This window comes from Felis catus, chromosome B3, assembly GCF_018350175.1.
Source record: "Felis catus isolate Fca126 chromosome B3, F.catus_Fca126_mat1.0, whole genome shotgun sequence".
Taxonomy (NCBI): Eukaryota; Metazoa; Chordata; class Mammalia; order Carnivora; family Felidae; genus Felis; species Felis catus.
In genome coordinates, this window is record NC_058373.1 from 111,872,758 (window position 1) to 112,146,570 (window position 273,813).

The 273,813-nt window shown below is 41.5% G+C and overlaps 6 long non-coding RNA genes across 13 annotated transcripts; 2 read left to right on the forward strand and 4 right to left on the reverse strand.

The window, feature by feature from the left end:
* Positions 1 to 26,991: 26,991 nt before the first annotated feature.
* On the reverse strand, positions 26,992 to 45,585 carry LOC109500882. Of its 5 annotated transcripts, XR_006599694.1 has the most exons (6): positions 40,554 to 45,585; positions 39,448 to 39,637; positions 35,099 to 35,216; positions 31,890 to 32,005; positions 30,662 to 30,816; positions 26,992 to 28,007 (listed from the first exon to the last, which is right to left on the reverse strand). It is a non-coding gene; the product is annotated as an uncharacterized LOC109500882 (long non-coding RNA). The 5 variants fall into 5 exon arrangements; XR_002743156.2 differs by lacking the exon at positions 39,448 to 39,637; XR_002158710.3 differs by lacking the exon at positions 35,099 to 35,216.
* Positions 45,586 to 46,483: 898 nt separating this feature from the next.
* Positions 46,484 to 123,375, reverse strand: LOC109500881. Of its 2 annotated transcripts, XR_002158708.2 has the most exons (9): positions 123,317 to 123,375; positions 104,560 to 105,198; positions 104,160 to 104,311; positions 77,899 to 78,027; positions 60,655 to 60,863; positions 52,294 to 52,487; positions 51,924 to 52,027; positions 51,287 to 51,472; positions 46,484 to 46,883 (listed from the first exon to the last, which is right to left on the reverse strand). It is a non-coding gene; the product is annotated as an uncharacterized LOC109500881 (long non-coding RNA). The 2 variants fall into 2 exon arrangements; XR_006599696.1 differs by lacking the exons at positions 104,160 to 104,311; positions 104,560 to 105,198; positions 123,317 to 123,375 and adding an exon at positions 78,152 to 79,579.
* Positions 58,524 to 61,165, forward strand: LOC109500880. 2 transcript variants are annotated; one of them, XR_002158707.3, is made up of 3 exons: positions 58,524 to 58,946; positions 59,413 to 59,516; positions 60,960 to 61,165. It is a non-coding gene; the product is annotated as an uncharacterized LOC109500880 (long non-coding RNA). The 2 variants fall into 2 exon arrangements; XR_002158706.3 differs by having other exon boundaries at positions 58,537 to 58,897.
* LOC123386113 lies at positions 65,337 to 72,249 on the reverse strand. The gene is made up of 3 exons (XR_006599697.1): positions 70,103 to 72,249; positions 67,001 to 67,145; positions 65,337 to 66,602 (listed from the first exon to the last, which is right to left on the reverse strand). It is a non-coding gene; the product is annotated as an uncharacterized LOC123386113 (long non-coding RNA).
* On the forward strand, positions 79,782 to 95,536 carry LOC109500883. Its single transcript, XR_002158714.3, has 3 exons — positions 79,782 to 79,875; positions 86,790 to 88,444; positions 95,314 to 95,536. It is a non-coding gene; the product is annotated as an uncharacterized LOC109500883 (long non-coding RNA).
* Positions 123,376 to 123,399: 24 nt separating the features above from the next.
* Positions 123,400 to 212,373, reverse strand: LOC123386114. 2 transcript variants are annotated; one of them, XR_006599698.1, is made up of 8 exons: positions 210,638 to 212,373; positions 206,896 to 206,971; positions 204,753 to 204,820; positions 162,911 to 162,999; positions 153,780 to 153,904; positions 150,753 to 150,803; positions 143,514 to 143,565; positions 140,319 to 141,164 (listed from the first exon to the last, which is right to left on the reverse strand). It is a non-coding gene; the product is annotated as an uncharacterized LOC123386114 (long non-coding RNA). The 2 variants fall into 2 exon arrangements; XR_006599699.1 differs by lacking the exons at positions 140,319 to 141,164; positions 204,753 to 204,820; positions 206,896 to 206,971; positions 210,638 to 212,373 and adding exons at positions 123,400 to 123,454; positions 163,585 to 165,709.
* Positions 212,374 to 273,813: the final 61,440 nt, after the last annotated feature.

The window sequence follows — 273,813 nt, forward strand, 5'->3', positions numbered from 1 at the left end:
CATCTTTTTAGGGGAGGCATTCAGTGAAGGTTCGTGGTTAAGAACCAGGGATATGGACGAATTCAAATCCTGGCTTTTTCGCTAACTACCTGTGTGACCTGGTAAAATTATCATATTTTCTATGCCTCAGATTTCTTACACATAAAATGAAAATTAAAAAAAAAAAAGAGGACCAACTTAGTGAGCAGTTGTCATGAAGATTAGTAATTTAATACATAAAAAGAGTAAAGAACAGTGCCTGACACACAATGGGAGCTCGACCCATGCTAGTTTGTATGACCCCAGGAGTGAGTGGAGCAGATGTGCCTCCTACTGCTCACTCTCCCAACCATGGCATCTCTACACTCTGCCCTACCGTGGTCCATCATCTAGCATGGCACTTTTTAAGGAGAGGAGATGGTAAATGGGAAACTGGAGTGGATGTGGAGAACTAGGAACCTGTAAGTGGAACAGGGTTGAAAAGGCTTCAACACAGTGTCGCAGCCCGGCTCGCCTCATATCCCTGGGCAGTGGCTAGAATGGGAAGGGCCAGATGGTATCTGGGGGGAAAGAATGCAGCTAAAGCAGCCACCTTAACCTCACGACAGAGTGAGGCATGTTTCTTCAGAGCATCTAAGCTCCCCACCCTTTACTACTTCCTGAGTGGCCATTCCTGCTGGTATCCATTCTCTCTCTGGTCAGGGATTGTGGCCCTTTTCTATATTTAAAGAGGCAGTAGCCCCATGCATGATGAGGTCACCCTTTAAGGCTCTTGGTGTGAAACATATCTCCTAGGAGACTCTAGGGACACTGGTTTACATGTGGGGGTGGCTTACTAGACAGAATCATGCAAGTCAAAAGATGGCTGTGTCCTGGGGACTTAGCTTAGCTCTGAGAGAGAAGGCCCACTTCCTGTCTCCATAGTACAGTGAGAAGCTGGCTAGATAACATTGTTATCGGAAGCATGCATTGGGAAGCCTGTTGGTTTGAGTTCAACTCCATCACTAATTAAGTGTGATTTAGGGCAAGATGCTTAACCATTTTGTGCTCAGTTTCCTCAACAGAAAAATGGGTTTTGTGAGGACTAAATGAATTAACATATATAGAACATTTAGAACAATGTCTGTCACGTAGTGAGTGATATATGAGTATTGACTGTTATTTTTATAATTTTATGCTGTGAAGATGTCAGTGTCCTATTGGGCACACATTTCATTTTTAATTCCATTTTCCTTTCCTTTCAGATTCCACTAAATCTCAAAGGACACGTCACTGTAGTATCTCCAATCCATATCAAGTCCTTTTTCTGTGTTTTAATGAAGAACTTTTAGAAATATCTTTGTGTCCTAGAGTGTTGTCACTCTTAGAGTGTTAACAATTCAATAAGGCTGAAAGGAAACCCACACTGTCCATTTCTGGTGCATTCTCCATATATCTGAGAACTTCATCTGTTGTGGTAGATAGGATACAGTCCAGCATGGGGACAAGACAAAGATGCAAATGGCACAAATACAATGAAGTCAAGAGAGGTACAAACCATCAGTAATAGGAGATCAGAGAGAGACAGGACCCCATCTGCTGAAGGGCTACATGAAGGAGGTGATGTTCAAAGTAGCCCTTGAAGGATGGTGGGTAAGATTTTATCAGGTGCGGCTGGTGGAGTGGGAATAAAAGAATTCCAGACTTTTTAGGCAGAGGGAATAACATAAGCAGAAATATGAAGATGGAGAAGTATCAGAAGTCAACTAATTTGATTAATGTGTAAGGTGCAGTGTGGAACAGTTGGAGGAAAAAGTAGATCAGGGCTTTGTCATAAAAGACCTTTGATGTAAGGGTGAGCAATTTATACTTAATTTGTCAGTCAGTGGGGAGACATTGAGGGTTTGGTTAAAAAATGTTTAATCACAGCTGTGCTTGAGAAAAAGGAATTATTCTCGTAAGATGACTCAGAAGGGAGAGAGGTGAGAGGTAGGGAAAATGGAGAGGAGGTTGCCAGACTGTTTCAGATGAGAATTAATGGAGGTTTAAACAGGGGTAGTTATGGAGGAACAAGATAATGGTAGAATCTAGGGGACATGATAATGGATTGATTGTTATGGGGAAAAGGAACAATCAAAGACAAAGCCAAGGTCACCAGCCTGGGGGAATAGAAGACTGATGGGGCAATTGACCCAAATAGTAAACCCAGTGGAGGAACAGTCTGGGGAGGCTGGTGAATTCGAGTGAGGTGCTAGATACAGAGATAGTTAAGTGGAGCTGGAGGACAGGAAACTAAGACTCAACAGTTCACTGGTCCCATAGCTGTGCCACTTTCTCCCATATCTGTAGTATCTAACATTTAGTAGGTGCTCAATAACTGAATAATCTCAGTTGGAGAGTGATCTCCATGAGTGTGCTAACTGAAACCTAAGGAGAGGCTTATCAGAGAAAGAGGAAAATTAGAGGGGAAAACTACCAGGAGCATGCATGCACATCTAGGTTGAGGCATCTAGGGGCAGCACAGGCAAGAGCAGAGCAATGAAGAAGTAATGTAATACTGGGTTAAGGTGGTCAAGGTAAGGGAGAGTTTGGGGACAGAAAAGAGGTAAGTGGAATAGGTTGGAAATGCAAGAGGAGGACTGCACTTGTTTCCAAGCAGACATAACAAAGTAGCACGCGGTGGGTGGCTTAAAACACAAATTTATTCTCTCACAGGTCTGGAAGTCCAAAATCGAGGTGTTGGCAGAGCCATGCACCATCTGAAGCTCTAGGAGAGGATTCTTCCCTGCCTCTCCTGACTTCTGGTGGCCCCAGGAGTTCCTTGGCTCATATAGCATAACTCCAATCTCTGCCTCCGTCTTTACATGAGTGTCTTCTGCCAGTGTACCTTTCTGCTTCACCTGTTCTTCCCTTATTAGGACATAGTCAACTTGGATTAAAGGCCCACCCTACTCCAGTATGATCTCATCTTAACTAATTATATCTGCACATTAGGTCATATTCTGAGGTATCGGAAGGTCAGGATTTCAATATATCTTTTATTGGGACATAATTCAACCTATTATCAAGGACCAAGCAGAGACTATTGGGTTTGGAAGTTAGGAAGTAGCTAGTGGGGTTTGTAAGGATGCTATTTGACCCAAAACGTGGGGAAGGAGACCAGGTGGCACTGAGTGAAGAGTGGAGGGAAAGCGAACAGCATGACAATGCATGGAAAGTGAGATGGGAGTGTGAGGGGCATCTCTCCAATCTCTTCTTCGCGTGACTTTTTGTTTTCTGCAGGTAGAGGGAACAGTTATGGGCTCCACAAAAGGTTTTGCTTTCACATCACTAGCACTCACTCCATGATTTGGTGGTCCTACCCCAATAGCGTGTGGTGCCTGGTGGGACGGTGGGTCTGGACACCAGAGCCTCATTATTCAAAATTGTAGCGGCCGAAATTGGTTCCCATTTGGTTCAAGTAACTTCTCTTCTTGTCTAACAGTTTTTGGTCATTGGGGTTCCTTTATCGCTGAAGCCCAGCCCTTGAAGTTGGGACAAGAGCACCTGTCTGACTTGGTCCCACTTTCAGATGGCATAAGAACTGGATGCTAAAGCCTTGTGAGAACATAATAATGACCAGAATGTACCACTGCATGAGTTAAACACAAAATAATCAACAAGCATGAGTCTGCAGGTGTCTTAATTAATTCATGATTGGCAATGAAAAACTATGACCCACTCAAGACAACAATGAGGCCAGATTGATAACACACTCCTCTTCCAAAGTTTCAGGAACTTTGCATATCCACCCAGCTCTCTGCATATCCACCATCTGAGCTTCACCCACTTTCCTGAGTGTACATGGCCACGGTCAGATTTCTTGGTGGTCTCCTGTAAAGTCCTTAGGAAATTCCACAAACTGCTCATTTTAGTTCATAAATATCCAACTTTGGCTTCTTGACAATCTTTAATTGCATGCTTGGTACGTTATTAGGAACTAGCTCATATTCATACATAATAATGCAACTAGTATAGTGACTGACACATAACTTGGTCAGCAAATGATTCTTATTCATATTATCAAACTGATAGGAGCTTGAGAGGGCTGGCTGGCAAATAAAATCATGTGGTCAGCTCTAAATGAACTCAGAGCCTTCTCGCACCACAAAGATTTTCTTACGGGGTAAAGCTAGTTGTTCGTGGCTTCTGTATTCCCTAGAATGGATAACGTCTGAGGATACTTATTAATAGACTTCTGATAAGCCCACCTCATAAGTTAGACATAGCTTAACCTCAGGCTTGGACTTGGCTGTTCCTCCAATGGATTGAGGATCTTCCAAACAATGGAGATACAATAGGGCATGAGGAAGTGGGGGAAAGGGGAGCACAGGAGTCTCTTGCTTCCAGTATTCAATGGTCCAGCATTTGAGATTCCCCCCCGCCCTGCTTTATAAAAGTGGCTTCCCCAAGAGAAACTACACATGGAATCATCTAGATGAGTTGGGTGTTGCCTAGTGAACATCTATTTTCTAGATAGCCATTCAGTAAGACAAAAGGGAGGTTACCCTCTGAAGACATTCCCTAGTGGATCTTTGGAAGATGTAGAGATGGCTGAACTCTCAGCCTAAAGAAAAACTGAATTGCTACCTGGAAAACCATTCCATTTTTCTTCCTTTCCTCTCCACATCTCCTGGGCCCTTTAATGCCTTGTAAAGCCAAATTTGTTCAGATTATGAAGGCAGCAAGCTGCAAGATTTATTCCAAGGTTTGGAAGGAGGACTCCTGCACAATCTATGAGCAAGCTGTGGTAGCCCCAGGCTGCAGGTGGATCTGCTCCAACCTTCTTTACTTTATCCTGCATACTGGACTAATTCTGCAAGGCAGAGCCCCAAGAAATTCACCCGGCTGCACAGCACACTCAGAATCTGTGAAAGACACCAAGATTCTTCAGCTTAGTTGGGAGCATGGGGGAATCACACTTGATTGCTGAGTTTGAGTGAGCTGGCCAGGTTGCAAACCAGTAGACACATGTTTTTTGGGCGCAGATGCCTTCCCTGCCTTCAGCTTTTCTTAGTTTGCAACCAGAATCTGTTCTGCTGCGTCACAAAGAGCAATTTATGCAACATATTTTGTCCACTTTTTTGGCCCAGTGTACTAGGTGAAGTAGAATACAAGAATCATGAGATGAGGGTCCGTTTTCAATCCTTATGTGGTCTGGTAGTTACACACAGGATCCTCTTCCCACCCCTATTAGGTCTCAGACAAAACATCTGAGCATTTCTGGTTGCACTGTCAGAAGACCTTGTGCTTTGTGTTCATTTTGTCCTGTTGGTGATGACTGTTTGGGGTCATTCACATGCTAGTGTGTTTGTGAGCTCTGAGCCATTTCTGGAAGATAGCACCTCCTCCTTGGAGATATTGTCTATGGCCTTTGGAAAATATGTCGTGGTAACTGGGCCATACATAATTGGTATCTATGACTTTGGCCTAGAGCCCTAGACCCACCACAGCAGAGATATGCTCCTCCACACTGCCCCACCCTTTTGCAGTTGGACAGAGCTAACTGGTCACTTGGCTGTGAGTGGAAGTGATATATGTCACACCTGGACCAAAACATTTAAAAGCTAGTCCTTGACCCGTAGTTTTCTCTTATGCTTGCTACAAAGGCCTTAAAGGCCTTGTCTTCTAGATGGTACAACTACTAAATGACAGAGCCTCCATTAACCTGAATCTTTGGGAAAGAACTTCCCTCAGGAGCCCTAAGAACAAGAGTAGATTTTGAGAAATAAACTTTAAGTTTTAACCACTAAGATTCTTAGTTTATTTGTTACTGTAACATAGCCTAGACTATCCTGACTAACATAACCACTAAGGGTTTAGAGTTTAGAGAACCTTAGATATTGGTCTAAATGCACCAATTTATACAGAAGGAAACTAAAGTGCAGAAAAATGAGGTGACTTACATAAAATCACAGAGAGAGAGAGAGTGACACAGTTAAAACTGGAACTTCCAATTTGGTTCTCTCCACTATTACAGAGCATCTTTTGTGCTGATTTGAATACAACTCGAATCTAATATTTTCAATCTCACTTTTCAGTTAACCACAAAGTCTTGATGAACTGAAAAATAGAGAGCACTGGGCCAAGTACTTGTCTCTCGTTTTTTGACCAAATTACTATTTCTCCAATGATCTTAGCTGTCCTGCTCTAATTTCAGAGAAAACAAGATAGTGCTGCTAGACTCTCTATGCATGTGATTTTCTTGTAACGTATATTGTCTGATGTAAACCCTGGGTGGGGTGGTTAAGATATCTGGGAAGTTTGGATTCTGAATATATCTCACTAGCTCTCTGTTCTCACTAGTCAGCTTTCCATTCCTGGTGTGTACGGTGTGTGTGTGTGTGTGTGTGTGTGTGTGTGCGCACATGTGTGCGTGTGTGTGTATCGTATGTATAGAGGTATTGCTTACCTAGAGTCCTAATGTATGGTGGCCAAAATAAAATTTTGGCTGAAATCTGAGGGGGGAAATGCTCAAATCAGACTGTCATATCCAAAGCAAGTTATCAAATCATGGACATATAAAATAAAAATTGGAGGCAGTGAGAGAGCCAGATGGAGACTGAAAACTCAGGGAGAAAGGGTCAGAACAAGTGAGATAAATGGAGGTTTGCAGTTCTCCTAGAACCATGGTCAATGTTCCCAGCTCACATTTTATGCGCTTGTAGCGTGTGGTTTTGTAGGCAGCTCAACTTCATGCAAGTGGCCCAGCTGATAGACCCTGATCAATAAACTAAGATTAGAAATACTGACTTGAGGGGCGCCTGGGTGGCGCAGTCGGTTAAGCATCCGACTTCAGCCAGGTCACGATCTCGCGGTCCGGGAGTTCGAGCCCCGCGTCGGGCTCTGGGCTGATGGCTCAGAGCCTGGAGCCTGCTTCCGATTCTGTGTCTCCCTCTCTCTCTGCCCCTCCCCCGTTCATGCTCTGTCTCTCTCTGTCCCAAAAGTAAATAAACGTTGAAAAAAAAATTAAAAAAAAAAAAAGAAATACTGACTTGAGTAAGTGCCATCTCCATCTCTATCCTCTGTAAGTTATATCAGCCTCTATCCTTGACCATCTTTTTGTCAACTTGGTCCAGCTTTTCTGAAGTTGTTTTGTTGTTGTTTTGCCTGTATATATCATTACCAGATATCACCATGGATGATGAGAGAATTCCTGGATCTATTCCTCTCTGGTTACCCGCAGATGCAGGTGGATGCCTACTCAAATTTTGGTTCAGATATGGAGACTGACAATGGCCCCTGCATACCAAGAGGGTATGAAAAGGTTTGGATTATGTAACAGAGGGCAGGGCAGGGCAGGGCAGGCCACTCAGGTGGGATTGAAATGCCTCAGAAAGCAGATGAAGCATCTGGCACAGAGATTTTGTTGTGATTAGGAGTGGGACCGGAGTGAGAATTCCTGCACAGGCATGGCCTTGCTCAGTGCAAATCCCTTGCCCTCACCAAAAGAGGGGCACCCAAACTTTCTTATCAGCTGCTCTGGGCACAGGAGGAAGAGGGAGGGGTGAGGCTTAAAAGCTGTCAGCAGTCAGAATTTGAAAGTTGGGGTCAGACTCTTCATTCCTTTGCTATAACAATGGCCTCTCTGTTGGTAAGAGATAGCAGCCCAGCTTCTGACTTTAAAGTGCGGCGCATATATATTTCTTTATCTTCCCTTCCCAGTGGCCCAGTTCCCTCCAGCAAGTCTTGTCCTCTTCCAGTCTTCTCCCCAAGTTCAGCTCTCGCATTATCCTTCTCTGTCCCCAGCCTGCATCCTACCCTACCTTCTCTCCCAGTGCTTCACCGGATTGGCTTCCTGCATGCGCACTCTACTCTGGGAACAGTAGTTAACTGAGGAGAGCCCTTCCTGTTAATTGCAGATAGTAGTGATTAGAAGGAAACAAGAAGATTTTATTTTTCGAGGATTAAAAAAAGAACCCCAGAAAATAGAAGAGTAGAAAAAGAATGAAGGGTGCAGAGTGGAAAGTAAGTGGCTCTGTGAACAAAGAATTAAACCGTGTCCTCTTGATCTAATTGCTCTGGGTAAAAATACCCGCTGTATCAGGAGAATTCTGCTTCCCTTGGGCCATTCTGTCTGGTGCCATCATGATGAGGCCTGTGGGAAAATGATGGAGTACAAGCCAGTGGATGTCAAATTCTGATCAACTCTTATCCCTGTGACTTGGATTTGGTTGCTGGTCTAAAGGAAGATAGATGGTCAATGGCCAGGAGTTTTTGCTCCTGCCAGAAATAAGCTCACAAAGCTCTCCCCTATTGTGGGCTTTAATTGGTCCTCTCTTTTGTGTACATGTCAAGACATTCTTCTGCCTTCTTTGTAAATACTTTTCTTTTCTCTAGAGTAGAGAGATGGCCTCAGCCTTACAATGGATTTTACATGCAGAGAAGAGAAAGAAAATGATTTTGCAAGACTCTTTCCTCTGTTGGCTTGTGACACAAAGAAACATCCCCCTCAGCCCAAGCATCTTACAAGCTAAAATTGTCTGCTTCATCAAATGGAGGACAGATGAGGGGAAAGAAGCGGTGGGGGGGGGGGTGGGGAGAGGGGGGCGGACGCTCAAGTTATTTGCTCCCTAGCTGACTTTCTCATTCTAAGACTTTCTCTTTTCTTTGTAGTTGTCCTTTTGCTGTGGCCATTTCTACTTCTGTGGGACTCACTCTTTTTTTCATGTACTCTTTAGATGCACTATTTTTATGTCCAGGAGAGCTGAGCTGAATTCACCTGTTTTCAGATCTTATGTTCCTGTTTGGATTCTGATAAACTGATGAGGAAGTTTAGGAAACAATTCCCCCATCGTCATAATTACAGCATGTCATGGTGTTCTTAAAAGACACACACACTTGGGGCGCCTGGGTGGCGCAGTCGGTTAAGCGTCCGACTTCAGCCAGGTCACTATCTCGCGGTCCGTGAGTTCAAGCCCCGCGTCGGGCTCTGGGCTGATGGCTCAGAGCCTGGAGCCTGTTTCCGATTCTGTGTCTCCCTCTCTCTCTGCCCCTCCCCTGTTCATGCTCTGTCTCTCTCTGTCCCAAAAATAAATAAATGTTGAAAAAAAATAAAAAAAAAAAGACACACACACTCACACACACACACACACAATTATTTAAAACTTGACTTTGGCTGAAAATATCTCTCTGGCTCTCAGGTGATAGTCACAAGAATAGCAGGCATGAGTAAGTTACATAGTCTTAGAAGTCCGAGGGGGTTTAGTATTAAAATGGTATTAAAGATGGAGTTTTGGCCAGAGGACACAGGAATATAAGCCTTCCCATGTTAATTCTCCCTACAGGTGAGGTGTGCAAGGGAGATAGAAGCTCAGGACAATGGCTGACCATGCGACACTTCGTGAAAGCTGGGGCTGTTACTCTAGGGCCTGGGGCCAAACTTGAAGGAGCTGGATTAAGTCCTGGGGTACCTCATTTGTCCTAGGCTAGAGAATTAAGTGACTGTGTTATTTAACTACAAACCACATCCATCAGCACCAGAGAAAATAGAGCCAGAGAAAGAGCAAGAAAAAGTCAAATCAGTGCCTAGGAGTCTGGTGAATCAGACCCATGGCTCCTCTTCGGAGAGTAAAGAAGAGGAGTTGAAAGTGGTCCTCGATGCCTTCTCCAGGTAGACCAGGAAAGAAGCATCTTTTCTTTTCTCTTTTTTTCTTTTCTTTTCTTTTCTTTTCTTTTCTTTTCTTTTCTTTTCTTTTCTTTTCTTTCTCTTTCTTTTCTTTTCTTTCTCTTTCTTTCTTTCTTTCTTCTTTTTTTCTTCTTGTCTTTTATTGTCAGGTTAGCTCACATACAGTGTACTCTTGGCTTCAGGAGTAGATTCTCATGATTCATCATCTACATACAACACCCAGTGCTCATCCCAACAAGTGCCCTCCTCAATGTCCATCACCCATATTCCACCCCCCCAACCCCACAACTCCATCAACTCTCAGTTTGTTCTGTGTATTTAAGAGTCTCTCATGGTTTGCCTCCCTCTCTATTTGTATCTTATTTTTCCTTCCCTTCCCTTATGGTCATCTGTTAAGTTTCTCAAATTCCGTACATGAGTGAAGTCATATTATATCTGTCTTTCTATGCCTGACTTATTTTTTTTTTTAATTTTTTTTTCAACGTTTTATTTTATTTTTGGGACAGAGAGAGACAGAGCATGAACGGGGTAGGGGCAGAGAGAGAGGGAGACACAGAATCCGAAACAGGCTCCAGGCTCTGAGCCATCAGCCCAGAGCCCGACGCGGGGCTCGAACTCACGGACTGCGAGATCGTGACCTGGCTGAAGTCGGATGCTTAACCGACTGCGCCACCCAGGCGCCCCGGTCTATGCCTGACTTATTTTGCTTGGCATAATACCCTCCAGTTCCATCCACATTGTTGCAAATACCAAGATTTCATTCCTTTTCTTATTTTTTAATTTTTTTAATGTTTATTTATTATTGAGAGACAGAGAGAGACAGAACATGAGCAGGGGAGGGGCAGAGAGAGGAGGAGACACAGAATCTGAAGCAGGCTCCAGGCTCTGAGCTGTCAGCACAGAGCCCAACGCGGGGCTCGAACTCACAAACTGCGAGATCATGACCTGAGCTGAAGTCAGACGCTTAACCAACTGAGCCACCCAGGCGCCCCAGATGTCATTCTTTTTCATCATCAAGTAGTATTCCATTGTGTATATATACCACATCTTCTTTATTCATTCATCAGTTGATGGACATTTGTGCTCTTTCCATAATTTGGCTATTGTTGATAACACTGCTATAGACCTTGGAGTGCATGTGCCCCTTTGAATCACTGCTGTATCCTTTGGATAAATTCTTAGTAGTGCAATTGTTGCATCATAGGGTAATTTTGTTTTTAATTTTCTGAGGAACCTCCACACTGTTTTCCAGAGTGGCTGCACCAGTTTGCATTCCCACCAACAGTGCAAGAGTCTTCCCCTTTCTCCACATCCTTGCCAACATCTGTTGTTTCCTGAGTTAATATTAGCCACTCTGACTGGTGGGAGGCAGTATCTCAATGTGCTTTTGATTTGTATTTCCCTGATGAAATGTGGAGCTATGTTGAACATCTTTTCATGTGTCTGTTTGCCATCTGGATGCCTTCTCTGGAAAAGTGTCTATTCATGTCTTCTGCCCATTTCTTCACTGGATTATTTGTATTTTGGGTGTTGAGTTGGTATTTGCATACAAACGATACATAGATCAATGGAATAGAATGGAGAACCCAGAAATGGACCCACAAACATACGGCCAGCTAATTTTTGACAAAGCAGAAAAGAGTATCTAATGGAAAAAAGACAGTCTCTTTAGCAAATGGTGCTGGGAGAACTGGACGGCTTTTCTCTGGGAGAGTTTTCAATAATTATATAGGTTGTGGCAATTTTTGTATTGTTATTCTGATAATGTTGTGTGTGTGAGATGGGCTAAAGCTAATGAGTACTTATGGAATGTTCTACCATCTCCTACATCCTTGAGAACCAGGATTTTGGCATGGACGAAAGGAGATACAGATGTACTACAGAGGAGGTTAAGTAAGTGAAAATCTTACAGCCCTGAAATTGAATCGGAAGGATGAATACGAACTCATGAGGTGTGTGCATGCAGAATATGATATACGTGGTCCTAAGAATGATCGCCGTGTGCAAAACCATTGCATAAAAGCCACAAGGCTTATGGCAGAAATGAGAATAAAGGCACAACACTCAAGCACTTCATCGGTGACATTTTTTTAAGGGTAGACATTTAGCAAAGATGGTGGCGCGATTCTATACATGTTAAATGGGTAAGAAATACATAAATAGGACAATAAATATGGCACTTTGCCTTGAACAAGACCTGAGGGTTGCTTGTGGAAGGGGGCATCGGAAGGGTGTGGCTTGTTGGTTATTGTGAAGCAGTGGGAAGGAGGCTTAGTTGAAACCGGGTAGAAAGTTGGAATACCTGCTGTGTGTGGGCGGCTGGCTCATTAGCCTCTGTTGGGCATTGGTGCTGAGCACCAGAGTTCCGAGATCTTTTGTAGCCTTAAATCCTGGGTCATGTTTTTCTGCCTTTGAGATGGAGGCTGTTTGAGCATTGCATTTATAATAGATACCTGTTTCATCACCATCGAGATTGTGACCCGATGCACAGCTTCTTCGGGTAGCTTCTGTGTCGCTGCTGGAAATTCCTTTGCTGCTTTCTAGTCTGTACTTGTGGCTTCACCTGACAGCTGAAAATTCTGGAGATTGGAGATATTCCAAACCACTAAACCAGCCACTCATCGCAGCAAAAGATGCCACTTCTGCAGGATTTGGCAATTTGGGTTTAAGGCCTTTGTGTATAGCTGTGCTTTCTCTCTGTCTGTTGGAAAGATTAGTCCTGATTGTTTTTTCACTGTTTCATGTATTCTTAAGCAGCTTGGATCAGCTGGGTGCGGTTTTCTGCCTTCACCCAATATTTCTCCTGTGTGAAACCACCCATAGCCAAACACAAAATCTGTGTTAGGCTCAAATTGTTCCTTAATATACCAATCATATTTGAACAAGTTTACATTTTCAAAACAAGCATTACAGCAGAACTGACTGTATGTAGATTTTTTCCCCATTAACTCCTTAGGTTTGTCCATGAAAGGACTAAAAACAGTGATTAATATTGTAGCAAATTAGCAATGAGCATCACAGGCACCATATCCCACTCTGAGAAATCAGGACTTTTTTGGGTGTTGAGTTTGGTAAATTCTTTGCAGAGTTTGGATACTAACCCTTTATCTGATAGGTCATTTGTAAATATCTTCTCCCATTCTGTCAGTTACCTTTTAGTTTTGTTGATTGTTTCTTTGCTGTGCAGAAGCTTTTTATCTTGATGAGGTCCCAAAAGTTCAGTTTTGCTTTTATTTCCCTTGCCTTTGGAAACATGCCAAGTAAGATGTTGCTGCAACCAAGGTCGAAGAGGTTGCTTCCTGTTTTCTCATATAGGATTTTGATGGTTTCGTATCTCACATTAGGTCTTCCATCCATTTTAATTTATTTTTGTGTATGGTGTAAGAAAGTGGTCCATTTTAATTCTTCCTCATGTTGCTGTCCAGTTCTCCCAGCCCCATTTGCTAAAGAGACTGTCTTTTTTTCCATTGGATTGTCTAGGAAAGAAGCATCTTGAAGACTGGGTATCTTTAGTAGGAAAAAACTTGTCACTCTTTATAGCAAAGTCCTCTCCCCTTTTTGCCCCTCTCTGCCCCCTCCTTCAATCTAACTCTAAAGTTGGGCTTCAAATATAATATCTAACCCAAATCTAATATCTAACCCTCTCATGTCTTACATCAGTTCACTCTATTACTTTCTTCCAGACACTCTCTTCACTTCAGAGAGTGTTTTCTCTAAGAAACCTGCCCAAATCTACCAGGAGGTATCTGTTTTCTCCTTGTCCCCACATTTACCTATCCCTTCAGGATCTGCATTTGTGAAGCCACATTCACTACTGGCCACACTCACTTTCTGTTTCATACCATAACCACCTCACTGTCCATGAGGGGAGGAATGGTGTCTTTTCTGTGTTTTGCAACCCTCTCTTCATTGCTCATGTATTAGTCAATTGTTGCAATGCTTATTTTTCACTCCTGTACATGCCATCTGCAAGTCCTGCTTATGTTTTCTTCATTCTAGGATCCAGAATGAAGAAGCACCCCCTAATAGAGTCTTGTGGCAGAGGCAAAGGAACCATGCAGTGGCTCTTACAACTTTTGCTTGTATATAGCACATAGTATGTTTCAAGTGCTCATGTTCCTTTGGCCAAAAAAGTCATATGGCCAATCCCAGTGTCAATGGAGTGGGACACTATAATCCTTTTATAGGGACAGGAGAATAAGTAATTGGGAACAGTAACACTGCCTATGTCAGTTCATGACTAGGGTTGAGTGTCAGTTGCCTTTGAATGACAATCTTCTGGTAAACCCAGTAATGGGCATTGACAAGCCATTGATTATTTTTCATTGGAAGATTTGTCTAAAGCTCACCTCTTACAACTGGAGATATGTTTTTTGTTAAGAGATTCTCTAAAATATGTGATATGTTTCCTGGTCTCTTAAATAAATGCTCTTACTTATAATGCAACTTTTTCTCAGAGATTTGGGGTTGTAATTATGACCATCAACTTGGGCTTTTTACAAAACAGTGATACTCCTTGGAACTACTAACAAATATAGGGCTACATGCCTCTGCTTAAATAGTCTCAGGCCATTCTGCTTTTGGAGCTCAAGACTCTATCTACAGTTTTTTTTTATCTCTTCTCATGATACTAGACTCTCAGCTATCATATCTTGACGAAGAGAGAAATCTTCCTCTAGCTCTTGTTACTCAGTAGCATCAGCATCACCAGGGAACTTACTAGAACTTACTAGAAATTCATTCAGAATCTGAGCCTCACCTCAGGCCTTCTCAATCAGATTTTGCGTTTCAATAAGTTCCCCAGGTGCTACATATGCACATTGACATTGGGGAAGCAGCCTTATGGTTCTCAGCCTTGACTGCACATCAGTATCACCTGGGAAGCATTATAAGTACTGATGTCTGGGTGCCGGCCAGAGTGCTTGTATGTAATTGGTCTGGGGGTATGGTGAGGGCACTAGAGGGTTAGGAGCTCCCCAGATTCTAATGTGCAGCCAAGGCTGAGAACCCCTGCTTTCTGAAGACATTTTCCTAGTTGCCTGAACCTACTGCTTCAGTGACCAGAGAAGCAAACTTACTCACCTTTGTGCAACCGCATTACTGACCATTATTAAGTATCAACAAGGGCTGGAGGAGCCTGGCCTTACAGAAATAATAATAGCCCAATTATTAAGGAGCCTCTATGGGCTGGGAACATTATACCTAACCCTTACCACATCCTGTCACTCTGATTTAAATTTAAGAAACTGAGCCTCAAAAAAGGTGAGCAACTTTCCAGTGTGACATAGATGGTAGAAGTTGGATTTGAATTTATTTGTTTTCAAAGCCAGAAACTTTTCTCTTCTAAACCCAGGGAACTTTTGCTCCCAACCTGTGTGAGCTATGATGGGCGGACCTTGGAACGCCTACTTTGGCTGCTCAGACGCCCTTGTCACTGTCTTCCAAAGTCTGGTTTAAGGTCTGGTTGGACAAGGTTACCAGGTGAGAGATCAGACCACCAGATAAGTGACTGTTTACGACTGCTAATGGTTCCTTAAACTGTGCCATTTCACAGAGGGATAAACTGATCACCAGGAGGACAGTTGCATGTTCCTAACAAAGAACATAGGAGAAATTGATCCATGTAGAGAAACCCCAGGAGAGGGAGCAATTATGCCTGGATTGAAACATGCTTCCCCACTGTCCACTTCTTTATAGCAATGAGGACATTACACTGCCAAGCACAGTAGGAGCTTTATCTCATGTGATTTTCACCACAATCCACAGAATACAATATTCATTTTGCCCATTTTACACACGTTGAAATGGAGGCTGAGAGGTAAATTTACTCCATATTAGACAGCTAGTAGAGAGCAGAGCTAGCTTCGAAATCCAGAGTCAAAGCCTGTGCTAGTTCATCTACATTTCATGACTTCTTAATTTCTTAAATGCAGCGTTCTGCCAGCTGTGTCCCATCTGAGTCACTGTCTGCTGTGTGTCAGGTTTGGGACAAATTGCTCAAGATCACCTGATGTGGGATAAGGAATAGTTTTTTTTCTTTTTTCTTTTTTTTTTTTTTTTTTTTTGTAGGAAATGGAAGTGCTTCAGGTAAACAGCAGAAGAGAAAGAACAGGTTTCTGTCTATCATCAATCCACCGGAGATGTGTTGGTGCTAGGGCACCTTGCTCCTCTGCGATTTCTGCCTTTTCACAGATCAAGGGTGAGAAATGACCTGTACAGACAGGCAGTGCAGGGCCAGGCAGCTTGGGTTTGGGCTACAGCTGGTTACAGACGTTCTCTTTGAATTCAGTTGCTTAGGACTGGAAAACTTGGGGTTCCCGGGATATTACAGGCCACCTTCTGGCACAAAGAAGCCCCTGGTGCCATGGGAAGCTGAGCTTAGGGTCAGGCCCATACCCTATGGAAGTAACACCCACCCCAGCACAGGTAGCGCATTTTCTGGGTGACCCAGAAGAAGCTCCCGGCACCAGTTTTGCAGAGGACACCTGTGAGAATACCTGAAATCTGGGGCATAAATAGTGATGCGTGCAGGTGGCACTGGGTCTGTCCTGCCATCAGGGAAGGTAACCAGTAGTGAGGAAAGCAGGGGAATGAGGAGGACATAGCTCTGAGGACTAGAGAGTGTTCTGTCCCCTTTTCATTTTGGGGCTCCCACTTCAGGCATCTGGCTGGCTGGTAGAGGTGGCAAAGGGCAAGTCAGGCAAAAAATAAGCTGATCTCACCTGGAGAAGTTGAGTGGGGGTGTCACAGTTGCTGGGAGTGGATGGGGACGGGGGATTTGAAACTGGTAAAATCTTCAAACGTCACTATCTCATATTTTTACCCCCTCTAAATTTCAGGGCCTGGAGCAAAGCCCTCATTTCTTTGAACAACCAGATTTCTTCAGGGCTTTCCCCACCTCCTCCTCCTTTCATAGGAACTTACCAATAAATACGTACTCACAAGTTGCTCACTTCCTTCTCCTTTCTTACCCCCACCCCCAGACCAGGAAATATTTAACTTCTAATATATTTTCCCCGATTTTTCATCTGTGACATGAATCCTATCTTGTTTCCTAAGGCCTAGGCTTTTAAAACGCCAAAGTCTGAAAAAGCCCTTGTGTTTACTCTTCCTGCCTTCTGCTGTTGCATTTATTTCCCAAGAAAATGAAAGCTGAATGGCTTGGCTACCTAAATGTAGGGTGGATTAGAGTCTCTTGGATGATAGGAGATGAGGGAAAAGATCATCAGTTAATATTTCAAAAGTATTATATTTATATAATTTATAGAACTAAATTTTCTCTTTCCTCGATGACAGGTATTCTCAGTAGGCCACCTGTTAGGTGTCATTATGAGCAAAGAGATGAGTCTAAGTGAGGAGATGCTCCTGTTAGTGCAAATCAGTATGAACTATAAAGAGGCCTTTCTGGAGGAAAAGATGACCAACGTATAATTCTCCTTGTCTGGACTCTCACTTCCTGAGCCCAACTCAAAGACACATGAAAGTGAGAGAACAACTCCAAAAGGGAGGGCATCAGGGTATAGATGGGGAGACAATCATTTTGGTCACGTCCTGCAGCCCTAGAAAGGAGAATCCCATCTTGAGATGTAGAGAATCTTTGCCTCATCCCTGTTGACAGCTCCAAGAGAAACAGACCCTAACAGACCCTGCTCCCTAGTTGGTAGACACATTTCCTGACCCCTCCTTCCTTTCTTTTCCCTTTCCCTTTCCCTTTCCCTTTCCCTTTCCCTTTCCCTTTCCCTTTCCCTTTCCCTTTCCCTTTCCCTTTCCCTTCCCTTCCCTTCCCTTCCCTTCCCTTCCTTTCCCTTCCTTCCCCTCCCCTCCCCTCCCCTCTCCTCCCCTCCCCTCTTCTTTCCTTTCCTTTCCTTTCCTTTCCTTTCCTTTCCTTTCCTTTCCTTTCCTTTCCTTTCCTTTCCTTTCCTTTCGTAATCGCTTCTGACTTCAATGGGGATGGGTTGTGGTTTATTAAATAAATTAATAAATTAAATAAATGCCTGAGGTGAAGAGAACATTCACATCTGCCTATGCTTCAGTTTGCTTTTGGGGTGGGAGCTAATAGAGAAATGGGCAAGGGTGTGTCTGACTCTTGATTTCAGCTCAGGTCATGGTCTCACAGTCATGGGATAGAGCCCCATGTCTGGTTCTTCAATGAGCACAGAGCCTGCTTGGGATTCTCTCTCTCTCCCTCTCTCTCTGCCTTCTCCCCAACTTGCATGCACTCATTCTGAAAGAAAGAAAGAAAGAAAGAAAGAAAGAAAGAAAGAAAGAAAGAAAGAAAGAAAGAAAAAGAAAAAAGAAAAGTGGGTCAGAAATAGGGGTGGAGTATGGCATATTCATTCATCAAAAATGGGATGCTTTGTAACTCTGGGACTCCTAAAACACTGCTCATGGGACAGTGAATTTGTGGTATCCCCAACCACCTCTCCTCTTCCTATATCTCAGATGTTAGTCAGTGGTATAAAGGTCTAAGTAAGTGGTCAAGACTGAAACCTGGAAATCATCCTTTGTTGTCCCTCCCTCAGAACTCACACACCCACCTGGAGAACAAATCCTGTTGATTCCAGCTCTGAAACTGAACCTCAAAATCTATTCCCTTCAGTCCAAAATCACCATCCTGGTCTTAGTTTAAAATAAACACGTTCCTCTGTGGGGTGCTAGTGTACCTCAAATAGTTCCCTGACCTCAACTCTTATCCTCTAAGCCATGCTGTCAGAGACTTATTTTTCTAAAACACATCTATCTGCGTCACCCCTTTGCTTACAAACTTTGACTCCATCCCCATTCCCTCCAAGATAAAGTCTAAATCCCTTAATACAATGCACAATGCTGTTTATATACTGAGTCCTAGAACCTGTTCTTGTGTCAGTTTCTAGGACACATCCTCTTTTACTGCTTAAGGCTGGTTCTGAGCTCCCAGACCAGTCATTTCGCCTTTGTTCTTCCTGCATCATAATTTTTTATTTAAATGTGTTTCTTCTACTGGACATAAGCTCTTAAGGGCATGGACTATACTAGGCACAGAGTGGGTATTTGATTAAGTTTGAATGATTGGTTGAACTTATATCACAACCCAAGTTCCAAAGACACAAGGATTTTTTTTTTCCTTTTTTTTGTGTTGTTTTGTTTTGTTTTGAGATCTACAGTTTGTGCTTAGCCAGTTCCTAATGCTTCACTTTCTACTTTCCCTTTTCATATCTCCCTACCCTTTCCTTTTAGCTACTAATCACTTCTCTCACCTCTCACCATGCTTCTCTTGCTTCCTGGCCTCCAGACAATACTTCCTTCCCTAGAATGTCAGTAAGAGAAAGAAGGACCCACCCCCTGGGAGAGAGGTGGTTCTGCATCATCCGTCTGCTCATTTGCAGCCAAACCTAAATATAAACCATGCAATCGAAGAGGAGACTGGAAACCACTCAGGTGGAATCAGATCCAGAGACAACACTCTAGAGAGAGGAGAAAGAGACATGGGGGTCAAACCCAGAGGCCCCAAGACCTGGCCTGAACATGAAGGTTGCTTCTGACACTGTGAATATAGGAGGAGAAGAGAAGGCTGCCATGAGGTCAATAAAGGACACAGCTGGAAAAGGGTGGGGGAGATGGATGAGGCAGAGGGAACACATAGTGAAACTGTTCCAGCCCAAGTACACAATAGGTAGTCCAAGGACAAGAAGGAGGTATTTCTGGGTTGGGTTGTGGCTGGGGGGTGGCTGTAACTATTAACGGTGTCAGGACTTGGCTTTTAGCAGATGTGACTCCTGGGTTGCTTAAGACAAATTAAAACAAGATGTAAATCCCATAATCTTGTGGAATCTTAGGAGGGATGTGAAGGGAATGGTTCCTGCCATACCAAGGAAACTAGGATATGGGAGTTTCACATCTAGCTTCAGAAAGGACATTCCATGAACAAAGCTCACAGAAGAGTAAATTTCCCTGCAGTTCAGCTGCCTCCAGATACATCCTCCATGTTGCGTGACAGGGAATGGGGAATCTTATCAGGAAAGATGGGTATGTGTCAGCCTGCTGCTGAGACCCTCCTTCTGTTCTCAGATCTCTTTGCTAGGAGTCCCCCGGTAAGCTCATGGCCATCTTCAAAGGAGCATAGAAGAATCTGGGCTTTACATGCATCTTGGCTAGTGGGTTCTTCTTAAATATCCAGTGTTGCTGGGTTGCTCATTAGTACCTAGAATTCCATAGACTCGGAATATCAACTAGGGAAAAGAATATTCTACCACAAGCGGTATGCAGCTTGTAACTATAATTAAGAGATAAGGGAATTCAAGGTGTCAAAGGGCAATGAACTTGCTTAATTCCCATACCCCAAACGTAAGTGAGGAGTCCAGAATCCTCCCCTCTCCACTCAGTTCTGAATGAGGCTACCTTAAGTATAACTTATATACATTTTACAAATGGGTGGATCTAAAACTCTACTCCATTCTGGACCCTGAATCCCAACTCAACATCGTCCCCAAAGCCTCCAGGGAACAGTCAGGGTTCGATCCAATTCAGCACCATGGGAAGTATTAGCTCACAAAACAGCCAGACAGAGACCTTCACGGGCTTTTCCCAAGTCCATTTCTCTTGTTGGAAGTTGTTCTTACTGATACCTGGCTCTGTTCAGGAGTATGGTGCTGCCGTATTTCCATGGCTGCCCTAGGCTTCCTTACAGAATTTTCTCCAGAGCTTCTGTTTCGTTATGGTAGAGCAAATCATCCCAGAACATAGTGGCTTAAAACAATTATTAATTATTTGTCATAGTTCTGTGGATCAGTAACGTAGGTTGGGCTCAGTAACATAGGTTGGGGGGCAATTTTATTGTGGGAATTGTCTGGACTCACACATGTGGCTGTAGTCATTTGGCAACTATATGAGGACTTGTGAGGGTAAATTCCCCTTATTCACACATCTGGGACTTTGGTGCTGGTTATTGGCCAGGCCTTGTTCTATACAAGGTCACTTCCTGTCTAGTAGCCCAGCCAGCGATATCTTATGTGGTGGCAGAAGCATTCCAACAAGGTGAAGGTGGAAGCTCCAAGACTTCTTGAGGCTGAGCCTTTGAAATTAACACATCATTTCTGCCACATTCTTAGGTCGAAGCAAGTTACAAAGCCAGCCCGGATTTCCGAGATGGGAAAATACACTCTAACTCTTGCAGAGAAGAGCTGCAAAATATTGTGCCTCCCTTTTTCAATTTCCCACATCTTCCTATTGCGCTTAGCACAAGATTCAAATTTCCTGCTGTTTATGGCCCTGCCCCCTCTCTCTAAATTAACCTACTACCGCTCTCTCCTTGGCTCATTACAAACAGTTGTTCTCTTTTTAGGGCTTTTGTATTTGCTGTTTCCTCTGCCTAGAATGCTTCTCTCTAAGAGCTTTGGGAGGCTGAGTTCTATTTTGTCTCTAAGTCTAAATGTCAGCTTCTCAAGGAAGCCTTCCCTAAGTAATTCTCCCAGTTACTTCCCACCTGTCTTATCCTCATGTGGACCTTAGTAATATAAGGAATCATCCATTCATTCATTACCTATTTTCTCACCAGAATTTAAACACATGAAAGCATAGCTATTAATTCTCCAATTCACCCCTGTATCCCCAGTACCTGGAATAGTACCTGGTGACATGTAGGTGCTCAATAATGATTTGTTGAAACAATTAGCTGTGCAGTGTTTACCTTTATAGCTTTGAAAATCCATATCACCTTAGAAGACAGGACCAAAAAGAAAAAAAAAATCAATCTCCATTCTCAAAGTTGAGATTAAAAAAAAAAAACAACAACACAGTGGGTTCTTTTCCTGCAATTAGTACACATTGCCACCAAGTGGCAGTGTCTTAATCATTTTGGGCAAACTATTGGGCAATGTTTTTCTTTAGATTCAAATGATGTTGTTTGCCCAAGTCCAAACATATTAACAGTAACTTATTTTCTACTTTTTAGTTATTAACTATTTAGTATACTTTTTTCTTGGGGGGGAGGGGGTGGTGCATGAGTGGGGGAGGCACAGAGAGAGAAGGAAACACAGAATCCAAAGCAGGCTCCAGACTCTGAGCTGTCAACACAGATGTAGGGCTTGAACTCAAGAACTGTGAGATCATGACCTGAGCCAAAGTCAGACACTTAACCAACTGAGCCACCCAGGAGCCCTTAGTATACTTCTTAAAATTGCTGACTTGAAACAATAGACAATAAAGCTGTTTATTCTCAGAGAATAAACATTTTTCTTAGGGGCACCTGGGTGGCTCAGTCGGTTGAGTGTCTGACTTTGGCTCAGGTCATGATCGCATGGTTCGTGAGTTTCAGCCCCGCGTTGAGCTCTGTGCTGACAGCTCGGAGCCTGGAGCCTGCTTCGGATTCTGTGTCTCCTTCTCTCTCTGCTCCTTCCCCGCTCATGTTCTATCTCTCTCTGTCTCTTAGAAATGAATAAACGTAAAACAATTTTTTTAATAAAAAAACAAAAAAAACCCCCATTTTTCTTAGAGAAACATTATTTTTTTCTGTGTATACATTAGTTTTCAGTTACCATTAAATATAACTCTTCTCCCATAGCCATGCTCTGATTAGTATGTTCTTTTTACTTTATTGTAATTCCCATCTTCTAGCCAGTATGCCTCAAGGCTGACATGTGGAGCTGGACCTTCAGGCTAGATTTATACTGCAAAGCTTTGTGGCTTCTCTCAGATGCTAGCTCCATCCTCATTTAAAGCCTGCTGATGACTTAGTTCCCCTTGTGTTTCAACTCCTTTTTTTCTCAACCCTAACTCTTTTATTTCTCTTCCCTGTTACAAAATTAGGAAGAGAGAGAAAAACACCTATTCCTTTATCCTGAACACATGATTCTGCCTCAGGTTCTTCCTAATACAAAGAAAGTAATTTCTACTTGTCCTTAAATAGGAGTCAAATATCTCCCTTTATGTTGTTTTCCCACTGGGAGTTCTTTAAACTAGTGATCATGTACAACAGGACTTAGCGAAGCCATAGCAATGGTTCCACAAGAGGCAGTTTATACAAAGCATGTTTTGTGATAAGAGTTCCCCAGAAACTCTTTTTCTAACAAAAGAGATAGCGCTCTTAAAAGGAAAAATGAAGCAACATTTAGACAAAGCTCCTGATTGGGCATTTAAGCTCCTCTGAAGAGTGCTGGTCCCAATCGGTGGCTAATCTCATGAGTCAGCAGCAGAGATCTACCGTAAGTCACTTTAATATCTCTGGGACCACGTTCCTTCACCAGGCATGCTGGAGTTCAATAAATGCTCACTGAGTGCTCAACAGGAATGATCCAGACCCAGGGCATTCCACAGCACAGCTGCCCAATCCAACCTAAAGGGTGATTTTTTTCTTCTTTCTATGGCGATGGCCTACTCACCATGAGTGGGTGATGGCCCACTCAGTTTTTGCATATTGCTAACAAAATCTGATCACCCTGAGTTTCAATGTCTTTTAGAATATGTATATGCAATCACCACTCATTAGGACAATATTGGTGTGTAACGAATGTTGATTGAATGAATGAAGGAAAATGACCAGAGTTCATAGTGTTAATTTATATCAGCGTCTTCTGATATTTTTGTATTGCACACCCCATTAGTTAAAAAGTAAACAATTCCCTTTGGGTGCCTGGATGGCTCAGTTGGTTCAGTGTCCAACTATTGATTTCGGCTCAGGTCATGATCTCATGGTTTGTGAATTTGAGCCCCGTGACGGGCTCCACACTGACACTGGGGTGCCTGCTTGGGATTCTTTCTCTCTCCTTCTCTCTGCCCCTCCCTTGCTCACACTCTCTCTCAAAATAAATGAATAAACATTAAAAAAGTAAACAACCTCAAAATGTATATTATTTATTTAAAAGTTATTCAGATATACTACAGTAGTAATGTTTTCTGTACATGAAGATATACACAAAAATATAAATTTTAAAAAGGATAAGATAGGGGCGCCTGGGTGGCGCAGTCGGTTAAGCGTCCAACTTCAGCCAGGTCGCGATCTCACGGTCCGGGAGTTCGAGCTCCGCGTCAGGCTCTGGGCTGATGGCTCAGAGCCTAGAGCCTGTTTCCGATTCTGTGTCTCCCTCTCTCTCTGCCCCTCCCCCGTTCATGCTCTGTCTCTCTCTGTCCCAAAAATAAATAAACGTTGAAAAAAAAATTTTTTTTAAATAAATAAATAAAAAGGATAAGATAAAGAAACAAGTAATACTTTTAAGTAATTATTTTATTATTGGCAATATTTACTCTCACTAAAATCTTTTACATATTATTAATATTCTTTGTGGGAACAATGCAGTTCTGTATGCTGCTTTCTGTTTTAAAATCTTGGTTTAGGACTTTGTGATACAATCATTCAATGGTTTCGTCCTAAGTTTGGTTTGTTTTCTTACTTGGTTTTAATTGCTGTCTGAGGTAAAAAACACACTTGATAGATCCAAATGGAAGGCTTGCACCATCAGCCTCTCTTACTAAATCATGGTATTCTTTGCTCAGTCATGTTCACCAATTATGCAAATGTTTTTTGGAAATTCAGCTAATACCTTTCTGTGTTTTCTGATCTCAGCCTAATTTTCTTATGAATGAATCAGAAGGGACACTGATGGAATATAGCTATGTTTTTATATTTTTGTAAAATGTGTTCAAGATTGTGTGATTGATTTTTAAATGCTAGAAAATCCAGTGTCTTAGTGTGAAGACATGAAAGATGTCATAGGTGCCTATGTCGTGTTCAACAATGTCACATAATGATGAAAATAATGGTTTCTCTATAGCACCAGCTTCTTCTGAAGGTCGGTTACTTTCTCACTCATTATTAAATTGCCACTTTTACATTGAGGAACAGATTAGGTGTGTGTGTGTGTGTGTGTGTGTGTGTGTGTGTGTGTGTGTGTGTGTATTACATATGTATGTATTCTACTTGTTAGGTAGAAATCTAATCGTTATTTGATATTATTTAAAAGATCAGAAATTTGACAAAATTGAATTTTTGCAAAAACACAACCAGCAGCAAAACACAAAATTGCATTTTTGCAAAAACACAACCTCCTGTATGACCACTCTTAAGGACTTTGCCACAAGATAACCAGCAAACCTCTCCGCAGTACAAATGATTTGCATGATCACTCCACATGTCATTACAAAAGAAATATTTTACTACATTGCAGATGATCTCATTTTTGTAAAATTAATACCAACCCTTACATTCTCTGTTTCTGTATGGTCTCACTACTCGAAGTGTGGTACATTGACCAGCAGCATCAGCATCCCTGAAGCTGGTTAGAAATGCAGAATCTAGGACAGGTTAGGACGACTGAATCAAAATCTACATTTTACAAGACCTCAGGTGGCTCACACACATGTTCAGGTTTGAGAGTATTGCCCTATGAAATTCTGACTTCTACTTCTTTGTAAGTTTGTGTTTTTGTTTGTTTGTTTATTTATCATCCAAGTTAGTTAGCACATGGTGCAACAATGATTTCTGGAGTAGATCCCTTAAGCCCCTTACCCATTTAGCCCATCCCCTCCTCCCTCAACCCCTCCAGCAACCCTCTGCTTGTTCTCTATATTTAAGAGTCTCTTATGTTTTGCCTTCCTCCTTTTTGTATATTATTTTTGCTTCTCTTCCCTTGTGTTCATCTGTTTTGTATTTTAAATCCCTCATGAGTGAAGTCATATGCTATTTGTCTTTCTCTAATTTTGCTCTGCATAATACCCTCTAGTTCCATCCACATAGTTGCAGATGGCAAGATTTCATTCTTTTTGATTGCTGAGTAATTCTCCATTGCATATATATACCACATCTTTATCCACTCATCCATTAATGGACATGTGGGATCTTTCCGTACTTTGGGTATTGTCAATATTGTTATAAACATTGGGGTGCATGTGCTCTTTCAAAACAGCACACCTGTATCCCTTGGATAAATACCTGGTAGTGGAATTGCTGGGTTGTAGGATAGTTCTATTTTTAATTTTTTGAGGAACCTCCATACTGTTTTCCAGAGTGGCTGCACCAGTTTGCATTCCCACCAGTAGTGCAAAAGAGATCCTCTTTCTCCGCATCCTCACCAACATCTGTTGTTGCCTGAGTTGTTGATGTTAGCCATTGTGACAGGTGTGAGGTAGTATCTCATTGTGGTTTTGATTTGTATTTCCCTGATGATGAGTGATATTGAGCATTTTTTCATGTGTCGGTTGGCCATCTGGATGTCTTTGGAGAAGTATATATATTCATGTCTTTTGCCCATTTCTTCACTGGATTATTTGTTTTTTGGGTGTTGAGTTTGTCAGTTCTTTATAGATTTTGGATACTAGTCCTTTATTCCTTTATCTGATATGTTGTTTTCAAGTATCCTCTCCCATTCCACTGGTTGCCTTTTTGTTTTGCCAATTGTTTCCTTCACTGTGCAGAAGATTTTTCTTTTGATAAGGTCCCAGTAGATCATTTTTGCTTTTGTGCCCCTTGCCTCCGGAGACGTGTTGAGTAAGAAGTTTCTGTGGCCGAGGTCAAAGAGGTTTTTGCTTGCTTTCTCCTCGAGGATTTTGATGGCTTTCTGTCTTATGTTTACTTTCATCCATTTTGAGTTTATTTTTGTGTGTAGTGTAATAAAGTGTTCCAGGTTCATTTTTCTGCATGTCGCTGTCCTGTTTTCCCAGCACCACTTGCTGAAAAGACTGTCTTTATTCCATTAGATATTTCTTCCTGTTTTGTCAAAGATTAGTTGGTCGTACATTTGTGGGCCCATTTCTGGGTTCTCTATTCTGTTTCATAGATCTGAGCGTCTGTTTCTGTGTCAGTACCATACTGTCTTGATGATTACAGCTTTGTAATACAGCTTGAAGTCCGGGATTGTGATGCCTCTGGCTTTGGTTTTCTTTTTCAAGATTGCTTTGACTATTTGGGATCTTTTTCTGATTCCATACAAATTTTAGGGTTGTTTTTTCTAGCTCTGTGAAAAATGCTGGTGTTATTTTGATAGGGATTGCCGTTTATTTATTTATTTATTTTGAGAGAGAGTGTGAGCAAGCATGAGCAGTGGAGGGGCAAAGACAGAGGGAGAGAGAGAATCCCAAGCAGGCCCCCAGCATGTGGCCCAACTTGGGGCTTGAGTCCACCGCAGTGAGATCATGACTTGAGTCAAAATCAAGAGTCTGTCTACTAACTGACTGAGCCACACAGGCACTCATTTGGCTTTCATTTCTTTGCTGCAATATCTTGCTTAGGACAAATGAATTAAAGAATTTCACACATGGGGCAAATCTGTAGCCTGACTTGCAAATCCTTTTTTCCTCCAATCAAACCACTTGTTCCTTTGGTGCTAACATTCACTAAGTTTTCAAGAAGCCATTTTCTATGGAGAATACATCTTCTTCGTGCCTCATTCCATTAGTGACTCTCTCTCTCTCTCTCTCTCTCTCTCTCTCTCTCTCTCTCACACACACACACACACACACACACACTTTGTTCTTACAAAGTTCATTATTGAAAAATAACCTAGTAATACCATTAACTCAGACATCTGTACTTTCACCCCAAAGCACAACAAACCTCCCACTCAGTATAATTTGTCTGTACACATTTCTTCTAACCTTCAACCATGTTTTCTATGCATCTTTAAATACTATTTGCTGATCAAGGAATCCATTCTAGTTTGTGACCATATTCTTTTCCACATCTGTTTCAGCCATTTTTACCATAGAAGGAAGAACACAGAAAAAATATGCATGATCTTTTGCTTCTTCTAAGAAATCCTTAAAGATGCTTCTTAATTGTTGTACACTGACATTTAAAAAAAATAGTGGATTGGGCGACACCCAACCTAAAATAATGCCAACGCTATTTTAGAAGTTTGTGTCTTCATTCTGAATGCTTACTTTTTGGACATTCTGCTACTCATGGTGACTTCCTACTCACATGCAGCCTAACATTTGAGGCAGATTAATGACAGTGGATGTAAACATGTATTTCAAAGAATCATCGTTTCCATGTTTTTCATTTGGCTGACGTCTTGTCAGAAGTGATCAGATCACCACTGCTGCACCTCACAGCATGGCTGACCCAGAGCCCATTTACGTGCTGGGCTCATGGTCAGCTGGGCCATTTCCACATTGTCTGTCCGCATAAATCTTCCAACTGCTATTTCTTGGCAGGAAACTTTTAAAGCCAAGTGTTCATTTTCTGAGAGTTAGTTTAGTTAAAATCGGGTACTGTATTCCATCAATGTCCCAACAGGGCATATTTCACACTACACTGAAGTGAAAGATGCCACGTGTAGAGCCCCAATTTATGTCAGCACAAGGTCCATAGGTGACAACCGTGTACACCTTGGCGAACTGTTTATAAAATTCACAGCAGCACGCTTCAGTTCTGCTTCCAAAGCAGAGGTGGGTATATGTAGAATGGATCTGCCTGGAAATAGGAGGAGAAGGGCAAGTGATGGTCACTTGGGATGGTTGAAGCCGATGGGGAAAACATCCTCATCACAGACTCGCCTTCCTGACCCCCGGTATAACCCTTCAGTTTGGCCCTGGGAGATCTGGCTTTGTAGATAGGAGCTCATTTCTTGCCTGTCCAGGTATAATATGGATGTAACCCACAGCTGTCTTGTCCTCTCTTTGGCAAACACTCCTATCTCCCCACACACGCTCTTAAACTCTTCCACAGTTCAATACTCTTTTCTTGTAAACAAGACTTGGAGAGAATATTTTTTTTTCTCTTGCCCAAAAGCAGATTCAACCTACTCCATCGAGGTGGTAGAGGGCTTTCCCCCTCGCTACAAAAGCAATAAAGCTGACTTTGCTGTCGTTAAGTTTTATAAGGTAGTGCTGACCCTATCACGGACTGTTCTCCTCCAGACTGCTTTACTCATTAACCACAGCTGAGTGTTAACCTTTCCAGACATAAATAATACAGCAGCACCTTGGCCTGAATGGAAGAGGGAATGGCTAAGCCTTTAATTTGTCTTTTCCCTTGGATACTTGCAAACTTCTTTTTCTTCTTGTGTTTGACAAAATGTCAAAACCGTATTTCTCTTTGTGTTAAGAAATTCTTCATCCAGCCCTGAACCTGTGCTCTCTGCCATTTAACTTTGCAACATGTGTGGTGGGAGGGTGACTCAGCCATGTGACGTGCTTTGGCCAGAGAGATATTAGCAGACGCGACCAACAGGCAGCAAATGGGTGTGGGCACTGGAGCTTGCTCCCCTGTGCCTCCACAATCACCAGAATGACAAGCTGTGCTAGCCCACTGGTCCCAGGATGAGGCTGAGGTTCATATGGAACAGAGTACTTCAGTCACTCCAGTTACCACAAACTCATCCAGATTAGCTGACAACTGCTGAGTCTCAGACAGGGAAGTCCAGCCAATATCAGTGAGTGAAGCCACCTCGCTGACCCCAAGTTGATTCCAGAAGTGAGAGCATAAACACTGGTGAATGCGCCTGGGATTCCGTGGTTCTTGGGTCTGCCCTTCTGTCTAAAGCCTGCCCCACCCCTGCACTCTGGACCCAGGCAAGCCCTCTTGTCAGGGACCCCTCTCTAATCATCACCCTGACTCCTACTTCCTGAGCCCCTTCTTCCTTATTGGCTCTTTTCTCATCAGCACTGGAATCATCTCGTCTCTCCTATCATTTGCTCCTTGGGTCTTATCACCCTCCTCCACTTACCACCTCATCTGCCCTTCCCTTTACAGGTAGAATATTGAAGGAGAAAGTTAGCCCTGCCCCCAGGTTCCACTTCCCACCATCCATTCACTCTGCAATTGCTCTCCTGTCACATTACCAAAACTGCTCCTGCCCAGGCCACTGGAGATCTGCTAGTTACGGAATCATGGACACTTGCCCTCCTTCACCCTTTTTCTCCCCCCTCTCTCCCCCTTCTCCTCTTCCCCCGTCACATATTCACTCTGGCATCATATTTTCCTGGTCTCCTACTTCTCTGCTGATCCTCCGGTTGCCTCATGATCCTTAGGCTGGTTCCCTCAGGGTCTGTCCTCAGATCCCCCTCTTTACTCTCTCCCTGGGATAATCTCATCCCATTCCCATTGTCTCTGTTACCAACCATAGGCTGGGGACTCCCACATTTCTAAGTCCTGCCAGTTCCCTGTACCAAGCTTGAGAAATGTATGTGTAAGAGTCTGTTGGAGAGCCCAGAGACAAATGTGAGATCTCTACAATTTAACGCGGTGTCCCCTTTAGACCCCCTCTTTCCCCAGTGTCTGCCATGTAAGTGAACACTACATCTCTTCCAGACAGTAACACAAGCTTTATTTAGCCCTAGCTTCTCTCCTGCTTCCTTTTCCCACATTCAACTCATTCTCAAGTCCTGCTAATTCTACCCTCCTAACACATCGTCAGTCGTTCACTGCTCTCTATCTCAACGTCAGCTACCTTAGCTCAAGCCACTTTTATCTTTTGACTTGATTGCCTTTCCAGGCTCCTAACTTGCCTCCCATCCTCACCTTTCCTGGCTCTAAGCCATTTCCCATACTGCTACTAACACCATCCTCCTAAAATGAAAATTTGATCACCTCATTCCTCTGCTTAGAAGCTTTCAATGATTTTCCACTGCTGGGAATCACCAAAGTCTCTTTGTGGTCTGGATCCTTGCTTACCTCTCCAGTGTAACCTCTTGACATTCCCTTCCTAAAACTAGTGGAAGCCATAAAGAGCTACTTGCAGGGGCACCTGGGTAAACTCAGTTGGTTAAGTGTCCAACTCTTGATTTTGGCTCAGGTCATGATCTCATGTTCATGGGATTGAGCCCCACATCAGGCTCTGCACTGACAGCACAGAACCTGCTTGGGATTCTCTCTCTCCCTCTCTCTCTGTCCCTCTCTCGCTTGAGCTCTCTCTCAAAATAAATAGAGAAACATTAAAAAAAAAAAAGAACTACTTGAAGTTGCTCAAGGACACCCTGTTTTCTCCCCCTTGCAGCTTTTGTACCTCCAGCTCTGCCTGCTTGGAATAACCCACAGCACAGACTTGCACTGGCAGGTCAGGTATGAAGCATCCCTGTATCCCCCACATGTATTGGCACATCACCCCCACCCAGTCTACTACTTACACTCTCCCCTTTCACTCAGTGGCCTCCTTCCTTGTCCATCAACTGTGTGCAAGTCCTTGAAGCAGGGATTGTGTCTTGTTCATCCCTGCATCCTCAGAACCCACCACATCTGGGAACATAGTAGGTGGTCAATCAACGTCGGTTGACTGATTTGACTGAGAAAATAAATTAATTAATACACACATGAACCACAGACCTCTCAACTGAACGCTTTTCTACCTTGTATACTGTAGAGGGAAAACCTTTTGATTCCTCAAAGATTTCCTCTTCTCACCTATCATCTACAAATGGGTTCTGTCCTTATTCTATTGGTGGTATCTTTAGGTCCTATAAAAATGTCTACAATTCTTTTATGAGCTATCTCAGAGCAATACACTTCTTAAGCTTCCCTTGTCTCTAATGGTTGCCATATGGGGACGTGATACACTAATGTTTGCTTCAATAAGCTGAAGTTATTGTTAAAACAAACTGAACCGCCTTCAGCTCACCTCCCATTCTAAAGGGCCCACTAAAATTGATTCTGTGAAATAGGCTTTTAAAAAATATCCTCCTTAAGGACAAAATATAAACAGGGGAGGGCTGTTAGCTCAGAAAACACAAGTCTATTTGGAGACCACGTTTGTTTCACTTGACCACACAGGAGGTGATAACATCACTGTCATAAAGCGGTCTAAACCTGTTTTCATCCACACTAATGGACCCAGAGTTCTCAAAGATTCTGAGAACAAAATGATGCCAGATTCAGCTTTGAATGACTTGGGGAGTGACCCAGCTATGACATGCCCACAATTCATGTGTCTGTGTGATGATGGGGACAGTGCACACAAGGACTATAGCACAAAATTTCTTGTTCATTTGTACCATAAGTTCTCCATACTGATAAACCAGAGTACCACAATTCTGTGTCTAAAAGCTTTTCTTAGGATGGCATGAAACCTATGGATTATGCCAATTTATACACAAACACACACACATATATTTTATAATATTTGTCATGTAAGCCTTCTGTTTACTATCTTCTAAGACTAAGAATAGTAAATAGCTCCAGACTGACTATTTTCTTGCAATTGACCCATTTGGAGTCATATTGTGAATTGAGGGTTCTAGAATCACCATCAGGGAAGCACTTCAGGACTGGAACTCAGCTTCAATACAGAGAAGAAAGTTTTGACTCTCTAGCTCCTGTTGGTAGAAAGCCTTGGCAGTGGTCATTTGGCTGCGTGGTTACCTTGAACTCTGATTGTTTGTGTCCACTTCCAGGGTGAAATGTATCCTCAGAGGCCTGAAAACATACCCCAGACAGGAAACACAGATGGACGGGCCAAGGAAATGCATCAAATAGACCTGGAAAGGCAGTGGAGGTTCAGAGCGAACACAGCCCCAGGCAAGGTACTGGGAGAACCCAGTATATTATAAACATATAATATAATGTTGTCATGATCTATGCCAGACCTTTTGTTTTTGGACTGAGGAAGTAGAGTTCAGTGTCTGCAAAGTTCTGAATGAATGTTTTCTCTCCAGCCATACAAGTTGTAGGAATGGAGAGAATGACCTCCAACGACTTCAGAAGGTAGTGGAGTGTCCAAACTCTCATTACTATATACTGCTATAAGTTAAAAAAATGTATATTTATTTATTAATAGATTGCAAGCATGTACTACCATACTAACATAATGTGCACGTGATAAAGCATATACAAAAAAAAAAAAAAAAAGGAAACTAAGCAATGTCTGAGATAAATGTACAGGGCTTCTAACACTTTCTTCCCACATGATACAAGATTGCCGTTCATGTCTCCTGTTGTGATGAGGGCCATCTCTGCTAATGGTGAAGAGCTTTAGCTACTCACATGCCAGCCTACAGAGAACAAAAGGAAGATCAAGTGAGTGAGAAGTTGGAGAATTCTTCAGAGAGGGGATTATACGTGGAGATGTGGACTTCCATTTCTGGAGATGTACTGGACCAGAAATCCTGATAACCTTTCCACTCCAAACTAAACAAGCAAACAACAATTTTTTAAATTGAATAATTTAAATAATTATTTATGAATAATATGTTTTAAAAATTCAGAACCCTTGGGGCAGTGGAGAAAGACTCAGGATATAAAAATAAAGTGGCCATGGAAGACAGCAACTGTCCTTAAGGGTTTCTCAGACCCCTTCATCTATTTCAGTGCCTTGGGTTTCGTGGCCATGCTGTGGGAGGCGGGCAGTTGGAATGGCAGGGGTTCCACACACACTACTCCCTCAGTGGAAGGAAAGAAAATTCTGCTTCACAAGGACACAAACGAGGAAACTTGTCTCAGCCTGCCTTGGCCCTTGGAAAAAGAAAAATCTCTCTCAAGTAAGTATCCCAACCACAGAACTGTTTCCAGGCAGGTCTGGGGCTTGAATTTGCACTATCTCTGTATACGAAAAAGCATGGAGATTAATTACCAGGAAATTAGTTCAGCCCGATGTTGAAAGCACCCTGGCAGATGGCAGCAGCATAAATGCAAATTCTTTCTGGAAGAACAGAACTTTATCAGCCCCAGTCTCCTGGGGTTCCCATCGATACAGGCCTGAGAAACGGGCATGCAGAGGAGAGAGAAGGTCAACCACAGAGTCAAGCAGAGTTTCCCAAAAGAGATGGTATAGAAAATAGGAAGAAGCAGTATTAGAAGAGTAGAGGCTGAGGACTTTCCAGGTTGGAATCACAATAAATCCCAAGCAGGATAACAAAGAAAAAAAATCCACACTTTGACACACTTTTGTAAAATTGCCTTCACCCCGAAGGCAAAGAACAGATCTTAAAAACAGCCAGAGAGGGAACTTGGATCATAGGAACGGCAACTGACAGCCACAAGCCTCTCCAACAGCAACACAGAAGCCAAAAGTAGAGGAAACCCAGCTCCAAAAGGCTGAGAATCAAAAATGGTATACCCTGTGAACATGTCTTTCACGACAATACAGAGAAAGAAAAAACATTTTCCAGACAGATGTCAAGAGAATTCGCCACCATGAGAACCTTCCTTCAATAACCTCTAACCTTTGAGCGATCCCTCTCATTCTGAGAACAGTTCTCACAGTGCTGATCCAGAGACTGGCAGGAGTCGTTTCTACAGGAGAAGATGGTCGCCTCCCTTCTGTCCCTCTCGCACTTCCTGTCTCGGTCCCCTGTGCCCAGAGCTACCTGAAAGGGCTGGGTGTATTTCTTCTCTCCCTTCTCTTATCACATTGTTGACACGACATTAAGGAGCCCCCTGAAGGATTGTTCTTTTCCTTTCCTGAATGGGCTGTCTGCACCAGATGTTAGAAATCAGATTCCATCCAGAAATCTCCGAAAAGAGGCCCTTTCTGGGCTCCCCCACAAGGCAAGGCCAGAAAGGCCTACGGGGTTCACACAAGAAAGAGAAGGCTAACAAGCTTTGTTTTCCAGTCGGCCTGATATTCATCCCCATTGGCAGTGGTTCAGTGTGCTCGTCACCAACGTGTCTGGGTGACGCTAACAGCACCGTCAGGTGAAGTGAGAGGGGCACAGTGAAGAAAACACCAGGAGGCATAATTAGAACGAAGCGCTAATAACTCTGTCCATCAAAAAGCCCCCTTTCCTTGTGACTCTGGGCGCAGTTCATTAAGCAGCGCTGCCAGCTGGAAAGGAACAGGCAAACATGTGCCAGGGTGAGCCTGTCCTTGTCCTCGAGGCTGAGAGCACCTCCTTGCAGCCCAGCTGCCTAGAGAGCTCGTGGACACAATGTGCAGCTCGAAGCGACTCATGATGTCGGAGCTTGGGACCAGTCCTTAGCACCCCACCATGGGGTGACTCTTCTGAAGTGAATTCGCTCCAGGATGGAGCCCTGCAGGGCATCAGTAGCCTGCAGAGGTAAGATCGGCTTTTCTCAGGGAGCCTGAGCATCCAGTACGGCAACACGCATCACAGGACAGAGGTTCATGCATAAAAGGTTCAGGCAAACTACAAGTGTCTGACTAATTTTATGGTTTCCAAATAACACAGCCATTCCGCCATCCTTCACAGGGAAGAAAAACTCAGGCATGATTCCTGCCTCATTTGCTTCTTGGAACAAACTTGCTAAGACGGAGATTATTGGCATTCTTACTTTACAGATGGAAGGTGCTGAAGGGGATAGTGAAGGGGTCAATGCCCTGTGGCTGGTAAGCTCAGAGCCCTAGTCCTTTCTATGCAAAGACAGAGCTTAGTCCCACAAAGATGGTAGCTCCTAGCCTGAGAGGTTATGCAAGTACATAAAAAAAATCCTATTAGTATTTATGGAGCTCTTCCTTTGTGCTAGGAACACACACAGGGTTTTACATGTGTTAATTCTTTTAATCCTCACAGCCTCCTAGGAAGTAAGCACTATTTTTATTCCTATTTTACAAAATTGGAAAACTAAGGCCCTGAGATGTTAAGTTTCTTGCCCAAGGTCATAGAGCTAGTTACCCCTCCAGAGCCTTTGTTCTTCATCCCTCTTGTGAGTGTCACATTCTTTCATCCCTCCTTCCTTTTTCCTCCAGCTCTCTTCTTCCTCTTCTGTCCCTAAATAAGATTCTGGTAGGTACTGAAATGATAAACCAATATAAAGAAAATTTTCAGGGAGCCCGGGTGGCTCAGTAGGTTAAGCGTCCAACTCTTGATTTCAGCTCAGTCATGATCACATGGTTCATGAGATTGAGCCCTGTATCGAGTCTGCTTGGGATTCTCTCTCTCTCTTTCTCTCTTTGCCCCTCTCCTGCTTGTGCGCACATGCTCTGTTTCTCTTTCTCTCTCAAAAAAGGAAATGTTTGTTCATTGTTTTTTCTTTCATCACCAGTGCTGTCACCTACTAAGTTCTCAACCTGGATGGCATCTTTGGCCGTTTTTTTCTGAGGAGGGAAGGATCAGCATTAAGTGACTTAAACTCAGTCACTCTTGAAGGCACCACGAGCATGAGACCTAACAGGTACTTTGTGACTGTGAATGAAAAGAAGCCTGACTGGCAAGGACTTAACCCAGGTCTTGGCAGTGTTAGCCGGGACTGGAACTAATGATCCACAACTCGATCTCTGTGACCTAACCCAGGGCTGGTATCCACAATACACCCAGGTGCAGAGCACCCGCTGGCTGCCCGCAGCCTGGACCAGGTTCTGTCCTGGCAAGGCTAGCAGAACAAGCCTGCTTGTGCTCTCCTCACCGCACCTCCCCAAAAAGCAGGTGTACAAGTTGGCTGGCCATCAGAGGAGGTGACTGCCCCCCTGGTGTCACATGTAAGGTTTATTAAACTGCAGAGCATCAGAGCTTCATTTGTGACTGGCCAATCCTCAGCAGCCTGCCTTTGTCATCTGTTGTCACTGACTGTGTTTCACTGTCACAGCTTTATTAGGATGTGGTGACACCTTGCCATTGCTCCTTTGTTTGGGCCCATTGACTGGACCATATGTCTGAGGAGTCTCTGCCAATAGATCTATCGTATATTAATTGGCTCTGCTTTGGATTCTGCAAACGTTGCCAGGCTAGTCATGGGTAGAAAAGGTGTCTTCAGGGGCAAAGATATAGAGGAATGGATAGGCCCAAGTTTTTTGGCCCTGAAGTTTATATAATTGTGAGGACCCTCTTTAAGAAAAAGAACACATTATGAATATGAAATTTTGGGGCCCTTGCAAGGCCCTTGGAGGGACCTATGTGAGTGGGATGGGTGTGCTGATAATTAAACTTCATTAGCTTCACGGTAAGAGTATCTCTTGTGTCAGGTGATCCACAGATGGATGGAAGCAAGCCTGCCACATCTGTGGTTGCCATTGGGGTAGACCTCTGCCGTGGCTTGCTTGAGGGTCTATCTATGGAAATCAGTCTTCCTGTTTAGCACTTAGCAAAGGAGGAGAACACAGGAGAAAGAAGAAGATTCAGTTCCCAACACAACTTCAAGAAAGAAGAAAGTCAATTGCTCCACCTAACAGAGCACAAGCCACAGAGAGAGTAGAGAAAACAGAAGTGTCCAGAGAGTGAAACAATCTCTCACTGGGCCCCTAAAACTCATCAAGAAATGAATCAACACTATTTTGGAAGGAGGAAGAGGGGCTGAAGTAAAGAACTAAAATATTGTTCACTCATCCCACTAACTAGTCTAACTGTTGTCAGTAGGTAGAGTCATCTCTATGTTGGCTATTTGCTATTTGTTCCCCATCTGCTGCCCCCTTATATTGCTTTCATTCACTGTCTGCTCATCTCTACTTTGCTGTTAGCCCAAAAAGCTACCAGTATGGGTTGCATCGCCCAGGCTCCCTGGCCCTCTGGCCTACAGTTGGTCTTGGCCATTTGGAAGCACCAGCAGGAGACCAGAGGTGAGAGGACAGAGAGACTGGGGTATTTCTTTCCTGTTTCTCCCTGCTTCAGTGTCCTAGTTCTGGCAGGGGCTGAGCCATTATGCCTCCATAATTACAGTTCTCATGGGCTCTGGTCACAGGCCTAGAGGCAACAACGACTTCCCACTGTTAGTGTCTAGGTGCCTCAACATACAAAGGACTGTCAGCTTGTCCAACTGAGGCCTCTTATGACTTTCTTTCATAGAATGAGAAGGAGGAGGAAAGAGAGAGGGACACACAGAAACAGGGTAACAGGCAGAGAGTAAGATAAATAAAGAGAGAAACATACCTGAAATGATTAAGTGAGAACTCTTTTTATTTGCTAAAGTCAGCTTGGCCATTCCCAGTCAGCATTTCTGAAGGATCTTTGAAATAGAACCTAATGTAAAATGTTGATGATTTGTAAAAGCTGCAGGGATTCTTATGTGGAAATAAAGGGGAAGAAGATCACACTTGGTCTTGAAAGGAGATCTGTTGTTTTGAAGTTGGAAGTTGCGCTAAGGGTGGCCTTTTGGCAGAAACATTTCTCTCAAGTCTTTAGAAAGTGATGAAGGGTAAATAATAAAGATTCCATCTTCCTTTGGCTGCTGGTGGGTCAGAACCGTTTGGGCTAGAAGAGCCTGCTGGAGAGCTGAGATCTTAGCCACTGTAACCTCAATTAGTCATGGAGCTTGAACAAATTCCTAAACTCCAGTGACTCCATTTCCTTTCCTGTGAGATGGGATTGATGATGCCTATTACTTCCCCAGTGATGCTTCATGAATGGAAGCTCGCATAAATATCACACTGTACAAGTGCAAAGAGGACTAGTTCTTTTAGTAAATTGATGATACTTGGTCCAAAAACAGAGATTATTTTAAGTGTTACAACCATACAGGTTTTCCATGTTGGAGATTATAGCAATGAGAGTCCTAGCAAGAAACAAAATACAATGAGGACACTCATTGAACAAAAAGCCTTCTTACAAAGGTGTGGTCAGGGAAACAGCAAGGCATGTTGAAGCACCCAGAGACTACAAAGAGTGGGAAGCCATTACTACCTCTAGGCTTCTGACCAGAACCCAGTGAGAGCTAAAGCCATGGAGGTAGGGTCACTCAGGGTCACTTTCAATAAGAAACTCAGCCCTACTTCAAAAAAGGAGGGTAAGAGGTGAAAAATGCCACCATAAATCTCTTGGTTGTTTTCTCTTAAGCCTATTTTGGAAGTAAGTGAACGTATCTATTATAAATCAACTAACTGAACAGGTAAACATTGTTACTGACATCACAGAGTTTGTTAACTTTTATTCCAGAATAAATTGTCAAGGCTTCCTTAAATAACAAACATTTGGCTTATTGAAGAATATATACTCATTTAAAGGGGTTTCTGACTTGCCTTTTTTTTTTTTTTTGAAACTTAAACATGTTGATGGCTAGATAAACATACCTGAAAAGTAGCCTTGGCCCACAGCTTCCTTACTGACCAGTAGTTCTTCTTTTTGGTGGTTCATCTGCCCCCTGACCACTAACCCAATATTTATTCTCCACTTTATCTCTTAAGAAGGGAGGCCCAGTGACCCAACTGGAGTTCCAGGGTTGTTGATTCAGCTCAGAGGTTGGATAGAAGCTTGTGGTTCTTCTATATAGAAACCTTCTCTTGTCTGCTTCATAATCCCTCTCTCAGTACACATGCCCATAGAGAAAGGCTCAATAACTTTGTCCAGGAACTCTCATGGAGGACAAAGCCCTTCACATTGGCCATAGGGTCCCTGAGGCCTGTCTGTGCACTGAGCTTTTTCCACAATGAGAAATAGATTCTCAAAAGCTGCATCTAAAAATATAACTTGCTATTGATTATCTTCCTGCATCAGGGAAGGCCAAAAGACATCAAAATCTTATGACCAAGAGAAATCCAATGAGCAGATGCCCTTTGCTCTGGGCCATTAGTTTCTTTCACCCTGCTTAGGGATTCTGTAAATCACCAAAAACAAGGAGAGTAAACACAAGGCGAGGGTGAGGCTAACCATAGAAGGGCCACTCAACCCACCATACTCCTGATCTGTCAGTATCTTTACAACTCCATGCCTTGTGCAGGATGCCTGAGTGAAAATCTTTCCCCAGGCTAAAATTCTATACCTGCTAGGAAGTCAGATGATGAAACAAATGGGAAAATAATTGAGCTGGGGCTGTATTTGAGCTGCAAAATTTCAGAGATGAGTTCCCTCAGCCTAACTTGATATGAAGAATACAACTTTATTACACAGCATCTATGACTCTATATCTAAAAATTCTTTCAGAGCAAATTTATTTGTGGTTTGGACAATTTGAGAGTTTCAGGCCAAGGAGACACTAATGTCTTTAGCTGAGATTTGGAATGAACTGGAAGTCCAGTGAAACACAGATACAGTCTTCATGAAGGGGTCTACATGAATCCTGCTGTCTCAGCTTCAGGACCTCCTACACTGGAACCTACCTTGACTATCCTTTTGGTTTCCCATTCTCTGCTATGGTTTGGCTTGTCTTCCCTCTGGCTCAGGCTACACTTGTCTGAACTTCCCTCTGGCCTTCCCAGTTCAGGTCATTCAGACTCCATGAAACTTGGAGATAGTTTAGGAACTGCTTTACTGCTGTCCTTCTCAGTGAACATAAAGCCAAGCCATCTGCTGCAAATAAAGGAATGGAAACTACAAATAGGGACAGGGTAGAGAAATTGAGGCAACTGATAAAGGATTAAATTAGTCATTAGAAAGTTTCAGGTGCTAAGGGGTTGGCATCGCTCATGCATAAGGATGGCCCTACAATGGGCGTTCATAGGTACCACTAAACAGCAGACCTTGAGGAAGGGGTGGTTGGATTGGATTTTTCAAGCTGGGATTGTCAAGGTGCTGATTATCAGTGGAAAGATGACAGCTCACTGGGCAGAGGAGAGGATTGGGAAGAGTGTTTGTTAAGTAACTAACAATGAAAAACATAATGGTCCAAAAGGAGGGATTGTCAGAAAGCACCAGTGGACTAGAAGGCCCAGCAGAGTCAGAGAACTAGAAGTCTTGAGGGATGGAAAAATGTGTCTGGTGAGACTGGTAACATGTGAGAGAAATAGGAAGACAGCCAGGAGTGAAAATTCCAAATTTCAGGCAGCACAAAGGGAGAGGGAGGAGGTGGCTTGCTTTAGGGTGTGGCCATGGCAATTGGTGGACAAGGGGAGGGAGGGGTCTGGACTGGGCTGATCAGTGGCCAGGCCTTGTGGACCTTGAGGTCAATTAGCCTAATGGCAGGAACAGATCTTTCCAGAGAACATGGAGCTGGTAAATAGCAGTGACTAGAGCCCAGGCCTCTAGGCTCCCTTCTTTTGTGTTCCCTGCATTAGTAAGCACTGCCCACCCTTCCTGCTAACATTGGCACCAGCTCACAGTGGAGAAAGCTGTAGGAAGCCCCACTTAGGTCTCAAATTCCAGGTGTCAGGATGGCAGCCCCTTCCCTGTTCAGGAAGACCCTGGGGTGCATCTCTCTCTATGAGGTTGAGAATCCTGACTCCTGATCCACCTTCTCATTCCAGATTAAGTCCTTAAAAGTACCTACCTAGAGGTTAGCCTGGAAAAAATGATGAAATGGACATTTTCTTTTTTTTTTAGATGAGGTTCTTTGTTCTTTTCTCCTGGTTAGATCTTGTCTCCTCCATGACCCTGTGTCTGAGCTAGAGATGTCACAAGTGCCAGTCCTCAAGCAACACGGAATCAGAATCTCAGCATTCTGCTTAGTTCCAAGTTAACATTCCTGGCATCCAATCAAAGTGCTCATTTTCTGGTGCATGTTCAAAAGTCAATACCACCATCAAAAACAGAATTCAAAAAATTGGGACAATGTTTTGTTTTGTTTTAAAGGAATTTTCCTCTTAAAAATGAAAATTTAGCTACCAAGAAATGGCTACCAGCCAGGAGAAAGGGACACTATGATCCTCTGTAAGTCACACTACCTCCCTGGGCTTTCTCATCTTGAAATATCTGAGGTCTCTTCCAGCTTTAAACATATGAATAGACTTAAATTGTTAAATAGCTTTCATGGACCCCAAAAGAAAAAGTCTGGTTTAGTTGCCGTTGTCATTTTTTTTTTAAGAGACGCTGAGAGAAATCCTGCACCAGTGTTGTTCCTATTCACCTCATCATTTCCTTTTCTTTCATTGCATCTCACATCTCGGCAGAGAGTTTATCTTTACTCTATTTCCCAAATCTCCCGTATTATTCTCATGGTGTCTGTTTGACTCTATTCACTGTATTGAAGTTTGGAATACTGTTTTCTTGAAAGATAACACCCAAAGCCAAATTCTCATAAAAGAGTGTCGCTTCGGTTTGAAGAACAGAAATGAGTTAGCAGTAAAGATAAGGCCCTCCCTTCATGTTAAGACCAAAGAATTCTGAAATCTTTAAGAAGCCCAATTATTAACTGCATACTTCACTGACGATGCCAAAATAGATACATTATACTTTACAGTAAAGAAATATCACCTTTAGCAAAAGGCAGGGACAAAAAGTCCATTTAATCATCACTTATACAAGAACTTGGAGTCCCAGCATGACTTATCCCTTATCGCTTCAAACATTACGTCATTTATTCCCAGCTCTGTTTAACTCCCTTGTGTTGGATGTCTTCCTTTACTGAAATTGATCTTTGTTAATACCAGGCATAATGTGTTCTTCATTTCTTAAAGGAAACCGATGGACTCTTGCCATGACAGGGGATAACTGGAAATCTATATACTCCGGACACCGATTCCCCATCAATACACTGAAATGTCTTTTCTTTAAAAATAACAGCCCTGCATGAATGTGATCACTTTCCCAAATTAGTGTAATTGATGCACCCTGAGACCTTAATGATTCAGAAAGTGCATACTCGAGGGATATTTAAATAGCTATTTTGTAGGGAGATAAAATATGGGCCAATTCACCGAACACGCATTCCTTCAGTTTAGGAAACACTCAGAGCTCGGCTGAGGGCTGGCCAATGTGTCAGGAGGGTTGCTGTTAAATGATAAAGAGGGCAAATGATTTTGTACTTGCATTATCTCATCCTTTTCTAGGCCTTCAGTGAAGGATGTGCAAGACTGTGCATTTGAGGACGTGACAATTATTATAGCAGGGATTATTAAAGCAAGTATTACCAAAATGGAGATAAGACTCAGTTTTCTAGTCTGCAAATTTGGGATGATAATAATTTTTACTTCCTGGGGGTTGTTTGCTGATTTGAATCTAAATGAAGTGCCAAAGCATTATTGGGTCTGTAAAATAGCTTGGAGATTCCTTGGAACTTTTTCCTATGGCACCCTTTCTCTCTCCAGTGCAGTAGTGCTGTCTCCATGGAGGCTGTTCTGGAAATGCTGAATACATGAATACATGAATGAGTAAGCTCCTCCACCAACATCTTACAGGCATGCTCCAGCTGTAAGCCAGGGGGAATTGGCTGTGCTACTTCCAGCTAAAAGGTAGCAAGTATACCTCACTCATCATTTCTAAGCCCTTGGCAGACATAAATAATCAATCACAGCATTCTTCCCAAATGTGGCCTTCAAGCCATTTCTCAAGACAGCGTTCCAGGCAGCCATTACTGATTGTTCAGAGCTGACATCAGAGAGAAAAATCCATCTGAAATCTCTGAGGCTATCCAGATCATTGTCAGGGCAGAAAAGCTCACCCTGAACTGATGTTTGAGCCATTGATTGATCACAGCTTCCATCCTGGATTGTCAGGACTGCTCTCAATACTACCTCGTTGCCCTGTGGGTGGGGAAGGTAGGAAACTTAAGTCTGTCCAAGGGAAGAGGAGCTTGCTTTCAGCCGAAGGGCCTTGCAGAAGGACTTATCTGATTTGCCTTCACCTGGTGGTCCTGGACCCCACCTAGCCCACTTTCCTTCTCAAGTGAAGCAGCCCACTGTCAACTACCTGCAGTCTCTGGGCTTTATGCTCTTGGTCCAGAAATCCCCCAGGAGTTAACCAGTTTAATAACGAGCCCCACTCTTGCACTTCACTTGTGTGCCATCACCCTTCTTGGTATGTGTTGCTTCTGACCTTATTTGGCCGTGACCCTTGCCCAAGACATCGCTCCTCGCTGCTCAAATTCTCACCTGAATCCCTAACCTCCTGATGCCTTCTTGTCTACTCCCAGTTATCTGGATACTTGTCTGCAGTTCTGGTGACTCCTGGCAAACATCAGGCACATTATGCTGGATGCATATTCAAGGATGTCAGCCTCTACTAAAGAAAGATCCAACACTTTCTCCCTGCTTTTCTTGGTGCCAGCTTCCTTAAATCCGTTACCTAATTTAATTTTCAAAACACAGGCAGGAGGTTAATATAGCATCATTATAACCTATTTGGGACTAGAAATTCAGAGACAGTAAATAATGTGCCTGAGGTCACAGAGCTGGGATTCAAGATCTGACCCCAGCATCTGGACACTGCCTCCTGAATTAATGCATGCATGGTGGCTTTTTGGAGGGGTTCACAGTACAGGAATGTTATCTCTTTCCTCTCTTCTCTTCCCACCATCTCTAACCTCAGCTCTTCTCATCAGCACAACTTAGGCTCACGTGACTCATGTGAGGAGAGGGAGAAATAACAGCCTTCCCTGGTACAAGAAGCCCAATACAGTGATTTGTGGCATGGGGCCTGATAATTAACTAAATAGGATCCTTTACAATGAAACAATCTCACTAGTTTTTATTGCCACATTAAAATGTGAATCTTAAGCAAAACAAGAATATAAATCTTATTGGAGGATGCTGAAGTTTAAAACAATATATACTCAACTCAGTTCTCAATAGAGAGCAGTCTTTATTGAAGGCCATAAACATTTCTGCATGCCAGAGGGGAAATATGACCATAAAACTGGCTTCTATTTAGTGATTTGGTAAATGAAATCAATGGTTGTCTGAGTCCCAGCAGGATTCTTGGGGGCAGTCATTAAGGCCCCCACATACAAGAGCAACATTCTGTAGATCAATGTCACCCAAGGGCAATGTTACTCCCTGGGGGTGCTTGGATATATTCCTTTTGGGGGACTATTTTGGGCACTGTAGGACATTTATATCTCTGGGAATAGACCACTTCCCATTCCCAAAACTACTTCAGTGCATTTCCTAAAGAACCCCATTGGGGTTCTCCTCTCCCTCCTGTGTGAGCAAACCAGGACAGAGGTGAGCGAACCAAGGGTAAGTCTTCACTGTGTTCTCTCTGCACAGAGGAGGGTGCCATCTGCTTCTGACTTACTCCAAGACATACGATTTGTTCAGAACAAGAGAATAAGAGAAAGCCATCAGGGAAGGAAGACAAGAAAGGAGGTTAAGGTTTCCAAGAGATACTTATTTATAAAAGGTGAAATCTTGACTCTTACGCAAGTATAAAATGAACATGTCACTATAATGAGGGAACTAATAAGATATTACGACTAGTTCAGAGGAGGATTCAAAAAAAACCCACACATACATAGACCACCAAGAATGCTGAAAATAAATATAGTTGCCAAACTGGTCAATATCTACAGGGGAACAATCACCAGCCTCCCTGCTGGACACAGTTTGCTTTTCTACAGGCAGGAATCACTTGAACTGTTATCAGTATTCCACATCCTGACAGTATTGCCAAATAGTTTATAGACAATGAAAGATGAACCAGAGGGACGCCAAAGCTAGGACACCCAAGCAATCATTTTTGCCTGTTTCCAAAGTTTTTCATAGCTGATGTCACTATGGCCACCTCTCTCCTGCAATTCTCTCCAATCTCTCTTCCTTCTCTACACTCCAGCTATACTATCCTTTTTCACTCCATCAAAAAGGCCAAATCATCTCTATTTTGGAGACTTTGTGCTTCTGTTTCTTCCCCCTGAAAATCCATTCCTCCAGATTTTTGTGTGGTTGCTTCCCTCGCATCATTCTGTTTCAAGTCAAATATCATGTCTCTGACAGACCTTTCCCACCTGTGGCTCCCTTTACAGTATCCCACATCACCCCTTCTTATTTATTTTGTTCTTGTGCCTATGAGCTGGGTCCTCCCTATAGACTATAATCTTGGAGGGCAGAGACGGTCAGACCTGTGCACTGCCCTCCCCAGTACCTGGGTTGAGGGTGCTTCAGAAATATTTGCAGATCACCTGGTTGCTTGGGCAGCCAAACTGAGGCAAGCTGCTGTTCTCTCCTGTGGCTGAGAGTGGTACAGGTGTGACTCTTGGATCTGGCCTCTTAACTGGGACAGGAAGATGCCCTTGATGGAGCTACTATGAATTGTAATTGCTGAGGCCCAAAAAAGGATGGGCATTTCAGGAAATGACAGCTTGTGCAGGTACCTCCGTGGCCAACTCCTGATGCCTCAAAACTCTACTAGTCCCCTAGGCATAGAGGCCATGCCAGGGAAAGTGGGTTAAGGAAGTAACCCTGAAGTGACTGAGTTTATCCTGAGTTGGTGAAATTGTGTTTTCTGCTACTAGGTGGAATGGGACTCGAGACACAGAAATTTAAAACTTATGTTTTGGACACCTGAGATTTGTGGCCTGAAATTATTTTCCCTGCTACAGAGACAAGTCTCTAGGCTAACCATCAAAAATAGGTCACGAATGTTGCATATCAATGTGTATAAAAGCCCTCCCCACTCCTCCCCCCCACCCCCCGGATCAGAGGTTGAGAAGGTTGAACCTTTTGCCTTCATTAACCTACTGAGCTGTTCTCTACCATCTTGAACTGACTATTCTGTGTCTTTCCGTGTTAACTGGCTCTGTCAGTATAGTGAGGGCCAAGACGGGACGGAGGTGGAAGAAGGGGAGAAAAGAGGGCATCTCTAATATTACTGTCACAGGAACTCTGAGGACATCTATTCACACTTTCCACACATGTTAATTGGATGCCTGCATGTGTCGGGACCTATTCTAGGAGCTTGGGACACAGTGGAGAATAAAATAGGTAATCAGTTCTGCCCTTGAGAATCTTGTATTCTAATAGGGGACAAGAATAATAAGGGATAAATAAATAATAAATAAGTAAATTCCATGGCAGGTTCAAAGGAGATGAGCACTTAGAAAAAGAAAAAAAAAGATTAGGACAAAGAGGATCAGGAGTGGGTGGTGAAGGGCAGTGTGGTATTAAACAGCGTGGTCTAGAGAGACCTCACTTGAGCAAATTTGAAGGATGTGAGGAAGGTCCCAGAGCATCAGCTTGAGGGAGCCGCTAGAGAAAAGACCTTGGGGAGATGGGTCATGGTCTGTTTAAGGACAAGGACAGGTGTGCCTGGAGCTGGGGAGGCTAGGAAGACATGTAGGAGGGCACTCAGGGAGTTGACAGGGGCTAGATTCCATAGAATTTTACAGGCTTATTTTTTTTTAATTTTTAAAAACACTTTACTTATTTTTGAGAGAGAGAAAGAGAAACAGAGTGCAAGTGAGGGTGGGGCAAAGAGAGAGCGAGACATAGAATCCCAAGCAGGCTCCAGGCTCCGAGCTGTCAGCACAGAGCCCAACTCGAGGCTTGAACTCACCAACTGCAAGATCATGACCTGAACTGAAGTTGGGGGTTTAACCAACTGAACCACCCGGGGACCCTGAATTTTACAGGCTTTTACTCTGAAAAATGGAGGATGTATTCATTTCCTGTGGCCACTATAACAAATTACCACAAATTTGGTGGGTTAAAACAATAGAAAAACATTTTCTCACAGTTCCAGGAGTCAGAAGTCCAAAATCAGTGTCCCTGGGTTGAAGTCAGAATATCAGCATGGCTGTGCGCCACAACGGCTTTAGGGAAGAATCTGTTTTTGCCTCTTCCAGCTTCGGTGCCTCCATGATCACATTGAATCCTCCTGTTTATTGGTCAAGTCTCCCTCTGCCTCCCTTTTATAAGCACACATGTGGGCTGCTCCAGTCTCAGAAGTTCTGGGGGGAGGGGAGAGTGGCAATAAAGGAGCAAAGCCTAAGAAGACATGACAGCAGATGCTAGGGCCTTTGGGGGCCAGAGACAGGGATGGCTGCTCAGCCCCAGATGCCCTCTGACCCAGCACTGGGGGCTTCCTTCTAAAATACCTGAAAAAGAAAATTACCTGACAGAAAGGACCATAAACTGAAAGGGCCAAGCAAACATCCGAAAGTTCAAAAAGGCTGTGACCATTTAGGGGCCAGGACAAATATTCAGAGTCATAGTCTCCCTGGTGGAGGGTGGAGGGCAGCCAGAGCAGAGACATAGAACAGAGATCATGGCAGTGAGTTATGTGACTCACCTGGGGTGAGGCTGTCCCCAGCTGTTGTCACTAGCCTTCTGACCAGGAGGGAATGAGCCCAGCCCCAGATTCCATCTTGCAACTTGTTCTTCAGAAAACGGATATTCTGCCAAGTAGCCTAGCCTCATGCAATTTGGCCAGACCTATTTTGGAGGTTGTCTGACCCTTCCCAGCACGGAGAGGAAATGGGAGAGACTAAAGAATGTGCGTTAAGCGCCTCCAGCTGCTGACATGCTGCTGACAGTGGCAGATAAGAGTTGAGTGGCATACGTGAATGCAAGCTCCAATAGTCCTTGACTTGACTGCATTCAGATGGCTGGTGTGCAGTGTACTTGAAATTATTTATGCAGACCCATCAGCTCTGTTTGGGAAGGCTGATTAATGTTTGCAGGAGTTAGGGAAGAGGCAAATCAAATATTATCATGGCTCACACTGGCCCAGCCCACACACCGTCACCCCTGACCCCAGACACATGGTCCTTGAATGGACTTCCTCTTCCTTTTTGTCATTGTGAAAGAGACTTGTGTCTTAGGGATCCAGGCAACTCTCTGACTATCCAAAGAGCAGGTTTGTATGCTATTAACTCCTGTACTTCCCAAGCAAGGAGAATATATCATTTTTATAAGCACCCAAAATGGAGGTTAGAGCAAAGAACTGTAGCACATTGATATAGTAGGCCCTACGGAGTAGGGAGAGCACTCTATTCATGAGATGGGCAGTTGGGTCACTACTCATATTATATTGGGTGGGAGATATCATGTCTCTGAGCTTCCATGTTCTCATTAGTAAATGGAGAGAATCAGATTAGAATAGAAACAATTCTTTCTTTTTTCTTCTTTTGTCTTGCTTCCTTCCTGTCTTCTCTCTCTCTCTCTCTCTCTCTCATTTTCTTTTAAAGTATGGAACAATTTTCTCAATGATGAAAATAATTGCACTGGCATTACTTCTGTTTGGTTCTTGTTCCTAGCTTTTTAGGGTCAAATCATCATTCACAGAATAATTTATGGACAATCTGGTATATCTAAGGGTCAGTAAATTTCTCCTTTAAAGAGCCAGATAGTAAATATTTTAGGCTTTGTGGGCCATTCAGTCAAGCGAAAAAGCAGCAACTGACAAAGGTAAACCAATGGGAGTGACTGTCTTCCAATAAAACTTTATTTCAAAAAATAGGTGACAGGCTAGATTTGGCTTATGGGCTATCTTTTGCCCACCCCTGGGATAGTTATCCCAGCAATCTCCTTCACTCGAACCCTATCAAAGAACTCCAGAGTTAACCTCAGTGAGGGAGGAGTGGAGACAAAAGAACTAGATAACCTCATTTTCCTGACCATAAACCAATAGCATTTCTCTTACACCCCAGCCTAGTAATAGGATATATATAGGCTCTATAAGGAATATTTTGTATTTAGAAGTAAATTGCTCTGTATTTATAAAGGGAAAAGAGGTGAGAGACAAAAACCTAAACTGTTGTTGACTTACCTGATGAGCAAATCGACAATCATTCCCCTCTGCCCCACAGGGCCAATGTCAAGTCCAGGCTAGATACTGGAATTTATGGGGTCCTGCCATCTTCTTCTACCACAGCCCATAGAATGTCCCACTCTGTTTTCATAGTACTGGTTACATCAATAGCTTCCCAAAAAACCCAGTGTCAGGTTGTTAATTATATAATTAATCTGCCCACGTGAGGATGGAGATTCTAATAAGACTCTCAGGTCTCCACTGTTTTATAGTAATAGGGAACACCTCCTAGGCTAATGGTCCATCCATTTTTTCTGAGTACCATTTCTCCCCACCTCCAGGAATCACATCCTATAGGATATGTGCCTAAAGAAGGCCCAAAGCCCCAATTTCCTGCCTCAGGACCTTTGTACATGCTGTACCTGGGCCTAGATGTCTCTTCCCCCAGTTCTTACTCTGACTAATTCCTATTTAAGTTTCAGGCCTCAATTTACATATCATTTCTAAGAATTACCTTCCCTGGCCCTCCAATGTAAACCATTCCCCTTTATTATTCTCTCTTAGTATCCTAATCTCCTCCCACATTTATCGTAGGTGTTATTACATATTTAATTTTTGTCTTCTGGTTTAAGTCTGTCTTCTCCAAAAGAACTTGGGAGAATATGAGGACCATATCTCTTTTGTACAACACTGCATCCCCAACGTCTCACACCATGCAGTGAGCTGGCACTTACTTAACACTTGCTGAATGAATGACCCATCATTTTCCATTTTTGCAAAAGAAAAGAGAGACATCGTTCCAGTGGGCTGGAGTCTAAGCACTCTCTCCACTCTGCAATTTGGATTGAGGTTCTGTTATGGACTGCATGTTTATGTTGCTATAAAATTCTTATGTCAAAATCCTAACCACCAATGTGATGGTATTAGTAGGTGGGCCTTTGGGAGGTGATTAGGTCATGAGGGTGGAGCCTCATGTATGGGACTAGTGCCCTTATACAGGAGGCCCGAGAGGACACCCTTGTCCTTTCCACTCTAGGAGGACACAGTCAGCAGTCTGAACAAGGAAGAGGGTCCTCACCATAACCTAACTGAGCTGGCGCTCTGACCTTGGACCTCCAGCCTCTGTAACTGTAGGAAATAAATTTCTGTGGTTTATAATCCAGATAGTTTATGGTGTTTTGTTATAGCAGTTGACTAAGACAGGTTCTTACTCATCACATGCAGGACTGCTCACGGGAAGATGTAAGTGATGCACTCTGGAAACTTGCACTGGCATTAACAGGGGAAAAGAGTAGGAGGAACAGTCAGCAGAGTACAATGTCCTTGTTTCCAGAGTGCTAAAGGAAACTTTGGAACTCTAAACCAGATGGGCACGTGTTGTGTCTTCTTCCTCTTGTGGGTTTTCTTCTTCCTTGAGGAGAACTACCTACTCCTTGACATTTCCCAAACATATGGTAACCCTACTACTGTCCCCACTCCCATACTCCATCCCCAACACACCCAGTTACTTGGTCCACACTTAACCATGATCATGTAAAGTCCCTTTCTTGAGAATCCCAGTGGAAACTGAGAGGGAGAGATTCAGTCTCTCCCACATGTCAGTTGGGTGACCATGATTTATGTAGATCAGGAAAGCAGAAGGGATTTGTCTGCAGGTAAAAAAAGAATCAAACAGGTGTGAAGGGAGGAGGAGAGAGAGCACTGTTGGATTCTAGTCCCTGATTCCATTCCTTCCCTGAAGCCCTGCCAATCTGCCCTCAGGTGATTTGAGAAACTCACCTTTTTGATTAGACAGATTACCTGCTGAAAAATGAATTTTAGGTAAATAGAATGATTTCACACAGTGCATCCTCTTTAATCCTCATAGCAGTGCAGCAGGGGAAGAAATTTACATTTTACAGATGCTTTTTGGTTACACAAAAATTAGTCCTGGGCTTGAGTTTTAGTCTAATTTCTATCATAACCATATCATCTGAAGCAAATTAACTTCAGGCTGAGCAGCCTCAGTCTTCCTCAAGAAACAATTTGAGGCTTGTGGGAAGGGTCTAGCAAGCGGTTAAGCATGAATCCTGTGTGTAACTTATGAAATCAATGACCCTAACCTAGAAGATTTTGAACAGGTGGGAGCTATCAATAAGCTTGGCCTCAGTCCGTCTTCTCGTTCCTAAATGTGTGAATTGGATTATACAGTATCTAAGATACTTCCAGCTCTAACAGCCAACAGATTATTTTCCAGCTTCAGTCACCAAAAGGTTTACTCTCCATCACAAAAGAGCTGAAAATGGCCAATAAATTTGGTGGGACATTTGGACAACACAATTATAGACCCACGTGTATCTGCAATAATTCTTTCTGGCTCTGAAGACCTTTGAAAATTTTCCCTTTTATTATGACTACATGGATCATTACTTGGCAAAGAAATTTCCCCCTAATATTGATCTATGAACATCAAGAATTACGTGCCAGGATAAAAGGATATAAAAATAAAATCTATTAACTTATTGAGAATAAAAGTCAAGGCTGAATTTTCACGAAAATTAACCAACAAATGTGACTAGCAAAACTGGATGAGCTAAGAAAATACGAGCTTAATTGACTTACCCTGAATCAGTGATTTTCAAGTAAATGTTTTCCAGTTGTGGGTCTCCAAGTTTTTCTTGATTGTTCAATGGGGAAAATTGATCCCCCAACTCTTAGTCTATTGTTGGCTCACTGAGAGCTGCAGCGTTGGTTGACGTCTTCACTGTTCTAGCCAGGCACCTCCTAGGCACACTTGCTATAGCATTCCTTGAATGAATGAAATACCAGAAAACCAAGAATCTGTAATCTCACTACATTAGTGGGGAAACACAAAAACAAACTGCTAGCTTTGGATCTGAGTTCCTAATCTGAAAACTCATTAAAATAGATTCTGAGTATGATGGCCTACCAGTTGGATTGAAAGCACTTTCCCAAATTGTCACCAAACTTAGAAGTAAGTGATATTCAGAAACTACCTATGATTTTTAAACATGCGATATTGAGAAAATCCAAAGGCATTCAATACATGATTTTTGAATGAATAAAATAGCTTTACATATTTATGTGACTATCAAAGTTTTTAAGTGTGTATACATAAGGTGTTTATGTTTCCTTACACATAAAAGAACAAAATGGTTTGGTTTGTTGTTTGTTTTGTTTTTGTTTTTTTGTTTTGTTTTGTTTTGTTTTGCATTTTCTGTCTGTTTAAATTCTTTACCTTAGTTTCAATGTCCACACTTTGCTCAGCCCTTCCAAAGTATATTCTTCTGTATTTCCTTTGGAGGCTCATCTTCTGACCTTTGGTGACCTCATCATCTGAAACTTGAATGAGAATGGGGAAAATGGGATTAACTGGGCCACATAAGAAGAGTCCTTTGCCTATCCAAGACATATTATTATTTTCTTCCTCTTGTCACACACACACACACACACACACACACACACACACACACGGATATAGATAGATGATATATAGATGAACATAGATACATATTTATATAAATAGAGATAAGTAAGACATAAATGGAAATAGAGGTATATTTCAATTTTACCTGCCTTGTAGAGCACAATAAAAATCCTGAATTTACCTCTTTTCCTGCTCCAAGCGGCATGTGATATGGTGGCGTCCTCTCCCTGTAACAGAGCTGTTCATCTTCATTAGATCCCCGGGTCACTGGCCTTCATTAGCTTGCCCGTGGCCTCTCATTTGATTTGCATTGCAGGCTTCCCATATAGGTAATGATTCTAATTTAGAAAATCTCCAGAGGTCACAGCAAAGAAGCTGGGCCAGAAAAAAAGATGGACAGAAATGACAGGAAGGTGCTGACTCCCCTCACCTCTGCCTCACTCTGCACCCTCCAGAGAGAGGAGACAGCTGCAGACTGCTTGGGACTGTGGAGCTTCAGAGCTATCCTGGTTTTTCTTCAGTAAGTGGGTACTCTTAGTTAATGCCACAGGGAGCTTGACGAAGGGAACACAGAACCTTAGCCTGAAACCAACAAAGGCTTTAAAAAGGTGCCAGCTCCTCTTGTGCCCTTTTCTCCTTTCTATATCATACACCTGCCGCAGCAACTCCCCCCTTCCTTCTTGTCTCAGGGCCTTTGCACATGATATTCCTTGAGCCTAGATCTCTCATCCTTCAGCTTGTCCCTGATAAATTCCTACTCCTCTTTCAGGTCTCAGTTCACATATGGTTTCCTATAAAAATACCTCACTTGGTCCTCTAGTCTAAATTTAGTTCCCCCTTTTATTCTTTTCTAGTATCCTAGTCTCCTCCCTCATCACATTTATCGTTAAGTGTTTTAGATTTATTCATTGTCTCTTGCTTTGAAATCTATCTTCCCCAGAGGAAAGTAGAAGCATGCTGTGGACTGAATGTTTGTATCTCCCTACCCCAAATTCTTATGTTAAAGCCCTAATCCCCAATATGATGGCATTTGGAAGTGGAATTTGAGCGAGGCAGTTAGTTTTGGAGGAGGTCTTGGGGATGGAGCCTCCATGATGAAATTGGCATCTGTATAAAGAGATTAAGAGAGCAGTGCTCTCTCTGCCATGTGAGGACACAGGAAAAAAGTAGCTGTCTACAAGTCAAGAAGAAGTCCCCCACCATAACCTGACCATACTGGCACCCTATCTTGGACTTGCAGCCTCCAGAATGGTGAGAAGTAAATATTTATTGTTTAAGCCATCCAGCCTATGGTATTTTTGTTAAAGCAGCCTAAGCCTGGGGTACCTGGGTGGCTCAGTCGGTTAAGCATCTATTGATTCTGGCTCAGGTCATGACCTCACGGTTCATGAGTTTGAGTCCCATGTCAGATTCCATGCTGACAGTGCAGTCTGCTTGGGATTCTCTGTCTTCCTTTCTCTCTGCCCTTCCCTGGCTCATTCTCTCATTCTCTCTCTCTCTCTCTCTCCAAAATAAATAAATAAGCATTTAAAACAATTTTTTTTAAAGTAGCCCAAGCCTACAAAGATGGGGGAGAATATGGAGAACATATCTGTTTTATACAACAACACTGTATCCCTAGCATCTCATACTGTGCAGTGAATTGGCACTTAACTCATATTTATTGAGTGAATGACCATTAATTGTTGCTGTCGATAAGAGAAAAGGCCAGCATCCTTCCAGTGGATCAGAGTCTGAGCATACTCTCCACCTTATTACTTTGGCAGAGGGTCTTACTGACTGCTCAGTAGACCCTTATGTCCTATGAGGACTGCTCATTGGACGTAAGTGATGCACTTTGGGCACTCAGCCAAGGTCCTTGTCTCCAAAGTATCAAAGGACACTTTAGAACTCCAAGACTATGTGGGCCTGTTCATCTTTCATCTCATGGAGGGGGGGTCTTTTCCCTTGAGAACTACCAACTCTTTGATACTTCCCAAACTACATCAACTCCACAACTGAGCCCAGCCACCCTCTGGCTTGGGCTTAAGTTTATGTTTTATCATTTTCTCCCTCAGTCAGGCAGCACCCAGCCACTTGCATGAAGCAGAGGTGTTCAGTTTTGCAGTCAATAAAGCCAATTATTTGTATCAGTTTCCTGTGGCTACTATAACAAATTACCACAAATTAAACACATATTTATTACCTTACAGTTGTGCAGGTAGACACCTGAAGCAAGTCTCACTGGGCTAAAATTACTGTGTTGGGAGAACTGTGTTCTCTTCTGGAAGCTATAGGGGGAGAATCCCATTCCTTGCCTCTTGCCCATTCTACAGGCTGCCCACATTCCCGGGCTTTCACCCCTTTCCTTCATCTTCAAAACCAACAGGTTACATCTCTCTGCTCATTCTTCCATAGTCACATGTTCCTTTCCTGCTCTTCCTGAATTTCCCCCTTCCACATTTAAGGATTCTTGTGACTATATGGAGGTCCACTCAGATGATCCAGGATAATCTCCTCATCTCAGGACCTTACCTTAATCACATCTGTAAAGTCACTTTTGCCTTGTAAAGGTTCCAAGGATTAGAACACATGAACTAGTTTGTGGGGACTAGGGTGGGGGCATTATTGTCTCTACTGCACTGGTAAATTATTCCCAGGACAAGTCTCAAAAAACAGGTGAAGAGGTTGTAGCTCCACAACTGACAGTTCCTCTGAGGATTCAAGGAATACAATAAGAAAGAGGTGAGGATTGGAACACTGATTAATAAACAAAAGGAGTGGTAGAATCCTCATGCCAGTGAGACCCATTCTCTAGCACATCATCAACTGCAATCAATAAAAGCCAGCTGTGAAAACATTTTAAGCCTGAAGAAAACGATGTTAAATAATAGACTCAAGAAGTGGGAAGTCTCTGATATTTGCTAATAACAAATTTGGGGTATTCTGGGGTAAATCTTAAAGCTATTTGTGCCAGGAATTATTTCAACTGCAAATAACAGATGCAAATAACTGCAAATATTTGCAAATAACTGCAAATAACCACATGAAAGTGGCTTAAGCAATAAAGACATTTTATTATTTCATGTAACAGAAAACTCAGAGGTAGGTAGTTCCAACATGCGGGCAGCAGCTGAGCATCAGCCAAGACCCAGGCTCTCTCATCTTTCTGCTCTTTCTCAGGTCAGTCATGTCTCCCCTTGTGGTAGTAAGATGGCTGCCACAGTTCCAAGAATCATGTCCTTGCAGAACATCATCCCAAGCACAAGGGGTGAGCATGGGGAAGAGGACCCTTTCTTCTCCTTCTGCTATCTTTCATCAGACATGAAAACTTTCCCACAAGTAGCCAGTAGACTTCACCTCAGATCTCACTCTCAGTGGGCCAGTTAGGTCACATGCCCACTCTTTGGCTATTTCTTGGCAAAGAGGAATGACATTCCATAATTGGCCTAGACTAACCAGAGTTGTCCCTCTGGGGGTGAGCACATTGCCACTCCAAGTAGAACTGGGGGTCTCCTAAAACAGAAGAAGGAGAAAAGCTATTGGGTTGACAACCAATGGTGTGTGTCTCAAAAACATTAGCTGCTGTTTATTTTTCAGTGTGCTAACACATAAATAGGTGGCTCTCCATTCAGAACAAAACAAGTTTTTTGTTTAGATCTGAGATACATATCAAGCTAATCTTCTCATCAATTTGGACCAGAATGATTATGGTAATATACACAGTTAGTCTAACTTTACCTAATTTTGTGTCAAAAATAAGCAAAGACATTAAAATTTGTATCCAGGGACAGATTCCTATGTGGTAATCATCCATTGTAAGCTATTTATTAAATACCTGTAATATCCCTGGAACAGGAGCTAAGCACTAGGTTTAAGATATAGTTCCTCTCCTTGAATAGTTACAATAGAGATGGTTAAGTATTATTACAGGTGCAAGTACATGGAACAAGGAGAGCCCTATGTTGGGGTTATGGAGAATGTTTGGAGGATGTGACACTTTAGAGATAACTGAAGGACAAATGGGGTTAGCCAAATGAGGCATGAGATGGGGACTAAGTTATGGGGTGAGGAGAGGATGAGGAAGTATTCCAGATGAAGGAACTAGCTGTGAAAAGGCCTAGAAGTAAGACTTCTTTTTTGAAAGACTTTATTTTTGAAAATAAATATAATTCAATATGGCAGGACCAGAGTGATTAGTGGTGTGAGGAGATAGACTGGAGTCACATCATGAATTCAGACTCTCTCTCAAGGACAGTGGTGAGTTACATAATCGGATTTGCATGTTAGAAATCTAGCTGTTGGTGGGGCACCTGGATGGCTCACTCGGTTGGGTATCCAACCTTGGCTCAGGTCATTGTCTCACAGTCTGTGAGTTTGAGCCCCGTGTTGGGCTCTATGCTGACAGCTCAAAGCCTGCTTTGGATTCTGTCTCCCTCTCTCTCTGTCCACCGCCCCCTCCCGTCCGCTCTCACTCTGTCTCTCTCTCAAAAAAAAAAAAACAAAAAACAAACAAACAAAAAAAAACCCACACACATAAAAATTAAATCTAGCTGTTGGTGGAAAATGGATTAGAGAGGTCCAGTGGTAGACTGTATTATTGGCCCTATTGCTTTCTGCTCCCTGCATCCACACTGTTGCCATGGCCTCATAGTGAGCCAAATATATTTCTCCACCTTTTGACTTTAGGCCAGGACATGTGACTTGTTTTGGCCAATGGCATGTGGGTAGAAGCAATCATGTGCCATTTCTAAGCTGAGTCCTTAAGAAACCTTGGGTATTTCCTCTCGCCCTTTTGTACCTCTGTTTTTGCCATGAGGAGAACGTGCTGTGGCCAGTTCACTGGGTCCAGGAGGAAGAGAGGAGACAAGTGGAGCAGAACCACTCCAGCTGCTATAGTCTAAAGCATAGCCGACTCAGTTGCCCCACAAACTCATAAATGTTTTTGCCTTTACGGGATGTTGAGATTCTTCACTATGCAGCATCATTGTGACAACTACTAACTAAGAGAAGGCCACACTAAAAACAGAGTGGTGTATTAGGAGACTATTGTAGCTGAAGGAGAAAGCTTATAGTCACCTGAACCAAGATAATGAGGATGGGGATGGACAAAAACAGACAGATTCAAAAGATATGAGAAAACAGAATTGCTATGACATAGTAGGCATAGAAAGGAGTTGCTTATGAAAGTCCCCTGAGGTTGTTTCTTGGATAATTATCCACTGAGATGGGGAGCACAAAGGGAGGATGATGTGTTTTGTTATGCTGAATTTGAGGCATCTGTGAGATATCCAAGAGAAGAGGTCCAGTAGACATGGATCTAGAGCTTGGGAAAGGTCTAAGCTGAGCCATAAATGAACATGCAGGTGGTCAACAAAGCCATGGGCCTAGATAAAGACCCTTGAGAAAAAGTACAGAGCAAAAATGTGGAGGATAGAATTCTAAGGAAGCTGCACTCAAGGACAAAACTACAAGAGTCTTCAAAGAAGACCAAGGAAAAGTAGCCAAAAGAGAAAAAGAAATACCCAGGGAGTGTAGTGTCTGGGAGCAAAGAATAAGAGGGCTCTAAAAAAAAAGGAGGGTGTGGTCAATTGTGCAGAAAACTGGTGAGGAAAGAGGTAAAGAATTTACGAGGAACCACAAAGAATCTACCTAATTTACAAAGAAAGGAAAGATATTTTTGCCCCAGAAAGTCAACATAGTCCTAACCCCAAGGTCAGACGCTGAGATTCGTTGAGATGTTCAGAAAGTGAGCAAAAGCAAGATTCAGGGCATTTTGAGACATTATCCTCTCCTGGTCCCTCTGGATGAGTGGTGCATTGGAGAAGAACTTTGCTTTCCCTGCAGCAGGTTACCATGTCATCCATGCTACTCTACCAAGAGGTCTTGGCAAGCCTGACAAGTCCAGTAGAAGCAGTGTCTGATAGGTGCCAGGGCTGTCCACAGTCCCTCTGACTCATTTCCCATTAATTCGGGTGAATTTTCTGAATGCCTTGGAAGCCTCTAATCGATCCAGCCTGGCTTCTGCTGTCGGGACCCATGGTAACACCTGCTTTCAACAGCATAGTTGGCTCTTTCCCCTTGTGTTCTGGAGTCTGAGTTCTATAGACCAGCTGGGGGCTAAAATATCAATACCCCTCTGAGGGAGGACAGGAGGACATGCTGGAGAGGAGGTGAGAACGTGAGCATGTTGAGGAGTGAAAGTCTTGCATGGCTCACATGCAAACACACATGGCCACAGTGCCCAACACAGGATCTGCTGGGGCTCTCAAACAATTACCACATTTATGACCTCAATGATTACTCAGGTTGGGGAACACCAGAAGTTTGTTTTCTTTTTCAATTGGAACTGACATTTCCCCACGATTGGATTCCTTTGAAATCACGGAATTGCAGCCCAGATAGTTCATAAATTTATTCTGTTCCACCTTGTAGCATTTATTACGAAGACCGATCAGCCAAAGAATATGGCCTTTCTGCTTTTTATTTCCTGCTTTACTGCAGTCACTTTTAAGATACGGTGATGTGGTTGGCAGGATGGGGGTGACTCACAGGCAGTGGTAAGGGTGTGACTGAGTAGAGAGAGGCATCCTGTTGCTCTCTGGGACTCCATCTTTTGCCTACTCCAGCCAGTCTCCTGGAGGAAGGGTCTGGAAGAAGATATCAAGCGTCCTGGGGGAAGCAGGTGCAGAGGGGAAACTGCACACCACGGTGGAGGCCACCCCAGAAGAATTAGAGTAGAGCAGCCATTCTCTCCCACCTCCACCCCCTTCAGCCATCTTTGAGTCTAAAGGAAAGAATCATTGGTGAGAGTGTTCTGGAGAGGAATTCTGGGACTTTGGGCAGCTGAAGTTTGTGAGTCCTCATGTGCATATGTTGGGGGGATGGTGTGAGACAGAAAGACTTATTTGTTATACAAACATTTACCTACTAGTGGCAGACTTTGGGTGAGAGCATGAGGACTCAACATTGAATTGTCTCTGTCCTCCAGATGCTCCCAGTCACACGGGGTCACTGAGCTGAGAGTGGGGACAGGGTGGGCCCAGGGTGCCACAAGAGCACTAGGAAGAGCTTCCCGGAGGAAGTAGAGGCTGCTGCTCGGAAGGCCCCTTTGATGTGAGATAAGTGCCCTCTAAGTTGTTAGGCCCCAGGTGCTGAATAGGAAAGAAGGTAGAGGTGCAGGACCAAAGCCCATTCCAAGAACGACAGTTGTGTATTTGGTAGGCTAGCAGGGTGGAGAAGAATTCTCCTGTGTTGATATCGTGGCCCTCTCATTTTCTGGCTCTGTGGCCATAACCTTTTTGTATCTCTATTTCTTTAGTGTATAAAGTGTGCGAAGATAACTTGCCTCATCGGGTTGCTGAGGGGACTGAGTGAGAAAATCCACGTAAAGTCCGAGGAGTGCTTTCCCACCAGGTGCTCTCGGTAAGTACCAGCTCTTACCAGGGCAGGACCCGACGCCGTATGAGTTTCAGAAAGGACAGGGAGAACAAGGAACACCAGGGTCCGCACCTTTGTTCCTTGGGCCCTATTCACACAGAATGGGTGGCCGACCCCGTCAGAATCGGCCCGAGAGTTAATGTACAATTACTTTAAATGGAAAAAGGAGAGCAAAGTTTTTCTTCATCTCTTGTATGCCTTATTCAGGGTTTAAATACCAGTCATAATTCTCATTCATTTCCTTGTGAAATAAATGGCAAGGAGCATGGTCTACTTCTAATGGGGAGAATGAAACCTCCCATTGGTTAACTAACTCATCCCCAATCCCACACTGAGATTATTGAAGAGTGGGGACCTGAACTCTGATCCTCTAAACCACAGGCTCAGGCCTCCTAATAAATCAGCAGGCTTCCTGTCTGTCATTTACTACCCAGCTAGATCTTCCCTCCACCGTTGCTGAACTGCTCACACAAGGTGGAATGATTTCATCGCGCAAGTCACGGTTCAGAAACAGAAAATGTTGCCTCAGGCATTTTCTTGGATGTTTGATTTTAATATCAAAGCTGGTTCTGACCATAAGGAGCAAATACCAAGTGACTGACTCTCTTAGATTTCTCAGACAGCTGAGACTGGAGGCTAGAAGCAAACTAGCCTTAACGGGTCAGCAGAAGGGACAGGGGCACCAGGTGACTTTTATTGGTGTGAGTGGGAACTTGACTCTGCCGTCTAACTCTGCTCTGCTGTTCACCCAAAGGAAGACTGTGGCTTTTAATTACAGAAAATCAGTAGCTAGAATTATTAATAATAACAAAAGAAGCTGTTTGCACAGCAAGTAATTTGTGGTAATGTTTTGCAATTGATAGTCATTTCTATTATTTAAACACTAATTAATTCATGGACTCAGGAATGTATTGACTTTACTTACAGTGTTATGGCAGCCCTCCTAGCTTAAAACCATTCCTTACTGGTTCCTTTAGATAATTCAAATGCACTGTTTATTTGTTCTAGTTGTGGGTGTTTATAGGGCTTGCACCTTCTGAGAAAGCCTTATGGGCAGTTTACATAAAAATGACCACTCATAAGGTCTGGTCCTTCTAAAGAGTTAGTCTGATGCTTTTCTTACCAGTAGAATTCCCAGAACATCCCTCGGTTATTTGTTGAAAAGTCTCCTGTTGTTGGTGGTTTTCTATGGCCCATCTGCAAACTGAGAAGAGTGGATTCTGTGAATGCAGCTGTCATTTTGCAGCAATGTCCTGGCAGGTCTGGCTTTTCTGCAGACAAGTTTCATAGAAATCCTTCCACCTCCCCAGGCCCACAGGTCTGCTCTCTGGGCTGCAAAATGAGGGAGATGAAGTGGTCAGCCTTGCAAGTTTTCGAAGCTATAAATTTGAATAAGTTAAGAGAATAAGTGAATATGCTTTCTTGCAGGTACATTGACGGTTCTCACTGATGGCAAGGGAAAAAACAGAGGAAGATTCATGGGCCAGTGTCACTAGAGGATTCACTGCCGACAGACATGAGCTGCCTGTTCCAGTTTAGTATCTCTGCATCTTCCTGAAGGCTGAGTTTTACTATTTGACTCCTATCCCTTTAAACAACAGGCTGCGCATAAAATAAAATCTACTGAATCTCAACAGAGGCTCTAGGCTGCTATTTTATAGAAGATATTCCAGAATATTTTTCCAAGTTTATTTACAAGATGGGAGTCTTTACATTCCATTTATTGGACATATTAATTTTGTTTTTGTTTTTGTCTCAGGAAGACAAAGGAAGGCATTTATAAACTGTCAGGCTTCACCTCACAAGGTCAGAGCTGAAATCCCCATTTAGAAAAAGTCAACTCTAGAATGCAAATATGTTGTACTGTTACTGCTGGCTTGTGGCTGTGAAAGTCAGCTGGTTTCAGTCACCTTGAGAGATCACAATCATGGATTAATGTTCTTATAATTCCATTAGCTTTGTTCTGTTTTATGGTTTCATACCATAGTCCTAACTTCACTCAGCTCTTGCAAATGTGTGTTACTGGTTGTAAGAAACATTTATTCTAAATTGAAGTTTGGTACTGTGTTCTTGTTACCTGTGGATGGAATTTCTTCTCATCTTAGACCTACCAACGTTGAGTACTTTCCTGAATCACAACTGGAAAGGTCAAGTCTCTTGGTATAGGAAACCTTGTCTGCCTGGTTGAATCCTGACTTTCATATAGCATCCCCCAGCTCAATGGCTCTCCTATCATTTTCCTAAGCAAGTCTAATGTCAGGTCTAAACTTTACCCCACACTTCTCTGCCGAGCCTTGAGTAAGCTGTTGTGAGCCTTGCCAACCCATCATGAGATGCAGCCAGGGACAGAACCTCTTAGGATATTGTACAACATTTGGAAGAGATCAAACAAGCAGACATGGTCACATTTTAAATAAGGAAATTGTCAGAGAACCAAAGGGCTACCCAAAAAATTGACTTTGGACTTCCCTTTGGTTGGAATTCATCAAGAAATAATGTGGATGAAAGCAACTAAGCTTTGGGGCTGCTGGGTGGCTCAGTTGGTTGAGCGTCTGACTTTGACTTAGGTCATGATCTCGCTGTTTGTGGGTTTGAGCCCTGCATCGGGCTCTGTGCTGACAGCTTGGAGCCTGGAGCCTGCTTCAGATTCTGTGTCTCCCTCTCTCTCTGCTCCTCCCCCACCTGCACTCTCTCTCTCAAGAATAAATAAATATTAAAAAAAATTCTTTAAAAAAAAGAAAGCAACTAAGATTTTCTTTTTTAATAAAATAAAAATAATGAGGAGGGACATGCCCTAGACTTCAAAATATACTATTAAGCTGAAAAATAAAATAAATAAACATTTTGGTACAACTAGAAAAATACACATATTAAGAAGACATAACCTAGATATAGTCCTTGAGATTTATAATTGATCTATAATAAAGGAAGAATTACAAATTCAACAAATGGATTTGGGGTAATTAGATGTTTCAGGAGGAAAAGAATTAACTTAAATATTACTCCCACAGCATTTTATAAAATAATTTTAAATGAGTGAGATATATGAGAGAAGTGTATACACACACACACACACACATACACATATGTACACACACATACACACACACAATGAAACTTAAAATATCATAAGAAATTGTAAAAAGATTTTTATGTGACATCTATATGGTAAAGGACTTTTTAAACATAAAAATAATAGAAGTTCAAATAGATTTGACTAAATAAAAATTTAAAACACTGTATCTATTTTAAAAAAAATCATTGTCAATATTCAAAGACAAACTATGAAAAAATGCTTATCAAACGAGGAAAGCAAATGACAGTGGATCAGTTTTTAAGTCTCCCAGAATTCCCACACAAAGATGAAGCAGCTAGAGAGCAAAAAATTAAAAAGCCATGGACAACATTTCCAACAAGTCCAAGCGACAAGGTATCCCCAGAAACCCCAAAACACAAGTAGGCAGGGCACATCACCAGTAGCTTCAAGATCTGTAAGGTATTAGCAGGTGTATCAGAGGAAGCTGAAGGAGGGAGGGGAAGCTGAGAGAAGTACAGCCAATTTGAGAACAGCAGCTGAATCTAGAAAGGAGTTTGCCCAATCCAATAGCAGTGAGTGAAAGGGGGTCTGGGATGAGGCCTTGAGGGGCTCTGGGGCAGTCTTTATACTGCCTACTCTCGAGAGTGACCACTCGGAACTCTCCCCTGGGAGAGTTTTCAACAATTATATAGGTTGTGGCAATTTTTGTATTGTTATTCTGATAATGTTGTGTGTGTGAGATGGGCTAAAGCAAATGAGTACTTATGGAATGTTCTACCATCTCCTACATCCTTGAGAACCAGGATTTTGGCATGGAGGAAAGGAGATACAGATGTACTACAGAGGAGGTTAAGTACGTGAAAATCTTACAGCCCTGAAATTGAATCGGAAGGATGAATACGAACTCATGAGGTGTGTGCATGCAGAATATGATATACGTGGTCCTAAGAATGATCGCCGTGTGCAAAACCATTGCATAAAAGCCACAAGGCTTATGGCAGAAATGAGAATAAAGGCACAACACTCAAACACTTCATCGGTGACATTTTTTTAAGGGTAGACATTTAGCAAAGATGGTGGCGCGATTCTATACATGTTAAATGGGTAAGAAATACATAAATAGGACAATAAATATGGCACTTTGCCTTGAACAAGACCTGAGGGTTGCTTGTGGAAGGGGGCATCGGAAGGGTGTGGCTTGTTGGTTATTGTGAAGCAGTGGGAAGGAGGCTTAGTTGAAACCGGGTAGAAAGTTGGAATACCTGCTGTGTGTGGGCGGCTGGCTCATTAGCCTCTGTTGGGCATTGGTGCTGAGCACCAGAGTTCCGAGATCTTTTGTAGCCTTAAATCCTGGGTCATGTTTTTCTGCCTTTGAGATGGAGGCTGTTTGAGCATTGCATTTATAATAGATACCTGTTTCATCACCATCGAGATTGTGACCCGATGCACAGCTTCTTCGGGTAGCTTCTGTGTCGCTGCTGGAAATTCTTTTGCTGCTTTCTAGTCTGTACTTGTGGCTTCACCTGACAGCTGAAAATTCTGGAGATTGGAGATATTCCAAACCACCAAACCAGCCACTCATCGCAGCAAAAGATGCCACTTCTGCAGGATTTGGCAATTTGGGTTTAAGGCCTTTGTGTATAGCTGTGCTTTCTCTCTGTCTGTTGGAAAGATTAGTCCTGATTGTTTTTTCACTGTTTCATGTATTCTTTTTTTTATTAAAAAAAAAATTTTTTTAAATGTTTATGTATTTTGGGGACAGAGAGAGACAGAGCATGAATGGGGGAGGGGCAGAAAGAGAGGGAGACACAGAATCGGAAACAGGCTCCAGGCTCTGAGCCATCAGCCCAGAGCCTGACGTGGGGCTTGAACTCAGGGACCGCGAGATCGTGACCCGAGCTGAAGTCAGACACTTAACCGACTGAGCCACCCAGGCACCCCGTGTTTCATGTATTCTTAAGCAGCTTGGATCAGCTGGGTGCGGTTTTCTGCCTTCACCCAATATTTCTCCTGTATGAAACCACCCATAGCCAAACAAAATTTGTGTTAGGCTCAAATTGTTCCTTAATATACCAATCATATTTGAACAAGTTTACATTTTCAAAACAAGCATTATGGCAGAACTGACTGTACATAGATATGCCCCCCCCCCCCCGCCCATTAATTCCTTAGGTCTGTCCACTGAAAGGACTAAAAACAGTGACTAATATTGTAGCAAATTAGCAATGAGTATCACTGGCACCATATCCCAGTCTAAGAAATCAGGGCTTCTTGGAGGAAGGGCTGGTTTTGGGTCTGGGGCAGGTGTATAAGCTGAACCTCATCATCCTGAATAGCAAGAAAGGTATCAAAGACTACTGGCACCATGCCCAAAGGTTTCAGGAGCCAACTGAAGAAACTCCCACTTGCCAAAGATGGCAAGTTTGTATTTCAATAGGATAATAATTGTAGAAATATATTTGAATCCATCAAATATGTTTAAAGCCATAGTTTCTAGTGATTTTTTCTAGTGAAAAAAATTTAATTGATCACTAGTGAAGGATGAGAAGAATTTACTCATTATCTGGAAAACTGATACATAAAGACAAAGAATCAAGCATTTGGCTTGCCTTTGTGAATGATACCACTGGGTAACCAAATTGTAGATGAGAGGAAACATCCTTTGTGGAAGTATCCAACAATAAATGAAAAAAGAAATGATAGAACATCACCGTTTTGCCACCCCAGTGAATGAGTGGATCCAGGCATTAGCCATCAACAGCTGCTAATATCACAAAAAGGGGACATGCAGACACGATGTGCCTCCTGATGAAAAACACACCACCATCTATAATCTTGCCAAAGGGATCAAACTTAAGCCTAATCAAGCCTTTGGATCCTGCTACTAATTTGCAGGAAATACAGTCTCATTGGAACATATTAAACTGTTCCTTGAATATGCAATCAGCTAAATCCAGACTGTGGGAAACTTGACAGGTTAAAAGGCTCAGGATCTCAAACAGAAAATTTATAAATAATAAGAGGGAGTTTGTGGAATTTGTAGGTTAAAAATGATTTTAAAGACCTACCACAGTTTTAGAAATTGGCAGTACTAAATTATAGTGTTTTAAGGGATGCACTTTTTAGTGAGAAAGCTATCAGGAAACACAAGGAAGTGGTTGCTGGAAGAAACAGGAGAGTCAGTAATTAAGCTAAGCTAGAGAAAATAACAGAAACTGTTCCCTGTGCAGCTGGGGGTATGGATTGAGCCTCATGTTCAGTATATGTCTCTATGGCTGTGTTTTCCCTAATCAGCCTTGTCTCAGATGGTGCATAGGTTTGCCTCTCTAGCTGGACTGGTGTCCCCTGTGGTAGCAGCCATGGGGCTTCCCACCCGACAGGGCCTGAGTGGTCCTCTCCAGGATGAGCCCTTGCCATCCTCCTGTGGTCTGAGACAGTTTCCTGGGAGGAGCAGAGCCACCACTTGATCCTGAGATCTCCTCTCTAAGGTTGCAAATTCAGCCTTTGCTTTTTTCCTCCCTCCATCCAGGAAAACAGAAAGGAAAAACAAATGCTGGGCCTGTCCGAACCATTCTCCTCACCATCCCTGCAAGAGCCCGTGAGTCCTATTTGGCTGTTTCAGGACAAGCCAATTATATCATGACTGTTAATCAGAGTAATGAAGGGAGAAGGAAACTGAGAAAAAGGAAGGAGGGAAGGAACACAGCAGAGGCAGTCATGGAAGACCATGAGTGCTGCCCCCCTCCCTGCTCTGATGTTTTATTCAAGCTATTTGCAAACGAGCCAGTGGAAACAGCATTAACAATAAATGAGGTGCAGGAGGCTGTGGAAGGGAGGGAGGGAGGTTTGAGTGCAGCTCCTCACCAGCCAGGCTCAGGGACACCCTGTATTACCCACCAATATGGGCCCTTCTTCCTTCTCAGGTGGCTTTATCTGTTCACCCACCTGTACGCAGGCCTTCTGAAGAGAGTTATGTCCCATTTAGCAAATAATATGAAGAAGTTCAGAGATTTTTCTAGCACACAAGAGCCAACCTAAAAGGCAAAGCCAATATGTCATTGCCTTGAGGGCGGGAAACCTTTACTCTTGGTCTCAGCATAGCATTGAAGTTGTCACAGCCCAAAGGATCTGTTCAGTAATTGCTCCACTTGATTAAAGCAGCTAATACTTGATTTGTGCTTTACAATTAACCCAGCACTTTGGCATGCATTGTCAAGTGTTTCTGTAATAACCCTGTAAAGTAGCGGTACGACCAATTGTATAAATAAAGAAACTGAGCAAGGTTCCTCAGGGCCCAAAAACCCCCACTTTAAAGAATTCAGGTGTTTTCATCATCCTTTCCCTCAGGAAGATTTCCATGAGCTCAAATCCTCCCATCTCCTAACTTATCTAGACTTGTGTAATCCCTTCCTTCTGTCCAACAAATGTGTACCGAGCATCTCTGTGGGCCAGGCGTTGAGCAGGCAGGGAAAAGGAGGTCCCAATGGCTGAACAGTCCTGCTGTTTTATTCTATAGGCTCTTAGGCTACCCATCTTCCTCTTGATATGGATTCTGATTCTACTATGATTAGTACGTCCTGTTAAACAAAATAACAATAGCCATCATTCATTATGCACTAAGAGCCAAGCACTGTGGTAAACAGTTTACAAATTCTTTTTCATTTAAACACGTAAGCCCAGAGCTCCTGCTTTTAAATGAAATGCTATAACACATAATCTTCTCTTCCAAAGGAGAAAATTTTACTTTTCCATATTAACTCCCTAACCTTGTATAGTCTCAGTGAGACCCACCTCCCAGTAGAGAGACACTATCCATCTGTCTGACCTGGAAGCGTGATTCTTCCACTGCAGACATACCCCATTTCATTGTGCTTTGCTTTATTGTGCTTCATAGATATTGTGGGGTGTTTTGTTTTGTTTTGTTTTGTTTTGTTTTTTATCAGTTGAAGGCTTGCACAGCAACCCTGCATCAAGCAAGTTTATCGGCACCATTTCTAACAGCATTTGTCACTCTGTGTCTCTGTGTCACATTTTGGTAATTCTCACACTTCAAACTTTTCATTATTATTATATTTGTTATATATATATATATATATATATATATATATATATATATTTGTTCAGTAAGAATCACTTATTGAAAGCTCAGATGATGATTAGCATTTTTTAGCAAAATATTTTTAATTGAGGTATATACATTATTTTTCTAGACAATGTTGCACAGCTTTAATCGACTACAGTATAGTGTAAATATAACTTTTATATGCACTGGGAAACCAAAAAGTCCATTTAATTCACTTTATTGAAATATTTGCTTTATAGTGGTGGCCTGGAACCAAACCCGTGATATATCCCAGGTGTGTCTGTATATCTTTTACACCGTATTTCCTCTTTAAACCCATCAGCACTCTGAGTAAGGGGCTTTTCAGCAAAGGGGGATAAAGGAAGGCCAGGTTTCCTTCTGGGATAAAAGCCTCCCTTGGCATGCAGACATTGGATTCCTGTTGGCTAGACCAATGAGACCTTGGAAACTTCCGTTAGAATGAGGTACCCCCTCTTTCTAAGGTCATCCAAAACATCCCCTAATATCCCAAGAAGGCATAAAGGGAGGAAGAGATCTCTATCAAAGAGGACCAAGGCTCAAGAAAGTGATGGCTTACCTGAGCCTTGCTTCTGAGTATGTGGTCCTCACTGTGGCAGCCTGGGCACCAAGCTCCAGTCCAACCTACTCAATCTGAGTCTAGTCTTCAACAACCACATCATTGGAATACACATGAAAATTTGCATATGAGGGGAGACAGTGTAGTGTGGCACAGTGGTTCCCAAGGTGTGGTCCCCACAGACCAACAGCATTGGCCTCACCTGGAAACTTGTTAGAAATGCAGATTCTTGGGCACCACCCTAGACTAACTGAATCAGGAATTTTGACAGTGGGGTCCAGCTATCTGTGTTTACTATGCCTTCCAAGTAATTCTGATGCATGCTCAAGTTTGAGAACCATTGGTTTAGACAATTCCCTCATCCAGCCCTGGCTCCTTTCCTTCTTATACATCACTTAGGCTGCAATCTTGGCTGACACTTGGGGAATGGAAGGAAAGGCTTGTGTGCTTGGTTTTCCCTTTGCCATTTTATTACCCTGGGGATGGTTCTGAAAACTCAAACTTCTGAACAAAACCTTTTTTGCTTGTACTTTAATCCATCATTTGCATTGCCAATAATGTGGGAGGAAAGAAGTTCCTGGATACCAACTGGCTTTTAAGTGCTTTATTGTATCTTCTCAGAAGCAGGCTTGGAAGTGGAAGGCTCAGGTTTCCCAGGCCAAGAATAAGTGAGGCCTTGAGGTCACAAGGAGGAGGGGCTCTTATGGTCACAGGCTGGGGGTGTGTATGGGCATGGACACAACAACACTGGCACAAGACGGAGCCAGATTGGGGGAGTGTCTACAGACTGAAGAGACAAGAGGATATGAATATCCCCCAAGTCAGAGAATTGCTGGCTGTCAGAGAACAATCTAGTTTACCCCCTAACTCTGATTGGCACCTTGTCTACATCTCTCCAGACCCTGGACCTACATTTCTTTGGTCTGGGGAGGTGCTGACACCACTAGCTGATATTAAAGGAAAGAGCATGATAACATCCATTAATTTTTTTCAGCAAGTCTTGTTTCAGATTGCCCCATGTGCCAGGCACAATGCCAAGTAAACAAAGACAGACACCATTCCCAGTTTCACAAGATGTACATTCTAGTGGAGGAAACGGGCACCTATCTCTCAGTTAAGTTTATAATTACAGCCTGTGAGCATGGCAGGGGAGTGTGTAACAGGGACCTGCCAAGTCTCAGGTAAAGGAAGGCTTCCCTGGGGATGGGGCTGTTTGAGGCAGGGTCTAAAGGTGTTTACTAGGCAAAGGTCAGTGTTGTGGTGGTGAGAACAGTACAGGCAAAGGCACAGGGACATAAGCCGAAATGGAACATGGCAAGTTTGAGGCTCAGAAAGAAGACCCAAGGAAGGGACCCAGACCATGGCAGAGGGAGGCACGTATCAGATGACACAGGAGGGACCCTGCAGGTTATGTAGCTTGGCAGGTTTATAAAGCTTTTGGTCTTTATCCTCAAAGCAATGGGGAGTCTTTGAAGGATTTCAAGCAGAAAGGTATCAGGGACAGAATCACAAGTCGTAACCCTCACTCCGGCTGTGCCATGGAGAGGGGAGTGCAGATGGCAGGAGGGTACACCAGTTATGAAGCCAGTAGAGTGGTCCAGGGGGTTCTGCTGAGTGCTGGTGGTGGGAGTGAGGAGAACACAGAGTACAGAGACGTAGATGAAATACACAGTCCTTGGGCATGGATAGCGAGCGCATGTGGTCAGAGCCGGAAAAAGCATCAAGGTGTCTCTTAGGTCACTAGATAAGGGCTGCATGTGGTGTGGGAACTGGATTGGGAATGAGGTAGAGTGGATCAGCTACAACTGCAGAAGTGATGTACCCAGAAAGGACAAGTGATATAACTGAAACAGTCTTCAGTGAATAAAACTCACCTAGTGTTTAATTAAAGCAGGTGTCCAAACTTCTCTCGGGTATTCTTGGTGATCTCATGTATTGATCAGGGTCCCTTCCTCCTAATGGGATCTCTGGGCTTTGTTCACTCATACCTCTGCTGTGGGTGGAAGGAGAAGAGAAGGGATGGGGTGGGGCACCAGGTCACTTTGTCATGTGTATCTGGTGGAGAGATGGGCACCTATCTACTTGCAGTGCCTGTTTATTGTGACTATTTAGCTTACAGAACAGCAATCCGCTCCCTGAAGGGGAGAGTTGCCTAGAAATGCAATAATTTACATCTGTGGCAACTTTTTGCAACCATCTCTCAATGAATTAGTCAAACCATCAAGGCATCAAAATTGGTTCTTGTGATCCTTTCATCTTCCAGGTTGTTTGCCTTTAAAGTTTAAAATGGAATTGAAGAGCATTTATAGCAATGAGACATTTCTGTGAGCCTAGGGGAAGGGGTATTTGATAACTAAACACTAGAGAATTACAGAAAATGAACCCAGCTATTGAGGGGTTTTTTAGGCAGGTTTGCAATGACTTGTACTGGCTCTTGGAAAAGCGTGTGGGCAGCAGGCACCACTGGGCTTGGAGATTGTGTGTGCATATGATAAAATTTTAACAGTACATTTGATCTGTTTCAGGATGAAGACTCCAGATAGATTTAGGTTTCTGCATTAGTCTGGATTGGGTTGGGGCAGGGATCAAACAGTACACTCAGAAGAGATGACTAAAGAGAAGTTAATAAAGGACTAAAGGAGGCCAACCCAGGGTTAGGGAAGCACCCAGGCTATCTGGAAAGCTCTAACACCCCAAGGCATGAGAGGGGAAGAAGAGAGAGTGGTTAGTTTTTCCTATAGCTGTAGGACTACCCTGAGTCTTCAGAGAAATGAAGCTGCTGCCAGCCACAGCCCAGCAGGCAGGGAGCCTGGGGAATAAATCCATAAACCTCTCTTCTTGCAGGTGCTTCTCATCAGTTCATCCAAATCAGAAACCAATGAAGAAGGAACTGCGACTCAGTTCGCACAGGCAGTCTCCCCGGGCACAAGGCAGGGCCAGAAAGGTGGAGAATGGATGAGCAGGGACAACAGAGACAGCCCAGCACGTGAGCTGAGAGGCTGAGTCAGATTTGCGAATTTGTGTGGTTCAATATATTTATCAAAATCTATGAATTTCACCACCAAATCTCTTCTGGGTTCATGATGATATAGTTAATCCCACCTTGGATGGTATTAAACCAAGAAACAACAGAAAACACCTGCTAGCCCAGGATGTACCTGGGGTGAGGTGGGGTGGGAACTGTACTGAATAGCACTGCCTGTTGTTTCCTCAGTTTCCCCTCTGAAGAAGACAGGGCTTGCATTATTGATGGAATCAAAAGGATAAGTTTGGGGATTGCATGTTTCCATCCTGCTTGCTGTTTGTCCAGTAAATCACATTTCCTCTGTAGAGCTTGAGATTTCATCTCAAGTGTGTGGACCAGACATAAGCAGACATCAAAGCTGCCCTTGGAGAAAACCCTCTGTGATCCTGGCTAACTTTGATCAGTTCTTCCCCAAATGCAGTCATAACACACAGACTATACCAGGACACTTTCCCCTGGGCCCTGTTTTATTTCCCACCATGTAGCACACTTGCAACAGACTTTGCTCCTCATCTTTTCCCTGACTAGACATATTTTCTCTTCACTGGCACTTGCTAGTTTTAGAGCAGTTAAAATGTTCCCTTTGGTGAGTCAGGGAACCCTTGAGGGTCCCAATATAGGGAGGCACACTCACTCAGACACTGTCCTCTGCTGGAAACTGTTGGGATTGCTCAAGCCTTCAGTGAGGATTGTGTGACAGTTCTGCGGTGTCAGGGTCTAAACCTCCCACCTGGGTTGGGCAGCTACACCTGCTATGTAGGTAATGCCTTACATACCTAGAATATTCTTCTCATGAAGAACCTAGATGCAAAGAAATATTTTAATATGATGCAGGAAGATGTTTTTCATGACTTGGTATAGAAAAGGAAACAAGGTACAAAAACACATGAAAGACTGAAAAATTTGACTACCTCAAGAATATGAACTTCTGTATGACAGAAGACACCATAAACAAAATTCAAGAAAAAAAAGGAGAAAATACTTACAGCAAAGGATCAGTATCCAGAATATATAAAGAACATCTACAGATCAAATAAAAACAAAATAATCCAATACAAAATTCTAAAGATATAAAATTCTAATTCACAGAAATATAAATGCAAAATATAAGTGTAAAATTTATGAAATAAAAAAGTAAAATATAAATAAAAAGGAAATATGAATGGCTCCAAAATGTGTGACCAAAATGCTCCATATTGGTAAATTAGAAAAATGGAAATTCAAACATGAGGGAATTTTTTTTTCTTACCTACTAAATTGGAAAAAGTTAAAAAGGAAAAAAAAATTTTTCCATGCTGTATCAGTGGGATTGTAAGCTGGTATGATCATTTTGCAGAGTAATTTGGCAGTATCTATTAAAGTGAAAAACGTTCAAGGTGCCTGGGTGGCTCAGTCAGTTAAGTGTCCAACTTCAGCTCATGTCATGATCTCACGGGTTCGTGAGTTCCAGCCCAGCATCTGGCTCTCTGCTGTCAGCGCAGAGATCACTTCAGACCCTCTGTGTCCCTCTCTCTCTGTCCCTCCCGCACTCGCACACTCTCTCTGTCTCTCTCAAAAATAAATAAACATTTTTTTAAAGTTAAAAATGTTCATACGCTATGAGTCAGTGATTCAGTTTCTCCATATCTCCCCCAGAAAAACAATTATCCATGTACTCAGAACGCAGGTCCAAGAATTTTGTGGCAACTTTGTTTGCAATAGCAACAAGTCCATGGTCCAAAATGACCATCAAAATGGGATTGGCTAAATAAAGTGTAGTTTATTCATACCACACACACGCACACACCTGTATAGCAGTTTTTAAAAAATGTACTATATGTACTGACATGGAAGGATCTTCAAGACCTATTGTGGTATGAATAAAAATCAAGCTGTAATACGACACTTAATATGATAACATATATAAACACACTCATGCACATTAAATGATATTATATTTTTTTCTATGGGTATAGATACCACAGGTGGTTTGATGCATAGTAAGTGTATAGAAGATGACACATCAAACTGATGGCGTGAGTCTTTCCTGGGGTGGAGGTGAGGGCTAGACATGGTGTTCAAAGAAGACATCAGCCTTACCTGTAAAGTTTAAGGTTTTTAAAAAGAGAATATATTTCTGTAATACTTGTATAATTAAAATTAATGAAATCTATTCTTATACTAAAAAGAAGAAAACCTTTCTTAATCTTTGTTCATAAAACTCCTGGAAGAGCCAGGGAATCTGAGCTATAAGCAAAATGGTGCCTTGGGTGATTTGCCAGGAAACCTGCTAAGTGGAAGGCACTGTGGTTGTCATGGAGATGGCTATCCTTACCACAAACCATCCTATGCTCTAGCCACATGTCAGCTTCTCCCATTCAGTGTCATGCTTTTAAATCTCGGTTTAAAAACTCAACTGTAATAATGCAATCCCTATCACTTACTAAAATGTAACATCTTATTTAATCCTTTATCTTCTCCCTCTCTCTGTCTCTCTGTCTTACTCCAGCTGAGGTTATGTACTTTTAGAGATGTTAAATAGCCTGTCCCAGGTCTGCTGACCAATATGTGGTAGAGTCTGTCCTAACCCCAGGGGCTATACTTTCAATAATGTAAACTGTGTTACAAAGTCACAAACATCTTTGTAGTTTTGTTAAATTCAGAATATCAACTTCCTGTCAGGAGTTTTCCTGGGTTTCTCTGCCACTTAGGTCATGGCCACCTGCTGCATTGCTTTGTGACAAAATGACAGCTGGTTCATTCTGGGAGAAAAATCTACCATAGCATGAGGTGTTATTCAAGCCAGTGCAACGAAGAAGCTCAAAGACAACTACATACTAAAGGAATTACTGAGAGATTAGGAGTAATCCTCAATTGCAAGACTACGTCAAATATGTTTTAAGTTAATTTTAGGAACAAAACTAATCAATATTAGCAGAGGTTAAAGTCTGACAATAACGTAAGCCTTGCAAGATTCTCCTAGGATACAATGTGCTCCCTCCTCTAAATTCTGGAAATTTTTTTATATCAAAATTAAAGGTTTTCCAGTGCTTCCAGGCCTGCTCTCACAGCTGAACCATTCCTGTCAGGCAAAGAACACAACTGAACAACATCCAAGGTTACAGAGGCGTGCCTCTGGCCAGAGGTCCCCACAGCAGGCACCCTGCTGGAGATCTCCTTTGGAGAGGAGGCAGGCTTTTGCTGTGGAGAGAAGGGCTTTTGAGAGATGTTTTGGGAATAACTTCTGAGTGGAGGGGGCAGTGGGTTTACAACCAGAGCTGTGATTCCTTCTCTTCCGATTTAAAAAAAATAAATAAATTAATCCCTATTTGGATTCTTACTTGAGAACAGGTGTGTCTATGAATAATACATAGATGGGCAGGCCACACACAGATCTGAAGGCCCAGAAGCCTGAAAGTAAATGAGACCCAGAGTGTGAAGATTACACAGTAGATTTTAAGTAGCATCACGTAAGCAAGGAAAAACCTGGGAAAGCACAAAACACACTCTGCAAATAATAAGCACATCTAAGCCCCTGGCTATGTACGCAAGCACATCTCCTCTCAGATAATGGTAATTGCAAGTCGCTAGGTTCCCATTTGAGGAGAGGGGAGATAAATCAAGAAATGCAATCTAAAAAAAGATTGAAGCATTAGGGTTTTAATGAACGATGTTTCAGGGCAGAGAATTAAGGACATTTAAATCTTCCTTTCTGGGTTAGAACTCCTTCCTGCTCCTTAAACTCAGCAGGGATTGGCATAAGAGGAAAAATGGTTGGGGCAGCAGATGCAGGGTGGGGTGGGTGGCTGCAGAATTCCTGGGTCCATTCCAAGATTACACTCCTGGCCTCCGACAGCTCACCTCTGACTGGTCTGCCCACCGAGGCCAAGATGTGTGGTTTTCATTTGTTAAACATGACATAATGCCTTGACATCATATGGATTAGGGAGATTAAACTCCAGCAAAACCTTGTGATGCGGGATTTCTAACCAGCAGGGTCTCAGCCTAGAGCTCTCTGGGAGAAACAGGAAGAGGATCTTGAAAAATGTGCCCTCGGCCGGCCTGAAGAACATGAGGAAGGATCTCCGACTCTTTGATTTAGTCCTTTGAAGACCCACAGTGTTCCCAGATAAAAAGGAAGCCTTGATCATCACTGAGACTCCTCTTCTTTCCAGTAAGGAAGTACTGCTGGCCAAGAAGGGTAGTTTGAGATCTCAACAGCTTTAATGTGCATGCATGCATGCGTGCATGTGCGCGTGCGCACGCGCGCACACACACACACACACACACACACACACACACACACAGTACATATGCTTCTTATCAGCTCTGTTGTGCAAAGACTTTTCATAGGTAAAGGATTTGGGTTTTTATCTTGCCCAAATCCTTTCAGGTATTGTCTTGAGGTAGGACAAGTTCCTTTAACCTTGCCTCATTTGAAAATGTAAGAAGAGAAATATTATCCCCTGTCCATCCTGAGCCCATAAGTAAAATGACCCCACATTTATGAGCAGAAGATATTTGGAGCTATAGCAGAAAGCAGATTAATACGGAACTGAAAACAGACAGATCCCTTAAAAGTCTGCCCACAGTGCAGAATTGGTAATAGATGAACCTCTTTCCCATTACAGCAACAATACCACAAGGCAGGATTTGTTTGCAAGAGAATAGATTGGCAAACAAGCTGGGACTAGAAGGTGGCTCCCACCTTGCTCTACAGCCTGAGCATGGCTGAAGAGGAAGAGGAAACCAAGGTAGTGGCAGGCTCCCACAGGAAGCAGAACAAGGGGCTGCACAGAACACCCCAGCCTGTTCTCTCTCTCTCTCTCTCGATGGCTGGCCTTACAGGTGGAACCCCCCCCCCCCACCAGGTCATTCATGGTTAGAGCCAAGGAGGGTTGGGCTGGGTTGGGTTGGCAGGTAGCTTGCCCTTTATTCTCCCCCTGATGGAATCATTTGTCATGGTGACAGAGGCATTGGAGTGGAGGGATAAAGGGCACATTGACATCTGCGACCCAACTTTGTATTCTGGTTCCACTGTGTATGAGCTGTGTGACCTTAGACAAGGCAGAATACAGTGTGGCCAGAAGGCAGATGAGAGGAGGTGAGTGGTAGGAAGGAGCCCTAGAAAGGGCTGCAGAGCCTTAGGTACCAGAGATGGGGTGGCAGCTTTATTCTGGGGCACATACCATGGGTCCTTCCTGGGAAAACCTCACCCTGGCTCCCAAGCCCCAGCTTGCCCATCTTTGTGAGTCACTTTCTAATACCTCTTTCCTGACTCTTCTCCGGGCCCTCCCACACACCCATTTAGCACTGCCTGAGGCAAGCCACCCGGTCACACAGACCTTTAATAGCGAGTGAAACAGTAGCAGGTGTCAGAGCTGAGAGAGGAAAAAAAAAAATCTCAATCCCCACTGGAGGGCGAAGATCATTTTCTTTCTGCATTTCCATTTAAAGGGAGAAGTGAAAAGCATGAAATCACATGCCAACAGGACGAGAGAGTTTAAACCAGAATAACCTTGACAGGAGCAGACACCAGCAGCTTCCAGGTCACAGTTCCCAAAACTGAACTCCTGGGGAGGAATGGAACATGCACACAGGGAAACATAGGCGGAAGTCACCCAGACTTCCAACCTAGGTGCCAACTCTCTACCCACTGGTCTGCTGGACCTTTCTACTTGGATGTGCCTCAGGCACTTAGGCTCACCCTGCCCCACACTCATCCTGTCATCTGTCTTCCAAATCTGCTCCTCCTTTGGGTCTCTTGTCACATGATGACTCCTACCCAAGCCAGAAGTCCAGGGGTCTCCCAGAACTGTTCTCTCCCTATTCCTCCTGCCTTCCTGAACCACCACCAGCTAATCAGCATCTCAGCCCAGCTAGTTCTGTCTCTGTCTCCTTCATGCACATGGCCTCTGTCTGACTCCATCATCTCGCATGGACTCTGAGGCAGCCTCCTGCCAACCCCCATGCCACTCTTTCTCTGATCTAGCCTGTATTTTTCTCCCAAGATGACCTACCCCCTGAAATGCAAATCAAATGATGGAACTTCCCTTCCTAAATTCCTTGAGTGGTTTTCCTTTGCTATCAGGATAAATTCTAAACTCAGGCTAGTGTACGAGGCATTGCAAGCTTTGCCCCTATCTAGTGGTCCAACTTTATCTGCTTGTCTCCTTACCCACCCCCAACTCCATTCTCAACTCTTTCCCTCAGTGTTCCAGGCCCTTTCACACATCATGGCTCTTTGCCTTGTCTTCCTGACGAATTCTTGCCTGTCTCTCCAGATTCCGTGCAGGTGTCTCCCTGTGGACCCTTCCCCCTATCACCTCACGCATGTCCTCTATCACACCAGTGGTTCTCAGGCACCTTTCTGCCTCCCCGACCGGTTCCCTGAGAGCAGGAACTCCATCTTGTTCATTTTAGATCCTCAGGCCCAGGACAGAACCTGACACAAAAGTCTGAACAGGGGTCCATGGAAGATGTGAGCCTGTGAATTGCTCCTTCTTGGGCAGACACACCGTGGAGAGAGACCAGGGACAACTCAGGGCACACAGTGGGCCTAGAATCTTGCCTGGACAAGTCCTGAGCCTCTAGGGCAAGTGGGAAAATTGAGTGCAGACACCAAAGTCCATCAGAATAACAGATGAAACATAAAAATACCAATACCTTGTCCCCATGGTGTCACAGGAGAGAAATCGTTGCCTGCTTCTGGGATTAGAGAGACGCCGATCTTGCATTTTGTCCTATTCTGCAGGAGCATTCTAAAGTGGATTCAGGCCCATCCAACTTCAGAATCTGTAAGAACCAGGACAGAAGGACATCTGAAACACCACTGCTTCACCACTCTATATACACAGGAGGCTGAAAGATGACTTCGCTCACTTTTCTTTTGAGATAAAATTCACAACATAAAAATTACCATTTAACCATTTTTAAAGTATATAATTTAGTGACTTTCATGACATTCGCAATGTTGTGTAACCATCACCACCGTCCACTTCCAAGATATGTCCATTACCCCCAAGGAAACCCCTACCCATTATGTCGTCACTCCCCATTCATCCTGTCCCAACCCTTGGCGGCCGCTAGCCTACTTACCGTCTGTAGATTTACCTGTTCTGACCATTTCATAGAAATGAAGTAACATAATATGTGGTCTTTTGTGTCTGACTTCATTCACTTTGCGTGGTGCTTTGCTGGACATCCATCTTAAAGTGTGCATTAGCACCTCCTTCTAGCTTTATGGCTGAATGATATCCTTTTGTACGACGATCTGATTTGTTTATCCATTCATCAGTCAATGGACGTTAGGTCGCTACCACTTTTTAGCAATTACGAATATTTGGCTGCTATGAAATTTGTGTACAAGTCTTTGTGTGAACATATGGTTTCGCTTCTCTTGGGTATATAGCTGGGAGTGAAATTGCTTCATCAAATGTTTAACATTTTTTGAGGAACTGCCAATATGCTTTCCTCAGCAACTACACTAAATTTTACAGTCCCACCAGCAATGTCTAAGGGTTCCAATTCACTCACTTTCTGAAATCTTAGCTATCTAAGCCAGAAGTCCAGGGGTCTTAACTCCTCATATTGGTATCTTCCTTATAGACCTTCCAAAAATACAACCAATTGGATAGCGACAGAGTCCCAATCTAACATCTGAAATGGGGAAATGGCCTCCAGCCGAACCTGAGCTGATAGCCAACACCTCATCACACATCCTGAGAGACACTCTCCCTGCAGCTGCCCCTGAAGCAGGGCTTCTGAACAGCTCAGAATTGCAAGGACACCTTATGCCCCGTCCCCTAGATCTGTTAGGTATGAACGTGCAAGCATGGTGCCCCCAGGGCCCCCACTTGCAAATCAGATGAGGAAAGAAAAGGGGAGTCTAGATCTCATTGGGAAGTAGAAGGAGTGGAAACAGGCCAGATTCCGGGGAACCATTTTATTAGCCAGAAATTAGTGCTGCTTTCTGCAGAAGCCAGAAGACCGGGAACCCCCTGGGGCAGGGCAGGTGGACCAGCAGCAGGGCACAGAGTGGCAGGCTGCCGGGCAGGCAAAGAGCAGCATCTGCCCTGTCCAGTGGGAGGTGATTCACTGAGGTCTAGGCAGGCATCTTGGCACAGCCTCAAGGCATGGGCATGAGGAGCGGGGCCAGGCCCTTGGGCGACAGATGAGAACGAGGCAGGGTCCTGGCAGGTCTGAGAGGCTGAGCCACAGGACTTCACGCTGCCCCTGCCTGCTGGTTTCACCTCTAGTGAGACACTGTCCCTCCTCAAATTGCATCCCAGTGGTTGAAAACAACACTTCTCTCTAGATCCCTGAACACAGGATGCCCCCGCCATCATTTACACCATTTGCTCCCTGAAAACTTACACCCCCCCCCCCGCAGAAAACTCAGGTCTCAGCTCAAGCACATGGCTTCTGTGACACTCCCCCACATACACACGTCTATGCTCTCCGATGGTTTGGGGGGCTCCGACCCCGCACCCTCTGCCTTGTGGCACTGTGCAACAATGGCCTTTCTTACTGTCCTGATTTGTGGCTGTCTCCCCACAGTGGTGAGCAATGCCAGGGCAGGGACAGACACTTCTCCCATGTATGCCCAATCCAGAGCCCTAGGCAATCAAAGGCACTTTTGTGGTAAGTCTGCTCCTGGGGGACTGGACAGAGAATGACCAGAACTGGTGACAGAGAACCAGACAAGGGGTTCAGCATGAGAATAGCCACAGGCTGAGTGGTTTGGCAAACTATGGCCCACAGGCCAAATCTAGCTCACCTCCTGTTTTTGTATGGCCTGGGAGTACAGATTGGATTTCATATTCTTAAGTGTAAAAAAAAAAAATCAAAAGAATAGTATTTCATGATGTGAAAATTATATCAAATTCAAATTTGATTATGTAAATAAGATTTTTAATTTTCTTAAAAGTTTATGGCAATTTGTTTTTCCTCTTGTTCTATGATTACCTACATAATATTCTTGATTTTGCTTCTTGGCCCATGAAGATTAAATTATTTACTATGTGGCCTTTTACAGAAACAGTTTGCTGACCTCTGCTCTGAATGGCTTGGCATGATTCAGTCCTAACATCTACCCCCACCCCCACAATCCACCCAAGACCAAGCCTGTGACTCCCCTTCCTTGAATGGCAGCATTGTCTGTGAAGAAGGACTTACTCCCTGTCAGTGCTTAACTCCATGCTCCCAACCACACACACCTCTTATTTGGTATCAAAAGGCTTCAGGAAAATACAAAGCCATTACAGCTCACAGAAAGATTAACAACCCTCCCTACAATCAGTGATGAAGGTGGGATAGTCCTGAAGTCTCTTTGTTTATTGACCACCTACTACATGCCAGGCACTGCATGAAATATTTTAAAGACACTATTTTGAGTTTCAGGAACCTCTTTAGAAGTTCTCATCCTTATTCCCCTCATATATGTGGAAGAACAGAGATAATGGTCCCCTTTTCCCCTTTTATTCTCTTCTGTCTTCACTCTGAGTGGAAAAGGAATCTTTAGCATAAAACATCAAGCCACAATAACTTATATAGCACTTGTCATGAGCAAGGCATTGTTTTGAGGCGTTCTCAACCATGTCACTACTGACATTTGGGCTGAATAATTCTTTGCATGGGGGGTTGTCCTGTGCATTGTAGGATGTTCTGCAGCATCCCTGGCCTCTATCCACTAGGTAAATGCAACTCTTCCTCCAGTTATGACCACCAAAAATATCTCCAGACATTGCCAAATGCCCTTTGGGGGTGAAGGTGGAGGCAAAGTTGTCCCCAGTTGAGAACAACTATCCTGCATGTTTTACATATAAACTCACAAAAACTAAATGAAATAGGTCTTGTTATTATCTTCATTTTAGAGATAAGTAATCTAAGGCACAGAAAGGCTAAGTAACTTCTTCAGGGTCACACAGCTGGTAAGTGATAGAATGGGACAACAATCCATATTGTCTAGTTCCTGTATCCATGCTTTTGCTACTGTCGATTTTATTAAGTCTCAGAACCCACCAAGCTGACCCCACCTAGAAAACTCTAGGGGATACCCCTTTTGCCCTGGTAGGGTAGAATCGAAGGCCTCCTTGGCTTGACCACAGGAAGCACCATTAAGATAAAACAGAGACTGGGAGAGGGCTAGAAAAGAGGGAGTAAAGACAAGGCCCCAGAAACACAAAACTGCTAGGCATCCATTGAGGCTGACTCTGTGTGGCCTGATGGGAAATGAAGCAAGTCCTATTTTGCACCACACTCTGCGCTATGGATATTCATGACCAGCTGGGAGAAATTTCTTTCCTGTTGCTCTCCTCCCTTCATCCCTCCTTCCTACTGTTCTCCCCCTGCTCCTTCTCTTCCTCTTTTCTTCCCTCTCTCCTCCTTTCCTCGCTTTCTCTTCCTTTCTTTGATGCTGTTAATGGCTGTGCACCTGCCTTTCCAGACATTATGAGATACAACAGGAGACATGAGAGTAAATAAATGAACTGAGGCTCAGAGCTTAATGAGGTCAAACACAGACATGCATACACACCTCCCTCACCTGACAGACCTACTAGTACAGCTGGGGTTTTATATCAGTTATGATTGCTGTGGGCTCCAGGTAAGAGAAAGAAACCAGACTTAGAGTAGCTTCACTAAAAGGGGGACAATTATTCTCTTTCCCAGAAGGGTCAGATGTAAGCCCTCCAGGACTTCTGAGTGGTTTTGCAATGCTATTGGCATCCCAGGCTCCCTCTGTCTTTCTGCTTCTCTATACTGCCATATGGCTTTCATCCCTTTGCTCACAAAAAGGCTATTGAACTTCTAGGCGTCACAACTGTAATTGGGCAGTAAAAGCAGGGAGGGGACAAGATGGAAAGGTGAGGGCCAGCTGAGTCTGTCCCTTTGGCTTACGTCTCATTGGTCAGACTGGGTCACACGACCACTCTACCTACAAGAAAGTCTGTGGAGGTGCTTATCTTTATTTTTATTTTTTAGGTTTATTTATTTATTTTTGAGAGAGAGAGAGGGAGAGAGAGAATGCACTATCAGGGGAGAGGCAGAGAGAGAGAGAGAGAGAGAGAGAGAGAGAGAGAGAGAGAATCCCAAGCAGGCTTCACACTGGCAGTGCAGAGCCTGAAACGGGGCCCGAACTCAGGAAAGAACTTGCGCAAGATCATGACCTGGCCTGAAATTAAAAGTCCAAGGCTTAACCAACTGAGTCACCCAGGTACCCCCGTAGGTAATTTTAATTGGGCATGTTATACCACACTGCAAAAATATTTGGGTTCAGTGAGTAAGGAAGTAGGGAAGAATGAATATTGAGGGGATGTCTAGCAGTGTCTGCCCCAGATTCCAAAGGCAGTGTCCATTCCACCAGGGAACACTGTTTGCTGAGAGCCAGTGGGCTGGAAAGGAGATACAAACTCTGGGGATGGTGGCTAACCTTGAATCTCGGCCGTTTCCTTTACTGTCTGCACGACCTTGGGCCAATTGCTTTATATTTTCCTTCCTCACTTTCCTCATCTATAAAATTTGGGGGGGGGGGAATCCCACCCAACTCACAGTATTTCATGGGGATAAAATCAGTTAGCACATGTAAAATACTTAGAATAGTGTCTGGTGCATAATAAGCCCTCGATAAATATTAGCTATTTTTAAGCTGTAACTATTTACTGAATATCTATTATATGCCAAATGCACCAAATTATCTTTTCTAATCCTCACAACAAATGCACAAGGGAAATAAATGTCCACCCACATGGTATGAGTTCAGGAGGGGTCCCAGGCCCCGGTACCTGTCATTTTGACATTTCATTGAAGCCTTCTAATCCTTAAGAAATTCTTTAATGAAAACACCTCTATGAAAGGTCTCTATGCACTTTTCAGCAAGCAGCTTAACATCTGACACCAAGGCAGAGATTTGTAGCATCAGCACACTAGGATGTCAGACAGAGCCTTTCCCTGGCACTTTCGAGTAGGTCTTGCCCTGGGTTTAGTTCCAAGTTTTGAGGGAAGATTTAATCTAATTTCTGTTCTTTTTTGCTTGATCTGCAAATCGACTCACCCATCCCAGATACTTAAAGATATGTGATAATGGTGCTCTGGGAATCAAGCAGGGGCTGACGCACTCAGAGCTTTCACGGTCAATTAGGACAGGGTGGAATCTATAGAAATGTTCGAGTATAGGAGCATAGGGGAGAGAGGAGACTGAGGGTCACAGATTTCAGCAGTTGGCCCCTGGGTAGAGTCAGACTAAGCTGGAGAACAATCAAGTTCAAGCCCCACACCCTTACTTTAGGGAGATGCCAGGTGCTGACTGAAGAGCAGTGATGTCTAAGGCAGCCAGCAGGAGAGAAGGCATCGGTTCTGCTATAGAGGTGAAAATAGACATGACTCCCACCAAGCAGCCCCTTTGTGCTTGCCACGCCCCCAAATCAACCATCAGATTGGGGCTGACTCCTAGAAGTTCAGTCTAAATAAAATCACATGTTCCTGGAAGTGCTCTGAAAAATTCAAAGACTCCCATCTTAGAATAAATTCTATTCCTAGGAATATTTTCTATATATTCTAAATATTCTATATATTCCTAGGAATATGTTCTATAGAGAACATGTGCAAAATGATTTTTCACTATGGCATTATTTTTAATAGTGACAAAACTGGGAACAACCAAAGCATTCATGAATAGGGGGCTAGTTAATTTATCAAATACATATTTTTAAAAACACAGATGGGCATCAGACTTTATTTACCTGAAAAGTTATAGCTGATATGTAGTTAAGTAGGAAAAAGCACAATATGAAGCAGCATGTAAGGCAAGGACCATACACATGAAAATAAAAAAATTGAATAAATATATATACTTAAAAAAATATTAGCAGAAAGGCAAGAACATGAACTGAGATGAATACCGAGATGTTTGGAAAAATTTCACCCAAATGTTAGCATTGTTTATCTGCATAAAAAATTTCCTGCAGAACCAGGTTTCTCGCTGTTGGAGTTGAAATTTACAAATAGGCAAGGGGAGGAAGCTGGAATAATCCATATGTTAATGGATTAGAGTTTGAAGCAGCAGTATGAACTCATGTTTAGCTTAGTATAGACACAGATGGTGGCATATAGAATATTTATAGATATGTGTACACACGCAGGTTAATATATGCACACATATTTCTTTGTTCTGTCAGCTGAGAGGGCCTAGAAGAAATGACATACCAGTACCAAGGAGCATACCTCATGCCCACGTCTTTATTTCTAATACCATTCTCCAATAAAAGGAACCAGGGCTCCTTAAAGAAATGGCTGATTCTAGGACTAGGGTGTAAAACATACAAGATGAGCCTAGAGCATCTTCTAATGCCATAAAGTAAAAAAGGACTAAAAAAAAAATTAACATGAAGTAACCCATATGGATGTGTATGTCAAAGCAGTACAGAATTCCCTATGGCCAACATTGGAACAATGTGAGCAACAACGTAAATAAAGTAGTATTGGACTATAATCCAAATATAAAATAGATACCTATGAGCCCACACTAATATAAATAAATTATAAATGGTAGGGAGAGGAGACAAAATAAATCTCGTGCAAAAGAATTCCAAATAATTTCTGTAGATGCTCGGCCCTAAGAGAGGGAGGGCATAATTTCCCACTCCTGTAATGTGGCTGTGCACAGTGGCCTCCTCGCAAAGAGGACAGCAGGGAAAGAGGGAAAAAGAATAGCTTCACAGTGGAGAAGACTGACAAGCTCATCTCAGTCTGGTGGTCAAGGTCAACATCAACAGTCATAAATCATGCTAATAGTATGTAACCTTGGTATCATGTGATAAAGATGACACTTTGCCCCTGGGATCTTCCTCCTCAAAATTCACAACCCCAGCCTCGTCATGAAAAAAATCATTAGATAGATTCTAGTAAAGGGACATTCTCCAAAATGCCTGACCAAGGTCCTTAAAAACGAGGAGAAGCTGACAAACTGTCACAGCCAAGAGAAGTCGAAGGAGATGGGTAACTCTAAAACTGTTTAAAAAAAATAACGTTTTTCCTTTATAAAGTTCCCACAGAATGATTTTTCCCTAAACAAAAGGATCAAAGTGAATTTTGATCTCAACCTTTAACAATGCAGAAAGTCAGTAAGGGCTTTGAAAATAAAGCTTTTCTTTAAAGGTTTTCCAACATCCTGGATCAAATTCTTACACGGGGCCTTAAGGTCAAAGTTCTTGGGCTTTCTCCAGGAAATTAAAAGATTTTCCCAAATATATCAGAGGCAGGCACAACCCTCACTAAGGGGAGGGCCTGAAGAAGATCGAGGTTTCCTTTCCTGGGCTCTCAGTGTTTTTCTCATCACACATACCTGTAGGTTGCACATGTACATCTCAGCACAGCCATTGTGACATGACAAAGCCTACTGTTTCCAGGGACATTTACAACACTTTTATCAGCCCCTAGTCCACTTTTATCAGATGGTGTTGACCACTATCTGTCCCTAGAACAGGCACAGAGGAGCTCTTCAGAGAGGCTGTGGAGTCTCCAAATAGAAGTGCACAGGTGATGGCCAAATACTGGCAGTCCCATAGCCTCAGGCCCCTGAATCCGTGGGGATGGTCTGACACTTTGCCATGAGCACATCTGGAGGACAGACTGATTTATAAGATATCCCCAAGATTCTCCCAGCCCCCACTTTAAATGAGAAAGAAGAATCCTCAAGCTGAAAGGGGCAAGTCATGGAATTGTTTTATTTCTTATTGATTTTGTACATATGCAACTCAGCTAAGTAGAATTATAGCAAATTGTGTTCCTGATGACCCAGGAAATATGCTAAAAAAGTAATACTTCTGAATAGTCAGAAAAGTTCCAGAAGTTAGCCCTAGGATTTAGAAACAAGGTCAGAAAATGACATCTTTGAAAACTGGAAATGATAAAAATCAATATACAACGAATGGGATTAGTCCCCTGTAGTTATTCATCCTCTGTAAATCATCCACCTCAGAGATGCTCAGCAAACATATCTTAGAGAAGACTGGAGTGCCTCCCAAAACCAGTCAAGGGCCCCAGGAGACTTCTGCATTGCCACCGGAAACTACTAATCTCAAATGGACCTTATCTTATTGAGATAAACTATAATTTTGAAAATTGTAACATGCTAATGACAAATACAATGGAAAACTCTCCTTGGAATCTAGAGATAGGAGACAAATAGAAAAGTCCTGGTCAGGGTTTTAAAAATAAATCTAAAGGAATAAAAGTCACAATATAGGGAATATAGTAATATAGTAATACTATAATAATGTCACATGGTGATAGATGATAGCTACACTTGTGGTGTGCATAGCATAATGTATAGAGCTGTTGAATCAATATGTTGTACACTTGAAACTAATGTCACATAGCATGTCAACTGTACTCAAAGAAAATAATTTTTTAAAATGGAAAATAAGTCTAACCAAGAGTGACCAATTTATGGCTTTGGTTGGTGGAAAAGTGTCCTCCCCTGAAAAAATTGGGACAATTCTTCAGGTTCTGGAAGAGCTAGTCCTGTGAGACTAGGTAAACCCTCTCTTTGATTTTAGTTCTCCAAGGAACCTTAGGATCTCCAGGGAAGACACTGTGAAGGAGGCGATCCAGATAAGTGGACATGAGTATCCAATTAGTAGGAGTCCTACAATATTGTGTCTCTAAATCAGTGTCTCATGAATTTGGAAAGTGGCCCTCCATACTTCAGAGCTAGCACATACTGGAGTGCTCCTTGGAGGCAAGGGAGTTCCCAAATTGCAAGGCTAAGGACTCACATGCTGGACTAAGTTGTCCTCCTAGTGGTCACTTCATGAGGCCCACATGGGCCACCAGCCGGCCACATTAAAAAAATCATATCCTACATCTTCCATTCTATAAGACAGCCTATTTACTTAAGATGTTTCTTAGACTCTTCTCCTTTGGGGACTGGCTAATGTTACAGTAGATGGATGGGTCTGACCTACCCAGATCTTCCTCTAACTGTAGATTTTTCAAATTCATCAAAGAACAAGAGAGTTGGGTACTTTCTTAAATGCATTGAACCACTTGGTGGCCCCTATCTAGTAGTTGGGTATCAATGAAGAAACCATGACAAGACATGTTTGGACACGAGCAAGAATCCTTCATTCATGCTGCACACACAGGCTTTACCATCCATTTGTATCAGTATCATCCATGACCTGAAAACAGCATTACTTCACGGACGCCACAATTTTTCAGTTACAATTTAAAAATCAACACTCACAAGAGGGGAAATTGTGTTAGTCTCTCATATGCAGAGAATAAGCCATAATTTCCTTGAAGTTTTACCCGTGGGTTATAGAGAATGTAGGTTTTAAAATATTTGCCTGTATCTGAGTAGAAACAATCTTACTCCTCAGTGCATGCTCTTAAAAAAAAAAAAATAACCTTATTTGGACTCTATTCTGCCTTCTAAGACAACAACTATCACTTCTCCTTCCCTACTTTGCCCTCTTCTCTCTGTCAAATGTCTTTTATCACAAAGAAATTGCAAGGCTTCGGGTCATACTCAGCTTTTCCCTTGGTTTCAGTAGGGCTCCTTGGTGAACACATACCCTGTTATGATTAAAAACATTTGCCAGCTCAAAATGTCTTCTCCAAGCCCCTCTATAAAAGAATATTAAAATCAAGGCTCGTGCTGTTATGAGTTTCTGGAACAACAGTCCCAGAGGCAACAGCTGCTCTTTCTTATTGTTGTAACAGCAACTCTCTTGGCAGCACTGAGATGGGCTTTTATAACTTCCCTGGAGGGAACCCACTGAAGTTCAAGTGATCCCCACCAATTCCTGACCTCTGTGTGATCCAGAAGACTCCCTGCCAGCCACCAGCTAGCTATGCAATGTGGGGCCCATGAGCCCCTCCTCCAATGAACTACACAAGAAGGAAATGAAAAAGAGAGAGAAAGAGAGCTCTCCAAGAGCCTGGACAGCATTCCTCTGTATCTAATGGCCCTCCTCTGAGGCAGCTGCTTCCTTCAGGCATGACTTCCCATCTGGATACTGGGAAGGCCTTAGGTCAGTCGTCAGCACTTTGCACCAGAGATACTCATGAGTTTTAACCTCCAAAGGAACAAGGCAAGAATCCTCTTTGCTGAAGAGACTCCACAAGAGAACAAAAATGGAGCTTTTGGGGAAGAAGCCTGACCTGACAGGTCTCTGGTTTGCTAAGGAGACAGCAGCACCACTTGCAGGTAAGAACACAGAGAAGGAATGGGACTCCTGCAGCTTGAGAGGCTCAGAAATTAAAAATTGGGGGTAGTGCAGCATCGGACCCCTGCTTTTTGACTCAGTTCTAGATGCAGAGATGAGCGTAGTTCACCTCTCGAATGAGGGAAAGATTATTTTTTTCCCACTACTTCTGTCATCCTTGGGAGCCCAGTAGATAAGCCATTTTAATACATAGCGATATTAGGTATCATTTATGTTTTATATACATTATATTATTAAATCCTCACAATGAGCCAATGAGATGAGTATTATTATTTTTATTTTGTACATGAATATCTTGAAAATATTAGGGGATAAATAGCTTATTTGAGAATATGCAGCAAGTCAATGGCTGAGGCAGGATTTGAACCAGGCCCCAAAGCACATGTTCTTTGTCAGGCTATCTTCCCTCTCTACCTTCCATGCCCTCCCTGCCCAGAGTGACTGCACCTCAAGTCTTGGGCCTGTGACCTTGTGTATGCCAAACCATCAGAAGAAAATGATCTCTATAACACTCCTTGGGGTCTGTTATCTGAATATTTTATGCACTATTTGCTGAAATTAAAACCTACATTGGTCTATCTCATATGAATGAAAGTCCTTTTTGCTTTTTATTAATTTTATACATTACCATTTATTTATTTGTTTATTTATTTATTTATTTATTTATTTATTTATTTTGTTTTTGAGAGAGAGAGAGAAAGTGACCAGGGGAGGGAAAGAGGGAGGGGGAGAGAGAGAGAGAGAGAGAGAGAGAGAGAGAGAGAGAGAGAGAAAGAGAATCCCAAGCAGGCTACATGCCCAGTGCAGAGCCCCATGCAGGGCTTGATCTCATGACCATGAGATCATGACCTGAGTCGAAATCAAGAGTTGCATGCTAAAATAACTGAGCCACCCAGGTGCCCCTGGAAGTCCTTTTTAAATGCCAACATCTCAGGGATGCAAGTCCCCAACAGAGGCATCTAATTTTCATATACATCTCAGGAGTCCTGCAGGTTACAGTGTTGGCCTTTTCTGCAGGAGGGTCAAATAGACCTGCTCAGAGAAATGGTACAAAATATGGGGAGGACTTCTAGTAAAGCCTGGATATTGAAAACATGTAATTAGCTTTGCTTCGCATGGAACGATCTCAAAAATGACAGTACAGAAATGTAAAGGAGGGGTGCTTGACCAGCTCATTTGGAAGAACATATGACTCTTGATCTTGGGGTTGTAAGTTCAAGCCCCACATTAGGTGTAGAGATTACTTAAAAATAATCTCTACTTAAAAATAACTTTTTTAAAAAGAAATATAATGAAAAAAAGTACGTGGTCAAAGAGAATGCATGGCAAGATGATGGGAATCAAGACAATGGAAAGTGAATGGATGAGTGATACCTGCAGGTCAGCGAAAGTTCAAACCCAAACTGCCTTCAGAGAGATGGCCAGTGACAAGAAAGCAGATGTGTTCCATGGAGCCCCTACAAGGATTTGGCTTTGAAGGCACCAAGTACCTCTAAAGGCAAGGATGGGGAGTGGGTCTGGAAACAACCTGAGAGGCAAAAGCCTTCATGAGGAGCATTTACACCTCAGCCCTGTCCTTTCCCATACCACATGCAATCAAATGGCCAGTGTTCCTCTACCTCTCATGGTCAACAAGAGACATATTCCCTGGAGAAACTGAGCTGACACGTTTTCAGGCCTGGAGACACCAGGTTCAATAAAGGGTAAAGTACTAAATGCATGAATGTTTACATACTGGACAGTCAGGCTCCAAGTCTTGTCTCAACCCCTCCCCGAAGGCTGGCATACAGGTGCTTTGGAGAAAATAAACAACACTAGAGAAAGACTTACCTATGATGACATTTCAGGGCTGCTAATAGAAAGACACAGCATCTGGGGCGCCTGGGTGGCGCAGTCGGTTGGGCGTCCGACTTCAGCCAGGTCACGATCTCGCGGTACGGGAGTTCGAGCCCCGCGTCAGGCTCTGGGCCGATGGCTCAGAGCCTGGAGCCTGTTTCCGATTCTGTGTCTCCCTCTCTCTCTGCCCCTCCCCCGTTCATGCTCTGTCTCTCTCTGTCCCAAAAATAAATAAACGTTGAAAAAAAATTAAAAAAATATATAAATAAATAAATAAATAGAAAGACACAGCATCTGACAATTATTTCACTAAAAATTTTTAAGCTTTTCATTTTGAAATAATCTGACTTACCAAAAAGTTGCAAATACAGTACATAGAGTTACCACAGAACCTTCATTCACCTTTCCCAAACGTTAATGTTTTACGTAACTACAGTAAAGTGATCAAAATCGGGAAATTAACACTGATACCATACTATTAATTAATATAGAGATCTTATTCAAACTTCACCAACTTTTCTTCTCTGGTCCGGGATCTAATCCAGGACCATGCATTGCACTTAGTTGTCATGTATCCTTAGACTCCTCCTATAATTTAGAACAAATGCTCATTATTTCTCTGTCTTAGATGACTTTGACATTTTTTAAGAGGACTGGTCAGCTACATTCCAGAATGTTTATTCTAAGTGCATTATATTAGGAAGCACATGATATCAATAATATCTCATTACTGGCTATGTTAACTTCAATCACTTGGTTAGGTGATATCTGCCAGGATTCTCCACTCTATTGTTTCTTTTCTAATTAATAACTATATTGTGGGGAACAAAATATCCTGTTTCCCACACACTTTAATTTGCTAATTTTATCATCCACTAATGTTCTTGATTATAACAATTATTACTGAGTTGTTTGCCAAAGAGTGATTTTTTAAGATTTCCACCATTCCTTCTACAACTTTATTTTTGTTGTTGTTGCTGTTTTAATAACTTATTTTCATGTTAGCTAATATACAGTGTATACAGTGTAGTCTTGGCTTTAAGAGTAGATTCCTGTGATTCATCAATTACGTACAGCACCCAGTGCTCATCCCAACAAGTGCCCTCCTCAATGCCCATCTCCCATTTTCCCTGCTCCCTCCAACCTGCCACCCCCACCAACCCTCAGTTTGTCCTCTGTATTTAAGAGTCTGTCACGGTTTGCCTCCCTCTCTGTTTGTAACTTATTTTTCCTTCCTTTCCCCTATGGTCTTCTGTTAAGTTTCCCAAATTCCATATATGAGTGAAAACATTTGACATCTGTCTTTTTCTAACTGACTTCTTTCACTTAGCATAATACCCTCCAGTTCCATCCACATTGTTGCAAATGGCAAGATTTCGTTCTTTTGTATATATATATATATATATATATATATATATAGAGAGAGAGAGAGAGAGAGAGAGAGAGAGAGAGAGACACACACACACACACACACACACACACACACACACACACACACCATCTTATTTACCCATTCATCAGTTGATGGGCATTTGGACTCTATCCATAATTTGGCTATTGTTGATAGCACTGCTATAAACATTGGGGTACATGTGCCCCTATGAATCAGCACTCCTGTATCCTTCTACATTTTTAACTGAAATTCTGTAGTTAGAGCTTTATCTTCTCCCCTAACAATTTATTTATCTACTAAATCATTTATTTATATCAGCATAGACTCACAGATATTTATCTTATTCTATTCTATCTTATCTTTTTTAAAAAAAAATTTTTTTTCAACGTTTATTTATTTTTGGGACAGAGAGAGACAAAGCATGAACGGGGGAGGGGCAGAGGGAGAGGGAGACACAGAATCGGAAACAGGCTCCAGGCTCTGAGCCATCAGCCCAGAGCCCGACGCGGGGCTCGAACTCACGGACCGCGAGATTGTGACCTGGCTGAAGTCGGACGCTCAACCGACTGCGCCACCCAGGCGCCCCTTATCTTTTTTTTAGATGGAAGTATAGTTGCTATGCAATGTTATATTAATTTCAGGTATACAACATAGTGATTCATCAAGTTTATAGGTTATGCTATGCTTACCACAAGTGTAGCTACCATCTTCTATCTTACCTTATTCTACTCTTATTATTTATTTCATTGCTCAAATTGTCCCAGATCTGGCCAGTGAAAGCTGTTTTTAGTTGGCTCCTCTGTCCTTTCAACATGTCCCCACCATTTTTTGAGCACTTTCTCACTTTCTGACACCATAAGATTTCCATGCTTATCCCATCCTTTTTCTAATTTAACCTAGAATGAGCCATTTCTCCAAGGAATGCCAGTTGCTTTTACTAGAGAATGATATACAAAAACAAGGGTGAGCCCTATGTGTGATTATTGCTATTGGGGTGCATCTGTTTTAGGCCCTCTCAGCAGGCAGAGCTAGAAAATCAGTGCATGGGCTCATAAACACATACACACATCTAAATTCTATAGTTGTATTAAAAATAGAGACTCAAATCTTAGATTAAGATTGACACACACTAAAGTCTGCTTCCAGGAGGAAGGATGGAGAAGCAGAATACAACAATGGCTCAACTCCTCAGCCTTCTCAATTCCATGAAGTTGTAAATGTTCTTTCATATACCTTCACATGAAACAATTATGCAAAAATAGATTAGTAACATGAGCAAGCTGCCAAGGGTTTCTTCCTGAAAGCTATTTTTCTTTATAGTTTCTATTTACACTATTTACATAGTTTACAGAATATTTACATGGGTTCAAAATTCCTTCCCATAAAATACTTATTAATTACAAGGCGAAAGGTAAGCTTTACAGAGAAGCCTGGAAGATACATCCTTCAACAAATAATCAAAGATAACATCACCAGTAATAGGACAAGTCAAAATCATGCAGTGGATATGGTAAGAAGCACCAGTACCCCTCTGTGATACTCCTACCAACGATGCAGATGCAAGACCAGACTACTCAAGAGGAAACATCAGACAAACCCAAGTTGGGGGAAAGTCTACAAAGTAACTGAACTGTACTATTCAAAAGTATCGAGGTCACAAAGGAAAGACTGAGAAATTGTTCTAGACTGAGAGACACTAAAGAGAAACACATAAATGCAATATGTGAACCCAAGTTGGATCTTTTTGCTATCAAGGGTCTTCTTAATGAAACTGGAAAATCTTGACTGAGGTTTGAGAATTAGATGGTAAAAATGTACCAATGTTAATTTTTCTGAGTTTTATTGTAGTATTGTGGTTATGTGGGAGAATATCCTTTTTTGTGGGAAATACCCACTAAAACATTTGGAGTTCATGGAATTATGTCCACAGTTTGCTTTCAAATGCTTTAGGAAAAGAACAGTTCTTTCTAGTATATCTGCAATTTTTTTATGGTTGAGATTTGCTTTAATTTTTAAAATTAAGTAAGTAACCAAGAGAAAAATCATGAGAGAAAAGATTTTTGAAAAGTTATACGTTTAGCCCAGGAAATCCAACATCCAAATACTACAAGCTCCAGAAAGACTAAACAGAGTAAACAGAGGGGGACAAAATTATCAAAGAAGTGTAATAGGAGAAAATGTCTGAGGTGTTTTTCCTACAGGATACCATTTCTCAGATTAAAGGCCCCACCAAGCACTTACTACAATAAATGGAAAAAACCAAGGCATATCATCATGAGACTTTAGACATAAAAGAAGATGCAAAGAATTTCTGGGAGTTGGGGGGAGAAGTCACATACTCTTTATGAAGCCATTTTTGAAAAGTAGAGCATTCCCCTTTGCCAAGCCGCAAATCAATAAAATTCTTTTTATAAAGACAGTGAATGAAATGTTCAGAGCTAGAAGAGACACACATCAGTCAAAAGGGGCTTTTCAACAAAATCCTTCCATTTTCTACCCAAGATAATGTTAAATTGTAATCAGAAAATACTCAAACTAGTTTCTCAGCCCTTTCCTTTAATGAGATTGCCTCTTGAATGGTGCCAAATGTTAGAGCAGAGATTTGAGACCCACCTGCTGCTTGTCCTGGGAAGGCTGAATGAAAGAGGGTAAGGCCATCCTACACAGAACATAAGAGGATACAGCAAATAAAGGTCCAAGGATAAGGTGCGTGGGCACCAGTTGCTCACTGCTGCTCTCCTGGAGGTGAACAGCCTTGTCCATTTCCACCCAAAGATGTCTAACAGGGATGCCATCCAATCACAACTTGTTCTTTGCACAACATGCCCAACATACACGGCAGCTCTGGGCATTTGGCCTAACCTGGTCTTCATCTGGTATGCTGAACCAGAAGCAGGTCAGGTGGCCCTTCTGGCTTCTTCCCTGAGACTTACATCCTGACTGAAGCCTCAAATTCTGGCTGCTCTGCTGGTGAGAAGAAGCACCAGACACACACAAGAAAAGAGGGCATTTCTCTCTCAGGCTTTGGACAGCTGGTCTAAGCCTGTTCATGCTTTCCTCTTGCCTCCTGCCCCACTTTTGTTCCTGCATGCAGTACATGAGCAGGGGGCTGGCCTTCCAACCAAGAGGCTGTCCCGGGCCCACAGCTTCTGGAAAGAAGGTCATAGGAACTTTCTCTTAAATTAATCCAGCGGGGAGGAAGAAGAGGACAGCAGGAAGAAGGGAGCCCAAAAGCATAACTAAGGAAAATATTACAAAAGAAGGACAATTCCCTAGAAAGCAGAATTTTTAACTTCTTTCCTTCTCCCCCAGATCCTACCCACTCTTTAAGCCAAATCAGTGGTCCTCAAGCCAGTCAAAACCAGGGTGTAGGACTGACTGTGGAGACTTTGCCTCCCCTAGAGGCTGGAATGTGATGCCACAGCCATCAAGAGCCAAGCTATGCATTGGTGGCCATCAGAGGAACTGAATGGTGCCAAGTAGAACACAGAGGCCACCAGCAACAGTGCCAGGGAAGAGAGACACTTGGGGTCCCAGCAGTCCCATTGTCTGAGAACTCATTGTCAAACATGGTTTCTGTTATCATTCTAATTGTTACACTTTTTGAATGTCCTTCTTAAGGTTAGTGTGGCCCCGGGGAAGCAGAGGTTACAATGCAGAAGGGTCCAGATGCATCAGTCCCATCCGGATGACAATCTTTTGAGACACAGCCCCCGTAGCTCCCCATTGCCATGAGAAGTGCATAAGACTTGTCAACAGCGTGTCAGTCCCTTTGGACAGCTCCAGGGTCTTCGCCTCATCATTGTGACACAGAACATCCATTAAATTTATCTGTACACCAAGAGAATTTAGACTCAGCATTCATGAAGCCTCTGCTCTTTCTATCTGCCCTCAAGCAATCCGCATCATTGAAAAGAAATCATTCCTGATTCCAGCAAGTAGGTTTTGAAATTTTCTATCCATCTTCAGTTATTCTTAACCATTCTCCTTCTTGCCCTGTGACCTGACTGGGAGCAGCCTTGAGGGCCCACACCCCCATATAACCCATCAGCCATCAGGAATGCAGTAAGTTTTGTCTTGAGCTAATTTCAGTCCAAATTTGAGAGCCTTTGGTTATCTTAGAAAGTTCTGAGTCACTTGTCAGGAGTCTCAAGTTTAGGCTCCCATTGCAGAGACATTACTGCTTCCTTAGTTACAATAAAACTCTTCCAGTTGGCCAGTGTCTAATTAGGCACTAATTAGAGTGAATTCTCACCTACCAAGTATAGGACTCAGTCAGGTCTCCTTCCTTCCCTATGCCTGTGAGCTATGGAGCCAGACTGCCCATTCAAATCTTGACTCTGCTACTTCTTAGCTCTCCCTTTGAGCAAACCTCTGAGCAAATGCCTCAGTTTCCACATCTGAGAGATGTAAGTAATAATGGTTTATTACCTGTGATGTTATTGTGAGGAGTAAATGAGTTACTATATGCAGAACAGATAGCACACTATGTGGCATCATTAAGTACTCTATAAATAATAGCTGCTATTACTATTATTACATAACTTTGGCCCAATTTGGGAAAAAGTGTTCATCTCAAAGTGCTATATGAGTACTTACATCATCCCTAAAAGACAATAAAAAGAAATCACATTACCCCCCAAAACCAGAACAATAGCTTACTTTCTAATATGGATACTTTGTAAGCAAGTTATTTTGATAAACCACTGCCACAGTGCTTATGGGCCTTTAAGCCCAGTGAAGCTTCTGAGTTAACAGTAACATTCAGAAACAAAGAAATTTTTTCACTTCTCTAGACCTGTTTCTCCAATTCCATACCCTCTCTGACATCTCCATCTGAGTTTAGCCTCCAGGGAAACAAGCTTAGTCTGACCTGGTCAGAGCTGATGGCAGGAAACAGCGCTGATGTGCAGGAAGAATCACATGGGGTTTTAGTCCTGGATGCTGGTGTATCCCTCCCTAGAAGACTAAGTCCAATCCCATCTAAGCTCCCCTTGGTGCTGCTGGATGTTTGCAGCTCTTAAAGAGACAGTAGGTTACAAAGGAGCTTCTGACTGAATGTGAGGTTCTTTGTGGCCTTGGTTTCCAGGGGTTTGGGAACATGTGGCGAGAAGCAGAATTAGGCTTTATTCTCAAAGAAAGGATTAACTTCAGATCCAGTTTTACCACTTGTTTGAGACAGGGCTAGCTTCACTGTCCTGCTAAACCAGGATGAGAGGGATCAAGAAAATGGCGCTCTAGGAAGGCTAATCTTCCATTTCTGTGCAAGGTGGACTAGAGAACATAGATCCAAAGACGGGAAATGGTCCAGGAGGAAGACAAACAGGACTAGGCCAGGTAACACCAGCCATAAGCATGTAAAGGAAAGAATGGTTTTCAGTCCATTCAGTCTGCTATAACAAAATACCACAGACTTGGTAGCTTATAAACAAGAAACATTTATTGCCCACAGTACTGGAGGCAGGAAGTCCATTATTCTGCATACTGACGATATGTAGCTTTGTGTGTCACATAGGAGGCCACAGATGTGCTACCAGGTGAATAATTCGGATGCTGGTGCTTGCTCAAAAGAGTCAAAGTTTAATTTAAACACAAAATAAGTGTAGTTGACACTTTATAATACTGAAACAGTTTCCCTTGTTTGTGAGCTCTCTAAGCCTTTCCATACTCTCTCTGTCTCTTCTCTTTCTGGTCATTTTCCAGTTTATTTATTTTCCTCTTCTGTTTGAAGAACATAAGACAAAATTACCAAGAGGAAGATGTTTGCTTTTGGGAGAGGGCTGAGGTCTTCGCTAGGTTAGACATTTGGTGAATCCATTGGCTCTGTGTTCTACATTAGGGTTGGATAAATGAGAATTGGCTTCAGGCAGGGGTGGAAAGAGGGAAGCTATCAGAGTACCTGGTGAGAAATTGAATTCAGAGAGAGGGAATGAAGTGGAATATGTTCCTTTCAGTCCCATTGATCTTTCTTTCCATCAAAGCATCTCCTCCAGGCTTCAGTTAAGGATATAGAATTATAGGAATTAGATATGTTACCCTATCTACAATGATGGCAGGATCATTTGTCAATGAAAAAAATTCAATTGGAGAGTTTCTGGAACACTCTTTATGCTTGACTTGTTTTTGAGACCTTTTTAATTGGATTTGAGTCTTTTGTTTCTTTGGACAAAGTCATTAACCCCTGTTTCACCGGGCTGAAAGAAGAAATGAAAGGTAGTTGACCGTCTAGGAGCCCTGACATACGTAGATGCTGAATCTGGGTCAAGGCCTTGAGACCATTTGTGAGATCGCAAACCATAGTATCCTCCACTAGTCCTCCTGTCCTAAGTCTTTTGTGGAGAGTGGTTGGCAACACCTTGAAGTCCTTGTGACAAATGGGACTTAACGCAGAAATCACTAAATCTGCACAGGGCAAGGCAGTACTAGTCCTTGCGTCTTGCCTCACTTCTTCCTGGCCCACATCCCCTACTGCCATTGCCATGGTAACCAGCTTTGCACAGGGATCAGCTGAGAGCATTGTGCCTCAGTTGTGCTGTGTCTCCGGGTTTCTTGGACACAACAGCATGCAGTCCAGCCAGGATCTGCAAGGAAGTTAACAACTCACAGCACAATACCGAAGTACTCGATGGATGTTCCTCCCTTCTGTCACTTAAACAGACAATTCTGGGCACATTCTGCATGACTCCTCACAGCAGCCCAGTGGGGCTGAGTCCCAGTAGCCTGCAGGAGTGACTCAGTCAAGAACACCACCTCTAGTGCCCTTCCCACCTTCTCTGTTGCAAGCTTTCCAGTCTCCACCCCTGTGCCCCAGAAATCATTTCCCCAAATTGGCTGCCCACACTAAAGGTCTTGACTCAGCCTTTCTCTGAGAAAACGCAGGCTAAAACATACACCTGGGGGAGGTGGAGGAGGAACTGCAGACAACCACAAAGAGGAATATGCAGGTAAATAGAGACTGCAAAAAAATCACAAAGGAGAAAGGTCAGAGGAGATAAGCTTCATATTCCAAGACCAATCAAATCCTAGGACAGTTTCTGGCTCAGAGAGGCAGCATTGAGTTTGAAGTGGGAAGGAGAGGCCAGTGAGGAATGTGGGTGGGGAGGGAAAACCGTCCAGAAAACCATTACAATCCACACCACTCACCACCCCTACCTTCCCTCCACCCAGATTGCACAGCCATATCTCCAAGCATCTCTGCTGCAGAAAGGACCACACATGGCAGAGCCGAGGACCCCTCCAGGGTAAGGCATCCTCCTAGAGGAGGCAGTCTGAAGGGCCAGGGCATAGATGTGGATGGGCTGAGCCACACACTTCAGGGAGAACTGAAATCCAAGCTTGGGAGACAGGGCCAGCTTCCAGGGGCAGGAGCAGACTCATAAATAAGAGACCAAGTCAGGGATTCTAGGGCAAGCAGAAACAGGAGTAGAATGGGAACAGGAGGGAAATATCTGTGCACCGGCAGGGACAACTCCTATCTATGACTCTCCTTGGCTGCATGTGACTCCCTCAAGGGTACAGAGAAGGATGGCTCAGGGTCAGTGACACAAAGGAAAAGCAGTCAGTCCTGCCAGGGTGGTAAGGACTGATAACAGCTCAGTGCACTGTTCCAAAGGTATTTGCACTTTAATGCAGTATCCCTTGAAGACCTTTTATCCAACCAATATTTATTGAGCACCTATCATGTGCTGGGTGCTGTTGTAGGCACAACAGCGAACAGAACTAATGGAGCACAGTCTCGTAGGGGAGACACGATGACTTAGTGTAAATAAATGATGCTGAAAGAATTCCAAGCAGAGGCAGGAACATGGCGGGGGGCGGGGGGTGCTGTCCTGGTGTCCCTCAAACCATACCCCAACAATCACTGCTTAGCTACTGGTAAAACTGGCCCAACTTTAAGCCCTGTAAATAGAAACTAAACCTACAGCATCACTGAATCATCATGATGAAAAGTGAAGTGTCTCAGAAATAGCACAAGGGGAGGGGTGGGTCCTGAGACAGGATGACAAAAGTAGGCCCACCCATGAGCTAACAGAGAGTAGGTGTTAGTCAGAGTCCATAGGCCTACTCATGAAGTCTGCACCTCGCCCTCCTTGTGGTTGAAGGGGAGTTCCTTTGACATGGATGAGTCAGGATTCACAGATAAGGAGACTCTGGTGAGCCTTATTCCCTCTGTTCAGGTTAAGCTCCTTTCCCTACACCATGAGTCTTCACCTATGGCAGGCGTAGGTGGGAGGAAATGAGGAGAAGTAGGTACAGCCTCAGAATGTGCCCCCAGGGTTCTGCTGAGGCTCCAAGCCCAATCCTTCTTTTGGGCCTTCCCTGTGTCTTCTTGGCTCTAGCATCGACACCCATCCTGCATAATTGGTCTCATTTTTCCTAAGTCACACAGTGCACAGGCTCTATAGAGGGCTCTGTGCTTACCCTGGTCACAGAGTGGCTGTATTGCTTGCTGCCCTGAGCCGGTGTCCCAGGGATGAGTGCCAGGTGACCCCTGAACTATAGCCTTTCCCTCAGCCTCCTCCATGTTTACCTGCTCCCTAATCTGGTCTTGTTTCTAGTTGCTCTGGTTCCAGCAACCAGCTCCCTTAGCTGCATGAGGAAACCTTACCTGTCCCCTGTTTTTCATTACCCCCTGGAGTCCTCTTCCAAAGAGAGGAATCACTCGTAACCACAATGCTGCCACTGCAGACCCCAAGTACCATTCAAGGTACCTGGCTACTCCTGATGCCATACCTCATCCCTCAAAGTCACTCTGAGTGAGCAGTCTGAGTGGCTAGGCTAGTTCAGATGATGTCGTTTCAGTGACCTTTTCCTGGCTCTTCCTTCTGCTCAGCTCATTCCCAGCCTGACTCATGCTGAGCAGCATGGATTTAGATAGCAATGACGCTTCTGGCCAGGAAACGAATATATTTATTTGTATATTATATACACACATATATATAATATGAGATATATAGATATAAACAAGTGAAACCTTTTCCTAATATAAAGATCGAAGGCTTTGCAATGGTTTTAAATTACCCTATTTTCCATAGCAAAGTTACACACACACACACACACACACACACACACACACACACCCCATATCCTAAATATAAGTTCAGAGGGTGTGAAACTGCATCTCATTTACTATATAATGAAACACTCTAATGATACTCTTAGAAATAATGCCTTTTCTCTGAACCACTTTTCTTTTTAGTATGTAATGTACGTTATCACCACAATTTTCATCTGTTTTTCAGAAATACTCTGCAAAATCCATTTTTCTTGTTGTGAAACTAAACCCAAAGAGCAGGGATTCCTGTCTACATTGTTAACAAGTATTTTGAGATTTCTTTAGAAATGCGTAACTCCACAGAACTGAGCATACAGACCTACAACAAGATGTTGAAAAGGTGTCACATCAGTAAGGGTGCCTTCCGGGCTTTAAATGGGCAGGGGTTCCTACCCTCAGAAATCTTTGCTTTGCTGGTTATCTGAGACCAAAAAAAGTTATAAAGGCAAAACCATTAACAAAGCAAACAACCAACAAATAATTTTTACATCGATCAGGACTTGCCTTTCAGTTGAAGTGACCAAATACAACTCAAAATAACTCAAGCAGAGAAAACCTGGGGAGAGTGGACAGTGGGGGATCAGGTTCCAACACACCCAAGTTTAGGAACTCACCGGGAAGTTCTCTCCCTCAGCTCTACTTCTTTCGGTGTGATAGCTTCATTCTCTCTGACTAAAGAAAAATCTTAGTTGTAGAAAATTCTAACCATCATCCCAATACATTCCAAAAAGCCCAGAGAAGGACTCTGCATGGTCCTGCTTCAGACACATGCCCATACATGTCCAATAACTTTGACCTGAGGGTGGAGCACTGATTGATCGGACTTGGGTCACATGCCCACACCCATGGCTTAATGGAGCAGAGCATCATGAATAATTGTCCCACCAGCATCACACAATATAGAAAAATGGGCATTTCCCTAAGGAAAGGGAGCACTGAAAGAAGGATGGAGGGGAAACTAGGCAGACAAAACCATAGATACCTACTTCAAAATTTAATGAGTTGGTTTTCCTCAACTTAGACTTAACCTCTTAACAGTTTCTCCTGGTCTCATAAAAGTGGAAAAGAGAATTTATCTATATTCATCTATATACACAGACAGAAGAATGAAGAGAGACCCAGAGAATGCTCAAAAATCTACCAGTTGGCATTACACAGAGAAATCTCTGCTTCTGGAGAATGAGCCAGGTCAGAGGTGATGGATTCAAGCAGGAAAACTCATGTCCTGCAGGACCATTCAGGGGCAAGTGGAAGAAGTGTTTGTCAACACTGTGAAACCACAGCAGAGTCAGGCAGAGTTCAGGGGGAAAGCTGCCATCACCACCCCACCGTGACCAATCCAATGCAGACAACTACCTCATGCAGCCCAGCATGACCACATCTACCCACCTCCACTGAGCACTGTAGCTCCCTTGGCCCATCTTCTTCCCATTCTCTGCTAACCAGGATTTAACTATCCATTTGGATTCTGCTTTCTTGCTTCTGTTCCACCAGGCTTGGATTTCATAATTTGGCTGACACTTGCAAAAATAGTTTTAAGGAACCTTCCCACCCTACTAAAGTAATTATGTGCTTCTAGCTCCTCCTTAAACTCCCCAAATCCTTGTTCTGGAAAAACAGAACTTAATCACCCTTTCCAGTCTTATCCCTACTATTTTCTTCATAAATACTTCTTTCAAAGCACTACACTTTAAATTATGGTTCTTCAACTAGTTTTTTACATCTTAGTCTTTGGGCTTTTGCCTGTGTTATTCTCGTTTCTTGGTGGTTATTTCTCCATCAAAATTCCAGTCATTCTTCAAATTTACCTCAAAAACAACTTTCCTCATGGAGACTCCTACTGCTCCCTCAGTGGGAAAAGATTGCCATCACTGGTATTAGAATCTGGTGTTGGAATCAAGCTATTTTAAATAGCTTTCAAGTATGAGATTCTTCTACTTGTCTGATACTCTGTCACCACTTTTTGAAAGTGATTTCATTAAACTCTGGCCAGAAAAATCAAAACATGGTCTGGGTCTAAAGAAAGTATTACTTTTTGGATTTTTTGTGAGAATTTAGGATTTAGAGGGGACTGTGAATGTGCCATGCAAAATATGAGCCTTCGTCTCATAAGCTTAGGGTAGCAAATTTATGTGAATCTATGAATCTCAGAACATATCAAATGTGTGAGGATCTGATACTATAAGGGTTCCTCATTTGAAATTTGGAGATTTTGCTATCAGACTTCATAAACTACAGTACCTACTGATAACTACCTTCATTAGAAGTTTAGCCAGAAAAAGACATAAACTATGTTCCAAGGGAATCCAATATACAAATAAGTTCCTAGAAATTCTAAGTCTTGTGATAGAGCGTGCACACTAGCAGCCAGAGCTTATGAGACATGTAAACAGCTTCTAAAATATGCTTCTCCTTTATAAAATTGCCCTAACTTAACATAGATTCATTTTCGAAATTGTCTCTACACCAGAGCTTCCTACTTGTTAGTATTCTGTTCTTTATCACAGCAAGCCATTCCAGAGATTTCCCTGTTGGGCACTTTAGATTTATAGATATCTTTTAAAAACATATTTCAAAAAAATCCAGTAATTTCCCCTTGCAATCAGATTTCTAAAAGTTGTTCTTGCCTAGTTTTCACCTTGTCACCCACTGCAGTCTGGCTGCTGGTCTCACACCTAAAAACCTCTCACCAAGTTTATAAACACCACCTGCTGAAAAACCTAATGAGAAACGTTGGGGTCCTCTATTACTTCACTCTGCTGTGGTGTTGACATTGGGGGACATTTTCTTGCTTTCAAAATGTATCCCCTAGAGCTCAGTCTTTGCCTCTCTTTCCTCTACATTCTCCAGAGGAGCCTTGACTGCCAATGAATTCAACTCCCCACTGAACATCTTCACCTTCACACCCACCTCACTGATCCTCCCCCAACTTACTCGTCTTAGGAATGGCACCACCTCATCTGCCCTGTTGTTGGGAGTCGTTCAAGTTTCTTCTTCTCTCAGCCCTCACATCGGATCAGCTCTTACTAGTTCTGCCTCCGCAAATCCCTCAGTTGGTTGCCTCTCTCCTGGCCTTTGCTGGTGTCTCAGCACACTCATCATCGTCTCTTGCAGTGCCTAGGAGCCTTCTGGTTGGTCTCTCTGCTTCTATTTCTTTCCTTCTCCTCTTATCCTCCCAATGCTGTCCAGTGATCTGAGAGCATTTTTGTGTCATCCCTGATCAGAATCACTCAATGACTTTAAATTCCCCACAGGACAGATCTCAAACCCCATCATGGAATATAAATGGGTGCCTGTTTCCCTGCCCTTTCTCCTCCCCAGCCTCTCCCCCACCATACTCTCTGACCATGACATTCCAAACCACAACTGGTGTCGCAAATACACCACCTCCCCCATGCCTCTTTGCTCTCACCTATGTTGTCTTCTTTGTCTGGAATGCCCTCACTTGGCTGGTCTTCCTGGCAATCCACTGCTTCCTCTTCAAGTCTTGACCCACGTGCTACCTTCTCTGAAACATTTCTGACTCCCTGGACAGTATTAGGATCTCTTTCACCTCTGTTTTCACTGTATTCAATACATGATGACACTAATTTTCATTCAATATACATTGAATAATCAATCAATCAGTAAATAAACTTTACTGAGCGCGTATAATGTATGAGGCATCATTAAAGCACTTTTACAATTTAAGTGATCACATAATAAAATATTTTAAAATTTAAAAGAATCCTATTTTATAGGAATAATATTTATTCCTATTTATAATGAGGAAACTGAGGTACACAGTGATTAAATAACTCGCCCAAGCTCACCTGAGTAGTGACCATGTCAAGATATGAAGCCGGTAGCCTGTGCTCAAGAATATTTGCATTCTCCAGCCTTCATTAGAGCAATCACATTCTTAGATGGCAACCATTCCTTGGCATGCACGTGTTTCCTGTCAATGCCTTTATTATCTTTGTTTTCTCAGGAACTACACAAGTCCAGGCACACAGCACTTGATGCGTGTTTGGTAAAGGAATGCATGAATGAATATGTGACTGACTGAATGAAAGAAGAAGTGAGACAAGTGTCCACAGTACCTCTTATGGACATTTCTAATTAGTGCCTCCCAAGTCTCTGATCCGTTCTTTCTTCAGCATGAGTGTATCCTGCAAAACCTGATAGTACATTCAGTGCAAACAGCCTTTAATGAATAGCAAGAGGCAAAAATCATTAATCAAGCCCTACCTGTACAAGAATCAGCTGTGGAGAGTTCTGCTGAAATATATCACAGCCACTGCAGCTCAAGTGTACAAAACAGTGACCACACAGATCAGAGGCAGCAGCAGACACATCTTCCAGGGACAAGAATGGACCGAGCTGAAAGACTCACAGTGTGGGCATTTGGTCTGGGGTTTTGTGGCTTTCTCCTTTGCGTGTTGTTGTTGTTGTTGTTGTTGTTGTTTACCCTAGAGAAGAATGGAGAAAAGAGGACATCCAGGGAAGAGTTCATTTGTACAGTTCTCAGCTTTGCTGATTCTACTTCAGGTTCTTTCCATAGGAGCTCCATGCCCTTTTCCCCTACCTGCCTCATTCCTGCCCTGCAGAAAGCCCTAGAGCACACCAGAAATGAGGTCACCGGGGCTTGATCCTTTCTCCAGGGTTTTGGTTAATGGTTATGGTTAATGGTTACCAAAACCATCCAGGGTTTTGAAGCTGACTACAGTCTTAAAAGTTGTCCAAGCACATGAAATTGTATGTCTAAACAGTTACACACTGAAACTCCAGAGCCCAGCTATGAATCTCAGTGCCACTGCTTACTAATTCTGTGTGCAAGCTTTTTAGACTCCTGATGCCCCAGTTCCCAGATCTGTAAAATATAGATGTCATAGTACACGTTTCATAGGTGGTTGAGGGATTAGAACAATATGATAGATATAAAATGCTTAGATAATTGCCTGACACATAAGTGCTCAATAAATTCTCATTTTTATGATTATCATTAATAATAAGTACGGAGTCCTTAGGGAGTCATGTATCCAGTGTTGTGGGGGGATACAAAAAAAATGAAGAGACCACAGGAGTTCATTTTTGTCCCCACAAAAGGGGGAACAAGAACAAGAGTTCGTGAACAAAAAAGAAGACAAAACATAAAAGCAAGAACTTTCCCAAGGCTATAAAAGCAAACGACATTTCTGCCAACAGGAACATTATATTTTTTTCAGTAGCTTAGCACATACTTAGAATACAACTCTCTTCAAGGGAACTCAGAAAACTTGGGAGACATTTTTCACTCATCTTTGGCAAAGTTACTTTTGGGTCTATTGCAGTTCCTCAAGTTTGGCACTGTTGACATTTTTGGCAAGATAATTCTTTGTTGTGGGGGCTGTTCTGTGGATTGCAGAATGTTGTTTTTTTTTTTTTTTAACGTTTATTTATTTTTGAGACAGAGAGAGACAGTGCATGAATGGGGTAGGGGCAGAGAGAGAGGGAGACACAGAATCGGAAGCAGGCTCCAGGCTCTGAGCCATCAGCCCAGAGCCCAACGTGTGGCTCGAACTCACAGACCAAGAGATGGTGACCTGAGCTGAAGTCAGACGCTTAACTGACTGAGCCACCCAGGTGCCCCGAATTGCAGAATGTTTAGAGGCATCCCTGACTTCTCTCCACTAGATGCCAAGAGCACTTCACCCTGCAGTGTGACAGCTATAAATATCTCTGGGTAATTGCAAATGACACCCAGGTGATACTGCAGCTGGGGTTCGCACCCCAGTTGAGAACCACTGGTCTATTAGGATTTTAGGAACAATACCCAGTGTGAGTTTGCTATAGCAATAGGGTCCCATTTCACTACCCTCGACAGGAGACATTGGTCTTACCATTTCATCTTGCCCAGGCTACCTTTCTTTGTTGATAGAATCAAGTTATGGACAGCCTCTCAGGGTTGGGTAGGGATAGGGATTAACCAGATTTTGTTCGTGAGGCCACTTTAACCATAAACCATCATTCCATGTAAAAAAATATCATTTTAATCACCCAGAGGACTATTGTTCCGCTGTGATTGTGTCTCTGTGTGGACAAGTAAATTCAAATCAAAACACTGTCACATTACAGTCTAAGATTTCAAACACAGATTATTCTGAAGTTAATTCATAAATAGTTACCTAGGGCCTCCTCAATGGTAGGCACCATGCTGTGCCTTCTAGAGAACTATAGATGGATTAGGCACAGACTTTCCCTCAGGGTGCTTTGATCAGCAAGTATGTTCTCTGTTCTATCATCACCCGTGCCCAGGATTGGACAAATCAGCCCTTCAATGTTCACAACACCAAAAAAGATAAAATTTGAGTTGCAAGGTCCTATCTAGTTCTACTGCCTTGTGCAGTTATCTGGCATTGGGATTTCATGGGGACTCTAACTTAGACCTTAAAAATCTCTCAGAGGACAGGAAATGAATATTTATTGAGTCTGTATCATGTTCCAGATTCTTCTCAGGTTCATTCAGGACTGTGAGGAAAGTATTATTGCCCTGTTTTTACTGATGAGGACATTGTATATCATAAAGAAGAAAGTCATTTTCCCAGTGTCACAAGATAAGTGGTAAAACTGGAATTTGAACCAACCACATTGATCTTAATTCAAAGCTTTTGTTACCACACCATACAAACAGAGGTATATTTGGAAATGACACTATAGATAGTAGGACAAGGTGCATGCATTTCTCAGACCATCTATCCTAGGGATGTGGATGTCAGAGGAAGACATTCTGCTCTCCCGTGCTAGTTAAATGGCTTTCACAGTGGCCTGCAATTCCTCTGTTGAAGAAATATCTTCTAGGCTGAGCCAGTAGAATCTGGATACAGAGTATCCAAAAGAAGCAATAACAATGGATGTTCCAATCTGTGGCTTCTTAGAGCCCAGTTCAGCCCAGTCTGCATACAGGGCATGAGGAATACAGCATCTCTCTAAAGCCAGCTCTCCAGAAATCAATCAGGTGAGAACAAACCAGTACAGCCAATGCAAAGGCGTGGAGTGGAAGACATGTTGGCCACAAGGCCAGACCCATAGGAATCATGCTCATGTCACCCTTGACAAGTAACAATAGTGTTATGATTGTGCAACACTGTAATTTCTATTACAATACATGATATGCTTGGGGACCAAAGAAAGACAGATTGATAACTTCATTTAGAGCAAATAAACTGGATTCCACTGACAGATTCATGAATCATCCAGGAGATATAGGAGGGGTATCAAGGAGCACTGAGTCTTCTCTCCTGGTGATTTTTACAAGCCTCATCAATTTCTGTCAAAAAAACACTCCCTTTGGGTTATTAATATAAAAGTTCTAGAATTCATGAGTTAAATCTTACCTAAAATTCTGACACCTTTGCCAGCAAAACATTGCTGTCGCACCTTTGATTTAATTGACATGAGTTAAGGAAAACTATGACTGTACAAATGTGGGCTGGTTATCCATGACACTTAGAAAAAAAAAAAAAACCATAAAGGCAAACATTGTCAGTGTCCATAAAACCAGTGTCCTAGAAAAAGTAAGACTTAAGTCTTACTTAAGTGGCCCAGATGCCCTTATCAAAAGATCTTAGCCTTATACCTTTATACACTTAAGCAAACATTTCTTATTCTTATCCCATGTGGATTGCTTGAGTTGGAACTGGCTGAGTTAGGTTATGCCACCTTCTCCAATATATCCATGTGTATTCCATGATTTACATAAAGGGTGAAAAGTTGCTGTGGTGAAGTCTCAAATTCTGGGGTTCAGTTATAAACAACACAGCTGGTGAACATAGACAATAATGAGGCTTGGTACAGTGGTAAAAAGGGGATACAAAGTGTCCAAGGTAACCTTCATATTGTTTTCCATATTGGTTGGGTCAATTTACATTCCACCAAAGATCTATCATATGATTTAGATTCCATTTCTTGGTATATACCCATAGGAAATGAAAACAGGATTTTGAAGAGATATGCGCACCCTCATATTTACTGCAGTATTATTCACAATAGTCAAGATATTAAAACAACCTAAATGCCCATCAATGCATGAAGGGATTACAAAGACGTGGTAAATAGATACAATGGAATATCGTTCAACCATGAAAAAGGAAGGTATCTTGCCGCTTGTGACAACATGGATAGACTTGAGCACATTGAGAAATAATGTCAGATAAGTCAGAAAGAGAAAGACAAGTACTATATGATACCAGTTTTGTGTGGAATCTAAAAAAGTCAAATTCAGGAAAAAACAGAGAGCAAAATGATAGTTACCAGGGGAGGGGGGTGGGGGAATAAAATTGATGTTGTCTAAGGGTACAAACTTGCAATGAATAGTAAATTAGCCATAGAGATCTAATGGACAGTATAACAAATACAGGTAACGATATGGTATTATAATTATGTAATGTGATAAATATTGCTATAACAAGAATCATATTACCGCACCCAGGGCTGGCTCCCCTTCTCCCCACGTGCGTGAACAGGGAGCTGGCCCCAGTCTGAAAAAAGCCCTGCAGGAAAAAACCCCTCTGACCTCAACCGCAGCAATTTCTTACTTGACACATCTCCAAAGGCAAGGGAATTAAAAGCAAAAATGAACTACTGGGACCTCATGAAGATAAAAAGCTTCTGCACTGCAAAGGAAACAATCAACAAAACTAAAAGGCAACTGATGGAATGGGAAAAGGTATTTGCAAATGACATATTGGACAAAGGGTTAGTATCCAAAATCTATAAAGAACTCACCAAACTCCACACATGAAAAACAAATAATCCAGTGAAGAAATGGGCAGAAGACTTGAGTAGACATTTCTCTAAAGAAGACATCCAGATGGCCAACAGACACATGAAAAGATGCTCAATGTCATTTCCTTGTCAGGGAAATACAAATCAAAACCACACTGAGATATCAACTCACACCAGTCAGAGTGGCTAAAATGAACATCTCAGGAAACAACAGATGCTGGTGAAGATGTGGAGAAATGGGAACCCTCTTGCACTGTTGGTGGGAATGCAAACTGGTACAGCTGCTCTGAAAACAGTGTGGAGATTCCTCAAAAAGTTAAAAATAGATCACCCTATGACCCAGCAATAGCACTGCTAGGAATTTACCCAAGGGATAGAGGACTGCTGATGCATAGGGGCACTTGTACCCCAATGTTTATAGCAGCACTTTCAACAATAGCCAAATTATGGAAAGAGCCTAAATGTCTATCAACTGATGAATGCATAAAGAAGTTGTGGTTTATATATACAATGGACTACTACATGGCAATGAGAAAGAATGAAATATGGCCTTTTGTAGCAACAGGGATGGAACTGGAGAGTGTTATGCTAAGTGAAATAAGTCAGGCAGAGAAAGACAGATACCGTATGTTTTCACTCTTATGTGGATCTGGAGAAACTTAACAGAAGACCATGGGGGAGGGGCAGGGGAAAAAGAAAAAAGTTACAGAGAGGGGAGGAGGCAAACCATAAGAGACTCTTAAAAACTGAGAATAAACTGAGGGTTGATGGGGGGTGGGAAGGAAGGGAGGGTGGGTGATGGGCATTGAGGAGGGCACCTGTTGGGGTGAGCACTGGGTGTTGTATGGAAACCAACTTGACAATAAATTTCATATTAAAAAAAGAATCATATTAAAATATAGAAATAAATTAAACGTTGTACACCTTAAATTTATACAATGGTATATGTCAAATTACGAAAGAAAGAAAGAAAGAAAGAAAGAAAGAAAGAAAGAAAGAAAGAAAGAGAATGAAGGAAAGAATGAAAGAAAGAATGAAAGAAAGAATGAAAGCAAGCAAGCCTTTTTCAAAAAAACAATGCCCAGGTACAATGTAGTGTGTGTGTGTGTGTGTGTGTGTGTGTGTGTGTGTGTGTGTGCGCGTGCTTCCTCTCTATACTCTGCTAACACAACACTGAAGTTAGCAGTTAGTGAGTTTCTGGTGCCCACATAGGTGGGTGTCTGGAAACATTGGTCTTTCTTTGCCCCTTGCCACTTCTTTGTCATTTGGTGGGGAGCAGGGAACTAGTAAAATCTAGCTTAATGTAGGCAATCATGGGAGTGTTGAGAACAAACTCACCATAACTGAGGGAGAATTATGCACTAATGAGCTAAACTCAATGCTGGGGCCTGATGTCAGAAGGGGTAGTTGTTCTTGGTGATGTACAACAATTACCATGAGAATCTGTCCTGAATCACATGCCTGCCTTGTGATAGAGAGGTTGTATAAGTGAACTTACTCTGAGGAATCTGCATAACTAAGAAAAAATATTTCTTCAGAGAAAGGATAAAAGATCCTTGGCCTTGAATCCTGTAGAACTATCGGAGTTTGAATGTGTAGTATTTATATTCATCCAGTCCTGGTAGCTATTAATAAATGGGAGCCAGATACGTACAAATGTAAGAAGCAACTCTGGGTTTCTAAACCTATTTGAGGAAAATAAATTTGGAAAATATTGAGATTCCAGCAGCAAGAAGAGGGACTCAGAGCCATGAAGATTTGGATCTTACTGTGACTACATCTGTATTCTCAAGCTGACAAAGCCAGAGATACCTGGGATATGCATGTTTACCACTCTTGCCCACCACAACAAATATTTTCTCTCTGTAAGGTATTGATTTCTCATGTCTTTGTTGATTTCTTTTTCCTATCTAAAGTCAATCCTTCTACATGTGACTACTAGAGACTAGATCCCAAACTCTTCATTTACCCAAAGATTTTGCTACAGCAATTCTCTTCCTTCTCTTACATCATCAGTTTTTCTTCTCCCATTGTGTCATCACCATGAGCATACAAGCATGCTATTATTTCTGTTACCTTTAAAACAAACAAACAAACAAACAAACAAACATTCTTTTAATCTTACTTTCCCCACTAGCTCCAGCCCCATTCTTTTGCTCTCCTTTACATCAAACTCCTCAAAAGTGTTATGTATACTAGTTAAGCTGTCTCCTCCCATTCTCTCTTGAATAATCAGGTTCTTGCTCCCCAAATTGCTCTTATCAAGGTTACAGGTTACTTACACATTCCTAAGTCTAATGACTTTTAGCTCTTATCTCACTTATCTACCAGCAGGACTTGGCATGATTTGTCATGCCTTCCTTCTGGACTCACTGTTCACTGGCTTCCTGGAAAAAACACTGTCTCTTTCTTACTCCTCCTACCTCAGTGGCTTCACTTACAACTTCCTTTGCTCTTTTTTCTTTTCCCCCAACCTTTTACTGTTGGTATCAGTCTTTTCTCTATGACTCTCACTCCCTTGATGATCTGATCCAATCATTGTTTTAGACCCTAAGCTTATGTCTTCAAACAGACCTTTCTTCTTTAGTCTAGGCTCATATATCCAACAGTCAGCTGGAAACCACTAAATTTTTGCTTGACATATCCAAAGCTTAACCCCCAAACTTTACCCCTGAACCTACTTCATGTGCATCCTTTCCTATCTCAGTTGATGGCAACTCTATTTTTCCAGTTACCCAACACAAAAACTTTGAGTTCATTATTGGATCCAGTGTTTTCCTCACACTCTTCATATAAAATATGTCTGAAATTCCTATATTTCAACATATATGTAGAATTTGGCCACTCCTTACTACTTCCTTTTCTACCACACTGGTCTGGACCACTATTCTCTCTCTTCTGGACGACCATAACAATCCCTTAGCAGCTCTCCCTGTTTCTATTTGTGGCCTCTCTCAGTCTGTTTTCAACCTAATAGAGGAATCCTTTTTAAAAGTGAGAAAGTTGTTTAACAGTTGAAAATCCATCAGTGTAATTTATCAGTTTAACAGAATGAGAAAAACCACAGGATATTTTCAATAGATGGCAAAAAAAAGCATTTGATAAAATTCAAAACCAGTTTTTGATTAAAAAAAAATGTCTCAGTAACCTAGGAATAGAAAGGAACTTCCTTAAAATATCTATAAAACCAAGAGTATCTTCAAAAACAAACAAAAAACCTTGCAACTAACACCATACTCAATGGTGTTATACTGAAATTTTTTCTCCCCTGAAGTCAGAAACAAGATAAGGATGTCCACTATCATCATCTCTTTCCAGCACAGTACTGGAGGTCCTAGCCAGTGCACTGAGGCAAGAATAAGATATATAAGGTTTATTGATTAGAAAGGAATAAGTAAAACTCTTTAATTCAAGGGTGACATAATAGTATGTTAAAATTACAGAAGAATCTATAAACTATTAGAGTTAATAAGCGAATTGGCAAGATTTTATTCCTTTTTATGACTGAATAACATATACATATACATACTCTTAACTATAGAGAACAAACTGATGGCTACCAGAGGGGGATGTAGGTGAGGGGTTGGGTGACAATGGTCAAGGGGATTATGAGTACACATGATGAGCACTGAATAATATATGGAATTATTGAATCACTATATTGTACATCTACAACTGATATAACACTGCTTATTAACTACACTGGAATTAAAATAAAATAAGAATAATTTAAAAATAGTCAAAGTCATAGAAAAAAAGAATTAATAAGTGAATTGAACAAGGTTGCTAGTTACAAAGTGAATATACAAACAATTAATTATATTTCTGTATACTTGCAAAAAACAATTGGACAAGTAAGTGAAAAAATACCATTTATAACAGTATCAAAATGATCGAATACCTAATAAAAATATAACAAACGATATTCAAGATCTCTGCACTAAAAACCACTGAATATTGCTGAAAGAAATCAAAGATCTAAATCAAGAGATAAATATTACATGTATATTAATGGAAGACTCAGTATTGTTACAATGCCAGTTTTTGCCAAATTGATCTATAGGTTGAATTCATTCCCAATCAAAATCATAGCAAGATTGTTTTCTGGCAACTGAAAAAGTCATTCTAAAATTTATGAAAATACAAAGAACCTAAAAAGAAAAGATAATGTTGAAGAATAATAAACAAGTTGGAAAATTGCACACTATTAGATTTTAAGACTTATGAAGGTACAGCAATTAGGGCAGTGTAGAATGAGTGTAAATGTAGACAAATAGATCAACAGAAAAAGATCAGAAAAGACCCACATCTATGTGGTGATCACCTGATTTACCGAAGGGAAAAAAAAGCCAGTGCAATTCAATGGAAAAATAATTGTCTTTCCAAAAACGGATGCTGCAGCCCCCAGATACCTGGTGAAAAAAAATTAACTCTAACATCTACCTCACACCATACACATAAAATAATTCAAAGTAGATCACATACCTAAAAGTGAAATCCAGACCATAATGTAAAAGGAAAAACACAATGAATTAGATTTTAGTAAAATTAAGAATGTTTGCTGATCAAATCTCATTTACTAAGAAAGTTTACAGGCAAGGGGCGCCTGAGTGCCTCAGTAGGTTCAGTGTCCGACTTCCGCTCAGGTCATGATCTCATGGTTTGTGGGTTCCAGCCCTGAGTCGGGCTCTGCGCTGACAGCTTCGAGTCTGGAGACTGCTTCTGATTCTGTATCTTCCTCTCTCACTGCCCCTCCCCTGCTCACGCTCTGTCTCTCTCTGTCTCTCAAAAATAAATAAATATTAAATTTTTTTTTTTTTAAAAAGAAAGTTTACAGGCAAGCTACAGACTGGAAGGAGATATTGACAATACAAATACCTGACTAAGGTCTTGTATTCAAACTATATAAAAGAATTCTAAAAAACAATAAGAAAACAAACTTTTTTTTAATGAATAAAATGCTCAGGGGGTGCCTGGGTGGCTCGGTTGATCAAGCGCCTGACTTCGGCTTGAGTCATGGTCTCACGGTTCATGGATTTGAGCCTTGTGTCGGGTTCACTGCTGTCAATGCAGAGCCCACTTCAGCTTCTCCGCCCCTCCTACCCAAACTCTTTTGCTCAGAAATAAATAAACATTAAAGAATAAATAAATAATTAAATAAGTGAATAAGTAAGTATGTAATAAATAAATAAAATGCTCTAACAGGCACTTTATAAAAGGTGAATTCAAATGGACAGTAAGTATAGGAAAAAGATACTCAATAATAGTACTCACTAGGAAATTGGACACTTCCATGCCCACCAGAATGGTTAAAATTTTAAAACTGACAGTGAAAGTTTTGGTGAGTATGTGGAGCGACTGGAACTCTTACACATTACAGGGGAGAGTGAAATCATTTCAACGGTATCGGAGATATCTGCTAAAGTTAAATACTTGCCTACCCCATGCAATTGTACTCCCGGATGCAATAACTCTTAGATATGTATCTAAGAGATATAAGTGTATGTGTCTACATACAGAAGAATGTTGACAGTAACCAAAAATTAAAAACAAAGCAAATGTGAACAGGAGAATTGATAAATTGTGTTATATCCATATAATGAAATACATCAATTAAAAACAACAAACTTCTACTACTCTCAACCCATCAATGAATCTCACAAACAAAATGGTAAACTAAAATAGCCAGACACAGAGACTACATACTGTAAGATTCTATTATAGGAAATTCAACAACAGGCAAAATAAATCTGTGTTGATAGAGGTCAGAATAGTGGCTACCTTAAATGGTGGCGGGGGGCGGCGGTTATGGATTTGGAAGTTGACAAAAGGACCTGGGTACTAGAAATATTTTATATCTTGATCTGGATGGTTGTTACAAAACTATATATACATGAAAATATTCATGTAGCTGCACTTTACTATAAATTATACCTCAAAAATACATTATGTAACTGAAATATTTACTGGTTAAATAATATTATATCTGGATTTAGAAAGGAAGGGAAGTGAATAGAGGTATTTATTATTTTTTAATTTAATTTATTGTCAAGCTAACATACAGTGTATACAGTGTGCTTTTGGATTCATCACTTACATACAACACTCAGTGCTCCTCCCAACAAGTGCCCTCCTCAATGCCCATCACCCATTTTCCCCTCTCCCCTGCCCCCCTCATCAACCCTCAGTTTGTTCTCTGTATTTAAGAGTGCTTTATGGTTTGCCTCCTTGGTCAAAACTATTTGTCCCCTTCCCTTCCCCCATGGTCTTCGTTAAGTTTCTCAAGTTCCACATATGAGTGAGAGCATATGATATCCATCTTTCTCTGATTGACTTATTTCACGTAGCATAACATTCTCTAGTTCCATTCATGTTGCTACAAAAGGCCATATTTCATTCTTTCTCATTGCCACGTAGTATTCCATTGTATATATAAACCACAACTTCTTTATCCATTCATCAGTTGATGGACATTTAGGCTCTTTCCATAATTTGGCTATTGTTGAAAGTGCTGCTATAAACATTGGGGTACAAGTGCCCCTATGCATCAGCAGTCCTCTATCCCTTGGGTAAATTCCTAGCAGTGCTATTGCTGGGTCATAGGGTAGATCTATTTTTAACTTTTTGAGGAACATCCACACTGTTTTCCAGAGTGGCTGCACCAGTTTGCATTCCCACCAACAGTGCAAGAGGGTTCCCATTTCTCCACACCTTCGCCAGCATCTGTTGTTTCCTGCGATGTTCATTTTAGCCACTCTGACTGAGTTGATATCTCAGTGTGGTTTTGATTTGTATTTCCCTGATGAGGAGTGACATCGAACATCTTCTCATGTGTCTGTTGGTCATCCGGATGTCTTCTTTAGAGAAGTGTCTATTCATGCCCATTTCTTTAAAAAAAATTTTTTTAAATGTTTTATTTATTTTTGAGACAGAGAGAGACAAAGCATGAACAGGCAGAGAGAGAGGGAGACACAGAATCTGAAGCAGGCTAGCTACAGGCTCTGAGCTGTCAGCACAGAGCCCAACGCAGGGCTCGAACCCACAAACTGTGAGATCATGACCTGAGCCGAAGTTGGACACTTAACCAACTGAGCCACCCAGGTGCCCCTCTTCTGCCCATTTCTTCACTGGATTATTTGTTTTTTGGGTGTTGAGTTTGGTAAGTTATTTACAGATTTTGGATACTAACCCTTTACCTGAATGTCATTTGCAAATATCTTCTCCCAGTGAATGGGGGTATTTAAAAGATTGACAAGTTGGTAATTTTATAATTGAGTGATGGCCACAGATTGTTTATTATACTATTCTGCCTGCTTTTGTTTAAAATTTCCATAGTAAAAAGTTTAAAACAAACAAAAGATCAATGAAAAAATAAGTCAGATCATGTCATCTCTCCCCTTATAATCTTGCCTTGATTTCTATCTTATGCAGAGTAAAATGCCAATGTCTTCATAAATGGCTACAAGGCCCACCCATATGCTTGTTGTCCTTATATCCTCTGCTACTACTCTGGCCTCATTCACTGATCCCATTAACACTGGCATCTCTCAGGGCCTTTGCTTAGACTGTGCTCTCTGCCTAGAATGCTCTTTCTCCACACATCTGAAACTCCTTCAGTCTTTGGTCAAATGTCATCTCAGTTAGGCCATACTAACCATCATATTTAAAATTGTAACCCACTTCCTTGGTATTCTGTACCTTCTTTACTCTGACATATGTTCCCCCTTTCCCTTTAAAGAACTAATACCTTTCTAACACACTGCATAATTTACTTATTTATTTTATTATTCCATACCTACCTTCCTCTCTATCCTAAAATACTCTCTATCCTAAAATACTAGCTCCTCAAAAACATGTATCTTTGCCTGTTTTACTCACCAAAGTATCCCAAACATTTAAAATAGTAACAAAGTCCCCAAAGAGTACCTGGTACATAATATGTGCTCAATAAATGCTTGTTTAATGAATCAATGAATGAAAAACAGTGCAATAAAAGAAGCCTGATTCTGTCTTGACTTCCCATGCATCCTAATTACAGAAAAAGAAGGTGCTACCCATGCCACCATAACTGCTTCTGGACCATGTAAGAGTTATGTTTTTGTTAAAATGACAGATGTCAATCTTTGGTGGTATAATAAATGCTAAGCAATGTACCTGTTATTCTCATTGTCCTGTTTATTTTAATGTGGAAGATATTCAGAGCCCTCGAGGGGGAAGATCTAGGAGCCTGTCTTAGTTAGTTTGGGCTGCTATCACAAAGTAGCACTGACTGAGTGGCTTATAAACAATTTATTTCTCACAGTTCTAGAGGCTGGAAGTCCAAGATCAGGGTGCCAGCATGGTCAGCTAAGCCTCTCTTCTGGGTCATCCTCACATCATGGAAGGAGCAAGGGATCTCTCTGGAGTCTCTCTTAGAAGGGCACTAATTCCACTCATGAGGCTCTATCCTGATAACCTAATCACCTCCCAAAGCCACATCTCCTAATACCATCATCTTGGGAGGGGGGTAGGATTTCAACATATAAATTTGGGGGGACATATTCTGACCATAGCTGAACCTGGCTGACTTGGCTTCCTCAGCTCCAGTCAGTTTGACTGGACACAGTCACAGGACACAGGAGAAGCCATACCACTGGCAGACCAGGACAAATCTGACCAGTCACCTTTCATCTTTCAAGAATTGGGACCATGAAACAAGAAACCAGTCAGTGCAGTAGATACTTGACCTGAATAGATTGGGTCCTGCACAGGCAGAGAGTATGGCATTTGAGGAGCAAGAGAACAGACTCTGTCCTGACTCTAGTCCCACTTAGAGTCCCTGTTCCCACATGGTCCAACAGGACTCTCTCCTGGCCTTGGATGCCTCGCTAAATTCTTAAAATAAACCCTCTTTACTCAAGTTTCAGTGATTCTGCGTTCATTGAAAAGGCATCCTCAGACCAAGGTACCCAAGCTCTGATATGCCTGATCCTTGGGGGCATTCAAATGAAGGCAGATCCAGCCAGCCTCCCCTTCCATCACTGCATCCCAGAACACTGGTCCAACATGACTAGTACAGACTCCTGGGCTGAATTCTCAGAAATATGGATTCACATGTAAATGGTAGGATATAAGGACTGATAATATGTGTTGTTAAGACCTCCCTAAAATATTCTAATTTGCAAAACAGTTGAGAAATCACTATAGGCTGCCAATTCCACATACAGACCCTTAACTCATTTCTACAGTGTGCATGTAGTTCTTTTTATAATTTTGGACAAAGTTTGCACTGCAAATACAATAAGGCAGATCTTAGTACATACACCTGTATCATCTCCTACCCTCATTTAAGATATATTAAAGGTACAAAACCCAATCCTGATAACCCTTAGGTTTCCCTGAGAAGTGAGCTCCCTTTTCTGGCAGCATTACCATATACAAGTTCACATAAATGAAAAAGAGTGAAGCTCCTCCCCCAGTAAGCAGCCATCCCGGTTCTTGTTTCCCAGAGGTCGCTGAGTCCTACATCAGGGTCACACTGACAGAGGGGTAGATGGGGTGGGACACAAGTAAATTTTATGACCTGTAATAACAGTCCCAGTGATGCAGCAGAGATAAAAGCGCTAATCAAATTTCATGCTTCAAAGGGTGAGCTGATTACTGCTGGGCAAAGAGGGGATTTATTCCCAGTGGTTCTGACAGGCACAGGGGGCCAGGTGCACTCTGAGATGCTTCAGACACTACTGACCACTTCCAAAAAGGAGGACCCATGAGTCAGGCAGTCTAATGCTGACTGGCTGGGTTTCTGTGGTTTCACAGATCCATCACAGAGGGATGCCATAAGAGAATCTTCACAAGCAAAAAAATTTACAGAGAAAAAGGGACAGAAAGAACTGCAGTGTGAAATGCACCTGGAGAAAACCTAAAGAACTTGTATACCAGGTTATGGTCCAACCTAGGAAGAAAGGAGAATCCCGATGACCTCTGTCTTTTCTGTTTGGTGTCTTAACTTCTGTAAGAATCAGTTTCACCCTCTGTGCCATCCAGATAATGATAGTACCACCTCTTGAGGTGGTTGTGAGAATGAAGGTGGGAAAGATTGGATTATGGGATAGGATTACAACTGGGAGACACCAGAGCACAGGCCCATGGCTGCAAGACAGCATTTCTTCTGCCTAAGAGCTCTGTGTAGTTAAGATCTTTGGCTCTGGATCAGAGGCATACAGACAGACTAAAAGTCTAATGTTTTTGGTAAAGCCAAAGGAACCATAAACCCAGTAATTATTCAACTCCTAGGGCAATTCTCAGGCCTCAGAACTTGCACCAACAGAATGGAGGCTATCAACACTGTTTAACATCCAAAACCTTTGTGCTTATCTAGAATACGGTCACAGACGACAACCAACTAGGAAGATCCTTTCAGGAGCAAAGCTTGGCATTGAGTGGTGACCCAAGCACTGGGATAACAATCATAATTCCTTCCTGTTCTCAGGACTTTTGCAGCCCTTAAGGAACCTCTCAACTGGAACTGAGATGAGGCTAAGCTACATTTCCAAATGCACCCTGCAAGTCCACTCCAGGTTGCTGGATATCAAACCAGTCCCCTCGCAGATAGGCTGGCCTCTCTTTCCTCTTCCAAATTCCTTCCACTTGTTCTTCAGATCTTAGATAAAATCAGTCCACCTCTACCCAGAGTATTCTTTAGCCATTCATGCCACAGAACTTTCCTTCTTTCAGGATTCCTTATAACTCTTTTTACTAAGCATCAGTTTTATGCATAGCGATAATCTCTATCCTAACTAAAACAAACAAATATAAAGGTAATATATTTCAAAAGAAAGAACTCTGGCTTTGGGGACTGGCCCTGGTTTCATCTTTGTTAACTGAGTGAGTTGTGGAAAGTTCCTTGCCTTCTCTGACTCAGGGTTCTCATCAGTTAAATGCAGATAATCATACTTTGTAGGGTAATTTCAAAGAGTATAGTATACTTTGTAGGGTAATTTCAAAAGACATATGTAAATCACCTGGCATACAGTAGGCATTTAGTACTTGTATCACTTACTTCTATTAATTAAGTAATTATTATTATTATCATTTACTTTTTCATGTGTTCCAGGTTCATATATCTAATTAAAATTTAAGCTATTTAAGGATAGAGTTGAGCCTTGCACATTTTCATATTCTTCATAGGTTGATGTCCACAATAAGTGTCATGAAATATTTCTTATAAGGACTAAAGTAACTTTTGAAGTAAGGCCATTTTCTTCCCTTTGGTGTTTGCAAAGTACTAGCCTACAGAGATAGAAGCTAAGTTTGTGTCCATAGCAAATGCAGTGTCCTTTTTGTAATAGTTTTGGAAGCAGATGATCAGTGGAGCAACTGGAGATTTCAATTGAGGATCCAGACCCAAACATCCAGATATTGAGAATCCAGGGATAGAGTTTACGTGGCAAGAAGAAAAATGTAGTAAAAATAGAAATATGGGATAGAAGTCCTGCTATTTCCCAATGGAAGTGATATGAGAGTGGGTGAAAGATCCCCAAAAGGAATCTGGATAACAGGTTCAAGAATCAGAGACCCAGGGCACCTGGGTGGCTCAGTCAGTTAAGTGTCGGACTTCAGCTCAGGTCATGACTCATGCCTTGTGAGTTCGTCAGGCTCTGTGCTAACAATTCAGAGCCTGGAGCCTGCTTCGGATTCTGTGTCTCCCTTTCTCTCTGCCCCTCCCCTGCTCACACTCTGTGTGTGTGTCTCTCTCTCTCAAAAATAAATAAACATTAAAAAAATTAAAAAAAAAAAGAATCAGAGACCCATAAGAAGGCCTTTATAACAGAATCAGGTCTTCTAACTCAGGCTCCAAGTTTTATGTGTTATCTGTAGAGTCAGGCATCAATTCTGGTCTGATTCCAGGCTATGCAGGAACCAGGAGCCACCTGACTGAGATGTGTTCCCAAAGCTCCCTTCAGGCAGATAATAACACACCTCTCTCTTTAAAACTAAACAAGAAAAAATGTTTTCCAAAGAATATACTCTGATTTATTTTTTATATTCTCCAAGAGCAATCATGTTCTCTTTATATATTCCTAAAAAAAGGCAGAGAAAATCTTCTAGAACATAAACATAAAGAAAGGGACTGCCTCTAGCGGGTGGTGGCTAGAAATCAGGCAACTTGATCATTCCACATTTGCATCCCAGAAAAAAAAAAATACAACCACCTTCCATTCACCATCAACTTCCATGTGATCCTTGCATCATTCCCTTCTTGCTCTCTCAGTGGCTTAATGATCTTTCTTGAAAGACTTCTGTGTGTTCCAGGGGAAAACATGCCTTTCCAGGTCAAGTCTAGCTCTCCCATGTCTGGGGTGGTCTCCCTGATTCACCACTGGAGCTCCTCACATTTCCCCACCTTGACTTCCTCCTTTGCCATCAGGCATTGCACCACCATCCGCCTTGGAAAAGCTTCATAACTCAGGATGACAATATAAAAACCATTAAGCCTACATACATCAGCAAAACTGCCTCACTGCTGTCTCTGCTGCAGGTTATAAAGATATGTCACAACACACACAGGCCCCTCGAGCACTGGACTTGATGTGTTGTGCTCAGAAGGCCACTTCTAAGACCAAAGCCATTTTTCACTCAAGGACTCTGTCAAAGGGTCCAAATGCTGCACAAATGCTGATAGTGATAGCTCTGGGGTATTACCCAGGCATGGCCCATTACTCAGATATCAAAACTGGTGATCAGATCAAAATATATACTCATTCATACACATTACACTGAAACATGAATATCAATTCCTCTTACTCCTGACTGGGGAAAACCCACCACCTACTGTTTAAGAATCCACTCACTAGGTGAATGGAAGAAATAATCAGGGTGGTAAAAATCCAAGATCTGTAAATCAAGTCTAATAATCCCCCAATTTCTATAGCTAGGAAAAATTTCTGCACCCTCGTAGAGAAGAGATTTTTCCTTAGTGCCCATAAAATATGAGCTCTACTGAGACTACCAAATTTCAATGGCCCTTGGCCTAGAAGCTGCCTTCTGAGACTCCTCAGCTTCCCCTTCTCAGTCCCACATCCCAACTTTGACCTCTAGGCAGATTAGCAAAAATTTATGTCAAAAACCCAGCGATGATTTAAAAGCAAGTGACAAAGTCAAAAACACACATATCAACCTTCACAAATGTGTATGACATTTGCCCAGAAATCTGTTTTCTGTGGCACTATGACTGAAGGCTATAAGATGGTACAATTTTGTCTCTTGTCCCTCTCTAGAGGCTTCATAACATCTTGATTGTGAAATGTTATATAGCTGTACAAACTAAACTTCAAGACCTTAATTTAATGTACACTGGAGTTTGTTTAGAATTAGGGCTCTCCTTCATTTTCATATCAGATCCTTACCAGTTTACTTATTTTTTATAGCATCCCCACCATTTTGTTTTTATTTTATTTTTATTTTTTATCTAATTATATAATTCATATAATTTTGTATAATTTATATAATTGGCTAACATACAGTGAGTAAAGTGTGCTCTTGGTTTTGGGGGTAGATTCCCATGATTCATCACTTACATACAACACCCAGTGCTCATCCTAACAAGTGCCCTCCTCAATGCCCATCACCCAATTTCCCCTCTTCTCCATCCCTCCATCCACCCTCAGTTTGTTCTCTTTATTTAAGAGTCTCTTATGGTTTGCCTCCCTCCCTCTCTGTTTGTAACTATTTTTCCCCCTTCCCTTCCCCCATTGTCTTCTGTTAAGTTTCTCAAGTTCCACATGTGAGTGAAAACAAGATATCTGTCTTTCTCTGACTGACTTATTTCACTTAGCATAGTACCTTCCAGCTCCATCCACGTTGCTGCAAATGGCATGATTTCATTCTTTCTCATTGCCAAGTAGTATTCCATTGTATATATAAACCACATCTTCTTTATCCATTCATCAGTTGACGGACATTTAGGCTCTTGCAGCCACTCTGGAAAACAGTGGGGAGGTTCCTCAAAAAATTAAAAATAGAACTACCCTACAACCCGGCAATAGCACTACTAGGAATTTACCCAAAGGATATAGGAGTGCTGATTCATAGGGGCACATGTACCCCACTGTTTATAGCAGCGCTTTCAACAATAGCCAAATTATAGATCCCTACCAGTTTAAACTTCTCACAGCACCATCCATCCAAATCAACACTGTCTGATGCAACTTTTGCAATGATGGAAATGTTTGGTCCAATAAAGAAGCCACTAGCCACATGTGGCTATGGAGTACCTGAGTGTACTTTCACTATGGCCAATTTCCAGTTACCAGTCTGGAGTCCCCAGACATACAGTCAGGAATGGATATGCGCAATTAGCTTCATGAGGTGGTATGGGCCAGCTCCAGAACACCATGGGGCGGACCACCAGTGAGCCAGGGGCTACTGGGATGTGGCTTGCCCAGGGAATGGAGGGCACTCCCCACAGTGCAAGACGTGTGTGTGAGAGGTCCCCAGTGATGACCATGTCTACAGAGCCCAGGAGAAAGAAGGAGTTTGACTATTTTCCAAACAGAGAGCAAAAATCACACAGTCAAGGCAGAGCTTGCCTTTCCTCTTACATCTGTTCTCTCCTCTCTATCCCTTCACCCTTGCAGGGTATAAAAGCAGTTGGGGAGGCTGTGAGCTTAAATTTAAACCTGCATGATATCTCTTGGCCCTAAAGAAACTGTCTCATTGTCATCAAAATCCAGCCTGATGACCAGGGGAGAGTTTCATAACTTTCACATCAAAGTCAACAACTGTCCCTCTTGAAAACCCCTTCCTTCAATGTCTTTGCATGAAGCTTTTCCTTCCAGATCTCCTATGGTGAAACAAATAAAGGAAACAAGAATGTAGGTATCTCCTGCTATGACATGAGATAAACATGAATCCATATCCATTCTCTTCCTCCAGTCACAGATGCTTACTCTAGACATTTTTCCTTATCTGCCAGCTATGTACATTTAGGGCATGTTGTCTCGTCTAAATCCTGTGCAGAAGACAATCACCAAGTTGAGGACTTAGGAAGAATAGCAAAATTTGCTAATGTTTGGTGAGCATCCAAAGGTGCCAATCTGGAGAGAATGGCACAATTTGGTCTGAAAAGCAGCCTTTTTCTCCCTGCCTGAAGGCAGAGGCAACAGAAGGTGCCATGCAGAATGCTGCTGCTTCCTCTTGCACGTTCATGGCAGGTACCACCTTGAACCCTCTACTTTCTCCCTCTAGCTTTCTGATTTTAAGCAGAAACTCAAATGATTCTTCACCCTTTCTGGGTCTTGGAACTATTTAAGAATTGCCAAAGTACTGGGATCCCCAGAATCAGAGTCAGTAGACCCGATTCTAGGGATTTGAGGCTCAGAAGCCCTGTTTGAAGGCAGGTACTCTGGTGCTTGTGCCCTCCGAGAGCACCACTCTCAGTGATCCTCATCCCCCCAGCTCCTTCCCACTTTCTCCAGCTGGCTAGGTTTCAGCATAAGACTGCTTGCCCATTGAACTGGCACCATGAACTTCTCAACAGTGGTTTCCTGGGTCTAGAGAAAACAGCCAGATTCCTTTAAGCAAATTGTGTCTTTGTTATTGATTTTCTCCACTTGAAGGCTTGAGAATCCCTGATTAGATCATAAACTGCTGCATCAGCCATCCACTGCTTCAGTCTCTTGAACACAACTTCAATTTCTCTGGAGCACTTCAGCTCAAATGCAGCAAGTTCTGGATGTATATACATTGTGTTTTCACTCATTTAAACACTAACATTTATTGAGCATATATTAAGAGCCAGGCACTAGTCTAGGGACGGGATATAGCATGAACAAAACAGGTCTCATCTTAATTTATCCTCTTCCAAAAGGGCAATTCTAACTATTGTTGCTTTCAAAACAATGTGAAAACTCAACCAAAATTCACCTAAGTATTTTGCCCAAGCAAGGAGAGGCAAAGACAAGATGTAACATCATACAGTTTGACTAAACTACTTTAGATTCAACATCTAAAAATAAAATTAGACCATGCAACACCACTGAATTGTGAACAGATGTCTCACAAAAAATTAGTCTGGAAATGTGCATATATTTAAGTAGACCTGGAGGTTAACTGTGGTGGCCAAAAGGCTTGAGGTCAGCATGAATATAATCAGAGGGTGCTGACGACTTGGTTAACCAGAGATGGTTTGGCGATCCTAGAAAAATGTAGAATGTGTGTAGTTGGCAATGCAGGGCTAAAGCTTACTAGAGTTGAATAGGCAGCCAAAGGACAGACAAGCTAAAAGTTATTTAAAAGTATGTTTTATACATATCTATATATCTATATCTATATCTATCGACATAGATAGATAGATATACACACACATATGATATTTAAACTCATTATGGACAGAAAAGATTATAGTCCTAAGGCAATAGCTGGAGAAAGTACAGAGTAAGTACTAAAAGGACATACTATTCTTAAGAAAATATTTTAAAATAGCAGTTTCCTATATCCATAGCTTCCAAAGATCCCAGTTAGTGCTAATAGACATTCAAATGAAATTTGAGACTGGGAATATATGAGACCAGTAGTCTCTACACAGGGGCGAGTCCATATTTTGCAGCATCTGATGGTTCTACAATTTGGGTGATCGTAAAAAAAAAAATTTCTAATACCAAATTAGGTCCAGAGCCCTGGAAAGGACCCTAAAGCTTCAACCACATTAACTTCACAGTAAATCCATCTCTACCCAAGTGAATATGAGAAACACATACTTCTTTAGTGTTAGGATCACAGTGACTGAGATAAGATTGGAAGCCCAATTTGGAGAATTTTGTAATCAGAGAACAATTATTTAAAGGTGCTTTGATAAGGAGACGCAAGATAATAGTGAAGGTGGTGTGAAGGGAGGCTTTTGGCGATCCAAACCACTGAAATAGACATCCAATGTAAATTTAAACGAGATACTGATTTTTCCTATCAATTTGTCGACTTAAAATAAAAATCATACTGTTAAGTCAGCCTCGAGAGAGCACGTACAGCATCTACATATGATTTACAAAAAGACCCCACATAGGCAGACAAGGTGAAAAGACAAGTCCCCTTTGGTCAGGTAGAGCCCCCATAGGTGAAAGGTGTAACAATCAGTGGGGCTTTGGGGCAAGGTAAAAAAACATTCTTTTCGCTATGTGGTACCCCACTTGCAGGATGCCAGGCTGGGCAAAGGAAATGCAGACTGGATTTCAGCCCTAATTCAACCTCTCAGCTGGGCACCTTTGTGCAGTGTTCCAACTATACAACGAAACATGGCAGTCCAGTATCTAGAGAAATAGTGATTTTAACAGTATGCCTAAAAAGACTTAAAAATGTGTACTTCTCTAGCTCAGGAACGTCTACTTCTTGGAATTTATCTTAAGAAAATTATCAGTAAATAGGACAACAATTTATGTAAAATAAAGCATGTAGATGTAGTATTTATTTGTATAGCAAAAAGTTGCAAACAGCCTGTATATCCAGTAATAGAAAACTGGTTAACTAACTTGTGATTTCACCTTACAAGGGAATACTGACCATTCATTAAATGACTTTTCATCACAGGAGGAAATATTCTTGACACAATTAAAAAGCAAGAAAGGAAACTATGCAGATTTTTAAAATTTGTGTCTCTTTAAAAAAGACTACAAAGTTTTCCAAACATTAAATAGTAGTTATATATGGGTAGTGGGATTACAGGTGATCTTTATTTTCTTCTTCACATTTTTCCATTATTAAAAAAATTATTTTACTTTGCAAATGTCATCATAACCCTCACTGCAAACACACATCTTTACATGGTATCCAGATTTGCAGGGCAGAGACAAAGTGGGAGAAGGGAATAAATGCTGCCTTGACCTCATGAATGTATTGTCTGAGCCTCATTGATTTCCACCTCTCATTGAGTCCCTGCCCCAGGTTGCCTGGCTGCACTTGGCTTCATTGTCCTCTCTGACTTACTGTGATGGGGGTTCATCAAAGGAACATGATGTGTCCCTATGACTGTCACCACCTTTCAAAGCCCTAGGAGTGTGCCTGTGTGCTTGAGCATTATGACATAACAGCTTAGGGTCACTAAAGATACTTGCCCATAGAAGAGGAAGGTATTGTGAACCAGGCTGGAGCAGCTAATTGACTTAGCTATTTGCTTCCAGATTTATAAGACACCACTGCTGAGTAATTAAACTTACTGAGCTATTTCCACAAGATATTAACTTTATGTAATCCTCACTAAACATAAATTGAGAGCTGGGTTTGGATTTTGTTTTGCTGTTTTCCATTTTGGAATCAGTAATTAAAGATTATTCAATTATGATAATGTGTTTCTTTTAGGGATGGTCTTTGTAGCTGAAGCCTGATGAATACAATGCAGCTTGGAAGATAATGATTTTAAAAACTCTCCTGTAAAGTTCCAAGTGGAGGAGACATGCTTTCTCACTTTTTCTAGGCTAGTTGTTCTCTAAACTTCATTCCAGAACCATCTTTAACACAAGGCAGATGTTCTCCCCAGGGTTAAATAAAGATGGACAGGGTTAGGCAGTGCGTGTTAATGACTTGGAGCCCAGGCACACCTGGCACCCTGGGGATCATGTTAGTACATTGTGGGCAGCAAGGGGAAAGGGCTCCAGGTCTAAGTCATGGCATAGAGTGGCCAGAAAGAAGAGCTTAGGGCTCTAGGCTGGCCCACAAGTCTCCAAGTTCAACAAGAAAGGCCCCACTCAGGCTATGCTGGCAGGTAGGGCTGCACAGCTTGGACTGGTTGCTTCTCTGCAAACCAGCTCTTGCCCAGGCTTCCCCAGCAGATGTTCACTGAGAGCTAGATGTTGATGCGCACGTAATCAACACTCCTGGTGAGCATGTAGTCAGCACTCCTTCTTGTGAGCACCTATCAGCCACTAGAGCAGAAGGCACATCCAGGTACAAAAGACCAACAAGTAGGCTCCTGGCTCAGCTCCTGGCTCAGCAGGATGCAGATCTCTCTCCTTGGTCCAACCTGTCTCTCTGGCAACCAGGCAGAAGTAGTAGAGGCTTCTGAATAAGGCTAAACTTAGGTTTTAAGTCTTTCTAACTTGGCCAAGTTTGTTTTGCTAAATCTCGTTTCCTCTTCTGCAAGGTAGGGATGATATCTGTAAAGCCAGCGTGACACCATGACACTGGATAGAAGTGTGTAACATGGTTACTGACAGGTAACTGACACCCCAGGGCTGGCAGGTTATCCATTTCCTTCCACAGCTCCCAGTGCCTCACAGCCTCAGTGCCTCCTCTCATTCAATCCGTTATACCAGTGGCTACACTTTAGAGTCACCTAGAAAACTTGTAAAAACTACAAATGCTTGAGCCCTATATTAATTATCTATTGCTGTGTAGCAAATCACTCCAAGCTTAGAGGCTTAAAAATCGTAAATGTAGTGGGGCGCCTGGGTAGCTCAGGTGGTTAAGCGTTTGACTTTGGCTCAGGTCATGATCTTGCAGTTGGTGAGTTCAAGCTCTGGATCAGGCTCTGTGCTGACAGCTCAGAGCCTGGAGCCTGCTTTGGATTCTGTGTCTCCCTCTCTCTCTGCCCCTCCCCTGCTCATGCGCACTTGCACATGCTCTCTCTCTCAAAAATAAACATTTAAAATTTTTTTAAAAAATCATAAATGTAGTATCTCATGGTTTCTGTAGGTCTGGAATCTGGACACAGCTTAGCCAGGTGGTTCTGGTTCTGGTTTAGAGTCTCTCATGGTGCTGTAATCAAGGTGCCAGCTGGGGCTGCAGTGACCTGGGGGTTGGCCTAGGAAGGAGAATACACCTCTAAATTCGGCCACATGGCCGTTGGCCAAAGTTCTTCACCCCCTTCCATGGGGCTACTCATGACATGACATTTTGGCTCTCCCCAATGCAAGTGATCTGAGAGAGGCAGAAAGCAATGCCACATTGTCTTCTAGGACCTGGTCTACAAGTCACATGCTTTCACTTCCATCTTGTTCTGTTCATCAGAAGAAAGCCACAAAGTCCTGCCCACATTCCGTGGGAGGGAATACCCAGGGAAAGGATCACGTTGGCAGTCCTGTCGGCTGGCCACCACAGGTCCCAATCCCAGATTTCAACATAAGTGGTTTGGGACTCAAGCATCTTTTTTTTTCCTCTTAACTCTCTAGGTAACTCCAATATACCACCAAGGTCAAAGACCACATTCTATACAGTCTCTCCTAAGTTACCTTCTCTCTGGCACAACATGGTCAATTTAATCCCTCCCCTCAGTATGTCCTTAATTGGCTCATTACCTCCTGCTGCTAAATTCTCTCAAGTCCTACACAATCAAGCCAGAAGCAGGGCCCTTCAGAAAGCAGATAGCAGTAGCAGAGAAGTCAACGTCCAGATAAGAAAATAGCATCCCAAATTAACATGATATCAACACTGGAAGGCCTTTGAGTTCTGGAGCAAGTAGTTAGGCAAGGAGCCAGGCCAAGTCAGAAATCAGGAATGGTGAAGGGGCTGTGCATGCAGCCAGCAGGCCAGGAGACAGTGACATGTGACCAAAGCAAAGGGACTCCCTCCCCCACCAGCCAAAGCAGTCTTCTGGCTCAGCCCTAGCTGCCTTACTGCTCTTTACTCTCATGAAAGCCAATTCCAAAACATCTCCCTCAAGTGCCACAGGTGATGCCAGCCAGAAGCAGCCTGGAGTGTGAATCCCAAAGAGAACAGACAGTCCCAGCTTCCTGGCAGAGGCAGTTCCCCTAACACAAGCTGCCCTCAACCCCTCTTCCAGTAAGCAAGCTTTCCTGGCTCATTATAATGTTGGCATTGCCATCCACAGATGAAAGTCGCCTACAACAAAAATAAACATGAAATGATTATGACATCCACATCAGTGGGGAGTGAGGTGTCCATCATCACAGATGGCTTATTCATCTTTGTGTAATGAAACCCAAATTGTAATTGTATATTTCCAGCCTGTTCTCTCTCTCTGCTAAGTAAAGAGGTATCTGACTTTGTCTCTCTGATCAATTGCTGCCTGCTCTGGCCCCCTGGTCCTCTGTTCTTTTGTAGCACAGAACCGGGAGGAGAGGGAGGAATGGAAGGAAGAGGGATGAGAGCCAGGGCTTGGGGAGGGCTAAGCAGGGGTAGCTCTGAAGAGAGATGGGGAGTGTTTGCAGTATGGGAGGGAAATGGATGAAAGAGAAAAGAGTTGAAAAAAAGAAACATTTCTTAGGATTAAGCCCTTGAAAAATGTCCAAAAATAGCTATTTTTTTTTTAGTTTATTTATTGATTTTGAGACAGAGAGAGCACACACAAGTGAGTGCAGGAACAGGGGAGAGGCAGAGAGAGAGGGAGAGAGAGAGAATCCCAAGCAGGCTCCATGCTGCCAGCGCAGAGCCCGACCCAGGGCTCAAACTTACAAACTGTGAGATGATGACCAGAGCCGAAATCAAGAGTTTACACTTAACCAACGGAGCCACCCAGGTGCCCCAAGATTAGCAATGAAAAAAGACTTAGTTATTTGGAAATTTTTTTTTAATTGGTGGACTATGATTTTTGATCATGATCATGTTTTGAGACTGGACCATGAAGGCCCCCGCTTGAATGAGATTACATTAGTATCCATATAGAGGTGAAGAGATATGGAGAGGTCATGGCACAACACTTAGGCACCGTGACTGACCTGGGGGTGTAGACAGGGAGCCACATCACACACAACCTTTTGTGCCTTCCCACTGTATCCTGTGAACAGTGGGGAGCCAGCCAAGAATTACAAACAAAGGAGTCATAGGATTGGGTCTGGGTGTGCAGGTGATGGAATGCAGGCCAACTGGTTAGCAGGTGTCAGTCCAGGTGAGAGATGATAAAGGCCTGTGCTAAGATAGTAGTTGGCAGGGGGTGGGGGGCAGGGAGTAAGGGGGGGGAAGAACTAGATATGAGGGACACTTACATGATGAAATCAGTCAGACTTAGTGCTTTAGTAGTTCTTTGATGGGAAAGGGAGCCAGGGGTACTCTGGAGAAGGAGAAGTCGAGGCCAACCCTAAGGGTCCAGCTTTGGTGTCTGGGGTGGGAGGTCATGACAGACTTCATGAACATAGAGAATTCAGAAGGGGAGCAAGCACTGAACTCTGGCTATAGGCAAGATGGACGGGAAAGGACCTGATCACACACAGTGATGATACATTATTCTTATGGCTCTCATTACTAGTAGGCTTCACTTTTACAACAGGTGTCTCTCAAACTTTATGGAGATGTAATATTTATCTAACTTTTTTTTCAATTACTAGGTTCTGCTATTCTAGGTACTAGGGATACCTCTATCACCCACAGCTCCCAGATATAATCCTGGGACTCCTTTGTTTGAAACTCTTCACCGGCTCCCCACTGTTTACAGGCTACAGTTCAAAGGCATAAAAGGTTATTTGTGATGTAGCCTCCTGTCTACCCCCAGTTCAGTCATGGTGCCTACGTGGAGTGCTGTGAACTCTCCATACCTTTCCACCTTTGTGCATTTACTCAGGCTCTTTGTGCCATTGGATTGCCATTCTGTCCCCACAACGTGCACCCCAAGCCCGCATCTGGAGGGCATCTACTGTGTCTGTACTGCATCAGTTCAATTGTCACCCATCCTAGACGCAATTAATTCCCTCTTTATTTTCCCCACTGTGCCCCATAGATAATTCCATCCCGGTGTTTACAACCTTGACGCACCTATTATTTTGAATATCTGCCTCACTCAATGAGGTTGAAAGCTTCTTAAGGGCAGGACCTTACCCTGATAGTATGTAATAACTATAGTGTTATTGCCATGAATATGGACGTGACCATTTCTTGAGCACCTAGTATGTGGCAGAGCCAGTGCTCTTTGTAACACCATGCTGCCTTTTTCTTTTTGTCATTTTTATTGCCAATGCCTAGCAAAGTATAGCACATTGGGAGGCACTCAGTAAACATTTTTAAACAAATAAATGGGTATCTATTTGTTGAGAAAAAGCAACAGGAAGTTTGAGTTTGTCTTGTTATTTCTCTTCTCTGGCACATATGAGGCCTATAAGCTGCTATCCTACTTCTAACCCCCAAAACTAAGTTTGCAGGAATAAATAAAGCAAATGTAACTAAACTTTAATATACATTTATATGCTTGTTTTTATATGAAAATTTCTAGGTCAATAACAGACGATTAGGGAATTACTTTTAACAGTATTTTAATGAGAGGGAGGAAATACAAATATGAATATGAACTTTTAATCAAGTATAATCTATTATATAAATGTACCAACCTAGTAATTATTTCTTCATTTTTTGTATGTGATTTGATCCCTGAAGTTTTGGGCACTGTTGCAAGTTCTTCATGGTGCAATTATTAATAATAATAAGTCTGAGGGGCACCTGGGTGGCTCAGTCAGTTAAACATCTGACTTCGGCTCAGGTCATGATCTCACAGTCTGTGAGTTCAAGCCCCATGTCAAGCTCTGTGCTGATGGCTCAGAGCCTGGAGGCTTCTTCAGATTCTGTGTCTCCCCCTCTCTCTGCCTGTCCCCTGCTCATGCTCTGTCTCTCAATAATAAATAAACATTAAAAAAACTTTTTAAAATAATTTTTAAGTCTGATTTATGGGCATATGAAGCTTTATTTTACTATTTCTCTATTTTTGAGTCTGTTTGAAAGTTATTGTTATAAAAAGATGGAAGCTTTTTTTTTCTTTTTTTACATTTATTCATTTTTAAGGGACAGAGAGAGACTGAGCACGAGTGGAGGAGGGGCAGAGAGAGAGGGGGACACAGAATCCAAAGTAGGCTCCAGGCTCTAAGCTGTCAGCACAGAGCCCAGCCCGGGGCTTGAACTTACAAACCATGAGATCATGACCTGAGCCAAAGTCAGACACTTAACTGACGGAGCCAACCAGGCACCCCTGGAAGCTTTTGTGAATGCAGCATTGTTTTAGGATCTCTCCTTAGTAGATTCAACAGTAACTTCATAGTGGTTCCCTTTTCCTCCTCTAAGCCCTCCCTTTTCCTAATAAGCAAGCAGACCACTCTCAGAGAGGTCGCTTTGGTGAGTGAGTGCTAGATCAGCTGTGACACATTATGTATTTTATCTGGTGAAATCACTCCAACATGTGCAATGAATTCGCTTGATCTGATTTGCCTGGGTGATGTATGCAGCAGTGATTCAGGCCTAAACAGTCACCTGGAGAGGCAATCCTTCTTCAGGGGACAGCCCAGGGAATATGAGATGTGGTCAGTGACAAGCATGATGACAGCCAGATTTATCTGTCAGTTGGGGGCATGGTTAGTGACGTTCCTCAGCTTCAGGACAGGCTCCAAACTAAGCAGTAAGGCTGCTCAAAGTCTGCAGCCTGGAGCAAATAAGGATTTTCCTTAGTCTCTGAAAAACCTCAGCCAGACCTCTGAGTCTGGGAGAGTTACAGCTTAAAGCCCAGCAAGGCATTAACCAAGCTGTCATGGGAAGAGTAGATGTGCAAATAAATTTGATAAAGCCTCAAACTTTCCAAATTCCCAAGGGAGCAAAACTGGGTTCAGATTATTTTGTTAAGTTTTTAATGAGAGGCAGAAAACTAACATGGAAATAAAAATAAGTTTTAGAGTCAGATATAGATTCTGATACCAGAAAAGCCACCACTGGTTTGTAACTGTAGTTACTGGTTTGTAACCCAAGTTTACACTGTCTTAGGTAAAAGATAGTGATAATATCACAGAAATAATATATGTAAGGAACCAGCATGATGCCTGGAACATAGTTCTTAACAACTGATAGATGTATCGTCCTGGAAGATTTTTGACTGCAAGATTCCTAGAGGCACACAAGAGAGAAAATAAGTGTTGGTTTTATAGATTAGAAAGAACACACCAAGGAGAGCAAGAAAATCATAAATTATGTGAAGGCAGGTGAAGAAGAGATCAGAGAAATTACTGGGCAGCCAACAGGAAGAGGAAAATAGGGACAGCTAAGTTTTTTTTTTTTTTTTTTTTTTTTTTTTTTTTTTTTTTTTTTTTTTTTATGTAGATCTTAGTTTTTCAGGACTTGCTTCTGGTTTTACATGACATTAAATTATTAAAATTGAGCCAAAGTCTCCCGAACATTCAAAATCATGCTGTGTTGGTTTGGAAGCTTTTAGCACTGACACATGCCATTCCCACAGAGATGCACAAGCACTGGGACAGTGTTGGCCTGAATGGACCACAATGCCCACTGTTCATAAAAAGAAGCAGAAAGACAGTAGCTTAAGGGCCGCTAAACCAAGCCATTCAGTTACACTCCCTCCATTTCCCCCATCTCCATAAAAACTTTACAGTTCATTAATTTTGTGGGATTTCAGGATCCCAAGTCTGTAATTCTTGGTTAGTGCTGTCCCATATGCTCTCATAGAGAAGATGAGCAGAGCAAACGTGGTTCCCAGCTACACATCAGTGTGGACCCTGGGCTCAAACCTAGAGATGCAGCTTCAACTCAGATGTTTAACATCTGCCTGATTTATGGTCCCTTGATTTACGAAGAGAGCTGGTAAAAGCTGTCGGGGAGCATTTTGATGCCACTTGTGTTCATTTTCAGCAATAAATTTTAATGGTGTTGCAAGAGCAAATGTATCAGACAGCCAGAGTCTATTATGGTGTAAGGCCAGCAGCATCCTGGGAAAATCACAATATATATGGGATGCACAATCTACCTTTAAGTATCATTTGGGGCATATTTTTAAAGACACAAAAATTAGGAATATAGGCATTCAGGTTCCCACAGCCATACTAATAGAGCCACATGATTGTCTAACCATCAGGTTGGGTATGGCATCGAGTAGGGCAGACATGTGTCATAATTAGACCCAAAAGTCATTCAGCCATCTGCAGTGTGGAATTGTCAACCCTAATGGTCTGATTATACTTTGTGTTTATACTATGACATTTTACATGGCTTGTGCATTTTCTCCTAACTTGTTAAATAGTGTTACAGTAATTTACATCTCTCCCTTTCTCTCTTTGCCCTGGGTCTTTCCTAGTTCAGGAAACTTCACTTATTTTCACCCCAAAGCTTCACACAATTCTTCCTCGCATCAGTCACTCCCCCAGCCAATCTCTCCTATAACTTATGGCCATCAATCCTTCTAAAGCTCCATTCTACTCATATCATATTCATTCTATTCATATCATTTCTTTGGTGCTCAAAAACCACTAATGGACTTTCACATCTTTTAAAACACAGTCGTGACACATTTCACAACTAATGGGCTATATGGATCTGGTCTTCAGAGGGACCTTCCCCAGCTCCCCAACTCTAGTTGTTTTTTGTCTCCCTCATTTGACATTAAAGTCTCTGACAGCAGAGATAGCACCAGAGTATAATAGGTTCTCATTAAATATTTGCTGAATTCCTAAATGAATGAATCTGCTCATACATAGTGTCTGACAATATGAACTACTAAAAGTTCTCCTGGAAAATAATCTGCAAATATCAATCTTCATTAAAATATTCATAATTTTTGACCTTGAAATAATATTTGTGAGAATATGTTCTAAGGCAACCATTCAATGGGAAAATGATGTCTACAAGTAATATGAGGTATTGCTTATAATAATGAAATGTCAGAATGAATTTAAAGCAATACAAGGATAGTTGAGTAAATTAAGGTAAATCCATTCAAATGAATATTAATATTATAAAGTCAATAAAAATTACTATGAAAACTAGTCAGTGGCATGAACCATTTTTATTTTCTGTGTCTTCTTTGAAAAATATTGAAAATTAAAACTGTATCTAGTTTCAGCCACTTACCTAACAAGGATGGTAAAAAAAAAAAAATACTTAGAAGTAAAAATGGTAGTACTATAGAAAAAAATTTCTTTCTTTGGATTTCAGTTAGTGTTATAGTGCAAGTAAAAAGATTGTCTTCCTGCCTAACAAAGGAGCACTTTAATGCCTCCCTAGATCCTATGGAATAAAATCCAGATCCAGCCCAGCATTCCACACATTGAACAGTCTTTTATTTTATTTTATTTTATTTTATTTTATTTTATTTTATTTTATTTTATTTTATTTTGAATAGTCTCTTTTTAAATCTATATTTATAGGCTTATTTCTTTTTCATTTTTGCTGGTGAGCTATAATATATACAAAAAGCACAGAAATCAAAATGGGGTAGGTCAATGATCCTCCATGAAGTGAGGTTCCATGTGACCACCACTTCCAGTAAGAAGAGAACATTCAGAATTCCCTCCTAATCCCTATCCTTAGCACCTCACAAGGGAAACTACCATCTTGACTTTTATTGTAACCATTCCTCTGCTTGCTTCCACAGCACATACATTGTAACCATTCCTTTTGTTTCTTTATAGTTTTATCACATGAACATTATCCCTGAGTATCATATTACAATTTGCTTTGAACTAATATAAATGGTATCATATATTTAAAATTGTTGGCTTCTTTTCATTCAATATTATATTGCTTATGCATTTTGCTATGTATGGCTATATTTTGTTCATTTTGTTGACTGTCTGGCATTACATCACATGACTACACAGCACTCATTTATCCATTCTCTTGTTGATGGATATTAGGGTTCTTTTCGATTTGAGATGATCATAAATAATGATAAATAATGTAATACCTGCACACATTTCTTAGAACTCAGGTGTATATATTGCTGTTGATATATACATAGGAGCGGAACTGCTGGATCTTAATGTATGTGTATTTATAATGTAAGTACATAATGTTCAATTTCCTAAAGTATTTGTGCCAATTTCCATTCCCACCTGCAATGTATAGGAATTTGGATTGTTCCATATCCTTCCCAAAACTTAATATTATCAATCTTAGGTTTTAGCCTATTCTAATTAGTATGAAGTGTTATCTCATTGTGGTTTTATTTTGCGTTTCCCAAGATTAATTAAATTTTTTATATGTTCATTGCTTATTCAAATATTCTCTTTTATAAAATACCTGTTCAGATCACTTGCCCGTTTTTCCATTAGGTTTGTCTGTTATTTTCTTATGGTTTTATAGAAGTTACTTGTATATTCTAGATGTAAGTTCCTTATTATATGTGTTGCAAATATCTTCACCACTGTGTTGTTTGCCTTTTAATGCTCTTAATTATATCTATTGAAGAACAGAGATTTTTAATTCCAGTAAAGTCCAATTTGCCACTTCTCCTTTATGATTATATGTTTACTGTCCTGTTTGGAGAGCCTTTTCCCATCCAGAGGTCCTATTTTATAGAAGTTTCATTTTTGGCTACTGATGTTTAGATCTACAATCTACAACGAGGAACTAATTTGGAGGTAGGTTTTGTGATGGTGCTGTTTCTTTTCTTTTGCCTCATTCTGCTCTTCCCCACCATTTCGTATAGCCTGTCTTTCATTCTACATACTGTGCTCTCACCTTCTTCCCCAACTCTACCTGCCTTTTCTATCACTAGCTGTCTAGGCTCTACCCACCCACCAAGATATAGCTGATATGCAATCCCAACCCCAGTGCCTAGTGCCCAGAATTATTTCTATGCTCACTATCTCTCCCACCACATACTCCCAAAGCATGTTTTCAGAATCTTTTATTTATCTTTTAACATACCTGTACACTGAAGACATGTAAAAATGATGTATCATCAGTAAATCTAATCAAATTTTTAAACTGTAAGTTCCCTAAGAAAAGTATCTATTTCATTTTTTAATCATCCATGAATAATAAAGACTTGATATTTCCTACCAACCAGGAGCAAGGAGCCTCAAACAGGTTCAAATTAATCAGGGGAAATAAAGGAATGTGATATTTCTTTCATCAGAGCTGTGGGTTAAGAGGCACACCCCCTCAGTGGTCTTATTTTGCCCTTAGAATGTTTTAAGGGCCCACCAAAAACCAAAAGTTCTTCAACTGCAAGATTCAGCGTACTTAAGGGGATGCCTAGAATGGCAGAGTTTGTAGAAGGTGTCCAAATACCTGCTGATAACTGATGAAATGCTAGAAGGTATTTTAAGAAACAAAGAACCAGTCAATTGTTTGAGATAGCAAATCTGGATTATTGAGGAGGCGAAGTGTCATTCATTTCTTTGCATTTATTCGACAAGTATTTATTTACCATGTTCTAGGCACACGTGTAGCTGCTGTGTATATAGCAGAAAATAAAACAGACCAAGTCCCAGCCATCATATAGCTGGCAACCTAGTGAAGAGAAACAGATAACAAACTAATGAAATATAGGCATTGATATGTGTTATGATGCAAAGAAAGCAGGGAGAGGAACTAGAGGGGAGGGCAGAATAGGGGTTATTGTTTCAACCGGGGAGCCAGAGATTTAGATGACATGGCCAAATGGCTAAAGTGAAGAGCAGGCATAGCAGGCAGGATTTCCATCCCCATGGTCTCCATCCCTACTGTCATTCTCATGAGTATGTTATTGTCTTGTGTTACATGGCAAAGGGACTAAGTAAGAGTACTAATTAATTGACCTTAGAATACTGAGATTATCCAGGAATGTGGGGGTCAATCCAATGTCATGACCTGAGTCCTTGAAAGCGAAAAGCAAGAGTAGAAGGAAGTCAGTGTGACTCAAAGTGGGTGGATACAGCACACACTGTCACTGGCTTGAAGATGGAGGGGCCACGTGAGAACGACTGTGGGATGGACTGTCGGCTGCCTCTGGAAGCCGAGAGGCAGAGGGATGGAGACCTCAGTCCTGCAGCCACAAGCAGACAAATTCTGGCACCAACCCAAATAAGCATGGAAGTGGATTCTTTCCCTGAACCTCCAGAAAAGAGCCCAGCAGCTGATACCTTGACTTCAACTTTGGGAGAGCCCAAGCAGAACACCCAGCCCCATCATGCCAGACTTCTGGCCAGAGAAATGAGAGATAACGGGTGGGGGGGGGGGTTATTTTAAGATGCTAAATTTGTGGTGATATGTTACTCCTGCAGCAATAGAGAATGATTACAATGGGTCATCTACTCTCAGGGAACCACAAGGTACTGGCCCTGAGCTGGGAACACACTTGGCGTGTGCTAAGAACAGCTCAGCCAGTGTGGTTGGAGCAGGGTGATGCAGAGTGGTGAGAGATGAGGTCAAAGATACAGTGAGAGCTGGACCACGAGGGACCTGATGGCTTTTACATTTTTACAGGAAGCTATTGGAGAGGTTTGGGCAGGAGAATGATGTAATAAGATTTACAGTTTAAAAGGATTTTAAAAGGATAACTCTTGCTGTCATGTAGTAATTCACTACAGGAAGGAAAGTATAGATGTAGGAACCATCAGGAATCTATTGTCCTAGTAGATGAGAGATCATTATGTCTGGGAGGTGAGATGAAGTTAAATACAAAATATATTTGAAGATACAGCCACCATGATTAGCTGGTGGGGTGGAGGTGGAGTAAGAGAGGGTGAGATGTGGGGATGCGAGGAGGTAGTTGGATGCATAGGTCCAGAGACACGTACAAGGAACTGACAGCAGATAGAGGTGATTTAAAGCCGGGAGACTGGAGATTTCTTTTTTTTTTTTTTTTTTTTAATTTTTTTTTTCTCCACGTTTTTATTTATTTTTGGGACAGAGAGAGACAGAGCATGAACGGGGGAGGGGCAGAGAGAGAGGGAGACACAGAATCGGAAACAGGCTCCAGGCTCCGAGCCATCAGCCCAGAGCCTGACGCGGGGCTCGAACTCACGGACCGCGAGATCGTGACCTGGCTGAAGTCGGACGCTTCACCGACTGCGCCACCCAGGCGCCCCAAGAGACTGGAGATTTCTTAGAGAGTGAACATAATTAGAAAAGGGGACTTCTCTTGAGTCAGGCCATCTTTAGAAATCTGGAAGAGGCCTGGCAAGCAACAGAGGTGTGAGGAAAGTCAGACGGGTGGTGTCCCAGGAGCAGGAGGATGTGAGAAGCGAGGGGTGACTGGTGTCACGCACTGCCAGGAGGAGAGGAGAGAAGGACAGGACTGAACCAGTGGATTTGCACAGTAAGGTTGCCGGTGACCTTAATCAGGCTGGTTTTGTAGAGTAGTGAGGATAAAAGACTATTTGGGGCCATCTCAAGGGGAAATGGAAGAAATGGAGAGAGTGAGTACAGACACCTTTTTTTTTTTAAACCTTTTACTGCAGAGAGGAACAGAGAAATGAGGCTTTAGCAGGAGAGAAACACAGGGTCAAGAGAGAATAACTTTTCTCTAAGCTGGGAGTTATTATAGCATGTGTTTGATGTTGATGGGAATGACCTGGTGGAGAACAGGGATTCCTGCAGGAGTAAAATGCCAGAATAGGGATCCAGGCCCTGGGAAAGGAGACAGCAAGGATGAGTACAGAGGTCAGCAGGTTGGAACATACACTGGGGGGATGTGGATGTGTCCTATGGAAATAACAGTAACCACCAGGAACACATACATGGCATTCGACACTTTACAGAGAGGTGCCCCTTCATCGCCTCACGGAGATAGTTTTATTTCATGCACAAAGACAATTGTATCTCAAGGAAGGTAAGTAACTTGTGTCTGGTCACCCATTGGTAGGGTCAGAGTCAGATGGCAGGTTTTTGGGACCAGCTTCAGAGAGAGAACCAATCATGGAAGTTTTGGTCAGTTGGTTTTCTCAGTCCATGGGGGTGATTCCTGCTTAGGACAACTGGAGATTACCTGAAGTAAGTCAGGCCTGCATGGCAGGTAGAGTTGTGAAAAATCAAGGTGAAAGATATCTTGTTGTCTTGTGAACTGAAGAGGTAAGACAACATATATTAGCCAGGCTAGAGGTATGTAGAAAAGACAGATAAAACGAGGAAGAAAAAGCTAGAAAATTCTAATAAGGACAAGATTTTATACCTGAACATTATCTGTTTATATAGGGTTTGTTTCCAGAGATCTCACCCACTCTAACAAAGTCTCTGGTGCTTGGGCTCCAAATGTTACCTCAATCACGTCACAATGGTTCCAAGGCCCCCCACCCATGCTGAAACTTGGCTACCATCGCCATTTTATATGGGATGCTCACATATGCCCACAGAACAGTCTGTCAGCTTTGGAATTCCTGCTTCTGCCTTGCTCTTTTCAGGCTCCTGTCCCTACTTGTGCATAGCCACAACAATGCTGTGTCCCTCCCCATGGCTTCTACCACTTGTGTCCACCGCAGGATGCCCTAGCTGGGCCAGGGACTGGCTTCTCTTCATGGCCTTGGGTAGGTGATTGGTGTAGGGTCCTGTGCAGAATCAGGGAGAACATCTTACTGCCCAACCTGGGCCACATTCCTTGTGGTGGTGTGGGGCCCAGAGCTTCGGTGTTTCATAACCTTCTGTGAGTCCCTGGCTTCACCCTAACTCTGTCTTCCACAGAGACAGTTTTTCCATTTTTGACCTCATTTTCCATTTTTGAGTCAAGCCCAGGTCAAAGGAATGAACACGGAATGGATGCTACACCTTTTCACCACCTGTTCTTCTTTCCTTCTCATCACCAGCCCCCAACCCAAACCCCTCCTTTGTTACCATTTGAATCAAGATTATCAACATCTGGGGAAGAAGTAGAGGCACTCTGCATGCCAACAACTCTGAACCCCACATCAGCCCCAATCTGCTTCCTCTGTCCTCTCCCTTGCTAACCAAGGGCTGACCGGCTGCAGGTGCCTGATCAGAGTGAGAGAACAGGAGGGGAAGAAGGGAGAGCCTAGTGATTGGTGGAGAATATCTCACCATCCTCTTCAAGCCTCTTCTGTGAGGGGGCCAAAGATTTCCCTAGGTCTGTTTATGCAGAACCAGTGAACAAAGAAAAACAGGTTCCACTGGGCTCTCTGTACCTTACTAGGGAGCAGAGTGCTGATACTGACTTCCTTTTAGGCTGTAGGGTGTAAGGGCAAGGATTATGTTTTGTTCAACCTGGCAGAGTGCTTCAGACAGACAGACAGACAGACAGACAGACAGACAGAAACACTCAAGTAAACTGCACACAACTTAAGGGCAACAAATGTGCCTGATACTTTTGTTACTCCCGCAGAGCCCCAGGAGTATTAGTCTCCTATTAAAATCTCATCATATGGGGTGATGAGCCAAGGTGGCTCAGTCGGTTAAGTGTCCGATTCTTGACTTCAGCTCAGGTCACAACCTCAAAGTTTTGTGGGTTTGAGCCCTGCATCAGACTCTGCACACTGACAGCCCAGAGCCTACTTGGGATTCTCTCTCTCCCTCTCTCTCTGCCCCTCCCCCACTCACACTCTGTCTCTCTTAAAATAAACTTAAATAAATAAATAAATAAATAAATAAATAAATAAATAAATGCTCATCATATGCCTACTGACTACTGGTCATTGAGAAGCAATTCAAGTATCAGGCCAAGAGTGCAGGCATGGGAAACAGAAGAGCTGGCTTCCGGTTCTGGCTCTGCTCTATGACCCTGAGCAAACCCTCCACCTCCTTGACCCCCAGTTTTCATCTTTCTGAATAAAGAACACCACTGGCATGTCACAGGACTCCGTGAGATGAAATAGTGCACGCAGAATTCCTGACTACACTAGACTTGAAGTACTGGACAAAGAGAAGCATTCTTACACTGCTCTTCCCTCTCTCCTACCACAAGGCACACAAGCACATTGTAGAAAACCTTGAAATCGATGAGCCAGACCCTTCCGCGTAGAGGGGACACGTCTACAGTTTCAAGGCTGTTAGCAAAACAACAAAGAAAACCACAGAAAGAGGAAGCCACTTCTATGCCCTCTGGAAGACAGACAAGGGGCGCTTAGTAGAGAAGCTCAGGAACCCAGACAGAAAACTCATCCCCAAGTCCAGGGTCACTCGGTTCCTCTGCAGTGACCCAGAGTCAGGGCTAACTGGGCAGCAAATGAGTGGCAACAAGAGACTTTAAGGAGACATTGGCAGTTTCTACTTTTCCTGCAAGCAGATATGTTGGAAATAAAGCCTCATTTGGGGTCTCCCCCAAGTTAATGAGACTGAGCTCACAGTTCATTGACTTGCTTCACAGAATTTATTTTATGAGTCTCTCTAATCCACACTTTTCCTCTTCGCTTTGGGACTCAACCAAGGGAAACTTGAGAAATCCCACTGGCTTATTTATACTTACCATGAGGCCTCAGACGCAGTGTGCATTCAATCAACAGAATTATTATTTCATCCTAAGAAAGAAAACATCATTTTGGAGATGATTTTAATTCACATACGTATACACACACATGCCCACATATACACTCAAGTGTGTGTGTGTGTGTGTGTGTGTGTGTGTGTGTGTGTGTGCGTGCATATGTTTGTCTGTCTGTCTGCCTGTCTGAATGCTCAAGTTACAGTTGTAAATTTCCCCCAGGTACTGGGCTTCCTGTTAAACCTAGAATCCAGATGAATTTTACAGGGGAAGTCTCTCCCCAACTGAAGTCAAAATTTCTCCAACTGGCTCAGGAGAGAAAGAGAAAGATCTTGAACAACTGTTCTTTTTCAAGATGATGTCCCCAAGCAAAAGCCAGACCTCAGAGGGAACACCTACATCCACACTCAGGGAAAGGGGTCCTAGGCCTGGGTTTCCAGCCACAGTGAAGATTCTGATGTCCCAAATGTCATGTGGGAGGCGTGGAGGATGGACGTGTGCATTGATGACCAAGGTCGTCCCCTACCCTCTGCCCCACTTGGGACATAGAGCTTCAAGAATGGCTGACGTTAAATTTCCTCCTGGCTCAGTGAAACAGGAGGGTCAAATTAGGTAAATCAGAGATTATAAAAGTAAGAATTGTGCACTCTGAGTTTATGGATAAGATCCATTATCAATTCTGATGGGAAAATGATTTATTACCTAAATGAACACAGTTGGTTTGCTAGATTCAATCTTTGCAAAACAGTGTCTATGGAGAAAAATCTAAGTGGTTTTTTGGAAAGGAGAAAGTCCTTGGCAGCAAAGACATTGGAAATTGAGTTTGTGCCATAGTCCACGGGCACACAGCACTCTCTCCTCCCTGGCCTTCCCTGCTGTTTCCTGGACACCCATGAGAGAACCTGCCTGGGCATACTGCTCTCAGGCTTTTGGGGGCAGAGCTGACTTGCTCTGCTTCAGATCAGCTTTTCATCATGTCAGTTACTTCATCACCTGCCCAGGAAAGCAATCTAAAAAGGGTGTGTCCGACTAGAAAGACAGGGTAAGCAGGATGCATATTTAGTCAGGGTCTTTGGGCTGTGAAGAACAGAGGCCCATTCATGTTAGTTTGCATTTTGGGAATCCTAAGGACATGCACGAGAGCAGAGGGGTGCCATGAAATCTAGAAACATCTGCATACCAGGCCTCGAGCAAATACAGGAACCTACTTCAGACATCCTCAGCCAAGGAATTTCATCAATCCCTACTGTGAACATTGACACTGCTAACATTGACAAAGGTCCCTTCTAACTCTGCTTCTGTGTCCCCAGGAGCCACGTCAGCCTCTGCTCTAGCAACTCCCCTCTACCTCCTAACTTGTATGCTCATGGTCAGTACGTCCTCCTGGACTCTTCTATATCATACCTGTGTCCTGCCTTCTCTCAAGGCGCTGGTCTATCTCTGCTTCTCCTATAAACTAACCAATTCTGTCCCTAATTCCAGTCCGGATTTCTAAGGAAGACTCATGATATCCCTGTTTGGCAGAGCTTCCATGTCATGTGATGTCAGAGGCCACCATCAGCCAGGCTATGGATTTCCTAATCCACACGTCAGACACCTTCTACTGGCCTGATTGGTTTAAGCCACAGCAGTGAGGTTCCACTACAGAGACCTCAGCCACTACCTTCGTAATCACGAAGCAGTGCATGAGAATTTCTTACTATGAGGCTGTGGTCATGGCAGGCTTTTCGAAACTTAGCCTATTTGGAACAATTAGGATGTCAGAGAGCCATTGTCAATTAGCTGAGCGTAGTTTTGTGTTATCTCTTGGGTTGTATTAAATAAACCAGTTTTTAAACCCTAATTTACAGAAGCTCGTCCTCTCCATTTTAAGCAAGTTCACCACAGACATTTGACCAACTGTCCATTTTATTTTTTTTAATGTTTATTTATTTTTGAGAGAGAGAGAGAGAGAGAGAGAGAGAGAGCATGAGCAGGGGTGGGGGACAGGGCGGAGGCAGAGAGTGGGGAACATAGGATCTGAAGTGGGCTCTGTGCAGACAGCAGTAAGCCCGATGTGGGGTTTGAACTCATGAATGGCGAGATTATGAGCTGAGCTGAAGTTGGACACTTAACTGACTGAGCCACCCAGGTACCCAACCCACTTTCTACTTTAAAATAGAAGATACAGGCAGGCAGAAAAGGGGGCTTAGATGCCTGACAAGAGTCCCAGTTCCAGGGCCTCCTATTCAGCATGTCAGGAGCTTCTCAGTGCCCCTCAATGGGGACATGGCTCCTCCCTCATAACAAAGGCTCATGTTTCTAGGACAGTTCTGAAAAAAACCCACCCAAGAAGGACTGTCTTTGCCACTCATTTCATTCCACTGTCTCATCCACCGGCAAACAGAGCAAGGACCTGGGTCTGAAGCTGTCACCTGCCTTAACACAAGATACGTGCCCCAACAGGCATCCTTTGGCACCCCACTCTCAGGTGCTGGCTCAGCAGAGCAGGTCATCTTGGTCACTGGCAGCTGAGAGGTTGCCTCTGTGGCCTCTAGGGGCCTGTGGATGGGAACTGCTGCCTCCAACCCCATGTCCCCAGCAAGGGCCACTTGAGTGGAGCGTAAAGAGGCTGCTGCAATCAAACAAGCCAGCAAAATGAGCGCACTTGTGCTCGGTGGTGCAGCAGGAAATTGGCCTTCTTTGCTTTTAACAGGTCATTTCTCCAGCAGTGTTATGATTACCAAAGACAATCAGGGCAGTTGGAAACCTGGAATATTTGTACCCTTTATTCTGTTTGGGCCTCAAGCACCAAACATATTAAGTCCATGCCCTGGAGGGCCCCTCCCCTTCAGAGAAAATGTTTAGCAATTGAAAGGCACTCATTAATTGTTTCCAATTCCCCAGTCAATATTCTAACAATTAACATGATTATTTACTACTTAGTGATGTGCTGAAGATATTACAGTCTTTCTTCTACCTCCTTCTGTTTTCCATCAGGAATGAGTAGCAACATTAAACTATTCATAATATCTGCTGGCAGTCAGTATAGTTTTAAATAATATACATATACATCTACTTTTTTGTGGTTCCATCAACTTTTGGCAGTATTTCTTGACCACCACCTACCACTCTGAGGATCTTACTGTTCCTAACCTACTTCTCTTGTTTTCTTACCCATGCTTCTGTTGTTATCCATATTTGCCTTTACATCAAACCATGTAAATTGTGTTTACAGGGTGAGTCTAAAGTTAACAAGCCAATAAGTACCTTTTTTGTTGTAATTACTATCTAAATATTAATCACTACAGAGCCAAATGGTATCATATAATTACTTTTCTTTCTCTATAAGTAAAATGTCATGACCCTTGGGACATTTGGAAAAGAATGTTGTTAGTGTCAAGGTCGAATAGATGATTTGTCCTGACACTCAGCCAATGCTCCAATTAGGTCACAATATAATAAACATTTACATGTCACCCATGACTTTGTTATAAAACTATTTTTTCCAAGATATCTAATTGCCTTTTGTTTTTCTTGTTGAAAGAAGATAATAAACTGTTAAAATATCCTTAATTTTTTTCTGTCTCTCAATGATAGTGTTTCATGGAATCCCTATTTTATCCAAAGACAACCTCCAAGGGTCTTCTCTCCCTGCAGATCAGTTGTTCACCAGGCCTGATGGAGTTGCCATGCTAGGACTTTCCTTTACCACACTGTACAGTTAGAACACTCTTTCTTACTCATGGCTTTCTTTTTCCTTGCTTTTGCTAGACTTACTCCCTTATTTTGCCAAGTAGATATTTTCTGAGTCCCTGTGTGTCTAAAAAGGTATTTCACTGCCCTACCCGCCCCCCCCCCACACACTTGATTGACAGTTTGGCAGGATGCAAAATTCTAGACCAAATTAAACACAGTTCAAAATAATTTTCCCTTAGAACTTCGTGGCATGAACTTACCATCCAGTATTGTTGATGCCACTGATTTTTGTTTCAATGCAGGCTAATTGATTTGCTAGTTTGCTTCACCCTGAAAACTTTGAGGGTCTTCTCTTTATTCTGACCTTTCTGAGTTTGGTCAAATTATTTATGTGTGGATCTTTTTCCTTTTATGCTGCTCAGCAGTTGATGAGCCCTGTCAGACTGAAGACTTGTACTTGTCTTCAACTCTCAGAAATTTTCCTCACGATTAAAAAAAAAAATACTACCCTGTATTTTATAATTTAAATTCTGGAACTACTACTGGTCATATGTTGAATTCTGGATTGATTTTTCCTTTTCATTTTTTTCCCCTCATGTTTTCTGCCTACCTTTTAGCTCTATAGTTTGGAATATTGCTTTGTTTTTATTGTGAACACTTGTTACTAATTTTTAAAGTTTTTAGCATGATTTTTTTACTACAAGAGTTCATTCTTTGACCATTTATTATATTATTCACCCTATTCTTGTCTTGGATACAATGTCTTCTCAGTTGTCTATGAAGGCATAATCGGATTTTTTAAAGTTATCGTTTCCTGAAATAGCTCCTCCAGAGTCCATTATAATTATTTTGGTCCTTCTTTTACATACTGCTCTTCTTCCTCGTGTTTACTACTCATTCATATTCTACAATAAGAAACAAGGCTGATTATTCTAAGTAGTTGGTGATAAAATGAAGGAAAATTTCAGATTTTCACGTTTGTGGGCCCTACTCTCAGGTTCCTAAGGAAGCTACACTCTAGCATTTACTAAGGTCAAAGTTACTTGGCAAAAATTCAAAGCATGGGGTCTATTTATGCCCCCCAGAACACATTATACATCTTCTTTTGTTTTAAAAAAAACAATAATAACCAGAAAGAAGCATTCCAAACATAAAGATAAGAAAAATTTTTAAAAACTGCTTGATTCCCATGATATTAAAGTCATACAACCTCGAACATATTAGAAACACAAGATAAAGTCTGCAACTTTCTGGAATGTCCTTCATCATGGTGATTGGTAACTTTTAAATATTTTTTAAGTTTATTTATTTATTTTGAGAGTGAGCTTGGGCAGGGAAGGGGCAGAGATAGAAAGAATCCCAAAGAGGATCCACACTGTCAGCACAGAGCCCAACACGGGACTCAAACTCAAAAACCATGAAATCATGATCTGAGCCAAAATCAAGAGTCAGATGTTTAACCAATGGAGTCACCCAGGTGCCCTGGTGATTTTTAACTCTTTATGTGAAAGGAAAACAAACAAACAAACAAAAACCTCTGTACCAAATGTTCTTTCCCCCAAGCACTGTCTTCCTTATGAAGATTGTGTATCCCAGGCAGCTGTCCTAACTTGGGCTCAAGTAAACTCTTTTCTTTTTCCTTCAAAATTAAAAAAAAAAAAATTTAAACATTTATTTATTTGTAAGAGATAGAAAGAGTCAGAGCATGAGTGGGATAGGGGCAGAGAGAGAGAGGGAGACAGAATCCGAAGCAGGCTCCAGGCTCTGAGCTGTCAGCACAGAGCCCGACACAGGGCTCAAACTCACGAACCGTGGGATCATGACCTGAGCCGAAGTCGGATGCTTAACCAACTGAGGCACCAGGCGCCCCTTTCCTTAAAAATTTTTAAAAAGTCTTCTTCATTTTGCATTGATATTGGTATGATTTCTTTCTGCTACTTTATAGGACTATATAATTATTTTCCCAACAGACCTCTGTCCTGAATTGTAAGGCTGATGGTAACTGCTGTGTATCTGAATAGGATATATTTAATAGAAGGCTTTTCTTTAGGGTGATCAGTGAGGAATAAGCTACCTAAATTCCAGAAGAAAAAATGCTTGGTTCTGGGGCAGCAATAATCCCCAAGAGTCTTCACTCTCTGTAGGTTGCTTGTTCTCTTTATTTAGAGAAAGAGCAGAGTTCTCAGTTTGGGTTTGTTTTGCTTTTTGTTTAAGTTTTTGTTTATTTGCTTTTTAGTCTTGGTGCAAATTCAAGCTACTAGTTGTTCCATAAAGGGAGGCCAAAGAGAAGGGGAGTAGGGGGTGGACTTCTCTCAGCTTCAATCAGTCCTTCTCTCTGTAGCTCCCTCTCACCATTGCCCTCCATATGTATTAACTCAGAGTCCAGAACCTCTTCAAGGTTTTATGGAATCAGCTTCCACCTCTCCTCAAGCCCCATGGTAGCTTCCTCTGCTTCACTCACCAATCAACACATTCCAATCTTCCCTATTCTGAGAATTTCTTGAAATCATTTATTTATTCACCAGTGATTTCTCCTTCCACACTCTTTACCATCATAAATCTATTCCTTTGTGTGTTTCTCTAAATCCTGAATTTCAGCTGGGACTCAGGGAATAAGGGGAGTCCATGAGTGAGTAGTTTTCACACCCTAAATCAGAAGCCCCCACCCCTTCCTTTGGGTGTTTAGACGAGGGGAGAGGGGAGCAGTATTTCCCCTCCCCCAGAGCCAGAGCAGGGGCATCAGTGGACACTGCCCATGGAGGACAGTTGTACCAAACAGAATGGCTCTCTCACAAGAGTCATGAGCCACAGAGGCTATGTGTCAGCAGGGCAAAGAGGACAGACTAGAAGCCCTTGAGAGACAATGGTGAGTCAATTGTCTGAATCAGACAATTGTGAGTCTGTGAGTCAATTGTCTGCAGAATCTGATAAATAATTAGGGGTCACTTTAAGAGGGTAGAAAAGAAGGGGTTAATTGCTAAAACTGGGCAAGCAGAAGTTCATTTCAACATATGTTGGCGATAAGAAAGGAAGTGTAACCTTATATTATAGCCTGAGTTGCTCTTTATAAATTTGCTTCCACAGAAGTGTTAGTAAAGTTCAAGTGAAGATCAATTTTTAGAATATAGAAGTTCACCTCCAGGGACAAATTTTTGTTTGGCACAAGTAATTTGCCTGTTATATAATGTTTGACCCAAAGTGAGGCTAGGATCTTAATATTTATTAAGATTCTAATACATGTTATGAATGTTACATATCTTATTTCATTCAATACTCACAAGAACTCCATGAGATTCACTCATTCCTTCAATCAAGTAAATTTAATGAGAAGCCTACGTATGTATGTCCTGTGCTTGGATGGGGAGTACAATGGTGTATGAAAACCATTGTATCATTGGCCACCACCACTGGCTTACTGTGTTTCCAGTCTAGTGGAGGATGCATACTTAATTAAATAATTACCTACTTATAAATGTAAAATTATAACTACAAGTTCTATAAAGTACTATGTGATATCTATCAGAATGCACAAATGAGAAACCTGACCTTTAATGAGGGAGGACCAAGCAAGGCATCTCTAAGAAAATGACACTTGATCTGAAAACAAACAAACAAATAAATAGAGTTAGCCAGTTGAAAAGGAGGAAGAGGCTATTCTGAGTAGAATACATAACGTGCAAAGGCGCTGGGGTGGAGAGAACATGGCATTTTTAGGTGTATGAAAGAAGAACCATTTGGCAACCACTCTAGTAATAATTATTTCATGCAGTAATCGTCATTGGATTCTAATATCAGATGAAATGTTTGATAAGGAACAGGTCTACATAGTCTCAAAGTATCTCTCATAAGATTTTTTTATTACAAAGGGAAAAATAGTAACATTTCAATGGAGGAACTTGATAGACATCACTTTTACTAAATGACCAAAGTTAATATCACATCAGCAGTAACAGAATACACTGATATCACATGCCTCCTGACATAATGCACTAAGAACACTAAGTGACTTCTATGATATTCCTCCCCCAAATGTATAACCTGTATCTAATTATGAGGAACCATCAGGTAACCCAAAATGAGAGACATTCTAAAGCAGGACTCTAAAAATGTCAGTGTCATAAAAGACAAAGAGAGACTGAGGAAGTATTCCAGATTAAGGAATTGGAAGAGAAATGGAATTTATGTAGAATGTGTGATCCTGAATACTGGAGAAGAAAACATTATTTTCTTTAGCTATAAATGACATTAATGGGATAACTAGTGAAATTTGAAAGAGGTTTGTAAATTAGAAAACAGGATGATATTTAAATTTTTTTGATGCCCTAAAAAGTACAGAAGAATATAGAAAGAATGATAAATATAGTAAAATGTAACATTAGAGGAATATGCATGAAGGGTAAACAAGAATTCTTTGTACTATTTTTGCAGTCTTACTTTAAGTCTGAAATTATGTCAGCATAAAAGATTAAAACAACAGGGACACCTGGCTGGCTTAGTAGAGCAGGCAACTCTTGATCTTGGGGTTGTGAGTTCAAGCCCCATATTAGGCCTAGAGCTTACTTAAAAAAAAAAAGTTAAAACAACAAAAATATGTGACAGGAGACCCTGATAAGTGGAGCTCAATGAACAAAGAATGTGAGACCACATGCAGTCCTTGATAATCGTGTTAAGATGTTGGTCTTTATCCTGAAAGTGATGGGAAGCCACTGAAAGGCATAGGCAGGTAAATGATATGATCACATCAGCATTTTGTAAAGATCAATCTGGTTTCAGGGCAGAGGAGGAGACTGTAGAGGACCAGAATAATTAATTATAGGGAGGTCAGTTAGATGGGAATATCATGGTAAAGTGCAACAGAGTGGTGGCAGTGGGCTGGAACACAGGGGAATGGATTAAAGAGCTATTTGGTGGTTAACACTGACAGTGGTTGGGATGGGTTGGAAGCAGGAGAGCAGGGTGAGCAGAGAGGGTGGGAGCAACTGAAATGAACTCCCCGGTTTCTGGTTTACACAATTGGATCGGTGACAGAGACCTTCTCTCAGATGGGGAAGATGGGAAGAAGACCGGGTTCGGGGAAGTCAGGAGTTTAGTTGTGGGTGTGTTGAGGTTCAGTTCCCTCTGGGACACCTAGGTACAGCTGTCAGGCAGGCAGCTGCACCTGCACGGATTTGGAGTGGAGGGTAAGGATGAGGCTGAGCTCCCTGAGAGAGCAGGGAGCAGGTACAGAGAGGAGAGCGAGCAGGGCCGGGGCCGGGGGGGGGGGGGGGGGGAGGGCGCCTTGAACACCTTTGTCTGGTGTATCTGTCTGTGTTTTTTCCCTCTTCCATAGGTGACTTACGACTGGTCTTACGACTGGTAAGTGACAGAAGAGGGACTGAAGTGGAGTCTGACTTCCAACCTGTGCCTTCCCCAGTAAGTTCTCAAAAAAGTGCAAGATGTAGCCTTGCTTTTGGTCTTTTTCCAATTTTATGTAAAATCAGCCTGAAGAAATCAAAATGTGCTAAGAAAGAGGCGACACGGAAGAAGAGATTTCCATACCCTCCTGTGTCTGGATGCCCAGTTAACAAGGTTGTTGTTTTTTGTTTGTTTGTTTTGCTTTGTTTTGTTTTGTTTGTTTTTTTCACCACTTAGGAAAAATAAAAAGCCAGGATTTCTCGAACAGGTTTCAAAGTTTGCTTCAAGTTTACCTTCAGAAGCACATTGGAAAGATGTTCTCCTTTTTAAGTGAATCCTTTGGTGTAAAGAGTAAGAAAAATCTATCCCAGCTTTGGGCACACATTTCGGTGGCTAGGCTTCACTGAGATGCTTCCTCCCTGAACTTTAACATTTGTCTCTTGTCAACATGTAAGAAATGGAGAGAATTGGAGCCAGAAACAGCCAGCTTAGCTAGGACCCAACATAAACCTGTAGTAATCCTACTTCTTCCTCTACTTCCTCATCTCAGGCCACAGCTGTATAGTTGTAGTGAGGAATTTCACGTATTATTTAGAGATTTCGTGTGTTACCCAGAAATTTCATGTCTAGGATTCCATTGACCTTTTCTCAGTGAAGCAAAGCAAACTCACAACTGTCCTTTGGACGTCTCATGAGGAAGTCTATGATAACTCCTGATTTATGAGGTTGGCTGCCAGTGAATCCCTAGGATGGGATGGTGGAATGTGAGAGACCAGCCCTAGAACCCAGTGAACAGGTGTTTAGAGTGACGGACTGGGGCGCCTGGGTGGCGCAGTCGGTTAAGCGTCCGACTTCACCCAGGTCACGATCTCGCGGTCCGGGAGTTCGAGCCCCGCGTCAGGCTCTGTGCTGACGGCTCAGAGCCTGGAGCCTGTTTCCGATTCTGTGTCTCCCTCTCTCTCTGCCCCTCCCCTGTTCATGCTCTGTCTCTCTCTGTCCCAAAAATAAATAAACGTTGAAAAAAAAATTTAGAGTGACGGACTAAAGATAAGAAGCACAATGATATGAGGCACTGAGATAAGTCAGAAGCCCACCTGGGTTTTTAGACAGTTTTTAACCTTCATAAGAATGTTCCCACATTTATTTGATCTTTCACTGTGCTTTACCAACAGCAAGTACCTGCATATCCATACTTTAGTGTAGTTCTGACCCGAGGTCCAGGACATCTTGCCTAAACTCACAGTTATCTTCTGAAGGAGCAGTGTATTTCTTTGACAAGCAGATAAATCCAGTGTTCATATATGCTGTTAACATAAGGGGAAGCTGGGTGAAAGGTAGACAGAAACTCTATGTACCACTTTTGTGACTTTTCTGTATGTCTAAAATTATTTTAAAATAAAAAGTTTTTTTTAAAGATGGCATTCCACTATATTCTGGTTTCTATCATTTCTGATGAAAGGAGAATGACAATTCACATCATTTTTCTTCTGTTATGTCACTTTTATGATACCTCATTTCTCTGGCTGTTTTCAATATTTTCTCTTTATTTTTGGTGTTAGGAATTTGCCTTTGATGCACCTCGGCATAACCTTTTTGTATTTAACCTTGGTGTCCCTCTTCTTTCTGGGACTGCGCTTATATAGATTTCACAGTGAGATTTCTTTCTTTTAACTTATTGCAAAAATATTTTCCTTCATTGACAATATTTATAATGGCCATTTATCATTAAATCTTTGTATGCTAACTCCAAGGATTGATCCTAAATTTCTCTGGGTTTTATTCTGTTTTCTCTCTTTTAAGACTGGGGAACATTTCTTGGTTCTTCACATGTCCAGTAATTTTGAATTGAATTAACCTTGTTAGTGCTATATTGTAGGGATATTGGATTCATTTTTTGTTCCTTCAAAGAATGTTGATGTTTTGTTTTAGTGGTCAGTGAAATTGAGTGGACTTAAACTGTGAACTCTGTCTCTTGGACTCAAATCTCACATCTGAGGCACTGGCTTTCTCTGTGGTGCTTGGAGTGCATCCGTGACATGCATGGTTCATAGACCAACCATAAACTTGGGCAGAGTTTATACACAGAATTTGAGGCTCCTATGCTCTCCTTTCTCACTCTCCAGTCATTGTGGATCTGTGTCCTCTGATTCTTTGGGACAGAAAGACAGAAGGACAGATCTTGTATCAGAGTTTTGTCATCTCATACACACTAACTTCAGTCTGCCATCAGGCTAAAAGTTATTCAAATGGGGATTTCCTCCTTATTTGCCCCTTCTTGAAGGTTTTCCCTCCCCTCAGACTTTGCCTTGCCCCCTCCTAGAAGATTGTAGTTATTTTCTGTGGGATGGTGGGATCCAGTAGGAGCCTAATCAGGCATGCTCTTGGTTGCTGCTTCCTGATTGATTCTTGTCTCTCTAGGCCAGTGCCACTTACTACTTAGCAAATGCATCAAAGAGAAGCAACTCAGACTCTTGGGCTGATTTCTCTGCACTTCCCTTTGCAACAACATCTTCAAGCCCTTGCTTACTCACTACCCTTGAACTTCAACTGCCATTTCTCAAGCACCATAACACAGCTGAAAACTGCTCAACCTCTCTCTCTTCACAGGTGCCTTTTCTCTTACCCTCAGTCCCTCTTCCCAGACCACTCAGAAATTGGCAAATGCCCCAGTTAACATTAGCACAGATTGTTCAGCTTACCTTGATGAGTTTCCCTTCTCTCCTGGCCATCCTGTCCTGGCTGCTTTAGTAGCCACCCACCCCCCAAGTCTCAAACATGGAATTTTGTTTTGTTATTATTCATGTTTTCTAGTTACTCACAACAGTAGGTTTGGTCTTCTATGTGCTAGCTTGCCAGGAATGGAAATGGAACATGAGCATCCAAGTTTTTAAAATTAACCTACATGATTCACGTAAGCATATGGCAACAAGAAGGCAATTTGGGTAAAATATTTATATAAGGCAAAAGTAGTTGTAAAAGTCAGAGTTTTAAAGGTGTAATTCAAGTCAGTGAACTCCATGAAGCATAGTGGATAAGAGCATTTGCTTTGCAGCAGCCAGATCTTCACTCAAATCCTACTCTGCTGTCTCCTAGACAAATAACTGGGCAAATTACTTAAGTTCAGGTTTTTCACCTATAAAAGGCAGATAATAGTTCTTACCTGCCCCTAACTAATAGTAGTAACTTAATAGTAATCATGAGAGAACTAAATGAATTACTATGTATAAAACCCTTAGTATAAATATCCATGAGGTATAGATACACTATATATATCCACACACACACACACACACACACACACACACACACACACACACACGAATACATAGATACTTAGATGGATAGAGGATAGATAGAACAGTAATGCATACAATACAAAATTGTATGGATGAAAAAGAAGAGAATGCAAAAGCCACAGTATATTATGTATGTATTAGTTTCCTATTGCTTTTATAATGCATTACCACAAACTCAATGGCTTAAAAAATGCAAATTTATTATCTTACAGTTCTGCAAGTCAGAAGTCCAAAATAGGTTGACAGAACTGTGTTCCTTCTAAAAGCTCTGGGAGAAAACCACTGCTTTGCCTTTTTTAGATTCTGGAGGCTACCTGTATTCTCTGACATGGGGTCCCACACCCACTTCTGGATGTTGGCCTCCACTTCTGTTGTTGCAGCTCCTTCTCTGACTCTGACACACTTTCTTCCCTCTTCTAAGGGCCTGTGTGATTACACTGGACCCACCCATATACTCCAGGATAATCTTCCTTTTTTTTTTTTAGAAGAGAATGTTTCTTTTAATTTTTTTTTTAATGTTTATTTATTTTTGAGAGAGACAGAGACAGAATGCGAGTGGGTTGGGGCAGAGAGAGAGGGAGACACAGAATCCGAAGCAGGCTCCAGGCTCCAAGCTATCAGCACAGAGCCTGACGCGGGGCTTGAACTCATGAGCTGTGAGATCATGACCTGAGCTGAAGTCGGATGCTCAACCGACGGAACCACCCAGGCACCCCACCACGATAATCTTCTCATCTTGAGATCCTTAATTTAAGGACATCTGCAAAATTCCTATTATCATGTAAGGAAACATACAAATTTGGGGGACTAGCATGTGGAAATCTGGGGAGGGGAACATTATTCCATAATATACTACAATGTACCACTGCTATGAATTTAATGCCATTCTTCTTACAAGTGAGCTAAGAGTAATCAGATACACTGGCTTTTAGATGACTTTGAGCATCTACTTAAGTTTCATCTTTATCATTGTTAATATGGTCTAAAATGCTTTAAAAATGGCTTTTTAAACTTCGAGGTAGCTACACATCAGATTCTGAATTGCAAGAGGCAATCATGTCTTAGAGCCATCATTTCAGATATCATTCCTATCAGTTACCCAGGCTTTGCTCTTGACTGAATGGTTTTGGAAGAATTCCTATTGTCCTGCAAGTGTTGGAGAGATGATAAAATAAGAATCATTTGGCCATTACCTCCCTACTTTTTCTAAAAGTGCTGGATAGCTCATTTTTTTCCAGGTATTTTTTTTTTCTCGGACAGACATCTTGGGGTCAAGCATCAACCACTCTGGTAATTATGCTATTATCTTTTCCTTGCTGGTCTATCCCCCTTTCTATGCTACCCTCTTCCTTCTATACATGCATCCTCTTCCCCAGGGGTCCCATTAGCCCTTTGCCCACTTGAAACACCATTGTAACAGCTATCTTCCTTTACCATCATTATCTAAGGACTTATAGCCTCTTCCTTTATAATATAAGTGCACTGGACAGGTAAACTAACCGTTGTAACCATCTGTCACAAAATCAGAGTGGATTAATTCAATAAATGCTACATCTCCCTCATATCACATTCCAATGCAGGTTGGTAGGATGTATGGGGGAGTCCTATGTTTTACACAGTTATTCAGGCACCCAGGCTCCTTCCAGCTTGAGGACTTATGCTCCTCTGACTCTGTGGAGATAATAGTTGGAGAAAGAGAGAGAAGGTTCACACATGGGAGGGTTTCATGGACCAGTTCTAGAAGTGGCATATGTCACTTCTGCCCCACATCTGACTAGACAGACTCTAGTCATTTGGCCACACATAATTAATTGCAAGAGAGTCTGGGAAAAGAGTCCCCAGGAGGGAAAGAAAAATATTTGGTGAACAAGTAGCCAGTTTATACAACAACAAATATTATACTATGTTGTATAGTAGAATATATGAGAGAGGATATCATATAATGATATCAGTGATATAAAAATTGTATATCATCTATATTCCTGGCTAGATTTTGATATCTTTTAGGATAAAGAGTTTATATCACTTTTTCTGCAGCAGTATCTAACACAGTAGTTGCCCAATAAATGTTTGATGAATGAATCATAGTGTATTGAAGCTAAGAGTCCATGGAGATTTTCTAATCTAAACCCTTCATTTTAAATGTGACGAATCAGAAATCTAGAGATGCTAAGCACTTTGCCCATGTTCACTGGCAGGGCCGGGACCCATTTATCTCACATCCCAGATCAAATGAGACAATCTTTTAAACCAACTTATCTTGTTTCCCAGACCAAATGAGACTCTCTTTTTAACCGACTTATCAGAACTTACACATCTAAACAAGTATTATTTGCCCCTAAGAACTCTCCTTGGGAGTTTTTATACCAGTCAAATACTATTGCCATTTGAAAAATTTATGGAGCTTCTTCGTAGGAAATTACTTTCATAGCCTATGACATTTTCTTTAGAATTCCGTTAATAGTAGCCGATAAATATTCATCCTTTAAGGATACATTTTATTTTGAGAAACCCAAGTTGTTTGGAGCCCATTTTTATAGATAAAGGTAAGTAGAGGTGATCTGGTCATGTGATACTGGAAAATAAATACAGGTCTTGACCCCAAAAATGGTAAAAGACTGTGTGCCATTTTGTGACAGGCTCTCCTGTATGATTTGCCAACAAGCTTGGAGAGAACTGCAGAAGAGGAGATGTGTGGGCATTTAGAGCAATGGCATCATTGTTGAAAGAAGTGCATGGAGTCCTAAGGCGATGAGTGTGAACAGAACAGTGGCCTGAAATGTACATTCTAATTTGTGTGACACGCCCCCCCATGTCAGAAATACCTGTGTTGCCAAATGCCCATGTTAACTCTTCTAGCACCTTTAATATTCTACTAGGAAACTTAGATAATTTTTAGGTCCATCCTAGATCCTTATTCAGAAATCTGCCACAAGATGTGAGGAGAAAGGATTGACAGAAGAATGGGGGATGGGCACCTGGGTGGCTCAGTCTGTTAGGCATCTGACTCTTGATTTTTGGCTCAGGTCATGATCTAGTGGTTCATGGGTTTGAGTCCTATGTCAGGCTCAGCACTGGTGGTGCAGACCCTGCTTGAGATTCTCTCTCTCTCTCTCTCTCTCTCTCTCTCTCTCAAAGTAAATAAACTTTAAAAAAAAAGAATGGGGGGGGCGCCTGGGTGGCTCAGTCGGTTAAGCATCTGACTTCAGCTCAGGTCACGATCTCACGGTCCGTGAGTTCGAGCCCTGAGTCGGGCTCTGGGCTGATGGCTCAGAGCCTGGAGCCTGCTTCTGATTCTGTGTCTCCCTCTCTCTCTGCCCCTCCCCCGTTCATGCTCTGTCTCTCTCTGTCCCAAAAAAATAAATAAACGTTGAAAAAAAAAAGGAAGGGGGAAATGATTTCTAGATAAAACAGAAGTGGTAACCTGATCCACTCTTGTCATGGGAAATACTCAGAAAAATATAAAAACAAAAGACTGCGAAATGCTAGGAAGTTGACTATGCACTCCAGTCAACCCTCCAGTTCAGGAGCTGAGAGGATTCTAAAAGCAGTCACATGCCCAGGGAAGATGTAAGAAGGAAACTGTTGCCCTCTCCATCAATGAGCCCCAGATCAGAAAGAACTTTCCTCCTTAGGGATGATAAACAAACAACCAAGAAGTAACAGGGAGCTTCGAGGAGAGTTTGCAACACAAAATAGAGCCCTGCTCCAGTGAAAAGCATCCAGGGCTCTGCCTCAATTACACTACGTTAAGCTGGGGAAGAAGGAAGTCAGAGTTCAAGAATCGTTGCTTTTGTTTTGTGCACTATATAAAAATGTTAGCATCAGTCTTATTCCTTTGCACTCACACCTGCCTTGTTTTGAGTAGCTTCCCAGCATTTCCCTGAATGATCCAATTTAAAGACTTTTTCAGTTGCATAATTACACTCTTTTGCTAAATACCGTTTTGGTAAATTTTGAGCAAGGGCCTGCGTGGAAGGAACAGAACTGTTGGGCGCGTATTTCCGGGGCAAGTGCTGTTACAGTAAAGGGGATCTTTTCTAAAGTAAACATTCATTTTGGGAAATAGAAACATGCGAACAGGTGGCCGTGACATAATTATCCAACAATTCAACAAAGACCCCAACCTAGAAAGTCTTCCGCTGGCCTCCTCCGCCCACACAACCACACATAACAAGAAAGCACCATGGTTCCATGTCCCGGCCACCATTTCCTCAGGCTGAGCTCTAATGTCTCTTGGAAGCGGCGCTGACAAGAAAAGGGAGGCATGGGCATACGCCGATGGACAGCCTGTCCAACCACAACCCCATGGCCCGACCTGTCCTTCTGCCTCACCCCAACAGCTGATCCTCTTGAAACATGTTTCCCCTTAGACCTTTAGATCATACTTAGCTGAGGAAGTTCTGAGCCCGGCTGCACACTCCTGAAAGGGCAGTAAGTCACAGACACCATGACTGGGGCTTTCACTTTTCACCTCCCCGCAATCACCTCCAGATTAAATGGTCCTCAGCAAACAGTCAAAAGCTGACTCCTCTATCTGCCGGTCCTGCGGCTCCACCTGGGATGAGGGGCCCAGCTGTGCTCTTTTCTGCCTCTCACATCTTCAGAAGTAATAAAGCCTCAGCAGTTGGAAGTTAGCTGTCAATTTTGCTGATGAGGCAGCAGGAAAATGAGAAACCATTTCCCAGCCTATAGCTGTGTTGGACCCAACAAATGCTAACTGGAGCAAAAAGTTGTGGCTGCACACTTAAGTTAGCAGCCAGGACCAAGGCTTGAGGAGCCGGCACATTGACTGAGAAAGGGGCATTTTAAAATAGTCATTATGTTGCCCCGAACTCCTACTTTAAAGGAGGCTTCTCTGATAATTGAGGGTTGTTTAAAATCTGATCTCCTCTGTTAAAACAAAACAAACAACTTAGAAATGCATCAAGCAGATTCCCTAGAGACCAATATAACCCAGAAAATGTAATAATGCAAAGCCTAGGCAGCTGAGTTTTTATTTGTGCCTAGCTTCAGAAAGCCAAACCCCTAAGGGTTCTGAACCCAAGGTTCATTTATTCTTAATAAGCTCAGTTCCAGGGGCGCTGTCAGCCTCCAGCTAATGACACCACCACCAGCAGCTGGGGTAGCTGGATTCCAAAGAAGAGGGAGAATCTAATTGAGATAAGAAATATAAGCATGACTCATGTCAGCATTCGTTAATGTCCAGACCCCACATCTTCTGTTTTTAACAGCTCATTCAGCAGGAATTCTCCAACTCCCTAAGAGAGAGCACTTCTCGGTGCTAATCGAGATGGCACTGAAGACAGAGGCAGTAATGGGCCCCTCAGTCCCCCATCCACAGATCTAGTCCCATAGCTGCTTGGAAAAGCTGGTCACCAAATACAGAGGGGGTCTGTCCAGTGTTACACTCCCAACTGGCTGTCTCCTGGTCACAAGAGTCTTCAACCTAGATGATACGTCATGAACTCACATTTCATTCCCTTCCCAGGGATGTGTTTCCTTCCTAATGTATCCAATGCTGCTAGAGCCTTGTGGAATGAAGGATCTGGGGGCACAACTTAGGTGTTACTCTAGTCAGCTTGGTCTTGGAAAGCAACTGTCCCAACACAGGCCTTACTCAGATCACCTTCCCTGGGCTGCCAGACTCAGTAACTCAAGTGGTCCTCCCTATCCTCTTGGTCAGCCCTATCTGTAACAAAAGCAAGGCATTTCCAAAATTATGTGAGCAAAGGAACGAAGAGAAGTTAACTGGCCCACAAGGGAATTGTTCTAGATTGGCCTGGGTTGTGTTTCCCTAACAGAACATGAAGAAGGGTTTCCTATCTGAGGATATGCTAAAACAGACAGAGGGATATTCTTGGTAGAAATACCAGGATAGAAATGCTAAATCTAGGAGGCTTCTCTGATTTCTGTTCCCACCTGTGTTCAGTCTAGTCCAAGTTCAGAGCTATATGCTCCAGGAAGACCTGGAGTTTTGCTTTTCATTGATCTCGGGATTTTGTAGCTTGACTCACAGATTCAAATCTCTTGTTTGGACATCTCCTTGGGTCTGGGTCTGCAGAACGACTGCCTATCCAACATGTCCACTTAAACATTTCAAATGATCATCGAATTTAACCCAGCCTCAGTGAAATTTGTGATATTTTCTCCAAACCAGGCTCTCTTCCTATGACATCTCCATGGGTATCCCCATCAGCCTCAGAGTAAATTTAGACAGAAATGAGCACTTGTCTTTGGCATATTCCTCTCCATCACCAGCCTTCATATCCAATTGATCATGGAGTCCTGTCTAGTTATTTCCCAAATGACTGTCAAATATGCCCCCCTCTCCATCTCTCCAGCCACTCTCTCTCTAGCCCAAGAATCTCTCTCTCCCAGCCTTCTGCCAATGACTCCTCTTTGGTCTTCCTACTTTCACCCTTGCCCCTCTGCCTGAAATTCTCCACACAGTATCCAGAATGGCCTCATCATAATACAAATCTGATATGACATTACCATATTTATATCATCCACTTGCTTCCCATGGTTCTCAGGACAAAAGTAAAATCCCTAGCATGGCTTGTAAGACTTTCCATAGCCTGGCTCCTACCTCCCTTTCCAGCACCTCTTTCTGCTCTCTAAACACATCAGCTTTTCTTCAGTTCCTCACGGGTGCCGTAAGTACCCTGCCGCAAGAACTTCACACTTAGAGCGCACTCTCCCTGAAGTGCTCTTCTCCTGCCGCTTCTTGAGGGACTCCTCTCTGACCTCCTGACCAGAGCAGTTCTCCTGTTACATGCTGTCATGAGTCTCATGTACCTTCCTTTCAAAGCCTCACCACAGTTATTTGTTGTTGTTGTTTTTGTTGGTACGATTTTTTTTCTTTTAAATACAATTTCTTGTCAAATTGGTTTCCATACAACACCCGGTGCTCATCCCACCAAGTGCCCTCTTCCATGCCCATCACCCACCTTCCCCTCTCCCCCACACCATCAATCCTCAGTTTGTTCCCAGTCCTTAAGAGTCTCTTACGGTTTCTTTGTATGATTAGTTGATTGATGTCTCTCTCTTCCAGCTTGCTGTAAGCTCTGTGAAGTCCATTTCTGCTCATTAGGTGTCTCCTATACAATGATGCATAGTTGTTATTCAAAAATCATTGAAGAAATTTATTAAATTAAGTGCCAGGAGGCAATAAAATAATGTCTAAAGAATCTTGAAGGAAAAATGTTATGACTTTTTTTCCTTGCTTTAAGTTTTAATTTTACTTGCTTTAAAAAATTAAAATCTTACAGTTAATACTAACAGGGTCTTTGACCACTAACCACACACACACACACACACACACACACACACACACACACACACACACACAGTCAAAATACCCATTCCTTACTTAGCAGAGATTTTAAACGTGGATAGGTTTTCATTCACTAGGGAAGACAAAACATTTCCAGATATACAAGCACTAAAAATATTATCACTCATATATCCTCGAAAAAAAGCTTTTAGAAAATTATTTTACCCAAGGAAAAATAAAAATTATGACAACAAAAGATTCATGGGTCATCTCTACATAGTTTAGACTGAGAGTTGTATTCTATGTTTTCAGATAAGGTCTGTGGTCAGAGGCAAGCTTTCCTTACAATGTTTCAAATTATTTTTAAAAAACAATGTTTCAAATTATTTTTCTCTTTTTGTTTCCATACCTTCTAGTATGCCAGGAAACTGGGTCTTGAGCCATATCTCTCATTCCCCAGTGATTGCTAATTCTGTTTGATAACATCAGAAAACAATAATAATGCTGTTCTAGTCCTTGCTAATTATGATCAAACTCCATGTGGATAGGATGCTGTCCCAGGAGAATTGCTAGAAAAAAATATCTTTTTTCATTTCTCCACAAAAGCATAGCTGTAGGAAGAACATATTGTTCATTTTATTGCCAAGGAAATTGAGATAAGATTAGCTACTTTAAAACTCATACAGTTTTTTTTAAGTGGTAAAGAATAACAAGCCAGATGCTCTCTGTTATTGCACTTTCTTTTTTATCATTTTCATCCAGTATCTACGAAGGTATCTATGTTATTGGTGCTTAAGAGTAGATATACAAATGAACTATGTTGTAAAATACATATAAAAATAAATACACCAAAATGTTAACAACCGTTATATCTGAATTTAATTATTCATTTAAGTAAATATTCCTTGAGGCCATACTGTATGACAGGTACACAGGATGGAACAATAGACAAAACAAACAAAGATTTGTCAAATTTTATGTATCTTATCTATAATTTTTACTTTATAATAACTTATACTTTCTACAAGTTTGAACATTTATCATACTTTTAGGTTCATTACCATTAAGCTATATGTAATATTCCTTTGTAATATTCTTAAACCTGTCTTCTTCAGTTTTGTTCTTGTTTCATTCTTGATATTATTACTTTGTGGCTTCTGCCTTTTTTTTCATTAAGTATTCCTGCCAGAGATTTGTCAATTTTTTAAAGCTTTTCAAAGAAAAACTTTCAGTTTTGTTGATCACGCTAGTGTAACTCTTTTTCCTAGATCAGTAATTTGTCTTTTGTTGATAATTTTCTGTCTTCTGTGTTTTAAGAAGTTTATTCTATTCTTTTTAACTTCATAATTTTGATGCTAAGCTTATTTATTTCCAGGCTTCTCTTCTAATATGAGCATAATCAGCTATACATCTCCCTGTAAGTACCACATATATTTGACTATAAACTTCCCTCTGAGAACCGCTAACTAGCGCACATTTTAATATGTAGTCAATTCTTTGTTGTTCAGTTCTAAATGCAAAAGAATCCTGTAAGTAATACCTACAATCTGTACGATACTAGCAGTTTGCAACGGCTACAACCTGTCACAGTCTATACCTGATCTAAATTTTCCCATAATTCCCAAACAAGAGGCCATGGAGTACTAATTAGCATTGAGAGCATTATGAATAAGTACTAATCTGAGCATAAACTCTGTCTTTAAGGTCTGAATACAAAGACTGGCCAAACAGGCCAAGACCACATAGTAGTTTTTTCCCCATGAGGGTGTCAATCCATTAACTTGGTAAACAACCTGATCTTATTTTCTCTCGTCCTGAATTAAAATTCTTCCCCAAGTATCCTTGGGAAGTCATTTGCCTGACTGTAGATCATGTAAACATCTATACATCTGTTTACGTGTACAAGTCCTTAATAACAATTTAGCTAGTACTCAATTCAGTTCCTGCTTTTTGCTTGTTTTTTCAATATTGTTCAATTCCCGTTACTTCTGACATATGGATTATTTAGAAGTGTCAAAGGTGACAAATGTGGTTTTATTTATTTATTTATTTATTTATTTATTTATTTATTTATTTATTTATTGGTTTCTAATTTCTAGAATGCTAATTTCTAGAATTAGCATTTCTAGAATGCTAATTTGTTAGCAATGCAGTCATTGAATATGATCTGAGTAATACCAAGTCTTTAAAATGTGTAAAGACTTGCTTAATTACCTAGGATAAATTTTTATAAATGTTCATGAAAACTTAATAGAAATGTATCTTTCCAAGCTGTTGGATGAAGAGCTCTATATGCCCATTAAAACAGTCTTGTTATTTGTATTGTTCAAACCCTCTATGTTCATATTGATCTCTTCTTTTATCTGTTTGATCTAGCAATTATTGAGAAGTGTGTATTAAAATCTCCCACTTTGATTGCAGATTTGTCTATTCCTCCTTGGAGTTTCAGCAATTAAAAACTATGTAATTAGGTGCATCCAAGATTAAAACTGTTGTATCTTCCTGGTGAATTGAAACTTTAGTATTTAGACACCTTCTTTATCTCTAGTAAAGCATTTTGCCTTAAAGTCTATTTGTCTGACAATAATATAATAACATAATAATATAATATATCATAAATAATAATAATAATAATAATAATAATATAATGCTGGTTTTCTTTTGGTGACTATTTGTCTGCATATATTTTTTCTCATGCCTTTACTCCCAACCCTTGTATGTTCTTTTTTTTTTTAAGTTTATTTATTTCTTTTGAGGGAGAGAGAGAGCATAAACCGAGGGGAGGGGGGGGGTAGAAAGAGAAGGAGAGAGAGAATCCCAAGCAGGCTCCATGCTGTCAGTGCAGAGCCCAAAGTGGAGACACTGGTATGCTCTTCTGTTTTGGTGCATTTCAGAAAAAGTCATTGGATGGATATTTTTAATTCAGTGTGAAAAGCTTTGTCTTTTAACCAAGGAGTTGAACTTTTTTTGTTTATGAGTACCAAAAAATTTAGATTCATTTCCAACATCTTATTTTGTGCTTTCTATTCATTCTTCTTATTCTAGTCTTCTTCTCTTTGATTGAATTTTACCACATTTCCATTTCATTTTTCCCCTCTACTAGTTTGTAAATTGTACCTTTTATTCTATTCCTTTAGCGCTCACACTGGACAGATTAATTAAATATGTGTTTTAACATAAAATCTAAAATTAGTTTATTTTGAATCCTTTTTCTTAACAATACTCAAATATTAAAACATTAATTCCTCCCTCCTACCCTCCCTCCTTCTCTCATATGCACTCATCATGAATTAATGAATTGTATGCAATTCTTACATAGAATTCGAGTTTTCTTTTGATATTTCAGCTTCTCAAATTAGAAATTATTGTTGGGGCGCCTGGGTGGCTCAGTCGGTTAAGCATCCAACTTCAGCCCAGGTCATGATCTCACAGCTTGTGAGTTCAAGCCCTGAGTCAGGCTCTGTGCTGACAGCTCATAGCCTGGAGCCTGCTTAGGATTCTCTTTCTCTCTCCCTCGCTCCCTCCCCACTCACTCGTGTGTGCACTCTCTCTCACTCTCTCTTTCTCTCTCTCAAAATAAATAAACTTAAAGCAAAATTATTGTTGGGGTGCCTGGGTGGCTCAGTTGGTTGAGTGTGCAACTTTAGCTCAGGTCATGATCTCACAGCTTGTGAGTTCAAGCCCCTCATCAGGCTCTGTGCTGACAGCTCAGAGCCTGGAGTCTGCTTCAGATTCTGTGTCTCCCTCTCTCTCTTTGCCCCTCCCCTACTCGTACTCTCTCTCTCTCAAAAATAAATAAACATTTAAAAAAAATTTAAAGAAATTATTGTCATGACTTTACAAATGTTTGCTTATATTTATAAATATAAATTACCATTTTATTTCTTCATCATTCCTTCTTGAATCTCAAACCTTCCTTCCAGAACAATTTTATTTTTATTTGAAGCACAATGTTTAGGAATTCTTTTAGTGAGAATCTGTGGGCAGTAAATCATTTCAGTTTCAGTTAGCCAGAAAATGACCTTATTTACCTTCTTTTTGGAAGATATTTCCATTCAGTGTACAATATGAGATTGCTTATTATTTTCTCTTGGCTCTTCAAAGATTTTCCACTTCCGTCTGGATTCTACTGTTGCTCTTGAAAGTCAGTTGTGCCTTCTCTGTAGGCAATCTATCTCTTCTCTCACTGTTTTTAAGATCTTTTCTTTGACTATTGTGTTCTGCCCTATTATAACATCAGATGCACGTCAGTGCAGACACAGTGATATGTGTAAGTGTGGGTTTTCTTTTCGTTATTATGCCTGTGATCCTCTGAGTGTAATGTCTCTAGGATTGATGCCCTCTATTAATTCTGAAATATTCTCAGCTTTTATACATTCTAATATTGTCTCTCCTCCATTCTTTCCTTTCTTTTTTTATTTGAGAGAGAGAGAGAGAGTGCAAGCAGAGGAGAGGGGAAGAAGGAGAAAGAGAAAGAATCTTAGCAGGCTCCATGCTCAGTATGGAACCCAAGGTGGGGCTTGATCCCATGACCCTGGGATCATGACCTGAGCCAAAATCAAGAGTCAGACACTCAGCCGACTGAGCCACCCAGGCACCTGTCTCCTCCATGCTTTCAACTCTCTCCTTCTGAGACTCTATTAGACTTATATTGGAACTTCTCTATTATCCATTTCCCTTAACTTCTCTTTTATATTTGCCATCTTCATGTCTCCCTGCAATGAATTCTAGAAAATTTATTTGGATCTTTCAGTTTACTAAACCTCAACTCAACTGTGTAAGTCTGCTGTTTAACCAATACATTTATTTTCTAATTTTCATCATTATATTTGTCGGGCAAGTATTACCTTAAGGTCACTACAGATAAGGTCACTACAAGAAATGAAAAGTACCAACCAATATCCCTGGTGAATATAGATGGAAAAATTCTAGCAAACAAAATCTATTAGGACATTAAAAAATCATGCGAGATTATTCATCAAGTGAGATTATTCATCCCTAAGATTTAAGGATGGTTCAAAATATGCAAATCAATAAATGTGATATAATCCACTAATAGAATGAAAAAAAATCATATGATCACCTCAATAGATGCAGAAAAAGCATTTGACAAAATTCAATATCCATTCATGATAAAAAAAAAATCTCTCAACAAATTGCATATAGAAGGAACATATCTAAACATAATAAAGTCCATATAAAACAAGCACACAACTAACATCATACTCAGGACAAGACAAGGGTAACTATTCTCACCATTCCTGTTCAACATAGTACTGTATTTCTTTCCACCTAGATAAGTGAGGTAAGAAAAAGAAATAAAAGGCATCCAAACTGGAAAGGAAGAAGCAAAATTCTCTCTTTGAAAATTACATGATATTGGGCGCCTGGGTGGCTCAGTTGGTTAAGTGACCAACTTCAGCTCAGGTCATGATCTCACAGCTCATGAGTTCAAGCCCTGCGTCGGGCTCTGTGCTGACAGCTCCGAGCCTGGAGCCTGCTTCAGATTCTGTGTCTCCCTCTCTCTCTGCCCCTCCCCTGCTTGCACTCTGTCTCTGTCTCTCTCTCTCAAAAATAAATAAACATTAAAAAAAAATTTAAAGAAACTTACATGATATTATATCTGGAAAGCCCTAAAAACTCTACTAGAAACTGCTAGCACTAATAAACAAATTTAATAAAGTTGCAGTATCTGAAATCAACATACAAAAACCAGTTGTGTCTCCATACACTAATAAAATACTAACTGAAAAAGAAATAAAGAAAGCAATCTCATTTATAGTAGCATTAAAAACAATAAAATACTTAGGAACAAATCTATACACTGAAAATTATAAGACATTGATGAAAGAAATTGAAGGAGATACAAATAAATGGAAAGATGTGCTATATTCATGTATCAAAAGAAATAATATTGTTAAAATGTGCATACTACTCAAAGCCATGCATTGATTCAATGCAATCTCTATCAAAATTCCAACAATATTTTTTACATAAATAGAAAAAACAGTCCTAAAATTTGTATAAAACCACAGAAGACCAAAAGCCAAAGCAATCTTGAGAAAGAACAAAGCTATTGGCATTACACTTCCTGATTTCAAACTATATAAATTTTACTTTATACTTTAAAGTTTATTATATAATCAAATTAGTATTATACTGGCATTAAAAAAAAAACCAGATTGACCAGTGGCGTAGAATCAAAAGCCCAGATATAGTGGTGCCGGGGTGGCTCAGTTGGTTAAGTGTCTGAGTCTTCATTTCGGCTCAGGTCATGATCTCATGGTTTATGAGTTCGAGCCCCACATCAGGGGCTGTCAGCACAGAACCTGCCTGGGATTCTACCTGTCTCCCTTTCTCTCTGTCCGCCACCCCCAATGCTCACATGTGCATTCTCTCTCGTGCGCGCTCTCTCTCAATACATAAATACGTAAACTTAAAATTAAAAAAAGAATCAAAAGCCCAGAGATAAACCCATACACATATGGTCAACCAATATTTGACAAGGCAGTCAAGAATACTCAATGGGAAAAACATAGTCTCTTCAATATACAATATTGGTAAAACTGGATATTTACATGCAAAAGAATGAAACTTGATCCCTATCTTACACCATTCACAAAAAATTAACTTGAAATGGATTAAAGGCTTAAGTGTAACACCTGAAATCATGAAACTTCTAGAAGAAAACATAGGGTATAAATTCCTTGACATCAGTCATGGCAATGAGTTTTTGGATTGACACCACAAGAAGCACAAGGTATAAAAGCAAAAATCAACATGTGGGACTACATCTCACTAAAATGCTTCTGCACAGCAAAAGAAATGATTAACAAAATGAAAAGACAACCTACAGAATGGAAGAAAATATTTATAACTCATACCTGATAAATGGTTAATATCCAAAATTGATAAGGAACTCATATAACTCAATAGCAAAAGAAAAGAAAAAAAGTAAGAGAAGAAAGAATACAATTTAAAAATGAGCAAAGGACTACAATAGACATTTTTCCAAAGATAATATTCAAATGGCCAACAGGCACAGGCAAAGGTGCTCATCATTACTGATCATTGGGGAAATAGAAGTCAAAGCCACAAGCAGATATTACTTTACAACTGTTAGAATGGCTGTTATCAAAATACAACAGATGAGAAGTGATGGTGAACAGAGAACTCTGTGCATTGTTGGTGAGAATGTAGTTTGGTATAGCCATTATGGAAAACAATGTGAAGGTTCCTCCAAACTTAAAGATTAAAAGAACTACCATGTGATCCAGCAATCCCATTTCTGTGTATAGATCCAGAGGAAGTGAAATCACTATCTTGAAGAGAGCTGCACTCCCATGTTAACTGCAGCATTATTTATAGTGGTCAAGACATGGAAATAACCTAAGTGTCCACTGACAGATGAGTGGATAAAGAAACTCTGTGTGTGTGCGCATGCATGCATATGTGTATATACATACACACACAGTGGAATGTTATTTAGCGGTAAAAAAAGGAAGAAATCCTGCCATTTGCAACAACGTGGATAAATTTTAACGTCATTATGCTAAATAGGTCAGACATAGGCAAATGCAAATGATCTCACTTAAATATGGAATCTAAAATAATAATTGTAAAAAACCTCATAGAAGCAGATTTTAAAAAAAAAAAGGAACATATTTATGGTTGCCAGGGATGGAGAGTTGGGGGTGGGGCATAGTTGAAGGTGGCCAAAGGGTACGAACTTCCAGTTATAAGATAAGTTCTGGGGATCTAATGATAGCATGATGATATCACACTACTGTATTGTATACTTGAAAATTGCCAAAAGAGTAAATCTAAAGCGTTTTCATCCCCTTCCTCCACACACACACACATAGATGCTAACTATGTGAGGTGACAGATGTGTTAATTAACCTTATTGTGGTAATCATGTGGAAATATATTCTAACATCACATTGTATACCTTAAACTTATTCGATGTTACATTCATATCTCAATAAAGCTAGGGGAAAAAGCATACCCCATGTTGCTCCATATTGACATGGGGCTAGATAGAACTTTATGATTTTTCCTGAGCAATTCACCATGTACTTATATATTTCTGAACATTGAAATGGTCTGATTTATATATATTTACCTACTATCTATCTTTCTTTCTGCTCACCTGACTCCCTCCTCACTTGCTCCCCTACTATTACCTGTCATTGGCTGGTTCCCTTTGGTCTGTTCCTTAGACCTGCCACTCAGTTCAGGGGGTTCTTATCTTCATATTAAATGTGTAGGGCCTAACACAATGCCTGAGCCATAGAAGACCTTCAATAAATGCCTGGTGGAGGGTAGAAGGGCCATCCCACGGTTATATGAACAATGGCCTTTGGTGGTACAAATGGAAGACTGTTTCCCCTTCATATACATACACAAAAATTCCCCAGTGAAACTAGGCATAAAGACTCACACTCGATCATTACAGGAACTTGCTTTTTAATTTTTTTATTATTTTTTATTTTTTTTAATATAATTTATTGACAAATTGGTTTCCATACAACACCCAGTGCTCATCCCAACAAGTGTCCTCCTCAATGCCCATCACTCACTTTCCCCTCTCCCTCACCCCCCATCAACCCTCAGTTTGTTCTCAGTATCCAAGAGTCTCTTATGGTTTGTCTCCCTCCCTCTTCATTTGTAACTTTTTTCCCCCTTTCCTTCCCCCATGGTCTTCTGTTAAGTTTCTCAAGATCCCCCTATGAGTGAAAATATATGGTGTCTGTCTTTCTCTGACTGACTTATTTCACTTAGCATAATACCTTCAAGTTCCATCCACATTGCTACAAAAAGCCATATTTCATTCTTCTCATTGCCAAGTAGTATTCCATTGTGTATATAAACCACATCTTCTTTATCCATTCATCAGTTGATGGACATCTAGGCTCTTTCCATAATTTGGCTATTGTTGAAAATGCTGCTATAAACATTGGAGTACATGTGCTCCTATGCATCAGCAGTCCTCTATCCCTTGGGTAAATTCCTAGCAGTGTTATTGCTGGGTCATAGGGTAGATCTATTTTTTTTTATTATATATGAAATTTATTGACAAATTGGTTTCCATACAACACCCAGTGCTCATCCCAAAAGGTGCCCTCCTCAATACCCATCACCCACCCTCTCCTCCCTCCCACCCCCCATCAACCCTCAGTTTGTTCTCAGTTTTTAACAGTCTCTTATGCTTTGGCTCTCTCCCACTCTAACCTCTTTTTTTTTTTTTTCCTTCCCCTCCCCCATGGGTTCCTTTTAAGTTTCTCAGGATTCACATAAGAGTGAAACCATATGGTATCTGTCTTTCTCTGTATGGCTTATTTCACTTAGCATCACACTCTCCAGTTCCATCCACGTTGCTACAAAAGGCCCTATTTCATTTTTTCTCATTGCCACGTAATATTCCATTGTGTATATAAACCACAATTTCTTTATCCATTCATCAGTTGATGGACATTTAGGCTCTTTCCATAATTTGGCTATTGTTGAGAGTGCTGCTATGAACATTGGGGTACAAGTGGCCCTATGCATCAGTACTCCTGTATCCCTTGGATAAATTCCTAGCAGTGCTATTGCTGGGTCATAGGGTAGGTCTATTTTTAATTTTCTGAGGAACCTCCACACTGCTTTCCAGAGTGGCTGCACCAATTTGCATTCCCACCAACAGTGCAAGAGGGTTCCCGTTTCTCCACATCCTCGCCAGCATCTGTTGTTTCCTGAATTGTTCACTTTAGCTACTCTGACTGGTGTGAGGTGGCATCTCAGTGTGGTTTTGATTTGTATTTCCCTGATGAGGAGTGACGTTGAGCATCATCTCAAGTGTCTGTTGGTCATCTGGATGTCTTCTTTAGAAAAGTATCTATTCATGTCTTTTGCCCATTTCTTCACTGGATTATTTGTTTTTCGGGTGTGTTGTTTGGTGAGTTCTTTATAGGTTTCGGATACTAGCCCTTTATCTGATATGTCATTTGCAAATATCTTCTCCCATTCCATCAGTTGCCTTTTAGTTTTGATTGTTTCCTTTGCAGTGCAGAAGCTTTTTATCTTGATGAGGTCCCAATAGTTCATTTTTGCTTTTAATTCCCTTGCCTTTGGAGATGTGTCGAGAAAGAAATTGCTGAGGTTGAGGTCAAAGAGGTTTTTCCCTGCTTTCTCCTCTAGGGTGTTGATGGTCTCCTGTCTCACATTCAGGTCCTTTATCCATTTTGAGTAGGAACCTGCTTTTTTAAAAATTCCTGTTGTTTAGAACTTTATTAAAAACAAAATGCAAGAAGTCCAGTAGCCCTGATCGGAGCAACAAATCAATTTGTTTTCACTCATGGCTGCTTTACCGTTAATGACTTAAGCTAATTAGACAGACAACTGAGAGAGAATTATGAACCTGAATTCAATTCACGACAGTCCAAACAAGTGCTTGAGACTGTTTTCTGGGCAGTGGGAGAAAGCAGAAATCAGCCAGTTAAAGCCTAAAGGCAGATTCAGGTAGAGTAACAGGCAGGAGGGAGCGGTCTCAACCTGGAGGCCTGCATCTGTCTAGAAAGTTGTTTGAGCTTCAAGTGACACAAAATACACAAAAGTCTTGATGAATTAAAAAGCCGTAAGCAAATCTTGGGGGTTATTATTATTCCATACAGAAAATGTTTGTGAACTGCAGGCAAGACTATCAGCTCGTTCAGGATTCAGGCTGGGGCTGGCCCTGTTCAGCTATGGGTAGAGGGAAAGAAGGGTGTGTTTGAGAGGTTTCAGACTTTGCTGATCCAGGCTGCCATGTTCCTGGTTAGCAACGGACAGAAACAGACTTCTTGTGTAAATTACATCATGGGGCATGACTCTGATAAATTCCACAAGTACTTTCAGGGAAGGATATTGAGTCAGTTGGGTTGTGTTTCCTTCACCCTGGGAAGTTTCCTCTCAGAAACCTGAGCACCAAGGAGCTGAATCCCCAGGAATCCACCCCCACAACCTCTTGCCCTTCTCCTTCCTTTTAAACACATCTTAAGAAGCAATACTCCAGCAGTCAGCCCTTCAGAAGGGCCCAAGGACAGCTCCACTTTGAAATGCTGAGCCAGCACACCAGGGTAGGGGGGACACTTTAGGCACAAAACCCGCCCCTTTAGCAGACTTGCTCTGGGAATTCTCCTCTCAGCCTCACAGTCTCCCTCCCTTAAAACTCTTAGGTACATTTTAGGACAAAACCAAAACAGATGATTCCTTAATATCCAATGCTTTATTTGTTCAACATGAATATAGGGGTTTAGCGTAGTTTGAAGGCATTCAACAAAGAGGCTTGCATTGGTATTCATCCATTTGATGGACTGAATCCCAATTTGAGTTCAAAAATGGTTGGGGGATAAGGACCATGAGGGCAAACAGAATGAGAGGTCCAACCTTCTAAATAATCAGTCTTTGCTTGGAGACACATATTCAGGGGATTCTAAACAAGAATTTCAAATTCTGAACATTGAAAATTTTGTAAAGGTCCTTTTCCCCTTGTCTGCAAAAACTGCATCCCCGTTGCCATAAGCCTCTCTCCGAAGGACAAGAACAGACCAGACGTATTTTAGTGGAAGAAGGAACAACCCAAAAACAGAAGTTAAAAAGATATGTGTGGAGGTGAAAGATAGCAGGCTGGCAAGGATGACAGCTTTGTGACGGCCCAGGCTCCTTCCTCACACTGCTCATCCTTCTACACACTTGTCCTTGTCCTGCAGCTGAACCTCCATCACCAATGTTGTCATAACTCAAAGAAAGCCCAAGGACTTTTGCTTGGCTTTCAAGTGCCTCCTGGGCTCAGTCTTGTACCTATTTTTCTAGCCTCTTCTCACATGGACTCTGGAACCAGACCACCTGGTGCTGAATCCTACCTCTGTCATTTACTAGTGGGTGACCTTGGGCAAGTCGCTCAGTGTCTCTGTGCCTCAGGATAATATATTTCACAAGTGCTATCCTGATCCAGTTTTGAGATCATTGCTAAAAACTTTCAATTCCCCTTTGCAGACAGTTTGCTACACCCACACCCCCACTGTTTTCCTTACGAGGCTCTAAGACTCTGGGGATTAAACATACATACCCAACTGCCATGAGGCAGTGATACCAAATGTCGAAAGACAGCCCCTTCTTCCTTGCACTTGGAGAATCATTAAAAGTACCCAATCCACCAAAGTCCTGTGAAACGTAGCTGACTTTACCTGACCTGCCATATACAAGCCACCTACTACGGTTCGGTTTGCTGTTCCCTTCCCCCAGGTAATACACCCCACCCCGCCACCCCACCCCCCGCCATGTGGCTCTGTGTGGCAGCATTCTTTCTTTGGGAGCTGTAAATAATAAGGAGTTCTGCCTTTTATCTTTCTAGGGATCATTGTCTTATGTTCTGCCTTTATCAGAGTCTAACAAATATTAGGTTAAACATTTGTTACTGAAACACTCAGTTTCCTCATCTATAAAATGAATATAACTAGTAGTTTTGGTTATAATTACCTCGTGGTAATGTTATGAGAATCAAAGGATTTATTATTTGTAAAGCCTAGGAGGTTTTATCATACTTGTGAGTAGAGGTTTAACCAGTACTTGTCAGATAAAGGAAAGAAGTGGTCAAATCTAACTACAGGAGGCTGCCTGGATTTGGTATCCATATTCCATCTGCATGACTTTATCTCAACTTCTGCTTCCTACAAGATGACTATTTTTTCTCATCCATGCTTTTTTTTTGTCCAAATATTTCCTATTCTTTATGTCCTGCTTTAAATGCCATATCTTTTATATCAGTTGGGTTGTGCTCCTCTTGCTCTGAATAGTTTATTCTAAGAAACCTGAGCACCAAACAGGTGAGTCTCCAGCAATCCAATCCACCTTCCTTTTAAGGATATCTTAAGAAGCAATTGCACCAACAAGGATGAACCTTCATTCCCACAACCAAAGTAACCTGTCCCTCCATTTCACTCTGGTAGCATCCAGTTCTTAGTTATATAAAAGCAAAGACCTTTAAAGCTGGAAGAAAGCCAAGTGTCAACACATGTCAGGTAGAAGCTCGGTCTACAACATTCCCAACATGTGGCCATCCAGCCTCTCAGCTCAAGAAGTTCAGGCATTTGATGGGGTGCTTGGGTGGTTCAGTCAGTTAAGCATCCAACTTCAGCTCAGGTCATGATCTCTTGGTTCATGGGTTTGAGCCCTGTGTCAGGTTCTGTGCTGATAGCTCACAGCCTGGAGCCTGCTTCAGATTCTGTGTCTCCCTCCCTGTCTGCCTCTCCCCTGACCGTGTTCTGTCTCTGTCTCTCAAAAGTGAATTTAAAAAAAAGAAAAAAAAAAAAGAACTTCAGGCATTTGAGTCTGGCCTTTTGTAGCTCTGACTATGGAGGAAGTCTGGATCTCCAAAACATCACCCAATCCCTTTGGAAACTTCAGGAGGTCTAATGCTTTGCTCTTCTCTTTTCCCAGATCTTGGTTCTACCTTCACTCATACAGTTCTAGAGTACAGGTTGCAAAATGTCAGCTTATTGTGCCAAATCTATGTTTCATTTATCCTATGTAGAGATTTTCTTCTTTATACTTCATAGTATTTGTAACATTAATTGCCAGTATTTAAAACCAGAAAGATTTTGTATAAACCTCTGGATTTCTGGCTCCTTTTTAAAAATGGAAAGATTTGGTCATGTTGAACCTGCAATTCCAAGAAGCAATAATCACCTGGGGCTGAATAGGAGCTGCCTCTAAGAAGGGTCATGTGCCCTTCACAGTTCTTGCCTGACCTAGGGCACTTCAGGTTACCTGCATGTTTCCTATGGAAATCTGAGTTTGCAACTCTTCTGCATTAGCTGTACAATTTTCCCAGCATCATTTATTGAAAACACTGTCTTTTCGTCATTATATATTTTTGCCGCCTTTGTCATAGATTAATTGATCATAAAAGTGTGGGGGGTTTCTGGGATTTCTATTCTGTTTCATTGATCTATGTGTATTTTTTGCACCTAGCACCACACTGTTTTGATTACTAGATGCTATTACTATATACATTACTATCTGATTACTTTGAAGTGTAGGTAGAAATCTGGAATTATGATAAATCCAGCTTTGTTCTTTCTCAAGGTTGCTTTGGCTATTTGGAGTCTTTTGTGGTTTCACATGAATTTTAGGATTATCCATTCTAGTTTTGTAAAAAGTACCATTGATATTTTGATAGGGATTGTACTGAATCTGTGGATTACTTTGGTTAACAGAAGGGAAGGGGTTGGGTGATGGGTGAAATAGGTGAAGGCAATTAAAAGGTACAAACTTCCAGTTACAAAATAAATAAATCACAGGGACAAAAAGTACTGAATAGGGAATATAGTCAATAGCATTGAGTAACTTTGTATGGTGGCAGATGTTAACTACACGTATTATGGTGAGTGATATGTAATGCATAGAATTGTTCAATCACTATGTTGTACACCTGAAACTTATATAACATTGTATGTCAACTATACTACAATTAAAAGGAAGGAAGGAAGGAAGGAAGGAAGGAAGGAAGGAAGGAAGGAAGGAAGGAAGGAAGGAAGGAAAAAAGAAAGAAATCCCTGATCTTGAGAATCTGGCTAGTATACACCACATCTACTTACACATTCAATCTAAACCGTAATCCTGGGAGTGTTACATGTGTGAGAAGAACATGTTTCTTCTTCCTTTGTTGCTAAAAACATTGCATTAAAATGGAGAAAACTGCAAGGACACTGTTGAAACTTTTAAGTTCTAGGAACTGGGGGTAATGTTTTGATGGAGCCATAAAAAAGAACCCAGAAATACTCAAGCCCTGCCCAGGTGATCATCCTAAACCCTTCCTTGCCCTGTCCAGCCCCTCTTCAGGAATCTCACAACTACACAGTATTAAGTGGAAAAATAGGACAATGGGATTAGAGATGTAGGTTGTAGGGGAATTGTAATAAAAATCTCATCTTCATGTTGTCTCCTATCTGGGTTACAATTAAACAAATGTAATGAATTTTGTGCTTTAGCCAGAAACACGTGCAGATTAAGCTTTCTGGAACAGAGTCTAATTGCATTAGAAAGAAAGATGAGGATGTAATTTGGAAGATAGTAAAAAAAAAAAAATATTTGAACTCAAGGGGGAAATAAACTATTCACAAACTTAAAATGGGAGTTGGGGGAAACCAGTGACTTCACAAGACTTCTCAGCAAAGCATCTGAGAACATGACCTCTAGAATCACCCTTCTGAATCAGACACAGCACTTCAAATATTCCATTGCTACAAATTCCACATACAGTTATGGGTGCAAATCCTGATGCTCTGACATACTCATTTTGAGAATTTGAATACGACTTCTCTAAGCCTTGATTTCTTCATTTATGATATTACCACCTAATAGGGCAGTTGTGAAGGTCTTACACACTGTATCTAGCCATTTGCACTCAATAAATATTGGCTAGTAATTATAATTATTATTGCTAGTGTTATCAGGAACTGCAGCACTGTTTGGATCAAAAGGAGTTGCTTTTTTCTTATCTTACAGTTTAAAGCTATATTTTCATCTATTCTCTGCATCAACAAGTTCACAATCATAATATCAGGGTCTCTCTGTTTGTACACTGACCTTTCCCTCAACTGACCTGTTACGTAGATCTGTTTACTATTGATGGTCCAAGATCGTTGTTTCAGCCATGTGTCTGCTGAGCTTCTGCTATCTATCTATTTAGAAAATAAAAGGTGGGAGATAAAGACCCTAAATGTTTGGGGTTTTTAGGAATGGGAAGGAGTGGCCCTAAAGTGTATGGAGGACACCCACTCCAAGGTGGATCTCCATTGCATCTGCCTGTGTGAGCATCTTTTCCAATGTGGTTTGAGAATGTTCCTATATTAAACACCTTTGCTTTGTCAAAAAAAAAAAAAGGTCTTTTGAAGTTTCTTTTTTGAAGTTGTTTAAGCTCTTTGAATCTATCTCTCTAAGGACTTCTGAGAAATAGTATAGGACGTTCTAGTCTGGCTTCAGAATAAAGAACTTTTTTGAGGTCAGCTATAAAACACTGTTACTCTTAATGTAATGCTTGCACTGCATTTTTAATGTCTGTCCTGTTAAACATACCGTATGAGCACCAGTCTTAAAAAGAATATCCTTGCTCTTCAGTGGGTTTCTGTTAGCATAGTTCACTGAGAACAGAATCACTTACTTGGAGCTGGAAATGATCCTAGAGACTACGGATTTAATAATTTTTAAAAGTAAGACCCAGTGAGGTCATGGAAAGTAAGATCCACATATCTTATCAAGGGCAAAGCCTAGAACCAAATTTCCTCATTTGGGGCTCAAGGCTCTTTCCGGTATACACATCCAGATAGAGGATGATCACAATTTCCCATTCTCACCAAACACCCATTTACTCCCAGTTTGCTCACAAGTTCCTTGGAGGCAACCCTTGGCCATAACTGCCAAAGCTCTATGGTGGTAAGAGGAGTCCAGTGACTTCTCCAGGCAGCAACTACTCTTTTCCCTTTGTTGCACTGGCACTGGTATTTCCAGAGAGTCAACAGTTCTCCAGTCCCACATTATTCCTCAAAATGTAAATGGACAATTTGTATTGTGACCCCCACAAGGAAGGTTAAAAGACCTGATGGCCTATTTTCCCTGGTCTCTTCAGGGTGCTAATCAGCAAACAGCCTTTGAACTGCAAGGGTTTGGATCCCCACAGGCCTCTGCCACCAGCTGTGGCTATAGATGCTTTGAAGTAAAGAAAACTACCTGATTTTTCATCTAAAAAGCAGGAATCCCCAGAAATAGGGAGCTTTTTTCCTGAGGAGACGGTGCTCCTGATTGTCTTCGAGAGGAAATAGAGAAGCTCTCTCACTGAGAGAAGAACAAAAAAAAATGGAGAGGGACAATAACCAAAAAAACAAAACAAACAAACAAAAAACTTGAGAAATTGATACTAAGAGGCACAAGAGAAAAGAGAGGAAGAAAACAGCCACATAAAAACAGAAAGAAATGAGAAAGCTGAAAAGGAGAATTGGGAGCCAGTGAGGCGCATGTGGAAGAAAGAGCATCAGGGACAAAGATGACAGCTGTTCCATACAATCACCCATCAGTAACATCATGGATGTGAAGTATAGCAAAATAGATCACCTCAAAACATGGAACTTCAGCATAAGGATTATACTGAATGAAGGCAATTGAGAGGAAACAGATATAAGAAAAGTTCTCTGTCCTCCCACTATTTGTCTAAAAGCAGGACACATTTTGTAAAAGGGTCAGCCTTCCCCTCTCTACCAAGAAGGATGGACGTTAGTCACCAGAGAGAACTCTATGCCTTTATCAGCCCACACATGGCACCAGAGGAATCTACATAACAAACTTTGCTAACTAGCCATTATCTTCCATTAGTTTCCTTATATATTTACCTTCACACAATTTGTCACCCTAAAAACTTGAGGTCCTTTCTTTTCCTTGTCCCTTCTCTTAACAATATGTTGTTCTTTGGTTAAGATGCTTTATAAGCCCAAGTTCTAACCACTCCTTAACACTCATTACTAAGTGTTCCCATGCTTATTGGGATCAATGCAGATACCAATAATCTTCTGCTTGTTTTTCTCTTGTTAATCTGTCCTTTGTCAGTCTAAATTTACAAGTCCCCAGCCAATGAAGCTAACATGGTGCTACAGACTGAAAGTTCGTGTTCCCCACAAAATTCATATGTTGAAACCTAGCCCAGAGTGCATTGGTATAGGAAGTGGAGGCCTTTGTGTGGTGATTAGCATATGAGGGTGGAGCCTCATGAATGGGATTAGTGCCTTTATAAAGAGACCATGTAGAGAGATCTCTCACCCTTCTGCCATGTGAGGACACAGCAAAAGGCAGCCATCACCAGACAATGAATCTCCTATTGCGTTGATCTTAAACTTCCCAGCCTCCAGAACTGTGGGAAATATTTTTGTTCTCATAAGCCACCCAGACTATGGTATTCTCTTATAGCAGCCTGAATGGACTAGGACAGATGGGTAAAGAGAGAAAGAGTTTTTCTCTTCCTATGGGTCACATTAGCAAGAGATGATGGTCCAGCCTTCAAGACAGAGAGGAGTTGCTCATCTAGACTTTCATGGTTCGACAGTTCATACCACTTCCCCAGATGAGGAGGGATGGATAGTGCAAGACATGTAGGTTTGGTTCTAGATAACTAAATAATAACACTCAGTGAATCATCATTAAACTCCCACCCAAATATCAAATGTCATTTGAGACATGTGGGGGGATGCTAGGCTAATGCTATTGAACCTGTTCTCAAAGAAAAGCCAACTATATGTATCCCTGATCCATTCATAGAAAGCAGCAGCAAGGATCACAGAATAGAAATTTGGATGTAGAGGACTTCAGTGACACACATCAATGGGATTGAGTTGTTATGTTCCCAAAGTAAAGGGCAAAGTACTCCACATAACAGGTAAGGCTTTCCAGAGCATTACCTAGGAATGTATGGCTCACACATCTGGGCCTGTTTCCCTATCAAAAAGAATAGACAATCTAAGAGAAAAAGCACAAAAGCATAACCCTCCTGGATCAAACACAACACTTCAAATATTTCATTGGTACAAATTCCACCTACATCACAAATGCCTCTAGCTGTCAGATTTTCAGATTCAATTTCACTCCTTAAATAAATAAATAAGTAAGTAGATAGATAGATAGATAAAGTTCCTTCCATGTATAAACTCAACTTCCTGGATTTTTCTTTCCAAACAATTTTGCAAGCCTGGGGGATTTTATGAACTTGGAACTCTGGTTCCTAATCATCCCAGTAGCAGATTGGGTTTTTATATTTAAGGTCAATATTTTGCAGCCTTGCCATTACACTTGTAATTAGCTGCATATACCTAATCTAATTGTCTTTAAAACCTTAAATAAAAGTTTATCTATGGTATTAAGTGAAGAAATTCTTGTTAGGATTCCCATTTGAAACTCACTAAGGGTTAAAGTATAGTATGGCAGATATAGACTGGCTGTCCCCAAACCACTGGGTGATCCCTCCGCCCTTGTTTTCCTCTGATAAAGAGTGCAAAAAGCCAGAATACTCCTCTTCCCAGTCTCCCTTACAGCTGGGGGTAGCCACATAATCCCTGAGGGAGTTTTTCCTTCCCAAATATGAAGAGGAAATCTCAAAAGGAGATTTTCTTTCTACCTGAAATTCAGAAAGAACTGCCTAGAGGCACAGCAGCCATCTCGAACCCATGGAGATGAAACTAAGGGTGGAAAGCAGGAGATAGGAGACTGGGTTTAATGCCTCTATAAACCACTGCACCAGCTTAGGACTTCTTATCTACACCTCTCTTAGTACATGAGAAAAATAAATACCTTGCTGGTTTAAGCCACAGTAGGGTAAAGTGAAAAAAAAAAATTGAAAGACTTTAAAATGGACCAATTGTCTTCAAAGGAAAACTAGGCATTGTCTAATGCTCTCTTCCAGGTTATCTGATTCTATGGGGTCTCTGCACATTTCAGTGTCGTTGAGCCATTTTACAACTCTGCAAATTACATGGAACTGCCAGAAATGCAAATGATTTTTGTCCATAAACATGCAAATGAATCTTGTCTGGCAGAGGTGTGACTGATCTCCCACAGTTTTGCTCTCCTAAGCAAATTCATTTTGGTATTCCCGATTGCCTACATATGTCTCCACTTTTTGGACTTTACTTTGAATTGATTGTAATATCTTACTAAGGTCCTGTTTAAGTAATTAGAGTTCAATACATTCATCAGCATGTGTTTATTTGTATGAAAGTCATACTTTTACCTTTTTTAAAAAGATATATGCTTTACCAGGTGTTTTATATTACTTGCAGCCTTACTAAACCAATCTAAACTGATGCATATACTTAGCATGACCATACCCAAGTAACCTAGTACCTAGGTGAGAGCTGAAGCCACCACCACCACCACAGAAAAGCAGAGCCAGAGAAATAACTCATTCTCGCAGACTCTGATCAAACCCGTGTCATCTGGACTCACCACACATGGTAATTATCCTATTCATCACTGCCCACAGCAGAGAATGAGCAGGGGCAGTTGTTCAAAAAGAGTTGACTTTCCCTGCAAATTCCTGAGGTATTTTGGCAGGAGAGGAAATTGGCTGTAAGAAGGTCTGGAAGAGCCTGTGTGGTTTTTACTAATCTTGTAGGCCCTGGCGATTGAATGTTTGATTTCCAGGTGAGTGTGTACATAGTAGGAAAGGAACAAGTACTCCTGTTCCGTCCATCCTTCCTCTACCCACAGCCAAAGAGCCCATAAGGGAGAAGAAAGGTTAATCAGGGTTCAGTCTTTCTGGTCTCTGACATACAAAAAAATGTTAAAGTGCTCTTCTCCTTCTCCTCTGTATTATTTGCCTGGTCCTCTATGGCCTCGGAATGTGTCATATCTTTCCTTGATGGAAATTCCTTGAGGGCTGGGGCATGTCTTCATGATGGATCTCATAAAGCATCCAGCACACTGGGGGTATTTCATTTGAATAAAGAGCATACTGGTAATTGGAATAAGAAATTAACATTTTTCTTTCTCCCAGGGATTCCTCTGCAACAGTCCCTGGGGATGCTCTAAGTTACATCCTAATAAGCGTGGGGACATTTTGCATGAGATTATTAGACCATGTCATATTCCATCTGACCTTCAGGAGCCTCTGTGGGAAATTGAATTCTACTGTCTGTGTTTAAAGATGTACTCTCTTGTGTATTAGCATGTTAAAGGTTGGTGGCGGGCCAGAAAGCACATTCTAGAGACTTGAGTAAACAAGGGACCAGAGTTTGAAACAGAATATCTTAACATTTGAAAGATCATATTCTAACAATGATGCAGTTTAAGCCTAGGCATACTTGATCTAAAGGACAATCAAAAAACTCCCTTGGGATAAAGAATGCTTAAAAGCTGTCCTTCCCCAAAGATGTGGATTCTAAAATAACCCTCAACTGACTGGGTCTGAAGTATTTTCCTTGGAAAGTAAACTAGGCATTTATGATGCTAGTATTTGAGTGATTTAAATGGTCAGGGACAGGGCTTTGGAGTCAAACAGACCTGGGTTGTTGTCACATTGAATCAGATACATAGGGAGCTTGACAAGATGCCTGGCACATGGCAGCAGTAGGTGGTCACCATCGATGAGGCCAGCGGAAGTGTATCTGGCTTACCTGACCTCACCTTTGAGGGCCTGTGGCCTGGATTTAGCCAGTGAAGTTAATCATATGAAAGACAAGAGAGGCTACGAAGACAAAAGGCACTGGAATCAATTAGAAATAAAAGGAGTACAAGAACTTTGCCTTATATACCCTGTGTCTCCAGTGCCCAGAGAGGGCCAGGCACATAGAAAGAGGTCAGTAGATATTTGTTAACTCCATGAAAGATCCAACAGGTCCAGCTCCCTCCCAGGGCTTCTGAGCACTCCAGGGAGACAAGGATTCTGGTCTCTCTGTGTTGTCACTCCTGCCCTCTGAGCTCCAGTCCACTCTGGCACAAACCCTCTCCTGAGTCTTGCTTGCCATGTGTGGACATATGGACACTGGCCCCCTTTCTCTTTTAGTCCCCCTAACATTGCTGGTATAGGTTAGGGTGTGAAGTCCAGTTTTTCTCAATGGCAGACAAAGATCGTAGCACTGTTAGGAACACGCTCCCTTGGGAGTCAGGTGGACATCACTGCTCCTCCACCCTGTGTACCATTCCTGCCACAGCAGACACATTTTGGACCAGGCTTTCCCAAGCTCTGACATCCCATTGGGAGCTTGGACTGGTTCTCCCATCTCTGCTCTCCCTGGAGAGACTCCCAGTGTTGGCTCCACACTGACAGATTGGGGTGGCAGAGGTGGGTGGGGGTGCTTAATAATTCTGCCTGACAAAGCAGCTAGACACCTTTTGTCATAGTCTTTTTCTTTTAAACTGCACCAAAATCTTGTCTTTCAGAATCAAAAAGGCTGTCTGCCAGTTTCTGAAAATAATCATTCCTCTCTATTTTGTCTCCCCTAATATACTCTTACCCTACCCCAACCCTAAGTTGAGGGGCAAACACTTTCAACTCTATTAGTTTTTTTCTGGTATTTACTTCCATATTTTTTAACATAATGCTTACATGGTTATTTCTTGATTTGTTAATTGTAGACATTATTAATTGACTTCTATACCAGACTCCATAAACCTATGCCGGATAATCCAATAGAAGGAAATTTAATATAGAATATTAGTTAGAAAGTGTTAGAATTGCTGAAAAAGCAGAGATCAATAATTCTAGCTCCTGCCTCCCCCAGGACTAGAGGGGCAGGGAGAAGGAGGTGTTCTTGGGTGCCCAACAGAAGGGGGAACCGCTGTGGCTACCTGGCAGATTATGTAAATATTATTCACTGTTGAGTCAGTACTATAATCACATTTTCTGTCTCATACAATTTTTTTGTTTTTCTTGAAATAATTTCATTTGTTTTGATTTGCTTAGTTTACTATATAACCAGTGCTAGGTGTTCCCAAACACTTAACAGCCTACGAAACCTCTCAATGCTTTCCTCCACTTGGTCCAACACAGTTGAAGGGGTTTGGAACATGCCACCCCAAAATATGCTACTTTGGCATATTGATAATTTTGAGCCAAAGGTACTTGAGAAACAGCAGATGAAGGAAAGGCTCTCCCAGCTCCCTTTATCTACCTAACAGCAGATCATAAAATTCCCCATAACAAAGGTGCCCTTCCTATACCAGGAAGAGAAGAACAATCCTATCATGAGAGTCTGGGAGTTGATGCCAGAATGCACCTGCACGAACAAACCTACTAAAGTAACCCATGATTCCCCCCCCCCCCATATATTCCCTAGTCACTGTCCCACAACTTACTGCCCTTAGCCCAAGCCCCCTTGTCTTGCCACATCTCCATAATTTATCATTATTTATGTAAAAAGGTAAATAAAGATTTTGGGTCTAATGGCTCCTTTGGGTCTTCATTTACCTTTTGAAATCTCTCAGATGCACATAAAAATATTAAATAAATTTGTGTGTTTTTTTTTTCCTGTTACTCTGTCTTATGTTAGTTTCAGTCTTTGGCCAGCCACAGAACCTAAGGAGGCAGGAGAAGGTCTGCCTCCTCTGCGTAGACAAGCCAACAGTTCCATGTACTTTCCCTGAAGAATCTCCCTCCCATCCCCCTGCTCCTGCCTGGGCCTGGAACACAGCTGTCACCCCAGTATCTCCCATCACTGTCCTGCACAGAGGACTCCATAGCTTCCTCTTTCTTGGCTTACTCTCTTACTGTGTAAAACATATCCTCTACAGAAGACAAAAAGTACCACTTTTGAGTCATGGCTATCTGAAAACACATTTACCCTATCCTGACACCAGATTAAATTCTAAGTTGAAAGTTGTTTCTCCCATAGTATTTTAAAGGCATCACTCTACTTTCTTGTAATCTTCACAGTTGCTTTTGAGTTCAGTCCCATTCTGGTTTCTGACCTCTGTTTCTCTCTCGGATGTCTTAGGATTTTCTCTTTATCTCTAATGTTCTATGACCACACAGTAATGTCCTTGGTTGGGGTCTTTTGTATTCATTCATTGTATTGGTTAGTCCAAGGATCTTTTGATTCCAGACCAGAAATCAGCTAACTTTTTCTGTAAAGAACAAGATACTAAATATTTTAAGTTTTGTGGAACATATGGTCTCTGTCACAACTTCTCAACTCTTTCATTGTAGCAAAGCAGCCATGGACAACATGTAAACAAAGAAGCGTAGCTGTGTTACAATAAAACTTTATATATAAACAATGGCAACAGGCCAGATTTGATCCATGGACCATTGTTTGCCAACCCCTGCTCTAGATTCTACATACTCATGGCCTTCAGTTTGGGGGACATGTTTTTGTGTTATTTCTTTAATAATATCATCCCCTCCATTTTCTCTATCCTCCCTTTTTTAGATCTTCTATTAGTTAGGTGTTGGTCTTTTTAAACTAAGTCTCTAATATTCTTATTTTTTCTTTCTTATTGCCCACATCTGTCTTTTTGTTTTCTAAGATCTTTCTTGTTCTCTGATTCTTTTTTGTCATTGTTGTTCTGATTGTTTTTCTTTCATTCTTTCTTAAAAAACAGTAGCTTACTTTTGTTTTGTAGGTGAAATATCTTTGTCTTTCTAAGAACGAAGAGTTTATTTTTTAATTTTTTTCTGCTCTGGGCAATTTCTTTGTCTCCTCTGAGCATGCCCCTCTCCAGCATTCCCCCCATTTTGGGGGAGGGAGAACTAATTCTGTTTCTCTTTTATTGTTGGATGCTCTCCTCACATTTCTGCTGATTCTTACCTATCCATTCATTTTTTTTTAATTTTTAATGTTTATTTATTTTTGACAGAGAGACAGAGAGAGACAGAGCATGAGTGGGGGAGGGGCAGAGAGCAAGGGAGACACAGAATCTGAAGCAGGCTCCAGGCTCTGAACTGTCAACACAGAGCCCGACGCAGGGCTTGAACTCACAGCCCGCAAGATCATGACCTAAGCCGAAGTCGGACGCTCAACCAACTGACCCACCCAGGCGCCCCCCCCCCATTCATTCATATTTAAAATAAGGTGGAGGGGCTCCTGGGTGACCCACTCAGTTGAGCATTTGATTTTTCATATTGGTTCAAGTTGTGATTTAGCAATCATGGGATTGAGCTCCATGCTGGGCTCTGCGCTGAGTGTGGAACCTGCTTGGGATTTTCTCTCCCCCTTTCTCTCTGTCCCTCCCCCCCACAAAATAAATGAACTTTTAAAAAAGTAAGATGGAATAAAGTAATGGGAGAATAAAAGTTACCAAAAAGTAATAGCTACCAAAACATAGTTTCCATTAGCTCTCATCAGACCAGGACGGCAGATTTTGTTCACTATAAATCCTGAACAAAATATTAAAAAAACAACTATCAGAAGGCATTGAAGAGTGACCCAAAGTAGCCAGATGTTGGAGAAGAGTTAACACCGGGTCGTTTCTCACTCTGTTACAGCTTCTAGCCTGAGAACAAGTTCCATTGAGTGGCAGGCAAAATGGTAAAAATTCTAATAGAGACCCCCAGGCTTACTGGCTTAAAGAATCAGAGTCCCAGGCAATGATAAAGTAAGGGACAATCTGGAAAGGAGAGATTCAGACAGCAGAAGCCCCAAACTTTGTGTACAAACTCCCACCTGTCTCTGGCTGCCGCCCATGTGCAGGCAGACCCTAAGCAGCTCAGCTGAGGCTGAAACACAGGACTGTGAATTCAGCTGCTGCCCACCATGGGAAAGATCGAGTCTTCAGTCTGAGTTCGGGTAAGTTCACTTCGGGATAATCTTTTCAAATAAACAATTAATTAGAAGAAACAAATATAGATAGAAGTGATACGAAGTTCAGAATGTGTAGGCCAGGCTTATGAACTTATGAACTTCTAAGGTTTAAGGGGGTCCTCAAACATGAGGATCTGTAAGCATTTCTTGTTCAGTTTCCCCAGAGAAGAAGCAGCCTGTCCCATGAGGGCCTGGTGGTCAGCATTTGAAGGGCAGGACAGGGGAGGGTGGCTGGAGGGCCCCCTCATTCGGAACGTGGGCATGTCATTGACTCCCATATTCATCCTGTGTGTTAACTCCATCACCCATGATGCATGATGCTCTTGAGACCTGAACCTCTCCAGCATCAGTTTCTAAAGGGAGAAGGTGTGAGCCTTGGAGAGGAAGGTTTGGTTATCACCTCTCTGCAGGAACTGGGGAGGGACCTTGGGCTCCAATGCAACTTAGGCAGATTTTTAATCAACCCTTTGGCTCAGCCCATGTATCAGGCTCCTCGCACCTGTCTGGGGTTATGGGGTTGCTTCTCCTCTATAGGCACCGAAGCCATAGCTGTCCCCTCTCTGGGGGGCCAGTCACCATTCTTTCATGTGCTTTCTCTGCTTCAAAAATGCACTGATATCTTTCCTAGTTTCCCACGTTTCCTCTATCCTGTGCTTCATAACATTTTATTCTATGAGAGTCACTTTAGGGAGCTCTCAGGAGGAAGAAGAGCTGCCAGCCTGGGTCCATCTGCCATGTTTCGTCCGGAGGAACTAGCATTTGGGAATATGCTGAGCACCCAGCACCTACCATCCCGGCATCGGGTGGCCCAGGACAGAACGCGACAAGAGTCTGACCAGCCCAGCAATGGCTGCCCTGGAAAGGCAGGCACAGACAGAGGGAGATTTAAAGAACCACCTTCAGGGGTCCAGAGCTGTCCTTTATATCTGTTTGAAGGAGGTAGCAGCAGGGGCTCGGGTTTTCAGCTCTAAAGTGTCTGATTTGTAGGCAAAGGAAAAGGAAACATAACCCATTTTCCTGGCAGGTTGTCGATGGATTAAAGCCGAGAGTGTCCTAATGTTCTAGCTGAACCTGCCCTCCTTTCCTGGTGTCCGCGTGATTTATGCCAGGGCCTCTCTCAGGTGACAGCTGCCTCTCTGTTCACCTGGGCAGAGCTTCTGGCTGCTTCCAGACTCCTTCTGAGGAAAGACAAAACAGCGTTTTTCACAGAACATGAGGGGCCACCTTGGGTCCAAATTTCTTTCCCAATTAAACTGCTAGAGAGAAAGCCGGCAGCCTCCCTCCCATCTGGATCTTTGGCAGTTTTCACAGATCTGGAAATGGAGCCAAACCTGCCTCACAGGTGTGTGAAGGCACAGAGATCTGCCAGGAACTGGGGCTGGCATATAGTGGGCAGCAAACCCAGACAGTGAGACGAGTGTTGGCTGGAACTGACAGCAGGAGTGAACTCCTGTGCTCACCTCTTCTTCCCCACAGACACACCACAGTGTCTGGTGTGCATAGTACAAGCTCAATAAAATTTTTTTTTAAATAGGACAGTGAATAAGAAGAGATTAAGTACCCGACTAAGTCCACCCAGCCGGTACCTGAGGGGAACTGGAAGCCAGGGCTGTCTGACTCCCACACTCCACCCATATCTGACCCAATCCCAACTTGAGTCTACCTGGATGAGCCTCCCCACTGCTTCCTTAGCTAGCCAATTGTGAAGAGTTTTTCTACAACTTGAGCAGACTGACTGCGATGAATCGATACTCTTGGATCAAAGACTGCCACCTTCCATCTTCAGGAAGGCTGCCTTCCAACAGTAAAAGAAATCAATCCCTTCTGTAGTTACCTTACCCGGTCCCTGGAGAGGATAAGGTGGCAGCCCCTGCCCAGATTCAGGTACTTCATCCAGCAGAAGACAGGGAGGGCATCTGCCTGGAGGCCTCAGCTGGGGCCTCCAGGGCACTTTCTGGAAGAAACAGAAACTGGAAGCCACTGAAGGATGGAAAACCCCTCCAGACATGAGCTGTGCCTACTCCAGCCTCTATGTGCCTGCAATTCTACCGGATGTCTTCCTGTCATGATCAACAAACCACCCAACATGATGTCCCTGTGAGGGACATCTCTCATTCTGTCCTCACTTGGGAGCCAGAGAGGACCTTCCTTCCCTCAGCAACCCATCTCTACTTTCCCTGACAATGAACAACAACAGCCAGCCCCAAGCAACCCAAGCAACTCTTGGAAACCTCTGGAAGTGGGGAGAAGAGCATTAGTCAGTAACATCCTTTCAAAAGAAAGGCTGGAAATCGCCTTCTCTTCAGCATCAGAAAAGATTCGTCTACCTCTCTTGTCCCTTTCCTTCCTACTCTTTCTCCTGCTGGCAGGCCATGTCTAATTGCTCCCAGGGAAAGGTCTCTTTACCATTAATCCGTTAAAGCACAGGATTGTTCTTCTGCTATTTCAGATGCCTGGAAAGCCTGACCCTAACTTTGGGGGGGAAAATTCCCAAGGAGCAAAGCAATCATGCAATACAGATATAAAATAGGACTTATAGGGGGAAAGCTTACAAGCAGAAAAGCAGCTGAGCACATGTAACCCCTGGACTTCTCACCATCCCACGGCTCATGCCAAGTATAGACAGTCCACATGCTCCACACAAAATTCCCATCAAAGGGGCTCATCCCTAGAATGCTCTGTGCATTTGGAGGGGGCAGGGAATAGCTTTGTGACTGTAGCACAAGCAAAGCTCCCTGGTGGCCTTGTAAGGGATGGGACCTTGATGCCCAGTGGCCTGTCCATCTGTTGAGTTTATTCACAACCGCTGAACCAGCACCTGCCAAATTGCCAGGAAGAGGAGAGAATGAGCTTCTGGGCCATCTATATTTGTCTCTGAAATCTTCGACTGGACACAGGGTCCAGGCAGTACCAGTCTCCCAACAAAGGGTCACTCAAAAGATGAAAATGCTCTTCTCTTTCAAAATCAAGGGGCAGCAGAGTCCCTCTCAGCTGCAACCGGGGAGCAAAGTCTTCAGCTTCCCTCATGGCCCACCTCTCTGCTCCATCCCTGTTTTTAGCACATCTCCCATCTGTGTCCCACCTCCTCCCTGGAAAGGAACTCAGTAACTCATTAAAATCTTACAATTAGCTGTGATATGTATCTTTTGCATAGCACCTTAGTGTCCACTCTCATTTTCCATGCACAGTAATTATTTAATATATGCCTGGCAGGTACCAAGCACTACACGAAAGGTGGGAGTCCCTAGAAGAATAGAACTTAAATGTCGCCCAAGTGCCCATTCCCTGTGTGTCCCAAATTATCTAGGTCACCCTTCCCTTCAATTTGAAAAATGAAATGAATTGACTGTCCTTCCCTCACTCCATTACACTGTAGGGTTTCTATGTGTTTCTGAAAGGGCTCATGTGCTCACGATCATCCCTCTATCTGACTTCCCTTCACCACTAAAGTCTCGGTCTCCTCTGAGAGCTTCCCTCTCCAAGCCACTGCTCCCTCAGTGCTCCCAGTCCCATTCTCACAAGATTGTTTGGCAGTACTTTCCCATTAGAACAAAGTCCAAGAGATAGTCCACAATTTTCTTTAGGACAAATTTTCCCCTCATTGAATACTGCTCATTGATACAAATAGGCCATTGGGAATCACTGGGATGTAGAGACTTGCATTGCAGTGGCATTTGCTATATGGGACTGCACCCATGTCTGAAATTTTCCATTGGCTTCAAATTGAATTTCTTTCCCCTGACCTTACAGAGAGTGAAACGCAATTGCCACAAAACATCATCATAATTTTTAATGATGTGGAGCTATCTACCTCCTCCTCCAAAAAAAAACAACCTGTCATAGGGTTCCAGGAAAATCTGATGAAGACAGAAATTTATCTGGCATGTGCAATATTAGGAAAATGTACTGGCCTCATGATGCACATTGGCATCTCAGAAATAGCCAATATAACATCTCAAGCCTACCTCACAGTAGTAAATTTTGTCCCCAAATATATATGGGTCAGGTTCTTCCCCACATCATATTTTTGGTAATTCCCACCTCGTTCCACATTTCCCCAACTTCCAAAACAGCATTCTATAAAAAGCAGTAGCTGTGTTATTAAAAAAGATAGAAGGACAAGGCTTCAGATGCAGTTTGTACTTGATTCAAGAGTGCTTGTCTTCAGGCATAGTATCTGATGTTGTTATTGAAAAGTTCTTGGTCTCTTATGAGAATCTGTTGCCCACAGGAAAGGTCCTCAAAATGTTCACAAGCATTACCAATGTGCTGGATACCAAGGTTATCATTATATGTCCTTTCCACCACACACACACACACACACACACACACTCCAATAAATTGTCCAACAAACGCCAAGTTCACACAAATCCTAAGAATCATAGTTCAGACAATCTAGTACACTGAAGTCACAAAATGAGTCTATAAAACTCTCTAAGTAATCTACAGGGCAATGCAGAAAGTCACTTGGGCAAGGAATTGCCTACCCCAAAAGCATTTATGCAAAGGAAATAAAAGGAAAGAGAATTATGGGGCAAAGCATGTATAAAATGTGTACTCAATTTGCTCCTGAAGCTTGGAATTTAGTATAATTTACCTCAATTAAGTTTGAGCATCTCACCTTTTAAGACCCTACAACCCATGTCACTTAACTTTGAGACGGCCAACTACCCTTGAGTTCAGTCACCATCAAGAGCCTGATCATAAGAATCCAGCTCGTGCTGGCGGACAGCACGTGAGCAACTGCCAGTGTATGAGTCTGTGTGCGTGGGGTGCCTTCAAATCCATTTCAATTGGGCAGCTGCTTATCAAGACTTTTCCCCAGAAACCGATTTAGCCTAATGATTGTGAGTAGCAATGACTTTTGCTTAATTAGTACAGTAATCAGTGCAAATTCCCCCTAAATGGGAGAGACCCATTTGGCAGGTGCCAAGTGATATTTAAGCAGGTGCTAAATAGGTGTGAAAGCCTCACTTCTGGTCTTTCCCAGCTAGTTGCCAAATACATAAAGATGAAATGGGGTTCTAAGTATGCCTGGATGGATGAGTTGTCTAAAACTTCCCTCTAATTGCTGGTAAGAGCCACCCTATCATCATCCCTTCCCCCAGTGAATCTTTGTGAAGGCAGAGACAACACCAGAAGCAGAATAGAGCAAAAATAAAGTCAGTAACACTTTGTTGTCTCTGCCTCTGATTCCCAGTGTCTCCTCTTTCCCAGCCCCCACTCAGAATTCCTTTCCTGGTCATGTGTCCTAACTTCTGTACTTAACAGTGGAGCTGCTCCCATGTACCAAACAAGCCCAGGGCTACATCCCAGTCTGTACTGGGCAGTGAATTTATATTCCTGACTGAAGGAGGGAGTGAAGACAAACCTTAAAGAGAAAGGATGTTCCACATATAGTCAGGTGTGTATGTGTGATCGACCCAAAAAATGTTCTCTTCATTATTAGGAAAAGTAACTTTTATGGAGTGCTAGACATAAGCCAGACATAAGCCCATGGGTTTACTACTTAATGCTTCCCAACACCCAGTCCACCCCATGCTAAGACAACCTTGCATGGCATTTGGCTGCTGGCTATTGGTCCATGGGTGGGAGTGTGTCCTAAGAGGGTCCAGACAGATGGGATGGAGGTGCATGTATGCAACTCTGGGGAAGAGCTTTTTCTCTCCTGGCACTGGATGTGAGCAAGAAAGTATGTTGCCCTAGTTGCTGTTGATGACCCTCTTGTCAACACAAAAGGAGCCAGTCTGACAACAAAGCTGACAGTCAGAAGAGGACAGAGACCAGAGAACTGGAGGAAAGTTGAACTTGGTCCCAATTACATTCTATCTGGAGTCCTCTTTACCTCTGGACTTCTCCCTATGTGAGCCAATAAATTCCTTCATTGTTTAAGCACATTTGAGCTGACTTTTCTGTTATTTGCTGCTGAAAGCATCCTAATTAAAACTCCAGCACTCTGGGGAAGGAATTGTAATATCCATTTTACAGCTGAAGGACCTAAGTGCATTGGGGTTAAGTAACTTGGCCGAAGAATTGGTTGAATCAGGGTTCAAACTCAGGACTGCCTGGTATCTGGGTTGTCCAAATCATCTCCCCAGGAGTAAGAAGAGCCCGAGAATACCCTCAGGAGTGGCACTTCCCTGTGATGGTTGATTTTACCTGTCAACCTGACTGGTCAAGGGGTGCCCAGATACTTGGCTAAACTTCATTTCTGGATGTCTGTGAGGATGTTCCAGATGAGATCAGCATGTGAATTGGTGGGCTCAGTAAAGCAGATTGCCTTCCCCACTGTGGGTGGGCATCACTCAATCCAGTGAAGGACTGAACAGAACAAAAAACTGATGAAGGGAGAATTTGTCCCTTTCTGCCTGTGTGTTGTCTTCTACCCTCAGACTGGGATTTACACCATCAGCTCCACTGGTTCTCAGGCTTTCAGATTTGAACTGAGCTATACTACTGGCTTTCCCAGGATATATCCCTAGGATGTATATGTCCTGTTAATTCTGTTTCTCTGGAGAACCCTGACTAACATAATTTCTCACAGTTATTATTTTTAAATAGGTAAATGATTTACTTGGAGCCAAGCTTGGAAAGTCAGATGAGCGGTCAAAGATGCTCAAGGATGAGCATCTTGAGTAAAGTTAGGGGACCTTTCCTGTGTGGCTGAAAACAGTCCTGAAGGAAGACTTTCCAGTACTTTTAGTGATGGTAGTATTGTCGTGAGAAGACAAAAATCTCCCAAGATGGCTACTTTGAAGGACTCGCTTGTTTCGATGCACATATTCTGGTATGTTTAAGAAATCACGGAGAAATCATTATCATTATCATAATCCTATCTCCCTCACATTCAAGGGCTAGGCTTGAATCTCTGGAAACATCTGAATCCTCCCTTTCTCTCTACCTTTACTCACACATGAAGTCCAGAACAGTCTCATTCCATCAATGCATCCTGGGAATTCATCTTTTCCTTTCCACTCACCTCTACTTTCACCACAATCCCCTTTCTCATTTTTCTCCTCACACAGCAGCCACTTCACCATTGGCCTATTGTGATAGCTCCTCTACCTCCAGACTTTCCGCTCTGACCTCCTCACCTCCCCAAACAACTCCCATTATTCCAGCCTCTAAAAAGGCTCAGAAACCTGCCATGTAGCATTGTACAAAAAAAATGAAGGCTTTGTCAGACAGACATGGGGCCAAATCTTGGTTGTGCTGTTAACTAGCTCTGTGACTTTGCAGAAGTTACTTAACTCTATTCAGCCTCATTTTTTTTTTGTCTTTAAAATGTAAGTAATAATAAGTAGCTCACTGGATTGTGTTAAAGTGTATAATGGGCAATGAATACTTACTGATTTAAAGAGAGTAGGTGAGATGGCATATTAAACATCAATGGCAGGACCAGGTAACTATTAGACATTCAACACTGCCACCAGTCATCATTCATATTGTATTTACCATCCATAATCACCATACCATATATGGTGACTGTCTCAGGGATCTAATTTCTTGGCTTGGCATTTAAGCTTTACCTGGATTCCTAGGCTTATGTTTCTGCCCTCTCTTACATCAACACTTCACTCCAGTCATATTCTATTTGTTGTCTTCTAAATATAATTCATGCATTCCCAGCTCTAAATACTAGTTCCCTCTGTTACCCCTCCCAGAGTATTCTTCCCATGCATTGCTACTCATCTAAATAGTATCCTTCATTGAAGGTCTTTATTTATTTTTTTTTAAATTTTTTTCTCAACGTTTATTTATTTTTGGGACAGAGAGAGACAGAGCATGAACGGGGGAGGGGCAGAGAGAGAGGGAGACACAGAATCGGAAACAGGCTCCAGGCTCTGAGCCATCAGCCCAGAGCCTGACGAGGGGCTCGAACTCATGGACCGCGAGATCGTGACCTGGCTGAAGTCGGACGCTTAACCGACTGCGCCACCCAGGCGCCCCTCATTGAAGGTCTTTAAATCACCCTATCTCCTAAGTCATCTCTGACTGTACCAGACCAGAGCAACTTCCCCATCCACTAAGCTTTTTCTCCACAACAAGCATCCACCACTTAGCCTAAGTGTGTCTTCCCAACTTGAGTACAAACCGCTTGCGGGCATAGAGCGAGCTCACCCTATACCTCTTGGATCCACATTTCTTAGCAAAGATCCAGCACATAGTAGGAACCAAATAAATCTTAACCATTATCATTAACCACTACAATGCAGTGAGGCTACAACAACTTTTTTTTAAAAATCACTATCTGACGCTATCAAGTAGGTATCAAGCAAAAATCTTCTATCCCAGATTTTTGAGTTTCTGGGTATGGGCATACATTTCCTAAGTTAGAATTACGATTCCATGAGCAGTTCATGTAAGTAGACCTTGAGAGAATTGGTATCCATAGAAGTTTGTCTTAGCACCACTTCTTCCACCTTCACATCTCTCTCTCTCTCTCTCTCTCTCTCTCTCTCTCTCTCTCTCTCTCAATATAAATATATTGATGTAGATATATATAGAGAGAGGTTTCAGTCATTCACAGGTGACAGTCCTGGAACCTTTGGGTGCATCAGTAACAGCAGAGCTGGCTCCTGTTTATTGACGATAAATCAGTATGGAGCAAAACTGCTGGGTTTCCACTCCAGGGAAAGGGCCACAGGAAAAATAAGTTAATAAAGGTGAAAATACTTTGTCCACTGTAAAACAGTAGCCTATGGATGAGTATTACAATTGTCATCACCATTGTTATCACCTCCCGATAATACTTAAATCACAGGAATTCTCTTATGGGCAAGAGTTGGTCTTCTACTTCTTGGAATCCCCCCTACCACCTAAACTTAGTTTATTTTAAAATAGCTCACACTCTAGCACTTCTTTCTTCGTAGTGAACAACTAGAAAAAAAAAAACTTTGAAAAGTTTCGTTTATTAATAATACTCTCACGGAAAAAAATATATGAGAGCTTAGCTGTGAGTGAATAAATGTGTGTGTTATCAATGACCCAAATTTCTCTAGAAATACCTGGAAGGGACCCCCCCCCCTTCTGACAGTGTCATTAACAAGCTGTGTGCACTCCTTGTCTCCATCCATGGAGCTCCCCACCGTTGTGCAGGAATCTGCGATCTAGGATGAGCAGTTCCACCAAGCACAGATTTTAATGAGGGACTCTGCAATGGGACACCATAGCTGCTGCTGCTTTTTACATTACTAGGGGCTGCTGATTGACACCACGGAGGCTTGCCAAGGTCTTGGGGCATGTGAAAGGGAGCGGGAGCTCTGTGCAGAGACTTTTTACATGTCGTTGACAGCCAGTGGGCGCAAGCTACACAAACACAGTTCCAGGCCACACAAAGTTTGCAAAAATTAAACTTATCTGGGTAGACAATACAAAATTAAACTTAATTTCATTCAGCTGCATGCTATTGCATTTCAGGAAAACAACAACAACACAACAAAACCTGTTTGTTCATGCAAACCTCTCTTCCCCCAAGCCAAAATTCTTCTAAATAAACTAACCAGATCCAAGATTTGGAGTCAGAAGTTCAGGATTTAAATCCCAGCTCTGTATCTTACTTATTAGTTGTGTGGTCATCAGGAAATCACTTAAATTCTAGAGCTGTCAGTTTCTTCATTTATCATGAGAACAATAAAAGTCATCTTTCAAAAATTTAATTCTCCAAGAGAAACTGTGAGAATTCAATGAGATAATGTTATCTTAGGTCAGGTCTTCCAGAAGTAGAACCCAAGACAGGATTCCTAGGCAGGTGAGTCAGCACAAAATGCTCCCAGGAGAAACAGGCAAGGCAGTGGAAAGTCGAACAGGAAGAGGAAGAAACCAAGCTGGGGTGCAATTTCAGGCAAAGTTCCATCGACAGTTACATCTGTCTGATCCCACGAGCAAACTCAGGAGCATAAAGTATGCATGCGTTTGTCCCAACTGGACCTTAAACTCTGTGTGTGGGAGGAGAGGCACTCCAGGGGCTGGGAGCAGTCTTCAGAGAAGGGAAGCAGGGGCGGCCTGATGGGAACAAACTTGCCCCAAAGCTGGGAGAGAAGTTTATATGTACTGATAGCAAAAAGGAGTCAAGAGCAGACCCCTGCCTGGCACACAGTGTGGCTGGATCTCAACCTACCAGTGGCAAAAGGTGCCTTATCTATTTCAGCTCACAAGATGGAATATTCTATGCAACTAAATATCTAGAAGCCTGAAGGATTTTCTGAACTCTTGGCCCTGCCCCAAAGCTGCACATCCAAAGCTCTAGAGAGCCTCAAAACGGCTTCTTGGGAAACGATCAATATTTCTTCCTCATTGCCAGCCAGGCTGTAAGTGAGAAACCAAGATGAGGTTGACATTACAATAATGAACAGGAAGCAGTTCAGAGGAAATGAACTCAATTCTTCTTGAACTTTTGGAGATTTTTGGCAGAAGATGGAAAGGGGTCAGGAAATGATTCCAACCTTGTTAATAGACAAACCCCCAGAGTTGACTCTTGGGACAAATTTCACAAATCCTTAGTAAAGACCTCTCCAGCCACACTCCTGAGGCCAAATCAGCTTCAAACAACACCTAGGAAAGGCTCATCAGGCATCCCCCCCATTGTCAGCAGTTCCTGTGGGGCATTTAATCTTTAAGGGACAGGAAGAGCCAAAACTGCAAAACTGAAAGAAGCTTAGATACAACTTTTGATTTCATCAATCTCTGAAATCAGAATACCCCCCAAACCCCAGGGATCCTGGCATTTTCTCTCTCATGAGGCACTAAATTCGGAGATTTAGTGAGCTGATGAAAATGTGACCCCTCCTGCCTGAATGAATGACTTTCCAAGCATGTTAGTTGTTTCTTTCTCCAGGCAGAGGTGACAATGCCAAAACTATTCAGTCTTCCTGGAGACGAACAAAGAGAGAAGGCTGAAGCAGAACCCTGAAGCTCCACTTACAGCCCCATGTTATTGTTCTGGTTAACAGGTATTTATGGAGTTGCCACTGTACCCTGGGCTCCCTACTACATGCCAGGGGGCAAAACAAAGCTGGTTGAGGTGGGTCCTGCACTAAGTTCACTAGGGAGACCTGCACTGCACTGGTCCCTCCCTCCCTGGAGAGCTTACTGTCTTTGGATGCAATGTGTTTCAAGGAGGGGTGGCCTGAGGGAGGAATCCCAGAGCTGAGGAGGAGAGCAAGGATGGAGAAAATCAGAGGGATTCTGAGCAGGGTTAGAAGCCAGCAGGCATGGACGAGTGAACCATGAAGCAGCAGCAGCAGCAGCAGCAGCAGCAAAAATTCTTAGAGCAAAACGATTTCTCTCAGCATTCTTACCTCGAACCTCTTACTCAGCATTCTTACTAGAGAAATATCTGCCTTTGGGGGAGCACTTGGGAAAAGAGCTTCTGAGCTTCATTCCCTCCCCTCCTTACTCCCCCACAAGGCAGGAGAAGAGTCTCACCCAAGAGGCAAACCACACCCCAAGCCCCTAAGGATGATCACAAAGATGGCTCACGATAAATGTGGAAGCAGATGAAAAGGAGAGACTCAAAGAGCAACTGAAACAACAACTATTTCAAGTCCAGAATCAAGGTGTAAAGGTGGGGAGGAGGCAGCAGAAATGGTGGTGACAGTGCGTCCAAGATTTCTCAGGGCTGTGCTGGTTTTGCCTGTGGTCCTGACTTCATTCTTAATCATAGCCCCGTGACTCTCAGTATTGTCCCGGTTTAGACAATAAGTTATACAGTCACAATAAAGGAAATGGGATCAAGCACCTAGAAGGGAGAGTAGTGTGTTTTGATAGAAAAACATCTACTCCTCAGATAAAAGAAGGAGGAAAATATGGAGATTTACAAATGAGAAGTTAATACAAGTGACCAAAAGAACAGATAATTACATGAACCCAAGGAGCTAGGTTACATTGTTTCTAAGGCCTCTTCCTAAGCTCTATGATTCTGTGATCCCCCCCCCCCAACCAATAAGGGGAATATTGGGGGCTTAAATGGGTTGCTTGTTTGACAGAGTTACCAAGAGATAATTACCTTCTGATTTCCTCTACCTCATATCTCCTCTGCAGGCTTCTAACTCCTGCCTACCCCCTTGGGGGAAGAAACCCAAACACCCTAAATGAAGGCGTTTTAATCTCTGAGAAATGACTTGGAACCCCATTAATTGTACAGAAGGTTGTGTGAAAATTTAGTGAGAGAAAGTGGTCTTTCTTTCATGGAAGTGGAAAGTGGTCAACTTTCAAGGAGTCAAGACAAATAGAGACCAAACAATAAGAATGTACTGGTACATCTTTAGTACTGCCAAGAGGATGATGTGTCCTTTTTATGAGCTTGTACTTAACAAAAAACTTCTAAATTATAACTTGTGGATTTACCTACACAGAGGGAAGGAGCCAAGCAGTCAATTCAGATTAACATACACATAAATACATATTTACTCCACACCACCCCAATAGTTATATATTCTCATTAGAAGTAAGTAACTGGGGTTTTCTACTTATACATCAAGCTCATGTGAGTTTGGTGAGTGTGAGTCAATTTCCTTAGCCTGGCTTTCTCAGAACACACTCATGTTTCTGAAACCAAAAAGCTAAATAGGTGACCCCAGCTGGGCAAGGTCCCATGAGGTCCCAACTGAGCTGCCAGCCCACTTCTCTTTTGGATAACTCTGTCTATTCTTTCTTCAACATTAATACCTAGGAACTTGGAACAGCTATGAAGCCTCTGGGGTCCCTCTGCTGTGGGTAATGACTGAATAACTCAAGGAGGCTCTGTGATGGGACCGGAGCTCTGATTCTTCCTCTCTGCATCCCTGGAGTATCAGTGGACTCATCCTGGATTGTTCATCTAAGTCGTCTCTTAGCTCCATTCTCTCTGGGACCAACTTCCCAGAGTATACAGACCAGCAACTCTACCCTCCAGGATGCTTTCTATTCTTGAAGAGCCTCCTCAGGCCAATAGAAGTTTTCATCAAAGCAGTATGAACTTCTTTCTTAATTTCTTGTCTTTGCCAACCCACCTGACTTAGCTATTCTCCAACCCCAGCCAGGCAGATGTGGCCACCCCCTGTTCTCACCAGTACTCAGGTCCTTCTCCTACAGTATTTTCTCCCTTCCTTCCAGACCCAGCCTTTTTCATAAACTGGTTCACTTTTCTAACCTCCAAGAGTTCTCTAATCATCAAACCAAACATCTAGCACCTACTGACACCCCAGCATCAAGAAAGAAGCTAGAATAAAGGAAGTGAGCACAGTCAGGGAAGCCTAGAGCCCAGGACATAATATAGTAGGAGCTGTGTCATTTGAGGCCACCTACGAGCCAATGGCCACTTTAGATTTTTAGGCATGCTGAAAGTGATGTTTTATTAAGGAGAAGAACATTTTCAATAATACACTGGCATGGGATGCTGTTAGTGCAGAAAGCAGGCAGGAAATGCCTACTCGTTAGTATGCCTCTGCGTGGCTGCATCTTTCAAGCTTGATTAATACTTAATGTGATTGTCTTTAAAATCTGTCACTGCTTGGCAGTGATCAGATGAGTACCAGTCACAGAAGCACAAATATTTGTATTAGGGCTATGCCGTCTGCTAGGGTTGTATGATTAATAAATTTTGCCTGGTCACCCACAGAGATTTTGTTTTCTAATTTAACTGCAGTGGTATTAACCAAAAATGCTGGAACGAGTGTGGGAGAAAAAAAAGAGAGGAAGGGCAGGTTGTTAATAGCTTTGGGGTTTCTCCTTTAATTATTGAAAGGGTAGCCCATTGCTTAAAGGAACTGGCTGACAAATTTAAAAGTCCTCAAAATCCTGCTGGAACCAGAGCAGACACTCTTGAAACCTGAATTTCATCAAGGCAGATATAGCCTGAAGAGAGGAGAATGTGCCAAAGAAATGCTTTAAAATTAAAAAGCGGGTGGGGAGGGTGGGCACAGAGAGAGACAGAGATTTTACCCCAGGGAGGACAATAAGACTTCCCCCCTTTTTTTTTAATTTCAGAGAAAATGCACACAAAATACCAGATGCTGTAACTTCAACAATTCCAATACAGCCACACTAAATATTTCCGAGCCAGAAAGAATGTTCTGAAAGGAGACGGAAGAGAGAAATGCCCAGGCTCACACTGTCTTGAGAACAGCTGTGAAGTGATTATTACCAAAGGCTCTGCCTGCTCCCGGCAGATCCCAAGATCTGCCTTTAACTCCTCAGTGGTCACAACATAGTCACATGGGACACCATGTTCTAGTTTTTCTGATTTCAGGTGGGAGGAAAGGCCCTCGGGTATTTCTCCAGACCTTCCTGACTATGTCATCAAGCCAACTCTTCAGAATTGCAGCATCCTGCGGGGTGGGATTGGGGGGCTCTAAGCATGGGTTTCAGTCACTCAGACCGGGGTTTGAATCATTATCTCTGTCACTTTATTAAGTATGTGATATAGGGCAAGTTACTTAACCTTTCTGGGCTCAGGTCTGCTGCTGGCTTATCTGGATACTCACCTCTATGACACACACAATCATCTTTCAAGTTGTAGTACAAGGACATTGATCCAAACAAATGAAGACAGCAGTCCCTACAGGATACAATACTAACAGAAGGTGTCTAGTTCAATCATCACTATATTATTACCATCATCATCCTTAATTAGGAGTCTGCTGTGTGCTAGTTTTATAAAAGATGACTAGCCACCTGTGTCCTATAGGATAAGACCAATAAATTGCTGGCAAGGCCAAATTACTCTATGCCAAAAGCCAAATAATACACAGGGTAGGGAGAATGTAGAAGGGAGAAACCCACAGAGGAGAGGGATTTGGGCTCAATGGCCAACTCTGAAAGTTGACAATTGTATGAAAGGAAGCTAACCCAGAATACATGGCTAAGCCTGCAGAGTTTTCCATTTTTTTTGAGATGTAACTGACATATAACATTGTGTAAGTTTAAGGTGTACAAGGTGATGATGTGATACACACATATATTGAATGTGAAAATGATTACTACAATAAGGTTAGTTAACACATCTATCATCTCACTTTTGTGGGAGGTGGGGTGAGTAGTGAGAATTAAGACCTACTCTCTCAGCAACTTTCAAGTACACAATACAGTATTGTTAACCATTATCACTATGCTGTTCATTAGATCCCCAGAACTGCTTCATCTTATATCTCAAAGTTTGTATCCTTTGACTCATTTCCTCCACCCTCCATGACCACAACCTGGAAACCATGAATCTACTCTCTGTGTCTATGAGTTTAGTTCTTTTTAGATTCTACAAGGAGGAGATTATATATATATATATATATATATATATATATATATATATATATAATAAATTATATTATATATATTATATATTATATATATAATATATTGAATATATATTCAATATATAACATTGATATAATAAATTATATATATTATATTATATTTATATTATATTATATAAAATATATATAATTTTCTATATATAATTATATTATATATTATATTATATTATATTATATTATATTATATTATATTATATTATATAAAAATATATATATATAATTTTCTTCGTTCATTCATCCATCAGTGGGCACGTAGTCAGTTTCCATGTCTTCACTATTGTAAATAATGCTGCAATAAACATGGGAACACAAGTATCTCTTCACGATGGCGATTTCATTTCCTTTGGATATGTACCCAAAAGTGGGATGGCTGGATCATTCTGCTGCCTTGAAATAGTCAGTGACAGACCCACAAAAGAATCACACCCACCACCTATCTCTACATTCAAAATTAAAATTTTGAACATGAAGCCCCAACATATATAAATGCAAATGTAATTACATACACGTAAATTCATATATGTTCTAACCATCTGAGCCTTCAGCCCCTTCAGTAAGGAGTGTTCATTCAAGGATGAACCAGCCAGACCCAATCCTGGCACTCACAGTGCTCACAGGCTAGTGGGAGAAAACCACAAGAAACAGACCTGTCAGCAGAATGTTGGAAGTTTGCCCTTGGGCACTTAGCACAGCCTAGCAAGGAAGAGAGAGCAATGCCTCCAGGAGCACACCTAAACCTGGTCGTGAAGCATGAGGAGGAATCAGGGATCCAAGTCATTCAATTGAATGACTACAAATTTGTTTCCATGTAGCCTTCCAAAAAACACATAGTGTAGAGGGGAGCACTGGTTAATGGAACCAGAAAAAATGAGGATTAAAACCTAAAAAGAATACAAAAAGGCATTTGTAACATGTCTTGACCTATGAATAATTAATTTGGAATTACACTAAATCTAAAAGCCAAAAGCTTGGCATCCCATTCCTACCTTGCCAGCCAAATCCCTGAGGAACAGAAAGCAGAGCATTTACAGCTTCTTGAACTCCATGATCCCATCTATAAAATGAAGTGGCAACAGATCACTTACTAACTGTAGAAAATACTTTAATCATTAAACATGCAGAAATCCCTTGTAAATGTAAAAACATGCTATTTTGAAGCTTCCAGATCTAATCTCATTCCTTGTCTAAGTATCAATTAGCAGAGTTTTAACTACCCCAGTGAGCTAGGACTAATTTTCAAGGGCAGAAACTGAGACACCAGAGTGGCAAGAGCCTATCTCCTTTGGCACTGCTGAAGCCTGTCTTAGTATCAAGTCCTCTACCCATCCATACTGCTACTGCCCCATGGGTTCTGCCTTAGGCCCTCTTCTCCACTCTACCCTCTTCCTGGTGACCTCACCACTCCCATGAAGGTTCTGGGAGCTCCCATATCTCTACCTGTAACCTTGACCTCTTTTATGAGTTCCCTGCCTATGTATACAACTGCCTCCTGACCATTGCGCCATTGGATGTCCCAACTGAAATGTCCAATCTGAACATATTATTTTCCCTTGATAAACCTGACCCTCTTCCTGGGTTTCTTAGATGGTAGGACTATCTACCAGATTCCCTCAGCCAGAATTAGGGAGTTATTCACGCTTCCCATTTCTCATCCATCAATCACCCAGGACAATAGACTTCATCTGCTAACCAGCTCTCAAACCTCAAATCTCCTACATCTCTCCATCCCTATGGCCACTACCCCACTGAGCTTTCCTGAAATAGTGTTCTTCCCTTCCAATCCATTTTAAAATGAAACACTATCATGGCATTCTCTTCCTTAAAATCTTTCATGGTTTTCTACTGCCTTTAGTATACAATCCAAACACATTACCATGGCTTATATGGTGCCTGGCTCTGCCTATATCTCCAGCTTCATTTCTCACCTTCTCCCTGTTCACCCTCTATGTCCCAGGCATGCTGAATTCTTTCTGTTCTGTAAATGTACTGTGACCTTTCTCACTACCAGCTTTCATATATAGTTCCTCTGCTTGGAATACTCCTCCTTCTTTACTTGGCTAATTCCTACTTATTTTTCAAACAATCTTCCTCCAGGAACTCTTTCCTCAACCTCTAAATTAACTGGTTAGCCCTGCAATAATATTCCCAATTCCATCTGTACTAGACAAGAAAATATGGGCTACACTTTGGCAACAATAGACTCTAACAGCTTAGTGACTTAGTAACATTTTATTTTTTAGCACTTAATTTGGAAATAATTTCAAACTTACAAAAAGTTGCAAAACTAAAAACAGTACAAGGGACATCCATATACCTTTTACCCAAATTTGCCTGTTGTTAACATTTTACCCCCATTTACATCTGTATTTAAGGGTAAGTTACATAACATATGGCTCTTGTCCCTAAATTCTTCAGCATATATTTCCTAACAATAGAGAGGTCTCTTACATAACTATAGTACAACTGTCATCTCCACAGGTTTAGACTAATACAAAACTTTTAAAAATCTAATCTAATATTTGCATTTTAATTTTGTCAGTTGATCTAATAATATTCTTTGTAGCATTTTCCCCTTTCCCCATTCATTCTAGAGGTAGATACTGCATTTGTTAGTTGCCTCCTTTAATTTAGAATATTTCCAGAGTCTTTCTTTGTCTTTTATGACACTGACATTAAAAGTCTATTTCTCATTCACATCACATGTCTGAAGCATACTGGCCTACACTCCTCCATCTTATAGCTATGTTCTCTGGAATATGCGGCCTCCAAAGTTATCAAGGTAAGAGTGAGCATGGAGAGAGTGTACCCTGGATGAAAGTGACACATCACTTCCACTCACATGGCTTTGGTGACAATCACACAATGCTATCACATGCAAGGGGCTGAGAAATGTAGAAATGTAGATAGATGAGTGAGGGCTAACAGTCTCTGCCAGGCTTCCTACACTTCTGCTATCATGAAACTTATCCTGTCCCATTGTAAATGCACATGGAACTAGTTATCACACACAGATTTTTGACTATGTCATAGCAGAGTTTGCCTTTGTCACTGCCATCTCCCCAGTACCTAGTTAATGCCTGGAACATAGTCAGGGCTTGTTAAATATGTGTTGAATGAATGAATGCCCACCTTTGCTCAGTTTACATATCGTTTCAAATTTCATTCACCCTCTGGGCATTGAGGAGGCACCTGTTGGGACGAGCACCTGTTGGGTGTTGTATGGAAACCAATTTGACAATAAATTTCATATTAAAAAAAAACAACAACACAAATTTCATTCACCCTCAAGAACCATAACAACTTTAGAAAGCTCAGAATAGAATCTACACATTGAGTGTGGTCAAAGAATTTTCCCTAAATTCCCAGGTGAGTTCTAGAAACAAAACACAAGCCTTACTAGTGATCATAAATAAAGCCAGGAAGTAGTTAATAGCTACTTAATTGTGATTTAGAAATTGTTTCTTCAATAGCCACAAATTCTAAGATACAGCACCTCCTGCTGGAGAGGATATATAAATTAAAGAGAAGCAAATATTCCATTTAAGTCATATAAATGTTGGCCCCATCTCCAAATGAGATCTCTCTGAAGCCTTTAGCAAGTTGTTAGAGAAGATTCTCTGTCTCTTCCTTAAATACCTTGGACAAAACTTAATGCATATATGGAGGTCATTAAGAATAGTATGTAAGACCTTAAAAACCTACAGCCCACAGGGGTACTCATTCAATATCACAAAACTGGCAAGTGACAAGGCCAACATTAGAACTGAGATTTCTGATCCTATTGTTTATGCTAACCTTCCCTCTCCTTCCCTCTTACCAACACCCTCCCACCCTTCCCCCACCCCCAGTAATCTGGTCAAGTCCCAGCTCTGCAAAGCTGTTGCCACCTCATGTCAGTTGTTTCTGTCTCATCATCCAAATTTATCACTCAATGTTTTGCCCCCACAGTGCTTATATTCAGACTCAGGCTTAGAAATTTCTACTTGTATTTGGGAAAGGCTACTTCTATGTCTGTTTCTCACCTATAGCTCTGGGAGATAGGTCCCTGTTTCTTTCACTTACATTTTCCCCAAGCTGGCATGTTAATTGGCCAAAATTGTTACAGATCTGATGGTATCTTACACTGTTCCATGGTTTCTAGTCAGAAATCTAAGCTTTGAACTACCCTGAAATTGGAGCTGGGACATCGAAGCAGATGTGATATGGCAGGCAAAGGCTAAGGAAATATATGCATCATCCTGGCTCCGGTAACAGTGGCTTTCATCATATTTCTCTCCTTTAACACAGCACAGTTAGCTCTTTTGTAAAGGCTTTACCTTGAACATCTCTTACTAATTAAGCCCATTCCTTCCTGGCAGTCTCTTTGTACTGCAAATGGGATTCAGCACTGGCTGCTGTGTGATTTGCAGCCACAAGAGTTACAAAGGTGCAGGGTGCCCAGAGAGCACTCTGGAAGAGGTGGGAGAGCAGGGGAGGGGGTGAGGGGAGTGATAAATGGGCTATTTGTTCTAAGTAAAAATTGCATATCCCCTCCTGGACTTTCCTACTATGCCCTGAATTGTTTTATTACCTAGCACTGAAAAGAGCCATGAAATAAGTACTAGACATGTAGAAAAACCTACTTTAAAGGATTAGTTCATTTGGCAAATAATATGAAACAGTACTTTGTTCAGGTTTCCATTCTCTTAGCCAGCTATAGTGATTACTTTATGCCAGGTGTTTTTTAAGTAGTTAATGTATACTAATTCTTAAATCTTTACATAAGCGTCCTAAAGTAGATGCCATTATTATGTCCATTTTACAGATGGGGAAACTGAGGCAGTGGGATCTTGAGTGTAGCCAGGTCTTACAATACTAAATGGCAGAGCTAGGATTTGAACTTGGTTGTTTGACTTCAGAGTCAATGTGCCCTAAACTCCATACCAAAACTTCACAGAAAAAAGAAAACTGTCGCTAAATTTCCTCACTTGGTTAGTGTTTTATGAGGCTAATAGTATCTATCCACCTTGCCAGTTGGACAGGATTCATGGCAATGGCTATAAAGCTCCTATGACAGAAAGCCACAGCGTGTACTCCATAACAGTAGCTATTATCTTTGTTATTCTTGATACATCAGCAGGGGCTCCACAATAGTTCCTTATGTAAACAGAATCATCATGTAAAAGTGTACTCATTAAACCCAAGCCCAGAGACACTGAACAGTTTTCGGTATTGAAAATCTGACCTCAAGTAAACAAATGTCATAGATCTAAATACCTAGCAGAAATTTCCTGAAATCTCCTCTCTCTCCCTGTGGCTCTTTGGGCTGTGATCAGTCCCCAGGGCCGGTCTCAGCCTGAGGAGTCCTTGGGCAGCCAGGTCAAGTCCAGGCCCTCTGGGCCAGAGGGCCCACTCAGGGTGTTGGTTCAGGGGTCCTCCTGGAGTATACTTCGTTCCAGAGTTCAGTCCCAGAAGCCCTCCAGGCTCCCAAGAGCTCTCCAGTTTGGGTGTGGCCTAGGCTAGCCACTTGGAGAAGGTCCAGAATGAAAGAGCTCCCCTGGGGTGGAGGAAGAGGCAGTGAAAAAAAGAAAATATTCCATGGCCCTCAGAGTTTCCCAGGCCCAGGTTAGTAAACCTTGCACCAAGCAGAAGCCTAGTGGAGCTCAAAAGTGCCTTTCAGCAGCCCTGCAAACTTCTGTCCTGGAAGAAAAAAAGCCATAAAACACACAGCTTCCTGCCAGGGCCTTGTGACCACAACAGGTTTCCAGCCTCAGGATGGAAGCCCAGAGGAAATACAGGCTGATACAAGGGAGATTAAAGGGAGTGTAGCCCCTTGGAAGCTCAGCCACAGGGAGGATGTCCCTGAAGAACAGTGGAAGAGGGTCATACAAGGGTGTCTGTCCTGCCTGTGGCCCACTGAGGCAGAGGGTGAACCTCAGAAGTTCCGGAGAGCCCCGTTCTCTCAACATGGGAGGTCGAGGAGTGGTGCTGCAGCTGGTGCTTTGAGAGGCGGACTTGAAAGGGGCAATCCCGGTGTGCGGTTTTGTCAGGATAGGATCAAAACCGTCACTAGAGAAAGAATATTGCTCATGAAAGGACAGGAGCCTTTCTTGTCTACTCAGAAGACTGAAAGAAAATGCATCTGCTCAGCTGCTGAACTTGGCTTGAAAGGCACAGAAAAACCTGTATGAACGAGGGGAACTAACAATACCTCTGCTCAGGGCAAGGATTTGTGGTAATATTAAAACTTCAATTTGAAGAAATTGTTAAAATCCCCAGACATGAAATTAATATAATTAGGTAATAGCTCCTGAACTTAGATCTTTCAGCAAGCTGCGAGAGGGAAAAGGCAGCTAGACCCGACCTCATTAAAAACTAAATGAACAAACGCCAGCTTCCAAAAAAAAAAAAAAAAAAAAAAAAAAAAGCCAAAGGGGAAAAAAAACCCCACGTAGGGAGTGAAGCTCAGGAAGAGGCAGATGCAGAGGGTTCCAGGTCTACACTGGGGGTCAGGAAACCCGGGTCTGCGTCCCTCTGGCTGCTGCGTGACCTTGCACAAATGGCTCAAGGGCATGAATCAGAATCCTCTGAATGGCTGCTTAACATGCAGATTGCTGGGCCCCACCCCCAGAGTTTCAGAGTCCCTAGGGGTCAGGTGAGACCTGACTGAGAACCTGCATTTCCAGAAAGTTCCTGGGGAGGCTGATGCTGCTGGTCTGAGGGTCACACTTCCAGACCCACTAGGCCTACCTGGACCTCAGTTTCCCAGTCAATAAAATGAAACAGGAAACCATGTGATCTCTAAGGCCTGGTCTAAAATTTGTGAGATGAACGACATGAGAAGGCAGGGTGGTGGTAAGAAAATTACTCTACACAACTGAGAACGGCTTACGCGCTGTGTGGACTCCCGGGATAGGACACACAGATGTGCTGCCCAAGGAACCACACAGAAGCTGACTGACCACAGACACTGATTGACTGTAGACCCTCCAACAGGGCAGGGCTGGGAGCTACGCATCCCGAGGCTGCAGCAGCAAATGCTTTCTCCCCACCTGCTAGAAAATGGAAAAAGTGAGTAGCACAAGAAACACCAGAAATACCTCATTAAAATGATGCAACTTTAGTAAGAGTCCCAGTCAATTTTTGAAGGGACAGTCACAAGTGATTAAGGAAAGATATTCTATTTTGGGATTCCAAGGACAAGAGAACTATTTGAAAAGATATACATTATCCTGTTTTAAAGGCAAAGTCAATTGTCAGGCTTTGTCACCCTTGACCACTTTCCTATGTTTCTATATGAACATACTAGCTTTTGGTAGGAAAAATAAAACAACTAAAAAAAAAAAATTACACTAAACTCCAGAGCTCACTCAAGGGTCTAAGAGCCCTGTGTTCATTTCATACCTGTTAGTTTATGTAAGTAAATAAAGCAATAAACTTTGAGTCTTCTATATTCCTTGACTACTCTGGTCTATTCCCCCTACATTTATGAATAAATATATATCTCTTGCAACCCTAACATGTACATACAGTGTGTAAGACTGATATAGCTAAGGACTACTAAGCAAATTTCATGGAAATAGCATTTTTATTCATATTAACAATTAGTTGAATTTTTATATATGCATTATATATATATACGTAATTTAACCTTTGTAAGTGTTTTGGAAAAATTTATATGATTTAACATATAATATTTATATACTATCTCTTCCACAATGTCTCCCCCATCCCAAAAAATTAGTTGCATTTAGCAAAACAATCTTGCTTTTAGATGAGAGCCTTATTTAATAATTAATATATATCAATATGTGTATATTCAATTACTTCTGTGGTTAATAATATGACTTTGGAGTAAAGCCACCCTAAGTTTGAATTTGGGCTCCACCATTTGGTGGCTAAGAGATGTTGGGCAAGTAACTTAACCTACAAGGAAAATGGAGGAAATAAATGCCTCATAGGGTTATATGAGGATTCTATGAGTTAATGTATAATAAAGCGCCACATTTATAAAATGTTAGCTAGTCTTATAAAACAATGTGACATGTTTTTTCATTAAAATGTTTAATAAATTATGTATGGGAGCTTTAATGAATATTAAATTAACATAATCAGTTTTTAACTTTAAAATTAGGTCTCTATTTCCAAGGTTAACTTCAAAAATACTGTGGAACCTGCCAGATACATGCCAAGAGGAGAGACGTTGATCAATGTGGTAACCTAGCAAGCAGTAACCATGTCCTAGGGGAAACAGAATCATTTAATGAACTCACTAGTTGGTCTTTCCTAGTTAGATTTGTAGCTCTGAATTATAGCCAACATTCCATGTTTGAAAGACTCTTTTTTGCCCATATCTCTGACCTTAACTACTAGTTCTTTGTATTCCCTTACCATCATTTTCTGCATGACCTGCCACTGCCTATTTGCTATTTCTGCACACATCCCTCTTCTCTATTATCTTCCTGGCATCATCCAGTCACACTTGCAGATTGCTCACGGCAATGAATTCACCTACTGTGTGCAAAGTAGGCAAAAAAGACCCAGGCTTTGCTTAAGCTGCAGTTCTTATCTAAGGTCTCCTATTTTAGGCTTGGTCAAAAATAAGTTATGTTTATTTACTTTGTTTAAATTTTTATTATTTATTTATTTATTTATTTAAATGTTTATTATTTTTGAGAGAGAGCGACAGCAAACAGGGAAGGGGCAGAGAGAGATGGAGACACAGAATCTGAAGCAGGCTCCAGGCTCTGAGCTGTCAGCACAGAGCCTGACGCGGGGCTCGAACTCACAGACCACGAGATCATGACATGATCTGTAGTCGACAGCCCAACCGACTGAGCCACCCAGGCACCCCAATGTTTATTTATTTTTGAGATAGAGAAAGAGTGCAAGCATGGGAAGGGTAGGGAGAGAGGGAGACAGAATCCAAAGCCGGCTCCCAGCTCTGAGCTGGCAGCACAGAGTCCAACACAGGGCTCAAAGTGAGATCATGGCCTGAGCTGAAGTCAGACGCTTAACTGAGCCACCCAGGCACCCCTAAATTACGTTTATTAAATCAGCAAGCATCTAGAGAACAGACAAGACTCCGGGCTGAGCACTCGGGGTGGAAGAGGTGCCTATCTGGGGGCAAAAGCATGATTTTAGGGTCTAACAGGAGACATTATACCTAAATGCACATAACTATCACAGGTAGAAAGCAGAATGCAATGAGTATCAGAAAGAAGAGCTCCAAATGAACACATGCAGTTCAGAAGACAAAATCCTTCCTATTAGGAGAGGTCTGGGAAGGCAGCGTGGAGAAAAGGATGTTGAGAAGTTTTGAAGTTTTGTATTTCTCTAGAACAGCGGAAGTTGAGAGAGGAAATTCTAGGATGATATTTATAAAGATATTGACATATAAAGGTGGGGTTTCCTTTGGCCACAGTAACATCGGAAGTGTAAAGGAATGGACAACAATCATTAATATTGACCAAATTTGCTGAGCCGCTGCTGGATTTTATTTTTGCACTTTATGTACTTATGTCCATTATTTTATTGAATCTTCATAACAAACTTATGAGGTAAATATTAATGGAAACTTTCCTATCCCTAGAAACAATAGTAGGACCAGGCAAAAATAGTTGAGCTACTTGTTCCTGAAATACTTACTCCTGGAAGATAAGACTGTGAAGTCCCTAAAAGAGCTCACTTTGGCACCTCTGCCTCACAGTGCCCACTAATCCAGAGCTGTTGTTCTAAACTGTGAAATTCCAACCTCTTCCGCTCTTCAAGACCCACTTACAGTCCTACAGTCCAGGCTCTAAAACCCTGTACATATCTTCTTCTGACTTATTCCATCTGAGACCCTACAGACTTTGGAAAATGGTGATCCCACCTTTACTGAAGTTAGTAAACTGAGCTGTGCTTGATCAATGGAGTTTTTAGCTGTCTTTTGAGGAGTTAGCTATTGATAGACTAATATTATATCCCCCATTTTATAGGTAAAAAGCTGAGGCACAGAAAGGTGAACTAACTTGTTCAGTGTTTCAAAATTAAGTGGCAGAGCTAGAGTAAAACACAGATATTTCTGATGCTGAAGTTAGCTCCTAACCAGACAGTGGAGGCTATAACTGGTAACTTGGGAGTTTGGATATTTTCAGTACTCAAAGAAATATTCAAAGGATTCTCCTCCTAAAGCCTCCCTGCTCTCTGCCCTGCTTAGGAATGCCCTCTACAACATGACTAACAAGGGGCCATGTAGCTTCTGTTTCAACATTTTCAGATATAGGTCTTGCTGACTCAGAAGATAGCCCCTTTCATGACTCAACAGAAGTAAGCACTCTTTAGCACTGGGCATTTATTAAAAAAAAAAAAAAAAAAGAAGCCCACTTATTAGGAGCATGGACCCACCCCACATATTCCTTCACCTGTGTCCCAAGAGTAGAAGATGCTCCAGTGCTCTTCTCCTTGCTATGCAGTGGACTATGGTGTTATGACTTTAATCACTCCATCTAAACCATGGTTCAACTTAGCAGGCCCCTTAACTTTCATTCTGGAGTACCCACGGGAGTAGAGTTGGGCCTTCAGACACAACCACAACACTTCCAGTTAGAGCTCAGGGCTCACACATTTATGCAGAATTTCCAAACTTCTGTTCATCAGAGCACAGCCAACCTCTCACTGATCCTTTTCCCCAAGGCTATTTCTTCAGAAGTAGGAGCAGAGTAGGGACTGAGGAAGTATGCAGGACAGTATAATTCATTAACTTATTTCCTCTAAAACTCAGGCAGAGGATTTAGGATCTAGTTTCTATTTGGTCACTTCTTTTTTAAATGTAATAAGAACATCCTTCTGGCTGAGTGGTACTGACTGGTACAAAGTTAACTTTTAATACATGAACAATTCTGAGCCAAAATATAATTAGAAACTCTTATCTTTTCTGGAGGGGATAAACATATACAGAGGAAATTTATCATACGGAGGACCATATCTCATTTGTCTTTTTTCATTCCAAACTCAAGTTTAGAAAAGTAGCCAGGGAATTTAAAAAATTCATTACTTCAAAGATACCAGCTTAGTGCCCAAATTCATATCAACCACAAATTTGAGCATCAAGTCTTCCACCAAAATCAGTGATTTTTTAAAGGAGAGGTGAGAGCAATAACAGGTTCCTGGAACACCTTTATAAGCCTTTTTTCAAGTTTAAGTGAATTCATTTAATAACTTAATATATTAAACCATACCATCATCCAGACCACACTGTTCCAACTTCTCCATAAGAATTTTGTTCAAACTGATCAAAATGCTAGCTGAAATACAGATAAACTGAACCTCTATCTACCATTGATCTTCATCTCTAATGAATGGGTTTTTTTTTTAATTTTTTTAACGTTTATTTATTTCTGAGACAGAGAGAGACAGAGCATGAGCGTGGGAGGGGCAGAGAGAGAGGGAGACACAGAATCTGAAGTAGACTCCAGGCTCTGAGCTGTCAGCACAGAGCCCGACGCGGGACTCGAACTCACAAACTATGAGATCATGACGTGAGCTGAAGTCGGTCGCTCAGCCGACTGAGCCACCCAGGTGCCACATCTAATGACTGTTAAAAGAGGAAAAAACAAGACCAATCTAAGATGATTTGTTCAGAGCAAACCCAGGTTCATCTCATTTACTTACTAATAAGTTTAAAAAATTTTTAAGATATAGATATCAAACTCACTAGACTACAGAATATAGAACTTCCTACCTTCTTTTTTTTTAATTCAGAAGTCTACCTATCTTTAATCCCTCAGCACCTTTCCAAATCACTACCATGCCTTAAAAAGTCAGCCAATTACTCAGCAGTTATAGCTATATCTTCTCAGCTTCCTGGAATGAAATTCACCGTGGCCCAAAGATTTGAGCTCTTTCAGAAACTGCATATACTCTCGTTATATTCTCCCAAGTCTTGTGCTTCATCACTTTCCTTAATAATTCTCAACTAGAATTGTTTTTCCTTTCTAAGAAATTAATATTTCCCTCCTCTATACACATAGAACAGTTTATTGGTACTTCCATCCCAGAACTTATTCCCTGTCCTAGTCCATAGCTCATTATAAGCAGCTTAAATGCAGGGACAAGATATTATTCATTTCTGGGTCCCTTCAGTGCCTATCACAGCATGAATAGGAGCCCCATCAATGTTGAGTTGTTGCTGAATGGAGCCTATGAAAATGACATTCTGGGGGCACCTGGGTCGCTCAGTTGGTTGAGCGTCCGACTTCAGCTCAGGTCATGATTTAACAGTTTGTGAGTTTGAGCCCTGCATCGGGCTCTGTGCTGACAGCTCAGAGCCTGGAGCCTGCTTTGGATTCTGTGTCTCCCTTTCTGTCTTCCCCTCCCCCACTCACACTCTGCCTCTCTCTCAAAAATAAACAAACATTAAGAAATTTTTTAGAAAAAGAAAATGACATTCTGAAAAAGTAGTTCAGGAAAATTAATCTGGCTGTGGCATGTGGGAGACATGGGGAAATGTGGAAAATAGAAGCAAGGAAATCAAGTAAGGCTGATAGTATCTTAGGATGAGATTAGAAGGGCCTGAATTAGGGTGGTGGCAATGGAAATGGAAGTAGAGAACCAATACAAGAGAAAACTTAGAGAGAGAATAGGCATGATCCGCCAAGTGATTGAAAGTGGGATGAATAAGTGTGGCCAAATGACTAGCTGATAGCCAAAAATTTGTTTCCCTAAGGTATTGTCAAGAAGCAACTGCCCAGCCAGGTACTACATTTCTCTACACACCTTATGCCTAGATGGGACCACACAAGTAGTTTTTGCCATTCAAATGTAAAAGGAAATGATGGCATGTTGCTTAGGTCTCAAAGCAGGTGAAAAACCTTCATGATCTTTTGCCTCATCTACCACCCAGAAGGAGAATTCCAAGGTCCTGGAAGAGAAAGGAGATATTCTTGAAGAAGCCTGTGTCCTTGAATAACCACATGGGACATCATCTACCAACTGAGAACTGAAAACACTGATAGTGTACTTTACATGAGTGAGACATAAATTGCTATTGTGTTAAGCCACTGAGTTTTTAGTTTATCTCTTATAGCAGCTAGTGTTATCTTAATTAAAATAGAAAGGGGCAGGAAAAGTTTTGGATGCTTTGCGATCTCTGGTGGTATCCAGTAGTTTGGAAAATGGTGGCACTGTCTTAATAAGAGGTATCAAGAGGAGAACCATTTAAGAGGGAAACATCAATACCCAGTTGAATGACGTCATGTAAGGAAAGTGCCAAAGCAAAGTCAGAAGGCTCAGCTTTAGACTCATCTGTTTCCCTTAAAAAGTATGCCCTGGGAGGCTCAGTTGGTTAAGCATCTGTCTGACTCTTGGTTTCAGCTCCGGTCATGATCTCAAGGTTCATGAGATCAAGCCCTGCATTGGGCTCTGCACTGTCAGTGCTTGGGATTCTCTTTCTCTCTCTGCTCCTCCCTTGCTTGTGTGTGTGTGTGTGTGTGTGCATTCTCTCTCTCTCTCTCTCTCTGTCTCCCCCAAAATAAATAAATAAACTTTAAGAAAAATATAAAATTAAAAAAAAAATTTAAAGTATGTCCTTAAGTCCTCTTTTCTGCCTCAATTTCCTCATGCAGAGGCTAATATATGGAGACAGGTCTTATAAACAAGAGTTAATGCCATGTAAAATGGCACTATTATACTCTTATCACCCCCTTTTAAAAGTACAAAGAACCTTAGAGATTGTCTGAGAAAACCACTAAATCTCAGATAGCGGTTACTATAACTGGGCACTGCATTAACTTACACCATTTTCATGACATAGATACTGTTATTACCATCACCAATTTATAGATGAAAAAATTTGAAACACAGACAGGTTAAGTAATTTTCCCATGGTCATACCCCCAGTAAGTGGTTAAGTAGAGATCAAAACTCAAGCAGCCTGGCTCTCAAAATCTGTGCTCTTAACCACCACAAGATGTCCTCTCTAGGTACAGCTTCTTCATTTTAAGTGTGAAAACTCGGGTCATGTCACACAGGTGGTTATGCACCAAATATAGACTACAGTGACAGAGAAGGCAATTTTCTCCCCAGGAAAATTCTAGTTTCTCATAAAAGGCTGCTTCTGCAGAAAATCACTGAGCTGAGAATGCATAAATTACTAAAGAAACTGAACCAGATATTTGAGTAGAATTTATGTTGATAGGAGAAAAAAACAAAATGAGCCTTATCCTTGCCATATCTTTCAAATATGGAACAGGAAGAATAAGCAGATGGATTTATGCAAATGTTCTGCAGGCAAAGTTCTCTTATGGTTCTAAGACATATCAAGGTCCCTAGAGGAGAGAACCCCAATCCCTTGAACCTCTTCCAAAGCAGTGCAGAGAAATGGCCCCAAGGTGACCATGAGGCCAGACCAAGCTCATCTGTGCTTCTGAGAGCACTTAGGGTAGTCCAAATCTGGGGAGCTGCCAGGATAGCCCACAACACATCACAACCCTCCTTGGGTCTCCTGAGATAGCTCACCCCTGAAGAACCTGAACATCCAAGCCAAATGCCTCACAGGGGTTGATGCCAACTGAAACTCTTGCCGGACAAAGTCACCTGTGAACAAGATGCCATCTGAATTCTCCACAAGAAAGAAGGGCTTCTCCTGGTGTGAGACCATTCACACCTGCTTACCTCCATATCAGAGAAAATCTCAAGTGTCTGAAAGCCCCAGGGGCAATATGCATCTACCTTGGGACCAGCTGATCCACATGTCTTACTCATTCCTACTAATCCTCTTTATGGAATGTCACATTCTCTTAAGACACAGATGGAACATCTTAGATGAATTTCCAGATGGCTAATCTGCCCCTTTCCATTTCCCACACTTAGAGAGACACCAGTCCAGTGGCTGCTACAGAACTGCAAAGACACTTGTGAGTATGTTTATCACCCCATATGGACTGTTTATTTCTAACCATGCATTGACCTTGAATTATTTAGGAAGACCCCAAAACCAAGACACATTGACAAAGATCTTAGTTGTGAGAATCATTACATGACACAATAAAACCAAGGAGAAACATCAGGAAATGAGAAGATAAAACCAAGAAGAAAAATCATTAAAAAAGAGAAGGCAAAGTAGGGGGGGCTTGGAGTCTGTAGATGATGAAAAGAGAGAGGCCAAATTCCCACATAGACTTTTTCTTTCCAGTCCCAAAGCCAGGGCTCTCGAAATTCAGATATACCTGCCCTTTCAGATGCAAAAAGGCTGGAAAATAGTTATTCCATACCTTTGGATGTCATCCACTTACAAACCCTCTCCCATGTTTTACCTATTTGCTCCTCACAGCAGCACGTTTTATGAGAACTGTGGCCAATTTGTTTTAAGTAATTTTCTCAAGGTCACAGAGTTCTGAACAAAACATGTCTACTAATTCCAGCCCTGGCCTCTTTGTCCCACCCTGTGCTCCCTCTTGCATCACAATGTGAATTCTGAAAGAATACAGGTTCTACCATCAACCAGCTGTGTAATCAAGGATGAATTACAACTTCTTTATGGCTCAGTGTCTTCACTTGGAAAATGAAGTTACACTAGAAATGGATGATCTACAGTTCTGAAAGTCTAGGAACACAGAAGTCTGTACATCCATGAATTTTAACAAATCACTATTTTTTAATTGCCAGTTCTAACTTATTAATGGATCATGAAATTAATTTAGTGGTAGCCAACATTCCCTCTTTTTCTAAAAAATGAAATGGAATGGAAAAGGTTTGAATGGAGTAAGGCGGGGTTTGGTAGGAAAAAATGGAGTGGGACAGGACAGAAAAAAATGTCAGCAGGCATTGAACCGATGGTGAATATTGTTTGTAAAACTGGGTATGTAAACTAAGTCACAACAAAATTTATTTCTTACTATATGACACAGTCAAAAATGATTAAAACTTAGATTTAAATTATAAATTCACATGATAATTATAAAAACAGCTTTACTATATTCCCCAAATACGTACACACTTGTTTTTTTGTGGTTCATTTTGGCTCTGGTTTGACTTTCTCTTTCCCCTTTGGCATCTTTTCCCCTGGACCGGGAGTTCTCATCCCCTCTCTCCCTTTCTCACTTGCTCAGCACCCACCCTCCTTGGGGAGGCTTCTAGCTGCTGCTGGAAAGGAAAGTTCCAAAGGAAAGGAAGGTATCAAGGTGTCAGATAGAATTGCAGGTTCTGCTAAGCTCAGGACATCTGGTTTCCTGAAAGGGGGAAACACAAAGGATGAAGACAGTCTAGTTGGAAAGACACTGAAGGCCCTGGAGATTCTGGACAATAGTGTCATTGTCTGGGAGGGACGGGGCTACAATTAACTACATCTCTGGCTCTTCTGCCCTTTCTTTGCAGGGAGGCAATTAATACAAATGTGTCCCAAGTCTTCACATAAAGGTGTTTCAGAAAGGGCTTATGTGAAGGGAGGCAGAAGTTGCATCTGCTTTCCCAAGGCTGGCTGCCCACGAGAAAATGTCTAAATTTATATAAGAAATGAAAATTTGGGGAGGGAATTGAAGACAAGGGCTTCCGGTCTATTGCTCAAAAACATTCTCCCCCAAAAAGGATTTCCCCCTCTAGTTCAAGTTTAAGCAGGTGAGACAGGAGCTCCGTGGGGCTGGATTGGAGTTCTATGACCCTGGAGCCTTCCACAGGATATTTCCAATCATTAGCCTTTCCTGGAGCCTCTCGGGTATAAAAATTCTGGTTTCCTGTGTAATTCAAAATTTGAAGTCAAGGTCAGGAGCTAGAGAATAAAACCCCCTGTGCTAGCAGATTCTTAGTCATCCAATGTCTGAGATGAAGGTCAGAAAAAACATTTGAAAGAGACCTTTAATTCTAAATCATCTGGGTGGAAACTCAAGATGTGATATCCTAATTCTCCCTATCAGTCTGGTCTCAAGGACAGTTTGGTTTGCAATAATGTCCAGGAAATTATTAATAATGAGAAAACATCATTCCTAGAAGCCACAGTCTATTAAAGGGATGTGAAAGGTAAGTGAGATCTCATAGGTTCTGCACAAATATTCTCTTTTGGTCTTTTAATGACAACATCAGTGTTTCCTTCAAGGGGTTGCAGATGGAGGTGAGATGAGGGTGGCCCTAGTATCTAATTGGCTCCCTGTGCTGAGCTCTGAGCAGAGGATCACAGTGTCCATTTCACATCTGTCTGGCAATGATGCCTTGTCAAGTGCCACTGTGTTAAGCAGCCCCTGTGGCTTTATAAAACAGTTGACCTGCTATTGACCTGTTCTGTGTCACTGGAGCTCAAGAGCAGTCTCTTTGGTTAAATACTTATGGGCCCCATGATAGATTATAATAAAGATTATAAAGGCACAGCCAAGCTTAATGGCTCCCAACTGGCCCACAGTACAAGGAGCACTTCCTGTTAGAGGAGCGTGGGTGAGCTCCTTCAGGGAGACCAGGTCAGCAACAATGACTCCAAAGTTGCTCCATGACAACCCCTTCCCAACTCCTAGCCCTCCAAAGAAAAACAAATGGTCCATCAGGGCCAACTCTACATTTTTTCAGAAAACAAACCTTTCCTTAATTAATTCCCAGACCCAAAGGTGGCTGTTACAAATTTCCACAGGTAAAACCTCATTTTTATCATCCAAAATGACTTGCCAGGAATTATCATTCTTTTTTTTTTTTTAATCATTCTATGCTTGCAACTGGGCAAGGGAGGTTAAGCATCACTGCTGCCCTGGACATAGTCAAATAAGTTAAGCACTTGTAGACAAGAGAACCAAAGCTCTAAAGAGACACTTAGATTGGATTAAATCAACATCCAACATCACATGTAGGATAGGAAGTTCACCAAAGATGATAGGAGAGGCCCCTGGTGGTGTACATTTGGACAGGTAGGAAAGGTTGCTAATATTTTTAAGTGCCTACTATGTATCACACATGTGTTAGGTATTATATATCTTTCATCCCATTTAACCTTTATCAGACCCTTAGAGGGAAGGTATTATTTCTCCTTTTAACAAATGAGAGAATTGATGCTTAGTGAGCTTTAGTTTTGGTCTGGTTTGGCTTTTTTTTTTTTGTTTTTGTTTTCCCAGCTTTATTAAGGTATAATTGACAATTAAAAACTGTATACATTCAATGTGTACAACTTGATGATTTGTTATATGTATGCATTGTGAAATACCACAATCCAACTAATTAGCATACCCATCACCTCACATAGTTACCATTTTCTTTTTGTGTCTGGTATTAGTGAGTTTTAAGTAACTTTCTTCAATATCAATTTCCTTTGGTATGTGAAGATTAAATGAGATTATGCAGGTATGTTCTTATAACTCTTGATATAATGCTCAGTATATGCTATTTTGTGAGTGCCTAGGTTTTTCACAGCTTGAGAAGTCTGTGACTATTATCATTAGCTCTTAGGAAGAGACCTAATGGGATGGTCAAGACAGAGCTTGGGTCTTGAAACTAAGCCCCAGAGACCCAGAGACCTAATGGAACAGTCAAGACAGGAGCCTGGGTCTTGGAACTAAGCCCCATTGCTCTCTCCAGCATGTTTTTTTTTTTTCTGTCTGTTTATACTAATCTTTGAAATATTATGAAGTGGCTCACAGGAAACAGATGCATATTTAACATTCAGGATCAAGAAAAATAAGAATAGGACACAGGCCAGGAACACAAAGATGGAGACCATCAGGAGCTGGGCAGCCACTGTAGCCAAACCTTGATTTACTGAGAACTGAGTTTTCTGGGCACCAACGCAGAGGGAGATGTGATGAGTTACCCATGTTTTTTTGTTCAGGAGGAAGTATGCCAATTCCTTAGAGGAAATAAAGTGTGTCCTTAAATTTTTCACTAAAATCTATTTCTCACACGAAGCATCATATTAGAAGCGCCGCATGGATAATGTCCTCACCAACCTAAAATGCAGTCACAACTTCATTGTGGCTCTTGTAATTTCTCTTAGTCAAAGCCAGCAAGGTAACAAAGCACAGCTCAGGGAAAGCAGCCTGCTGAAAGTCAAGCAAGATGGTCTGACTGCATCTTTCCTATGGTCTGTTCTGATCAAAGAATGACAAACAGAACATCTGAAGGAATTAATGGACTTGTCAACATTCCTTCATAAAGACTACTTTCTTAGTGGGAAATACTAGAGGGCTCACTCATGATCTGTCTCACTCTCCAACTCTCCCTCTTCTAAAGAATCTGCTGCACCTCACTGCACTAAACACAGGTGGTTAGAACAGGGCAGGCATTTCATCAGATGGCCAGAAACTTGTGAGATCTGGCTTAAAAGATAAGCAGAACCAACCAGATGTTCCCCAGGAATTTGGATCCAAATCCCCATTTGGAATCGGGAATGTTCTAAGGGCAGGAGTGGGAGAGAACGTGATGGCTAAGTACTAAGGCTGAGCAGGAAGGAAGTAGATAGCATATGTATTCAGGGAAAACTAGCTGGTAAAGAGTAAGGACAAAGCACATCTACACAGAGAGACCATGCAGCTCCTTAAAGAGGGACTGTGATCATGGACTTTCCCCAAAGGCTGCCCTGGATCCAAAGACCACCTCCCATTTCCAGACCTGGCCATGATGAGAATCTTATTTTTGAATTCCTGGGAAAGCCCTCAATTCTTATAATAAACTCAATTTTTCTTGGGTGGGGTTGAATGGGTCTTTGTTCCTTGCAAATAAGTGAGAGAAAATAAGTGAGCCTAAAAAGAACACAGGCTTATAGTAAGAGCTGAACAATAGACAGTATAACATTCCAGTCTCTAGATTGCAGGCACAGTGGTGTTGATCCAATACATAGGAGATCAAGAGCAGGTGGTATAACACACAGAAACTTGGATGATTCCAAAGGCATTATGCTGTGTGAAAAAAGCCAGTCGCAAAAGGTCACACACTATATGACTCTATTTAGATGTCACTCCTGACAAGACAAAATGGTAGTGATGGAGAACAGGTCAGTGGTTCCCAGGGGCAGTGGGAGGGGAGAGTGTGACTATAAAGGGATAGCATAAAGGAGTTTTGGGGCTGACAAATCTGGTCCATATTCTAATTGTAGCAGTGACTACACAAATCTATACTTGAGTTTTAAAACAGAGAACTATAAAAAGAAAAGGAAAAAGGAAGAAACGAATGAAGATGGAAGGAAGGAAGGAAGGAAGGAAGGAAGGAAGGAAGGAAGGAAGGCAGGCAGGCAGAAAGGGAGGGTGTCTCTTGAGTAAACCAACAGAAACTCAGTCACTAAACAGAAACTCAGCCAGATCAGAAGGTGAGCCAACTCTCAGTAAAATTGTCTTGGCATAGGCTGTCCCCATGCTCTTAGCCTTATGTTTTTATCCCTCAATACCTCCTTGTCTTTCTTCTGGCTGGCACTGCCTTCATAGCAAAGTCAAGTCAAAGAAATGAGCAATGATGATGGAATTTCAGGTATCAGCCAAGAGATGAGGGAGGTTGTGATAGCTAGAATCAGAAGGTCTTGCTATCTTCACACTGTAAACACGGAAAATCCTCTATTCTTCCAGCAGATGATCTTGTATAGGAAGAAGCACGATAACCTAGAAGCAGCACTAAAACTTCTGAGAGATAAAGAAAGAAAAATCCCTAAGCAGAAAACAAACTGAATATGAGGATAGGGAGAATTAAGGTGAAAGCAGCTTTTGTTCTAATCAGGATGATTAGGTCTAAGATTTGAAGTTGGAGATGTGAGAAGAGAGCAAAGGTCTTTACCTGCTCTGGCTTAAGCTACTTAGGGCTTCCCAGTAAGCCAAGAGAGTGCCCTCCACATGGTCCAGCACAGTTTCCTGGTCTTGGCCAACAATGGCATCTTGCTTTGCATCCATTCCCCAAATGTTTATTTCCTTCAGAAACTTTTCAGGGAAGGATAGCTCAGTCAGCAGAGTATGGACACTCCTGGGTTCCCTGACCAAGTATCATCAAAATACTATCACAACCTTACCCCAATGTGTTATTTCTAACAATGGTGTCTGTTGCTCTCGAGACCTGGTGTTTAGCATACAGCAAGTAACACACATTTATTGAGTGAGTGAGTGAGTGAGTGAGTGAGTGAGTGAGTGAAAAAGAGGCAAATAGAAAGCGAATGGGAGTGAGCAAAGGAGAGGGGACAGGGGAGAAGGAGAAACATGCGTACCCTAAGGCTCACTCCCTCAGGGAACATGCTGTATGAACATGACAGTCACTCAGTCAACACATATTTATTGAGTGCTGTGCTGGAAATCTTCCTTTCACCTCCACAGATGGACTCTCTACCTTTGTCCACCTGCTGTGAACTCCAGGAGGCCAAATGCATATAGGCTGCACCAACAGTGCACCCTTGCGTGCAGGTGGTTTAGGTCACTGGGGAGCACCTACAGGAGATGAAGGAGGGAGGAGAGTAAGATCAGAGAACTGATTTCCTGGCTCCCTCTCTAAGGGGTTGCCATGGGCAGGCTGCAGCCCTAGATTAAAATGGCTGTTCACACAGATTTTGGTGTCCCCGGTGTCAACTGTCCCTCTCTCACCTTCAGACTTGGGGTAGTAATGACTCCCCACAGCTTCTTAACTTAGGGTGCTACACTATATCTTCTGGTTTCCTACTTCCTACTCACACCTTTGTAAATAATCATTTTAGTAAACTTGGAGTTATTTCTATCTGGGAGCAACAATTGCTTTCTGCCAGTTCCCTGACTGATACAAGCGCCACCTATATGCCAGGCACTGTGCGAATCTCCTGGGATACAAGTATGGATTAGACACAGCTCCTCCAGGAGTTCGTGATGCAGTAGGCAACAGACGCATAACAGCAAATTCTAATGCAGACTCCAGTGTGCAATGAGGGAGCTATGCACAGGGTAGTGCTTTCCAAGCCAATTTCTGAAAATTAAGCTGAGATCTGCCTCTCAGCAAAGCAGTGGAGAGCTCCCACTGTGCACTGCAGAAAATCCAGAGATAATGCTTCCAAGAGCTCATCTTGTCGGTTTTTTACTGATCCCTGGAAGAGTAAGGAATGACTTGTTTGAGACTTTCAATTTGTAGTTGCAGAAACAAAAGCAAAGTTGAACATGGAATCTTGCTATTCAATCAAATCTATAAATACAGAGAACAAATTGATGGTTGCCAGTGGGGGGATGAGCAGAATAGGTGAAAAGACTTCCAGTTATGGAATGAATAAGTCATGGGAGTTAAAAGCACAACACAGGGAATATAGTCAATGATATTGTAAAAGCGTTGTATGGTGACAGATGGTAGCTACATTTGTGAGCATAGCATAAGGTATAGAGAAATTAAATAACTATGTTGTACACCCAAAACTAATGTGATGTTGTGTGCCAACAGTACTCAAATGAAAAAATAATGAGAAAGAAAGAAAGAAAGAAAGAAAGAAAGAAAGAAAGAAAGAAAGAAAGAAAGAAAGAGGAAGGAATAAAGGAAAGAAGGAAGCAAGGAAGGAAGAAAGGAGGGAAGGAGGAAGGAGGGAAGGAAGAAGGGAAGGAAAAGAAAGAAACCTAGTTGTATAACTGACAGGATTCTTCAGATTCTCCCACTAGCTAACCACAGCCCTTTGAATCAGTTATTAGTTTCTGTAAGTGATTTTTTTGCTAATTTCTTCACTTTTTGACATAAGAAATATCACAGTACTTTTTTGGTAAACAAATGGGGTTTTATTTTTCTCATCGGACAAGAAGGTTTGAGATGGGCTGTTGCTGATCTTATTTCAGTGGCTCAACAGTGCTATTGAGGATCTGGATTCCTTCTGTTTCTGTTCCACCAATGGTAGCATTGTTAGCTTTTCCTCCTCATGTGCCTCCTGGTCACAAGGTGACAGCCATACTCCAGGCATCGTAGGCAAGTTCAAGGAGAGAAGAAGGCCATAGGTAAGCTCTCCTCTCCTGCCTGTACCTCTTATCAGGAAAGCAGAGCATTTTCAGATACCAAAGCAGACTTTCCCTTGCATCTTACTGGCCAGGAATAGTTCACGTGATCACCTCCAGCTATAAGCAGTGCTGGGAAATTTGGTATCTAGCTTTCATTTTTGTGCTTGGTTGTCCTCTTTTCCTGTTTCAATCATTACCAAGTTCATTTTTTTTCCTTCTCTTTTGCACCTAGCACAGTCTCCTTTTACTTGTTCAGGAAGTCACCTTTTTAGCTCACTAGAGATACTACATGCTATTTTCTCTGAACATACTATCCAGAGGAAAAGCTTGTACTGGCAGCTCCCAGTTGTCTTTTAACTTTCCTCTTTATTGGGAGGCATGGTATGTCCTGACCAATAGCAAAAACTTTAGCTGTAATAACTCTGCGGAATAAAAGAAAACCTGTGTTGGTGTATGCCAAATAGTAAAGATCAGATCCTGGCAGATCTAAAATGGAACTTGAACAGGATCTTCAGATAAGTTGCAACAAAGACTATCATGTCATAATTTTTTAAAGAGGGTTGGAAGGTAATGCTTCAGGTCAGACAGGACTCAAAAACAATGGCAAAGAAGAGTGAGAAGACCACATGTACCAAGGCTGACCATCCACCAGCCATCGGCCGTCTGCTGTGGTCATTATCCTCCCAGCCACAGAAGTGCAGAAGAGACAATGGCAGAAGTGTCAAAAGCAGGGGCTCTGGAGCCACGCCATGATCTTTGGCAAGTTCCTTAAGCAAGCTTCCTCAGAACTGATAATAGTACTGGGGCGCCTGGGTGGCTCAGTTGGTTAAGTGTCCAACCTCAGCTCAGGTCATGATCTCATGGTTTGTGGGTTCAAGCCCTGCCTTGGGCTCTGTGCTGACAGTTCAGAGCCCAGAGCCTGCTTAGGATTCTGTGTCTCCTTCTCTCTCTGCCTCTCTCCCCTTCATGCTCTGTCTCTGTCTCTCAAAAATGAATAAATGCTAAGAAAAAAATTTTTAAAAAGAAATGATAATAGGATCTACCTCATATTGGTGTGAAGATGAAATGAAATACACCTATAAAACATTTAACAGTATCTGGTTCAATATATCACGTTCCTCCCTCCCCAGTGCATGCACAAGCACACACACACACACACACACACACACACACACACACACACACACCATTGTTACAAAGTTATTCTAGGGAGTCAGGTGGAACGCTTACACTGTCCACCGCACATAAGTATTCAAAAGTACTAGTTTTCATGAGGATATGCCTGACAATGAGCCACCCCTGCTCCTCAGGAGGAGAGTCAAACTGAATGAATTAGAAGACATTCTCCATGAGAAGATTTACATCAGTAAGACAGGGAGCAGTAAATAAAGGCAACAGATTAGTGCAATATTACTAAATCCCATCATTTAAGTTCCCGCCTGGCAGATTTAATAAATGAGATCTATCTCTTCTTGGTGGATGCACTAGCATAAGTACCATCTAAATCAGTTCTGCAGAGAATCAAGTGACCTGATGGATATATATCTTTTAGCTCAATAGCAGAAATGCATGGAGGATTTGGAGGGATTTGTGCCAGGAATCAGAGAATGTAATGTTTGTCTTGAATTAACTAATTTTTGTAACCAATGGACTGTGAGTGATATTCTCTTGCCAAAGTAGATTTGTGATCTGCCTGAAGTACCAACTATGTTCCAATTTATACAGTAAATCTATTTGGTAATATGAGGTGTTGCAGCAATTTTAACACATCAGTAAAGATGGAAATCAATTTATTTTCCTTAGTATTTGACAACAAGTTTTGTAAATAAAATAAGAAAATAAGGGGGTTTCTGGGACCAGGCCAGCATTTTGTTTCAACCTTTTCTACTTTGTGGCTGCTGGTTGAGGGCAGTTTTTCCCCCTAGAGATATCGCTCTGACCCAAGACCAAGCCCACTCCCCTGGGGCCACAAACCTCTTCAGTTGCTAGGAAGAGTGAGCACTTCTTCAGGACAGGCCCACTGCTGGGTTGATGAGCTGGAAGTGACCTTTAAAAGTGTGTCAGGGGTGCCTGGGTGGCTCAGTCAGCTGAGTGTCTGACTCTTGATTTCAAGGCAGGTCATGATTTCACATGATCCATGCTTGGGACTCTCTCTCTCTCTCTCCCTTTCTCTCTCTCTCTGCCCGTCCCCCACTTGCTCTCTCTCTCTTTCTCTCTCTCAAAATAAACTTTAAAAAAATAAATAAAATTGTTTTGGGTATTGCCACACACCCTATCTCACCTGGCAAAGGAGATTAGGCAGATATTGGCATCCCTACTTTACAAATAAGGAAACTGAGGCTCAAATACAAGGGATTTGCTGAGGACGAAGGTGAGACTCAAATTCTAGGTCTTTTGACAATAAATCCTGATTTTTGTTTATGAATCCACGAAGTAATTTAATGGTTTAATCTCTATGTAAACCTTCTCCTGTCTCCTGAGAAGATGAGGACATGAGGTCACGGAGACAGGTAGGAGGCCGTGAAGGCAAAGGGAGGGGACCTCAGACAGAGTGGCAACATGTGCAAAAGCAGAGAGGGCTGGGTGAGACTTCCAGTCTCTGCCTCAGAGGGGAAAGCCAGAAAGAGAAACCTTCCTACACTTACAAAAAATCATTTTACAAGGCCAGACAAATAGCACATGCAACACTTTTCTTGAGACCATTAGGGAGTTCAGGTGATAGGACTACCAACTAACCTAAAACTTGAGGAACAGGCACCTGCAAGGAGAGATGAGTCATGAGCTCTTGCTTACTTCGGGCTGCTGGAGATTGAAGAACTTAGTAAAACTGTCAGCAAGCTGGCAGAGGCCGAGGATGAGCTAGCAAAAGTATTTAGAACCCATTGAAGGAAGTGGATCTACAGGAAATCCATGCCCACTTGCAGTTTCTTCTTCATAGATCTCACTGGGCATTCACAGAAAAGTCCAGCATGCGTCCTAGGAAAGGGACCCTTGTGCTACAGGCATATAGGAAGGAAATGGCAGCTTCTGCAGGAAAGACAAGAAACCTAACCCAGATCCTACAGCTCTCTCTCTCCCCAACAGAACAAAAGCTTTAAACCGTTAGTGGGTTAGTGGGAGAGCTACACACACTGTCACCCTTAGGGCATGGAAGAAAACCAACTACCCCTGAAGGAGGAAAACAGAAAAGAACCCTCTATTCCAGGGTGAGGTGGGAATACCTGCTGAGCCAGTACTACCTCTGGGAGGGGCAGAAGCACTGAAAGCACCCTCGTCCTGGGGCCCAGGAATATAAGACCTGTGTGAGACTGTCCAATTAAGTGGACAAGGAACACCTCTCCCCTCCCCACCACTTCCCATGACTAGGCTAACAAGCAGCAAATGACAAATAACAACCGAATATTGATGAGAGACTTATACAAATGTGGAGAGGGGCACATCTCAAAGACAATATTAAAACCTGAGGATGGAGAAAACGTTAAGAGAAACCTTCTGACAAACTAGCCACCATTCTAAACACCAGGCAATGCCACAGGCATTTTAAACCCATAGTGCACTGCGCTAACCATGGCAACAACAAAACCCAACCCAATTAATTAGCAGAAGGAAAGATGTGCTCATTCCAGGCACAAAAAAAATTTACAGATCATACTATGTTGTCTGCTATCTAAGATGGTCATCTTCTAAAAAAATAAGAGAGAGAACAACTAGATATATCATATTAAAAATGCTTAAAACACAAGACAAATTTTTAAAATCTTTAAGAGAGCCAGGGGAAAAAGATACATTATATACAAGGGAACAAAGATAAGGTTTACAGGAGACTTCTTGTCAGAAACGAAGCAAACTAGAAGACAATGGAGTGACATATTTAAAGTGCTAAAAGGAAAAAAAAACAGCAAAATAACAGCAAAAACATCTTTCAAAAATGAAGAAGAAATACTTTTGCAAACAAATAAAAACTAAGAGAATTCATTGCCAGTAGGACTGCACTATCAGAAACATCAATGGAAAATTTTCAGGCAATACGGTACTAGACAGAAACACGGATCCACACAAAGAAATGACAAGTATTTGAAATGGAATAAATGAAGGTAAAGATAAAATTCATTTTTTCTTATTTTTAATGGCTCTAAAAGCAGCGATTGTCTAACATAAAAAGAGTACCAATGCATTGTGTTTATATCATGTGTAAAACAAAATATACAACAAAAATAGCACCTAGGAAATGAAAGAAAATAGTATATTGGGAATATACTGTTTAAGTTATAATGTTATTTGAAGAAGGGCTCTAAGTAAATACAGGTGTATTAAGCTATACATTGCAAATATATTGGCAGTCACTAAAAAATTAAAAAGGAAATGTATAGAGAATAAGCCAATGGTAGTGATAAAATGGAATCATAGAATATATTTAATTCCCAATGTAAAAAAAAGAGGAATTTTTTTTCATTTTAGAGAGAGAGAGCACCAGCAGGGGAGAAGGGCAGAGAGAGAGAGAGAGAGAGAGAGAGAGAGAGAGAGAGAGAGAGACTCTTAAGCAGGTTCCATGCTCAGTGCAGAACCCGATATAGGGCTTGATCCCATGACCTTGGGATAGTGACCTGAGCCAAAATCAAGAGTCAGATGCTCAACTGACTGAGCTACCCAGACGCCCCAGAGAGGAAAAGTTTTTTAAACAGATGGAAAAAACTGTAAACAACTAATTATCTAGATGGTAGATTTTAAAGCAACCGTATCAGTAGCCACACTAATTAGAAATGGTCTAAATTCATCAATTAAAATGCAGACATTGGCCAATTGTACAAAAAAGCAAGACCAACTATAAGCAAAAAATAGTCAAACTGAAGGAAGAAATAGATAAACTCACAATTATAATTGGAGGCTTCAACACTCCTCTATCAGTGATTAATAAAATAAGAAGATAGAAAAATCAGTAAGAACCAGCACTGTCAACCAGCTTAAGCTAATTGGCATTTCTAGAATGCTTCACTTAACAAAAGTAGAAAACATTCTTTTCAAATTAACATAGACTATTCACTAAGACGGACCATGTTCTGGACCACAAAACAAACCTTAACAAATTTTAAGGAAGATAAGTCATACAAAATATGTTCTGTAACCATAGTGGTATTAGACTAAAATTTGTGAAATAAGGGTCTCCAACAGAATTTAACTAGAAACTTGGGACACCAGGTTGGGAGGAGGGTCAGTGAGCTTCTATGCATCCATTGCACATGCAAATACAGGCAAAAGCTTTACAATTCACCTGAAGTTAACACACATAGTCGGAAAACTATTTTTGGTTGTCACATTCCTTCCCACCTAATGGGAAATACCTATATTTGCTTTGACTTGAGATGTATATACAAAGAAAGGCCGCGAAACACAGGCTGATATCTGGGAATCCAAATCTAGGGCCTACTGCTCCTCATGCCCTGCTCTTTCCCTTTCTCTATCAGATCACAAGGTGTAAGCAACACAGTGTGACAATTTAGCCCTCAGGCGTAAGGACCTAGAGAGCAAGACTCAATACTTACTCCACTGCTCACTAGCTATGTAATTGTGGGTATATTACTTAATCTCTCTGAACTTCATTTGCTCATCTGTCAAGTGGAGAATAGCAACTGTGTCTATCTCAGTTTTTGTGAAAATTAAATGGAGATGATATATGAAAGTACTTAGCACAGGGTATATAGACCATAGTAAGCTCTCAATAAGGATAGCTAATGCCATTATCATCCATTATCATTATTCCTAGGGAAGAAATTCTCCAGGGAAGCTTTCCATAGGGCCAAAGCATTTGTACTGTTTAGAGATTATTTAAACTTAGGAACTGGCAAGAGGCATAAAATCTATAGGTATGAAGAAATTAAATCGGCTGTGCTCTCCTGTCTTCTTCCTGGGAAGGTCAGGGAGATAAAATGGAGCCAAAATTTTGGGCTGCCCTTATATAGAGTCTCTCTTAGGAAGACCCTGTCTCATCCCAAACTCTCTAAGTTGTTTTCCCTACCTGATTGTTGGTGCTTGGAATTCCTTTAACTGGAACCAAACACTGTCGTTTCACAGAAATATGACTCAAATATATATAGCACCAGGATGGGTGATACATTGTATTATATTCTTATTAGGGTAGAAAAGCATGTTTATATAAGAGGAAAGAAGGCTTTGTTTACATGAAGAATGGGGAATTAGGAGGTCCTCACTGAAAGGGAAGATGGTGCATTCTAAAGACCCTCCTGAACCCAAATTAAAAAAGCAAACAAAACCAGAAGGATCTCAGGGGACACAGAGATGAGAAATCTACAAACATCAGGCCTTAGATCCATTTGTTAGAATCACTTAAAGCATTTGTTAGACATACTGACTCCTAAGCTCCACCCTAGACCTACTGAATCTGAACTGGTTGGGGCAGGATGATAGGATTTTAACAAGTGGGAAGAGCCAGATATAGGAATCATGCATCAATACCAACTTTTTACTTTACAGAGGATGAAACTTGAACCTAGGATAATGCAGTAAGCTTGTCCAGGGTCATTTCACAGCTGTCTTCAATAAGCTTGGCTCAGTTCTAACTTTGGGAATGAGAAAGCAATGTGAGCAGACAATGCTAGTCACTGTCCTGCCTGCCCATAATGGTCCACCCAAGCATTCAACATGTGGACAGCATTGTCTTTCTGTAATCCCAGTGTCTCTATGCTACTACCTATGGTGACACCTCTATCAGGAGGGCTGAGCTAAGCCCAAGCTCTTCCGTAAGTTCAACTTCTTGATTACACCCTCAACTTTTCTCCCCATATTGAAACTGTCAAAAGTGGAAATGTCACATTTGGTCAATAGCCGGCTGTCATGATTGGAGCTGTACACACTAACAAGAGGAAGTCGCAAGAGGCCAAAAATGAATCTAAAGGGAACAAAGTGACCTCTAACCAACAAGAAAACACAGACCAAAAAATGGAGAAAATCGATGAGGTGAAAATGGTCTGCTCAGGAAAATCAATAAGGTGCAAATCAGCTGCATTCAGCCCTGTGGCCTTGCACCTGGCTCCGACCCCAAAGTTGAACCAAATCATTTCTGCTTCCCTAAGACAGCTCTTTACTCCTACCTCAACCTCCTCCTCCCAGCATCTGCCTATTTATCCAAATGTATATTTCTCCCTGAAATTCCCTAAATTTTGTCACCACATGAAAAGGCCCTTTCTCCATCCTCCCATGTCCATCACTCTTGCCTAGGACCTCAACATTTCACATCCAGATTATTTCCAGAACCTGCTCCCGCTGCCTTCATCCTGTCCCTGGTACTTCTGGCATGCAAACCTCAAAATAACCTGCCTCCTATTTTTCCCTTATATGAATCCTCTGCCAACCAAGCACGTCTCCTCTTTATCCCTCCCTGAAACTCGAAGCTTTTGTTCAGACTGGTCTTGAGAAGACCTGTTCTCTTCTCTCCCTAAATATTCAGATCTTCCACCCACTTTGGGTTGAGACAAAGTGTCTCTGGCTCTATCAGGCCTTCCTGGAACACCAGCAGCTCCCAAAGATCTCCTCCTTCTCTCAGCACCCATGGAACTTTCCATCTGAAGATGTGCCCTCATTTCTACATTAAGCACATGCCTGCTTTCACTGTTACAATGCTGGGGGTTGGGGGTGAGCTGTGTCATCCCTACAATATTCTAACTCCTGGAGGAAGGCAGCAAAGAGTGGAAGGCACAGTGGGATGAGAGCTGGGGGTTGGTGCCTCTAGTCATGAAGGGCCTTGGGCAAGTGATCAAACCTCTCCAGCTTTTCTATAACATGAGATGGTTGTATGGGAGATGTCTAAGTGTCCTCATTCTAACATTCTAGAATTCTAAGGCATGGATTATCTCTTTTTTGATATCCACCATAACACTTATTAGCTCTTTGCTTTTCATTTTCTTTAACCTCTTAAGATTCTCTTGCCTCATTTGTTAAATGGGATTGATAATACCTTCTTCACAGAATCTTTGAGGGGATCAAGTAAGATACCTGCACCAAGAAGGGTTTTATATAAATTTTGTTATTATTATTAAAGAAATACAAGGAGCACATTAAATATCTGTTGAATAGACGAATAAAAAGAACCTTTTAAAAAGAACAACTATTGTTTGAGGCACACACACACACACACGCACATAACATTTAATGCTCTTCAAATAATAAAGCATGTTATCTTTCCTTTTAAAACAGAAAGTAGGGGCGCCTGGGTGGCGCAGTCGGTTAAGCGTCCGACTTCAGCCAGGTCACGATCTCGCGGTCCGGGAGTTCGAGCCCCGCGTCGGGCTCTGTGCTGATGATGGCTCAGAGCCTGGAGCCTGTTTCCGATTCTGTGTCTCCCTCTCTCTCTGCCCCTCCCCCGTTCATGCTCTGTCTCTCTCTGTCCCAAAAATAAATAAACGTTGAAAAAAAAAATTAAAAAAAAAAAAAAACAGAAAGTATTTTCCTTTCCTTTCCCTGAGCTAGAAATCCCGTGTATAACTGCCCTTCTGCATTTGTGTCAAAATCAGAAGCTCAAAGCTGTTTCTGCAGCCCACTGTGCTACGCAGTGTGTCCCAGGTAGGCCATGGAAATGTCCTTGCCTACCCACGATGGCACTTCTGAAAGACAAAGAGCCTGCCCCTCCTGAATAGAAAGGAAGCAGGTGGACCAAATATTCCTTTTAGAGAAGCTACAGTCACTCTAACCTGAGACATGAAGATGATAGTCCTCGAGAATAAAATGAGGAGAGGCTGCAATTCAGAAGCCCTTGGTCCCTGGCTGATAGAGTGTTAAAGGTCAGTGAGCTCATTGAATGAATCTTGTTCGTTCTCAGAGCAGATCCACTTGATGATGTTTCTCTCTGAGTCAGAAGGTAGAGAAATCTCACCCACGTGGTGCTCAGACAGACAAATCCAAAGCAGAGGTCTCAGACAGACCCCTGAGAATGAATGATCACACCCTGGGCTAGCCACCTGGGAGGGAGAGTCTCAGCTCAGCCAATTGGAGCGTCTCAGGAAGAACCATGACGACACCAGAGCCCCAGTGACTAAAAGGCAAGATAGTTCTGCCATAAAATACTCAGGGAAATGGAGTTAGGCTGCCTGGAGCAGATTAGGAAGCCAGAATACACGCATTCCAGAATTCAAGCAACCCAGACAATATTTAAAGAGTGTGATAACGCCCTTCTAGGAAATATAACAACTTATTAAGTCCATAGATAAAAGAGCTTCACACAATAAAAACATTTTTACAACTGCCTAAGATTCCAAATTTTAAAGTATTGCTTCAAGGGCCACCAAAAAAAAAAAAAAAAAAAAAAAAAAAAGAAGAAGAAAGAAAGAAAAGAAAAAGAAAAAAGAAAAAACTAATATGCTTCCTTTCCTTTGATGGAATTTCACTGGGGCCAGAAAGCAGGTTTGAATGTAAGATGTACAGGGAGATTGAAAAAGAAATGAACATTTTCAAAAATGCATTACTCAGTAACCAGATTATAGATGAACAACTAGTCAAAACCAATATATAAATGAACTGTCACACTATTTCTATAATCTTACAAATGCTCAGTATGCACCCCCTCGTTCCATAGGACACACATCAATCCTGAAGTCTAATCCATTTCAGACCTTCTGTAGGTGGATGGTTGAAATGGTAGCCACAATGCCTTCCTTCATTTACTCTGGCTCACAGGGAAGGAGGAACAGACACAAGATTCTTGCAGTCTCTGCCAGAAATCAGATGGTGTGGTATCTGGGGATCAGGTTAACCACTGTTCAACTGGGTTTTTTTAAATTACCATGTGTTTTTGTAGGGTATGTGTATGATATCAAACATATAAAGAACATTTGGGAATTTGACCAAAATTATGTGGTGACAAGGAAGATAATGCTGGAAGTATATGCAGCCTATCAAGGTGAAGTCTGCAGGAAAACAAGTGAGAAGGAGAAAAAAAATGTTGTAAGGGAAGTCCCATAGCATAAAAGGATTAAAATTAGGGCCAAAATAATGGAAACATGTCATTGCCCTTCCTCTTACCAGCTGTAAGATCTCACATAAGTCCTTCATGTTCTGTCAGCCTCAGCTTCATCATCTAAAAAATTGAGAAAACAGTAAATGACCCTTGTGAAATCAAAATATTTAGTTTTTTTTTTTTCTTTCAGGACCTCAAGGAGCAAAGTATGAAGACAAATCAGTGACAGACACATAATCCTGACATTGAACAGATTTCTGAATCTGTTTTGAAGACTTGTCATTTGTGTCAGTATTTTGTGGTCTCAAGGTGGCCCGCATGGTACTGGGCCAGTACCTTGAATCCCTGCTGAGCCAAGAAGGACCCACAGTACAGTGAAAAACCAACATAGAACTTCTGCCATGGAAACTGGGGCTGAATACGTGGGTACTCATGTCTTTGGCTAGTAAGGTACATGTGCAAGAATTCATTTTTATTCTTATACAGAAAACTCCATGGCCTGGTCCTCTGAATGTTTTTCACATTCCAAAAGGAGGAAGATTAACTCAATAGCTTAATCCTGCTTCCGTAACAGAAACACCCTCAACAGGGTACTATGTTATGTTCTGCCACAGTCGCTGAGTTCACACACGCATGAGCCAGTGTGTATGTATGCATGCAAGTCAACCACAGTAGAAGTACCTTGGGTCTAGAAGGATACTGACTCTCTGAAGGAGAAAAGCCAAAGTGACAAGCTCACTCCTAGTGCCTAAGACGATTCCATTCCTGACCAATAATGATGGTCTTTGAGTCAGCCTCAAAAGTGTTTTCAGCAAGCCCAGTATCCCTGCCCTCCCCTCAGTGTCCAGTCCCTCTGTTGTGCCAAGGCTGCCAGCCAAAGGACCAATTAGTGCCAACTGTGATGTCAACATTTGCCTGGTGAGTCCCACATCCAGCCACATCTTCCTAACGAAGCTATGAGCTATTTAATTAGGAGCTGCTCTGACAATTTCGTCCTTGTCACATCAGCAATAGATTGGAACACAAGGGAGAACATTTCCATTGAACCTGTGCCACAGCATTTGCTCTGTAAATTGAGACGAGTGGGATGCATTCACCTTGCTGATGCATAGAAATAAGAGGCAATGCAGCTTCTCACCAGATCATGTGGGAAGGTACAAAGATACAGCCATTCACAAAACAGAGAACGTCTGTTTTTTTGCCCTGAGTTGTTTGCTCAACATCTCTTCTTTAGGAGACATGTGTGTGTTGTCTTTAAGGATATTGCCTTTAGAGTCACTGGGACCTGAGTTTTGATTTCTGCTCTGGACTTTATGAACCACCTGACCTTGGGCTAGATTCTTCATTTCCCTGAGGCTCAGTTTTCCTAACTGTCAAATGGGAATAATTATGCTATAACAACTCTGAAGTTGTTATAATGATTAAAACAAACAAACAAACAAACAAACAAAAATGAATATAAACCACTAAGCACAAGAACTAAATATTTAATCAAAGATACTTCTTCTTACTGGTACATCTCAGTGCCCTGTGTTCTAAATTAAAAGATGAACTCGGGGTGCCTGGGTGGCTCAGTCGGTTAAGTGTCCGACTTCAGCTCAGGTCATGATCTCTCGGTTTGTGGGTTAGAGCCCCGCGTCGGGCTCTGTGCTGACAGCTCAGAGCCAGAGGTCTGCTTCAGATTCTGTGTCTCCCTCTCTCTCTGCCCCTCCCCTGCTCATGGTCTGTCTCTCTCTGTCTCTCAATAATAAATAAACGTTTAAAAAAAAAAAAAAAAAGATGAACTCTACATTGTGATAAGTATAGCATTGTCTCTATGTTTCTCTCCACTATTTCCACTCCGGACCCTTCTCTTTTCCAACCCAGTCACTTCACCAGTCCTTATATAATGTAGGTTTCAGCCACCTCAACACCTGCATTGGCCTCCTCTATAAATCCAGTTTGTAGGTAATTTTCAAAAAGAATGGCTCTCGGGGTGCCTGGGTGGCTCAGTCGGTTGAGCGTCCGACTTCCACTCAGGTCATGATCTCACGGTTCGTGAGTTGGAGCCCCAAGACGGTCTCTGAGCTGGCAGCTCGGAGCCTGGAGCCTGCTTCAGATTCTGTGTCCCCCTCTCTCTCCGCCCCACCCCTGTTTGTGCTCTGCCTCTATCTTTCAAAAATGAATAAACATAAAAAAAAAAGTATGGTTCTCAAGTCTGAACCCCAAGCTCACTATTACAAAGTACAATGGAATGGAACTTTTATTTCCCTTGAACTGGATAACTTGCTTGCTAATTCAGTCTTAAGTCCCATTAACTTTTTGGCAGCCTTTCCACACGAGGATGGGAAAGGGCCTTTCTAGCCCAAGGGCCAAGAAAAGGTGATTTACTTGGAGGGAACCACCTGACTCCACCCATTTAAGTCCTTATTAAATGGAGAAGAAATGAGATCTTGAGTTATATAATTCATTTGTGATTATTACATTCTTTGAAAAGGTTAAGGTGCTTACCACAAAATATAAAACAGTAATCTGCATCTTTACTGCTGATATTTCAAGAAGGAGATTTGGAAATTTTGGAAGGCAAACATTCCACTAGAGTCTTAGGAGACAAAAAGGGTATTTGGGATGGAGTCTGACAATCAAGGAAAATGAAGATAAAGAGTAAAATTGATCCACAATTTCACAGTTTCTCCTATCCAGTTCAAAAGAAAATGTAGGCCTTTTCAAAAGCTAAAACTACCTTTAAAAACCAAGTATGATAGACTTCTTTCTTTTTTTAAGCCAATATTTTTAAACACTGCCCTTTTACCCTTGAAACCAGCACTCCTCCTCCCTGAAGATGGCCAGCCAGGGCACATTGCCCATCAGCAGAGAAGGGACATTCCAGCAAGAAGGCCTGCAATTATCATGTGATCAAAGCACAAGAAATTAACTGGAAGCAAGATCCATTTAGAATTTTTTTTTCCTCATTCAATTTGTAGCCAGGTCAATAATGATTTTTTTTTTTTTTTAATCTGGCAGGGATTCCATGTCCCATGCCATCCAAATGTATCTGGCACATCTGCAAAGCCATTACTTCCCTCCAGAGCCAGGCAGAGAAAAAAGAAGGAAGAGTGGCTTCACCAGGCTGAGTTTTGTAGTTCACCAGGCTGAGAACAATAGTAACCTGTGGCAGAAACAGAGCCTTACGATAACAAGGATGGGAAGTCAAAACTCTCATACACTAACAAAGGGGCATTTTCACTGACAAGTAAGAGGAAAACAAGAGTTCCTTAACTCTTGCATGAAGAGATCAAACCAAGAAAGAAAGTAAAATCATCTGTCCCCTCAACCTGTACGTGGAACCAGAAATACAGAGGTCCAAGTACTCTAGGCCAGGATCTCTCTTTAGGAGATATAACAGACAGGCAAAGAATGAATGATACGGAGAGACAGGCTGAGGGCGCAGATATGGAGAAATGAGACAAAGAAGATATGATTCAAGGAAGGCGAAGGAGAAAAAGTGAGGGGGAGAGAGAAATGCAGGAGGCCCCAACTGAGGGGGAAAGAAAAGTGGCAAAAGGAAATGAAATCAATAGCAGGATGAAAGTTAGAGAAAAGACATTTGATGGGCAAGAAATAATGGGAATCAAAATGAAAGGGAAAGGGAAGCAGAGTAATGAATGCAGGGTGGGCTGCAGAGACCCTGAGAACTGGATAAGACACTGAAGCTGTGTTCTTTATGCATTTCTTCGGGGGACTTAACAATTGTAAAGCATAGTCCACAGTGATTAATGTTTGCTATCCAAGAGCACTGACATGGGGGTCAGGCCAGTCTTGATCCAGATCTTTGAACCTGACACTTAACTTTTTGAGTTTTAGTTTGTGCATCTGCACAACGGGGGTAATAACCTGCTTCACTGGATTGTTATGAAGATTAAATAAAGTATATAAAATCCCACCACAATATATGATTCATAATGGATGCCTAATGAGTGTTAGTTTTCCCTCTTTCCCCATATTAGGCATTCTATACTAGTCTTTTTTTTATCATTAATAATGCACTGCCTCCCCACCCCACCCTGTGGATCTGGCATTTGACTGTTTAAATTCTTTAAGGGCAGAACCTGTGTCTGGTTCACCAGAGAAACCTCAGCATCTTGCATAGTATTGGCACAAATACAATAGAAGCAAGAGAAGAAACAGGAAGGGATAAGAGATCAACATAACTATTCTATGGCATTGATGTTCTAGCATTGTTCCAGTTGAAATATATGGGTCCATAATCAGACTTCATGAACATTTTTGGGTTTATAAAACTATCTCACATCATATACAGAAGAATAGAATTCACCCAATTCTCCAAATATCATTTCTTCTATGATTTCATCCATCTAGAAGACAGCCAGCATTCTGGAAAGAAATTATAGTAATTGAGACTGGCAAATGTTTCCTTAGAATCTTGAAAACATTCCCATCTGTTGCATAGAGGAGGCATGTTTTCCAAAGCGACTTCTGAATGAATCATAAGCTGCAGCAGCTGTGAGAATGGGCTTCCCAAACTTCAAACTGCAAGAAATGTAACTGACCAAGGGCCCCAAGCTTCTGCTGGCTCTGACACCCATTAAAATTTGTCATGCTATGGTGCCAAGGCCACTCTTCCCACTGGCTGCTCCCAGGCAATGACTCAGCACAGCGAGGAGTCTAAGGCTGTCTCTCCTAGGAGACATGAGTGACTTTGGCCCAAGGACTTCCCTGGAGCTTTGCCAAACATCCTCTAGAACTTACCTTAACCCTCTCAGCAGTCTGGGGTGCTTCCACCCAACATTTATTTCCTCTCTCCTTCACTCAAGGCCAGGCTTGCACCCTGATCTGATGGCTCTGGCAGACTCTTGCCTCCCTCTCACTTTCTCTGACATTTTCCTAGACATTCCCTTAATAAAATCCTGTCTTGGCATCTCCTTTCTGGAGTACCTGAACTGTCACATGAGTCATCCTAAGCATGTCAATGAACAGGGAGGGAGACACGAAAGAGGTAGGGACAAGAGGATCATTACAAGACCATCCAGAGCAGTCTTCTTACATAAGCAATGGAACCATATCATATATATTCATATATATATATATATATATATATATATATACACACACACACACACACACACACATATATACGTATATATATGTATATGTATATATGTATATATACATGTATATATGTATATACATATACATATATGTATACATATGTATATATATATATATATATATATATATATATATATGTACACAGTCTAATGAGATTGCAGTCATGAGAGAGGAGGAAGTCCCAGAAGAACCAGGAAGGACTAAGAGATATACATGACTATTCTAGATTTTAAGTTCGCAAGAGTGTTCTAATTCAAATATTCTGGACCACCACCAGACCCTGTCTTTGAGCATGTAAAACATGTTCACATCAGAAACGGAAGAATAGAATTCACCCCAGTTCCTAAATATCATGTATACATATATACACGTGTGTGTGTACGTGTGTGTATGTGTTTATTTAGGAGCAGCAACATTTAAAGAAGGACATTTTGCATTGTTAATCTTTGTAAAAAAAAAAAAACAATCTCCATTCTTGAATAGATAAAATAATTAAAATGTTTTAAAGCTTTCTTCTCCTGCCTGTATTCAGGCAAAATTTTCTTTCCTTTTGATGAGTTTTTATTCTTAAGAGTTCAGTTCTTTTGTTTAAACTGTAATTGAATCAAAGTTTTCCTTGATTATTTCATTTCTAGTGTACTCTTTGTTAGAATAGATAATGGATGATAGTCAGATGTATAGATAGATAGATAGACCTCGCAATTTTAGAAATCTAGTCTGTAATCTTCACATCGGTATAATTCAAGACTGTAACATTAGACCCTCTCATAATGCTGAGCATATAGACAGCACTTGAAAAAATTTGGTTGATAAAGTCTTAACCTTGATCCTCATGAAGGCTGATTTCATACAAACAACTCCCAAAAGATTCTCTTTGCATTTCTTTCCCAGCATTTGCTAACCCCTTAAACAAGGCATATCTAGAAGGACTGAATTTAAAGCTGACTGGCACAATCCAGATCATGTGAAGTATGGAAAGGGATTGTCAAATGCCCACATGGGAACTTCAGTTAGTTACTGGTTAACCCTAAATAAAGTCCATCCAAATACAGTGATTCAAAGTCCTTTGCAACCACCCTTGGAGATCATTAAAATGTGAAATGTTCAAGGATACCCAACAGTCTCTGAGCAGTCTGAGAGGTTCTGGGATTGCTCCTGCACCATTGTTTTGGCTCCAGAAGATAAACCTGGAAGCAGAAATTGCTTGCTACCCAACTGACATTCAGATTCATTGAGTTTACATACCCAGGGTTCCCTTGGCCAATAGGGTTCAACTCTAAATGAAACAAGAACTTGGAGTCTGGCCAAAATGATCCCATGACCTAATTATTAATACCTTTCCAACATAACCTTGATGATCATATAGGCTGACAATACCATTTTTCAGTGGCCTAGATTTTGAAAAAGAACAAATATTTTTGAAGAACAAAGATAAACCTTGATATGATGAGTTTGTTTCATTTGTTGTGATTTTTTTTTTGTCTCTCCCATCGTTTTTCCTACCACTCTGGATCCTACCCTTAGCCAACCAGGCACAACTATGAAGTAGGAAAATTTTGACCCTCATGAATTCATTAAAAAATTACTTATTGAGAACATACTGTATTTCAGTCCTTAAAGTTATATTCTGAGAAGACCGTGATGAAAAAAATCAGCATACTTTCTGCCATTTGCAAAAAATTCAGCAAATTTCTGCTTTAAGTTTGGGAGGGATATGGCCAGTAATAAAGTAACTCCACAAATCAATACCTAATTTTAAACTATTAAGTGTGCTACAAAGAGCAGGATGCTATGGAGAATCCCAGAGAAAGTAACAGAGGGAGTAAGTTGTGAAACATGAGGAAGCGTTGACTCAGAAGAGCGGAGTAGACCGGGTAGAAGGAATATCTCCAGGCAAGTGGAAAAGCAGGAAGAAACACAGAGCATTTCAAAAACTAGAAGAGGGCTATAATGGCTGAGCCCCAAGCCCCTAGTGCAGTGAGATGAGACCACAGAAGGAGGCCACAGCCAGACCAGCAGGCCCTCACACATGCCACAGCTCTGAAGATTTTCTCTCCTTAGACTTTTTCTAATCCCCTCACCCCAGAGCCCTGTGTCCTCAGAGTTTTCTCAAGCTGGGATCTGACTCCGCTTTGCACACTCTCCTCATGCATTTCAATATCCTCTCTCACCTGTTTTCTTCCCCATGCAAACACCCAGGCTTTCATCCTGGGCCAGCCTGCAATAACACAATTGTAGAGACCCTGTCCCTTCCTGCTATTAGCGCTGCCTGAATTGCCCTGCTGCTTTTTCAGTGTGAGTGTCTTGTTTCTTTTTCTCTCTTTTAGCTTAGATTTATGCTCATATCCTCTCCACTTTGTTGCTGTATAAATACCTGCTAGAGCCCACTCTATAGTCCTTCACAAAGATATTAGACATCAAAAGAGAAAGCAAGGCCTCTCTGCTTTAACCAACAACAAGGAATCCCAGTCACGGTTTCCAGATCTCTCATGGTGGGAAGACACTGTGGGCACCACATTGCTGGGACTCCTTTAACCTGCACATAAGCAACCACTATTTTTCCCAAATTGTACGTATCTAGCTTCTAGAAGAAATATATGAGAAGGTCATTCACAGCTGTGTTCAATAAACCCATGGTTCTCAACTGGGGGTGGGGATTATTTTGGCTCCCAGGCGACTTACACCAATGTCTGAAGACATTGTTGGTTGTCACGCTGGAGTTGGCAGGTGATGGTACCAGCAGCTAGAAACTGAGGATGCTGCTAACATCCTGAACATCCTCCAATGCACAGAATAACCCCCACAACAAAGAATTATTTGGCCCAAAATGTTAATAATGCTGAGATTGAAAAACCCTACAATAAACTTCTCCAACTTTGAAGTGACAGTTCAAGGTCTATACCCCCTATGCCAGATTAATATCATTAATTTGCTATAATTAATATCATTCAGTGGCTAACCATCTCCACAATGCATTCACATAATTACTAGCTATATTTGTATGTATTTTTGTTGATTGCACTTTCCTCCTTCTTGTCTCTCCAACTTAGATGTTTCGGGCCTTGAAATAGATGATACTTTAATATACTTGGTGCACGCAGTAACGCAGCAAGACCTGAGCAGCTGGCATCCAGCAACCTTGTCCTGTGTTGGAAGAGAAGATTAGATTGTTGAAAAGTACCAGGTTTCCCTTTTGCTTTGCATATTCTCTTTAGGTAGGGGACCACTGCAGTGGAACCCAGGGCTGCCCTGTGTAGAGGCAGACAAGGATCTTTAATATTCAAGATAGGAGTGAACACGTTATAGTGACAAAAATACATCACTGCTGTCACCCTCCTTTCATGAGGACACCAGTTATGTCAGATCAGGGCCCCACCCTTATGATTTCATTTAACTTTAATTACTTCCTTAAAGGCCCCATCTCCAAACACAGTCACATTGGGGGTCAGGGCTTCAACGTGTGAATGAGGAGGCACACGATTCAGTTTATAACAGTGGGCAAGTTTGGTGGCAGGCCAGTCAGAGAGGTGAAAGGTACAGCAGAAATCCAAGAAGAAAATGATGAGGCCTGCACTGAGTTAGTGGGCATAGGGATAAAGAAAAGGGGAAGTATCTGAAAAACAGAAAGTCAGTAGGACTGATGAGACATAGTAACTGGTTAATTGTGGAATGACTTCAGTAACTGAGTACGAGATAATCATGTGCTGAGGTGGAGGAAAAGCAGAATGTGGGAAAAAAATGAAGAGCTCACTTCTTCACTCTTGGTGTTGAGGTTTCTGGGGGATATACCAATGGAAAGATTAAACATGTGGTAGGATGTTTAATCCTACCTGGATTAGGATCCAGCCTAATCAGGCCTGGATCAGGAAAGAAATCTAGGCTGAAAAATAAGATTTGGGAATTGCCGGCATGGGTAGAGGCTGGCTGAGAACATGAGAATGGATGAAATCACCTAAGAAAAGTAAGTAGAGTGAAAAGAAAAGGTGGCCAAAATCCAAACCTCAGAAAGAAACCATTTAAAGAGTGGGTGGAATAAACGTTGCTTGTGAAGGTGCCGGAGAAAAAAGAACTAGGAAAGTAATTGAAAAATCAAGAGCATTTGAGGTCAAGGAAGCCGGGGAGAAGAGTTCAGGAAAGGCCTGGTCAGCAGGGCCAAATGCCACCCAAACATGAACAGTGTGACTTAAAAATGGATGCAGCAGGCAGATAGGAGGGCCCCCCATGGGAAGAGATCTAGCACTGCACAAGAGGCAGGAGCCACGCTTGGGGGTTGGAATGGGGGCACAAGGAAGGGGTGACATTGAGTAAACTAATCCTGTCAATTTACCGTGTGAAGGAAATGACAAGGGAAGAATGCAAACAAAGGGGAATGTAGAAGCAAATTAAGGACCTGTTGTTCACATAAGAGGCTTAAACACATTTATGTGCTGAAGGGGATGTGCCAGTAAACAGTAGATTGGAAATACAACCAAGCGTAGAACACTGAGGGCATAAGGATTCCAAGGAAGCAGGGAGTGCAATTCTGGGTCCAGATGGAAGGAACACATCGGGCATAAGAACCTTTTGAATGGATAGATTATAGCCCTGAAGTCAAAAAACTCAACATGCCAAGGCTCCTACTTCTCCCTCTCCCATCTTCATGTTACCACTTCTGCTTTACTAGAGCCTTTGCCCTGTTCAGACATCTTATTTTTCAGGACAAACACATTTTTCCAGTTGGGCTATCATAAGCTAGCCATCTGGGACTTAACACAGTCCCAGGGGCCTAGTAGTTTCAATAAATATTTGTTGAATAAAAACCTAGGGGTGGGGCCTTAGCTTGTTCAATGCAGACCTTATACCTTCCCATGGTCACCAGAGAATGGACCATAAAGAAAAGGCAGACCTACTTTCAGGGAAGGTCTCTGGGAAAGATTCATTATTCATTCTACAAACATTAACTGAGTGCATGGTACTGCCTTTAGCCACCGAACAGATGGCCCAAGGCAGCTGATTCATAAGGACTCCTCCAAACTGGAGGATTCCCTTCTCCCCACAAATGACAACTCAGTGGCGTCTACACGCACCCATCTGCCACAAACTGGAGCCCAAATATTCTCTCTGAATCCCCGGCATTGAAAAGCAGATCACTATCAATTTTTCTTTCTGTCAACAGGAGCTGAGGAATAATTATGTCCAATTGACATAAGCAATTCCAATTGCCTTCAGAATTTGGCCTGAAGCCCAATTATATTTCTCTAGCTTGTGCCACAGTATATGAACAGTACAATTTGTCTTATTTCTTTCTCCCACTTTTTAGAATATTCAGGAAAATTTGGCTCACTGAACCCAACCAAGCATGTTCTTTAAGAATAATTTTGAGCACGATCCATAAGCCAAGTTAATATGATATATATTCTGAGAGAAATTCAGTTGAAAGCATCTAGATATATTATTTTTAAATTATATGCACATGAGTAAAGTATATTTCACACAAATAATTTTAAAATGCTGTTGCTAGGTTGAATATAAATTAAGGTTGTAAATGTGTACATTCAGGGGTGCGCATGTGCACGCACACACACACAGTCTCAAATTCACCCCTGAGCTGTTTTGTAAAAATTATTTTCTAAGCTGGTTGTTTGAAATTTAGATTGTACATTTCCACAGAAAATGCCATGAATGCTGGGCAGCTTCCCAGGGTTATCTCTAAAAACCAACTTTACTTATAATTAGATGAACTAGGTAGGACTGGTCTGATTCTTGGGAACAGTGAAGTGCCTATGTGTTCAATAGGGAAGAAAAAAGAGGTCAGGGGACCATTGGATAGGAAAAGAAAATCAGCTCCAGCTAAAATTTTGCATTCTCCCCTTTCCAAGTGCCACCCCTCCCCCCCCCCCCACCCCCACCGGCATGCTGCACTAAGTCTTATGTTCTGGAATCCTTTTCCCAAGCTCAGACCTTCACTTGATGTCTAAGTCTCCATGTACCAACTGTGCTTATCCCTGCCCATCACCAAAATCTGTATTCCCTCAGAAGCACAAATCTTACCCCATGAACAGACCAGCCCTGCCCAAGCACTTGTCCTCAGGAACCCACTGGTGATACAAGACCAAAGGAGGGTTTGTTTGGCTCATTCAGTATAGGCTTGCTGAGTCTTGTTTTCTTTTTTTTTCAAACTGCATTAAGTACTAATATTCTAAAATCAAGAGTAGAGAACAGATACTACTAACACTCACCAATATCCACTTATCTTCTTCTGAGCACACTTCCCAGCCCCTTTGTAGTTGGCAGGGCCACATGACTGCCTCGGGCCAACGGACTATAAGCAAAAAGGGCATCTGTCTTTGAGGCTGAGGCAGGGAAAAGCTCCTGTGTGTGTCCCAGTCTTTCTGTTTCTCTGTGTGTTAGTTTCCTAGGGCTGCTATAACAACATACCAAAAACCAAGTGGGTTAAACAACAGAAATTACTGTCTCAGAGTTCTGGAGGTCTAGAAGCTTGAGATCAAGGGATTGGCCAGGCCATACTCTCTCCAAAGGCCCTAGGGAAGGATCTGTTGCAGGACTCCATCTTTGCCTCTGCCAGTGCCTTGGCTTGAGACCACACGACTCCACATCCTTACATGGCATTCTCCCTGTGTCTGTGTCTCTGTGTCCAAAATTTCCCATTTTTAGAAGCACAACAGCCATATTGGATTGGGGCCTACCTGATGACCTCACTTCAACATGATTACTTCTGTAAAGACCCTGTCTCTAAATAAGGTAACATTCTCAGGTTAAACCTCCAACATATCTTTTTAAGGGGATTAGGTTCAGCCCATAATACAACACAATTCAACCCACTAGGAACATGGAGACCTGGTGTTGACATAGCAGAGCCTGGATTGCTGGCTCCCAGACTCTGAGAGGACTTCACATGAGGAAGAAATAAATTTTTGTTAAGCCACTGGAATTTGGGGGTTGTTTGCTATCACAGCATAGGCTAGCCTAACCACCTAATGATGCAGGAATATTTCATGTAAAAATCCAGGTTTCTTCCCTGGAAGATCTAGCCTTCTAGATTTACACCTCAGTGGCAACCACCAGCAGGCAACTGAAGAGTAGCAGTTTCCCTCAGACTGAACCAAATACTGCTCCCCAGGCCTCAGTTCACTACAACCCCCACTACTCCCTATCATCACCCCTCAACCACTTTCCCTTCCATGTGTGTTCTTGTTTTCCTTAATCTCCATGCTTTATATGATTATATTACCTGCCTAGCCTCTTTAAGCTTGTGAATCCACCAAGTCTACTCCGCACTGGTCCTCTTGTTCATGGCTGTCTCCTTATTTCCCTTTCTGAACTTTTAAATTATAATTTGTGTGTGTGTTCTCAGTAGCTCCATAGATAGCTACGTTATATTGGTGGAGTAAGTCCCTTCTAGCTCAGAGTTCATAATTACCTATTTGCCTGTTCACTTTTAATGTAGAGGCATATTATCATCTGTTTATCAATGAAGAAACTTAAGAGTAACAAATTAGGTGATATACCCACTGTCCCAGAATGGGAGATTGGTGAAGACAGAGTTTGCAGTCCCTAAGACTGAAAAGCTGTGTTCTTTCGAACCTCTGGGTCTCCATTTCCTCACAGAAAAGTGAAGCTATTAGACAAGAAGTAGGAGTTTCCGAATTTAAGTTTAGTTGTGGAAGTTTTATTCTAGTCAAAGCTCGACATGGAGCAGCCACAAGTAGGTAAGTGGCTCTGGCTGACCTAGAGGTGAACTCCCAAGTCAGATAAGTGACATGTTGAGACCAGCATATGTTTTGACCAAGAAACATTTTAACTCAGGAGAAAATACAATCAATTAAACTTCTGACTTTAAAAAAATAATTGCCAGTTTTCTCTTTTAATTACCAAATGTAGTAGATATATCCACATCAAAAAGATATATCCACATCCTAATCCCAGAACTTATGAATATTACCTTATATGGTAAAAGACTGAATGTTGCCTTATTTGGAAAAAGGATCTTTGCAGGTATAATTAAGTTACTTAAATTATGGAGCTTGAGATGAGGATGTGATTCTGGATTATCTGGGTGGACCCTAAATCCCATGACAAGTATCTTTATAAGAAACAGAAGACACAGACACAGACACAGAGGAAAAGACCATATGAAAACATAGGCAGAGATTGGAGTTCTGCAGTCATACACCAAGAAATACCCAGATCCATCTTCTGGAAAGGAAAGATTCAGGGAAAGATTCTCCCCTAGAGACTTCGGAAGAAGCACAGCCCTGCTGACAGTTGATTTTGGATTTATGGCCTCCAGAACCATGAGAGAATAAATTTCTGTTATTTTAAGCTGCCAAGTATGTGGGAATTTGTTACAGCAGCCAGGAAACTAATACATCAAGTAATGTGGAAAACTAGTAAGTCCATACTATACCTGAGCTTTACCATACTGCCAACACCATTCCATGGTGGAAAAGTAGAGATGAGATCAAGTTGAAGGATATAGTGAGGGTGGACGAGGTTCAGAGACAGAGTGAGGCTCAAGAATTCTCTGAGTATTTCTTACACCTTGGCTGGCCTGTGTCTTGAATTCATTCTTCCATCAGAGTTAAAGACACTTTGTGTTCAGCTATTTAGCCCTTTATTCTCAGCTGCAGACAGCACAGGAAATTGCCAATTATATTTCTAGCAGTTCTCTCAGAACTTTTGATAATATACGTTTTCATTTCATAGTATTTCTATGTAATGCTGGTTTGTGGAGATAAGCCTCATGGTCCTTAGAACCTATCCCAGTTTAATCAGACTTCTAAGAAATATCTTCAATATTTTTCTGAGTAAAAATAATAAATATGCATAAAAACTCAAACAATAGGTCAGTGAATAAAATAGAAAATGAAAATCACTATAACAGGAATAGGGGTTAGGGTAGAATAAAAACCAAGAGTAGCTATTGCACACATTATTGATGATAACAACCCATGATTTTATGGTTTATAGGGTCATTTTGTGCAGCCATGCCATGCCATAATATCTACATCAAAATGATTGAGCCAAGATGAATCTTGTATCAAGACAGCCTTATCAAAGTGCCCTGCTTCTCGCATTGAACTGTATATTCTCCCTGTCCTTACAACACCCAGAAAGTCCTGTAAGAGATTTCCAGAAACTCCTAAGAGGTCTTTGTGACACAGTTTGAAAAATGTTGGGTGAGATGCTCTTAAAGTGTCTCTCAGCTATAACATTCAATAAATGTGTGTAGATGTGGATGTGCTTAATAGGCAGTCATAAAATAACACAATACAACAGTTATTGGAATGGATACCCATAAACCAGTAAATGCCTGCCAGCAATCAGATGACTAGTAGTTTCTGCCTCTATTGATACTTGTGATTGCAACTTAATGATGTTTTTACTTAACTGATGGCAGCTGTCTCCATGAGAAGCTATTAGCACATTAGGTCTTTATTAAGACTGGCAAAGTAATAAATAATGTTTGTGACTTCTCCTTTGTTCACAAGGTTAATTGTTGTTTAATAATATTCCCGTGATGTGTTAAGAGCTCCCAAGGAATTATGTATGTAAACCACTTAGCTAAAAAAAGAAGTCTTAACAATCTACTAATTTTCAATCTACTAATTTTCAAGTTGTTGATAGACTTGAGACATACCTGGTGGTAAAGTACTGGGTATTATCACGATCACCCAGGATTTTTCATTTATTCTAAATTTTTGTTTAAATCAACAAATATTTATCTAGCAAAATACTAAGCTGCAAACTCTGGGAGGTACAAAGAAATATAAGAAACCACCAATGTTCTCAAGAAATGTTTGATGTGGTCGAGGAAGAAACTATACACATGATAAGTCCATTATTCAAATGAGCTATAGTCAGAGTATACAAAGAGAAAACTAGTTCAGCTTGTCTATAATATATAATCTTTTTATACATTGCTGGATTTTGGTGTGCTAAAATTTGTTTAGAAAAATTTTTAAGTCTGTGCCATTTGTTTAAGCCACTGTTATCTGGTTACTTTGCTACTCACTGCCAAACACATCCTAACTTACCTATGTGTGCTGCCTTAGATTCCACTCTCCTCTAAGCAGGAAAGAAACTGAGAGATAATTAATTTTGATCTCTCTATCCTACCAAAGAGGAGGGCAGAGCCCAAAGAGATGAAGGGATTGGCCCAGATAATGTGGTGGCAGCAAAGCCTGGACCAACCAGGACTCAGGTCACCCAATTGCTCATTCCCTGAGGCCTTAAAAAATGGTCTCAGCTGTGCCAGTTCTGCCCTTCACAGTTTGCCCAGTTTGGACATATCATCTCAAATCTCAGCACACAAATTAGACACACAGGCAGAAAGGAAAGAAATATGGTGATAGTGTTGCTTGATGGTAGTGGTAAAAGCAGTGGTGATGATGAATGAGAGGAAGGAGATGAGGATAAAACAGCAATTTAGTGAGAGCTTAAGATGGACTACGTGCTTTACAAACACATCTATTGTAACCTTTACAGTTTCTCTCCAAGGTAGTGACTAAAAGTATTCTAACTCAACAGGTGAGGAAACAGTGGCATTAAACCTCTGAAGTTGTGCAGTAAGTGGCTGCTAATGAATGTGAAATCCCAGACTGGGTTGACGTCAGAGCCCAGATGCTAAACCACAACACATGTATCACAATGGGCTACGTGACTTCTAGAGAAGCTGCCCAACCTAGGAAGGAGTCTGAGAGGGACCAAACAGGGTCATGGGATAGTCCTTCCAGGTGGTGGCTGAGAGAGCTCTGAGAAAAGCTGATTGCTAAAGCAGCCCCAAATGGCATTTCTGTGTTCTTGCCCTCTGTGGTACATTCAGTTACCAAGACAATCATCTCAAATAGGAATTCCAATGAAGCTCAGAGCAAGTTAATTAGCCGTGCTGCAGACACATTAAAACTCTGGGAGCAGTTACCATAGTAGGTAACCTTGCATGTTTTACAAAGTGTGGCGTTTTCATTTCAGCTTATGTTGAATAATGAATAATTTTCCCTGCCCCCTGCTAGACAGTGAACAATGAGAAGCGCTTTGGTAATTCAGTGATATTGAATAAATCTGATGGTAGAATATCCACATCTTTCCCTAGGCCACCATCCCCTTATTCTGTCTCTCCCTTTTCCCCTCTCCCTCCCCGACAAATCCTATCCCAGACCTTGAGAGAAGATGGCTGCTGAGGCAGCACCTGCCAGGCCTCCTGTGTGGGAATGTGGATGGGAGGGTATGGGGGGCTACCAGGTATTCCTGGCAACCCAGCTGGGGTGGTACTACCCAGAAGTCTCTGTTCTGCCCATCCTGAACCCATCTTGCCTGTTCAAGGAAGACAGTTGCAACAGCCTGTGTCATTCTCCAGCACCTATGTTATCTCTCTTTTAAAAAATTCTATGTTTAGTTGCTTTTAATTTTATTTCTCTCCACTGAATGTAAACACCATGATAGTAGAGACTTTGTTTTGGGGAGATGGAGCCTAGAACAGTGCCGAGAACATAGGAGGAATGCAATAATATTAACTAAGTGGATGAATGAGTACCAGAAGCATTTGCCAGTAATGTCAATTTTACTGAAGATTTCCTGGGGAGGCAGAGGAAAGAATGAAACCCCATCCCATGTAGCAAGACTTTACCCAGTTGCCTACTGGACATCTTTCTTCTGATGTACTTTACCTACCCAGCCTCCACAAATGCCCCTCAACTGTCCCAACAATCTAGGAGATACCTGCCATCAAAACAAAGCCCAGAGTTTATATGCATGCTCCCCACCTCCATCTCAGAAATCAGTTCATTTAAAGACAAAACAATCCAACCATCAAGAGAGAACTGACTAAATAAATTGTGGTACATTCATAAAACAGGATACTATGCAGCCATTACAAAGAGTTTGGCCAATGATAGACAGATAGATAGAACAAATAATAACTAAGAAATATTATTTAATGAAAAAAGCAAGACATTGGACCACATGTATAGTATACATATATATTAATATTGACTTAACAGATCTTTGGAAAGAGAAAAAAAGCCAATGTTTTAGTCTGGAACAGAACTAAGAAATTATGTGGAAGGAGACTTTTTTAAGGGTTTTTTGGTACTGTTTTAAGTTTTAGTTTTTGGAGTGTTGCTTTTTGTGTTTTTTCTTTTGGAGTGTTTTAATTTTTTGGAGTGTTTTAATTTTTTATGTACATCAAATAAACATAATTATAAACTAAAGGAAAGAAAGAGTACACTCTTGATTATTGAAATGAACTATATTCAGGGGATACAAAGAAAAAAAACCGTTCAGCTTGGTTATAATATATAGTCTTCTTTATACATTCCTGGATTTAGTTTGCTAAAATTTGTTTAGAAAAATTTTTTAAGTCTATGCCATTTGTTTAAGCCACTGTTACTTGGTTATGTGGCCAAGGAGACCATCAATCAATTTCATCATGCCCCTGAAAGAATTCACCCAACCAAATAGGAATATCATGCTCTGGGGATGTCTGCTGAGAACATAGACTTGAATCTTCACTCTTCCATTCTCTGCAAGAATAAAGTCTTAATGTACATAATGCACCTGTTGGATCCCAAGGCCAAAGAAACTCATTGAACTGACAACTTATATGCATTTGCTTCAGAGATGCTATTTAAGTATAACTATGGGATTGGTCTACCAGAACTTTTAGCTCCCTCAGCCATTCTTTCCATGGAAAATAATTTTTTAAATCAGAATAAATTAGCTTTGTGATAACAATAGAACATATGAGTGTTTAGAAATATGTTGTATTTATAAAAAAAAAAAACAACTTTCCAATCACCTCAGCTTGGCTTTCTGGAATGTTTTCCTCACTGAATTATTTATTATCTTCTGGTCTTTTTGCCTGTATCCACCACTTGCTAATATGTCCTATACAGGTCAATTGTCCTATATAGGTCTAATATGTCCTATATAGTTCAATTGTTGGAGTAAGAGAGAAAACAAGAGCAAGGATTTTCTGAGGTTTTTTTTGTGTGAGCCCCATGAGAGAAATCCTACCTGCCCTTTGAAGGGTACTGTAAACTCTCTTAAGGGGTGAGGATGTCGGCTCTTTGCCAGGGAGAATCCATGGCAGTTCACGACCACATTTAGTGGCTGAACAAACCATGCTCCAGAGCCACTGAGAGATAGTAGGGAATTAAGTCAGGATCTAAGAAACATTCAGTCTAGGCTATCTTCACCTCCCATGGATTCTTCCAATCCTATGTCTATGTCTATGCCAGTACCTACACCTATACCCATGCTTATACATATACCTCACCTGTACCAAGATATCTATACCCTTTCTCTTTGACTGAGTTAGACAAAGACTGAGTGAGACCGAGCATAGATAAGGAAAGGGAAGGCTGGTGAATTTCATTCTTGAAAGGAGAAGGGGAAACCCTTCTCTTAGTGATTCTGTACTTTTTGGTACCATCAAGGAGATCATGGTAGAAAGAGCAGTTCCTTTTTGATTATCAAGGAACAAACAGGATTGGAATTTATACTTTCAAGTCAGCTAAAGAGAGGAGCTGTGGCAAGGGTTGAAGAGCAAGCCCCGCACTATCAAATCCTGGGTAAGTCAGATGATATTTCCAGTGCAAATGAAGATAATATAAGCATAGCAAAGAACCCTAGGTTCATATATTCATAACTTTCTGTTTTGCATCTTCCTGGAATTAAAGAAAAATTGCTAATGTGATCAGCAAATTCCTAGATCACTGACAATTGTAGAGGATAAATGAACACAGTGGCATTTTAATTTAGGGGCTGATTAGCTAATAAAAGAAGAGCCATTTAGAACTGGATGATCCATATTTCTAGCCTTAGAGTTTCACTCGTCTAATTTAAGGCCTTGACAACCACTTACAAATCACTGAAGACAGAGCCGATTTTAAACCCTTATCAGTCATTCACACCTAAATGTGAATTAATCTATTTTATATCTCCCCTTAAGAATAATTTTCAACAGGAGGAAGAGGAACAGAACATGGTCCCAAGTGTTTGAAGGAGTTGGAAAGGATACCACTATCAAATGGAGTAACTGGAAGAAAAAGATGGGGAGGACAGAATCAGCACCAAAGACAAATTTCAGTACTTTTCTTAAGGAGCAGAGCTCAAGCACAAGAGAGCTTTGTCACCTCAAGTGCCTCCATGATGTGTCCAGTAGCAGAGAACATGGTGGTTTCCTGACATCTCCTGATTCATATGTTATGTATAGAGGAGCCTCATCCAAGGCTATCTGTCAGCTGCCTGAGCTATGGTTGTTCTTGGACCATTCCTGTAACAAGCAGCAGAATAGCATAACCTTATTCTGAAGTTTCATAGGAACCATTCTCTGCTTAGAGGGTATCACCTCTGCCTGGCCATTCCATCTCCTTCTTAACCACAGCCATGTGCACCTTGAACACCCTCATTATACAATAAACATAGAACTCATAATGGTTTATGAATTCATCTGTGTGGTCTAGTATTGAAAACTTGAGAAATTTTAAACGTGGCTTTATTAAGAAAGTTATTTGACTAGATTCTCGGTGGTTCCCATAGCCAGAGACCTAACACATAGGGAAAACTGAACCTCACTGTTGGGGGTTAAATTGTGTCCCCCACAATTCACATATTGAAGTCTTAACCCTAGTACTAGAATGTGGCTGCATTTAGAAACACTATTTGCAGATGATCAAGTTAAAATAAAGTCATTAGGGTGGGCCCTAAGCCAATATGACAGTCTCCTTATAAAAAGGACAAATTTGGACATAAACACACACACATGCACACAGGAAGAATGCCACATGAACATGAAGGTAGAGATCAGGGTGATATGTCTGCAAGCCAAGAAACAACAAAAATTACCAGCAAGCCATCAGAAGCTCAGGGAGAGACATGGAACAGATTATCCCTCAGAGCTCTCAGAAGAAGCCAACTCTGCCAACATCTTAATGTCAGACTTCTAACCACCAGAACTGTTTAAACTACCCAGTCTGTTGTACTTTGTTATAGCAGCCCAAGCAAACTTCAGTAATTACAGTAAACTTCAAAGCCATGGCTCAAGATCCCGTGGCTTAATGCTAATAGCTAAAAATGTCTCTTTCTCTACTTTGCCTAGTATCCAGGAATCAGTCTTCAGTAAAATAGCTCTAAACTGAGATGGGTCTTGAGTTTCCAATTGGGTATGGGGGTGGAGGTAGGTGGGGAACTGGTTTTAGTCTTGGTTCACTATTTGCATGACACTGAACAAGTTATTTTCAATCCCTATGTCACAATTACCTGATTGTCATATGAGGAGGTTAAATAAAATTCTGGCGGCAAATAGATTTCATCTCCTGTGTCTATTCTAAGTGACTTGTGGCAGAAACCTAGAGTACTGTCTTGACCACTTGATGTGGATCAATTCTCGGCATCCCTGAGCATGACCCACCAGCTCTGCTCATCTCATCAGATGAGAATCAGGTAACTTAGCAAGTTATAACCATCCCTTTCATATACTGTTCCAATGGCTCTAGGTAAGACTCTTCACAATCCTGTAGAGCAAGTACTTCAGCTTTGGGAATCACTCCTTGCCTTGCCATGCAGATGCCCTAAGTAGAAAGAGTACAATGAATGATCAGCAATGTCTGCTGCAAACATGAGATGGGGAATTTGCCCCTCCCTCATGTACTTGCCATTCTTGGACTACATGGTCTCTGAGACCTTCCAAATTTAAAAACCTTAAAATTTCTTTCCCCACTGATCTAGGGCTTCTTATTATCCCTCATCATCACTTTTAGTTGTTGCTGCTATTTTATGCTACTCTCTTGAGTACTCTCTCTTTCTCTTTTTTCTCTCATATCTCTTTGCCAATTGTGATGGTTAATTTTGTGTGTCAACTTGACTGATTCTAAGGGAATGCCCAGATAGCTAGCAAAACATTATTTCTGGGTGTGTCTGTGAGAGTGTTTCTGGAAGAGGGTACCATTTGAATAGGCAAACTGAATAAAGTAGATTGTCTTCATCAGTGCAGGTGGGCATCATCATATAGAGGGCATGAGTAGAACAAAAAACAGAGGAAAAATAAATTTGCTCTCTGGTTGAGCCAAGACATCCATCTTCTCCTGTCCTTGGACATTGGTGCTTATTGTTCTCAGGCCTTTGGATTCCAACCAGGACTTACACCATTGGCTTTCCTGGTTCTCAGGGCTTTTGGGTCTAAGTGAATTACACCACCAGAATTCTTGGTTCTTCAGCTTTCAGGAGGCAGATCATGGGATCTCTTGACTTCTGTAATCATGTAAGTCACTTTCTATAATAAATAGAAGATAGGTAGGTAGATAGATGATAGATAGGTAGGTAGGTGGATAGATAGATATGAGGACATATGTATATATCCAATTGATTTTGTTTCTCTGGAGAACCCTATGATACACCAACCTTTTTCTGCTCTCTTCTCCTGTGCTTTACAGCATTGGTGGTGACAGAATTATCTATTATAATCATTACCAGCCAATGAAAATGCACATTTCCTTCTAGCTGGATAAAATGACCAATCACAAGACCAAAGACAAGACATTGTGTATGACCTTTTCAACTTAAGCTCTTGGCTATTTTCCCTCAATGCTTATAGTAGTCTTTTTTTTTTAAGTCTCCTAAGGGTTTATGGTAGTCCTGGCGGTTATGAGTGCTGGATGCTAATAAACTGGAGCAGTGTTGTGATATGACAGAAAGCCTTCAAACACTCAATAATTGACAAGACAAAGCCACAGACACAATTTCTGAAGAGGAAGCTATTGCATTACAGCAAACAAAGCCCTATCTTTACCTACAGCTTTCCATACATCATCCTGTTTGATCTTCACAATCTTGTGATGCAGGCAGCGCAAAAACTCTGTTATTCCCACATTACATTTAGGGCTCAAAATCAGACTCAGTGACTTAATTGCATAGAATTAAAACATTTCAGGTTGTGTCATCTCACCAATCACGCAACAAATTATTTAATCTCACTCATAGGGATATTATCATATATGAGTAGATCCTCTTTAATAACCATCAAGATCCACCAAATAAATAGGGTTAAATTTGGCTGAGATTGCACTGATTAAAAACCACATTTAATGAGGCTTTAAACTATGTCCAAACAGCTTTTCCCCAAAGCAGCAGAATGGCTTCTCTCTGATGCATTCTCCCTTTTGAATGAACCAGTTTGCTATATAATTTCATGCCTCACTCAAAGCTCTGATTGCCTCATCAGGTGTGAATCAGATAAATTAAAGAAATATCTAAATTCATTTTGCACATGGTTCCAAGTTAATAGGCTCAGAGTGAGGGCCAGTATTTTACTCCACATTTATCCCACAAGAGTAATGGGCTTTGGGGTCACTGTTTTCCTTACTATGAACGCTCCTTTCACTATAGTCTAGATGCCATCAGTGTGTCTAGTAGTCAGACTCACCATAAATATACGAACACATGCCCAAGTGTTTCCACAGAGAAGCAACCAAGCTTTAATGTTTTCTAGGAAAGTGAGGAAATTCTAGTGTATCGTATGTTCTATATTACTGCCACTTCTTCCAATCCCTGAACCTGGACTTTCCTGAAATACTGGCAAATAGAAGCAACAGGTTCCCCTTTAGCCTAAATTTTCCTCTGAACCAGAGTCTAAAGAACGTTATACTGAGAGCTCAAAATAGAAAAGGCTTGCTGTGAAAAAGCACATATCTCTAGGAGGAGAAATCAGCATCTCCTCTGCCTCCTGGTACTGGTGTGGCATCCAGTGTTAGAGGAGTTCTGTGGGGGCGAGCAATGAAAACTCACCTCAGGAGGTGCAGCTGTGTCTAGGTTTAGAGCAAGAACTAAAGGTTTGCTCCCCGAAGAGCTAGTAAGTATTGGGAAGAAGTAGGAACACAACTATCCTTCTTTGCTCTTGACAGGTATTACCCAAGCCATTTGCCAAAAGGACAGAACACAGGTTTCAAATAAGTCTTTCAGGTTGAGATAGCATGGAGCTCATTACCAGATCAGAGATTGAAAGCCACCAGGGTGATGGCTGTGGGGTGGGCCTCCCAAAGTCCTGAATCACTCTTCCCAGGGCTGTCCACCCACACTGCTTCAGGAATATGGTCATCTGTCAAGTATCTCTGGTATATCTGCAAAGCTCAAATACTCAGGTAATTTTTAGGCCTTATTTTATCAGACTTTTCAACAGATATGTGATTATACTCTACCTCTTTAAATCTTCTTTTTCCTGCTTCTCTGACACTACACTGGCAACCTCCCCGTAGTGCTTCCCTCATACCTCCTGCTCTCACTTCCAAATGTTGGTGTTCCCAAAGTGCATTCCCAGGCCCTATTCTTTATTCTTTTCTCTATCCAGACTTCCTTTTAGGTGTCATATCCATTTCACCCTATTTAGTGGTATCTGCATATGACTGTTACCAAAATTTTTCTCCAGACATTCCTCTTCCAGACTTCTGGATTTGTTTACCTAGCTGCTTTTCTGTTATCTTACTGTGGATGTTTCAAAAGCATAACTGAAGCCTTGATTCAAAAAAGGTCTCACATGTGCCCCTATGAATCAGCACTCCTGTACCTTTTGGATAAATTCCTAGTAGCACTATTGCTGGGTCATAGGGTAGTTCTATTTTTAATTTTTTGAGGAACCTCCACACGGTTTTCCAGAGTGGCTGCACCAGTTTGCATTCCCACCAACAGTGCAAGAGGGTTCCCTTTTCTCCACATCCTCACCAGCATCTGTTGTTTCCTAAGTTGTTAATTTTAGCCACTCTGACTGGTGTGAGGTAGTATCTCATTGTGGTTTTTGTTTGTATTTCCCTGATGATGAGTGAAGTTGAATATCTTTTCATGTGGCCATCCGGATGTTTTCTTTGGAAAAGTGTCTATTCATGTCTTCTGCCCATTTCTTCACTGGATTATTTGCTTTTTGGGTGTTGAGTTTGGTAAGTTCTTTGTAGATCTTAAATACTAACCCTTTATCTGATATGTCATTTGCAAATATCTTCTCCCATTCCATCCGTTGGCTTTTAGTTTTGTTGATTGTCTCCTTTGCAGTGCGGAAGCTTTTTATCTTGATGAAGCCCCAATAGTTCATTTTTGCTTTTAATTCCCTTGCCTTTGGAGATGTGTTGAGCAAGAAATTGCTGTGGCTGAGGTCAAAGAGGTTGTTACCTGATTTCTCCTCTAGTTTTGATGGTTTCCTGTCTCACATTTAGGTCTTTGCTCCATTTTGAGTTTATTTTTGTGTATGGTGTAAGAAAGTGGTCTAGTTTATAGCAGCACTTTCAAACTATGGAAATAGCCAAATTATGGAAAGAGCCTAAATGTCCATCAACTGATGAATGGATAAAGAAGATGTGATTTATGTATATAATGGAATACTACTTGGCAATGAGAAAGAATGAAATCATGCCATTTGCAGTAACATGGATAGAACTGGAAGGTATTATTCTAAATGAAATAAGTCAGTCAGAGAAAGACAGATATCATATATTTTCACTCATGTGGATCTTGAGAAACTTAACAGAACACCATGGGGAAGGGAAAGGGGAAAATAGTTACAAACAGAGGGAGGGAGGCAAACAATAAGAAACTCTTAAATACAGAAGTAGCAGCCAAGATGGCAGAAGAGCATGGAATTTTTTTGTGTGTCTCGCATCCATGAAATACAGCCAGATCAATACTAAACCATCCTGCACAACTAGAAAACTGATTTGAGGATTAACACAACAATCTGCACAACCTGAACCACAGAATTCAGCAGGTATGCAGCGTGGAGAGATGAACTGGGAAGAGAGAAGCTGTGGAGGGCAGAGAGCTGTTTTTGCTTGTGGAGAGAGGATGGAGATGGGGGGGGTGGTTGGAAGGGAAGTACAGGAAAAGCACCCCCCCCCCAAAAAAAAACACCTGGAGAGAAAGTAGAAAAGTGGAAACAGCCACAGGGACTGAACTAAAAAGGGATAAAGGAGAAAGGAGAGGGTTTAAATTCCATTAAGACTCTATAAACAGGGGGAACACAGAGTCTGAAACTCCACAGCATGATACCTGGTGGTGCTCTGGTGAGAAGGGCAAATCCCCAGGAGCAGAGTGAAATCTGGGTATCTTCAGCCACACAGGAAGAGGCGGTTCCCCTGCTGGGAGGACATCTGGTAGAGGCTGTGTGGCCCCCCCCTGCAACAGGCAAAGGTCCCAGTGGACCCAGGAGAACAACCACATTCACTGGTGCTGGAACAAGGTCATTGAGGGTGAAGCCTGGTACCAGATGTGTGTTGTGATTTTCCATAATCCCTGAAATGTTGCTGCTACACGATCACATGAACTTTTTCTGGGGTGGGCTGGCACCCAGCTGCAGTCTTTGGGCATCGGCAGCAGCACAGTCACACGAACATTCCTGGGTGCAGCTGGCACCCAGCCACTGCTTGGTGAGACCATCCTGCAGAGGGGCAGAACAGGTCAAAGATGCAGTCCCTCAGAAATAAGAGGTCAGGAAAAACAGCGGTATCTGAGATAAAACTCAGGAGGGAGGTGCTGCCTGAAGCTTGGTCACAGACAGTGTAAAAGTGGGGAATGGACAGAAGCCAAAGACAAAGGACAGGTGTGCAATTGCTGATCGGGGAGAACAGAGTTCCAATACTACAGACTAGGTAGCTGGGTGACGCCATTTTTACCACTCCCATGCATGCGCATAAGCACCTACCAGCGCCACAACAATCCACCCCAGTAGGCTAGCAGCGCCATCTAGTGGAGAATCAAGTCGTTACATTAAGCCCCGCCCAACTGGGCCAACCTCGCTCTTCAAGAACACAAGTCTCACCGCCTGCTTAGTTTCTGGACTAGAAAGCACTTCATAGTCTGACTACTAGGGGAAAACAAAGTAATATCAGTTGTATTTCAATCTGTTAGCTGGTCCACCTATTCAATTTTCTTTTTTTTTTCTTTTTCACTTCTTTTCTTTTTCTTGAATACAGAAAGAGAAAAAATCAGTTTATTTTCACTTTTTATTAAAAATATTTTTCTTTAATTTTTTATACTTTATTTTATTCTTTTGTATTAATTTTTTCAAATTCTATTTTACTTTCATCATTTTATTTTAGTCTACTTCAGTGTATGCACTTTTTCAAATTTTTGAACGATTTCCTTTTTTTCTTTTTCTTTTTTCTCTTTTTCATTTCTTTTCTTTTTCTTTTTTTTTTTTCAATGTTTATTTATTTTTTGGGACAGAGAGAGACAGAGCATGAATGGGGGAGGGGCAGAGAGAGAGGGAGACACAGAATCGGAAACAGGCTCCAGGCTCTCAGCCATCAGCCCAGAGCCCGACGCGGGGCTCGAACTCACAGACCGCGAGATCGTGACCTGGTTGAAGTCGGACGCTTAACCGACTGCGCCACCCAGGTGCCCCTCTTTTCTTTTTCTTGAATACAGAAAGAGAAAAACTTCATTTTTACTTTCAATTTCTATTAAAATTTTTTATTTTTTTCCTATATTTTTTACTTTTATGTAATTTTTTTCAAATTCTATTTTACTTTCATCATTTTATTTTAGTCTACTTCAGTATATTCACTTTTTCAAATTTTCAAGTGATTTCTTTTTCTTTTTTCTTCTTTTTTCTCTTTTTTGTTTCTTTTTCTTGAATACAGAAAGAGAAAAAATTCATTTTTATTTTTAATTTTTATTAAAAATATTTTTCTTTAATTGTTTTCTACTATATTCTTTACCTTTGTGTAAATTTTTTCAAGTTCTATTTTACTTCCATCACTTCATTTTAGTCTACTTCATTGTATTCATTTTTTTCAAATTCTCAAATGATTTCCTCCCCCCCCCCCCCTTTTTACTCTAATCTATCAAACCACTTTCAATACCCAGACGAAAACACACCTAGGATCTAGCATCATTTATTCAGTTTTGGGTGTGTGTGTGTGTGTGTGTTTAATTTTTTAATTTTAACATTTTATTAATTTTAATTTTTTTAATTTTAATTTTTCTACCTCATTAATTCCTTTTCTCCCTTCAAAATGATGAAACGAAGGGATTCACCCCAAAAGAAAAACACAGAGAAATGACAGCCAGGGATTTAATCAACACAGATACAAGCAAGTGTTTGAACCAGAATTTAGAATAACAATAATAAGAATACTAGCTGAAGTCGAAAATAGACAGAATCCCTTTCTGTGGAGGTAAAAGAAGTAAAAACTAGTCAGGATGAAATAAAAAATGCTATAACTGAGCTGCAATTATGGATGGATGCCATGGAGGCAAGGATGGATGAGGCAGAACACAGAATCAGCAATATAGAGACAAACTTAAGGAGATATTGGAGCAGAAAAAAAGGGGGAGATTAAGGCAAAAGAGCATGATTTAAGAATTAGAGAAATCAGTGACTCGTTAAAAAGGAATGACATCAGAATCATAGGGGTCCCAGAAGAGGAAGAGAGAGAAATAGGAGTAGAAGGGTTATGTGAGCAAATCATAGAAGAAAATTTTCCTAACCTGGGGAAAGACACAGACATCAAAATCCAGGAAGCACAGAGGACCCCCATTAGATTCAACAAAAACCAACCATCAATAAGGCACAACATAGTCAAATTCAGAAAATACTCAGGCAAGGAGAGAATCATGAAAGCAGCAAGGGAAAAAAAGTCCCTAACCTACAAGGGAAGACAGATCAGGTTTGCAGCAGACCTATCCACAGAAACTTGGCAGGCCAAAAAGGAGTGGCAGGATGTATTCAATGTGCTGAATCAGGTTTGCAGCAGACCTATCCACAGAAACTTGACAGGCCAGAAAGGAGTGGCAGAATATATTAAATGTGCTGAATCAGAAAAATATGCAGCCAAGAATTCTTTATCCAGCAAGTCTGTCGTTCAAAATAGAAGGAGAGATTAAAAGTTTCCCAGACAAACAAAAATTAAAGGAGTTTGTGGCCACTAAACCAGCCCTGCAAGAAATTTTAAGGGGGATTCTCTGAGGGGAGAAAAGATGAAAATATAAATACATACATACCAAAAGCAACAAAGATTAGAAAGGACCAGAGAACACCACCAGAAACTCTAACTCTACAAGCATCATAATGGCAATAAATTCATATCTTTCAGACTCACTCTAAACGTCAATGGACTCAATGCTCCAATTAAAAGACATAGGGTAACAGAATGGGTAAGAAAACAAGATCAATCTATATGCTGTTTAACAAGAGACCCACTTTAGACCTAAAGACACCTTCAGATTGAAAGTAAGGGGATGAAGAACCATCTATCATGCTAATGGTCAACAAAAGAAAGCCAGAATAGCCATACTTATATCAGACAATCTAGGCTTTAAAATAAAGACTGTATCAAGAGATGCAGAAGGGCATTATATCATAATCAAGGGGCCTAACCACCAAGAAGACCTAACAATTGTAAACATTTATGCACCAAATGTGAAAGCACCCAAATATATAAATCAAATAATCACGAACATAAAGAAACTCATTGATAGTAATACCATAATAATAGGAGACTTCAACACCCCACTCATAGCAATGAACAGATCATATAATCAAAATATTAACAAGGAAACAATGGCTTTGAATGACACACTGGACCAGATGGACTTAACAGATATATTCATAACATTTCATCCGAAAGCAAAAAATATACATTCTTCTCCAACGCACATGGAATATTCTCCAGAATAGACCATATATTGGGATACAAATAAGCCCTCAGCAACTACAAAAAGTCGAGATCATACCATGCATATTTTCAGACCACAATGCTATGAAACTCGAAATCAACCACAAGAAAAAATTTGGAAAGGTAACAAATACTTGGAGACTAAAGAACATCCTACTAAAGAATGAATGGGCTAACCAACAAGTTAAAGAGGAAATTAAAGACTTCATGGAAGTCAATGAAAATAATAACACCACAACCCAAAACCTCTGGGACCCAGCAAAAGCAGTCATAAGAGGAAAGTATATAGCAATCCAGGCCTTCCTAAACAAGGAAGAAAGATCTCAGATACACAACCTAACCTTACACCTTAAAGAGCTGGAAAAAGAGCAGCAAATACAGCAGAAAACCAGCAGAAGACAAGACATAATAAAGATTAGAGCAAAAATTAATGCTATCAAAACCAAAAAAAAGAACAGTAGAACAGATCAATGAAACCAGAAGCTAGTTCTTTGAAAGAATTAACAAATTGATAAACCACAAGCCAGTTTGATCAAAAAGAAAAAGGAAAGGACCCAAATAAATAAAATCAATCATGAAAGAGGAGAGATCACAACTGACACAGCAGAAATACAAACAATAATAAGAGAATATTATGAGCAATTATATGCCAATAAAATAGATAATCTGGAAGAAATGGACAAATTCCTAGAAACATATACACTACCAAAAATGAAACAGGAAGAAATAGAAAATTTGAACAGACCCATAAGCAGTAAGGAAATCAAATTAGTAATCAAAATCTCCCAAAAAACAAGAGTCCAGGGCCAGATGGATTTCTGGGGGAATTCTGCCAACATTTAAGGAAGAGTTAACACCTATTCTCTTGAAGCTGTTCCAAAAAAATAGAAATGGAAGGAAAACTTCCAAACTCTTTATATGAAGCCAGCATTACCTTCATTCCAACCAGACAGAGACCAGACTAAAAAGGAGAACTATAGACCAATTTCCCTGATGAACATGGATGCAAAAATCCTCAACAAGGTATTAGCAAAAACCCTCAACAAGATATCCTCAAAGATATCCTCAAGATACACCCAAAAACAAATAATCCAGTGACAAAATGGTTAACAGATCCAGCAATACATTAAAAAAATTATTCACCATGACTAAGTGGGATTTATACCTGGGATGCAGGGCTGATTGAATATCTGCAAGACAATTAACATGATTCATCACATTAATAAAAGCAAGGACAAGAACCATATGATCCTCTCAATAGATGCAGAGAAAGCATTTGACAAAATACAGCATCCTTTCTTGATAAAAACCCTCAAGAAACTAAGGATAGAAGGAGCATACCTCAAGATCATAAAAGCCATATATGAAAGACCCAACGTTAATATCATCCTCAATGGGGAAAAACTGAGAGCTTTCCCCCTAAGGTCAGGAACAAGACAGGGATGTCCATTCTTGCCACTGTTATTCAACATAGTATTGAAAGTCTTAGCCTCAGCAATCAGACAACACAAAGAAATAAAAGGCATCCAAGTCTGCCAGGAGGAGGTCAAACTTTCACTCTTCACAGATGACAGGATACTCTATATGGGAAACCCAAAAGATTCCACCAAAAAAACTGCTAGAACTGATTTATGAATTAAGCAAAATTGCATGATACAAAATCAATGCACAGAAATCGGTTGCATTCGTATACACCAACAATGAAGCAACAGAAAGAGAAATCAAGGAATTGATCCCATTTACAATTGTACCAAAAACCATAAAATACCCAGGAATAAATCTAACCAAAAAGGTGAAAAATCTATATACTGAAAACTATAGAAAGCTTATGAAAGAAATTGAAGAAGACACAAAAAAATGGAAAAAGATTCCATGCTTCTGGAAAGGAAGAACAAATATTGTTAAAATGTCGGTACTACCCAAAGCAATCTGCATATTCAATGCAATCCCTATCAAAATAACACAAGCATTCTTCACAGAACTAGAACAAACAATCCTAAAATTTGTATGGAACCAGAAAAGACCCCAAATAGCCAAAGCAATATTTAAAAAGAAAACCAAAGCAGGAGGCATCACAATCCCGGACTTCAAGCTATACTATAAAGCTGTAATCATCAAGACAGTATGGTACTGGTACAAGAACAGACACTTGGATTAATTTAACAGAATAGAGAACCCAGAAATGGATGGCCAACTAATCTTTGACAAAGCAGGAAAGAATACCCAATGGAATAAAGGCTCTCTTCAGCAAGTGGTGCTGGGAAAACTGGACAGCGACATGCAGAAGAATGAACCTGGACCACTTTCTTACAACATACACAAATATAAACTCTAAATGGATGAGACCTAAATGTAAGACAGAAAGCCACCAAAATCCTCAAGGAGAAAGCAGGCAAAAACCTCTTTGACCTTGTCCACAGCAACTTCTTACTCAACACATCTACAGAGGCAAGGGAAACAAAAGCAAAAATGAACTACTGGGACCTCATCAAAAAAAAAAAACAAAAAACTTATGCACAGAGAAGGAAACAATCAACAAAACTAAAAGGCAACCGACAGAACAGGAGAAGATATTTGCAAATTATATATCAGATAAAGGGTTAGTATCCAAAATCTATAAAGAACTTATCAAACTCTACACCCAAAAACAAATAATCCAGTGATGAATGGGCAAAAGACATGACCAGGCACTTTTCCAAAGAAGACATCCAGATGGCCAACCGACACATGAAAAAATGCTCAACATCACTCATCATCAGGGAAATACAAATCAAAACCACAATGAGATACTACCTCACACCTGTCAGAATGGCTAACATTAACAACTCAGGCAACAATAGATGTTGGCAAGGATGTGGAGAGAGAGGATCTCTTTTGCACTTCTGGTGAGAATGCAAACTGGTGCAGCCACTGTGGAAAACAGTATGGAGGTTCCTCAAAAAATTAAAGATAGAACTACCATATAAGCCAGCAATTGTACTACTAGGTATTTATCCAAGGGATACAGGTATACTGTTTTGAAAGGGCACCCCAACATTTGTTGGCTTGTTTTTTGGCTTGTTTGGCTGTCAACAATAGCCAATGTATGGAAAGAGCCCTAATGTCCATTGATGGATGGATGGATAAAGAAGATGTAATATATGTGTACAATGGAGTAATACTCAGCTATAAAGGAATGAAATCTTGCCATTTGCAACTATATGGATGGAACTAAAGAGTATTATGCTAAGCAAAATTAGTCAGAGAAAGACAAATATCATGACTTCACTCATATGAGGACTTTAAGACACAGAACAGATGAACAAAGGGAAGGGAAGAAAAATAATATAAAAACAGGGAGGGGGACAAAAGAAAAGAGACTCTTAAATAAGGAGAACAAACAGAGGATTACTGGAGAGGTTGTGGGAGGGGGGATGGACTAAATGGGTAAGGGGCATTAAGGAATCTACTCCTGAAATCATTGTTGCACTATATGCTAACTTGGATGTAAATTTAAAAGAGAGAGAGAGAGAGAGAGAGAGAGAGAGAGACTCGTAAATACAGAGAATAATCTGAGGGTTGATGGGGGACTGGGGGAGAGGAGAAAATGGGTGGTGGGCATTGAGGAGGGCCCTTGTTGGGATGAGCACTGGGTGTTGTATGTAAGCAATGAACCGTGGGAATCGACCCCAAAAACCAAGAGCACACTTTACACACTGTATGTTAGCCAATTTGACAATATATTTTTAAAAAAAGAAAAAGAAAGGTCTGACACTTCTCGTACAGATTTTGATCAAAAAGGACAGTCACCAGTGACAGGAGAATCACTTCTGGTAATAACAGGCCAGCTAAGTCAGTCCAGCTCTCCCACTGAGAACAACTAGAAAATCTGGGAACATAGTTCCACGTCTGTTTGAGAGCACCAGAGAATGAACATGGCAATGAAAATTATGAGGCCAAGACCTGAGAAAAGGTGGAAAGCCAGAGAAATAAGCACAGCTTTAGGGACCATTTTTCCCCTAGAGAGATCTTCCAAGGCATGTAGAGGTGGCAGAGAGGCAGAGAAACTGAATAAAGCTTTCAACAAACTTCTAAGGCAAGGAGACAAAAAAGAGAATTTGGGGCCTTTCAAGGAAAGAACACCTGTAATCTCCCCAGGGTTTGGTTTGGGACCCTGCGTTCATCAGGGTTCCAGGGTTCTCCAGAGAAACAGAAAATAGGGTGTGTGTATATGTGTATATGTACATGTGAGAGATAGCTTGAGAGGGAGAGAGAGAAATTTATTTTAAGGAATTGGCTCATGTGATTGTGGAGGCTGGCAAGTCCGAAATCTGCATTGCGAGCTGGCTGGCTAGAGATTCAGGGAACAGTTGATGTTGCAGTTTGAGTCCAAAGGCAATCTGGAGGCAGACTTCCTTCTTCCTCAGAGGACTCCAATCTTTTGTTTTGTTTTGTTTTGTTTTTAAGGCCTTCAACTGATTGAGTGAGTACCACCCACATTGTGGAAGATAATCTGCTTTATCCAAAGTCTACTGATTTTTTAAAAAATGGCTTTATAAATGTCTACAGTTGATCTCATCTAAAAAAAAAAACAAAAATACCTTTTAATTGAAGAAGATATAAAGAAATGGAAAGACATTCCCTGCTCATGGATTGGAAGAATAAATATTGTCAAAATGTCAATACTACCCAAAGCTATCTACACATTCAATGCAATCCCAATCAAAATTGCACCAGCATTCTTCTCGAAACTAGAACAAGCAATTCTAAAATCCATATGGAACCACAAAAGGCCCCGAATAGCCAAAGTAATTTTGAAGAAGAAGAAGACCAAAGCAGGAGGCATCACAATCCCAGACTTTAGCCTCTACTACAAAGCTGTCATCATCAAGACAGCATGGTTTTGGCACAAAAACAGACACATAGACCAATGGAATAGAATAGAAACCCCAGAACTAGACCCACAAATGTATGGCCAACTCATCTTTGACAAAGCAGGAAAGAACATCCAATGGAAAAAAGACAGCCTCTTTAACAAATGGTGCTGGGAGAACTGGGCAGCAACATGCAGAAGGTTGAAACTAGACCACTTTCTCACACCATTCACAAAAATAAACTCAAAATGGATAAAGGACCTGAAGGTGAGACAGGAAACCATCAAAACCCTGGAGGAGAAAGCAGGAAAAGACCTCTCTGACCTCAGCCGTAGCAATCTCTTACTCGGACACATCCCCAAAGGCAAGGGAATTAAAAGCAAAAATGAACTACTGGGACCTTATGAAGATAAAAAGCTTCTGCACAGCAAAGAAAACAACCAACAAAACTAAAAGGCAACCAACGGAATGGGAAAAGATATTTGCAAATGACATATCGGACAAAGGGCTAGTATCCAAAATCTATAAAGAGCTCACCAAACTCCACACCCGAGAAACAAATAACCCAGTGAAGAAATGGGCAGAAAACATGAATAGACACTTCTCTAAAGAAGACATCCGCATGGCCAACAGGCACATGAAAAGATGCTCAACGTCGCTCCTCATCAGGGAAATACAAATCAAAACCACACTCAGATATCACCTCACGCCAGTCAGAGTGGCCAAAATGAACAAATCAGGAGACTATAGATGCTGGCGAGGATGTGGAGAAACCGGAACCCTCTTGCACTGTTGGTGGGAATGCAAACTGGTGCAGCCACTCTGGAAAACAGTGTGGAGGTTCCTCAGAAAATTAAAAATAGACCTACCCTATGACCCAGCAATAGCACTGCTAGGAGTTTACCCAAGGGATACAGGAGTACTGATGCATAGGGGCACTTGTATCCCAATGTTTATAGCAGCACTCTCAACAATAGCCAAATTATGGAAAGAGCCGAAATGTCCATCAACTGATGAATGGATAAAGAAATTGTGGTTTATATACACAATGGAGTACTACATGGCAATGAGAAAGAACGAAATATGGCCCTTTGTAGCAACGTGGATGGAACTGGAGAGTGTGATGCTAAGTGAAATAAGCCATACAGAGAAAGACAGATACCATATGTTTTCACTCTTATGTGGATCCTGAGAAACTTAACAGAAACCCATGGGGGAGGGGAAGGAAAAAAAAAAAAAAGAGGTTAGAGTGGAAGAGAGCCAAAGCATAAGAGACTCTTAAAAACTGAGAACAAACTGAGGGTTGATGGGGGGTGGGAGGGAGGGGAGGGTGGGGAATGGGTATTGAGGAGGGCACCTTTTGGGATGAGCACTGGGTGTTGTATGGAAACCAATTTGACAATAAATTTCATATATTGAAAAATAAATAAATAAATAAAAACCAATCTCTTAAAAAAAAATGCCTTTACGTTGACTTCTAGACTGGTGTTCGACCACATACTATGGCCTAGCCAAGTTGACACATAAAGTTAACCATCATAGATTACATACCGCTGCTGATCCAAAAACCACACATTGATTAACAGTAGTCTTCAGATTTTCACATTATTTGGTATAAGGACAAAGTACTAATTTATATTAGAATTTGGAAAACCAAGATGTATAATATAATATCTAAGATAACCAATATAAAAAAGAATAAAACAATGTTTAACTTGAGATAACAGAAAGTAATCCAAAAAAAAAAAAAAAAGGAGAGATAAACAAATAAAAATTAAATGGTAAAATGATAGATATAGGCCCAGGTATATCAGAAATTATCTCCTATGTAAATGAACTAATATTTCAATTAACAATTAAAGGATGTATTTGAAAAAAAACTATACACTGCTTAAAGAAATACATTTGAATATAATACAGAATGGCTAAAAGCAAGATGATAAATATATATATATATATATATATATATATATATATATATATATATATACATACACACACCATGAAACCACTAGCCAAAAAAAAATCTATGGTAGCTATACTGCTATCAATTAAATAATACTTCAGGACAAGAAACAGTATCAGATTTAAAGAAGACCATTGCATAATAAAAATGTCAATATACCAGGAAGATACAACAATCCCACATTTGCTTATACCTTACAACATAGCTTCAAAACATATAAAGCAAAAAATATACCAAGAGAAATGTTCAAATCCACTATTCTAGTGGAAGATTTTAACTGATTTCTCGTACCTAGAAATCAGTAAGGGGTGCCTGGTTGTCTCAGTCGATTAAGGTTAAGGATCCACCTCTTGGTTTTAGCTCAGGTCATGATCTCATGGTCATGAGATCCAGCCGCTCATGGGGCTCCGTGTTGAGTATAGAACCTGCTTGGGATTCTCTCTTTCTCTTTCTCTCTCTGTCCCTCTCCTGCTTGTGTGCAAATGTGCTCTCTCTCTCTCTCAAAATAAATAAATAGACATTTAAAAAATCAGTAAGGATACAGATGATCTAAACAACACAAATATAATAAACGTTTCCTGGTGGACATATATATAGAACAATACACCTAGTGACTACAGAATATATATTCTTTCCAAGAACACACAGCACATTTACCAAAACTGCCATATTCAGAGCCCTGTGGCAAATCTGAACATATTTCAAAAAATCAAAATCACATCGGAGTATGTTCTTCACTTTTAATGGGATTAAGCTGAATAATTGGAAAATCCATATCAAGAAAACTAAGAAGTAAACTGCTAAATACCTATGGTCCAAAGAACAAAATCACAAAGGAAATTATATAACCAATATTAACCCAATAATTTAAAAAATACATATTTAAACCATCATTATATGAAATCTATAGCCTTAAAAGAATATAGCAGAAAAGAAAGAGGCTAGGGGACCTGGCTGGCTCAGTTGGTAGAGCACGCAACTCTTGATCTCAGGGTTGTGAGTTCAAGCCCCATGTTGGATGCAGAGATTACTTAAAATTAAGATCTTTAAAAAAGCAGAAAAGAAGGAAGCTGAAAATCAATGCACTAAGTATCCCCTTTAAGAAGTTAGAAAAAGAATAGAAAGTTCATCCCAAAGAAACAAGAAGGAAGGAAATAATAAAGATAGGAGCTTACATTAATGAAAAAGAAAACATATATGATAAAAGGATAATCAAAGAAAATAGTAGTTTTGTTTAAAAGATTAATATAGTGATAAACTCTCCCCAAAAAGGCACAAATAACCAATGTCAGAAATGAAAAAAGGAAAGGGATATCACTATACATTCCACAAACATTGAACAGATAATAAAAAATATTATTTTTTTAAAAACTACATGCCAATAAATTTGAAAATTTAAATGAATTAGACATAATCCATAAAACGTGCATATAATTCAGCAAAACCAAATTTAATTTTTAAATTAATTCATGCTTAAAAACTTTCCAACACAGAAAATTATAGGCCTAAATGGCTTCACTGTGAATTCTACAAAATATTTCAAGAAAAACTAATGCCAATTTTCCCATATGTTCTTCCACAGGAGACAAAAGGAAAGATCTCTTTAACTCATTGTTTAAGACCAGCATAATCCTGATATAAAAACTGGAATTACAAGGACATTACA